Source organism: Chiloscyllium punctatum, chromosome 45 (assembly GCF_047496795.1).
Source record: "Chiloscyllium punctatum isolate Juve2018m chromosome 45, sChiPun1.3, whole genome shotgun sequence".
Lineage (NCBI taxonomy): Eukaryota > Metazoa > Chordata > Chondrichthyes > Orectolobiformes > Hemiscylliidae > Chiloscyllium > Chiloscyllium punctatum.
The window spans coordinates 47,177,409-47,465,766 of NC_092783.1; the positions used below are offsets into that span (position 1 = coordinate 47,177,409).

General features: G+C 40.1%; 3 protein-coding genes, 1 long non-coding RNA gene and 1 other non-coding gene across 7 annotated transcripts in view; 3 read left to right on the plus strand and 2 right to left on the minus strand.

Annotated features, from left to right (window-relative positions):
- Positions 1-40,145: 40,145 nt before the first annotated feature.
- rassf5 (Ras association domain family member 5) lies at positions 40,146-165,989 on the minus strand. Of its 3 annotated transcripts, XM_072563677.1 has the most exons (6): positions 165,403-165,989; positions 138,683-138,804; positions 62,202-62,315; positions 57,233-57,530; positions 51,133-51,248; positions 40,146-45,356 (listed from the first exon to the last, which is right to left on the minus strand). In XM_072563677.1, the coding sequence occupies exons 1-6, from the start codon at positions 165,908-165,910 to the stop codon at positions 45,207-45,209; spliced, it is 1,308 nt and encodes a 435-aa protein (XP_072419778.1). In that variant the 5' UTR covers positions 165,911-165,989; the 3' UTR covers positions 40,146-45,206. The 3 variants fall into 3 exon arrangements, with proteins under 3 accessions (XP_072419778.1, XP_072419780.1, XP_072419779.1); XM_072563679.1 differs by lacking the exons at positions 138,683-138,804; positions 165,403-165,989 and adding an exon at positions 115,164-115,304; XM_072563678.1 differs by lacking the exons at positions 138,683-138,804; positions 165,403-165,989 and adding an exon at positions 114,784-115,304.
- A 49,942-nt stretch (positions 165,990-215,931) lies between these two features.
- LOC140467366 (uncharacterized) lies at positions 215,932-222,673 on the minus strand. The gene is made up of 2 exons (XR_011955431.1): positions 218,379-222,673; positions 215,932-216,332 (listed from the first exon to the last, which is right to left on the minus strand). It is a non-coding gene; the product is annotated as an uncharacterized lncRNA (long non-coding RNA).
- A 554-nt stretch (positions 222,674-223,227) lies between these two features.
- On the plus strand, positions 223,228-245,125 carry psma5 (proteasome 20S subunit alpha 5). The gene is made up of 9 exons (XM_072563680.1): positions 223,228-223,430; positions 223,641-223,707; positions 227,171-227,297; positions 233,676-233,743; positions 234,863-234,970; positions 236,711-236,769; positions 240,270-240,372; positions 241,436-241,522; positions 244,799-245,125. Exons 1-9 carry the CDS (start codon positions 223,402-223,404, stop codon positions 244,880-244,882), a joined length of 732 nt encoding a protein of 243 aa, XP_072419781.1. The 5' UTR covers positions 223,228-223,401; the 3' UTR covers positions 244,883-245,125.
- An 18,664-nt stretch (positions 245,126-263,789) lies between these two features.
- LOC140467529 (U6 spliceosomal RNA) lies at positions 263,790-263,892 on the plus strand. Its single transcript, XR_011955491.1, has one exon. It is a non-coding gene; the product is annotated as a U6 spliceosomal RNA (small nuclear RNA).
- Positions 263,893-271,086: 7,194 nt separating this feature from the next.
- Positions 271,087-288,358, plus strand: part of sort1a (sortilin 1a) — a 77,647-nt gene continuing 60,375 nt past the window's right edge. Inside the window, exons 1-2 of the mRNA XM_072563681.1 lie at positions 271,087-271,443; positions 282,898-282,957. Coding sequence (XP_072419782.1) covers positions 271,225-271,443; positions 282,898-282,957 — 279 coding nt within the window. The 5' untranslated portion in view covers positions 271,087-271,224. The remainder of the gene's footprint in view (positions 271,444-282,897; positions 282,958-288,358) is intronic.

Here is a 288,358-nt window from a genome sequence, read left to right on the forward strand (position 1 = left end):
TCCATCCCTGAGCCACATTTCAGTAATTGCTATGATATCCCAATCCCATGTTCCTAACCATGTCCTGAGTTCATCTGCCTTCCCTGTTAGGCCCTTGCTTTGAAATAAATACAATTTAATTTATCAGTCCTATCTTGTTCACTGCTTTGTCCCTGCCTGTCCTGACTGTTTGACTTGCTTCATTTCTCAACTGTACCAGTCTCAGATTGATCTCTTTCCTCACTATCTCCCTGGATCCCACCCACCCCCACCTTACTAGTTTAAATCCTCCCGATCAGCTCTAGCAAATTTCCCTGCCAGTATATTAGTCCCCTCCCAATTTAGGTGCAATCTGCTCTTCTTGTACAGGTCACTTCTACTCCAGACAAGATTCCAATCATCCAAAAATGTGAGTCCTTCTCCCCTGCACCAGCTCCTCAGCCATGCATTCACCCGCTCTATCCTCCTATTCCTATCCTCACTGGCTCACAGCACTGGGAGTAATCCAGATATTACTACTCTCGAGGACCTCCTTTTTAAATTCCTGCCTAACTCTCTATAATCTGCCTTTGGAATCTCAACCTTTTCCCTTCCTATGTCATTGGTTCTAATGTGTACAATGACCTCCTTCTGGGCCCTCTCTCCCTTGGGAACATTCTGCACCCTCTCTGAGACATCCTTGATCCTGGCACCAGGGAAGCAACACACCATTTTTCAATGCTGGCGACAGAAACTTCTCTCTGTGCCTCGGACTAGAGAGTCTCCTAACACAATTGAACTCTCGGAACCCCTCATACCCCTCATTGCATTAGAGCTAATCTTGATACCAGAAACTTGGTTGTTCGTGCTACATTGCCCTATGAATCCATCACCCCCTACATTTTCCAAAACACCATACTTGTTTGAAATGGGGATAGTCATAGAAGACCTGCCTACCTCTCCTACCTTACCTGGAGTTAACCCATCTATCTGTCTCTATCTGTGACTTTTCTCCCTTCCTATAACTGCATTCTTTCACACCCCCTTGCTTTTGTAGATTTGTCATTGCCTCTCTCTATCACTCCAACCAATCCATTTGATCTGATAGGATTCTCAACCAATGGCAATTATTGCAGATATAATCCTCAGTAACCTGTAAACTTCCCTAAACTCCCACATCTGACAAGAAGAACATATCACTCTACTAAGGGCCATTTTTGCTTCTTCCAAGCTGCAGACCTAGAAAATATCACTGTCTTATTTCTCTACAAAACACTGCTCCAGGCTAATTTAACACTTACAGCTTATATATTTAAGTTCAATCAAGAGACATATTTCAATAAATCATGTAATCAAGAAAGAACCCACTCTGTTCACTACTGTAGATTTACAGCAATGTGATACTTAAAACTATGCGCTTATCTGTTTCTGCACTGTGACCTTTCCCAAACAGGTTCCTCCAAGATGAGTTGTGAATTTCACTGTTTATTAATTTTCCTAGACGCACACCCAAGTCCAGTGATACATGAATTCAAACAGCAAAGGCAGTAACTCTGCAGGTTCACTGATGTGTCAGTTAGCAGTGCAGGTTTTTTTTCTCTCTCTGTCCTGCACGGACCTGACCATGTGCTGACTTTGTCTGTCCTCTCCCTTTTAAAAGTGGTGTTGTTTTGACTATTTTTTTTCTCTCCAGTGTTCCAAAACAATGCAACAGCATACAAGACAGTAATTGCTGCTCCTGGAATTCAAGGAAATCACCTCCAACACCTAAAATACCTTAGAAAAAGCACAGCCTGTTACAGCCAGAAGTGCCTGTCCAAATATCTTTTATATGTTGTAATTTTACCCACCTCTGTCACTTCCTCTGGCAATTCATTCCATGTATGCTGTGTGTGGAAATTGCTGTTCAGGTCTATTTTAAATGTTTTCCCTCTCACCTAGTTTTGGACTCCTCTACTCTGGGGAAAAAGACCGTATCTTAGATATCTTATCTATGTCCTTCATAATTTTATAAACCTCTATAACGTCACCACTCAACCTCCTACACTCACGGGAAAAAGTCCCAACCTATCCAGCCTGTCCTTATAACTCAAACCTTCCAGTCTCAGTAACTTGCTTGTAAAATTTGTTTGCATCCTTTCCAGTTTAATAGCATCCTTTCTATAGCAGGGCAATCAGAATTGTACACAGTACTCCAAATGTGGTCTTAGCGATATTTTGTACAGCTGTAACATGATGTCCCACCTCCTGTATCAGTACTTTGATTGATGATGGCTGGAGAACCAAAACGCCTTTTTAAACACCCTGTTTACCCGTGGTTTTTTCATGTGCCTGTGATATTTCTCCAGGACTACACAATCGTGTCCTGCTAATTGATCTTCAATTCATGGAGACTCCTGACCCATCTGGAGACTTGGCAAGTCCCAGTCCACAATCTCGCAATTCAACCACGAGATGTGGAATTTCCTTTCTCCACTAGAGGGTGCAAACTGCACATTCAGCAACTGAACAGAGCTGGAATATCCTATTATTGGAGACATTGGTCCAAACAAATGCAGTAAAAGGCTGAGATTAATCATAAGCAGCCTTTGATTCAGGGCATTTGGTTAGTAAATTGATTTTGGTAGGAGAAAGTGAGGACTGCAGATGCTGGAGGTCAGACCTTAAAAATGTGTTGCTGGAAAAGCGCAGCAGGTCAGACAGCATCAAAGGCTTATGCTCGAAACATCGATTCTCCTGTTCCTTTGATGCTGCCTGACCTGCTGCGTTTTTCCAGCAACACATTTTTAAGCAAATTCATTTTGGTTACATGCATTCATTCCATTCCCTCTAACCTATTTCCTAATGTGACAGTGTGTTGACTGTTCAGCAAAACACTAAATAAAACTTTAAAGCTGGAAAGAAACTGTTGGATTATTTGTTATTTATTGATGGTTTTGTCTTTACTCAGTAACTGCAGTGAGATAACTTTTACACAAGCCACTTTTCAGACGCATGTTTTTCGTGACTTAAACAAACAGCAAAATGTGGGCTCCAAAGAAATTTACATTCTTCCTACACAAGCTAGAGAAGTGGTTGGGTATATAGGATATGAGGAGGTGACCAGAAAGGTAGAATAGCTATCTCTCATTAATGAATTATCATTGACAAAGGTATAATTAACTAATTCATCTCCAGTCTGTTAAGTTGCAGAACCTATTCATACCCTGTATCTCCATACCGTGGGGCATGGAGGACTCTGACATGGAGAGCCATGGAATGATTGACATAAAACTTTTACACAGGAACCTTACATCAATACCTCAGAATTATTGCTGCTCTGAGATAATAAAAAACTGCATGGGATGTATAAGGACTGAGACTTTGTTCTCCAAGTCTTACATTCCCAATTAATTACAATTGCACATAAAAGAATGTTGTTGAATATTAACAATTTGAGCTGACAGGAAATCAAGGGACAGGAAGTCCCTTGCCCTTATTTCTTGCAGCCTATAAGATCATTCAATTTTATTTGTGAATTGTGACCCACAACTGTCAATTTTAAGGTGACCACTTCTGCTTCAGAGAGATGACGATGTTCAATCTGCAACAGCCAATTATGTTGTCAAGGTTTCTTGTGGCCAGGAACTGTAGATATTTTCTAATCAAACTGTCTAGAGATGCTAAGACGCATCTCTGGTGAAGGTGGGACTTGAACCCCAGGAAATGTATCCTGCGCGGTTGGATGCATTTCACATGCACAATTCTGTGTTGACACATGACCTCAACTTGTACCGGGGAAATCTCTAATGAATGCAGTTGTCCCTTGAAAGACCTCACGCCACTCACAGGTAGAGCCTGTCAGGAAAAGAAACACTCACTGCGAACTCTGGTGTGGTCACAGCCATTTCCAACTGGTCTGCGTATTCACAGCCTGCGTAAGTACAGAAGTGAACACAGTTTGCATTTGGCACAGAGGGGACCATCCAAACCTCCATGTGCCCTTCTTCCTGACACCTCCCTGGCCTGTCGATCGGTGCTGAGCCTCCACAGGATCCCACACATCACATGGACGTATGTCTTCAGTCCTCAGCAACACCCACTAAGAACCAGCCCCACAATTTAGTGATGTCCACCATCGTGCTTCAATGCCCCCCCAGAGTGGCGCTGGAAAGGCACAGCAGGTCCGGCAACATCCAAGGAGTAGGAAAATTGACATTTCGGGCAAAAGCCCTTCATCAGGACAGGAGGCCTCTGATTTCCAGCATCGCAGTCCTCACTTTTGCCAGAGCGATGGTGACCATCGATGACACTCGCACCCACTGTATGTCATGTCCTCCAATACATCCGTTTCCCCTACTTTGACACTGTGTTTCTCCGTGTCACTATTATTACCCTCTACATGCCAGCATACTGCCTCCACACCCCAAAATTAACTTGTCCCACTTCTTTACCCACCGATACCACCCTCACTCCTTGACCTTCATTGAGCTGACCTCCCCCAGGACTGATCGCTGCCCACTTCGCTGACCAAATTCAACTGACAGACAGCTCAGGCCGATCTGTGACCGCACCCTATTGCTGTGTGTGCAGCCCTTAGACTGACAATGAACCTCCAGACTGTTTACACTGGACCCCAAACTGTAGTGACATGCACTTCCCAACCATAAACACACTAAGATGGTAACTGAGCCCCTTCACAAAGGTCAGAATATGCCCCTGACTTTGTGCATTGAGACGCCTTGACTGACAGAGTCCCCCTGGACCTGACAGAGGACTATTCTCCTTTGATGCTGGGGTATGGTTTTTCACTTGAAGCACATCCAGTGTGTTTTCCTGCTGGCATTGCTGCAGGTGTGAGATTGATATAGCTTAATATGTCCTGTAGAGCAGCATGTCCACCCATGGACTGATCACTGCTGACAACCATAACAAGCTGCCTGGCTTTGTGTCTGCACTAAAAGGCAAGGCAACACAAAAGTACTTTACAATCTGGCTGAGGGGGCAAAGTACAAAAAGGCAAGCCAGACAGAGTTTGAAATAAGCCTTCAGAGGTAGCATTCCATCACCAATCACCCTTTATTTACAAGTGCATAGCCTTTGACTAAAGCACTGATTTTCACACTGTCTCAGTCATTCAGAGACTCAATATCCCTGGTATTCATCCCTTTATGTCAACTGGCACTCCCTGAATGGACTAGGTTTGGGTGGCACAGTGGCTGAGTGGTTAGCACTGCTGCCTCACAGTGCCAGGGACCCAGGTTCGACCCAGCCTCAGGCGACTATCTGTATGGAGTTTGAACATTCTCTCTATGTCAGTGTTGGTTTCCTCTGGGTGCTCCGGTTTTCTCTCACAGTCCAAAGATCCTCCCTATCGGAAAGGTATTGTGAAACTTGAAAGAATTCAGAAAAGATTTACAAGGATTGTGTCAGGTTTGGAGGATTTGAACTATAGTGAGAGGCTGAACAGGCTGGGGCTGTTTTCCCTGGAGTGTCGGAGGCTGAGAGGTGACCTTAAAGAGGTTTACAAAATTATGAGGGGCATAGATAGGATAAATAGGCAAAGTCTTTTCCCTGGGGTCAGGGATTCCAGAATTAGAGGGAATAGGTTTAGGGTGAGAGGGGAAAGATATAAAAGAGACCTAAGGGGCAACATTTTCACACTGAGGGTGGCACTTGTATGGAATGAGCTGCCAGAGGAAGTGGAGGAGGTTGGTACAATTGCAACATTTAAGAGGCATTTGGATGGGTATATGAATAGGAAGGGTTTGGAGGGATATGGGCTGGATGCTGGCAGGTGAGACTAGATTGGGTTGGAATATCTGGTTGGCATGAACGGGTTGGACCAAAGGGTCTGTTTCCATGCTGTACATCTCTATGACTATGTGCAGATTAGGTGAATTGGCCAGAGTAAATTGTGTTTCGTGTCCAGCAATGTATAGGATAGGTGCATTATTCAGGGGAAATGTAGAGAAATAGGGTAGGGAAATGGGTCTGGGTGGGATACTCTTTGGAGGGTCAGTGTGGGCCAAATGGCCTGTTTCCACACTGTAGGAATGCTACGATACTATGAAATGATTAACAGCTGAATCAGGGAACTCATAATATATGATAGACAGCTGGCTGACCCCGTTACAATCACTACAAAGTTGTCAGATACATCCAAGCGGGAGCAGGGCGTGTGAGATGCAGCCTGTTCAAATCCATGATCTGGGTGCCTGTCCCTGTGTACAACATGACCTGGCAGCAGTATTCCAATGAAAGATGCTTGTGCACTCCAAAATGCAGCATTACATTGCAGAACCACATTTTAAGTAGCTTATAGATGTACCATGAGGCTGTAGAGAAACAGGCATGTGTCTGATGCCAAGGTCTATGGACAGGGGGTGTGTGCAGTCACTGCCCATGTAGGGTGCCCTGCGATGTTGGTGACTAGTGTTCAAGATGGAGACCTAGAGGAGCAAGCAGTGAGCTGGAGTCACCAGGTTATGGCTCTGGCCTCGATGTTGGAACTATCCACCATCCAGTTTCTATCCAGTGAATGGAAGAATGAAAAACTCCATATTAATGAAACGAGATTGGGTAATAGGGAGATGTTAATGCATGCTAGTGCCTGCAAATAGGCTTCCACTGTTTACTACTGAGAATCCTATCCAATCATTCAATACTTGGTTGGAAAGCTTAAGAAGTTCCTCTGGTTAACTCATGGGATTTTCCCAACTTTCCCACCAATGCCCTGTACCTGGGAAGATCCTGCTCTAGGTACATCCCTAAATGATTAATACTTCATTTTTGAACACGAATATGCTAACTCTTGTCAAAAGTTCTGATATTTAGATGTATTCAGTTTGTACAATACACAGGCCTATAGTTACTGTACATAATACCAACATCTAAGTAGATTTAAATTAACTCTTCTGTAAATACTAAATGGCAAAAAATGTCACATAATGAATCCCTCTAGTATGTTGAATGAATGGGTACCTAATCAGGAAAACTGATACAGAATATAGACTGCAAATTGAAACCTAGGGCAAAATACCAGAACAAATGTTGAACAGCAATCATCTGCCTCAGATTTAATTTGACTATCCATCGAATAATTAAAAATTATAGAACATGCAATAGGAAGAAAATGGATAAAATGAGAATCAAGATCCCCTGTATGGTACAAAATTTTACAAATGAATTTCTGAGGTAGTGTCATTGGCAAGCAATACTTCACTGTCTTCTTTTGAAAACAGTCAATCAGCAATTTTAACTCACTGGAACAACTGCATAGAAAGTATTTACATGAGGGATGCCAGCTCATTAGAAATCTCACTGGTGCTGCTGCTCCTTTGATGTTAATTGAAGAATTCAGCACAGACTCTAATAAATCTAAAGCTGCAACATTTTTAGCTGACGTCTGAATATATGTTTGGATCAACATTTCTGTTGGTCTATAAATACAATTGCTGTAATTTGAGAGTTTATGCAAGACTTGTCAAAAAGAAGTTGTTCCTTTCTTTACCTAGAATTTATCACCACATACAACATAGGTAGGAGAAATACCAATCTATTATGCAGCAAGACCTATCACAACCTTAGTGAGTAGTGGCATGGCAGTTAATTGAATGTGGGCATATATATTTCAAGTTCTTATAAACTTAACACATTAAAGTATTTGCCTTTGATAATATAATTCTCAAAGATGTTTCCTGGTGGCCAGAAACAGAAAATGAAACATATTCATAATAACCATAACAACTCAAGTTCAGTTCTTAATTTTGTGTTGCATTCTCATGTCTCTAGTGCATCCATTCAAAGGATCTAAACTGCCATCAATACAGGTTAAACAGCAAAAGAGAGCATTTGTCGAGCTTTTTGGAGAAGTTGTTTTTTGCTTCTCTCTGCACAGTCAGCTCGAGTTGCAAAACCTTCTGAACTCAGATTAGTTGGCCATGCCCTTTTGAATTCTTAGAATTATTTTAGACAGTTCTGCAGAAGATGATTGTGTGCTTTTATAGCTCTGACATTAACAAAATATTTTTCAACATTTCTCAAGTTCAGTCCAGTCAGAACACACATACACATTTGTAAATTCGGAGCAGAAGGAGCCATTCAGCCCCTCGAGCCTGCTCCAACATTCAATAAGATCATGATTGATCTGACTGTGGCCTACTCCATATTCTTACCTGTCCCTCGTGATCCCTGTTTGTCAAGAACCTTTGACTTAGAAATGCTTCCTCAGAAAATAGAGAGGCAATGAATCCCCTGTGTGGTTGGAGCAGCCTTCTCGAATCAAGTTCAATTCAAATGCTAGTCAGGATCCAAAGATGGATAAGGATTTGTGCATTAAACAGGGTACAGCAGGAGTACTTCCAATAAGTGCCTACCAGCTCTTTTTCAATCATTGGCGACACCATTATTGCCGATCATTGACTCTGAGGACTATTGAGTCAACTATATTGCTGTGGGTCTGGAGTCATATGTAGACCAGACCAGATAAGGATGACAGATTTCCTTCTCTAAAGGGTATTAGTGAACTAGGTGGGGTTTCCCAACAACGGACAATGGTTACACAGACACCATCAGGCCACTCTTCTTCCCAGATTTTATTGAATTCAAATTACACCATTTACCAGAGTGGAATCAATTTCTTCAGAAAACGTTGGCACAGGGTTCTGGATTGCTAGACCAGAGACATTACCACTACACTACCATCTTGTAGGACATTGCTGTCACATGTGAGTATCTGTCAAACAAAACATTATATTGGACTGTATAATAGAGAAAAACAATGCTTGTAATCTTAAATTCTCAAGTTTGGTCAGTTGCTAGGAAGAGAAAATGCTTTTCAATGGAATTACTATTACATTAATCAAGATACATCACCTCCAAGTCAACTGGATGTTCAGACTGGGTAATTTACAAAGCCAAAAATAACAATATATTGTGCAGCAACGCAGTTATAGTATGACCTGTCAAGTAGATGACCAGATCCAGATAAAACACTATTATTGTATTGAAAACAAGACCCCATTTGGCGTTCTGTATAGCACAGTGACTTATTTCACAATGAGAGCTCGGTTGCAGAATTTGGGAGTTATGAAAGTTGTTTTTGAACACACTTCTGCTTTGCAGTCAACAACTATTCAATTTGAGGTTCCCACCCAGCTGAGCAGGAGCGGAGTATTAACAATCATAAAACCCAGCTTTGTTAAAATCTGGGTGTTGCTTACTCTAGGACTGTAGGCCTGTCAGAGATAAATATACCGCACATGAATGAAAACAATCTGAACTCCTCTTCATAATGATTTTCTAATTCAGCTTGTGGTTACTGATATCATTGATGAATAGCAACTCATTATTTCTGGAAATTAAAATTGCGAGTCTAATTATAATCTGCCCAATTTGGTTTTATACGTACATCTAAGGTTTGTAAATGATTTATTCTTCATCTTTATATAGAATAATGCTATTTACAAAGCAGCTGTATTTTATACAAACAGAAAGGAAAAATTGTCCCCCCTCCCTTAAACAGTGTGGGTAATTATGACAAAGTTGGAAAAAAAGGCAAAAATGGAAAAATCAGATTTTCGACGTTGAGCAAAAAACATTTCGATTTCCCCATCGACTTTAAACAGTGAGCTCAAAACCTCGTCAATGAATGGTCATTATCTTATTTGAATGCATTTGTATCTTATTAGTAGCTAAACTCACTTCATTTCTGTGCATTTTCCAATTCTCCTCTTGTTTCCCTGAGACACTAGTCAGCACCAATTCCCCACATGAACGTCAAAACGATAATCTGCAGCAGCAGTTCACTGCACAGTTCTCCAGGCTTTCAGACAACTTTGTCTTCACCACAATGTCCCCCAGATGCTCCACAGATTCTATCCTTTTCCACATTTGGTCCACACAACTGTGCATTGCCAAACCACCATCCCAATCATCTCGTCATGACTGCTTTTGAATAAGCTCATACATCAGTTCATCCATCGAGGACTTCACTATGGAGTTTAGGGAACTTAGAACTTGTATTGTTCTGCCTGGCCACTTTGTCGATGGGGTCATTCACGCCTGTCATATACTCACATCACATGCATCCTATGGCCCTTAGTTTATTTTCACTCACTCATTTATTAATGAGCTGAGAAGCAGATTGCGTGAGAAAAGTTGACAGAAGCCATACAGGATGACCAGCCATGAATTTCATTGGAACAACATTTTGCTGAAAACTGGAAAATGCAATTATGCTCTAATCTTTACAATGCTGTTATTAACACAGCACTGTTTGTAATATTTGCAAATAAGAACTATATTCCAGTTTTTAAACATACATATGTTGCTAGTTGGTTCTATATAAATGTCACTTGGTGAATTTTTGAAGTAACTTTAAAAATAATAAGACAAAAGTCCTGGAAGCTTGAGTCAAAAACAGAAAATGATATGAGTGCAATGCGACAGTCAGCAACCGTAAAGAGAACCTTTTGGAGAGTTGTAGCCGTGCAGTCACAGAGCCATGCAACATGGAAACAGACACTTTGTTCCAACGCATCCAAACTACTCTAGTCCCACCTGCCTGCATTGGCCCATATCTCTCCAAACCTTTCCTATTTGTGTACTTATCTAAGTGTCTTTGAAATGTTGTAACTGTACTTGCATCCACCACTTCCTAAGGCAGTTCGTTCCATACACGAACCACTCTGTGTAAAGACATTGCCCCTTATGTCCTTTTTAAAACTTTCTCCTTTCACACTAAAATATGTCCCCTAATTTTGAACTCCCCCATGCTGAGGAAAAGACTCTTGCTATCTATTCCCCTTGTGATTTTATAAACCTCTAGAAAGACGCCTGTCAACCTCCTATGCTCCAGTTAAAAAAAAGTCCCAGCCTATCCAGCCTTTCTTTATATATCAAACTCTCCAATCCCAGCAACATTCTGGTAAATCTACTCTGAACTCTCTCCAATTTAATAATATCCACCGCACAAAACACTCAGAAGAGGCCTTACAATGTCCTATACAGCCTCAATATCATGTCCCAACTCTGATATTCAAAGATCTGAGCAATGAAGGCAAGTATGCTAAATGTCTCATACTCACCCTGTCTACCTGTGATGCAAATTTCAAGGAATTGTATACCTGAACCCTTCAGCCCCTCTGATCTCCAACACATACCCAGGGCCATACCATTAATTATATAAGTCCTACCATTTTACCAAAATACAATACCTCACATTCATCCAAATTAAACTCCATCTGCCACTCCAAAGCCCATTGACACAATTGATCAAGATCTCTTTGTAATCTTAGATAACCTTCTCCATTGTTCACCATTTTAGCTGTCATCCACAAATTCACTAACCATGCCTCCTATATTCACATCTAAATAATTTATATAAATGATACACAAAAGTAGACCCAGTCCTGATTCCTGTTAGACACTGCCAGTCACAGGTCTCCAGTCCAAAAGACAACACTCCACCACCATCACTCTCTGTGTCTGCCATCAAACCAATTTTATATCTAATTCAAACCATTAACTTGTTCAATGAATTATTTTACTTAAAATAAAACGGAAATAATTAAAATCTTCTTTTCTCAGGATCCTCCAAAAGCAAACTAGTTTGCAGGAATATGTGGAAAAGTCAGGGTAATGGACCAGCTGAGTTGATCTGACAGAGACAATTATGAACAAGATCGGCTGAAAAGCCTCCTTCTGTGCTGTAACCATGCTACGAGCTGATAACCCACCTGAGCTGATCTTGTTTTCAGTTCCTTCTTCCCACATACTGCCTTCTTTACTTTCAAATCTGCCATCTTCGTCCTCATGTTTGTATTTGCTGCACGTCCAAACTACCATCTCTCTGAAAACCTCGCCCTAATTCCATGTCCCTCTTTCCTCTATCTCTGAGTTTGCATTTGTCCAAACAGTTTTCTTTCCCTGCCATGGTGCTGAAATAGCCTGTATTCAAGTCTCATACAAAACTTCTGTGACTGGGACCATGATAACCTATCCATCCTCATCCTTCCCAAAATTAATGTTGCTTTGCCATGTGCTGTCTTTCTCCATTGCCTCTTTTCTGATATCAAGTTGACTGAGATTCCATTCCTATCTATTCTGTGTTGCTAGAGAATCATCTGTGATGGCTTCTTTTTGATCTCAAACATGATTACCATCAGATAAAAGCAAAATGCTACATTCTGAAGTAGAGTTCTACTGGACTCAAATGTTAACTCTCTTTCTCCCTTCACAGGTGCTATGATGTGGAGGTGCCAGTGTTGGACTGAAATGGACGAAGTTAAAAATCACACAACCCCAGGTTATAACCCAACAGGTTTATTTGGATGCACAAGCTTTCAGAGCATTGCTCCTTCATCAGATAGCTAGTGGGGCCGGATCATAAGACTCAGATTTTATAGCACAAAATCATAGTGTCATGCAACTGATATAATGAACAAACCTAAATTGCTGTTCAGTCTTTCATCTTTTAGAATGCATTGCAGGTTTCAATTAATTAATACTTGGGTTCATGTCACACTACAGGTGACCCCACTACACTATACACTGTCACACACACACTCACACACAAGCTCACATACACACACGCCCTTATGTACTCACACACTCACGTTGACCCTCTTTCATACACACGCTGTCTCTCAGACACACACACATACACCCCACACACTCGTACCCACACATACCCATTCATAGGCTTATACTGCGTCATACTTCACACACACTCTACCAACCATGCACACACACACATATACACACACTCTATCTCTACCTCACATGCACGTACACACACATATAAGTCTATGGATGAATTTTCATATGCAGAATTGTATTTGCAGATATGTTCTGTTTTGCTCAAAAAGCACAATCTGTTGGCAGTCAATCCATGCGACATCTTTAAAATTCCTACGATGGAAATAGAACCAGTCTGACTCAAGATTGGAATACAGACAGACTGTAACCTCACACCTTTAATGCATTGTCTGAGCTGAGATGTCACCTTTTCTTATAAAACCTTAAGTTATCACAGTAATGTGACTTGAAAGAAGTTCTGGAGTTTACATATTAATGAATCTAAACTGCAACCCATTTAAAAGATGAAAGACAACAGCGATTTAGGTTTGTTCAATATGTTGTATCAGTTGCATGACACTATGATCTTTTTCTATAAATTCTGTGTCTTATGATCTTGCTCCACGAGTTACCTGATGAAGGAGCAGTGCTCTCAAAGCTAGTGCTTCCAAATAAACCTGTTGGACTATAACCTGGTATTGTGTGATTTTTAACTTTGTCACAGATGCTACCAGACCTGTTCAGTTTGTCTAGCACTTTCTCTTTTATTTCACTATTTTTGGAGTTGCTCAAATATCAATCCTTCATGCTCCTCTATTTCTCATCTATGTGGTGGTCATTCTTCATGCATACTCCCACCTTGATTTCAAGATGCCAGTGTTGGACTGGGGTGTACAAAATTAAAAATCACACAACACCAGGTTATAGTCTAACAGGTTTATTTGGAAGCACTAGCTTTTGGAGCGCTGCTCCTTCATCGGGTGATTGTGGAGAATAAGATTGTAAGACAGAATTTATAGCAAAAATTTACAGTGTGATGTAACTGAAATTATATATTGAAAAAGACCCAGATTGTTTGTTAAGTCTCTCATCTTTTAGAATGACCACGTTGGTTTCAGTTCTTTCACGTGTAAATCACAAAACCATTTTTAAAAGTTACATTCTCAAGTGCACCTTAACAATTGGTGTCATGTTGGCCCAGATAAGGTATTGAAGGTGTTAGCTCCCTGTGAGGCTGTCTGTGCCAGAATGGTCAGACTGATTCTAATCTAAAAAACAGATTTACAGAATCTTACATGGATTCAAGCAGTTTTTGAGCAAAGTACAATGTAATTCTGCAAGTATAAATTCACCCCACTGATGAAGCTAGTGCTTCCAAATAAACCTGTTGGACTATAACCTGGTGTTGTGTGATTTTTAACTTTGTACCTTGCTATCCCAATTCCCCCATTGCTTCTCCAACCTCTGATTCATTATACTACTTGTCCAAATGTTCACTGCTCGATGAACAGATATTGTTTCAAATTATAGACGAACCTCATTTAACCGGCATTCAATTATCTGAATATTGGATTATCCGGCAAGACCGCAAGGTCCCGATGCTTGGCTACACTATGTTATCTGGCATTGAATTATCCAGAATTCGATTAACCAAACTAAATACTCCCCACTCGTGTCCTTCAGATAATCGAGATTCCTCTGGGGAGTAATGAGGCATTATTCTTGGGACTCATTGTAAACTCTATTTCTGAGCCAGAAACTCTATCCCATCCAATGACAACCAATTGATGCCTGTTCACAATGTTGGTGTCCCATCTATTGCCAAGTTGATCTTTTGAATGCCTACTGGGTCTGTCATGGTGATGGCCAACTTCCGCCTCTATGACGTCCCCCAAATCCATCCCTGCGTCACCACATTTGCTGCAGAAATTCTCATCATTGTTTTTGTTACCTCTTGACTTGACTAGTACAACACATTCCTTGCATTTTTCACTCTATTAAATGTAACCATCCAAAAGTTTGCTGCTTGTGACCTAACTCATTGGGTCTGCTTCACCCAAAGCTCCTGTGCTTTGTGAACTATGTTGGCTCCTGATCTAGCAATGCATTGATTTTATCCTTAAGTACAAATTTCTAAATGTTTTTGCTGCTTCCTATCTCTGTGACCTCCTCCAGATCACCGACTTTGCAGGATTCAGTCTTCCTCCATTTCTGGCTTCTTGCATTTTCCTGATTTTCAGTGCTGCACAATTGATGGTTATATAATGATATCCAGTAGGTTTGATTGAGAAACAATTATAAACTAATTTGGTAAGGCACACATAGATTTTAAACACAATTCAAGATAAATATTTATGTAGGAGTGAACCATGAAAAATGTCATCGCAGGGAAATAAATGTTGAAAAGGAAATGGAAGAGACACATATTTGCTATTAATTAAATAACTTTAAATTAAATTAAATTAACTAATCAACACAAACAGCAAGAAGTATAATCAATAGATCAGTATGAAAACAGGCCCTTCGGCCCAACAACCGACCCTCCAAATAGTAACCCACCCAGACCCATTCCCCTACTCTATATTTATCCCTGACTAACACTATGGGCAATTTACCATGACCAATTCCCCTGAGCAGCACATCTTTGGATTGTGGGAGGAAACCAGAGTACCCAGAGGAAACCCATGCAAACACAGGGAGAATGTGCAAACTCCACACAGACAGTTGCCCGAGATAGGAATCAAACCCAGGTCCCTGGTGCTGTGAGGCAGCAGTGCTCATCACTGAGCCACCGTGCCAGCCCAATAGTCAATTAATAGAAAAGATGAGCTTAAAAATCTCATGGCAACATCTCACCTGGGTGTGAAGGTGAAATGTTAATTACAGGAGAAGTGATAGAAACATCCAGTTGATATGGATGACAAAGATCCTTATCAGATGAATACCATTAGAAACCACAATAAATCATGCTCATAAAGTTAGATAAATGAAACATCTTTATTGACAAATGGTACAATGAATTCTTTTAAAATTGAAAGAATAAGGCAGAGATGAAAGGAATAACCATATACAAAAATATAACATTTTCACTGGTAAACCTTTAATGAATAATTCTTTTAAGAATAAAAGGATAGTGAAGAGATGAAAGGAGTAAAGATTATCACAAATAAATTGACTAGATAAAAGCTCACAACTTAATCGATAGGAATGTTCATGGAATAATTAAGGAATAATTTAAAATGATGCAGCATCACATGAAAGTGGGAAAAAAATCAATACCAACACTTGCAAAGCAGAAGTAGTCTAAATAATGTAAAATACAATGCTTTCACTGAAATGTTGGACATGGTGCAGAGGTGTCAGTGTTGAATTGGGATGGACAAAGTCAGAAATCACATGACACCAGGTTATAGTCCAACAAGTTTATTTAAAATCACAAGCTTTCAGAGCATAGCCCTTCTCCTGATGAAGTGAAATTTTAGAAGTATTGGGGATTTTCATGTAATACTTCTCAAAACATATTTTCGGGCCGCCAGAAGATGATATCCTACTTATTCAGGCCTTTAAGGAAAAAACACTTCTTTAAGTTTTGATGGATACTCTATCTTAGGGAGTTGGTTTAGCTCAATTGGCTGGTTTGCAATGCAGAGCGATTATCGACGGCGTAAGTTCAATTACCTTTGCCAGCTGCGGTTACCATAAAGGATTCTCCTTCTTAACTCCTCAGCTGAGGTGTGGTGCCCCTCAGTTTAAACCACCACCATTCATCTCTCTCTAAAGACAGAGCAGCCCTTTGGTCTGGTGATTTTATCTTGGATTAATCTTAACACTTATAAAACTACATTAAAAAAAGTTCACATCGAAAATGATAGAAAATGCAATAGAATTCAATTTACTTCTGCATAACATGTTTCACTGTAAGGTATCTCTTGTAATATGCTTGAAATTTACAATATGCATTCCATGTCAGGCATATAGCCTGAGGGCAGAAGTTATTTTTAAGTTTACTTATTGAACTGAGTGCAAGAAAAGGAAACACCTTGTTTTAAGTCGGGTCCTAGGTAGTGTTTTAGAACAGAGAGACCTAGGGGTTCAGCTACATCATTCTTTGAAGTTTGTGTCACATGTAGACAGGATGGTTAAAGCGGCATTTAGCACTTGCCTTCATTGCTCAAACCTTTGAGTGTAGGAGTTGGGACTTTTATGTTGAGGTTGTACGGGACTTTGGTGAGGCTTCTTCTGGAGTACTGTGTCCAGTGCTGGTTGCCCTGGAGAGGGTCCAGAAAAAAATTATCAGCATGTTGTCAAGAATGGAGGGTTTGAGTTATAAGGAGAGGTTAGTTGGCTGGGACATTTTTCACTGGAGTGTTGGAGGTTGAGGGGCGACCTTACAAAGATTTATAAAATCATGAGAGGTGTAGATAAAATGAATGGCAGGTGTCTTTTACCTAGGGTGGATAATTTCAAGAATAGGTGCATATTTTTAAGGTGAGAGGAGGAACGTTTTAAAAAGACGTGAGGTTACGCAGAGTGGTTCGTGTGTGGAACGAACTTCCAGAGGGACTGATGAATGGGGGTATAGTTACAGTCTGTTCTGCTATAATGCATATTTCTTCAACGCAAATTGGCTTTGACACAATTGAAAATTTTAGGCTGTTATTTGTAGAATGCAAACTTTCCAAACTTATGATTTCGGCCCCATTAGTTTAAATGGTGCTGCTATTTTGCAATTTTCTGTGAACAGGAGATCACATGAGAACGGAACTATCATGTTATATCAGAACCAACTCTACAATGTTTAAAAGACATATTGGTAAGTACATGAATAACAAATGTTTGGAGGGATGTGGGCCAAGCACAGACAGGTGGAACTGATTTAGTTTGGGATTATGTTTGGCATGGACTGATTGGACTGAAGGGTTTGTTTCCGTGCTGTATGACTCTAATGTCTATAAGGTGTCAATTCATGAATAGTGAGTAAGATTTCTTGATGTACAGAGAATTAACACTTGAAATATCAGTATCAAGGGCTTATCAAGACATTCAAGCAGCATTGGCAAAGCTGCTATCCCAATGCAACTTCAATGCGATAAACTTTCAAGTTGCACACCAACTGGATGCCACTTCTGAGAGTCAGATAACCAGTAGGCTGGAAATTCTGTCTGCAGAATCATTTGAAGATTCTTGTATGAACTGAAACTGCTCAGGCATCTTTTATACTGACCCTGAAAGCCAAAAGGGAGACAAAATGAACTAAAATTCCTCGAGGCCTACATGGCCACCTAAATAGGGCAGATTGGGAATTTTAGCCAATAGATCGCCCAACCTCTACCTGTCCCAAATTCACAGGGTATTTGCATAAAGGATCAAGAGTCCTTATCATTGAAAGTAGCTCCCAGGTGTGCTTCATGAAAGAAATACAGCTAGTTCTTCTCTCACACAATGGTTGCACTCTTGTGCAACCCCACATTATAGAGAAATCACTCTCCAGAAACAGCGCTTAAAGTGTTTGTGATGAAATTGTGTTACAGCTCACACACGTTTTAAAAGTTTGTGCTTTAGAAACAGTGTCCCTAATTTGTCAACTACGTTACAGTGAATTTGTGTTAACAAAACGCACGGAATTGCAGAAAGACCTGTAAAATCTGTTGAATGGAAGAAACTGGCTTCCTGCACCCATTGTGTCTGTGTGATCTCCTGGCGATGAGTGTGACTGTGTGATCTCCTGGCGATGTGAGTGTGACTGTGTGATCTCCTGGCGGTGTGAGTGTGACTGTGTGATCTCCTGGTGATGTGAGTGTGACTGTGTGATCTCCTGGCGATGTGAGTGTGACTGTGTGATCTCCTGGCGGTGTGAGTGTGACTGTGTGATCTCCTGGCGATGTGAGTGTGACTGTGTGATCTCCTGGCGATGTGAGTGTGACTGTGTGATCTCCTGGCGGTGTGAGTGTGACTGTGTGATCTCCTGGCGATGTGAGTGTGCCTGTGTGATCTCCTGGCGGTGTGAGTGTGACTGTGTGATCTCCTGGTGATGTGAGTGTGACTGTGTGATCTCCTGGTGATGTGAGTGTGCCTGTGTGATCTCCTGGTGATGAGTGTGCCTGTGTGATCTCTTGGCGATGTGAGTGTGACTGTGTGATCTCCTGGCGATGTGAGTGTGACTGTGTGATCTCCTGGCGATGTGAGTGTGCCTGTGTGATCTCCTGGCGATGTGAGTGTGACTGTGTGATCTCCTGGTGATATGAGTGTGACTGTGTGATCTCCTGGCGATGTGAATGTGCCTGTGTGATCTCCTGGCGATGTGAATGTGCCTGTGTGATCTCCTGGCGATGTGAGTGTGACTGTGTGATCTCCTGGTGATATGAGTGTGCCTGTGTGATCTCTTGGCGATGTGAGTGTGACTGTGTGATCTCCTGGCGATGTGAATGTGCCTGTGTGATCTCCTGGCGATGTGAGTGTGACTGTGTGATCTCCTGGCGATGTGAGTGTGCCTGTGTGATCTCCTGGCGATGTGAGTGTGACTGTGTGATCTCCAGGTGATATGAGTGTGCCTGTGTGATCTCCTGGCGGTGTGAGTGTGACTGTGTGATCTCCTGGCGATGTGAGTGTGCCTGTGTGATCTCCTGGCGATGTGAGTGTGACTGTGTGATCTCCTGGCGATGTGAGTGTGACTGTGTGATCTCCTGGTGATATGAGTGTGCCTGTGTGATCTCTTGGCGATGTGAGTGTGACTGTGTGATCTCCTGGCGATGTGAATGTGCCTGTGTGATCTCCTGGCGATGTGAGTGTGACTGTGTGATCTCCTGGCAATGTGAATGTGCCTGTGTGATCTCCTGGCGATGTGAGTGTGCCTGTGTGATCTCCTGGCGATGTGAGTGTGCCTGTGTGATCTCCTGGCGATGTGAGTGTGCCTGTGTGATCTCCTGGTGATGTGAATGTGCCAGTGTGATCTCCTGGCGATGTGAATGTGCCTGTGTGATCTCCTGGCGATGTGAGTGTGACTGTGTGATCTCCTGGCGATGTGAGTGTGCCTGTGTGATCTCCTGGCGATGTGAGTGTGACTGTGTGATCTCCTGGTGATGTGAGTGTGCCTGTGTGATCTCCTGGCGGTGTGAGTGTGACTGTGTGATCTCCTGGCGATGTGAGTGTGACTGTGTGATCTCCTGGCGGTGTGAGTGTGACTGTGTGATCTCCTGGCGATGTGAGTGTGCCCGTGTGATCTCCTGGCGGTGTGAGTGTGACTGTGTGATCTCCTGGCGATGTGAGTGTGCCTGTGTGATCTCCTGGTGATGTGAGTGTGCCTGTGTGATCTCCTGGTGATGTGAGTGTGCCTGTGTGATCTCCTGGCGATGTGAGTGTGCCTGTGTGATCTCCTGGCGATGTGATTGTGACTGTGTGATCTCCTGGCGATGTGAGTGTGACTGTGTGATCTCCTGGCGGTGTGAGTGTGACTGTGTGATCTCCTGGCGATGTGAGTGCGCCTGTGTGATCTCCTGGTGATGTGAGTGTGCCTGTGTGATCTCCTGGCTATGTGAGTGTGACTGTGTGATCTCCTGGCGATGTGAGTGTGACTGTGTGATCTCCTGGCGATGTGAGTGTGCCTGTGTGATCTCCTGGCGATGTGAGTGTGCCTGTGTGATCTCCTGGCGGTGTGAGTGTGACTGTGTGATCTCCTGGCTATGTGAGTGTGCCTGTGTGATCTCTTGGCGATGTGAGTGTGACTGTGTGATCTCCTGGCGATGTGAATGTGCCTGTGTGATCTCCTGGCGATGTGAGTGTGACTGTGTGATCTCCTGGCGATGTGAGTGTGACTGTGTGATCTCCTGGCTATGTGAGTGTGCCTGTGTGATCTCTTGGCGATGTGAGTGTGACTGTGTGATCTCCTGGCGATGTGAGTGTGACTGTGTGATCTCCTGGCGATGTGAGTGTGCCTGTGTGATCTCTTGGCGATGTGAGTGTGACTGTGTGATCTCCTGGCGATGTGAGTGTGCCTGTGTGATCTCTTGGCGATGTGAGTGTGACTGTGTGATCTCCTGGTGATATGAGTGTGCCTGTGTGATCTCCTGGCGATGTGAGTGTGACTATGTGATCTCCTGGTGATATGAGTGTGCCTGTGTGATCTCTTGGCGATGTGAGTGTGCCTGTGTGATCTCCTGGCGATGTGAGTGTGACTGTGTGATCTCCTGGCGATGTGAGTGTGACTGTGTGATCTCCTGGCGATGTGAATGTGCCTGTGTGATCTCCTGGCGATGTGAGTGTGACTGTGTGATCTCCTGGCGATGTGAGTGTGACTGTGTGATCTCCTGGCGATGTGAGTGTGCCTGTGTGATCTCCTGGCGATGTGAGTGTGACTGTGTGATCTCCTGGTGATGTGAGTGTGCCTGTGTGATCTCTTGGCGGTGTGAGTGTGCCTGTGTGATCTCCTGGCGATGTGAGTGTGACTGTGTGATCTCCTGGTGATGTGAATGTGCCTGTGTGATCTCCTGGCGATGTGAGTGTGACTGTGTGATCTCCTGGCGATGTGAGTGTGACTGTGTGATCTCCTGGCGATGTGAGTGTGACTGTGTGATCTCCTGGCGGTGTGAGTGTGACTATGTGATCTACTGGCGATGTGAGTGTGCCTGTGTGATCTCCTGGCGATGTGAGTGTGACTGTGTGATCTCCTGGCGATGTGAGTGTGCCTGTGTGATTTCCTGGCGGTGTGAGTGTGACTGTGTGATCTCCTGGCGATGTGAGTGTGACTGTGTGATCTCCTGGCGGTATGAGTGTGACTGTGTGATCTCCTGGCGATGTGAGTGTGACTGTGTGATCTCCTGGCGATGTGAGTGTGCCTGTGTGATCTCCTGGCGATGTGAGTATGACTGTGTGATCTCCTGGCGGTGTGAGTGTGACTGTGTGATCTCCTGGCGATGTGAGTGTGCCTGTGTGATCTCCTGGCGATGTGAGTGTGACTGTGTGATCTCCTGGCGATGTGAGTGTGACTGTGTGATCTCCTGGCGATGAGTGTGACTGTGTGCCGACAGACTTCACAGCAGCAGACAAAGCAGCAGGGAGAGAGATCCTGGCAGATGACAATCTCTGGTCAGTCTCTCCTCCTCCTCCTCAGATGTCAACTCCTGGGAGGGAGGCTGGAGCAAAAAGCTGCTTCTGAATTTGTTATGATTGAACCAGACAATGGAGACCTAAAGGAATCTAATGTTGAGCTGCTCAGCCAGGTGCTGAGTAAACACTAGAACAACGTTGAGAGGCAAAATAGCCTATTTCTGTTCCTGTGTGGGATAAAAGGTTGATCTAAACCTTGAAATTTGCAGTTGGGCTCTTCACCATTCCATCTATCGACATTTAGGGAAGATTATTTTGGGAAATGTAGCATTCACATCTTTACTTGAGCTTTATTTTTCTACTTATGTTTTTTCCTTTGTTGGTTATTATAGAATCATTCAGTTCCGAAGGAAAAATAGTAAGCCTACTCTGGCTCGTTTCGAAAATATTTTCTCATCAACCTGTTCAGAGATGTCATGACACACATCTAGAGCAGGTAGGACTTGAACCCAGGTCTCTTGGCTCAGACATAAGGACACTAACACTGCATCACAAGTGCCTTCTTTATAAAAAAAAACAGCCTACTCAGAGGAGGTGGGACTCAAACCAAGATCTCCTGTTCGTGACAGTGCCAATGCACAACAATTGTCTGTCCTGGCCTGGCTTTTAGACAGTGTTACCAATTATCTATAAATGCAACATCAGAATGGCTTTGAATTCTATGTTCAGGTATTCATTTTGTAGACTATAGACATTGCTCACTTAAAGAAAGGCTGTTCATTCCATTATATCTTAGCTGGCTGTTCATTAGATTTGGGACTCACCCCTCTGCCTTGATCTCTCTCTTTAGCATTGTAACTTCCTCTTCTTCCAGTATTTAATTCATCATCATTAAATTGTTAAATTACCTCTGCTTGTACTACCGTAGTGCCAAAGCAATGCTCTGAAGAATTTGCTGAAAAATATATTTTAAAAAATGTTGACTTTTTTTTTAAAGAGCTGATTAACCAGCTAGGTATTCCCACACTTTGCTGCTTCAGATTTCCAATTTCTTTTCCTTATCCCTGTCAATTTTGTTCTAAACTTCCCTGCAAACATTGCCATCATATTTAATTGTATAGTAGAGAGACTGAGCCATTGATTTTGGTCATTGTTCAAAACTCCATTCCCTCCTTAGCAGCATTGAGTTTAAAGCAGATTGTTTGCAACCTCAGTATCACATTTGAACCTGTGAAGAACTTTCCATGAATTCTCATCTTTACTTTCAAATCCCTCCATGGCCTTTCCCTTCCCTATCTCTGAAACTACCTTCACAACCACAACCTTCCAAGACCTCTGCATTCCTCTTATAGTGAGCTCTTTAGCAGCCTGGTATTAACTGTATCATTGACAATCACGCTTTCCAATGCTTAGTCCTCAAGCATAGGAATTTCCTCTCCACACCTCTCTACCTTTTGAATTCACTTTCTATTCTATTTGTCAACCTCACTTTCTATTTTTAAGATGCTCCTCAATATGTACTTGATTGGCCAAGTTATTGGTCAGCTGATCTAATATCTCCTCATGTGAATCAAGTATCATATCTTGTTTTATAACGTTCCTGTGAAGTGCCTTGGGATGTGTTATGATGCTAAAAGGTGCTACATAGGTTTAATTGGAGGTTGTATAACTCATATCAAGCAGTACCAACATCTACACAGGATATTTTTCTATCTCTTTAACAATTTGCAGTTCAAAGTTGAAAAATTAGAACTCTGAACAAATATTTTAAAGCCAAGTTGGAAAAACACTGGAAAATCTCAGTAAGGCAGGTAGCATCTGTGGAGAGAAACCTGGTTAATATGTTGCGAAGTGGTTGTAGAGATAGGGTTTAATGAAGATGTAGATGAGCCTCTTAAGTAATTTGCGCTATTGCTGTGACCTCAGTCACCTTTTGTTAATTTTCTATGAAGATATTGGACCCAATGCCACTTGGAGTGTGCTGCTCTGTAGCTTGCCATCATTGAGTCTCAGAGTCATACAGCATGGAAACAGACCCTTCGGTCAAACCAGCCCATGCCGTACATAATCACAAACTAAACCAACTGCCTGCTCCTGGCCAAACCTTTCCTATTTGTGTACTTATCTATGTGCCTTTTAAATGTTGTGCATATTAGATAAAGTCTTACCAGGTTATAGGGCTGACCTCCTAGTAGAGAGAGAGAGAGAGAGAGAGAGAGATACCACACAAAACTGGTAATGGACTAACCTGAGGGTTACCATGCCTCCAAGGGGAGGGGTTGAGAAGGAGAGTCTTTCATAGTAGCCTCAGCCAGTTTGGGAATTGAACCCACCCTGCTAGTATCCCTTTGCATTGCAAACCAGTTAATTGAGATATCCCAAGTACGTAGCATTGCAAACCAGTTATCTGGGTATCCCATCTACAGTTTCAGTTAACAATAAAAATAAACTAGAGCTTCTAATGTAAAGGTCAATGTATACCTCAGCATTTTTCACTCATGAATTTTACAGCTTAGAAGTCCCAACATTAATATCAGAATTTTCAATAGCACATAAAGCTCTGCTACAGAATCATGACTATATACAATACCCAGTGACAACCAATTTGAAATCAAATCTGGGTTTTAACAGTGTTCAGTTCCAAGTAATGCTTTCTTGATGCACTTTTGATAGTTTAATATTTGAGCTGGAAAAATCATAACAATGTAAAGATAACATAAAATAAAATAGATAAAATCCCACATCCAGATTCAATCAGCTCTTGAGCTGGGGTATTGCTAGCTGTTAATGTTTACTTGTGCAACCCAAATACATGCATCAATGTCAGGATCTGTAAAATATGCAACTTAAGTACGATAATTAGAAGTGTACAATTTCTATATCTAAACTGATCAAGTATTAAGAGCTGCTTCATAGAAATCATCAGATGTACTTCGGCTGAAAAATATCAGAACAGTTTTGGCACACAAAATCATTTAAAAGAAATATGTGTTTTCTCTCAGAGTCAATGGAACTTTCCTATCTCACTGACAATTTTATAACAAAAACTGCAACCGTTTAATGAATTGCTTATAATGATTTTTCCTAACCATTGATGAATAAATGTGAGTCACATGTTTTCCTATATGGACAGATCACGTTTAATGGCTCTTCTGGAGCCTGCCAAACATCTCAAACTGGTTTGAACAGGTCTGCTCAGGGTAAACATTAATTTCCTGGGTTGGAGAGAAATAAAGAACTTAGAAAGTGGAATCCTTCAACAGAACAACCAACATTTGTTTTTTGTTTCAGCATTAACAACGGCTTCCATTGGTAAGACTCTCATAAGTTTCAGAAAGATTTGTTTGTATATCTATTTTTTGCCAATGAATTTTTTTTGTTGCACAATTCCTGGAAAAAGTCCACAGTGGAGTTTGTGGAATGAGTTGTTTTGAATGACATAAATCCAGAAAACCAATTGAATTTATCAAGAGTTGGTCTGATTTACATTTGAGACTGACTTTACATTTTAACCCAAGTAAATAATATGAAAATAATTCCATTCCTCAGAGGTATATTTTATATGAGGCTTTGTATTTCTTAAAATATGTTGAAAAACTCTGCCAGCAAGCCAAAGATAGAGGGTAGTGATACTTTGTTAAACTGAAGCCTTTTATCTTGAATCTTTTTTTCATCAGAATTGCCAGTTTTCATAACAGATTAGTTAGTGTCACTGTTTTGTAGAAGATAAGCAGCAGTAGATCAATACAAATGACCCAAAGACCAAATTCCAGCAATTTGTCATCAGGCAGTGGCAAAAGTATGAATGCATATTATTTATTAAGTAAAACTTGATTGATTGATTTAATTTGAATTTATGGTGTTATTTCTTTTTATATTTTAAAGTAGCACTCAACTATACCAACAGTAGCAGATTCATGTTTTACTCTTGTTGTGTAACTTGACCCCTCGTTTTTGGAAACATTTTTCCAAGTTTCAAAGCTTGTCTTACACATAGTCACTCGCTGCATGATGTTATATTCAGACATGCAACAATTGCTTTACAAACTTGGTATCTTGGATATATGTGTATATATGTTCATATTACTGTTGCACCATCTGAGGCTGTGCTTCCAGCTAGACAGGCCTTAAGTTATGGAATTTCTTCTCAAAACATCTCCCTATCTCTCTTTTCCTTTAATCATAAGACCATAAAACCATACGAAATAGAAGCAGGAGTAGGCTATTCAGACCCTTAAACTTGCTCTGCCATTTGACATGGTAGCTCAGTGGTTAGCACTGCTGCCTTCCAGCACCAGGGACCGGGGTTTGATTCCAGCCTCAGGGGACTGTCTGTGTGGAGTTTGCACATTCTCCCCATTTCTAAGTGGGTTTTTTGGGTGCTCTGGTTTCCTCCCACTGTCCAAAGATGCATGGGTTAGGTAGATTGGCCATGCTAAATTATCCATAGTGTCAAGGGAAGTATAGGTTATGTGGAATAGCCACAGGAAATACAAGGGGGGTTGGGGGGTTGCATGGGACTCGGTTGCTTGCTCCTTGGAGGGTCAGTGTAGACCCGATGGGCCAAATGGCCTGCTTCCACATTGTAGGGATTCTATAATTCAATAGGATCATGGTTGATCTGACATTCCTCATACAAACTTTCTTGCATTTTTCCCATAATCCTTGATTCCCTGACTGATCAGAGATTCTTAAAGGGACCACTGAAGGCCGTCATCAAAAAGTAGGCTTTAAAGTGTTGCTATGATAGTAGTAAACATGACCTATCAATATTCACCTTGCAACATTTGATTTTAATGCAGTTTTAATAGACCTTTCATAAATTACAAATGGTTTTAAAAGAGGTCAATATTGACCTAGATTGGCTGCTGCGGTCACCTGACTAGCCATGAAAATATCAGTAAACAAGTATCGACTTGAGCTGAAATAAGCATTGTTATAAAAATGTATTGAACCTGAGATCTGCATCTCCTGCTTGATACCCATCTTCCTGGCAGTTACACTGTGAGGTGAAAGGCTGTCTGTGGAATATTCAGCTTGGAAAGTCAAGGAGCAGACTCAGATAAACACAAATGAATCTGTATCAACAGTTGTTTCTGAATAGCAGAGAAAAGGAAAAACAGATTTGTAAGCAAGAACTGCAAGACGTTCTGTTTGCTTGTCTCTCTCTCTCTTTCTTGCACCCTCAAAAACCAGTGCCCAGGGAGAAAGCAACTTGGATGAAACTACAGTTGACTGAGAAACAAAGGGAATCTGCAACTTTGCCAGTCAACCAGGATAACAGCTGAACCATTTACTGGATTAGTGGTGCTGGAAGAGCACAGCAGTTCAGGCAGCATCCAACGAGCAGCGAAATCGACGTTTCGGGCAAAAGCCCTTCATCAGGAATAACCATTTAGACTCAGGTTTCATTCCTACAACTGAGGGGCTCTAAAACCTTTAAACCCTAACAGCCTGAACATTTCTGTTTGTAGAGAAATCCTCCTTTTCTTAAGCTTACTGCCTGTGTTGTGTATGTGTTGATTGTTGTGGTTTCCTATTTTTCTTGAGTTTAATAGATAATAAAACTCCGCTTTCTTTCCCTCAAGAAAGTCTTGGAATTGGCTCTCCTTCCTATCTGGTGTGGTTAACTGAATTTATTTGCTTGTTAAAAAAGAAGTAAACATGTTTCTTGTGATTGACCAAGGAGGAATTTCAAAGAAAGAGAAATGGATCACCTCTCCCCATTTGGTTGCGGAATATTCCAGGACTTTTCCATTCAGCTTCCCGTTCAAACCTTCTTGTCATTGCTCACCTCCTGCCATGATCCCTAATACCTGAAGGCTGCTGTTGGTGATGCAGTGGCACGAGGTTTAAGTCATCTTCACTGGTGAAGTGCCCAAGGTTCCTCAGGAAGTGTCTACTGCTTATTGGTCTGTCATAAAAGAAGCCCAGTGTCCCTAGGCACTTCACAGCCTCGAGGACTCAATGCTGGATTCCACAACTTCAGAGTCTGACCATATGACATCTGGTCTTCATTTTTCTTACATTGCTTCCCCACAAACCACCACACAGCTTATCTTGTTTACTTTGCTCTCAGTAGAATGGACCAATTCTCTCATATTTACACATTTATCTACGCATATTTTACATCCTTTTTTTCTCTTCCACCACCAACAATCCCTTCATTTTTGCACTGAATTGCTCCATCATCTGTTCACTTTGCCCCTCCTCCACCTCTGTCAAAAGAATATTTTTAAAAATTCTAACCTATTTCAGTTCTGATGAAGAGCTTGATTGAACTTGGAACATTAATTATTCTGTTTCTCTCTCTACAGATGCTGCCAGCCTTGATGAGCTTTTTTAGAACTTTCAGTGTTTGATTCAATCATTCACTCACTGAGGCAGTTACTAATGAGTGCTCTTTCCAATATGCTTGCAACATAACACATTAATCACAGTTGCCCTTATTAGTTTGAAAAAGATCCAGTAATTTCAGATAAACAAATGTGCCTTGAGTTCTGTTTCATTGTAAATTGCAAGAGAATGTGTACAAATCTGCCCAAAGTCTTGAAATAAAAATCAAATTGCCATTTTATGTTGAAATGCCCCACTGACATTCATTACACATCATTAAGTTCATGAATTTACAATTTGTATGCAAATGAATATCACTGCAGTGACTTGGGACTGAAGCCTGGCTAGCTCAGTTAATAGAGCATGTGACTAGTACTCATAGGGTCATGGGCTTGAGCCCCATGTTGGGCAATGCGTTCCATTTTAACTGAGCAACGTGGTGAGCACTGCTGCCTACCGTGCCAGGGACTTGGGTTCAAATCCAGCCTTGGGTGACCTGGTGGAATTGCCACGCTTTGGGGGGGGAGGCACAGTGGCTCAGTAGTTAGCACTGCTGCCTCACAGCACCAGGGTCCCAGGTTCGATTCCAGCCTTGGGGTGACTGTCAGTGTGGAGTTTGCACATTCTCCCTGTGTCTGCGTGGGTTTCCTCCAGGTGCTCCAGTTTCGTCCCACAGTCCAAAGATGTGCAAGTCAGGTGAATTGGCCATGCTAAATTGCCCATAGTGTTAGGTGCATTAGTCAGAGGGAGATGGGTCTGGGTGGGTTACTCTTCAGAGGGTTGGTGTGGATTGGTTGGGCCAAAGGGCCTGTTTCCACACTGTAGCGAATCTAATCTTAAAGACCTTGGTAATGATGTGATTTTTGGTCATGATATCAAGCTTGGAGGCAAAAAGGAATAGATAAGCTGTGGAATCTCAGCAGATAGTGAATTGTTCCTGAACATTTCTTGTAAATGTTAGATCCATCATGATGGTATTTTTAGAACTAGTCTTGCCAGTTACTCACCCGTTACTGTTGGAATGGATCACTTTCAGATCACTGAGATATGAAAATTAGACAGCTTCCTTTCAGAAAGCTGGAGTCAAGACATGACAATTGTGGCCTGCCTTATAGAGAAAAAAATAATTAACTTTAGACCCATGGGTTGGATGAATTAATTCACATAGCATCATTTGGAGTGGCAGTACACCATTGTACATGAATTCCACACGGGATAGACTTTGCCACAGGCTGCGTCCTGTGTAGCCCTTACTGACCATAGGGTCATGCAGTAAGGAAACAGGCCTCTTGTCCTAACTCATCCATGCTAACCAGTTTTCCCAAACTGAACCATTCCCATTTGTTTATATCACTCTAAACCTTTCCTATGCATGTACTTGTCCAAATGTCTTTTAAAAGTTGTAACTGCACCTATATCTATCACTTCCTCTGGCAGTTCATTCCATCTACACACCACCCTCTTTGTGAAGAAGTTGTCCCTCAGGTCCCTTTTAAGCAGTTTAATGACATACTCACTGGATATTTTAATGAACCTGATCATGACTGACAGGGTCATTGGGTTTCACATTTCATGAATCAATACTACTTGTATTTTTTGCATACCTTCCCTGAGTTTCATCGACTAATTTCTCAAGAACCAATATGATTCCCAAACACAGCTGGGTGACAATCTCTCCTTTTCAGATAGTTCTTTTCAATTTTTTTGTAGTTTACTTTTGGCTAAACCACCTCTTACATCACTCTTCTCCCCCCGCCCCCCCCCCCCCTTTATATCTCTTTTGGTCTCAAAAATGGTAGCAACTCAAAAGCCGAAGGAAATAAAGGTATCATACAAATATGGATGGGGTTAAATGGGACCTCACTACTTGAAGGTGATGGAGCAGGTAGGGCTGTGGGGGTAGATGAAGAAAATAACAAGGTGCATGTTAAGTTGGGAACAGAGATGGTCACAGGGTAAAAGACAAGGTGTTGAAGGAGCAATAGGGTATAGCATCTGAGGGCATAGTAGGTTACAGAAGGGGGTGATTATTGGCAGTGGCCACCATCTGGCCCCCACAGTTGAGGCCTACAAGACCATGATAGACATCAGGAAGGTGTAATCACATGCCTTGGGGGAAAGTTGGATGCAAAGTTCAATGTGGTGACTCACTAATGGAGGAGATAGGGTGAAGTGGGCTGTCATGGTGGTACAAGGTGAAAGGGGACATAGAGATTCTGGGTGGGGGTGTATCTGGTGAACTGGTATCCACCTAGAGCTGAGTTGCCTGGCATCCTTTGCTCTTATCTACATGTGAAATGCCAATGGAAAATGGCTAGGACAAGTCAGTGTCAATTTGATGTGTGAAAACAGGTTCCACATATGCTGGGTACGAGAACAGGGAAGCCTGCACTTGCAAACTGGAGCTGCATTTAATTTGCAATCATGTCAGTTTTTATTTGCAAAGTGTGCAGAGTGAATAGGCTTACAGTTCAAATATGGGCAAAAGTAATTTGCCATAAGCCATTGGTCCTTTGCAAATTGAACACTGGTATCTCAATGATACTAAAGTTAACAGTAGTGACTTAAAAAGAGGCCAGTGCTGGACACATGTGTAGCTTCCAGTGGTGCTGTGGGAGGCCGAGACCATCACTTCATCAGATGATGGAAGTTTAATGATGGTCTGTTCTGGATGCAATGATATGTATATATTTTTATGTATATATTTATTGAAAAAAAATTTTCACTCTTTTACAAAAGAACAAACCAAGAAAGTTATAAAAGTGCAAAAGTACAGAAAAGTAGAAATAATATACTATTATGTTATATTACAGTAACGTTGACAATAAACTGCCTGCTATTCTTCAAGATGCAGTCATCTCATATTTACATAACAACCCAAATTATTATAAACTCAAATTAAATAAAATAACATTAAATTAAATTACAATCCATGAAAATTAAATTACACTGTGTTGTGCTACTACATGACTTCACCTGCAGCATCTCCAACAAGGCTCCCATCTATAGGACAAACAGTTATTATACTCATATTTTCTAGGCCCCCACCCTGAGGTCCCCAGACCATCATATACGGCTGTTGTGGCTATTTAAAGGCCCTAATCAGTAATCCTTGTCTATGTAACTTAGAAAGGGCTGCCGTGGGCGGCACGGTGGCACAGTGGTTCAATTCCCGCCTCAGGCAACTCTGTGTGGAGTTTGCATGTTCTCCCCGTGTCTGCGTGGGTTTCCTCCGGGGGCTCCGGTTTCCTCCCACACTCCAAAGATGTGCAGGTCAGGTGAATTGGCCATGCTAAATTGCCCGTAGTGTTAGGTAAGGGGTAGATGTAGGGGTATGGGTGGGTTGCGCTTCGGCTTCCACACTGTGAAGTAATCTAATCTAATCTAATGTCATATAAAATTGCTTCATTCCATGGCATGACATACTTGTCAGGGATGTGCTCCATCACAAGTCTGTGCCACCCTGCAAGACCTGGAGGCTTTTCTGATATCCAATTTATTAGGGTGTTCTTCCTTGTACAGTGTGTAAGAATATTGAATAACCTCTTCCCATGCTCACCCAAAGTGGGCAAATTTGGTTGTCCCAAAAGGATGGACACCAGATCGCCCCCAACTTTCACTCCCAGAATCCTCTCCAACTCATTCACTATGGACCCCCAGTATCCGTGGATCTTGTAACAGGACCATAAGTGATGTATAAGGGTATCAATAATGTTTTTACATCTGGGATATTTCGGGGAAGATCCTTTCTTAAACTTTGCTAACCTCTCTGGCGCCATATGGGCCCTGTGTAGGAACTTCAATTGAATCGCTTGCGTCTTATTGCATACTGAAATTTTCTTTAATTTCCCCATGTATCCTCCCATGTTTCTGATGAGATTTCTTCCCCTAACTGTTGATTCCAAATCTCCATATCCCTCAAGACATTCCCTTTCAGCAGGTGATAAATGGTACTAACTGAGAGAGCACACCCAAGTTGGAGCACTCTTCGTTCTATATCCGGCTTGTAGAGCTGGGGCCAAGAGCGTGGCCTCCTTCTGTATGTAATCCATAACCTGGAAATATCAGAAAAGGTCCTTGTTAGGGATTCCGTATTTCTGACCTCATTGGCTGAAAGACATCAAGACCTCTCCCTCAAATAAATCTCACAGACAGGAAATTCATTTACCCTCCCATTTCTGATGCCGGAGTCCATTGACCCCAGTCTAAATCCTGGGGCTCCCACAAAATGGGGTGATCGGCAAGATCATAAGCAAATTGCCCTCACCCTGCCGCATTATCCACCATGCTTTTACCGCATTTTTGATAATTGGACTCTCACAGTGCTCAGCTACTGATCTCATCTTATCCATGAACAGTAAATTTATGAAGGGAACATCTTACCTGCGAGGCCTCTACATCAAGCCATATTGCCTTTGAGTCATTGTGCACCCATTTGCCTACATATGACAACAGGGTGCCCACTTGGTGTCTCTTCAGATCTGGGAGGTCCACCCCTGCCATATCCTGCTGAAGATGCAACTTGGTAAATTTAATTACGGGGCACCTATTGCACCAAATAAATGATCCAAGCCATCCCGCAAACCTCTGCAGCACCTGTTTGAGTAATGATAACGGGAACATCCTAATAGGATATAACAACCGAGGAAGCATTTTCATTTTAATCAAGGTTATACAGCTTAGCCATGATATGGGTAGTCCCTCCTATCACTGCAAGTCCTGCTTTATTCTCTCAAACTGTTGCACAAAGTTAGCTCCGTACAGTTGCCAGAAGTAAGGGGTAATAAAAATTCCCAGGTAGAGAAAACCTTTCTGTGACTATCTAAAAGGAAACTCCATTCCGTCCTCCAGCTTCGGTACTTCCACAAATCCCTCCGTAGGCATGAATTCCAATTTTGTGAAATTTAACCTCCATTCTGAATAACTTAATTTTTTTGTATTAGCTGGGGTATGGACTTTTCTGGGTTAGCCAAAAACAGAAGGACATCATCTGCAGAGAGAGTGATTTTGTGTTCCCCAACTCTCACCTTTGGTGCCATTATTTCAGGGTGCTTTTGGATAGCCTCTGCCAGTGGTTCAAGTACCAAGGTAAGCAGTACCGGTGACAGGGGACATCCCTGTCGGTTGCCCCTCTCCACATCAAAATTGCTCGATTTAACCCCATTTGTGATAACCGCTGCCTTGGAGCCTTTATATAACACTGCCACCCACCTGGCGAAGGCCCTTCCCAGACCAAAATGATCTAGAACAGCAGAGAGATATGACCATTCCACTTAATCAAAAGCCTTTTCTGCTTCCAGGGATAACACCAAACCCAGAATCATTCTCTGCTGACATATTTGCACTATATGCAACACCTGCCTGATATTATTGGAGTAGTTGTGGCCCTTGATAAAACCCATCTGGTCCTCTTTTATAATAATGGGCAGCACCTTCTCCAACCTCTGAGCCAAGACCTTTGATAGGATTTTAAAATCCACATTCAACAGCGATTTGGGTCTATATGATGCGCAATCCTTGGGGTCTTTCCCTTTCTTTAAAATAAAGGAGCTATTAGCCTCCTTAAGAGAGGGCGGAAGGCAGTCCTGGCTGTATGAATGACGATACATCTCCAGCAATGGTTCAGCTAACATGTGTATGAACTCCTTGTAAAATTCACTTAGGCAGCCGGTCCAGACGGGTTCCCAACTGCCTCTTGCACTTCCTGTACTGTCAGAGGTGCATTTAAAAGGGAGACATGATCTGCGTTTATACCGGGAGGCCCAAGTTTTCAAAAAAGGATTCCATTCGCACTTCTCCATCCCCACAGCCCTCCGACTGGTATAACTCTGCATAGAACTCCCGGAATCTGTTCATGAGTGACATTGCCAGTTCTCTCCTTAATAGACACAATGGACTGTGGAGCACTTTTCTTTCTAGCCAGGTAATCCAGGTATCTACCTGGATTATCCCCATATTCAAACAGCCTTAGCTTTGCAAAGGACACCCCTCTATTCGCCACTTGTTATGAGTGTTGTGTCCAGAGCAGCCTGGAGAGCCATGACCTGTTGTGATTTGACCATGGGTGGTCTGGTATAATATGCTGGTTCGGCTGCCTTCAGCCGGGCCTCAAGCATCCGCTGCTTCTCTCCTCTCTGTCTCCTTCTCATTGTCAAGCATGAAATAAGCATACCCCTTAAAAATGTTTTGGTGGTTTCCCAGAGCACTGATGGATTACTGGCCGCACCCCGATTCATGTCCCAAAAAACCCTAAACTCCTTTGTGATACACTGTATCAATTTGTCATCCTTCAACATAAACGGATCCATGCACCAGTGCCACGTGTCTATCACCTATCTTTGGTCTTAATATCTAAATATACTTCCACATGGTCTGAAATAGTTATGTTTCCAATCTGGCAGGCCAACACCAAGTCCAAACAAACAGACGGAACAAAGAACATATCAATTCTTATGTGGCACTTGTCCAGGTTGGAGTAAAAGGTTTACTCCAACCTGGACAAGTGCCACATTCAGGTGGAGGCACATTCACACATTCACTGGCCCCAGCTCCTCACACAAGTCCACTAACTGTCTAGACTGCCATGGTGTACCCAACAGCCCTCTTGGCATCCTGTCTACCCCAGGGTCCATGAGACAATTAAAGTCTCCTCCTATAATCGTACGGCGCATCCCAAGAGCCATTAGTTTAGAGACTGCATCAACTAAAGGTTGGAGAGGATGCGCCAGGGGACAGTCAATATTCAGGATGCCATACTCTTCTAAGTGTGTCAGTGCCTTGAGAATGATGAACCATCCATACTCATCCTTGCTTTGATCTGTCACCTGAAATGGGAAGTTCCTTCGTACCAGTATGGCCACTCCTTTGCTTTTGGAGTTAAATGTGGAAAAGAACACCCTATCATATCCCTCCTGCTGTAACTTCAGATGTTTCCCATCAGTCAAATGTGTCTCTTGCAACAGCGCAATGCTAACCCTTCCTTTCCTAAGATTTGAGAGCACCTTTTTACTTTTAATGGGGGAGTGGCACCCCTTTATATTGCAGGTGCACCACCTGAACAGATCATTAGCCATGATGATCACTGCAGCCCGCAGTCCTCCGATAGGAAGAAGCCCATTCAATGTGCAACGACTGAAGAAAAAAAACAAACTTTATTAAATCTAAGGACTATTCCTACAAGCTCTACCAAAACTACTAAAACTAAAAAACTAACCTCTACTTCTAACTTGAACAAATAAACACAAAAGTCACAAATCTCCAGAGATCTCCTCCCTTGCCCAAGAGGGCATTCACTCTCAACCTCAGAACCATCCTGGCACCTTCCTGTTAAGGCCGCGCCCCAAACCCAGGCAGTTGGGAAAAAAATATTATTTGCACTCCTACAAGTTAATAATGAATGCCCACCCCTCCCCATCCACATCTCAAGCCCACACATCTTTACATGAAAGGTGCAACCACCCCTCACCCAGCAAAACAAACAGTAGAATAACTAATAACCACCAAACAGATATAAAACATTCTGGAATTTACACCAAAGCAATACCAAGCCTATAAGGCCCGAGACCCCAAAAGGGAAAAGACCAAAGAGAAGGAAGATAAAAAAAATTATATTATGCCATTGCCTGCACGCATCCTTCCCTCCTTCCCCCTTGGCCAAATTTCAAAAATTCTTTGACCTTTCCGCCAAGTCGAAGTTGTAGAGAGGTCCCCCACGTAGCATTGCCAGGTACTTCAGAGAATATTGAATGGTTAAATCTCTTAATTTTTTCTTTATATCATCAACGGTTTTTCTTTTCTTAATTATGGCACCAGAAAAGTCATGAGAAAACATTATCTTCGAACCATTCTAAGCCAAAGCCTATGGATCTCCTCCCAGTCTTCTGGCTGTTTCTATTATTAATTGCTTTTCATTGTAATGCTGGAGTTGCACTAGAACTGGGCAGGGGCGCTGGGCGCATTCCACACTCACCCAGCCCAACTCAATCTCCAGCCCCAGCAACTCCGGAAGCCACCTCTCGAGAAAATCAGAGAGTTTTTCACCTTCTTCACACTCCAGTGAGACCAAGATCTGTAGATATTTTTCTCCGACCTCGATTTTTGAGGTCATCTATTTATTCCTGCAAGGCCAGAACCTTGCCTTCCAAGGATCAGACCCACCCCTGGGAGATCTCCATTGTGGCCTCTAAGGTTACGGTCCTCTGTTCCACCACTTCTACGCACTGATCCAAAGCCCAGGTCTCCTGCTCTTGCCTTGTTAGCATGGCAGTAATTGGTTCCAGCGCTCCCCTGATTTTTTAATGGAGTTTTGTGAACTCCGTGAGTAAATGCTGTTGCTCCACTGAACCTAAGGGTGCCACCACAGGAGTCGGGGGTAACGGCTGCAGTGTGCCCGACATAGTAGGGGAGTGCCTTGCCTGCTGTGCTCCCTTCCCTTGGATGTCTTCATTTCAGCTCCAGATCTGTTAAATCTTAATTTAAAAGGGCCCACTGAGTCAACACAACAGACTGTTCAGACTGCAGCCATCTTGAATCTCTCAATGATATTTTGATAGTTGATGTGGTCCTGGGTTGGAAAGGGGTTCATAGCACAGCAGACTCTCTCCTTTTGATGTTATGTGTTGGACATTTAGCAGCGATGGCACCTGTACCACTTGCCAAGGCTGAAGCTGAATGAATAATGGAGACACAGGTATCAGGATGCCACATGTCTCATTGTACCGAGATGTGTGTACCATCTCATCCACAGGATACATCATCACTTAACATTCTCAGAGCCTGTTTATCTCAATATAGTTCAATGATAGCAAGAGAGATATACCCAGTGGCTGGTGGAATGTTGGTCACTGTGGCTGCCTTGTTTAGAAGGCAAAGGTGGATGCAGAATGACCACGGTCCCAACAGCAAGCTGTCTCAAGGGCTGAGGAACAATCCATGGTCTTTCAGGATGCATCAGGGCTACAGTAGAACCAGAAGTTTTGACCTGACTCAATTTCCTGTGGATGAATAAAGCACAATGTTCATATGTCTCAGGACACCATAATGGAACTGTGTCAATTGCTGGAATGTGACCTAATGGTTGGGGGAGTGAGAGGCCATCTATTTCCAGGTGCTGTTAAGGTGACATCCGCATTGAATTCAGGGGAGCAATAGGTGACCTGTATGGGTCTCTCAATCATGCAGTCACAAATGCATCAGGACAGTGACCGATGCCATCTGTATGAAATCACACAGTTTGTGTTGTTTCCTTATGATAAGTTTAGTACTGCAGACTGGATGTAGAATTTGGCAATATAGTTGGCATCTCACAGGTGCTGGGTGCCTTGGTCTGCACTCATGTAGCATTGAGAGGATGGTATCGTAATGCTGCAGAACTCATCAACAGCAGGGTGTTCCATTCAGATTATGTTCAGGTAATCTGTGATCTGCTACCCACTGGCACAATGATTCATGAAACTATTGACCAATTCCCTGACCATTGTGGAATACACATATAACGATTCACTTGCTTTGGTCATTGCTGTGTTGGAGCAGATGATTGGGCTGAAGACGTTGTTTCATTATTTGGACTGGTTGTATAGACCAGACAGAATGCGCCGCATCATTTTAGCCTGCTGTTCTCTGCACAATTAAGAGCAGGCAACAAGGCAATATGATTGATGCAGGAGGAGCTGACAGAATGAGAACTGAGAACTATCTTCAGAAGAAGAGGAGAAATTTCACTTGTGCAAAACAGAGCTCAGCTATATTGGATGCTACAAACCAGACAGGACATGCTTCACACTCAGTTCCAGTTGAGTGTAGTAGGAAATCATGGAAGTTAAGGTAGTTGTTAATTATGCTAGCATTTGGTTATTGATATGGGAGTGAACAGCAGGCTTTATTGATTTCACTGTGTTCATTTTGCTGACAGTCAATAAAATCCCATCTTTGGAATTGTCCAATTGACTATGATATTCACCTAATTGACAATGCCCAGATGAGACCTGCATCTTGTCAATGGGGGATAGTAGTGGTGACTTTAACAGGGTATTTAAATGGGATGTACCTAAGGATAATTAAACAGTGACTAGAGAAAGTCAATGAGGTTGTATGTGCAAGCGTGTGTCAGGCTGTGTGTAGCAGTGTAGCTTTGTTGCTGCTGTTCAATTATGCTTACGGTGAAGGACAACACATGATTATCAACACTTGTTCAGATGGACAATGCATTTTAAAGATACCCATGTGCCAGGAATGCCACCTTTTTGGTACATATCTGGTGATTGTCAACTTTTCCAGCAATGACAAGTGGTAGAATGAGGCTTGAATCAGGTGAGATGGGCGGGATTAGTAATCTCTGAGGCAGATTTTGTAAATTGCAGTGAGATCGTACAAGGATTTATGGAAACCCTCCATGAATCTCAACAAAACTGACACCCAAAAATAAATACGATTCAGCCCAATCTTCCTTGAATGTGGGGAATGTAGGTGGCTCTTTCTCAGCTATGGGGCTGATGGTACCAGATTGCTGCTACAAATTGAAATTGATTTCTCTGCTTTTTTGTGCAGAAGTCAATTTGTCTTCCACGACACCTACACTGGCACCTTCCCCAAATATCTCACTAATTTGAAGGACACTTACATAATCAGGACCTGTCCTTTTCCAATTTTATCCCCATATTGTGAGATGCTTTCATGGACACTTCACCTTACTAAAGTGATCATCCTTGGTGAGCACCACAGAGAATAAGTGAATATAGGCTAGTTGGTCATGGATGGTTGGTTCCAATCTCTGTCCATACCTTAACATCTACAGTGTTCACTTTCCACTTATGCAATCAGAGAAAATAACTTGGATTTTCTTTTGCACTTCTAGCCCAAAGTTCGTGTGGCATAACAATTCTCTCCTATGAGCCTTACCTTAAACTGGGATCCTATCTCAGAATTAGGTTGAGGGGAAAGATTTAAAAGAGAAAGATTTAAAAGGGACCTGAGAGGCAACTTTTTCACGTAGAGAGTAGTGCATATATGGAATGAACTGCCAAAGAAAGTGGTAGATGGAGGTATAGTTGCAACATTTAAAAGACATTTTAAAAAGTACATGGATAGGAAAGATTTAGAAGGATATGGGCATAACACAGGCAAATGGGACTAGTTTAGTTTGGGAACCCGGTAAGTGTGGACCAGTTGGAATGAAGAGTCTATTTCAGTGCTGTAATGACTCTATGACACTAACTGAGCACATTCTTACAAAGGAAAACATTTGCTGAATCTACTGTGTTACAATAAAAAAAATTGTCAGCAATAATTGATAGTTATAAAGGATATTTTGTTCAAAATATTTTTTCTTCAGATTTATTGAAAGAAAGAAAGAAAGAAATCAAGATACAGTAGTTGTAAAACTTTCTAGTCTTCACATCTGTCAAATATATTTTGTAATGAAAATATGGTTGATTCCATCCTCAACTATTAGCAGCTTGCTAATAGTGATATTTCTATGTGAACAGAAACAGCATTCTCTATATAGTGTAGCATTTTATTGATCATTGCTATTTGAATATTTACATTGCAATTTACATTGTTTCCTATGGTGGTTTATTATATTCTCAAAGCAGTGTTCCTGACTGGTCAATGTGAAAGTAAATCAAGAGCCTTCAGCTCCTTCATATAAGTCAAATAATTTACTTCAGTTCTGTCTTAAGTTACTACATTGTATTGTTGGGCGTTTATCACACCAGGGTCACGTACTTGGTTGTGAAGATTTTGTTTCGTGTAGAAAGGATAATGACCTTTTTGGTTTAGGTAATAGCTCATGGTAGCAAAATCATAGTCTGTGCTATATATTATATATACACACACACACACACACACACACACACACACATACACACTAACAAATAAAATGACACAAATAGTGATCACAGGCATCAAATTGACAAATTGTCACTCTTTCACAGTTTTTCAGGGGTAAATTTTCAGCAACTTGGACAAAGGATTCATTCTTACTTGACTGGCATTCTGTGAACTTAGAATCTGGCCCAAACTTCTTGAAACAACACTTTTGAGATACTTAATTGCCAACAAAATGTTTTTCAAAACAAATCCTATCCAATATCGTCAGACAGATTAAAACATCTGATTTTGTCAGAATGTAGAACATTCAATAGATAGGTTTTGTGTTAAAAAACAAATTAAATGTTAATTTGTATCATCTGACATTTTAAATGACACAGAACTAAATTATACAACAAATTGAAAAAGAGAAGACATGATTCTTAATTTAAAATGTTTAATCAGAATGTTACAGTATTTGTTGCAAAACGCTTTCAGAAAGTTCCCTTGAAATCTGGAATTTAGATCAAGACCCCAGTAATAATGCACCTGGAATTTAAAAATAATGGATGCCAATTTTTCTCTGCAATAAAAGTTCAGAATAAAACTTTGTTTATAATATGCAATTTCTACTAATTAATTGATCTTAAAGTAGAGAATATCAGGCAGATACTCTTATGTTCATTGTTAAACCAGATTTTTTATCACCAATCATTCATATGACATAGATGTAATATCCTGCAGCATTGTACAATAAAATATTTGTTCTGTTTTGGAAGGTAACTTTATCAAACTAAATAAATTAAAAAGCATAATATAACATCTGTATTTTCTTTACCTCTAAGGGTAATGGTTTGTTGCTGTAATTTTTTAATAAAAAAGACAATTGAGAAACTGCACATGTGGAACTGTCAAAAAAAGCAGATACTGCCTGCAGTTAACTAGAATGCTTTGTTGAATATTGAACTTCACTGATCTCCTTCTGGAGGTTCAACTGCAAAAGTATTCCAATAACTTAATTACTTTTCGCCAAAGGAGATTTGTCCTTTTCAAGAGAATGCAGGTAATGACTCAGCATGTATATTGTTGTCCATTAATAACCATTTTGTAATATCTAATTATACCTTGAACATTGTCTTTTGAATCAAAAATTGGAATTTATATACACTTTGAAATATCCTGAGGACATAAAAAGTGCTTTACACTTCAAAAATAATAAATTGGTTATAATAACTACTGTTTTGTAGGTATTTCTGATTACTATTGGTGCACAGCAAGATACACATACAGGCATAAGTTACATGTTCAGTTTATCTATTTTGGTGATGTTAGTTGGGGATAAACATTGGTCAGCATTGTTGGAGAACTTACTGCTCATCTTCAACAGTACCTTGGGATCTGCTGTGCGCATCATATAGCCCAATTATTTTTGAATGTTAGTTAATCTGTTTACTGGCCTACACACACAATCCTCTTAATATTTCCATATTAAAAGAAATCTATCTTTAACCTACTGGGTTCAGATGTAAAGAGGTCACTTAGAATGTTTGATCATTCTGGATGATATGGCATTTACAAATGGCTCAGCTAAATATTATTAAAAAATTGGTAGAGGAGCAAATTTATTTGAAACAAAAAAATCAGTGGGGAAAGAAGTTAAACTAAAAACTGCATTGTTGAAAAAACTATGAAGGAAGAGGTTGCAGAATTAGTGAGCTCACCAAAAAGATTTGTGAGTGGTTTTAAAAAGAACATTTTGGTGCACAATAATTAAAAAAAAATTCAACAGATACTAGATGAATCTAGTTTCATTCATACATAGCTTCTCAGACCAATATGGGACTTGAGTAAAAACCGTTGGGAAGAAAATTTTTATTATGGTCAGAGTACCAATCTTTTCCCAACTGAAATCAAATGTGGAAATCCTTTAGAAATTGCAAACTTACTCAAATTTCTAACACAAGTTAATGTATTTCCAAATGCATGAGAGATGAGTAACAGCTTCAGGAACAGCATTGTCTAAATGCTGCATTCTAAAGTACTAATAGTTCCATTTTTTCTTGCAAAACTGAAACATTAGGAAGAAAGAAAACAAAATTTTGCAAGACATTTTTTGCTAAATTTGCTTACCTAACTAATTCAGTTTGGCTTCAGGAAAAGGTGTGTTTCAGTGCAATGATTTGAATTCAGCAGTTGTCTTCTATTCATGGTATTATATCGGTCCTTTACTGTACACTGTGTCAAAGTAATCTGAACAATTACTTTTTGCTCTGTGAAATGCATATTTGGGGGATGAATGTTTTGGACAGCAGTGGAAATTGGATGATAGCACACAAGCAGCTCATTTTACACTCCATCAACTTCCCATCAATTATAATAAAATAATCATACTGAATGTGAAATGGACTACTATTTCCTGTTTTGCACTGTCACCCAAGCTGAATTTCATCCTAGAAAGCACAAGTGTAAAATGAAGTGCCACAATGCATAGCAGTGAAATAACAATACAATTTGGTATGAATATTTTAGCAAATTCAGATATCATGTGAGGAAAGTAATACCTTAAACCATTTGGGAATGATGAAATTTAGTAAAAAGCACCCAAGTGAAAAGCTGAAAAACTATCAGTTTTTATTCTGTTGCCCTGGATCCTGAATGAAATGTATGTGAGGTACGAAGGAACATGCTTATTGTCTAACGTTGTCAATGAATTCTGAATCAATTTATCCAATTTTTATAATAGAGCATTATCAAACTCATTAAAAATTCTTAAAGATAATGTGTTTATTCCCATGGTGTTACCTCACAAAGTAATCTTCTATTATAAACACCTGCCTTTTTTATATCCCCACTAGGGTCTCGGCTTTTAGCTGCCTAGGTCCTATGTGCAGGAAACTGACTTCCTAAAATCTCCTCTTTCTCATCCTTAAAAATCAAGTTTTGCACTGCTGTCTCAGTGCCAGGGACCGAGATTTGATCTCAACCTTGGGCAACTGTTTGGAGTTTGCACATTCCCCTTTGTGTCTGTGTGCATTGCCTCCAGGTGCTCTGGGTTCCTCCCACAGTCCAAAATGTGCAGGTTAAGTGGATTTGCCATGCTAAGTTGGCCCGTAGTGTCCAGAAATGTGCAGAATAGATGGATTAGCCATGGTAAATGCGGGGTTACAAGGATAGCATTTTTTGGGGGGGTGGGTGGTAGTTGAGTTCTTTGGAGAGTTGAATGGGCTGAACAACCTCTTTCTGTAGGGTTTCTATGATAAACACCTGCCCAATTTTTCCTTTCTGGCTCAAATTCCATTTTGCCTTAAACTGCTGATACATTAAGTGCAGTACTTTGTACCAAAATCCACAAAATAGAATTAAATTCCACTTTGCCTCCAAAAGTGCCTCAGTACATTTAACCTTAACATCATTTGCTTCTATTGTGTGATTTTGCATTTTCTATGTTGGTTATCCTTTTGGCCTCTGGGACAGCTTTCAGAAATAGTATCATACCCACTAGCAAATGCCCAAACTCACTTCACCCAAAATCTGTGAAGATAGAAGAATTCCAGTAAGAGTGTGGATTGAATTAAATTATAGCTCTAAAACAGTTAATATGATAAGCAGGATCTTGGAGGCACTGTGGGTCCTGTCTGCCAGCCAAATGCCAGCAGCCCTACTGATCAGCAGTGTGCCAGATTTCCTGTACCACATCTACCTGAAGCCAGGGATCATTGAGGTATCCCAGGCTAAAGTTGAAAGGTGCTGTAAGAGGTTGACTGTTGCAGGACTTCCATTTTCCAGATCTTTGAATAAGGGGTTCCCACTGGGATCCCACAGAGATTTCCTTGCCATGCTCCCTTCATGGCAAGCATTCTACCCACTCCTAGGTGTACACAGGATGGCTCCCTTAATTAACTATTAATTGCTGACTTAAGGCTCTCAATTGATAGCACAGTCAGAAGGCCATCTAACCACCACTTTTCCATTTCATTAAATCAATCCACCATCAAATCTGCCACGAGGGAAAAGTACAAGGGACTGTCCTCACTGTGCTCACTCATTCCATTATCTAGAACTTAATCTCCATATAATTTTGAAATTAAAATTAACTTCAAGAGATAGTATAGAAATGACAGTAAAGGAAGCAGAAAAGCTACTGCTCCAAGAATAAACGATACAAGCCAATTGCCAGTCAAATAGAAACAGCAAAATTAACAGGACAAAATATTGGATTTATTCAAAAACGATTTTATGGAAGCTTTGAAAATCTCACCTTTAAAGACCTGCATTACTGTTTTCAGGGACAGGGTGTACAGAGGTCAGCAGAAGTGCAGACTGCGGCTCTTGGTGGTTCTCACATTCTTGACAGTGAATCACTCAGACTTGGAGGAGTTTTGAATAATGAAACTCTCCCTATCATGAGAGATCATAAGAAAGCCTCATAGTGTTAACCGTTGTGCACAAAGGATGTCAAAAGGCCTGCCTACAACTGAGTTAATACCAGCAATAGTGGGATGATCGTTCAGTTGTCTCTAATTGCCTACATAAGGCTCTCAATTTTCAGCAGGACAGGAAGTCTGACCATAAGCCTTCCTGTCCCTGGACTTGTGGTGGAATTGGAAAGGCAGCAGAGTTCAGATAGAGCACCACTGTACCTGTTTGAATGCCTATTGTGCCTCTAAACCATAAAATCTCTCTGTTGTGGACATTTAGGATTTCACCATTGATACCAAATAATAGAAACTTTCTCTAAATGCTCTTTTAAAAAGAGATTTCACATAGGTGCTTCATTATTAAATATCATCATTCAAGGTAATTATGTTTCATATAGCTCTCTTTAAAAGCATTCAATTAAGAAAGCTGCATATGTTCTGAGACAACTTCAATTACGTAATGGCATTCTATGCAATTCCACTCAGCTCCCCAAACATGCAACAGTTAGGTATTTTTTTAAAAAAAGGAAAACATTTTAAAGATTTTTGTCTTACATGCAAAAAGCAGCTTGCTGCTTTTAATAGACACTTCTCCTCAAGTCCCAACCAATGATTTGGTGCATTGCAGAATAACCAGAACAACCCCTTGAACACTGAATACCTTCTGCAGCTTCCAAACTGCAGGCCCACGTCTGTCATACTTATATTTTATGTAAATTTGCTATGTTGAATACTTATAAGCAAATAAACAAAGAACCTATTTAGGATTTTAATTCACAGTACTCTTCAAATAGACTTTTAAAAGTTTGTCTAGAAATGCTGTATTTATAGTTCCTTCAGTACTCAAAGGGTTACAATAGGAAACTCATGAAAAGCAGCTGTTTTTAGTCAATCCAGAGTGGGACATAGATACAGTAATGTTTCTCAACCTTGGCACCAACTCTGCACTTTTACAGTTTTAAAAGCAACATTTGTTGTTGCTTTATTGTTGCACTTGTCCCTTGAGATAATCCTGCTCACATGTCCTGAGCAATATTTAAAGGATAGTCTTATGCTTCTGTTTTTGGCTTTTTTGCAATCCAGTTATCCAGGTTTCCCAACCGTCTTCAAAGTCTGCTCCAGCTTTTGTCGAAATGTGGTGTATTTCTGCTGGACCTGTTGGATCCGTTCCTTTTCTTCTTTCTCTAGTATCATGAGGAAATTTTGCAACTCCGGCACAGTAAATGCATCCCACTGTAGGAATGAAAAAATATCCAAGGAAGTTAGTATATTATTCTAAAATATTAGCTTAAATATGAAGTACAAATAAAGCTGTTGTGAACAGGCAAGATGGGCTGAATCAGTTCTTCTCTTCAACCCTCTGGTTGAAATTCTGCTTAGACAAGGCTATATATCTCTCTGATTAAAATGTAGTCAACTAAGGATTACTGTGATGTGGAGGTGCCGGTGTTGGACTGGGCTGGACAAAGTTAAAAATCACACAACACCAGGTTATAGTCCAACAGGTTTCTTTGGAAGTACTAGCTTTCAAAGTGCTGCTCCTTCATCAGCTACCAGATGAAGGAGCAGCACTCCGAAAGCTAGTACTTCCAAATAAACCTGCTGGTCTATAACTTGGTGTAGTATGATTTTTAACAATGATTACTGTGCCAGCCAAAGTTTTTGAGTGTCTTGAAAACATAGTTTATTATTTGCTAACCCAGTTTCTGGCTCCTTTTTAAAACCTTCCAGACTATGAAGGCATTGTGGCTCGATGGTTAGCACTGCTGCCTCATAGTGCCAGGGACCTGAGTTTGATTCCAGCCTTGGGTGACTGTCTGTGTGGAGTTTGCACATTCTCCCAGTGTCTGTATGGGTTTCCTCCCACAATACAAAGTTCTGCAAGTTAGGTGAATTGGCTAAGCTAACTTTCCTGTAATGTTCAGGGCTAGGTGCATTAGTCAGGGGTAAATGTAGAGTAGAGTAATGGGGAAAGGGTCTGGGTGGGTTACTATTCAGAGGGTTGGTGTGGACTTGTTGTGTCAAAGGGCCTGCTTCCATACTGTAGGGATTGTAGGAAAGCCTCAGTCCTTTCCAGTCTAGAAAAGAGAATTCAAAAATATCAATAGTTCATATTTAGTATATTGTTTTATTTATATCATCATGACAACACTTTACAGCCATTAGCGATCATTTCAATTTGAACAACAGTGTAAAGAGGTAATACTGAATTGGTAACTCAAAGACCCCACCAAATTTCCTGCCATTGGCATCAGTGCAAAGGAAAATGTGGCATTTTGTTTAATGATTGATTAATTTGATGCTCATTACTTTCATACTGACTATTTACACCAATGGCCAAAGTTAAAATGACATCCATTGTCTGATATTGCAATGTATTAGCAGGAATCCATTCCTATGCAGGTGTTGATGGAAGTGCAATAGTGATCATCATCCCAAACAGCTAAATAGACTTTCTTAAAGAAAAGGGAATTGTCTCCAAATGTTTCTTCCTTTATCTAATGCAGGAGCTAATTCCTCATTGGATATAGTTACCAAGGTACTACTATCCTACTGTTCGATTCTCTTCTGCAATTCCTACATGTGAGTTTAGACAGTCAGTGCCAAGAAGCCAGAACAATTATATTCAATCCCATTCCCACTAAGGAGTTCAAATTCCTGTTTCACATTTTTAGCGTAATAGTTAATGCATCTGTCAACTTCCTAGATGATTAACTTTAACTAATTAAAAATGTGACAGTGAAGAATATCATTTATATAGCACATCATTTTTACAACACAGTCTAAATTTAATTTTTTGCCAATAATACACAAAGCAAAACTTTGCCTGCTATTGGAAAAACACATCAACTGCTGACATTTTTAGGCCTTTTCAAAGTCTTCCAACTTGCTATTTAGAGATGCAGCTGCAATCAAGTGTCAAATATGTAATATTCAGAAGTACAGGTGCTGAATGGTGGTCAGTGGTTAGCATTGGTGCCTCATAGCACCTGGGACTGGAGTTCGATTCCAGCTTTGGGTGACTGTATGGTGGAATTTGCACATTCTCCCATTGCTAAATGGATTTCTTCTGGGTGTTCTAGTTTCCTCCTACAGTCCAATGATGTGCAGGTTAGGTGGATTGGCCCTGCTAAATTGCTCCGTAGTGTACAGGCTATGTGAGTTGGTCATGGTAAATGCAGGGTTATGGGGATGGGGTTGGGGGGGGGGGGGGGGTGTCTTGGTGGAATGCTCTTTGGAGGGCAGGTGCAGGCTTGATGGGCCAAATGGCCTATTTCTGCACTGGAGGGATTCTGTGATTTTATTCAGCATTGTTGAAAGAAAGTACACTTTGTCAAAACTTTTTGTCTTGCACTTATCAGGCCGACTTGCAAGAAATACTATGTAAAGGGAAAACAACATTCACAGGTATAATGCATGAGGAGAGAGTGCTGACTTAATCCCAGAATTGTTAGGGTGCAGAAACAGGTATGTGGCCCATCTTGTCTCCAAATGATTACCATTCTCCTACCTTTTCCTTATAATCCAGAATACTACTTCTAATGAATTAATCAAATCACTTCCACTTAAATGCCTCAATTAAATCTGCATCCATCACATTTCCAGATCCCCAACGACTAACTGTGTTTTTCACATCATATTTATTTCTTTTGCAAATTGTCTCATGTCTATGCATCTAATTCACTGCCCTTTTGTGGAAGGGCATAATTTCTCCATGAAATGCAGAAGGGATAATAATCGTGACAGTGAGCAACTCAACGTACAAGTATGAGACATGGCTAATGTGGGAGTCATCACTATTCCTTTAACAAGATGAGACAGTGTATCATCGGTGGCTGGCATGACCAAGCTATTGGGCAGAAGGATTCAGGGGGCAACAGTAAGAGACAAAAGACGAAAGAGGCGAGTAAGAAAGTGTGGAAACTCAAAAATTATGGGATTGACAAGGATTGCAAGAATGAAAATAGGGTGGAGGTGTCCCTAGATTACCAGACTAACTTATTCTGCAAATTGTGATCCATATTGCCTTCCATCTTCATCTGAATTGTAAATATGTAATGGCAATGGATAAACAGCTGCCATTGTGCCCAGAGTGGGTGGCGTAAGTGTTTTTTTTCTGTCTGAGCACATGGTCTCCACTTGTCAGAAATGAGAAACCCTTCGAGTGGCACTAATCAGACACTTACACAGTACAGGTTAAAGATATCTATAATCATAGAATGCTGCATGTGAAATGCATGCAGTGACCAACAATGTGGAATATAGCTCCTAGCTACTAATGATCCTGACAGCAGATCACAGATTGATCAGTCATTTGTGTGAAGCAGATTTGATCATAGGCAACCTTAAAAGTGGTCTCCGCAATCTTCATTTGCATATAGATTCATAGATCTCAAGGGCATGGAATTGATTTTCTCTCACATTGAACTGTAAGTAGTCACCAATGTGCCCTTACATGCAATGCTGCTTTTTATGGATGATCTATGATATGGGGTCCAAGATATCAATGATCATTCGGCCCATGAGCTCCTACTTATATTTGCACAATATGATTTGTGCTGTATTCATCAGAATATGGCCCCGATGTCAAAATTCCATGCAGAAGTATTCCATGCTCTCCATGATAGAGTACTCCATGCCTTCACCATACAGAGGAATATGCTAAATCATCATATGATACAAATGCTGATTACTTACATTATCAATGACCCATTTCATTCAACATTTACCGCTCAGGTTCATTGGTAACATGACAAAGGAAAGCAATCACAGCAGGTTTTACTCTCACTGCTGTTTTGGTGCAAAGGCACAGAGACATTTAGGAGGAACAGATGCACTAGCAAGCCCAGGACCAGCAGCAGCCTCCAGCAGCTGCAGAAAGCCTTCACATGAAGTTACAGTTTAAATACGTGCAGGAGATTCAGAGTCTGTTATCCCCAAAGCCAATTCCTCCAGATGGGTGAGAAACAGTGATACTGCAGACTGAGGATTATCTAGCCACAGAATTATGCCAACTTAGAATCATGGAATCCCTACAGTGTGGAAGGCGGCCGTTCGGCCCATCGAGGCCACACTGAGTCTCTGAAGACCCACTCCTATCCTATCCCATCCCTGTAACCCTGCATTTCCTAAGGCTAATTCACCTAATCTACATATCCCAGGACACTATGCACAATTTAGCATGGCCAATTCACCTAACTCCTTCCTAGGTTGGACTTTGGAAGGAAACCGGAGCACCTGGAGGAAACCCACGCAGACACAGGGGACCGTGCAAATTCCATGCAGACAGTCACCAAAGGGTGGAATCGAACTCAGATCCTTGGCACTGAGGCGGCAGTGTTAACCGCTGAATCACTATGCTTGTCCCTTCTGGAATTCCTGGAACAGGATCTATGATCTGAAGGTGTGGGGGTCACATTTGTCAAGGTTGAGTGCAAAATGAAAAACTTCAATAAAAAAGTGTGATTTGTCAGCAGTCCTCAAATGTCAAATAATTAAGAACTTACTTGTCCAGAAAGCTATACATTTCTGATCACATAATTCATCACAGAATGTGGAATAATTTTCCAATAAAGAACTGTGTCTTGAAAAAAAATCATGATTTGGAGATGCCGGTGTTGGACTGGGGTGTACAAAGTTAAAAATCGCACAACACCAGGTTATAGTCCAACAGGTTTAATTGGAAGCACACTAGCTTTCGGAGCGACACTCCTTCATCAGGTGATAGTCTGATGATCACCTGATGAAGGAGTGTTGCTCCGAAAGCTAGTGTGCTTCCAATTAAACCTGTTGGACTATAACCTGATGTTGTGTGATTTTTAACCTAGAAAAAAATCAGATTTCAAATTGGAAGTTTTTGACAGGGTAGGTGTGCAGAAGATGTTGCCATTGGTGGAGCAGTTCAGAACTAAGTAATATATGGCTAACAAATCCACTAAGGAACTCTTTACATAGCCAATATGATTGTGGAAATGATCTCATTGGAAGATATAATTTCTTTTTATAGGGTAAATTGGAAAATATGCTGTTCTCTTTCAATTTAAGTTCTGAGCATTGTAAGGGAAGACTGATGAATGGGATCATGAGATACTTGGCACAAACCCTAAACTGCTGAAACTCCAAAAGAAGTTTGACTATCAGTAAGTGTCATGTCAAGGACAAAAGAGGTGACAAAATCCAGTAAGCCAGAATGAAGAAATAGATTTATATGATAATCTGGTCAAGGAAAGAGGAGATCAGGAAAATAAAGTGGAAATAGCTAATTAAATATACAGCAGTTGGTCAAGTGAACTTTTTGTAACTATAAAATTAACTGCTCAGACATGCATTGATATAACCCGTATGATCATTTGTGACAATAAAACCTGAAATTCTCATGTCAAGTAAAGATCACTCAGTTGAGCAAGATATCTGACTTTGGATGTAGGTTTGCTTGCTGAGCTTGAAGGTTCATTTCCAGATATCTTGTCACCCAAAACGGTAACATCTTCAGTGGGCCTCAGGCTGAAAATTCCTGCTTTCTATTTATATGTTTGGGTTTCTTTGGGTTGGTGACGTCATTTCCTGTGGTGATGTTATTTCCTCTGGTGAAGTCACTTCCTGTTCCTTTTCTCAGGGGGTGGTAGATGGGGTCTAACTTGATGTGTCTAACTCGATCTGGCTTTCAAGATGATTTTAGTACATGGCAAGCCCTCACCCTTACCACACCAAGCAGTTGTTGGTAAGTGGTCATGTAGTTCTTTCCAGGTGAATTCAACCCTCATTCAACTGTAACTTCCAACAATTATAGCTTGCTAGCATAATCTTACACAGGACAATCTTATGTATTCAAATTTCTTGCTTGCAATGCTGTCATTTGCAATGGCAATCAAATTAATTACCTCACGGTAATACAGAAGTTTAAAATAACATGCAAGAATGAACGCTTCTGTGGTGCTTAAATAAGAAACTACAACACAACCAGTTCTTTTATTTATTTCTGTAATCTTATTAACTTTGAAAACCGTACCTCAACTTCCCCAGTTTCATTCTCCTTCAATGCAAAACTTGAGGTATTTGTGTCCGGTCCGGCCAAAAGACGGATTAAAAGAGGATGCTCATTTTCTTTAAGTTTCTGCAGGTGCACTAACAAAGGAAATTTAAAAAAAGTGGGTGTAATGATTATAATTATTAAGTTCTCTGTGTTACACCTAAATAATAGTTGTGAAGATCAACATAATTACAAACCCTTGTGCTTTCTGCTGTTTATATCTGATTCTTAGACTGTGATACAAAGAAACAGGATCTAGAGATTCTCTTTTGGGTGCTATTAGGAAATAATGCCCAAAATATACTGGTTGGGATAACTACGGTTTACATTTCTCATAAAAGTAATTTGCATAATCACAAATTCTTCAATAAACTACTGTAACTGAATGAAGCTATTGTTATCTTCTTTTCCAATTAAATTGTAATTCTTGATATACTTGGTGATAATTTGATGCACTTTTATTAATAGATCTGAAAATAAGGATATGTAATGAGGATGAATAGGCCTCCGTCCATGAGTAAAAGTAACATAATATATTTGTAAGAAATAGTTACGTGGGGGTAGGGGGGCAGAATTTGGCTCATGCAGCCTGCTCCATTATTCATTAAAACTGTTGAGTTCTTCATGCTATTTTCCTGCCTGCCTCCCACAACTTACAACTTCCCTGTCAAACAACAATCAGCCCACCTCAGCCTTGAAACCTCCATTGTCGTCAGTAGAAGAAAATTCCAAAGACTGACAACTTGAGAACAAATTCCACCTCATCTTCCTTAAATGGGAGATCTCTTATTAGCCCCTAAATTTTCCCATCAGAGGAAATATCCTCTCAGTACTTGCCCTGTCCAGCTCCCTCTGAATCTTCCAGGTTTCAATTAGATCAACTCTTAATCTTCTCAACTCATTCAGGATAGGCCCAACAGGCTTAACCTTTCACCATAAGACAAACCGTTTATCCTAAGCATCAGACTAGTCAACCTTCTCTGAATTTTCCTGCCAGTATACTGTAAGCTACTGCAGGTATATTTCTCCTAAAGTAAGATCAAAATTGTGCAGCAAAGTGCCCTATACAGCTACAACATGATCTTCTTACTTTTGTAATTGATTCCCTTGCAATAAAGGCCAATATTTAATTTTCTTCTTAGTTACTTTTGCTGTATCTGCATGCTAACAATATGAATTAAACCAGATTTAAAATAACTCAAAATAATGTAAAACTACTACACTGAAGCATTTAACAGATTGTCAGATTTCTACTGACTTCTGAGTTAGTCGTGAGAGTAGAAGCAGTTGAATTAAATTTCTAATATTTTTAAAACAAAAATATCACAACAAAGACACAATTTGAGGGACAATACCAAATCAGTACAATTTAGAAACGAAAACAGAAATTGTTCGAAAAGCTCAGCAGGTTTGGCAGCACAATTGGAGAGAAGTCAGAGTTAACATTTTGGGTCCAGTGACCCAATTTTGAATTGAGGTGAAGGCATCAACTTTTGCTTCATCGCTAATTTGTATACTGAATTCAGTCAGATATTTAGCTCACTCATTAGAAAGAAGGCTGAAGTGGAGACCATCCTTGACATGGAAGGTCACTCCAAGATTTTGAGCGACATAGATCAGGTCAAGGGTACACACATACTCACTGACTCTTGCCATTAACTGACCAATTCATTTGTCACAGTTCTTGTCTAGTTACTGGTGACTGTGCTGCACTGCTGCCTAGTTCATAACAGGAATGTGCCACTAGTCTTGTGCAAATTTAACACCATTAATATGCTCATTGTGAAGGGTTACAAGAACTTCCTTTTTCTTTCTGTCCTGCTATCCCAGAGTGCTTGTTGCAGAGAGTGAAACGCTGGGAATTGAAGTGAGTGTGGGAGTTTAAGGAAGTGGGGGAGGGATGTATTGCAGAGTCTTGTTTCCCTTAATGTGCAGGAGGCGGTGTTAGACTGGGTTGGACAAAATTAAGAATCATACAACACCAGGTTATAGTCCAACAGGTTTATTTGGAAGCACGAGCTTTCGGAGCGCTGCTCCTTCATCAGATGGTTGTGGAGTCTTTCTAAAAGATGAAAAACTTAACAATCCAGGTTTGTTCAATATATCACTGTATGGCACTGTAATCTTTCGCTATAAATACTGTATCGTATGATCTTATATTCTACAACCAACTGATGAAGGAGCAGTGCTCCGAAAGCTAATGCTTCCAAATAAACCTGTTGGACTATAACCCGGTGTCGTGTGATTTTTATTTCCCCTTACTACTTCCACAGGTCCAGTGGGGGCAGGAGTAGACCAGACAGAACACTTCAGAAAGTATGTGGGAGCAATAGGAGCAGCTTTTATTTTATTCATCTGTGGGACTTGGGCATCACTTGCTGGTCAGCATTGATAACCCATCCCTATTTGCCCTGAGAAGGTGGTGGGGCGCTGCAGTCCACTTGCTGTGGGTTGACCCACAATGCCAATTGGGAGGGAATTCCAGGATTTTGACCCAATGACAGACGAAACAGCAGTAAATTTTCAAGTCAGAGTGATAAGTGCCTTGGAGGGGAACGTGCAGGTGGTGCTGTTCCCAAGTACCTGCTGCCCTTGTCCTTCTCGATGGAAATGGTTGTGAGTTTGGAAGGTGATGTCTAAGGATCTTTGGTAAATTTCTGCAGTGCACCTTGTAGATAGCACGCACTGTTGCTACAGAGTGCTGGTGGTGGAGGGATTGAACGTTTGTAGATGTGGAGCCAATCATGCGGGTTGCTTTGTCCTGAATGGTGTCACAATTCTTGAGTGTTGGAGCTGCACCCATTCAGGCGGTGAAGTATTCCATCACACTCCCGACTTGTGCCTTGTAGATGGTGGATAGACTTTGGGGTGTCAGTAGGTGAGTTACTCACCACAGTAAACCTAGTCTTTGTCGTGGTCTTGTAACCACTGTGTTTATGTGATGAGTCCAGTTGAGTTTCTGGTCAATGGCAACCCCAAGGATGTTGACAGTGGGGGATTCAATGATGGTAATATCTTGAATATCAACAGGCAATAATTTGAGTGTCTCTTATTGGTGATGGTCATTGTCTGGCATTTGTGTGGCACGACTGCTACTTGCCACTTGCCCGGTCCAAGCCTCGATGTTGTCCATATCTTGTTGCTTTTGAGCACGGACTGCATTAGTATCTGAGTAGTTGTGAATGGTGCTGAACACTGTACAATCATCGACGAACATCACCACATCTGACCTTATGACAAAGGGAAGGTCATTGATGAAGCAGCTGAAGATTGCTGGGCTTAGGACACTGCATTGAGGGACTGAGATGCCCTGGAACTGAGATGACTGATCCTCCACAATCACAACCATCTTCCTTTGTCCCAGGTATGATTCTAACCAGTGTTTGCCCCATGATACCCACTGATTCTAGTTTTGCTAGGCCTCCTTGACACCATACGCAGTCAAACATGGTCTTGACATCAAGGGCTGTCACTCTCACCTCACGTCTGGAATTCAGCTCTATTGTCCATATTTGAATCAAGGCTGTAATGAGGTCAGGAGCTGAGTGACCCTGGTGAATCCCAAATTGGGCATCACTGAGAAAGTTGCTGCTGAGCAGGTGCTGCTTGATAGCACTGTGGTGACCCCTTCCATCACTTTACTGATGATGGCGAGTACACTGATTGGCCAGGTTGGATTTATCCTGCTTTGTGTGTACAGGACATACCTGGGCAATTTTCCCCATTGTCAGGTAGATGTCAGTAATGTAACTTAATTGGAAGAGCTTGGCTAGGGAAGCAGCAAGTTCTGGAGCATACGTCTTCAGTACTATAGCCGGAATGTTATCAGGATCCATTTCGTTTGCAGTATTCCAGTGCTTTCAGCCGTTTCTTGGAGTAAATCAAATTGGCTGGAGACTGGTATCTGTGATGTTGGGGACTACTGGAGGAGCCTGAGATGGATCAATTGTATCCCAGGACATTGAGAGAAGCTAGGAAGAAATTGTGGGGCTCCTTGCAGATATATTTGTATAATTGACAGCCAAAGATGAGATGCTGGAAGACGGGAGGGTGACTAATGTTGTATCATCATTTAGGAAAGCTTGCAAGGGAAAGCCAGAGAACTCCAAACTAGTGAACCTACATGAGTGTTGGGTAAGTTGCTGGAGGGGATTCTGAGATTTAAGATCCACATGCATTTAGGAAAGGGCTGGTTAGAGATAGTTAGCATGGCTTTGCGCTTGGGAAATAGTGTCTCACAAATTTGATTTAGTTTTACGGAGAGGTGCCAAGATGATAGATGAGGGTAGTGCAGTAGATATTGTCTACATGGACAAAAACAGAAATTGATGGAAAAACTCAGCAGGTCTGGCACCATTTGAAGAAAGATCGCTGGACCCAAAATGTTAACTCTGATTTCTCTCCACTGATGTTGCCAAACCTGCTGGGTTTTTCCAGCATTTTCTGTTTTTGCTTCTGATTTCCAGCATCTGTAGTTATTTTGTTTTTTAAAATTGTCTTCCCTGGACTTTAACAAAGCATTCAAGAAAGTTCCTCATCGTAGATTGGTTAGTAAGGTTAGATCACATGGGATCCACGAACAGCTAGCGAATTGGATTCAAAATTGGCTTGTCTGTAAGAGATAGATGGTGTTGGTAGAGGGTTGTTGTTCAGACTGGAGGCTTATGCCCAGAGGTGTGCCACAAGGATTGGAGACAGGTCCACTGTTGGTCATCATTTATATAAACAATTTGGATGTGAGTATAGGAGGCATGGTTAGTAAATTTGTTTATGTCCTCAAAATTGCCATAGAGTGGACAGTGAAGAAGGTTGTCTAAGGGTACAATGGGATCTTGATCAACTGGTCCAGTAGGCCTAGAAATGGCAGATTGAATTTAATTCAGATAAATGTGAAGTATTGCATTTTGTTAAGACAAACCAGGATAGGAGTTACTCAGTTACTGGTAGGACTCTGGGAGTGCTGTCAAAGAGAGAGAGACCTAGAGGTGCAGGTACATAGTTCATTAAAAGAGGTGTCATAGATAGAGAGGGTGGTGAAAGAAGGTGTTTGGCATGCTTGCATTCATCAGTCACAGCAATGAGTACAGGAGTTGGGATGTCATGTGACAAGCTGTACATGATATTAGTGAGGCTACATTTGGAGTACTGTGTACAATTCTAGTTGCCCTGCTTTAGGAAGGATGGTTTTAAAATGAAAAAGGTGCAAAAACAATTTAAAAGAATGTTACTGAAATTGGAAAGTTGAGTTACAAGGAGAGGCTGGAACCTTTTTCCCCTGAGACTGAATGGAGACTTTATAGAGATTTATAAAATCATGTGGGACATAGATAACGTGAATAGCCAAGGACTCTTACCCAGGGTAGGGGAGTCCAAAACTAGTTTAAGATGACAGTGGATGGATTTAAAAGGGAACTGAGGGGCATCTTTTTCCAAACAGAGGATGGTGTGTATATGGAACAAGCTGCCAAAAACAAGGGGTAGAGCGGGTACAATTACAACAGTTAAAAGACATTTGGACAGGTATATGGATAGGAAAGGTTTACAGTGATGTGGAGCAATTGTAGGCAAATGAGACTTGTTCAGTTTAGGAAACCTGGTTGCCATGGACAAGTTGAGCCAAAGGGTCTGTGTCTGTGCTGTATATTTCTATGACTCTTCTCAAACATCACATATTTTAAGAAAAACAATTAGATTAGATTACTTACTTACAGTGTGGAAACAGGCTCTTCGGCCCAACAAGTCCACACCGACCCGCTGAAGCGCAACCCACCCAGACCCATTCCCCTACATTTATCCCTTCACCTAACACTACAGGCAGTTTAGCATGGCCAATTATTGGAGACTAGTTTTAAATCTCTCGTTAAAAGTTATTTTATTCTGAGAGTAACAGGTATGAAAATGGGTATAAAGGCAAGCCACTAGTTACTTTTATGGTAGTTATGGTCTGTATTTCTTGGTATTAAGCAACTGCCCTTATTGGTTAAGTTGACAAACTGAACTATATCCTTCCTTCCACCTACTGAACTACTTAAAATATGCAAAATCAGTCAAGAAAATATATCAGAAATGTATACATTACCATCACTGTCTTTTTTGGTCTGGTAGAAGAGAGCAAATTTTTGAGGATTATCAATCACCATGAACTTTTTTAGCAGGCTTGTGATCACTTCATTAACAGTGGTTACACTACTGATGTGAAGCTGTTTGATTGCATCCAGTGGCAGGTAAAATGATGTTCGTTTATTGGTGATTTCTGCTGGATTTACTTCTTTCAACACATCGTAGATCGACTGTGGTCTGATGCCTGCTGGGACAGTGACAGGCCGGTGTAGCTTGAGATGAACTTTGATGAAACCAGTGTATGTGCCATCCTGATTCTGAAAAATAGCATTAATGGTGAGAATTGAAAATGAAATGCTCATAACCAAAGCTACATGCACCTTCAGATAGCGTGAAGTAAATGTTAACAGACTCTCAGATCTTACGATGTGTGTGTAAATCAACAGAAGGTTCATTTATCGTTGATTTTGTTTAGCCCATCATGCAATACACCATGAAGAAGATTTCCTAGAAATAGTATTTAGGGAAACAATCAAAAATCCTACTCCTACTCCAAGAAGGTTGAACAGGTCAGAATGAAAGGCTTGTTAGGTGGGGTTTTAAAGATCTGTAGACTTGTAGAACAACCATTGACTGAGGTGAATAAGCTATTCCACAATCTTCACATCCTCAGAAAGAACATCTGAACAGTGGGGAATAAAACTGGATTTCAACATTGTTAGGATGCAGGGTGGCAGTGCCCTGGATGGACAGATGGTGCCAATTTGGATGTCAAGGACACTGAGTATGGACATCAAGGACAATAATATTAAAAAATAACAAGACATCTGGTTACACAGATGTTAATAAATAACATGCTCCTACTGGCATCATGATTACAACCAGTTGCCAAGATTCTACCGACTCAATGCCAGCAATTAAATAGCTTGGATACAATCTCATTATTTTTAGATTTTGTAGGAATGCTAATCAAATGTTAATATTAAATAACATGGTCTTATTTACAGCTAAATTGGTAGATCTTTTTTCATGCACAAAGTTTGTTCAACCGGAAATTATATTAAGATTAAATTAATTAGAAATTTTGCAGCTTGATCTATAAAATGAATATAAATTTGTGTTGCTGTAGCAACTGACAAATACTGCAATAAAGTTATGCAAGCACATCAATGACTATAACATCTATAAAGATGAACATTCACTGTTTCAGCTGCTACTGGGTCCTGAAAATACATAAATACATATTTCAAAATGGCAATATTAACTGGAATTACCTACTTTGAAATTACCTATATCCTATATTTAACAAGTTTTGAAATCTAACACTTATTTTCAATGGTTAATCTCAGTACACTAATTTCCCTGGATTTCTGCCAACAGAGCCAAACTCCGGGATAAATGAGCAAAATTTAGAAGCTCATAAACAAAGCAATAATACATTTTTCAGCAAGAAACCTCACTGGCAACATTCCAAACTTGCTAGGCTTGTGATCATGGAAGATTTTAATATTCCAAATTAAATGTTAAAAACTACCTAGATCATGAGAAGTGTGACATTTCTAAACTTCAAATACTACAGGCAGTAACAAAAGCCAATTTAAAATCACAGAACTTAAAAGCACTGTGCAATTCTTTTGGGTTATATGTATTCAGCTCTTTCCTAATTGTGAAGTGAGTTTAAATTATAATTCAGCTTTGTGTAGTGCAGCATGAACTGGAGAATTATTAAACAAATAAATAACACAATGACTGAAAAAAATAAAAGATGTACACTTAGAAAATTTCCCAAGATGAAAGTGCCCTTTCAGTCAGCCTTCATAAGTTGTGCCATAAGTTATAAGTTCTTGCAACTTATTTTGGTGTGTTTATCTCAGTTAAACAGCAACACACAATGGGAGCAGTTCAAAGGTTTTCTCTGTGAGTGATCAGCATAATCATGCAGAATGAATACAAAGTAGAAATGAACTACAGCATAGCATGTCAGAAGACAATAGTTCACCACACAGTGATCTAATGAATGGTGTGCTACTTGGATCAATACTTTGGCTTTCACATTTTACATAAAATACTGGGATGAGGGGATGGAGGGATCAAAGTATAATTGTTAAATTTGCAGATAATGCAAAAATAGGTAGGAAGCCAAAATGTGAAAAGGATAAGGAGATCACGAATTAGTTAAGTGTGTAGGCAAATGACTGGCATCTGAATTTGATGTGGAAAAATGTAAAGTTGTCCATTTTGGCAGGACAAACAAAAAAGGATACTATTTAAATGGTGAAAGATTGTAGGTCTCCTGATGCAGAGTAATCTGGTTGCCCAAGTATATGAACTGCAAATGATAAGCTTGCAGTTACAGCATGGAATTAGAAAAGAGAGTTATAATTTGAAGTGACAGACATTGAACACAAAAAGAAGGAAGTTATGCTTCAGCTATAGAGTCATAGAGATGTACAGCACAGAAACAGACTCTTTGGTCCAACTCGTCCATGCCAACCAGATATCCCAACTCAATCTAGTCCCACCTGCCAGCACCCGGCCCATATCCCTCCAAACCCTTCCTATTCATATAGCCATCCAGATGCCTTTTAAATGTTGCAATTGTACTAGCCTCTACAACTTCCTCTAGCAGTTCGTTCTGTAAGTTTGCAGATGACACCAAAAGTGGAGCTGTTGTGGACAGTGAAAAAGGTTACTTCAGAGTACAACGGGATCTCATCAGCTGAGCCAATGGGCTGAGAAGTGGTAGATGGAGTTTGATTTAGATAAAATGTGAGGTGCTGCATTTTGGAAAAGCAGATCAGAGCAGGACTTATACACTTAATGGTAAGGTCCTGGGGAGTGTTGCTGAACAGAGACCTTGGAGTGCAAGTTTGTATTCCTTGAAAGTGGAGTTGATAGGATATTGAAGAAGGCGTTTGATATAATTTCCTTTATTGGTCAGAACATGGAGTACAGGAGTTAGGAGGTCATATTGTGGCTGTACAGGACATTGGTTAGGCCACTTTTGGAATATTTCATGCAATTCTTATCTCCTTCCTATTGGAAGGATGTTGTGAAACTTGAAATTGTTCAGAAAAAATTCACAAGGATGTTGCAAGGGTTAGAGAATTAGAGCTATAGGGAGAGGCTGAATAGGCTGGGGCTGTTACCCTGGAGCATCAGAGACTGAGGGGTGACCTTATAGAGGTTTATAAAATCATGAGGGGCATGGAGAAGATAAATAGATGAGGTGTTTTCACTGGGTTAGGGGAGTCCAGTCCTATGTAGTGTTTTGTACAGTCCTTACATGGGATTTTGTACACTACATTGGTTTTGCTCATGCTGGGTATCGGGTCCTTCGTTCTGGTGAGTTGCTGTTGGTTTGTGTGCTGTTATGAGTCCTAGTGGTCGCAGTAATCTGGCTGGCAGTTCAGAAATGCTCTTGATGTATGGTAGTGTGGCTAGTCCTTTGGGTTGTGGCATGTCCTCGTCCCGTTGTCTTTCCCTTAGGCATCTGTTGATGAAATTGCGGGGGTATCCGTTTTTGGCGAATACATTGTATAGGTGTTCTTCTTCCTCTTTTTGCAGTTCTGGTGTACTGCAGTGTGTTGTGGCCCTTTTGAACAGTGTCTTGATGCAACTTCTTTTGTTACATCAAGACACTATATTCAAAAGAGCCACAACACACAGCAGTACACCAGAACTGCAAAAAGAGGAAGAACACCTCTACAATGTATTCGCCAAAAACGGATACCCCCGCAATTTCATCAACAGATGCCTAAGGGAAAGACAACGGAACGAGGACATGCCACAACCCAAAGGACTAGCCACACTACCATACATCAAGAGCATTTCCGAACTGACAGCCAGACTACTGCGACCTCTAGCACTCAACAGCACACAAACCAACAGACACTCTCAGACAACAACTCACTAGAACGAAGGACCCAATACCCAGCATGAGCAAAACCAATGTAGTGTACAAAATCCCATGCAAGGACTGTACAAAACACTACATAGGACAAACAGGAAGACAGCTAACGATTCGCATCCATGAACACCAACTAGCCACGAAACGAGACGACCAGCTATCCTTAGTAGCCACACACACAGATGACAAGCAACATGAATTCGACTGGGACAACACGACTATTATAGGACAAGCCAAACAGAGAACAGCCAGGGAATTCCTAGAGGCATGGCACTCATCCACAGATTCAATCAATAAGCACATCGATCTGGACCCAATATACCGACCACTGCAACTGACAGCTGGAACTGACAACCAGAAGCAGCAGATTCAAACCACTACAAATGCCGGAGGAAAGATCACAGATGCGCTTCACAGGAGGATCCCAAGCACTAAGGATGTCGCCTAGACAGGGGACGAAACGTCTGAAATACAAATTCCCAGCTCGGCGAACAGAACCACAACAATGAGCACCCAAGCTACAAATCTTCTCACAAATTTAAATGGGACCTGAGGGGCAACATTTTCACGCAAAGGGTGGTGCATGAGCTGCTAGAGGAAGTGGTGGAGGCTGGTAAAATTACAACATTTGAAAGGTATCCAGATGGGTATATGAATAGGAAGTGTTCAGAGGAATATGGGCCAAGTGCTGGCAAATTGGACTAGATTAGGTTAGGATATCTGGGTGGCATGGACGAGTTGGACCCAAGGGTCTGTTTCCATGCTGTACATCACTATAACTCTATGACTCTGTGATAGGGTAGTTTAAATGTTCATTTGAAGTTAAAGTAAGTTATAGGTTGCTATTTTTCTCTTGCTGTCAGTGCAGGATTACTTCTATCACTTGCAGCACTCCTTCAGCTGAAGCTAGGGTAGCCGCAAGGAAAGCAACTGAATTAGAAATTCAATTTTGCTTCAAATCTGGATTTTCATAGGAAATTTATTAATAAATGTGGTATTGAAAAATACTATAAAAAAAGAATCATTTATTGCAATTTCTATTACATTTCATTTTAAAACTGATAAATTGGACACTTACCAAACGCATTCCCAAGCAGCTTTTAGCTTTTCCATTGTATTCTTCAATTTTTTGTTTAATCTCCTTTGCTGAGAGAACTTTGGGTTTTTCTTCTTCTTCTTTCGTTGCCACATTCTAAAATAGCAAGCAAACAATAATTAGAAAATAAGTTCAGATGTTTCAGTAATCAGGATATATGCAACAATCTTAAATCGAAAAGGAATATTTTGGAAAATACAAAGTGATGAAGCAAAATTTACAAAACTTATGCTTACACCAACACATGTTTACACCAACATCAAGACTGTTGGCATTATCCATAAAGTTGACATTTCCTGGAGCCAAAGATGTCATATATTGCCAAATGATAGTTTTAAAAAGTTACAATTCCTTCCACAAAGCTACGGTAGTTTTGTCAATCTAGATAGACATTTGAAGTAACAAAAAACTGGCCAATAAAGTGAATATACTCCAATTTATCCTGCTTTGAAGCACAGTCACAATTTTAGGAACAACATAATCTATTTAAGAGTAGAACTCATTAACAATAACTTCAGCAAAAGGAAAAAGCAAGAATTGCATATGCTATTCCGATTCCACCTTCAAATAAGATTTTTTACAAACATAGTTACACTTTTTGGTTGCAGCCACAAGTAGTTTCTTTAAGAACTGTCAGTTAGGCTTCTTGTGGACCTAGTGAGGCGGAATGCGGTCAGGCTGGCACTAGAGTTTTGGGCAGCCAAATTTTGGTATGGGGTCTGAAAATAGGCATTTGACCCACACCTTAGATATGCAAGGACCTATTGATACTTTAAGTACCTGCTCCAAACATATAAAATTGGACCTAATAAGCACACTTAATAGTGGAACAAATACTTGAACAGTTTGGGTACTTGCCATCTGACAAATAAATTAGAATGCTTTGTGTTAATTTTTTTGAAACTGAAGTTGATGCATCACATATTTACTTGAGTATATAATGACAACAGTTATGATTCAATATTTTCAACATTGGTTTTCAGAATAGTGCATAAAATTTGGAATTGACTCATTTATGGATGTAGGTTTGCTCACTGAGTGGGAAGGTTCGTTTTCAGATGTTTTGTCACCATACTAGGTAATATCATCAGTGAGCATCCGGGTGAAGCATTGGTGGCATGACCCACTTTTTATTTATGTGTTTAGGTTTCCTTGGGTTGGTGACATCATTTCCGGTGATGTCATTTCCTGCTCATTTTCTCAGTGGGTGTTAAATGGGATCCAAGTCAATATGTTTGATGATAGAAGCATGGCATTCCAACTGAAATACTATGAATTCTCGTGCCTGTCTCTGTTTGGCTTGTCCTAGGATGGATGTGTTGTCCCAGTCAAAGTGGTGTCCTTCCTCATCTGTGTGCAAGGATACTAGAGAGAGTGGGTTATGTCTTTTTGTGGCTAGTTGACGTTCATGTATCCTGGTGGCTAATTTTAGGCCTGTTTGTCCAATGTAGTGTTTGTTACAGTTCTTGCAAGGTATTTTGTAAACAACATTAGCTTTGCTTGTTGTCTGCATGGGGTCTTTCAAGTTCATTAGCTGCTGTTTTAGTGTGTTGGTGGGTTTGTGGGCTACCATGATGCCAAGAGGTCTGAGCCACAAAAAGACATGCCCTACACTCACTAGTATCCTTACAAGATGAGGAAGGACACCACTTAGACTGGGACAAAAAAAAATCCATCCTCGGACAAGCCAAACAGAGACATGCATGAGAATTCCTAGAAGCATGGCATTCCAACCGGAACGCTATCAACAAACACATTGGTTTGGATCCCATTTACCACCCCTGAGAAAAAGAACAGGACATGACATCACCACCAGAAATGATGTCACCACAGGAAATGACATCATTGACCCAAGGAAACCTAAACACATAAATAGAAAGCGGGCCAAGCCACCAGTGCTTCAACCGGAGGCTCACGGATGATGTTATCTAGTATGGTGACGAAACGTTTGAAAATGAACCTTACAGCTCAGCAAGCAAACCTACATCCAGAACATCAACCTGAGCTACAAATCTTCTCAAAACTCACTGACTTGTTTATATATTACAACTGTTGGTGTTATTGAGTAAGGAAAATTCACATAATCCTTTTCTGTTGAAAGATGAGCAGGATAGTTTAGGAGGAATTGTTTTGATTGTCACCTGAAGTTTTACTTCCAAAGTATATAATTCCAAAATATTAATCATAAAGTTTTAGTTAAATTTCATTCAGCAATAATTAGTAAAAATATAAAACAACTATGCCCCTCTCAGCAAATTGCTGGAAAAACTCAGCAGGTCTGGCAGAATTTGTGAAGAGAAATCAGAGTTAACGTTTCGAGTCCAGTGACCCTTCCTCAGTTCTGCTCCCTTTTAAATTCTTACTTATATGATTCTGACATCATTATTCATATTTCAGATTTTGATCCTATTACTCTACATTATCCTGCACAGTTGAACTAATCCATCACAGGTAAAACATTGAACCTTGAAGTTTCTGGTTATTATATCTTAGCTATATGCTTACTCCATTAACTGAGCTTAACTAATTTTATCTCTGGTGATTATAATAGAGCACTTGCCAATCTTCAGAGCTTTGGATGAATGCTCTCCAGATATTGCTTTCACACATTATTGAAATGACATACCTAAGAGAATTGTTTTCATCAATAATGCAAGATTTCAAGATTAAGTAATTACACACTGAATCAATCTCCCAGTTATACTGAGGGAATCCTCGTTAGATTGATAATTAAACTAATCCAGGTTGGATTCATCCATCTTGCTGCTCAAACGAATACAGTATAGTAAGTGGCTCTGCATTTTCTGCCTTTCAATACATAATTACAGAAGATAATACCTTTGTATAATTGTAATGTAACTATTTTGCACCAAAAAATTACTTTAAAAATATTGCTGACACAATCTGGATTTTTTAGTGCTGGTAAATTTGTACAGACACAGGGAGATCCAAAATTTTCTTATTCTATTCTGTCAATAGACAAAAGGCCCATTTAAAATATTGAAACATAGGAGTCCCAGTTCAATCATTTTAATTTATACTGCACTTGAATTATTTATTCCAGAAAGAGGGATAAATCTCTAAAAATACACATACAGCCGTAAGTGTTCTGAAAAGTGTGTCATGGACTAACATAATGGGAAAATGCTAAAATATTTCTCTTTCCACTCCTTTAGTGAAAACATTCACCAGTTTAAAATCTTAAAGTATTCAAATACACTGATCTGAAGCTTCTACTTTAAGTAAACCTGTTGGGGTTTTTTTGTGAAAAGACAATCTAATCAAAAATTGCACTCAAGTTTTGCTACTGTTAATTTCCTTGCAGCAGTTCCAATGTGCGTTGTTAAATTGAGATATTTCCTGTCATAAACACAGTTGAGATCAAAAGTGAGATTAGTGTTAGTCACAGACTGATAACTAGTAAACATCACCTTCCATTGATCTGCTCTGTCTGACCATCACTGTATTTAATAATCTTAAAATGCCTCATTGAAGTTTTAGGTGCGATACTTAATTATACAGACAAGAGAGTCTCCAATTCAGACTCTTTTGCAGTAATTTAGCCAGGGCAACGATGGTGCTATTATTCCCTGTGCCCCTCCTGTAAAAAGACAAAAAGAAAATTCCACTTTACTTCCTATCCAGTGGCGACATATCTCTATAGATGTCCAGTTAGAAGAGGACATAGATTTTGAGGCTCTGTGGTCAAATAGTACTCTGGCACTCACTAGTTAAACTTAGTTGTGAAGAATAACCATGCAGACATCGTGAAAGGCCAAGATACTTGATAACCCATGGAACCAACAGACGAGATAGGGAAAAAATAATCTGAGGCTCAATGAATAATAGTAAACAAATGATTTTGCAAACAGACTTATCTTGTATCTTGAATTTGAAGCAGCAAATAATAAATTCATTGAATACCTATTTTTAACTTAAGATCTCAAGTGGTATTGCTTAGCAAGACTCACAAAAATGGTTTCTGATTAACAATGTTTTTGGACAAGAAACCTTACAAATATGTTAATAGCCAATGTAGTAAGGGCATTAATCAGTGAAGACCTTTAACCAAGTGAAATATTAACCTGACGAACTGCACAATTTCCCTTTGATTTCCCTTCGTCCCAAGTTTTTAAGAAAGGAGACAAATTATAAGTCTACTCAAACTCAAGCTTCATTGCCCTCACATCAGTTTTTGGTTCTAATTAATGGGAAATAAAGCAGCATTTACTAGTCAGAATTAGATCTTGGATTATTTTTCATCTTTTTATTTAAAATTCTTAATCTAACAATTTACATACCTCATTCCTAAATTTGTGACTGTAATAAACAAAGAAAGGCACATTAGCTACTTTTGATATTCTTGTTTAGAGCAATAACAGTTTCTTTATTGAGTTCTGATGAAGCATTTTACTCAAACTTTTAAATTACCCTTTTAATTTCAGATGCTGGACATAAACAACAAAGGGAAACTGGTAAATAATTATGCTAAATGTATTTACTTAAAATTAATTACAAAAAAATTGGAAGGCCTGCAAAACCTGCTGAATTCTGCATCCAATTGTCTGATAATCAAGTAAAGTTGTGTGTTGAGACTGCCAACATATTAAGATTACTCAATCATAAAATGTTGTTTGGTTGAGTGGACACTCAGTTGCTCCCTAATTTAATTAAACCCACATTTGAGTTAGCACAGTTGAATTAAACAGATAGAGGAAACGTCTCCAATCTTTTGCACATTTCTGAATAGTTTCCTACATGGTTTAGTTTATTACTTCAAACATTTTAAAATGTGAACATATAAGTTCTTCTATTTAAGAATGTCGAAAAATGTTGTGCAAGACGTTGTGGTTCTTAGATTCAAAAGCAAGCCTCCTTCCTCTTCTGTATCCTCAACTCTTAATCTATACAGAATAACTCAGTTGGTTGACTCGAATGAGGTTATATATCAAAGCATTTCTCAGGCGTTTTTATCCTCTAGTCTGCTGACTGTGCAATAAAGGACAGCTGCACGTGGATAATGCGAGGATTTATTTTGATCGACATTAGACTTTAGTGCCACAGACCATATAAAGTAGGTTTCTGACATCAATTCTTTCTCAGAATTCCAATTTGTGCAGTCATGACTTGAAAACAGAAATAAACATTTGAAAGATGGAACTTAATTATAACCAAAAAAAGCACTAAGTTGTTTCTTGCTTATGTTTACTGACAGCACTGTAGAAATATTTCTTTTATCTAACTAGACTACAGAACTAAAATAACACTTCTTTAAAGAATATAATGAGAGGAAGATCTACTTAATTACTTTGCACCACCAATGTAAAATGGCCTACTTGAAGGTACAGTTTAGCATAAAACAAAATATACATTTTTTTCAAAACATTGTAATAAATTGTAATCCTTTTCTTATTTTGTAAGTGAGAAACAGGATTCTGAAGAATACTTAATTCAAACAATTAAAGCTGATATAATTTACAAATTATTTAATTGACTCACAGCTAAACTGTTCTATTTAAAGAGAGTACAGAACAGTTCCACTACAAAATTATCAAAAATCTGCTTGATAACGGAAAGAAAAACATTCTTATGTCACTAGTACATAGAATTTGTCGTTGTTTGCTACTTGTACAATATTACAATGATCAGTAGCCCAAGTCAGAACAGTAAGTAATTTATGCCAGTTACAGTTGTAGACATTATGACACTCTGTAGTTTTTGGGCTCAAACTTCATACATCTGCTCATCTAAACTGATGCTGGCAGGTAGAGTGCCACATAATCTCTTGGGCCTCATCTACCAAGTACTCTGCGTGTACAAAAGCAGGAAACTCAGAACTGCAATATAATTATAATAGATTAAGATACACTCACTCAGAATTCAGTGGGTGAATTGTGCATAGGAAAACATGCAAGGGAAATTGGAAGCAAGTGGAAAAACTGCCATAAATCTTTCTTGTCCATCTTTCTGCCACAAGTTATTGCTTATCCTGATTATATGCTGAGTTACAATGAAGCTAATGTTATTTCTTACTAATATGTATTTTGGGACATTAGGATTCAGTTATTAACACTGCAGAACTTTAGATAAGGTTTAGACTATTAATTAAAAAAGGACCAAGCACATTTTCACATATATCTTACAAAATTACTAGAAATAGACCATAATGGGATATATAGGAAGTAGAATGTTAGTGCTTATGTGGGCTGGTACAATCAATGCATGTCATCTGTTTATCAGCACTGGAGGAAATGCAGATCACTAACTAGCAAGTTACTCACAACATGTTACAAAATGGGGCATGGAAAGCAAATTTTAATAGTAGAGGTATTTTATACTTTTATATGCATTCGTTACAAAACAACCAGAACTAGAGGGCATAGGTTTAGAGTGAGAAGGAAAAAAATTAAAAGGGACCGAAGGGGGTAACTTTTTCAAACAGAGGGTGTATGGAATGAGCTGCCAGAGGAAGTGGTGGAGGCTGGCACAATTACAACATTTAAAAGGCATCTGGATGGGTATATGAATAGGAAGGGTTTAGAAGTACATGGCCCAAGTGCTGGCAAATGGGTTAGGATAGGGATGACCTTTATTTGGAGGTTCATAAAATCATGAGGAGCATGGATAGGATAAGTAGACAAAGTCTGTTCCCTAGGGTGGGGGAGTCCAGAACTAGAGGGCATAGGTTTAGGGAGAGAGGGGAAAGATATTAAAGATACCTAAGGGGCAACTTTTTCACGCAGATACATGTTATAAAATGAGCTGCCAGAGGAATTGGTGGAGGCTAGTACGATTGGAACATTTAAAAGGCATCTGGATGGGTATATGAATAGGAAGGGTTTGGAGGGATATGGGACTAGATTGGGTTGGAATATCTAGTCAGCATGGACAAGTTGGGCCGAAGGGTCTGTTTCCATGCTGTACATCTCTATGACTCCACGTATTTTAAGTGAAACTGAACAACTGTCTAGTATGTGACCCTGCTAACCACAATTTCTTTTTCAGAACTCCATTTAAAGTCTTTATGCTTTAAGAACAATTGTTTCAGTTGAGATAGACTGAAGACAATGCACTGACTGTGCCACAACATGTTCACAATCATCCACCCCAGCTGGCATACTGTAATATAAAATATCCTTCATATGTAATTTTTGCTGGATGTAAGGTATTACCTGGACACAAACGTAAAAAACTTGGGTAGAAAAGATTTTAAATAATTCAATGCAGACTCAACTTTTATTTGTGGTCTTTTACTAATGGGCAGCACAGTGGCTCAGTGGTTAGCACTGCTGCCTCACAGCATCAGGGATCTAGGTTCGCTTCCAGCCTTGGCTGACTGTCTGTGTGGGTTTCCTCCAGGTGCTCTGGTTTCCTCTCACAATCTAAAGATGTAGTATAGGTGGATTAGCCATGGTAAAATGTGGGGTTATGGGGATAAGGTGGGAGTCCGAGTCTGGATGGGGTGCTCTTCAAAGAGTCTATGTGGACTCAAGGGGCTGAATGGGCTCTTTCCACACTGTAGGGACTCTATGATTAATGGTGTCTCGCACTTCCTATCCAACATTCTTCTATGCAGAGATAACATGTATTTTTATACCACCTTCAAAATAGTAAAAAGAGAGTCATAAGGTATGTCAAAGGAGTACAGCAAACTTTGTTTTAACCTACACCTTATCAAACAGTACTCTTGATAAACCAGAAAAATGATATAGCTCAAATATTGTGATCTACTGCAATGTCAAAGTATTTATGCTGTAAAGAAAGTATAACAGTGATGTGTATACCCCTTGCATTACACTTCCACTACTTACTGTGTGAGTTTACATTGATTTTAGGCAGCGTATTGATGTTGCACAGATATTTTGAGGGATGTTGATGTTTCGAAGCTTCGCTTGGTCAGGGTTTACTGCAGTTACGCGTACCTCTTGATTATCTGGAATACTTGACCAACCAGAACACTCCTGGTCCCATTGGTGTTGGTTAAATGAGTTTTGCTGTACAGATCGTTCTGCTATAATGTGCGTTTCATTAACGCAAATTCGCTGTAAAGTAATTGATAAACTGGGGACAGTATTTCTAAAGTGCAAACTTTTAAAATGTGTATTGCTTATAACACGATTACATCAGCAACACTTTAAGTGCCTCTTCTAGAGTGCGATTTTTCTATAATGCAGGTTGCACAAGACCACAAGTCATTGCGTTATAGAAGAACTATTTGTACTATGAAACAAAATTTGGCACCAAGCTATAGACCATATTTGGGCAGGTGTCCAAAAGCTTGGTTGAAAAGGTAGGTTGTTACGAGTGTCTTGAAGGATGAGTAGCAGTAGACTGGAAGATATGTTTATGGAGAGAATTACAACGTTTATGACCACAATCGCCAAAGGTTATTTGTCCTATGTTTAAATGAAGGAAATTAGGAATATGTAGAGGCATAAAAGAGATCTCGGAAGCGTTCTAGAACCATCTTTTATTTAATTTATTGTCACATTATTACACCTATTTGATTCATTGTTTTGGCTTTTCATCTCTCTCTTCTCTGCAATTGTTTAAACATTGCATCTCTAAATATTTGCAGTTCTGATGACAGGTTATTAATCTAAAATGTCAACTCTGCTTCTCTGTTCGCAAATGCTGCTTAATCTGCTGAGCATTTCCATCACTTGCTCCTTTTATTTCAGATTTCCAGTATCCATGGATGTTTACTTTCATGACCTTGAGAGTTGTAAGATTTGACAAGATTAAAAACAGATGAGGCCATTGAGAGAATCTGAAACAAGGATGGGAATTTCAAAATTTGAGATATTGCTTAACTAGGACCTAACATAGGTTGGTGAACAATAATTGATGAATTAGGAAACAGTGGCAGAGTTTTGGATCAGCTGAGATTTATGGATACAGCAAGGATCAAGGCAAGTCAAGAGAGCCTTGGAATAGTTGAATCTAAAAAGTGTAAAACAGACACACAGCTGAATCTTACCAGAATGCCTCATTAATTAAGTACCATGCCCTTTGGTGTCCAGCTCACCTAAAACTAGCCCGACTCTTCCACTCTCTGTAGGTGGAAGTTCTCACACTGGCAGGAGGTCCCAGGATTCCTAGCATCATATTTAAAAGGCTGTTGTGCATCTGCTCAAGTGCTGGAAGTCTGAAGTTATCTACACAATCTCTGATATTTATCCCAGACATGACAGATAGCGGAAAATTAGCACCCCACTTTACAATTAGGGAGATGGGGATCCTGGTGGATTGGGTGGGGCAGAGGAGAACAGTCCTCTTTCCCCAATACTGGCAGAAGAGACTACAACACCAGAGCCTGTCAGCCTTCACTGAATTTGCCAACTGCATCAGTATAGTCTCAACCAACTAGAGGAACACCTAGGAATACTGCAAGAATGTCAATGACCTTGCCCACTCTGTCAGTATAAATGCCACCATCTTCCACTCACTACATATCCACCTCCCATCAAGGATCATAATTTACCACTCTCACTGTCACATGCAAAACCTTTTTACTTGTTGTCATCGATTCAATCACCTCCAGAGTACTAACCATGCATGGCCTTGATGCTTCCTATTCATTCAGGAACCCTTATAACATACGCAGTATACATTCCATCAGAAAACAACTAGAAAAACTCTTTGATTAAGAGGAATGAGAACAGAAAAGCTTTTGGCAATTTTGAGATGCAATATAATATGTATCACTGTGGCTGCAAGAATAGAAAAGCAGATTATTATTTAAGTGAAGGGAGACTTCATGTGTCAAAAAGGGAGTTCCGACTATATCTGCACATCAACCATGAAAAGCATGCAGATACAATCAGGAATTAGGATACAAATGGAATGTTAACCTTTATTGCAAGGTGGATGGCGTAAAAAAGAAGGGAAGACTTTGCTACAAAATGAACAGAGTGTTGCTGAGACCTCACCTGAAGTATTGTGTATATCTTTGGCTTCCTTACGTAAAGAAGGATATACTTATATTGGTAGTTCAGAGAAACTGCCCTCAGCTAATTCCAAGGATGAAAATGTGAGGAAAGGTTGAGCCATTTGATCCTATACTGTTTGGAATTTTAGAAGAAAAAGGCAATCTTATCAAAATTAACACAATATCAGCAGACTTGACAGGATAGGTGCTGGCAAAACGTTTCTCACATGGGAATCTAGAACTAGGGGGCATCATTTTAAAATGAAGGTCTCCAATTTAAGATGGAGATAAGGAGAAATTCTCTCTTAGAGGGTTGTTAATGTGTTGAATTCTCAGAGTCATGGAGGCACACAGCACGGAAACAGACCCCTCAGCCAATCTGTCCATGCCAACAAGGTTTCCAAAACGGAATTAGTCCCCTTTGCTTGCATGTGGCCCATATGCCTCCAAATCTTTCCTATCCATATACCTGTCCAAGTCCCTTAATCGTTCCAATTGTGCTCACCTTTACCACTTCATCTGGTAGCTCGCTCCATACATGTACCATTCTCTGAAAAAAACGTCCCTCCGGTCTCTTAAATCCGTCCCCTCTCATCTTACACTTATGCTCTCTAATTTTAGACTTCCCTACCCTGGGAAAAAAGATCTTGGCCTTATCGGAGCCACTCACATTTTATAAACTTCTTTAACAGACAGCAAAGGAGGCTTGGGTTATTTGACATATTTACAGTTTAGTTAGACAGATCTCTGATCTACCAGACATAGAGGGTTATGGGGGCTGAGAGGAGATTGGGGTGAAAATCCAAAGCACATCAACCATGAATAGTGGAACAGGTTCCATGGACTAATTGACCTGCGCCTATACAGAACATTAGAACACAGAACATAGAACATTACAGCGCAGTACAGGCCCTTCGGCCCTCGATGTTGCGCTGACCTGTCATACCAATCTGAAGCCCATCTAACCTATACTATTCCATGTACGTCCATATGCTTGTCCAATGACGACTTAAATGTACTTAAAGTTGGCGAATCTACTACTCTTGCAGGCAAAGCATTCCATACCCTTACTACTCTGAGTAAAGAAACTACCTCTGACATCTGTCCTATATCTATCACCCCCTCAATTTAAAGCTATGCCCCCTCGTGCTCGCTGTCACCATACTTGGAAAAAGGTTCTCCCTGTCCACCCCAACTAACCCTCTGATTATATGTCTCTATTAAGTCACCTCTCAACCTTCTTCTCTCTAACGAAAACAGCCTCAAGTCCCTCAATCTTTCCTCGTAAGACCTTCCCTCCATACCAGGCAACATCCTAGTAAATGTCCTCTGCACCCTTTCCAAAGCTTCCACATCCTTCTTATAATGCGGTGACCAGAACTGTAGATAATACTCCAAGTGCAGCCGCACCAGGGTTTTGTATAGCTGTAGCATAACCTCATGGTTCCAGAACTCGATCCCTCTATTAATAAAAGCTAAAATACTGCATGCCTTCTTAACAATCCTGTCAACCTGGGTGGTAACTTTCAAGGATCTGTGTACCTGGACACTGAGATCTCTCTGCTCATCTACACTACCAAGAATCTTACCATTAGCCAAGTACTTTGCATTCCGGTTACTCCGAGCAAAGTGAATCACTTCACACTTGTCCACATTAAACTCCATTTGCCACTTCTCAGCCCAGCTTTGCAGCTTATCTATATCTCTCTGTAACCTACAACATCCTTCGTCACTATCCACAACTCCACCAACCTTAGTGTCATCTGCAAATTTACTAACCCACCCTTCTATGCCCTCATCCAGGTCGTTTATAAAAATGACGAACAGCAGTGGACCCAACACCGACCCTTGCGGTACACCACTGGTAACTGGACTCCAGGATGAACATTTCCCATCAACCACCACCCTCTGTCTTCTTTCAGTAAGCAAATTACTGTTCCAAACTGCTATATCTCCCACAATCCCATTCGTCTGCATTTTGTACAATAGCCTACTGTGGGGAACCTTATCGAACGCCTTGCTGGAATCCATATACACCACATCAACTGGTTTACTCTCATCTACCTCTTTGGTCACCTTCTGAAAGAACTCAATAAGGTTTGTGAGGCACAACCTACCCATCACAAAACCATGCTGACTATCCCTAATCAAATTATTCTTTTCTAGATGCTTATAAATCCTATCTCTTATAACCTTTTCCAACACTTTACCAACAACTGAAGTAAGGCCCACTGGTCTATAATTACCAGGATTGTCTCTACTCCCCTTCTTGAACAGGGGAACCACATTTACTATCCTCCAGTCTTCCGGCAGTATTCCTGTAGACAATGACAATTTAAAGATCAATGCCAAAGGCTTGGCAATCTCCTCCCTGGCTTCCCAGAGTATCCTAGGATAAATCCCATCCAGCCCAGGGGACTTATTTTCAAAGTCTGCAGGATTTCTAATACCTCTTCCTTGTGAACCTCAATCACACCGAGTCTAGTAGCCTGTATCTCAGTAATCTCCTCGACAACATTGTCGTTTTCTAATACTGTTCCTATTTCTGTTATTTAAACTGTCTCCTGGCAATGTTTTATGCCCAGGTGCATTTGGTTGAAATCCATCATCAGCTTTGCAATGCATTCATGGACCAGGCAGCATCCAAAGTGGTCTGGAAATATGATCAGAGTGTGGAAAGACAAGATAGCAACCTCCTCACAAGTAATCCACGTTAACGTCTGGCTGAAATCCAGCTGCACCATTAATATTTCTCTAATGAAAGCCAGTACCATATTTAATATTTATATATGCATTTATATATGACAAAATCACTATATTAAAATGTACATGAGAAAGTCTGCTGAAAATTCATTGACCAAAAATGTTCACTTTGTTTCTGTCTTCATACTGAGACACTGTCTCACCTCCAATGTATTTCTTCCATTTTCTATTTTTCATCTCAGATTTCCAGCATTTCCAGTACTGGAAAAGCTTCATAGTTGGTCAGCAGAAGCATCTATTAGAAATCTTACCGCTAACATAATTACCATGGTATAATATTTATTTAAAAGTTAGAAGCTAATTTTATTTAACCCATTCTGTCAGTTGCTTTTAATCACAAAAAACTCATCTTCTGCCATGGAAGATCTGAGTAAAAATATAATTTTCCATATGTTTTCCATATACTAAAGACTTATTCAAATTCTAAGTGCCTCCATTCATTCGCTGACGCTGCAATCCAAATAAAATCTCAGCCTCCGGAGTGTTGCTATGAGTCTATTTTTGGAACAATCAGTGCCAGTCTTGTTTCAATTTGTTTTCTTTTGCTTTGTCTAAATACCCTATAGTCTAGTAGAAGAAAAGTAATAAAAGCATTCAGAGGAAAGTTACACCTGACAGGATTTAATCTCGTGAGCCAAATATGAGGAAATGCAATTTAAATTAATTGCATGATTCAACAGTCCAACTTTTCATCATTTTCTCCTTTTAGCTTCCCAAATCAAGTATTACCTCTGGTAATGAGCATTGTTCATTCATTTTAGACTGTATTTGGCAATGTTTTCATTTACACTAGAACAAGTTACTGGATTTGATGCTGGGTTCAATCTACGATTAGCTGTAATTGAATTACAAGGGGAATTTAACATATGTGCAGAATGTCCATGAGGCTGAATTGGACGGGGCTTTTTTTTAGAGCAAGGAGGCTGAAGTGGTGACCTTACAGAGATTTACAAAATCATGACAGGCAGAGATAGAGTGAATAGCCAACATCTTTTTCCCAGGCTAGGGGAGTCCCAAACAAAGAGGGCATAGATTTAAGGTGAGGGAAAAGATTTAAAAAAGGACCTGTAGGATAACTTTTTCATGCAGAAGGTGGTGTATGTATGGAATGAGCTGCTAGAGGAAATGGTGGAAATTGGTACAATTATAACATTTAAAAGGGATCTGATGGGTATATAAATAAGAGTTTAGAGGGATATGGGTCAAATGCTGGCAAATGGGACTAGGTTGGATTGGGATGTATAGTTGGCACGCACAAGTTAGACCAGTACACTTACAACAGTAAATGCTCCATTCCTTTCACTGAATGGTTTGAAATATGGCCTTGTACGCAAAGAACTACATTTTAAAGTAGTTTCCTGATGATCCTGGCAGTTTAGATGACACTTAGCTTTAAGAATGAGAAATTAGTAAATTTCTCAATATCACAATAGTACAATTTCAGTAACACAGTTCTTCCTGTGTTGTATGACAATACAATTATTGACTGCCATGGACAATACTCATACAACAAGAGCTCATGATCTCACAATAAATACTAACCAGTCCTAAACAAAGTTATGTGCATCAAGTCATGTACATAAAGTAGGAGAGCTTAGATGTGCTATAAGATCATAGCTGGCTGAATTATGTTAACTTCTTATATTGTTCGGAAAATAGAGAACTAGTTAGCCAATACATGCATTGGCCCAACACACTAATTTTTTAAAAAGAGTTTTTTGATTAAATGTTCCACAGTACTAGCCAAATATACTTGTGTAGAAATATTTAAACAACAAAATCTACCAAGGTTTCCTTACAATTTCAACCCATTCAATGTTCATGTGCCAATATTAAATTCGTAAAATATAAATAGATGTTAAGCCACAAATTATCCAAAGTACAGGATGATATCTACCACAACATTAACACTGAAACAAATACTGCTTTATAAGCTTAATATTGGTACAAGACCGAAATAAAATACTCACTAAGTCGGCCCATATGAGTCGAGGGAACATTTGAGACTAGTTACATCCTCAAAAAAAACTAAACTTTGTCTAATATGATTTCCTTTCCATAAAACCATATTGACTCATTTTCATCACACTATGATTTTCTGTGTGTTTTTAAGATTTGAGATTCCAACTTCTCCCTTTTCTTGAACAGCAGTTTATGTACCTATTTTCTAAGAACATTTAAAATAGAAAAATAACTTTCAAATGTTGAGTGAATTGAGCCAACATGCTGTATATTGACCAAGTAGCTCTCAAATTCCTATGCTGTCAAATAAATGTTTTTTTCTATTATGATTGTTTTTCCAATATAATTCAATTTGGAAAGACTTTGACATATTTCTGGACGTCTGGAAGGGCATTTTTTCGTCTTTGAATAGGAAATTCTGTAAGCTTTTTCCAGACATGGTCCCAAGAGACATTGAGATAGTAACAATACATTTTGCAGTTCAAATCCCTTTGGCATGCCATTGGCAGGTTACAATTACTAAAGGCATGTAAATACAGCAGCTCACAAACTCTGGAAAAATGCAATAACATGAAGGCAAATGCTGACAAGGGGTTTGCAGGCCTAAGGGGTTTGGGAAGACTTTGTTGGGAAAGGTACCAGGAGCTGAGGCGGTGCACATTCTTGTGCAGCTCAGGTAAAGTTTTCCTGCTCAAGTAAAATAATTTTAAACTTCTACAGCTGTAGCAAGGAGAAAACTGGTGCTAATTTATTGTGTTCTGAAAGGTGCTCAGTTTGTTAAAGGTCTTAGGTATGCATTTTAAATAAAGGACACCATCAGAAACAAACAGATGACCAGCAGGGTGGTTGAATGGAGTTGGAAATTGGTAGCAATTTGCTGAAATGCTTTTCCAAATGTGATTGTCCTCATTTCAGCCTGTATGTTCAATCTACTTTTGCTTCTGTAGGTTTATATTTGGAAAAAGGGATCTTTTAAATTAACAATTAACTGGCTGAAATTCTAGACCATTAAACTGAGAAAAAAATGCAACACAATCAACAATCATCATGGAAGTGCTGCAAGCCAAAATCTGTGAAATATTTATACTTCTTTTGGTTAGCACATTCTGGTGACTTCTTGTTTTCAACAAGTATTACATGAATCTTTATTTGAATGTTACTCATTTTTCCTGAAATGTTGCACACATATTTTTACACCATTTCCGGCTTAAAATCCAAATGATCCCACTTGATGCATACTACATGTCTTTTGTAGTCTTGTAGCTTAGTTCTGCTGTCGGTTAACTCATATGATTTAATGTCCACATACCTATTCAGTGCCACTATGACATTCATTGGCTGCATATCTGTTGGAGGAAGGGAATGTGGAATGCAGGAACTGGAAGATTAAAACCCATGCATAAAAATACTGCAAATCCAGTCGCTGATATTTAGTTCCACTTCTCACAATGTCCTCAGTTACAGACTTACACAGTCTTTTTTTTTACCCAGATATGGATACAAGAGCTAAGTGGCAGAGAGATACTCTTGACACCATGGCAGCATTTGACTGCACAGGAATTGGGATGTCATGATGCAGCTGTTTGGGACACTGGTGAGGCCACTTTTGGAATACTGCATTCAGTTCTGGTCACCCTGCTATAGGAAAGATGTTGTTAAACTTGAAAAGGGTTCAGAAAAGATTCACAAGGATGTTGCCAGGTTTGGAGGGTTTGACCTCCATGATCAGCCATGGATGATCATATTGAATGGTGGTGCAGGCTTGAAGGGCAGAATGGCCTACTCCTGCACCTATTGTCTCTTGTCTATTGTCTATTGACCTATAGGGAGAGGCTGAATAGGGCTGGGGCTATTTTCCATGGAGCATCGGAAGCTAAGGGATGAACTTAGAGGTTTATAAAGTCATGAGGGGCATGGATAAGGTGAATAGCCAAAGTTTTTCTTCCCAGGGTAGACGAGTCTAAAACTAGAGGACATAGGGATCTAAGGGGCATTGTTTTCATGTAAAGAGTGTTGTGGGTATGGAATGAGCTGCCAGACAAAGTGGAGGCTTGTACAATTACAACATTTAAAAGGCACCTGGATGGGTACATCAATAGGAAGTGTTTAGAGGGATATAGGCCAAATGCTGACAAATGGGACTAGATTAATTTAGGATATCTGGTCAGCTTGGATGAGTTCAGTTGATGGGTCTGTTTCCATGCTGTACAACCCTATGACTATGACGGAATACATCATTTCATCTAGCAAAGCAGAAGCTGGTAATGAAGGGGAAGGGAGTGGGAGTGTTGTCAAAATGAAATCTCTCCAATAGCTTCAGGCATGCATAACGCAGCTGCAACCATATTTGTTTGTAAGAGATCAATGATTATAGCCACAAGAAATCAAGGTATTCTTAGACCAACCTTTATCTGCTGCTTCATTTTTTTATCCATTTTAAAAACACAGAGATGGTGCTTCCTGGACATTCTGCGGCATCCAGCTTAGTTTGCAACTCCTCAGATATGAAGCAGACATTGCCAGCCCAAATAAATGTATAAATCAGACAAACAAATGACATGTAACACCCAAAATACACAAGTGCCCAGACACTAAGAAAGCCTGCTGTCCGCCCTTGTCTTTCCACATAGATGTTCGTGGATTACCAACGACCAAAGATTGAATTGGACTAGCCATATCAACGTCATGCAGACAAAATCAAGCCATTAACAGGTTATTTTGAATAATTTACCATGAGATCTCCCTCAAAGCCTCAGCAGCATTGACAAAACTCTAGTCAGAAGTGTGATGGAATATTATTGCACTCAAGATGCTCAGCATCATCTTTATCAGAAGAGTGACTGTGGTTATTCTCAGAACAATCAGGGAAGTGAAAGATTTCACATTGTACTTGTTGCTTTCTAAAACTCTATCATTCAATTGGTCCCTAAATTATTCAGTATTTTGTGCATTCCTTATTGAGGAAGCTTATTATTCATATTGATCAAATGTATAGCCAATTTTGTGGGAACCACAAACATATTTATGGCTTAATGGTGATTGCAGATCTGTTCTGCTTGTTTTATTGAGTTGCAGCTATTATTCTGAGGCATTTATCCTTCAATCACCATCATAAGCAGACAATCTATTATCACAATGCTATTTATAGCAACTGGCTGTTTTCAAATTGGTTGCTACATTAACCTCTATAATGAGGACTACTTTAGAAATAATTCACTTGTTCAAATGAAAGATGAAGTACAGTTTCAAGTACAATTTTTAGTGACGTGGTATTACTGGTCAGATCTAGTGTTAGATAATGTGAGCAGCATTTTCATATTTGCCTTTGCTCTCTAATGAATAGGAAGGTTCACACAAACCATGTAAGAGCCTCAATATCTTTGGCTGAGTTTCACTTGTAAACGCCTCACACCTTACTTTAGTGGAGTTCGAAGAGTTTGAATTACTGAGCTAAGACAGATGTTAACTATCCGAAGACAGACTTTCAATCAGCTGTTGAGAGGCTTAACAATAGAAGCAAGGAGTCCAACATCATAGTGACCACATGCTTAAAAGTCAAACTGCTATGGGTAGAACTGTTGCCTGCATTCTGTTTTAGACTAGTATAACTACCATTCACAATATAAGGAAAGTGGGTGGAAATGGTTTTCCCCATTGAAAACTTTACACTAATTCAATTTAAATGGAAAATCATGCAGTGAAGCTGGGTTTTTATCCATTAATTCATTTTCTGTTTGCAATATATAGTTGCACAAGTAAAGTCAAAATCCCTTGTTCATCATGTTGCGATGATGAGATAGCATTGTGACAACTGATAAAATGTTCCATTCTTCCTCGCAAGTGAGGAAACGGTTGTCTCTCTAAAAAGAAAGATGCCAAACGGAGGTCATTTGTATCAAACTCAAACTCAAAGACCAGGACAATCATTAATGATCTGTTTAGAAATTTGCTGGTAAAATTTGGAAACACTATTTGATGGAGCAAAAAATATTTTTACACATTTGTATGTTTTGAAAATAGACTTTTAAAAATAATAAATATACAACCATGATGTTTAAACAAGTGCTTTATTAAAAAAAACTACCAGTTTAGCATACCTACTTAATCTATATAGCAAGTAACCACAGAGAAACCCACCCCCACAGGTGACATTATAGATGCTTACTAAACAATGAAATTAAAATGAAAGGAAAAGTTCTAATTTTAACCTCAAAAAAATTCTCAAGTATGTGCATAATTCCTTTGGAATAATGCCTTTGGAATAATTCAAAATCACCAGAGACCATTCAAAATTGTGGCTGGTGACACAAGACATCACAAAAAGTTGGGTACTTTTGAACTACTCATTACAAATCAGAATTCAGAAGAGTAAAAGATTAATTGTGTCTCAGTGATTTGGTAATATCGAACTTGAGGTTTGCTGGAAAATAAGACACACTTTGTCCAAGCTTTTGTCTTGCATTCATCAAGACTCTTTGCAAGAATAATTCAAGGGGAAAGCCAGAATTTATCTCTCATGAGAGAAGAGTGCTGATGTGTCGACAGTGTGATTCTGGTAGGAGATGTTACCATGGAAAATGCACCCATTAATGCTGAATGACTTCAATTGCTAGGAATTGTTTAAATTTTAAACAAGGCAGGTTGACTCTGATTGATCAGGGCATTATCCGAAGAAATGAACCATCAAATGCTGTCATTAATTTTGTTGTGTGTCTCACTGAAGTGCTTAAAATGTTGGAGCTACCATATCAATCATATCATCTTATATTGGAGTAAATTATTGGTGTGATGCGGAAAAAATATACTGGTGGCCATGACACCGGGTCATGCCAGCTAGACCTGAGGTTGCAACCCAAGTTGGAGCAGTCTTAACTGTCTGGAAGAATGCCAAAAAGACACAAACGATACATTGCCCAGGGGTGGATTAATCAAAATGGAAGTCAGAGGTCATCAGAGCAAATCTCCTTCTCTTCCACCATGCTAACAACATTCCCCCCACAATGTTTTGTTTTTAGAGTCTACTGAACTTGATTGCAGTTGAGAGGGGCAGGGGTTCTAGGTGTCCTTGTACTTGAATTGCAAAAGGCTAATATGCAGTAGAACAAGTAATTCATAAAGTTAATACAATGTTATCATTTATCCTGAGAAGAAATGAATGCAAAGGTAGGGATATGCTTCAGTTAGAGGGCATAGATAGGATTGCATCTGGCATGCTGTGCACACTGGTCACCTAAAAGGTTGTAACTAAATTGCAGGCAGTTCAAACAAGGTTTACCAAACTAATACCTGGAATTGGCAGGTTGTCTTAGAAGGAAAGATTGTAAAGACGAGGCTTGTATCTGCTGGAGTTTAGTAAGAGGCAAGTGGAATAAGAGACAACACTATTGAAACATATGAAATCCTGAAGGGTCTTGACAGGGTAGATGTGAAGAGGATGCTTTCTCTGGCAAGAGAATCTAAAGCTCAGGGGGACTGTTAGAAATCAGGAGCCTGACCATTATGGAACATGGCAAAGTCATTCAGGGGTTGGGTGTGCGGTTCACACATTACAAAAGTGCACAGATCAAGTTTTCCTGAGCCAAGACATAATGCCAAGAATAGAAGTGAATGAAAAAATATCCAGAGCCTGCCAACAGCATTATCTTTTCAAACCCCATATGGAGATGGAGACATTAAAAGAAAGAATTCAAACAACAAAGCACATAAGCTTATCTTAGATCACTGTACAGATAATAGCAATGTTTCAGCATTGCAAAAATCAAATAGGACAGAGAGGAAAAGGACTTGCCACCTTGTGGTCTGTACTTTTGATCTTTGAAATTTTTGATTATCCTGTATACATTAATTTCTACCCTTATATGTGTTAAACCAACTGTCTTTTGTCTTAAATCATGATTGAACATGAGTGTAGATTTGGGAATTTTGATCAGATATAGTTTAAGTTGTTTTGGCTATGTTCGCCTAGCTGGGAAGTTGGTTTGCAGACATTTTGTCCCCTTTCTAGGTGATATCTTCAGTGCTTTGGAGCCTCCTGTGAAGTGCTGCTGTAGTGTGTCTTCTGGAATTTATTTGGTTTTGTCCCTGCTGCTTCCAGTTGCTCATTGTAGTGGTCAGTGTATTGGGTCTAGGTCTGTGTTTACTGATGGAGTCTGTGAATGAGTGCCATGTTTCTAGAAGTTCTCTGGCTGTCCTCTGTTTGGCTTGCTCTATTATTGATGTGGTGTGCCAGTTGAATTTGTGGTCCTGGTCATCTGTGTGTAAAGCTACTACAGACAGTTGATTGTGGTGTTTAGTGGCTACTTGATGTTCATGGTTGCTAGTTGTCTGCCTGTTTGTCCTATATAGTGTTTTGTGCAGTCCTTGTATGGAATCTTGTACACTGCGTTGTGTCCTGCACTTAACAGAAGGCTCCACAGCACTGAGGATGTCACCTAGAAAGGGGACAAAACTTCTGCAAACCAACTTCCCAGCTCGGCAAACATACCCACAACAACTGCTACCGGCACGCAAGCTACAAATCTTTACACAAACCTTGAAATAATAGTTTAACTTGTATAAAGTAGAAATCCTTTTTTTAAAACTGTTCTTGTTAAAGTCAAGTGGGTAACAATAAATAGAATGATTTATTTCTACTGAAGACAACCTGGTGTTATTCATGAAGGCAAAAAGATCAAGTGTAGGATGTTCTAGAGTCTATTGCTGCCCTGATGTTCAAAAGAATAAATAGTTTTCATCTTGAATGCAACAAGAGGGGTCAGAACAGAAGCCAGTTCTTAGCAAGTTACCCTCCAACTCAGCATGTTCTTACCAGATTACAAAACAAAAACATTCTTCAAGCTGGCTATTATTCAAAAACAGTCCTAGCAGGAGTCAATAGCAATATTAGTAGTTCACCAATCGTGAGAGTTCCAGAAGGCCTTTTCTTAAAAAAAAAACTGTTTGCAAAGAACTTTTAATGATTACTTTTAAAGAAACCACTCCAGGTTTTTTTGACAGAACTTGGTATAAACCAATTTTCCACAATCTTCCAAAATGTACATCCTCCAAGCAATTTGAATATAAAACATTTACGTAACAATACTTTAATTATTTTTGAGGCTTGTGCATCAGTGTATGAATATCAAATCAAATATCAGTCTACAGATTACTATATTGCAACATTGCTTGGCTGTATTTTTAGCAGTTACTCATCAGTTTAGAAGTTGGCAGCTACTCACCAAAAATTATGAAACCTTAACATATACCGTAAATTTCAAACACTCCCTTTATTAGATCATTAGCCATTATGTTCCATATGCAATATTGAAGTTTTCCACTTTAAATACTTAGACAAATGCTGCCTATACTACCAGCTGTTACTAAAAAGTCAAAAAAAAACACTGAATCAACAACACAGCAGCACTTATTTAAACACTTGTGGTAAATTATTGCTTGAAATCTAGCCTACATGTGACTGTAGAACCACAGTGATGTGGTTGACTCTCTCAACTGCCCTCTGGGCAATTAGGGATGGGAATAAATGCTGGCCTAACCAGTGATGCCCACATACTGTGAATGAATAAAAACAAAAAAGTGTTAATTAATTATTATTGAATGCACACTAGCCCTACTATTAGATAGGAAGATTCACAATAGATGTCACACATAGAAATAGGATCCTACACCACCATTTTATAATCAAAGATTTAACTTTAGGGCAAAAAGACTTGAATCATGAATTTTCACTCGAACAGGGAACAGAGTCAGCAAGGTTACTAAGTCCTGGTAAACACTGAGCACTTCTAACTGTCTGATCTCATTTCACCTCCAAACTGAACTTAGCAGCAGCTACTTGTTCACTGGTGGAATTCTAGGCAATTGGAGGCTGCTGCTGGAGATCTGAGGGAATAGTAATTGCAGGTCAGAAGAGTGGAGTCCAGAGGAGACTGTGGAGTCCATAGGCCCTGTGATCGAGGAACTGGAAGAAGCTTGATGCAGGAAAAGCCCAAAAGTTTCCTTGGTGAGCTTGAAGGAATACTTATGTGCGAAAAGCATAAAAAGAAAACCTCCAGCAAGTCCTGAATTTCTTTGAACTCTTGCTCTTCTTTGGTGCTTTCAGTAATGTGGTCAACTTCTGTGACTGGAGATAAAAACCCAGGAGAATTCACCCTGTATCACAACTTCTACATCTTAAAATGGCTTTGGTCTGCATATGATAATCATATTTTCTGAACACAAACTTACGCAGTAAAAATGGAAGGAGGCCAGGAGCATTTTGTCAACCAGCAGCAAGCGCATGACCACCACATAATTTTCCAGTCCATTATCACCCAGTGTATAGGTTAAAATTAGACCTCCCATTTCATGTTGCAATTTAATCTCAAGAATCTACTGGCAACTGTGTTACTTAAGTTACCTTCCTTGGGTAACATCCTCAGAGTTCCTCAGCTGTAGTCTTCACAATATGCAACATTCTGCATTTCTTTCATAATCAGATATTGACATTTATGATTGAGCATCAGGGAAGGTAATGCCAGTGGTAATGTCTCTGGACTAGTAATCTAGAACACTAGACTCAAACATTTTAGGTAAAAACAATGACTGCAGATGCTGAAAATCAAATACTGGATTAGTGGTGCTGGAAGAGCACAGCAGTTCAGGCAGCATCCAACGAGCAGCGAAATCAACGTTTCGGGCAAAAGCCCTTCATCAGGAATAAAGCGATTTTAGGGCCATGGGTTCAAAGCCCACCATGACATCTGGTGAAATAGGAATTCAACAAAACTCTGTGCCTAATAGCAGCGACATAACCATTCTCATTTGTCATAAAAACCCATCTGGCTCACTAAAACCCTTTCAGAAAGTAAATCTGCCATCCTCAGTAGGGCTCATAACATATGCAGAAAGAAAAACATTGTTTAACACTGCCAATCTGGTGACCCTTCTTAAATTAACTCAGTTTTCTTACTACAGATGCTGCCAGAACTGCTGAGTTTCTGTAGTATTTTCTGCTTTTGTTTCATTCTTTAATCTTCTTTCCATCCTGGTCTAGGCCCATGGGTGACTCCAGACCCATGGCAATGTGATTGCTTCTTAACTGCCCCCTGAACTCAGTTCCAGGGCAAAAAGGAATGGTCAATAAATGCTGGCCTAGCTACCTAACACCACATCACAAAAATGAATAATAGAATCATGAAATGTCACTAGATATTTCTAAGAATATTCAAAATTTGGGGGATGAAGCTTGACTTGGATAATAGCAAAAAGCAAGTGTTGACAACAGAAAAGAAAATCATGTGAAAAATAGGAATGGGAGAGCTTATTACCTATTTTCTGCTCCTATGCCAAGGTGACTATCACAACGTAGTTTCCAAAAGGCTTCCAGAACTTGCTAAATAAACATTAAAGACAAAACCACATAGTAGTTGAGCCTAACTAGGTATTTTTGTTTCATAGACATATTTTCTTAAAGATAACAATATCTGTTGTCATTGTGGGTCTGTTCGCCTAGCTGGGAAGTTGGTTTGCAGATGTTTTGTCCCCTTTCTAGGTAACACCTTCAGTGCCTTGGAGCCTCTTGTCAAGTCCTGCTGTACCGGTCTCTTCTGGAATTTATTTGGTTCCATTCCTGCTGTTTCTGGTTGCTGGTTCCGGTTGTTCATTGTGGTGGCCAGTCTATTGGGTCCAGGTCTATGTATTTGTTGATACACAGTCTGTGGATGAGTGCCATGTTTCTAGAAATTCTCTGGCTGTCCTCGGTTTAGCTTGTCCTATGATCGTTGTGTTGTCCTAATCAAATTTGTGGTCCTCGTCATTTGTGTGTATGGCTAGTAGGGACGGCTGGTTGTGGCGTTTAGTGGCTAGTTAGTGTTCGTGGATGCGGATTGCTAGTTATCTGCCTGTTTGTCCTATATATAGTTTTTCATGTAGTCTTTGCATGGAATGTTGTAAACTACATTATTCTTGCTATAACCAGAAAAATGCAGCAACCACCTGAACACCGACAAGAGAAGTTGCAATAGCACCCTGTTTAAAAGGGCTACAACACTGCAGCACTCCCGATCCACAAAGAGAAGAACACCTCTACAGAGCCTTCACAAAAACAACTTCACCTGCAGATGCCTAGCAGACAAACAATGCAACCAGGACATGCCACGACCCAACACATTAGTCATGTTACCTTACATAAAAAAAGGTCTCGGAGCCAGATTTCTCTAACAACTTGGATTCGTGACAGCCCATAAACTGACAGCCACGCTCAGACAACAACTCATCGGAACATAAGACCTATACTCATCATGTGCAAGACGAACATTATTTACAAGATTCCATGCAAAGACTGCATGAAACACTATATAGGACAAACAGGCGGACAACTAGCAATCCGCAACTAGGAACACCAACTAGCCACTGAACACCATGGCCAGCTGTCTCTAGTAGCCATATACACGGATGACAAGGACCACAAACTCGATGGGATAACACAACGATCATAGGACAAGCTAAACAGAGGACAGCCAGAGAATTTCTAGAAGCATGGCACTCATCCACAGACTCCATCAACATACACATTGACCTGGATCCAATATACTGGCTATTATAACAAATAACCGGAACCAGCAACCAGAAGCAGCAGGAACGGAACCAAATAAATTCCAGAAGAGACAGTACAACAGCGCTTCACAGGAGGGTCCAAAGCACTGAAATGCCATCTAGACAGAGTATGAACCATCTGCAAGTGTACCCACACTATGGTAACTGACACCTGAGCTACAAATCTTTACGCTAACCTTGAATAACAGTATCTGATTCTTCAGAGTAGGCTTATCAGTCTCAGGTTTGCAAGTCACTAGTGAACGCAACTTCCCAATTTTTCCACCTTGTAAAGTCTGTTGTAACATTTGTCACTATAATTGAAGCGTAGGACTTGCTAAGGTAACCTGCTCGCATGCTTCTGTTAAGGCTACTGTAAAACCAGTTTGCAGGGGTATGAACTTTTCTTTCAGGCCTCCCTGCCAACCTTTTCTGCTATTTATATCAGAGAGAACCAGTAAATCATGAGTGAACCCAGGCAAATATCTACATTCTGTTGCAGTCCACTATAGAACACACATATTACAGTGCGAACTCCATTTTTACCTTAATGACTTAATCCCATATCTTTAATGGTAAATGCACTTCCTTTAGTTCAATTACTGTATATTGAATTATTTAGGGTTCACGTGAACCTTTATGTTGCCAAATATAATATAATTCCAAAATATCATTGTTATGGGACTGTAAAAATGCACATAAATGAGATCTTAAAGAACACAATTTTTGAAACTTAAAATATTTACTGTAACAAAGTACAGTATATACTGAAATATTATTTATTAAAATCTAATATTCTTTATTCCAGCTTCTGTCATAAATATTGTATGTTAATATGCACATAGATTTAGTTTTATTCATTAGACACGTACCTTTTTTCTTCATTACTGGAACTACATTTAAAATATTCACAGTTGTGGATCAGGTATTAAATAATTTCACTCTTTGCTAAAGCACAAATTTTAAAAATATGGTTCTGTCAATTATGCATCAAATAAGACTGCATGGCTATGGTGCTAAAATGTGGCAGATCTGGAATTTGGAAAATGTGCAGTAGTCATCACTGGCAACAGTTGTTCATCAGATCAAATAACATGCTTCACATCTTGTGCTGCTAATCTGAACAAAAAGAGCGTGGGAAATTGTATTTCACATGGGTTCTTTAATCCTCTCTGTCATTTGTTATACTAATCATATCAAATAAAACCAATTTTGGAAAACTTTTATTTCCCAGATTAACTTGTTTTAAAAAAAGTTATCTTATCTTGGTGTGAAGCAAATAGGAATATGAGTTCCTCACAGGAACTTCAGTAGCCTTAATTCTTAATGTTGAAGCCAACCTGATTTTGGTACCTCTCCTTAAAAAAATCTCAGCTCCTGCTACCACCCTCAGGGCAGGAAATTTTTCTCTGTCATACAATTGATATCAGCAGCCTGTGTTATTATGGCATAGATTCAAGACTATTCAGGCCTGTACACATGTCCCAGTATAAAAAGGTACCTGCCTCACCTTTGATCATTCTCTGTCTCACTGATTCAGTGCATATTCTGTTATTTACGCAATTCACAGTAACATCAAAAAGCACAGAACTCAGACGGTAAGAAAATCTATGATTTTGTAGCTGTATAAATAGTTAGGGTTGTTAACAAATTTAAAGGCTTGTATCTCAACGAGAACCTGAAATTTTGTGGTAATATATAATTGGAGCTAACTTTAAATAAAAACTACAAAACACATCATAGTGGCAGTAAGTATGCACTAAAAGGCATTTTGATGGCCAGTCAGTCAATAGTAGTAGTACATGGACACTAATGGCTGAAAATATGATAGCAACTTGGCAGTTGCGAAAGTGTTTTTCCTAATGGCCACCAATCAATCTGTCTATGTCTTACATGTAGCTAAATACTACGATCAAACCTAAAGACTACAAACTTGCACTGAAGAACTGTGAATACTCTGTCTCACACACTTTCAAAAAAAAGTGTCCCAGGATAGTTCAGGTTTAAAAACAGCTATTAAAGAAAAAAGGTGCTGAAAGGACAGCTCCAATTTAAGAAAGCAATCCCAGAACAAAAGTTCAGGAAACAAACAGGAAAATAAATGATTTCTTTGTTAAACAGGCCTTATCATGTCTAAACGTCAGTTGATTGTGCCATCTTCTTTTCCCAAAATGACTGGTTAAGAAAGCACATGTGACATCGTAAGTTTTGTTTTGGTGTGAACACACCTACAGGCTCCGGCTTGCATCTCTTCTTCAACTTAATGCTCTAATAGCAGAGGAGAGAAGCCAAAGAAAAAACTGAGAAAGCACTATGCTGGAATAGAGACTTCTACTTGCAATTTTTAAAGAGGATAAAGCTAAGCAAAAGAAAGATGGAAAGCAAATATGAATTGAATTGAATGGAAATTATTGTCACATGTACTGAGGCACAGTGAAAAGTTTTGTCTTGCGTGCTATACAGGCAGATCACGGAGTTAAGTAGCACAGATGAGTAAATAATAGGTAAACAGTGGCAAAAACAAAAACACAGGTCCAAGCGAATGTTAAGGTTTTGTGAGTCCATTCAATATTCTAACAACATTAGGAGAGAAACTGTTGTGAAACTGGCTGGTCTGTGTGTGTTCAGGCTTCTGTACCTTCTCCCCAGTGGTAGAGGTTGTAGAAAAACATTACCAGGTGAAATGGATCTTTAAGCATGTTGTCGGCCTTTCCTTGACAGCGGGCCTGGTAGATGGATTCTGTAGATGGGAGGTTGGCCTTTGTGATTGTCAGGGCCGCGTTCACCACTCTCTGTAACCGTCTCCGATCTTGAATGGTACAGCTGCCATACCACATAGTGATACATCCAGACAGAATACTCTCGATGGCGCACCTATATAAGTTGATTTGGGTATTCGCCATCGTGCCAAATTTCCTCAGCTGCCTGAGGAAGAAGAGAGACGTTGTTGGGCCTTTGTAACCAGTGCATCCACATGAAGAGTCCAAGAAAGCTTGTTGTCGATGACCACTCCCAGGAGCTTGACACTCTCCACTCATTCCACTTCTGTGCTGTTAATGTGTAGGGGGCATGAGTAACATCCCACCGAAAGTCAATAATGAGTTCCTTGGTCTTGCTGGCATTGAGAGCGAGGTTGTTCTCAGTGCACCATTTTCCAGGTCTTCCACCTCCCGTCTGTAGTCTATTTCGTCTCCATTTGAGATTCAACCGACTATGGTGGTGTCATCAGTGAACTTGTAAATGGCATTCGTCTGGTATGTGGCGATGCAGTCATGGGTATACAGTGAGTACAGTAGGGGGCTGAGTACGCACCCCTGAGGAGCTCAAGTGCTGTCTGTTAGTGACGATGAAACATTGTCCCCAATCTTCACTGATTGTGCCTATGGATCAGGAAACTGAGGATCCAGTTGCAGAGAGTGGGGCTTAATCTGAGATCACTAAGTTTAGTAATCAGTCTTGAGGGGATAATAGTTTTAAAGGCTGAAATGTCATCAATGAGTAGGATTCTTACGTAGCTGTTCTTGGTGTCAAGATGGTTTAGGGAGTAGCGAAGGGGAAGTGATATGGCATTTGATGTGGATCTGTTGGTCTGATAGGCAAATTGGAGTGGGTCAAGAGTAGTGGGGAGGCTGGGGTTGATTAATGCCACGACCAGCCTTTCAAAGCACTTCATGACTACCAAAGTTAGGGCCACTGTGTGGTAGTCATTGAGACATGCTACATGAGCCTTCTTAGGCACAGGGATGATGTTGGCCCTCTTGAAATAAGCAGGGACAGTGGCCTGCTGCAGGGAGAGGTTGAAGATGTCAGAGAAGATCTCTGCCAGTTGATCTGCGTGTGTTCTGAGTGCATGGCCCAGCAATCCACTGACTTTCTGTTAGGGCTTCAATCAATTGAATCAATTTTTACTTTATGGATTGGCAGATAACTGACAAAGGTTTATAGACAGTCAAGACTTTTCTCACTTTGGACACTGAACGTTTAAGAATAATATCCTACTTCTTTAGGATGATGATTACTGCAAGATCCTGACACAAGTTTTTGAATTTTAAACAATCAACTTACATTTTGAGTCAGTCAATTTCAGGATGTTCTTAGGCAGATATCAATACAAAAGGAGGAATATAATTTCACCAAAGCCAACTTAGCTGAGAGTCAGTGCCTCTAGACCCAGCAAATGCTTCAGAAAAGTACTTCTGGACAAACAAAGAATAAACCACAGATGCTTAATTAGAAGAAGAACACAAGTGGGAAGTAGTTGTAAAGGACCAGTAATATCTGTAAGTGCTTCACACTGGGAAAAACTAACACAGCCATCAATACATTCAGTAAGGGATGTTGCCTGTCTCACACAACAAGACAGTGTCCAATATTTTGTGACACACAAGCTCTGTCCCACAAGTTGCCATTGAGTTAAAATGTGCAGCAGGCTCAATTGTCCCAGGGAAACTCAAACTGCAACATAATGCTCACAGCAGTGAAGAGCTAACCAAGGAATAACACTAATGCAAATTCCAAAGTTCATTCATGGCATGCGAGCAAGTCAGTAATGGACAAGTAATGATACAGCAATAATAGTTTGCAGACCCCAGTCAGACATTACACACAATTAATGTGAAACACAGCAAAGATATGGTTGGAAAAGCTAATGTCTTTATATCCATTTAAGTGATATAGCCCAATCTTAAATTTCAATACAGCTCTGGCCACTTGGAAACGTTTTACATCACTGACACAGAGGGTCCACCATACCCAGCCAGTACTCAGGGATCTACACATCCTTATTGTCCACAAGGTAACAAAACCAGTCAGTTTCAACACTAAAGATCCCAGACAGCAGAGAGGCTAACCAGGACTTCATTAATCTTTACCTAGACAGGTTTGATGTAATTGGCAACCTAAAAGGCAGTGTCGTACTACATCTGAAAGACAATGCCCAACCCAATATCAACCCTCCATGTAAGCGTTGCATTCATAAACAACACACATTCTAACTTGAATTAGAGTTGATGTACAAAATAAAACAAATCTAGAAAGCTGTGCATCAGTGATTAGTGCAGCTCTATTACATGTATTTTGAAGAAACATGGCACTATATGTTTATTTTTTAAAACATGTGGTCGTTATTAGTTAGGCCAGCATTTATTGCCCATTCCTAACTGCCCAGAGGGACACATGAAGGGCAAATTAAATAAAGACAGATTTCCTTCCCTAATGGTTTGTGGTTGATATGGATAATTAATGCTTGCTGAATAGGTCTGTATAAAACTGTTAATCCAGAAATTGGTACAAGAGTTTCCTCATCAATGTTGGAGTAGTTAGAACAAGCCATCATAAGGACCTTAGAAGTAAAAGCATTGGCTGGTCATTCTGCAGTGGTCATGTTCCTAGCCCTTTCGATAATACATCTACTTCCACTGTGGCAAGTTTGGAGGGATCAGAACATTCAAGAATTTGGGTGGCATGGTGGTTAACACTGCTACCTGCTACCTCACAGCATCAGGAATGTGCATTAACCATGGTAAATACAGGATTACGTGGCAAGGGTGAGGAGCCAGGATGGGATGCTCTTCAGAGGGTTGGTGAATGCTTGATGGGTCAAATAGCCTCTCACTGCACTGTATGGATTTTAAGTGTCCACTTGCTGGAAGATAGAACATTTTTGAGACACTGAAGAATATGCTGATGATCTTTCTGCCATATATGTTTTTTTTTGCAGAGAGGATATTGAAGAGGAGAGAGACCTTGGCTACAAAATTTGGAACTTGTGGGGACAAAACCTTTTTCTTTTAAAAAAAAGAGCTAAGGATGGAGTCTTTTAGGGATATGGCAAGATTTATGGTGAAATCAGACAAGGCAGCCAATTCCTTTATTTTTCAAAAATGTATCTACTTTAGTTTTAAAAGTGATTATTGAAGTAGTGTCAACTACTTCCCTGGGCAAGGAATTCCATAGATTAACCACCCTCTGGGTGAAGATGTTCCTTCTCAGTTCTGTTCTAAACCTGCTTCCTCTAATGTTGAGGCCATGCGCTTTTGTCCTTGTCTCACCCACCAGTGGAAACATCCTATCTCTATTTTAAATCGATTCCCTTCATGATTTTATATGTTTCTATAAGATCCCCCTCATTCTTCCCAATTCCAATGAACACAATCCCAATATACCCAGCCTCTCCTCGTGAACCAACCCCCTTAACCCTGGATTAAAGCTTGTTAAATGCCTTATTAACATCACAGCTCACCTTATTAATATTCATCTTCTCACTTTACGAAACAAAGAAACAAACAACCAATCTAGTCATTAAGAAATTTTAACAAGGAAATCAAAGCCAGTACCCGGTGACTTCAGCGCACTGATTGTTCCAAAGGACCTTTATGTTAGGAACAGACATCTCAGAAACCTCTCCATTTGCACATCTGAGAGGTGTTGACCTTCACGAATTCTCTTTACAGATCCCGTATCCACTTACCGAACATAATTAACTCCTTATTATTCCAGTAAAATTAGTTTAACAACTTTTAAAATCAGAAATGGCTATAGCTGTGCTGAGAAGAATTTAAACCTAGGTCGTATGTAACTGGGGAGTTTGAAAAGAGGGGAGATCATCTAATTGTAGCAACATAATAAGGAAGGTTGGAAAGTCCCATCTACCGAAGCAAAATAGGAGGAAACTGTAAGCAAGATATTTAACTCACTGAATGCTCATTTATTTGCAGAGTTAGAATTGGCTGTAGTATGTCTGTGAACCGCATGAGTGGAAGGCGGGGTAAAGTGGCCATGGAAACAATTTTTGGAGAAGTGATAATCTGGTTAGTCTTTTGAAAAGCCATAGGTCATGTGTTATTCTTTTTTGTCCTGCTGTAAAACTTTGTCAAACCTTTTTGTCTTGAACACATGGGCATTTCATTACATACTGCATAAACTCATGAAAGATCCAAAGATGGTAATTCTTGGTCCTGAAATGCGCCCAGTCTACCTCCAATTATTCCCAATTATAACAGCAAGGTCTCTCAAAAGTTTGAGCAACTAGCTGTTTAGTGCTGGTACTATGCCGTGGCAACATGATTGGTGCTTGACACTCAGTGTTGCCATTAAGTCAAAAAGCTGTTCTGCCTATCACAAATGAGTATTCTGTTTTATGAATTTCAGTGATATACCAATGGCAGGGATATACCAAACAATTTACCAACCTTTGAGAAGTATCAAATAGCATATTTCTTTGGCTGTTCACAACAAACAAGGTACTGATTGCACCCACCAGCCCGCATTTGTGAAGCTTGCAAAGGTGTTCAACATTACATGTGATTCAAACACTTGAACAACATTTGCTAGACAATCCTGAGTATGTGAATAATTACATCGACAAGTTAGGATTGCTAGTCAGGCTTGCAGTGTGGTGCGTGGAAGTGACATACTATATATCAGTACACAGGGCCCTGTTCTTTGCATCAGTAAAATGTACATGTACTGCACTGCTTAAACTCAACAAAACAGATGACAGTCATTCATTGGTTAATTTTGCAATACTACTTCCAGACCAGAAAAAACACAGAACCGAGACATTCTCTTGCACTTTTCACAGGAGCTGCCTGACATGCCAAAGTTTCTGGTACTTTGTGCCTTCAATTTCATATTTCTAGGATTCACTGAAATTTATTTTTGCACAAATCACTTGAACATACATATGAGGTGTCATAATTGGCACAGCTATGGACCAAAGTGTGGTAGGCAAGCTTAGGCATGAAAGCTCTTCCCAGCTGGGATAGATCTGGGCCAAAGTGCTTTCGTTTGTCGCATGAAAAATTTCTTTGTTTATGTTTCACACATTTGGGTGGTGTAAATTTGCTATTAAAACATTCTAACAGCTTAATTGGTATTATGAGGTTAATAAAGGTAAACTGCAACAATAAAACATAGTTGGGATGTTCAAGTTCAGAAGTTTAAAAGCTCAGGCAGAAACATGAACTACAAAACAGAAAAGAGGCAAAAGAAAACCTGCAAAGCAATATATTTGTCGAAACAAAGCTCCATTTTTGAAGAAAATACTGCTAGTCTCATTTATTTTTGTGCTCCTAGAAATACTCCCAAGTCAGATATGATGTTCAACATAATTCTTTGCTTCCCCAGTTTTGCACTCTTCTACAAACTACATTTGTGCGCTTTTTAAATGATACCACTATTTTAATGTCCAGTCCTGGATAGCTTTGTGCAGCAATCATCCTAGTTAGAACTTTATTAGCACTTAGTACATGTACAATGTAGTGAGATTTCCTTCAACCTCAATCTTAACTGCAAGTTAACTGAAAGCTCTAAGCCACTTTGGGCACATTAGGCAGCAATTAGTGACCATAAGCACCAGACATCTGTATTTTGTCATTGTCTTACAGCACACATTTAATATGAATACAGTTTAATCTTGTGGTCTAACAATGTTGTACAATTTGTACTACTAACAAATGAGAAACCTTTAATTATCCCAAGCCACTGAAACATATATGTAAACGCACATTTCAATTTGTTACATTTTTCAGTCTGACGTATAAAAGGTTAGCATAAATCATTCAGTCTAAATTATCTGTTCAGATGCAAAAGTCAATTTCTTGTGGCTGAATCTCTCAGAAAACGGAAATGTGTGGTGTTCTTCCTCTTTCCATTCTTTTGAAACATTAAAAATAACAAAAATAAAATGTTTGTTTTATAATTTCAGGTGTTTTAAATGTTGATTTCAAGATATAAAGTCAGAAACAATTGTCAAGATTGGAAATAAAGCACAACAACAGCTTTTAACATCATAAAAATAGCTTTCAAAAGCTGTACACCTGAAGGCTGACAACCATTTTGTTACAGAATTACAGAATTGATGGGATTGTTGCCAAACAAGGAACCTTGGGATACAGATGCATAGTTCCTTGAAAGTGGAGTCGCAGGTAGACAGGGTGGTAAAGAAGGCACTTGGCATTCTGGCTTCACTGGTCAGAACATGGAGTACAGGAGTTGGGATGTCATGTTGCGGCTGTACAGAAAATTGGTGAGGCCACTTTTGGAATATTGTGTACAATTCTGATTTGTTGTTCTATCGGAAAGGTATTAAATTTGAGAGGGTGCAGAAAAGATTTACAAGGATGGTGGCGAAACCAGAGGATTTGTGTTATAGGGAAAGGCTGAACAGACTGACTCTTTTCTCCAGAGCATCTGAGGCTGAGGGATAACTTTAAGGGTTTACAAAATCGTGAGGGGCACAGATAGGTTGAGTAGCCAAAGTCTTTTTCCTAGGGTGGGAGAGTCCAAATCTAGAGGGCATAGGTTTAAGGTGAGAGGTGAAAGATTTAAAAGGGACCTCAGAGGCAATGTTTTCACGCAGAGGTGAATGTATGGAGTGAACTGCCTAAGGAAGTGGAGAAGGCTGGTACAATTACAACATTTAAAAGGCACCTGGATGGGTATATGAAACAGAAGGGTTTGGAAGGATATGGGCCAAATTCTGGCAAACGGTACGAGGGCTGAAAAATGTGACGCTGAAAAGCGCATCAGGTCAGGCAGTACGAAGGAGCAGGAGAGTCGATGTTTCAGGCATAAGCAATGACATTCCTGATGAAGGGCTTGTGCCCAAAACATCGATCCTCTTGCTGGAAAAGCACAGCAAGACAGACAGCATCAGAAGAGCAGAAAAGGATGCCATTCCTGAAGGGCTTATGCCTGAAATGTTGACTCTCCTGCTCCTCATACTGCCTGACTTGCTGTACTTTTCCAGCACCACAATTTTTGACTAACTGTCCAGCATCTGCTGAGAATCCTCACTTTCTCCCAAATGGGACTAGGTCGGACTGGGATGCGTGGTTGGCACAGGTGCGATGGACTGAAGGAGAACATTGGATTAAATCTGTAAATATTCTAAATCATAAGAGCTGAATAGTTAAGCAGCTATTCTGTATCTTGGAGATATATGAAATAAAATGCTGCAGATGCTGGAAATCTGAAATAAATCAGAAAAAGGCAATGAGAATAGTCAGGTGCTGCTAAATTCAAATTCAAATTTAAAATCACACAACACAACACCAGATTATAGTCCAACAGATTTTATTTGGAAGTTCAAGCTTTCAAAGCGCTGCTCCTTCGTCAGGTAGCTAGTGGGGCAGGATCATAGGACATAGAATTTATAGTAAAAAGATCAAAGTGTCATACAACTGATGTGATGTATTGAACAAACCTAGATTGCTGTTAATTCTTTAATCATTTAGAATGGGGTTGCAGGTTTTGATTAATTAATATGTAAAACACTGAGTATAACCTGGTGTTATGTAATTTTTAACTTTCTCCACCCCAGTCCAACACTGGCATCTCCACTTCACAAATTCAAATCCATCGGGTAGAAGATAGATCTGTATCCTTTCTAAATAATTTCAACTCATTCAGATTGGAACTCTTATTCCAGACAGTATTGAGCAAGTTCACCCATCATACAGAACTTATTTCACATATATTATCTTAAATTTAAAATTCTTACATTGATGCTTAAATTCCTCAATGACCTAGTCTCTTGCTATCTCTTTCTTCTGCATAGTGCCTATAGTTATTTTTTGACACTAGAAAAAAATACTATGAATACTTGGTCGATGAATCCATTAAATCCAAGTAACAAATACATGAACAAAAATACATTTTAATATCTTATCATAACAATTTCAATATGGCTTCAAAGATACAAACTCTATTGTGCTGTGTGAAGGTCCGTAACAAGTGGCATGTTGTCAAAGCAAATAAGTTAAACTTTCAAGAATAAAGTATTTTATTCATGATAATCAATTTAGCATATACTGTTAACAGCTGTGGAATTGGTGAATAAAACTCACCAATTTACTACATAGATCAAACAACATAATGCAATATTATTAGTACCTGACAAAGTTTATGTTGTGTGCCTTATTCTAATCCTGTCTCACTGAAGTTCAAAAGAAATAGTAGTAAACTTGACATTGCATTATGTTCCATGAGGTGTTTAGCCCAAGCAGACTTTTTTTGGAGTTTAATAGAGACACAGCTCTAAAGTTATACTGCAGCTTTTACAAAGATGCAAAGTTGATGACATAATCATATTAGAACAATCACTTTTGCAGCTACAGTTGGATCAAGCCACACAAGTTGGATCATTAATAGACTATGTTCTTGAATACAGGACTATGGGGAACCAAAGGAGTGGGATTAATTGGGTACCTCTTTCAAAGCAGCAGCACAAGTTCAACAAAGTATATTCCCCCCCCCTTCAGTGCTGTAAAATTCTAATATCTGCAATAACATACCTCAAAACGTCACAGGAACAGTTTAGAAAGAGGAAGTCAAATTAGCAAAGATGTTCTGTGCAAGTGCTAGCTGTACTCATTTCAGTCATTTCCTATTCACTATGAGTTGACGAAATGAAAAGGAGGAATCTACTCAATTTTACAGAAATACTTTGAAAATAAAACTGTTCTTCCTTCATTGTAATCAATAACTTTCTTCTCCAAAATAGTTTGAAAGATTAGAAGAACAGACAAATAACTCATTTTCTAAACTGAATCACTATATAGTACTCCTGTTGATGCAAGAACTAAATTTGGCATTTTATTATTTTTGGAAACTGTACAGCTGTTTAGGGCAGCCAGCAACTGTTCTCCAAGTTTACAAATTCTAACGTTCCAGAAAACAGCTCTCCCATGCTCAGTCTTTGAAACCTCGTTGAAATTGTGAAAACACTTTTCAATACTTCTAAAAGAAGCTTGGTGTGTATTCAGAGTTCAGAACATGAAGGATTGATCTAATTTGAAGGGTTTAAAAGCAATGATTGAACTCAAACTAGATGCAAAACAAGCCATTTCCTATTGTGGAAACTCCAGAGCAAAGAGAAGCAATCTTAAATTTAGAGCAAGGTTCTTCATCTTAAAAAAAAGTGCTGAGAATATGAAACTTGTTACCATAAAGAATGGGTGAAGTGAATAGCATAGATGTATTAGATGTAAGGGAAACCAGGCACATTTTTGAAGAACAAAGAAAGAAAGAGATAGTTCCCAGATTTAGATGAGAAAAAAAAAAGAGGAGAAACTCGGAAGCAGCTCAAAAAGAAACAATGGATTGATTGGGCTGAAAGGATACATGGCATAGAAATCAGCCAAAGTAAATTAATGCAAATTTTGTGGCATGTTACAAAAAAATACTGAATTGACAAAGTGGAAGAAAACACTGCAACCTGAGATAAAGTGACTCCATATACAGTGTCACCTTGTATAACTAATGTCATAACTAATTTTCTGATTGTTCTCAATCAAACCCACTCTACAATTACCAACAAGCCAAACTATCAACTCTGGTTCAAAGAAGAGGGAAGAAGGGCATGCCAGGAGCATAAAAATAAAGTACCAACCCGGTGAAGCTAGAAAACAAGACTTTTTGGGTGTCAAAAAGCATAAGCAACAACTGATAGCCAAAGCCAAGTGATTCTACAAATGATGAATCAGCTCTAAGCTCTTCAGTCCTGCCACATGTAGTTGTGAATTGTGATGGGTAATTAAAACAATTCACTGGAGGAGGAGGAGGAGGAGGATCTGCAAATATTAATGACGGGGGAACCCAATTGTGCAAAAGACAAAATTGAAGCGTTTGAATCCATCTTCAGCCAGAAATGCCATGCAGAAGATCCAGCTTGGCCACATTCAGAATTCCACACTATCACAGATGTCAATCTTCCGCCATTCAAATCACTTGAAGTAACATCAAGGAACAGCTGAAGGCTTTAGATAATGCAAGGTTATGGGTCCTGACAATATTCTGCCCATAGTACCAAAAATTTGTGTTCCAAAACTTGCTGTGTCCCTAGACAAGCTGTTCAAGTATGGCTACAATGGTATGTACCAGGTAAAGTGGAAAATTGCTCATATATGTTCTGGACATAAAAAGCAGCACGAATGCATCTTCCAAACCCACTACCATTACCATCTAGAAGGAAAAGGAAACCACATACATGGGAACGCAGTCACCTAAATGAGCTCCTCCAAGTCACTCAACATTTTAACTTGGAACTAGATTATCACTCAGTCAAAATCCTGCAACTCCCTCTTTCAAGCACTGTGGGTGATTTAAGCAGGCAGCTGACCAACTCCTTTTCAAGGGTAATCCGAGCTGTGTAGTAACCACTGGCCAATGAAAGCAACAGTTTCCAAATGAATAAAACAAAATATACCACTTTATGCTGTACAAATTAATAGCAAATATAGGACAGAAGGTTTTGCTGCAAGCCATCAAGAATGTGTGAATAAACTTAGCTACGAGAGCTTTTTTAAGTCATATTTTCTCAAAAGCAAATAGAAATGGGCAGCATTTTCTTTTTAAATTCTAAACCTATTATAAATAAAATAGATAACTGGTCACATTAATAACTGGATAAAGCATTTAAATTAATGATATTGTGACCAGTGGGATAAGAGTGGCATACAATCTATTCTCAGTCATTAAAATTATTGACCAAGACTTCAAAATGTTTTACCCCAAAAAGTGTCCCCTCAAGAGGGGAATGTCAAATACATTAACAAGCCATTTTTCAATTACTTGCAACAATCATTGTATGACGTTTCTCAGGGAAACAATGCCAGATTCAGTTGCAAGCTGTGGATCCCCATCCACTAGAAACTAGTTCTGTAGTTCTGAAACAATACTAACTCATTCCAAACAGGATCCCAACAGTGAACAGAAGACATTTTCATCTTATTTGAACTCAGTTTCTAGAAGTAAAAGGTTATTATCTAATCTATTGTACAGAAATGTGGATATAAGAGTGACATTTCCGCCTCTGGGCAATCTAGAACAAGAGGTCATGCCTTTAAAGTAATGGGTAGCAGTTTTCAAACAGAGATGAAAAGAATTATGTCTCTCAAGAGTCAGGAATCTGTGGAATTCACTACCCCAGAGTGGAGTTGGTGCCAGGACATTCAATAAATTTATGAAGGAGATAGGGTGTTTTTTAGGGGTGAGTTGAAGAGTTATTGAGAGTAACCAGAAAATGGAGTTGAGGCTGAAATTAGATCAACCATGAATGACAGAGCAGGCTCGAGGGGCTGATTGCCTACTCCTATTCTTAGTTTTATGTTGTTAAGTCTTCAATTAAATCACCATAAAATTGGAATACCTTGTCTACAACAACATTGTTTGGGCATAGGCCAATCTGCAGTTAAACAAGTGAAGAAGCATCGTTCCACATCAGTTAAATTTTTGTTTACCTTGCTTCCTAATGATTAAGTATAATCTCAGAGCACAACAGATGAAGATTGATAATTTAAAATATATGTTGAACGTTGACTGAAATCTGGTAATATGCTGATTGCAATAGGCAGCAAAATGAAAACTGTTGAAAGCTTGAAATGCAAGCTTCAATGGTGGCTCCCCAGACCCCAAAATTTAAACAAATTGGCTGGGTATCAGTTTGTACACTCTCCAGTATCATCCTGTATAAATTTCAGACTGTATGGCATTTTGTCTAAAAAGAATTTAAAAGAAAGCAATGTAAGCTACATTTGAAATAGGGACAACCGCAAACAGTCTGGGGACTCACAGTAAGTCAGGCAGACAGTTGCACAGAGATTAGTCAGGGGTCTAGTACATCAGTTGGGGCTATCATTCCAAGTTGGGAGTTGGGGAATTCACTCTCTGAAGGTCAAGGTGGGTTATCAGTTGGGAAGATATGGCAAGATTGGAAAAAACTTAGTGTCTCAACATCAAAGAAAATAAATTCAGATTGAAGAAAAGTTTGAATAATCAGATAAGAATCTTGACACTTGCTCCTCCTGGCCTCCATTTTGATCAGTCTCCAACCCCTTAGAGAATGCTTGCTAGGCAGCGATGATCTGCACCATCCACGTACAGAGGTTGGAACTGGCAAAGCAACAATCTCACACAGTGATGACACATTTTTAACTCAGAATATAGGAGAAAGTGAGGATTACAGATGCTGGAGATCAAAGTCAAAAAGTGTGGTACTGAAAAAGCACAGCAGATTAGGCAGCATCCGAGGAACAAGAGAGTTGACATTTCAGGCATAAGGAATGAGCGCTTCATCACTTCCTGATGAAGGGCTTGTGCTCGAAACATCGATTCTTCTCGGATGCTGCCTGACCTGCTGTAGCGCCACACTTTTTGACTCACTTAGAATATAGTTAGTTAATCACAAGAATTCTGCACTATGGAGCACACTGACACCTTTTATTGTAATGCTGCTGATAGGCTGCTTAGGATGCAGGGACAGGTACCCACTGTGTGCAGCAGAGCAGAATGCATGCTGGGGCTTTTCACTTGCTTTCTTAGTACTTACTCATTCGGTGCCTACTGGGATGCGCACAGCATTTCTGTCTGGTAGTTTTGCATTTTTCTACCTCATGCTGAACTGAAAGGCTCACAGCACATCTGCCTTGCCTTTTAGCACAGACACAAAGCCAGACAGCTCGTCACCACTGTCAGCAGTGATCAGTCAAGAGAGGGTGGATATGTTGCTGCAGCACTGTCCCACATACAATAAACTCCAGCAACCTTTCACAGCTGTTTGTGCTGCAGCAAAATGGCCATGTCTCAAAGTCTAAGAATGTGTAGTCCTTGGTTAAAACAAGGAGAACTGTCATCAGCCAAGAGATATCAAAACAGTAAGTCAAGGGTAACATCCAGTCTCAATCCAGGGGCTTTGATACAGACAGTCAGTCATTGGGGTGATTGTAATCTGGGTCAGGGGTTTCATATCGTGTCCAGAGAGTGTGCTGCATGAGTCTTTCAGTCCAGCGCCAACAGTCTGGGGACTCTCAGTAAGATAGGCAGACAGTACCACAAATTAGTCAGGGGCCTGGTAACTCAGTTGGGGCTATCATTCCAAGTTGGGAATTGGGGAATTCACTCTCTGAAGGTCAAGGAGGTTATTAGGGGCCACCACTGTGAAAAGGAGGTTTGGGAAGTAAATGGTGGGGTTTGAAGACATTATGCTGAAATGCAGAAGGGCCAGTGATTGTGATGGGGAACATTGTCAATGAGCCATCACCCACCTTTTGGGAATCAGTCACAACCACCCTGCTTCAATAGGACATAGTGCATAAAGATGGTAGCATGGCTATATGACAAATCCAGAGCTCAGGGCGTAATGTTAGGAGATGAAGACTTAAATGGAACAGTTGAGTGGAAATATGTGGAAGTTCAGTACTGATGATGTGCAAGGAAGAAGGAAACATGAAAGTTTGGAATGTCCTCTGGGATTACTAAACTGAGCTTGTGACATACGGTAAGGAGTGACTTGTGTACATTTCATTCTTATCTGAAATCGCAAATATACAATGGAAATGGAAAAAGACTGCTACCATTCCAGGAGTGGGTGGTGCAAGTGCTTTTTTCTGTCAGCACAGAGGCTCCCTTGTGAGCGATGCGAGGCTCTTCAAAAGCGCTCTTGCATTTATCAGTCACTTCCACAGTATAGGTTCAAACGTCCTTGATCACAGAGTCAGAAATCACACAACACCGGGTAATAGTCCAACAGGTTTATTTGAAAACGCAGGCTTTTGGAGCCTCCACTCCTTCCTCAGGCAGCTAGGGAGAGAGATTACATCAGGCTCAGAATTTATAAGTAAAAGATCAAAGGGTCATACAACTTATGCAAATGCACTGAACAAACCTAGATGGCTATTTAGTCTTTAATCAGTTAGAATGGAAGTACAGGTTTTGATTGATTAATACGTAAATCCCAAAATTTCTTTCAAGTCACTGCCCCAAGATAACTTCAGGTTTTTATTAGAATAAAGGCTATCTCAGGTCAGGCAATGGACTTTAGGTGTGGGCTTGAAAGAAATTCTGGGATTTAAGTATTAATCAGTCAAAATATGCACCTCCAATCTAACTGATTAAAGACTTAACAACCATGTAGAATTGTTCAATACATTTCCATAAGTTGTATGATCCTTTGATCTTTTATGGATAAAGTCTGTGTCCGATGTATCCTCTCTCACTAGCTGCCTTAGGAAGGAGCGAGAGCTCCAAAAGCTTAGATTTTCAAGTAAACCTGCTGGACTATAACTTGGTGTTGTGTGATTTTTGACTTTGTCAACCCCAGTCCAACACCAGCTTCTCCACATCTTGATCAGAGTCATACATGTGAACTGTGTACTATGATCAACTACGTGGGATACAAATCCTGGTCACAAGCAATCTTGACCATGTCACTAATCAAAACAGATTGATTTGTCATCTCTGTGAAACAGAAGTAATCACCTAAGAAGTGTCACTTTGTGGGTCACAATTCACAGTATCATTAGTTGCATAACTGCATGGAGCAAATCTTTTCTCACCTTGAACTGCAAATATTCAGTAACATACTGTTCTGTGCAATACTGCCTTTTTTGGATCATGTGGGTATGTGATGGGTGGCAAGGTTTCATCTATTCTACTATACTGTATGGGTGCAGCATGTGTACATGTGTTGTATACATCAGAATCAGGCCCACTATGTCAGAAGTGACAGAGTCATGGAGATGTATAGCAAGGAAACAGACCCTTCAGTTGAACTTGTTCATGCTGACCAGATTCCTAAATAAATTTAGTCCCATTTGGCAGCATTTAGTTCATATCCTTTGAAACCCTTCCTATTCATATACCCATCCAAATGCCTTTTAAATGTTGTAAAGTGGCAGCTCATTCCATACACACACTGCCTTCTGCACGAGAAAGTTGCCTTGGGTCACTTTTAAATCTTTCCCCTCACATTTTAAATCTCTGCGCTCCAGTTTTGGACTCCCCCACACCAGGGAAAAGAACTTATCTATTTACCCTCATGATTTTATAAACCTCTATAAGCTTTAGAGAAATCAGCCCCAGCCTATACCGCTTCTCCCTCCAACCCTGGCAACATCCATGTAAATCTTTTCTGAACCCTTTCAAGTTTCACAACATCCTTCTTATAGCAGGGAGACCAGAATTGCATGCAGTATTTCAAAAGTGGCCTCACCAATATCCTGTACAGGCATTCCATTGCACTCCTTCTGGAGGTCCTCCATGTCCCACTGCCTTGAGGATTGTAAGCGGAGAGTTGTGTATGAAATGAATGCTAATGCCTCAATTATGGGGGACCTGTTCGGTTTACAATATTGTCCACAGTTTCATTGGAACCTTGACCAAATCACCTCCAAGGCACTTACTATCCTGGCTTAGAAATATATCACTGTGGCTGGGTCAAAGGCCTGGCATTCCTTCCTTCATAGTATTGTGGGTCAACCTACAGAACATGGACTGCAGTGGTTCAGGAAAGCAGCTCACCAACACCTTCTCAAGGGCAATAAATGTTGCCATAACCGGCGACACCCATGTCAATGGATTCAGCTATAGCAGGGATTCTTGTCACCATGGCTGTTGCACAATAAAGATGCAGAAAAATTGAATGGGAGCAAATATGTCAGCAAGCCCAGGACCAGCAGCAACTTCCAGTGGCTGCCCAAACAACCTCCACCTGAAATTTCTACATCTAAAGGCACTCTCTAGGAGGAGGAAGCCCAGAGTCCATTGTTCTCTATACCATTTTCTCAGCATGGGAAAGGTGCAATGCTGCCACAGACTGAGGATGTCCCAGGACATCACCACAAAACTATGTTACTGGCTGAAGCAGGAGCTGTGCCTTAAGGGGTAGGTGGTCATCCTATCCCTGTGGCTGTCAAAGGGACAGATGGCTAATTTTTAGAACAACAATACTTCCAAGGATGTACTGGGGACCTGATTGGGATCTCTCAATCCTCAATAATAGCAAGGTTGTTACAGATAGTTTGCGCTCCGTCACACCATTTCATCTCATTTCCTAGTGACAAGGTCAGTGCTCCATCCTGAGGAGTGGGTTTTGCCACCTTTAGTGCAGGGCATTTTAAACTGTACACACTTCATGTTGAGTGCATCAAATCATAATTTGGCTGAATTAATCAGCAGAAAAAGATTTCCATTCCATGAATGTACATCTCATCTTTGATGTGGTACCACATGTTAGAAGTCTGCACCTGGTATGTCTGTATTCTTGAGAGCTCTTCCTGCTTCAATTCAAGGAAAGGATGCCTTTCAAGGAAGGTTATTGGGACACCAGAGCTATCCGCTACAACACTGGCTGAAGACACCATCATGCACACCCAAGACTGAGGCCAAGCGTAAATATAATGCAGGAAAAGAACAGCAGGTCAGGCAGCATCCGAGGAGCAGGAAAATCAATTACAGCACTACTCTAATCTTGACTCTAATTTCCAGCATCTGCAGTACCCACTTCCGCCTAAATATAATGCAACCCAATTCCCCACCTGGGCTATGACAATAGGCCTCCTGCAGATGAGGTTCTGATGCTTGGATTGGCCTGTGAAACCATGCAGATGGTCCTGGCAGAGTGTGTCACATAATCCTAGCACAAATGAATTGGGCAAAAAGGCAATGCAATAGGTGCTGAAAGGCTATCATCTAGAAACAAAGAGGACATGGATAGAAGAAATATCATCTTCAGCATTGCAGAGCAGCACAACAAGGCAAGACAGGGTTTAATTGATAACAGTTTTGAACAGATGTGAACTAGGTGCAGTGATCATTCATTCACTGCTAACCTGAGGTTCCTTGAAAGGCAAACAGCCCCCGTTTGTTCCCAGAAGCAAATACAGCATTTTTGTTTGTTTTTCACCTTATTCAATGAAAGTTCATGTTTTCAACATACAAAGTTCCACATCAATAACTACAAGATGCTTTGCTAAGATGGGTAATACAGAGTGCTACAGCAGGGGTTCTCATCACCATAGTTGCTACACAACAAAGGCGCAGAAAAATTGAGGGGGAGCAAACATGTCAGCAAGCCCAGCATGGCTAAGGACAAGAAGTCTGTGTAGTTTGATTCTTGCAATTGCAGTTACTATGACAATCAGACTGTAATTGATGTAACGTAGCAATACATCTACAAATGAGCTTCTATCTTTTTGCAAGGTTTGTGAAGGTTTGTAGCTCAGGTGGAGGTTTAGGGTGTAGGTTTGCTCGCTGAGCTGTAGGTTTGATATCCAGACGTTTCATTACCTGGCTAGGTAACATCAGTGGCGACCTGCAAGTGAAGCGAAGCTGTTGTCTCCTACTTTCTATTTATATGTAACATATCAATAGAAAGCAGGAGACAACAGCTTCGCTTCACTTGGAGGTCGCCACTGATGATGTTACCTAGCCAGGTAATGAAACGTCTGGATATCAAACCTACAGCTCTGCAAGCAAACCTACACCTTAGAGCTTCTATCTTGAAAGAAGAGTCACCCGTGCCACCCAAGCACCCTTAAAAGCTTTCCTTTACTGTTTTCATACAACTATATGAAGAGCTATTTGTGGTTTCAGCAAATGACTGGGTGAACAGCTGGACTTTAAGTGTGCACCTGTAGCCAAATTCCAGGATGGTCCCAGCAGTGGAGAATACTTCCGCTGCTGGTGATCCCATGATAGTGCCAGCACAGTGCCATGGAGGAATGATGCATACATGATAAGGTCAGCAGTAGAGAATTGAGACAGTTAGCTACTTATAGTTCACAGGGAGAAATAATCCATGTAATTTCCCAAAATTGACAATGCCAATTTTTGGCAAAATTCAGCCAATGATTCCAACTTTTTTTGTCATCATCATAATTGCTTTAAGTACAGTTAAGCTAATTAGAAATGAAGAATTTCTTTTGCCGATTAAGACGATACTCAACCTGTTAATTGTTATATTCTATTAAAATAGTGACAGAAAGGCAAAGAAATTTATATATAAGAAGGGGACAATAACTGCAAAGTTAGGAGACTGGACAAGATTGATTATCTCAAAACAGTTTATGTCAAACAGCTAAAAGATACTGCTTGAAATAATCCAACTTCCGGTCGTACTCAACTGAACATTGTGGTAGAATTGTTGTTTCAGTAACTGTTATATGAACTTCAGTCACTGAAATAGTTGCTGTGGTACCATACATCAACTAGCACCAGTATATCATTGAAATAATCTGAAAACCCAAGAATAATACAACCACAAAATATTGTATTAAATATTGTTGCACCACCATGAAGTACGTGTTTTATAGCTCATTCGAAACTTATGTGCAGTCCACCACATGAACTAACGAATGCAGGAAAATAACTGCCATTCCAGATCATGAAGATGAAACTATTTTGTATTCTATTAAAAATGAACTGATTTACTTTAGGAGATCAAGTGGCAGTGTTTCTTTTGATTTTACATTTGCAGGTTTGGCATGTTTGTCTTGGCATTATTCACTACATTTCCTAAAAAAATGAATGTGAAACTTGCGATTGAGATATTTATTTTGGTTATATTAAACAATAATCACAATCCCTGAATGATATGTAGCAACATCATGAAGGACAATGAAATCAGTTTATTCCATATTAATTTTCTATAATCTGACTGTTTACAGTATTTCACAAATTCAAAAGATTACTGCTCACCCAATGGCACTCTGTTTTATAAATGAAACAGATGAAATTAAATCTATCATAAAGCCATGAAGTAATCTGTGCATATTAAATTATTCCTGACTACTGCATGCAAACCTGAACTATTACTTCAGTGATTGAAGAACAGCTTTATTATAGATGAATATAACTTTTATGAACAAAAGGTATTAATCAATATTCTACCCTCATTGACTTCTTGAAGGCATATTAATAAGCCTACATGAAATTTTCAGCATACATTTTTCAAAATATTAATTTTGTTTGAACTACAATAATTTAAAAAAATCATGGATTCTCACTTTGAACTTGCATTCTTTTTGCAGATTATGGATATTTTATGCTGTGTAAAGAGAATTCCACAAGCAATAAAAATGTTAATTAGCCTTGCTAATGCTTCTGTCACTAAATGAATCCTTGTAATATGACCTTTATGGCTGCCTTTCATTTTGCATTCAAACAGATAAGAGTAACATTTTCTAACATTCAAAGAGTATTTGCAATTTCGAAATGAAATGGTGCTCTAACAACAGAATATTATGGCACTCTTGAAGAATATGCACTGAGATGCAAAAGCCTCCCTGCACTAAATTACCCAAGTTATAATACTCATATCAATTGTTAAATCAGGTATTTTAAACTCACTTATGATTAGTAAAAGATGATTGAAGCAGTATTTGCAGATAAAATAATTACAGAAAGACGTACCTTCTATATCATTGGTCTATTGTGCATGCTTTATACCAACTTATTTATTTTAAATCAGTTTCATTCTACTTTGGCTGCTGTAAAAGATACAGCCACACATGTGTGGATGCAAGGCCAACTCAATGTTCAAAATTTCTGTTTAAAGAGGAAACCTTCAAGCAAAGATAAATTCATTTTGCATACAGATGATGCATAATATAGAGAGGAGGGCATGGTCTGATAGCTTTCAAGCAGGAGCAGTCAGAGTCAACAAAAAAACCTCACCACCGATATAGGAGGATGGATGCCTACATTGTTGAAACTGATACGATTGAAACAAAAAATGCAATTTTCTCATTGCTTGACTTGTAAAAATGACCTGCCGCAGTCACCTCAGAGCGTAAACCTGGAAACACAGCTTCCAAAATACTTTATGAAACAAAACTGCTGGCATAAGTGTGTGTACGATTTCACTTGATTAAGAAACCTTTGATTAGTAATGATTACAGAATAAGCTCTGGTGATGGGCACAAAAATAATTTCTACATCTGATTTAAGCATTGCTCTGATAATTTAATGGCTGTTTTTGACGAGACAAAATGACAGGATGTTGTGACAGGCATCTTCCAATGAACAATGATAAAAATGGATATCACAAATTGAAAGTTCACTTTATATTCAGAGAACTGGCCAAAGTATTATCTGAATCAGTTGAAAGTTAAAAAGCAGAATGAATAGCATGCAAAAATCTAATGCTGAAGAAATACTAAATGTTCATGCCCACACAACTTTTAAAATATAAATGAAAAAGATTTCTCAGTCCAGTAAACCTATTCCTTGTCTTGCGATCCCAAACAAAACTAGCAAATTATGCTCTCAGTTATAAGAATATTGGGCAAACTGGATTAATGTTATAATCTAGTTTGAGAGTTGCAATCTTTTAAATATAATGATTGAGGTGTAACCTTATGGAGGTTTATAAGATCAGGAGAAACATGGATAGGGTGAATAGCAAGCATCTTTTCCCAAGGGTCGAGGAGTTCAAAACTAGGGGTGTATTTTTGAGGTGAAAGGAAAAAGATTTAAAAAAGGACCTAACAGGCAACCTTTTTACACAGACAGTATGTGGAATGAACTGCCAGAGAAAAGTGGCAAATGCAGATACAGTTGCAACATTTAAAAGACATTTGGATAAGTTCATGAATTGGAGGGATATGGGTCAAATGTAGGCAAGTAGGACTAGTTTAGTTGGGAACATGGTTGGCATGAACTGGTTGGACCAAAGAGTCTGTTTCCATGCTGAATGACTCTAATGTGTGGAAGAATCAAGCACAAAAGCCTTGACTGACGTAAAAAGGTTGAGTATCACGGGTACTAACACTCTGGTGCCTGACTCTATATGCGTCAGTACTAAAATTTTAAACTGTTCATGTGTAAATAAAGAGTGACCGGTGACTGGCTACTGGCCTCTACAGAGTTATTTCAAAGGAGTGAAGGTTCATAGCTCCTTGAAAGTGGAGTCGCAGTTAGATAGGATAGTGAAGGCGGCGTTTGGTATGCTTGCCTTTATTAGTCAGAGTATAGAGTACATGTTGCGGCTGGACAGGACATTGTTGGAGTATATCGCGTGCAATTCTGGTCTCTTCCTATTGGAAAAGGTGCTGTGAAACTTGAAAGCGTTCAGAAAATATTTACAAGGATGTTGCCAGGGTTGGAGGATTTGAGCTATCTGGAGAGGTTGAATAGGCTAGGACTGTTTTCCTTGGAGCATCGGTGGCTTTGGGGTGACTTTATAGAGGTTTATAAAATCATGACAGACATGGATAGGATAAATAGACAAAGTTTTTTTCCTGGGGTGGGGGAGTCCAGAACGAGGGGGCACAGGTTTAGGGTGAGAGAGGAAAGACATAAAAGAGACCTAAGGGGCAATCTTTTCACACAAAGGGTGTTAAGTGTATGGAATGACCTGCCAGAGGAAGTGTTGGAGGCTAGTATAATTGCAACATTTAACAGGCATCTGGATGGGTATATGAATAGGTAGGGTTTGGAGGGATATGGACCAGATGCTGGTAGGTGGGACTAGATTGGATTAGGATAGAGCGAAGAGTCTATTTCCGTGCTATATGTCTCTATGACTCGAAGTGGTTTCCAATTCATCATTTGGAAAAAGATTAATCTTAGACAGCCCTCAAAGCTTCTCACTTGGACTGCTTCAATGATTGCTCATGGCTTTGTAGTTCAATCTTTCAAAAGAGAAGTTCCCCAGGACTCCAAGAGTGCTCCCAAAGCACCTAACTAATGGCACAGTTTTAAACTTTTATCTAAAAGCTTATTTCACTGCAGCTAAATTTCTCCAGGTTACAATCTTTTCCAATAACAATAAGCAAATAATGCTCATGGACTTCCTTAGACTCCCTGAGCTGCAAAAAACCATCAATGGCTCCCAGAGCTTCTATGCATCCCTAACCTTTTGCCATGGAAGACAATCAATATTCCTTGGGACTTCTATGCACTATTTGGAAATTTCTAACAAAAAAACCTGTGCTGCCTGAAACCTTTTATTTGCTTCAGCACTCTCTCAACTTCAAGCTGCGATACATTCCTCTCCCAGGAAACACAGCTAAACCGAAACCAGAGAATCTTAAGCTCCACCCATCTTCAAGATAACTAGCCTATTAGATGCTACTCTTAACCTGGTCCTTAGGATTTGTTGAATACTTTAAGTTAGCTTTAACTGCCTCTGGACTGTCATTACTGTGATCTTTTCAGACATAATGCTTATAGATGAGTAATGCCTTCTTTCTTAAAAACATCCTACCTTTCTAACTGTTAACCTATTGCAGTCATGCTCCTTTAAGAGGTTAAGTGTAATAGGTTTCAAGATGCATCAATTGCATTGTTCCTATTTTCTACAGTTAATTCTTAAATCCTCAAACTAAAAATAATGCATAATGACACATGAACCATGAATTAGATTTCTGCAACATTTGCACAGATAATAGATATATACCTTGGGGTTTCCATGAATTCAATCTATTTGAAAATTAATTCACATTATGAAGGTTTCTCTGGTAGGCCGGCGTTTATTGCCCACTCCTAATTGCCCAGAGGATTTGGAGTCACATGTCATCCTGACTGGATCAGGATGGCAAATTTCCTTCCCTACAGGACATTAGTCAATAGGGCTATGGAAAGCACAAAAGATTCACTGACTACAAAGGACAACTTTATGACTTCAGCATGAGTAGGTGACCAATACTTAAATGTTCATTTAAAAAGGAGACTACAGAACTTTGAATAATGTAATAATGCTTCAACCTTACTTTTTAATGATTATCAGTTTGGATTCTAGTTGGTAATCTCACCACTGAAGCACGAAAGGATATGAGCTATTTATGTCTGACGATGTAGGAGTTGAAATGTCATATAGAGCATTTTAAAAAGTCTCAAATGTTCCATTCTTAGTTTGACTTTTCAGCATCATTCACATGTTAACCTTCTACGTTGAATATTCACACTAATAGCCAGTTTCAAATAAAGCTCTTTGACATGATATAAAGCACATTAGAAATGCAGCCCCAAGATTATTGCTGGGAAGGAAACATAGAAAAGCAAAGCAAAAGAAAGGTCATATTTTTCAAATGGGAAAAATTATATCATCCATATTGCAAGTGTTTATCTAGATGCTCACATTAGTATCTGTTTTTGTACAAAATCAGAGTTTACAAAAAATAGGACACAAGAGATTGCAAGCCGTAATCTGCTGTTCATCTTGACACTATTACTCAGTAGATCTCTAGTTAAAGTAGTAGTGGAATCATTATTACTTTTACAAACACTTTAGGTTGAAGATATTCAACACATTTACTTTGCTCGAGAAAGAACCATGGAAAATTAAACCAGTCTCAATACAGTTGTAGGTAATTTTCCTGTGTTTAACATCATCCAGTGGTTTTTTTTTAAAAAAAAACTTTAAGGCGCCTTCATCAATAGTTTAGTGAAGCTAATAAACTGCACTTAATTTCAAGAATTCTACATTTCTTTTCCAGAAAAATGGCAACATTAGATTTGATGGTGGATATTGAACATTTTTACAATCAAATATGCAAAGAGTGGCCTGTTAAAAGGCTGAAGTATTTATCCAAAAAACAATATGAAGTTTATTATGCTAGTATGAGCAGTATTGAATGCAATCAGTATTTGAAATCAAATTGCTAAATCTTTAAAAAGTTTCTTAAAGTTTTAATTAATCTCCAAATATGTTTTCAAACAAAAAAAATCAAACATGGCTCAGTGACCACAATCTCGCCTCAAAGTAAGAATATTCCACTCAAGAGACTCAAGCAAAGAAGTATAGGCTGATACTCTAGTGCAGCAAGAAGCCATATTGCACTATCAGAGACGGTAGTCTTCAAATACAGCAGAGACCCAATCTGCTGTTCCAGGAGGACAAAGAAAATTCGATTTTGAAGAATGGGGGAATCTTGCAGAGTCCTGGCCAATATATTTACTACTTAAATCATGCAAAAATAGAATTAGTTGGTCATTATTACATTTCTTGGATCTTGTACTGTTTAAAATTAGCTGCTGCATTTCCTACTCGACAATATTCTCTACATTTCAAAAACTACACCTTAAATTACAGACTTAAAGTGAATTTGGGACACCTGTAGATCACGAACGCCACTACCAAACAAGGTTTTTCTTAATTTTTAATCGATAATTTGAAAAGCAAATTATTTCTTAGTATATTCATTTGCTCACATCTTGCTTCAGGTTTATTAAAAATTGAATTGTACCTGCTGCCCAGTGTTATGATAAAAATACTTCAAATGATTTGAAAGCATATGTGGAATAAATTCTTATAAGCAGACTGATTGCCGACTGGATGCAACAGCATCAATCTGAATTCCAAAAATCTGCAATTTTCACCATCCAATTTTGTAAAATGTTGATTAAAGCAGAACAATTTCTGATCCAGGTGAAGTTAGTTACTGTCAAACAGTTGTGGTTGCTAGCTTTCTTTCAACATTAGTAACAATTTTGTGTATTATATAATTAAATTGGTTGCTATAACTGCAAAAATCTTTTGAGGCAAAGGATGGAATTCTTACCAACTTCAAAGTCAATACAGCATTTAATTTCATTGTATATTAAAAATGTTACCTTTTCTAAATGCTTGTTCTGAGGTTTCCTAAAGAATGAAGTCTTAGCGGTAAAGAAATAGTCTAAATCTTCATCTAGGCTGCAATATCCACTGCTCATACTGGTATTCCACGTCACCCAATGACTTAATTTGGTGTTCAAAAATCATTAGAATATCCTGGAGGACTTAGTGTGCTATTTAACAGATCCGACAGCTTTAAACACAGGACCACTGTACTGCGATTTCCCAATGCAGACAGGAGTTGCCTTGCGTGAGGCAGGAAAAGGGCATCATACACCACACATGCAAGAGTCTTCGCTATTCCTGGATCAGCTGCAGCTGTTTGCTTTTACTTCAGTTGTTGTTAATGTTTAACAACGTAATCCTCTATGCACTTTACCTCTTCGCTTCTGTCACCAAATTTCTTATTTACACATGGGCTGTGTATCTATCTTCCACTGCCATATAGAAAGTCACTGCTGGCAGCCGGTTTAACATGGTGTAGTTGACAGTCTAGCTCTGGAGCTGTTGGCTGCTGTGCTGCACACCATCTGTGGCTAATCAGCTATCTGCATGCATACACAAGCTGAGTGAGGTCAGCTCCTTCCTGCCTTCTACTTCTATGTGTTTCAACAAAGCAAAGCCACTTCCTCCTGCAAGATTTTAAATACAAAATTCAAATATACGTGTTGATTTATTACAGCCATTTTAAGTATTATGAAATTCTCAAGAAAATGCAAATGGTATTGTATTTGTCAGCAGCCATCACCTTTTTAATGGCTAAACATTTAAATACTCAGTTTTAATTCTATTCCACATTATAACAATCAATAATTTATTTCATTATTTCAATTCAATGTATATTTTTAATTCCTAGTACACTTAAATACCCAAATCCATTGTGTCCCATCATTTTACACATAATGTAATTGATTTTTCATTGCAGAATGTGAATACAAGCTTGTAACCCTTTTAACAGGTTTGGTTAATAGGATTAAAAGTCTTGCAAAATCTCCACACATGACACAATGTATGTTGCATCACTGACAGGAACACTGGATGTTTTAAGTTAATAAAAGTACACTGCATCTTTACAATGTAAATACAATCTGCATTTAACTGAGTAGCATTCAAAATGTAATAAAACGATACCACAAAATTTTTCTTTTTCCAAAATTCCTTAATGTAGTAGCCTTTTCAGAATATTTCCTTTGTATCTCCCAATGTAAAGTTCAACCAAAGCAATCAAAATGAAAAACTGTCAAAAGAAGGTACTTTCGGGGTAACTGAAAATGATTTTGTCAGCAAATCCTGTTATAGTTATTCCCTCTGAAATACCTGAAGTACTCAAACTGAGAATGAATTCAATCATCAAAGTTAAAATCTAGATTAGTCTTGAGCTGAGCAGGTTGGGGATGCTGCATCACCTATTCGTGTTCTTAAGTTACATTCTTAACTTTTAGGGTCATAGCTCCATTAAATTCCATTTTAGCAATTGCTTTTTAATACATTTTTTTTAAGCTGAACCAGAACAAATACAATGAAATTTATAGGGCATCTTTCATGTTGTCAGGAATTGCCAAGCACTTTACATCTAATTAAATACATTTGAAGAGCAGTCACTTTTGTCCTGGCCTTAGTTTCTCTGAGGGATAAGTGTTCATCAGGAGACCACAGAACTCCTTATTTCACCGGTCAACTTAGATAATCATCTCACCCTCAAGGATGCAGCAATTCCTCAATACTGCACTGAAATATCAGCAGAGATATGACCAAATCTCTTTTGTTTAAATGACCAAATCTTTAGTCCCTGACATGAACCCATAGCATCTTCCTTCGAAATCAAAGTCAAGTGTGACACGGAGCCAAAGGCTAGCAGTACATAATCAGCGATCTGAATATTATATTAATCTTTGGCTCAAGGAGTTCAGATCTCACATCCGAACTATCATAACCATTTTTGAATCAGAGTTCGTATGGAGTTATCTGCCAGATGCTATAATTAGGCTGAAACTTTTGGGCAATGGAGAGGGAAGTGACCTCTGCTGGCAGGACACTTGTGGATTTTAGTTTATGATAGAGAATGCAGTTTGGTTGCTATGAATTTATGGATGATTACATAACATATATCGAGTGTTATTTAAGTAAGTGATCAAAAGGAACCCAACACCTATAATACTGTAATATTAATGTCTTGAAAAGCAGAGAGTTGGAAATGAAAGTTGGAAACAAAAGAGAGTTGGGGAAAAAAATGAAAACAACTTGGAAGCTATAGATCAATATTTGTAGGTGTGTTAGGGAGATGCGCTTTTGGTATTAATGGTTGGGGAGGGGACTTAAATACAATAATAGCATTTCCAAAACAATGTGAAACGAAATTTTGAGTTTTTTTGAAATCTTCAATATCCCAAGGCAATTCAATATACCAATGGTAAGATAGCACCACTCTGATTTCATAAATGATTCAGTATGATGTATGACTAACCTGTAAGATATTTATGGGCAGCTTGCTTCAGGAGTTCGACCAAGGTTGCAATATAATAAAAAGTTTCTATAGACTGGGATTAATCGATTAATTTAATTAATTAAAAATACACTGGGTGCAGTTAAAAACAGTTCTCAGAGCTGAAACTTTGGTTTGCAAAAATTGGACTTATGGCCTCTGATAGAACAATAGCTGCTGTTGAGCTCTAGCCAAGGCTAGCAGTTGAGAGGTCCCTGTAAAGTTCGTAATTTCTTTTACCAGAGGGCCTGGGCAAATTGCTTAATCTTATAATTCTGTCCTAAAAAAGGACCAACAGGAAGTTAGGTGCTTTTCACCTAAAAACCTTTTGATTAAAACAGTTCTTCCCTGCTCTAACAACAATCTCCAATTCCACTCCAGCCCAGGGTCTTAGCAACATTCTAACCCCAAAATGGAAAAGCACTGGTTTAGGTTTAAAAGTTCCAATTATTTGATTAGAAACATTCACAAATTAGGTGCCAACTTAGTGGAACCAGTTGGACTGCAGCAAAGCAAAAACTGATCTGGGACAAGGATGGATGAAGTCTTCATTCTCCACAGGTGCTGAATACTAAGTTTCCTTGTGTCTTTTGTTATACTGTATCTTGAGGAATTGATTGCATAATTTCTTATTAGCTTAACAAAACATATTGTCTTTTCACTGGTACATCAATGCAGTTTTGTGTTTCATCGTAAATTAAATAATTAGAATGTATTGTCAAATAGTTACAAAGTAAATTATTCAGGCTGAACAACTTGCTGTTTTCTCTGCACTGTTGTACCACGGATCCAAATATTCCAGGCAAACATTATTTGAAAGCAATCAAAAAAAAACTGATTAACTTGAGAACTGATAAAACCAACATATTCCCTGCTCATTCTAAATTGAGACAATTGCATCTATAGGAATTTTAATCAACTGAAAAGCTACACTAAATATCACTTAAATCAATGGTATAAATATGTGGTTGCAACGGATTTAATTAATAAGCACAGTAACTATGATTAACCAAACTCTCATTTCTGCTGGGGAGAGACTGTGAAAGTCCTTATTCCAACTTAAATCCCAAAAGAACAGGAAAAAAAAAAGACTGCAGAAATTTTGAAGCATTGAATGTATGCTTTGAATCCCAAGTGAACAAACTTGTGAATGGTATTTGTTCAATATTAAAGCTCAGGTGAGTCCATTGGTATGAACATGACTGTATTAACATAGCTCAAGAATCCTGTGAATTTGCCCAATAAACAGTTGAACCTAAAAACAGCAGAACCATTACAACACGACTGCTAAGAGAAGAGAATCTGACTCTCCAGGCAGTTATAAGCATGTGTAGAAGTTCTGAGCTTCAGTACATCAGCTATGGCACATACAATGGAGAACAGACAAGTTTAAGTCTTTTCATAATGGGGAGAAGCAGTCCAGTCCTATCAATTATTTTGATATGCAGCTCAGTACTGTCCACGATGTTGAAAAACAACTTAGACATCAAATTCAATAATTTGAAGAAACACAAGTATTCATAGAAGAGCCAGCCGCAAGATCAAGGCTGAAGGACAAGTTATAAATATTTCACGGATAATTATGTAAGATGCAGAAATCATGTTAACCATTGGGAAAATTTTAACTGCAAGAAACTAAATCATTTTCAGTGCAAGTGACTAGTTAGAATGAAGATTAAAAATGCCTATAAAACTAAAGAGACAATTGCCACAGAAATGTCAGATGATGCTGCTGACAAATCAAAAGAAAAGAATGGACCTGAAAGATGCTAAAAATTCAGAAAATTCAATTTACACCTTAGATTTAAAATTGCCAACTTACTCCAAGAGAAAGTTGTATCTACTCTGAAGTAGACAGCAGAACGAGTGCAAACAAAAATGTAGTGCTAGATAGACACTGGTGCTTCCTACAACATTATCAGCTTTGTGACATTCCAAAAATAAAACTCTTGAAGGTGAAGTTCAGGCTCTGTAGAATGATGTGCACCCAAAGAGGACAAATTAAATCAGACAACCCAGTACCAATGCTAGCATGAATATATCTTCAATTCCAGATATAAAACATGAGGCTAAATGAGAAAAACAAGGTGAAAGCTCAGAATGCACATCATTCCAATCAGAACCTGTTAGAGGAAAGGTCAACAACCCAAATATGTGCCATGCATGCAGAGACTAACAAAACAAAAAGAGGGACTATCTATCTAGAATAACAAACAGTTCTGCTAATGTACAAGAACAATAATGTACAAGGCTGGTAGGTTAGACAACTCAGTTAAAAATTCAAGTTTCTTTATTATGAAAAAGGGGACTAAAATTCTATCATGTACAAATGACCTTCTTGGCTTGGTGCATCATGTAACCTCTACCATAAGACATAATGTACTCATCCTACTCATATTTTACAAGATATGTTAATGAATTGGTTGACAGAAATGAACGTACAATTGCCAAGTTCACAGATGACAAACAAACAAATGGTGGGAAGGCATGTAGTGAGGAAAGTAGAGTCTACAGAAGGATATAGACAGGTTAGGTGAGGGGACAAAAACTTAACAGATGGAAGTAATTCAAAGAGGGTCCACTCATTTGATTCTGGATATGGAGAGATTTTCTTATGAGGAGAGATTGAATAGATTGGGTGAGTGCTCATTGGAGTTTAGAAGAATAAGAAGAGACTTTCTTGAAATGTACAAGATTCTTAGGGGGCTTGACAGGGTTTGTGTGTAAAGGTTACTTCTTGTGGGACAGTCTACAAACTGATAGCATAATCGCAGAGTAAGGGATCAAAATTTTGAAACAAAGAGGAGGAAAAATTGTTTCCTTCGTGCATAGTAAATCTATTAAGTTCTTTATCGCAGAAGGCTGCCAAGGCTGGGTTGTTGAGTATATGCAAAGCTGAGGTAGGCAGATTCTTAATAAACAATTGAACCAAAGCTTACGTGGATAAAATAGGAAAGCAATTTTGGGCATTCAGATCAGCTATGATCTCAATGAATGGCAGAGCAGACTCAATGGGCCAAATCGTCTACTTCTGCTCGACAGTCTCGTGGTCTTACCTGAATTAAAATCAAAATATTAAAACATTGTTTCTGAAAGATAAACACTTTACACCTTTACAATAATTAGGGACCTATAATTAGTCACACGAACAATAGAACTTCTCAATGGCTCAAACTTCTCAATTGAACAGTTGATCCATTCATACCAAAAAATTCCAAAAGGTAATCTTCATCTATCATTCAGTTGTCATCATTATTAATGCTATTTCACTTCACAGAATCTCCAATCTACAGCAAAGGGCTTGCTGGAGAGTGCAAGCAATTGTGCAAGGACATTCACCACCAGGTGGAGAGAGTGAGGGATTGCCAGCTGGAACAGGTGAACAGACCATCTCTGGAAAAGAGGGTGTCTTTTGGGGAAACAAGGCTGATGGGGTGAAGGAGCAGACAGAAAAACAGAATCTTTAGGCCAGTGTAAACCAGATGGCTCAATTCCACATAAATACTTTGTTTAACCTTAATTTCCCTTTATGATTGTAGTAAGATGATGCCAGAGGAATAAAGAGTTCCTGCCTCATGATCTTCAGACTGTGTGGACAAACCTCAAGTTACATTTCATTAGTGAGAAAGCAATAAGAATTAGCCAGTAATTTTCACTGTTATTTGCCATTCAGCTTTTTGTGCTGAAAATATGTAATTAAACGATGAGTCACAATAGTATCAGGTTCATGCTATCACCTAGCCTTATAAAGACACCATTAAAAGACACAAAATGGTTAATTGTTACTTAGGAAAATTTCTAAAGGCCCTTTGGCAAGTATGGAACCAAGTAAACTGCTTCAGGATAGGGATAAGCAGTTGGTTTATCTAAAAGTAATTATTATAAGAATAACAGAATATTGCAACATTATAAACCTCCACTTATATAAAATATACTGGTGCTCAATGCGTTTTGCATAAGTAATACAAAAGGCTGAATTTTGGCTTTGATGATTGGCAAACGAACATAGCCAATTATTGGACTGGAACTTGCCCATAGACTTCGAAGCATTTTTCCACTGATCTTTCTGCATATAGAGCCAAGATGACATGGGGCCCTCTGCCTGGGATCCAGGACCTGTGTGAACAGGGCAAGTGACTGTTTAACCAAATTGAAGACTTGTTAATGAGTCTCAACAGGGGATTGACAACTAGAATATTTAACTCAATGTTAAATCAGGTACTGGATGCAAAATAAAAAGAGGAAGAATGATGAAAATAAAGAGAAACAAAGTTTAAAAAAAGCCTAATTATTTTTTTCAAAACTGTTTAACTAAAATCTGAAAGAATGAACTTCTCACGTCACTGTAAAAATCAATTTTCTGTGCCAGTACAGTTGTTTAACAAAAACTATCTTGGTTGCAAGGATGTTGCTCTAAATAACTTCAACATACACAAAAAAAATAATGCAAGAAGAACAATTTTTCTAAAGTTTCTGCTGCTATATCTGAATTGTTTGGTTATATTGACAGAAAATGTTGGAGGAACTCAGCAAGTCTGAAAGTATCTGTGTAGTGAAACAGTTAACGTTTTGAGTCTGACGTGACTCTTCTTCAGTGAAGACAAAACAAACTCTGGTTCTCCCTCCACAGATGCTATCAGATCTGTTGAGCTTCTCCAGCATTCTATCATTTTATTACAGATTTCTAGCATCGAGTATTTTGCTTTTATGTAGGCATGTTGACTGCAGAACTCCTGCCCTAATTAGTACAGTGAATCCCAAAATGAAATTATTCCAGACATATTAACGTGTATTTTAATCTGCATAAATTAATTGCAGTGTTAGATACTGGAGCTTGGACTTATTTCCTCATTTTTCCCTTTTCCTTCTTCCCCTCTCCTGAAGATTCCACATTCATGTTGTGATCACTTCTTCAGTACTTCGTCATATACACAAGCATCATCTGCATACTGACAGTCATTGGGGTGACTTTGGTTTTGGTTTGAAGGTGGCAGAGGTTGAATAATTTCCTACAGGCTCTGTAAGTTAGCTCCACTCAGACATTTATATCCAGTGGAGATGCAAACTGATCTGCAAGGATTTTAAATAAAACTAAATCGCTGCATTTTTGCTGAAATTCTCTCATATTTAATAAGCAGGATTCTCCCCTCCCTAGGAAGTGGCAGAAAGGACAAATAATGAGATGTATTTGCACCCGGGTTAAGCACGCTTTTCCCACCACCTCAATAATCAAGTTCTGTATGGAAGGGTCCATGTGTAGGCAATCTTTATGCCCTGTGCCATTTAAAGATCTCTGGGGGAGATTCGGAACATGGATTAGGGAGAAAAACTTTTGACCTCCCTCACTCTCACTGTTGCCACCCTCCCCTACAAATTGCAAATCTTGCCCTGAACAGTCATTCTCACCAGTCACTGTCTTTGTGGCAACATAGTGTAGGACTCCATCAACTCTCTCCAGCTCCCAATGGCTGCCCAATTGGCCAGCAGCTTCAGACATGGTGGACCTCTCTTGCACAGTACTGGATAGAACGAGAAGCTCACCAGTCAGTTCATCAGTGTCCGCTGGCTTGTTCTAGTGGGCTTTCGGTAGGAGAGGGGAATTACTCACTGTTAAAAGACCCCACCTCCATCCAGAATGAAAAGAATTTAACCAAGGCCTATATCTCTGTTGATATGATAGGGAGCTTATTGCTTAGCTTATCAATATCTGTATTCATGGAGGTCACATATGTTTAAGACAGTCAAAACAATGGCTTCAAAAATGAAAGGGAAAAGAAAGGCAGTGCTTATGGCACAAGATCATTCATGCTTACTGGTAATTAATGTTTGGATTGTGAGCCTGAATTGAAGTTAATCTGCTGCATCACATTAACTATCATTAACTTAATGCTGGGCTTCCATCAGCACAATACATTAAACATCTCTAGCTAATCTTTCATGGTGCTGTTCATAGTCTGGAATCTGAATGTTTCATCAAAGTGTTAATTGATGGTTTATGGCAACAAAAATCTGCCTATAATCCAAGCTAAAATTTCAATAGATCAAGGAAATGAATTGAATTATGAAACAGTTGTTCCATTCTTGAACAAAATATAACATAAAATATAATATTCAAATGCTACACATTATTTTCCTTATAAATTCTCAAAAATGACTATGCAGAACATGAACTTTGAGAAAAAAAGAATTTGCAGTTTCTTTCTATACTTCTGTCCTTCACTATCTCCACTTCAAGGCATATTTTCACATCAACGATACTTTTGTAGAGACAGCCCAGAGTTTGAAATATCCAATTTAAAATGTGTCTCAACATTAAAATTGTTTTACTTGTATGTGAATGAAAACAAGGGACTAACAAAACTGGGACATTCCCCCCCCCACTATCACAACATACTTTCCGTTAAAGGCCTCTGCCCACTTCCTGTTGTAGAATGTGTTGAAAGTTTAGTTCAGCCACATTTGAACATCAATTTACAACATTTCAAAGTAACAATTACTGTTGCCTTTTTATTGGGAGAAAAGCAGATTTATAGTTATTTTAAAAATGAATGAAAGTTATTTTAAAAAAATAGGATGGAATAATAAGAACCTAAGTTCTCACCAAAAAAAAACGATGAGGGGGGGGGATCCAACTTTAGCACAATGAGCCACAGTTAACTGTAACTCAAATTTATGCAATTTGTTCTATTGTGCAAAATACACAGTTTGTTAAGCTTAGCGTTTTATAAATATTTTGTAATTTTCTCATGTAGTGGTCAAGAGGAATACATGCAGAGTCAAGAGTGTGGTGCTGGAAAAGCACAGCTGGTCATGCAGCATCCAAGGAGCAGGAGAATTGACGTTTCCAGCATAAGCTCTTCATCAGGAATGAGGCTTGTGGGCCAGGAGGCTGAGAGATAACTGTGAGTGGGGTGGGCTGGGGGTAAGGTAACGGAGAATGCGATAGATAGATGAAGGCGATAGGTTGGAGATGAGGATGGAGCAGATAGGTGGGAAGGAAGATAGACAGGTAGGACAGGTCAAGATGGCGGTGCCAAGTTGGAAGGTTGGATCTGGGGTAAGGTGGGGGAAGGGGAAATGAGGAAACTGATTAAATCCACATTGATCCGACATGGTTGGAGAGTCCCAAGGTGGAAGATGAGGCGCTCGTCCTCCAGGTGTCAGATGGTAAGGGCTTGGTGATGGAGAAGGCCCAGGGGTGGCATGTCCTTGGGGTGTGGGAGGGTGTGTTAAAGTGTCTGGTCGCGAGGCAGTGGGGTTGTTTCGTGTGTGACCCCGAGATGTTCTCTGAAGCATTTGCAAGTAGGTGTCCTGCCTCCCCATTATATGGAGGAGACCATATTGGGAGCAACAGATACAGCAAATGATGTGTGTGGAATTGCAGGTAAATCTCTGACGGATGTGGAAGGCTCCTTTGGGGCCGTGGATAGAGGTAAGGGGGGGAGGGGGGGTGTGGTGGCAAGGGAAGGTGTCAGGAAGGGAGGATGGGTTGGTGGAGAGCGTGAACCTGACAAGTCAGTCATTGAGGGAATGGTCTTTACAGAACGTGGATCGGGGTGGGGAGGAAAATACATCTCTGGTGGTGGGGTCTGTATGTAGGAGGCAGAAATGATAGAGAATGATGCAATATATCTGGAGGTTGATGGGGTAGAAGGTGAGGACCAGGGGTTTCTGTCCTTGTTGCGGTTGGGAGTGAAATTCAAGGGCAGAGGTGCGGGAAGTGGATGAGATGTGCAGGAGGGCATCACCAACCACATGGGGAGGGGAAATTGCTGTCTTTGAAGAAGGAGGCCATCTGGTATTTTCTGTAGTGGAAATGGTCCTTCTGGGAGCAGATGCGGTGGAATTTGGAATAAGGGATAGCGTTTTACAGGAAGCAGGGTGGGAATCGGTGGGTTTGTAGTAGATGTCCATATTGAGTCAGTGACTGTTAATGGAGATGGAGAGGTTCAGGAAGGGGAGGGAGGTATCAGAGATTAGCTAGGTGAACTTAAGATTGGGGTGGAACGTGTCAGTGAAGTTGATGAACTGTTCAACCTCCTCGTGGGAGGTGGCGCCAATACAGTCATCAATGTAGCAGAGGAAAAGGTGGGGAATGGTGCCGGTTTAGCTGCAGAAGATGATCTATTCCACGTATCTGATGAAGAGACAGGCATAGCTGGGGTCCATGGCTCCCCTTTTGGTCTGGAGGAAGTGGGAGGATTCAAAGGAGAAACTATTGAGGGTGAAGACCAGTTCAGCCAAATGAATGAGTGTGTCAGTAGAAGGGTACTGATGGGGACACCAGCTGGGATAGGACAGTGGCATGGTATGGGGAGATGAGTTTAGTGGGGCAGGAGCAGGCCGAGATGATAGGTCAAGCAGGAGAAATACATGCAGACATGCCATTGAGATCTAGCATAAACATTTTATTTATTTAATCATTTGTTTCATGTGATGTGGACATAGTTGGCTGGGTCAATGTTTAATGGCCAAGTGGTAGTTTTTAACCATGTATTGCAGTCCTTGTCCTTCAAAATGGAAGTGGAAGTGGGTTTGGAAGGTGTTGTCTAAGGGGAACTTCTGCACTGCATTTTGTAGATGGTACACACAATGGCTACCGAGAGTCAGTGGTGAAGGGAGTGGATGTGGTATCAATCACGTGGCTGCCTTGTCCTGGATGGTGTCAAGCTTCTTGAGTGTTGTCAGAGCTGCACTCAGGCAAGTGGGGAGTATTCTTGCAGATGGTGGACAGGTTTTCAGAGTCAGGAGGTAAATTACTCATTGCAGAATTCCAAGCATCTGACCTGCTCTTGTAGTTATTATATTGATATGGTTAGCCCAGTCCAATTTCTGGTCGATGATAATTCCCAATACATTTATAGCAGGGGACTTCCTAAGGGGAGGTAATGGCCTTGTGGAATTATTGATAAACTACAAATCCAGAGACCCAGGTAATGCTCTGGGTCCCTGGTTTTAAATTCTGCCATGGCACATGGTCGAATTCAAATTCAATTAAAAAACTGGAAATAAGGGTTTAAATGATGACCATGAAATTGTTGACAAAATGTTTCGGTTCACTAATGTCCTATACAGGAAGGAAACTGCCATCCTTGCCCGGTCTGGCATGTGATGAAGCACCTGAACTTGGTTAGGCCTAGGTCACTATCCTGAGGAAAACATGCAGCGATATCATGGAACTGAGGTGACTGACCTATAACAAACACAACCATCTTACTTTGTGCTTAAGTATGATTCCAACCAGTGGAGAGCTTTCCACATTGATTCTCATTTTGCTAGGGTTCTTTGACGCCACACTTGGTTAAATGCAGCTTTGATATCAAGGACAGCCACTTTCACTTCATCTCTAGAATTCAGTTCTTTTGTTCACGTTTGAACTCATGCTGCAATGGTGGTCGGGAGCCGTGTATCCTCAACAGAACTGAAACCAAGCATCAGTGAGCAAGCTTTTACTAAGCAAGTGCTGCTGGATAGCACTATTGAGGACACCTTCCATCCTTTTATTGATGAATGTCGACAGATGGGGCAGTAATTGGCTGGGATGGATTTTCCCTGTTTTCTACGTGCAGAATAACACCTATCATAATTTTCTACACATTCAGATAAATGCCAATGTTGTAGCTGTACTGGAACAACTTGACTAGGGACAGGCAACTTCTAGAACACATCTTCAGGACTATTTTTGTAAATGTTATCAAAGTCCATAGCCTTTGCAGTATCCAATGCCTCTAAACATTTGTTGAGATCAGGTGAAGTAAATTGAACTGTCTGAAGACTGGTACTGGAGATGCTGGGGACCTTTGGATGAGGCGAAGATGGATTATCAATTCACAATCTCTGGCTGGAGATGTTTGCAATGCTGTGTGATGCATGCCATCCTATACTCTTCATTGAAACAGGGTTGATCCACTGGCTTGAAGGTAAATGGTAGAGTGCAGATTAAGCTGGGCCATGAGGTTGCAGATTATGTTAGATTACAACTCCGTTGCTGATGGCCCACAGCATCTCACATGCCCAATCCTCAGCTGCTAGATCTGTTTAATGACTATCCCATTAGCTCAACAGTAAAGCTATGCAACATGACAGACAGGAGTTTTCTGTTCGCAGGACTGTTAGTTAGCTAGCAGGACATTTCCTTGCCTACATTCAACTTGATGCCATGGACACTTCATTGCATTCAGGGTCAATGTTGAGAATTCCTATGACAATCCCCTATCACTGTGAACCACTGTGCCACCACCTCTGCTGGATCAGTCCTGCTGGTGATCCAGAACATGCCCAGCAATGGTGATAAGTGTTGTCTAAAATACTGTGGGAGGTAGAATTCTGAGAGTAAAGCTAGGTCAGCCTGTGGCTTGACTTGTCTGTAAGTAGGCTTTCTCAATGTTGGCATTAGCTCCCAATAAGTGAGAAGGTGAACTTTGTAGGGTCGACATGATTGTGCTTGCCATTGTCATTTCTTGTGTGTCTTGTTTGATGCTAGATGATCCATCCAATTTTAGTCCTTTTTTGAGACTTTCTAGCTATTGAGACAATGAAGTGGCTTGCTAGGATCACTTCTGGGAGCAGAAAAAGGATCAACCACATTTCTGTGGCTTTAGAGTCATTTGTTTAGACCAGATAAAGAGGGCAGTTCTTATTGTTCCTTCCCTAAATGAACATTAATGAACAAGATGGGATTTCAAGGCACTTAACAATGGTATCATAGGTATCACTAGAATTTTAATTCTAGATTTTCTTTATTGAATTTAAATCCCACTAGCAGTCGGGTAGAATTAAAACTGTGGTGTCCAGAATACTACTGGATTTCTGGGTTATGAACCCAGCAACAATACCACTAGACCTTCTCTTAAGGGTCATTTGCAATATAACTGGCCACTTTAACTGCACGTGTTGCAGATAGTAGTCCAAACAAGAGCCTTGATTTATTTAATATTTGAAGGGCATCTACCCGCATGATCTGCTTCATTTCACTTAAAACGTTTCAGAGGTAATTAAACCATTAGATATGCATAACCATATAAAATTAAATGTTTATTGGAATGCATTTCTCCCGTAATGTACAGCATGCACACTTGCCCAATTTCTACCTCTGGCTAAACTATGCTATTGCAATTGTTCAAGCTTATGCAGGCCATCAAATGAGATTACTTTCAATATACAATATTTTTGGATGTCAGTTCAAAGAATGTCCAAACATTTTTTGGAGTGTATTTGTATTTGTAAGGTGTATTTGTCAATACCAAATGTTTACTTAGAATAACATTTGCTTGATTTCCAGTCCTGCTGTATGGGATGAGTTGTCAGAGGAAGTGGTGGAGGTTGGTACAATTACAACATTGAAAAGGCATCTGGATGGGTATATGAATAGGAAGAGTTTAGAGGGATATGGGCCAAGTGCTGGCAAGTGGGATTAGGTTAATTTAGGATAAATGATCGGCATGGGCAAGTTGGACCAAAGGGTTTGTTTCCATGTTGTACATCCCTATGACGCTATGTGCATTTTTAAAAACAAAAAGGTTTATAGTTACATAGTACCTTTCACAAATGATGGACACTTCAAAGTGCATTACAACAAATAAAGTATTTTTGAAATGTAATCTTTGTTGAAACATAGAAAACGCAGCAACCTGTGCTGTTTGTGAGAGTTTGCCGTGCATTGTGAGAACCAATAGAGCACTATGTTTTTGATATTGATGGGAGAGATAAATATTGGCCAGAATAACTCACTTCCTCTTCTTTCTTGCAGTGTCATACAATCTTTCACATCTACCATATACATTGCAATCTTTTGAACTGTTGTATCACTAAACTTTTTTCTCATTTCAGCATCCCTGGTCTCCTCCCTATCACAGACCTTCTCCTTCGTTCTTCCTGCCTACTCCACTTAAAACCTCTTACTCTTCTATTTCTCTTCAGTTCTGATAAACAATCCTGGACTTGAAACACAAACCTCTTGTTTCTCTCCACACACAGTATGAGCCAGAGTTTTCCAGCATCTGTATATTATAAACGCAAAATCAAAAGTGAGGTTAGTCCAAGGGTTACAGGCTTTTAATTGCAAGTGAATGCTCTGACTATTATAAGTAGTTTACATAAGGGCGGGATTTTTGTGGTGAATGATTAAATTTAGGCAAACCCTGAACAAAGTAAATGGTCCTAAATATCTCTGGGTGCCCTCTCAGCTCTGTGCTTTCCTCAGGTTTACCCAAGTCATATTTGGAATGGTTCCCTCTGTCCTTGCTGTATGTGCATTCAACTTGATGCAACAAGATTGAACAAACTTCCTTGTTGAAGGCACTTAAGTGGGCTATACTCCAGAGAACTGTCAGAAACATCCAGGCACTAAAAACCTTATTTGAATAGTTTGTATTGGATAATGATTTGATGTAGTGATAGCTTAGATTGCATCTTTTGTCAAGAAACTAAAGTTACATAAAGGCATCATAATTCATATTCAATTTTTAGCCTTTGTCCCCAACAGCCATGCCATAACTTCAAAGTAATTTTCTGGCTGTAAAGCACTTTTATACATCTAGGGCAGCATTGTATCTCAGTGGTTAGCACGGAGGCCTTACAGCACCAGGGACCTGGGTTCCATCCTCAGGCCACTGTCTGTGTGGAGTTTGCACACTCTCCCTGTTTCCATGTGGGTTTTCTCTGGGTGCTCCAGATTCCTCTCAGTCCAAAGATGTGCAGGTTAGTGGAATTGCTTATGCTGATTTGTCCATAGTGACCAGGGATGTGCAGTGTAGGTGAACTTGCCATGGGGAAATGCAGGGTAACAGGAATGGGGTGGTTCTGGGTGTGATGCTGTTTGAGGTGTTGGTGTGGACTCAACGGGCTAAATGGCCTGTTTCCACACTGTAGGGATTCTATGATTTGGTCATCATGAAACAGTCAAATACAGAAGAGGTAATATTGCAAAACAAAATAGTTATGCCAGCTATTAGTACTGCACTCAGAACTATACAACATCATGGCTGTGACAAGCCCAAAAGGATCCTTCCACATCCGACATAAAATTTACCTGTATCTCCAATGTTATTGACTGTATCTGTTTCACTTGATGCGGTCTCGTCTACAACGGGGAGACAGGACGCCTACTTGCAGATTGTTTCAGAGAACATCTCTGGGACACCCACATCAACCAGCCCTGTGGCTGAACACTTCAACTCCCCCTCCCACTCCACCAAGGACATTTAGGTCCTGGGCCTCCTCCATCGCCAAACCCTTACCACCTGGCACCTGATGAAGAATGCCTCATATTCCGCATTAGGACCCTGCAACCACACAGGACCAATGTGGATTTCACCAGTTTCCTCATTTTCCCTCCCCCCACACTATCCCAGTCCCAAGCTTCCAACCCCTGACCTATCCATCACCTTTCCCATCATTCCATTCCACCCTCCTGACCTATAACCTTCCCCTTCACTTCCATCTACCTATCGCATTCTCAGCTACCTCCCCCCAACCCCACCACCCTCCCATTTATCTCTCAGCCTCCCCAGCCCAGAAGCCTCATTCCTGATTAAGGGCTTATGTCCGAAACATTGATTCGCATGCTCCTCAGATGCTACCTGACCTGCTGTGCTTTTCCAGCACCACATTCTCGACTGTGATCACTGATCAGCAAATTAAGTGGTAACCCTTCCTGTTGAAGTGTGTTCTTGACTGACAGATTGCATGGCATTGGGACACTTCTGAAATCTGCATTTAATAGAAGCAAAACATTGTATTCTGTAGGTCTGGCAGCATCTACAACTGCAGTTTGTAAAGTCGGATACTGCAGCAAAGTCCACAGCAATATTATACCTAATAAGTGACTCCGTGGAAGACAAGTATGAGTAAGTCCTCTTGCAGGCAGCCCTTCCATGTGGCCAGTTGCCCTTATACAGCTGCCCACCTTGGTGCTGTGGCTTCAGTTAATCTTCCTCTTTTCATCCAAAATGAATTAAAGAACCAAGATGATATTCAGATATTTTTGTTGAAGGTGTAGAAGAACAACAAAAACTTCCAAAGTAAAATCTTCTGTGGAAATGTAAACAGATACCAATGATTGGAGCATTTCCAAGAGCATGCCCTTCAAACATCACTTCTGACTTAAAACGGAAACCCATCCAAATATTACTGAATGGGGTTTAGTTGGAATTAAAATGGATTTAGGATCCGCATGTTATTATCGTATAGAACAGTTCCACCTAAATGCATTACCAACCTCTTTGCTTCAGACATCAACCTTGGTTGCTAATGAAAATTTAGAGAAAATATGGCAGGTAGGCAGCAAATGTAAAGAAGGAATTTTAGCTTAAAATGCACTTTTTGCTGGGCATGAGTTAAAATCATTCCACTTATGCAATTATATTCACAACAAGTGCAAACTCTCTTGCATCCTTCCAGCATTACATAAAGGTCATGTAAAATTCAACACTGGATTTAATAGATCACCAGTTGTAAAACATTAATCAATCCATACAAATAACCCCATATGCAAACAAGTAATGAAATACTTTTAAGCCTTGAAGCATGATTGGCTTTGTTCCTTTACATAGGCTTCTCCAGAAGAAATGTAGACCCGTAAATAAAATCTGGTATATTTACAGTCAGCCTAGTCTTGGTAAATAACTTAAGTAATTGAGCCACAGCTAGAATTCTAATTCCACTTATAGATTTTAGGTTGTTGCAACCACTTTTGGTTTTCAGGAGTCATATAGACTTGAAACGTTAATTCCATTTCATCCTCCAAAGATACTGTCAGACCTATTGAGTTTCTCCAGCATGCGTTGTTTTTACTTATTTCAGAAGTACAGTATCTACAATATTTTACTTTAGGAATTAAAGCAACTTCAGCAAGATGGCAAAAGAAAACTTGTCATTAACTTCATGGGTTCATTAATTAAAACAAGATGTGAGGATCTCCTACAGTCCCTTTTCTTCTCCCTGGAAACATACACCCAGATCGGAGGTGGAATAGCAACAAATATATTGGCATCACAAACAATGATTCTATGTCAAATAAAAATCTTACTGGTGCTAATACAAAAATTAAACTGAACAGAGTGCACCTAATTATTCTTCTTCAAAACATCTATGCATAAGTTTACAAAAGAAACTCCATGAACCACAATGCAGGTGACTAAGAGGTTCGATGTTGCCCAGTAAACCAAAAGTTAAAAAATAAACTAACTGAGTGGAAGATTTTGAAAAGAGCTGCTGACATTGAACCGAAGGGAAGCAAATGCAATAAAAAAAACAATCTTTGATTGAAAGAGCAGCAAGCAGCTTAATGTCAACCATTTAACTTGGGACTTAGTCATTTTCTCTCACCAGTTCTGCTTTACAGAAAAAGTATGACTTGATTTATTGGATCTCTTTTGGTACTTTTGGAATGGCCATTTCTATAAATCAATCATTTAAATTATCAATTTATTGTTGGCAATTCCCTCAACCCCATCCCCAATTAGGTCTCTGTCCTAGCAAACCTCATTTTTCTGAAATATGACATCCCATATCCAGAGCAAAATAGCAACACCCAATCCTACCTTTCACCCACACCCACCTTTCCCTGAGTGAGACAAAAATTTAAATGTGGCCCCTCACGGGAAAAAAAATGAGCAGCTCTGTTGTAAAGCAATCCACCTGACTTTTATTCATTTAGATTTATGCATAATTTCTGATATCATAATAGTTATCAATATGCCAAATGCAACTATTTAACAAAGTGAGATGTTCTCTTTTTGGAATCATGGGGATGGTATTGCTTTTTATTTTGTTTGTTCTTAGGATGTGGACGACACTGACAAAAGCATGATTTGGAGATGGCAGTGTTGAACTCGGGTGTACAAAGTTAAAAATCGCACAACACCAGGTTATAGTCCAACAGGTTTAATTGGAAGCACACTAGCTTTCAGAGCATTGCTCCTTCATCAGGTTCAAAGTTTGAGAGGAGAATCGAATCCTTCCACCATGTGTCAGATACAGACCACCAGTCAACAACCCACAAGCCAGGGACACAGCCAGACAGAACGGATTCAGGATGATCCGGGCAATGATTACAGACGCTCACAACACAGACTTCACAAATACAGACAAGAAATTGCGTGCCAAAAATCGTTAATTTCAAAAACCACCAACCAGAAATGGACCCAGACCATAGAACAGGCCCACACACCGCAAAAAAACAGCACTAAAAAAACGGCCAAACTAACACACAACAGAGAGGACACCACAACACACACCTGGGTTAGAAACCCCTCCCACAGACAGCTCACAGACATGGAAAGAACTATACTGGCTAAGGGACTCAACTACAACCACAGGGACGCCAAGACAGCAGACTTCCTAGCAGCACTAGAATGCACACTCAGGAACAATGGACCAACAGAAGAGACACAACAAACAGTGAGACAAAGTATCGTACCTCTGATAACAAGGAAAAGACAAACACATAACCTCAACACCAAGGAGAGGGAAGCACTAAAATCACTAAGAAACGATAAGAACATAATCATACTACCAGCAGACAAAGGCAGAATGACGGTCATCCTGGACAAAGCAGACAACATCCAAAAAGCACAACTACTTGCAGAAACCAACACCTACCAAAAGAGGGAGTTTGACCCCACCCCATAGCTCACCAATAGGATAAATAATACACTGAGGAACCTACACAAAAATAGACAGATAACCAGGTTTGACCTACAAAGAATGAAACCTGAAAGCAACAACACCACCAGATTCTATGGACTACATAAAGTGCACAAACCAGACATCCCACTCAGACCCATTGTATCACTACCAGGGACACCATCACACAAACTGGCTAAAGAACTACAGCAGAAACTGAAACACCCGATCAGCGGATCCAGACATTCTATACAATCAACACAGGAATTCTTGGACATCAGAAATATACACATAGACAAGGAAGAAACCATGGTCTCATTCGATGTAACGGCACTGTTCACCTCTATCGACAAAACCCTAGCCAGAGAAACAACAGCCAACCTGCTGGACATACAGAACAGACTCTGGATTAGTGGTGCTGGAAGAGCACAGTAGTTCAGGCAGCATCCAAGTAGCTTCGAAATCAACGTTTTGAGCAAAAGCCCTTCATCAGGAATAAAGGCAGTGAGCCTGAAGCGTGGAGAGATAAGCGAGAGGAGGGTGGGGGTGGGGAGAGAGTAGCATAGAGTACAATGGGTGAGTGGGGGAGGGGATGAAGGTGATAGGTCAAGGAGGAGAGGGTGGAGTGGATAGGTGGAAAAGAAGATAGGCAGGTAGGACAAGTCCGGGCAAGTCAAGGTGACAGTTACTGAGCTGGAAGTTTAGAACTAGGGTGTGGTGGGGGAAGGGGAAATGAGGAAGCTGTTGAAGTCCACATTGATGCCCTGGGGTTGAAGTGTTCCGAGGCGGAAGATGAGGCGTTCTTCCTCCAGGCATCTGGTGGTGAGGGAGCGGCGGTGAAGGAGGCCCAGGACCTCCATGTCCTCGGCAGAGTGGGAGGGGGAGTTGAAATGTTGGGCCACGGGGCGGTTTGGTTGATTGGTGCGGGTGTCCCAGAGATGTTCCCTAAAGCGCTCTGCTAGGAGGTGCCCAGTCTCCCCAATGTAGAGGAGACCGCATCGGGAGCAACGGATACAATAAATGATATTAGTGGATGTGCAAGTAAAACATTGATGGATGTGGAAGGCTCCTTGAGGGCCTTGGATAGAGGTGAGGGAGGAGGTGTGGGCGCAGGTTTTACAGTTCCTGCGGTGGCAGGGGAAAGTGCCAGGATTGGAGGGTGGGTTGTTTGGGGGCGTGGACCTGACCAGGTAGTCACGGAGGGAATGGTCTTTGTGGAAGGCGGAAAAGGGGTGGGGAGGGAAATATATCCCTGGTAGTGGTGTCTGTTTGGAGGTGGCAGAAATGTCGATGGATGATTTGGTTTATGCGAAGGTTTGTAGGGTGGAAGGTGAGCACCAGGGGCATTCTGTCCTTGTTACGGTTGGGGGGGTGGGGTCTGAGGGCGGAGGTGCGGGATTTGGACGAGATGCGTTGGAGGGCATCTTTAACCACGTGGGAAGCGAATTTGCGCACAACAGGACATTGAACCTAACAACAAAGACGGCATACTCAAACTACTGGACCTGTGCCTCACAACAAACTTCACATTCAACAACCAAATATATGAACAAATCAACTGCACACCCATGGGCTCACCAATCTCTGGACTCATAGCAGAAGCGGTAATGCAGAGATTAGAACAGTCTTACCGCAAATTCAACCCAAACTCTGGGTCAGATATGTGGATGGCACCTTTGTAATCATTAAAAACACAAAGAGAGAACACACACCAGATCATCAACGCCACACTCTCAGGAATCCGATTCACTAGAGAGGAAGAAAAGGACAACCAACTCCCATTGCTAGCCGTGATGGTACAGAGAATACCTAACGGAGAATTCACCACAAAGGTATACAGGAAAGCCACACACACAGACTAAATCCTAAACTACAAAAGCAACCACCCCAACACACAAAAGTAGTTGCATCAAGACAGTATTCAAAAAAGGGTCACAACACACTGCAGTACACCAGAACTGCAAAAAGAGGAAGAAGAACACCTATACAAAATATTTGCCAAAAATGGATACCCCCGCAATTTCATCAACAGATGCCTAAGGGAAAGACAACAGAATGAGGACATGCCGCAACCTAAAGGACTAGCCACACTACCATACATCAAGAGCATTTCTGAACTGACAGCCAGATTACTACGACCACTAGGACTCATAACAGCACACACACAAACAGCTACTCCTCAGACAACAACTCACCAGAACGAAGGACCCGATACCCAGTATGAACAAAACCAATGTAGTGTACAAAATCCCATGCAAGGACTGCACAAAACACTACATAGGACAAACAGGAAGACAGCTAACGATCCGCATCCATGAATACCAACTAGCCACAAAACGACACGACCAGCTATCCTTAGTAGCCACACATGCAGATGACAAGCAACATGAGTTCGACTGGGACAACACTACTATTATAGGACAAGCCAAATAGAGAATAGCCAGGGAATTCCTAGAGGCATGGCACTCATCCACAGATTCAATCAATAAGCACATCAACCTGGACCCAATATACCAACCACTGCAGCGGACAGCTGGAACTGACAACCGGAAGCGGCAGATTCAAACCACTACAAATGCAAGAGGAAAGATCACAGAAGCGCTTCACAGGAGGGTCCCAAGCACTGAGGATGTCACCTAGACAGGGGACGAAACGTCTGCAACATAAATTCCCAGCTTGGCGAAGAGGACCACAACATCCTTCATCAGGTGATAGTACATGACCTAATATTATTCATGCCTTTGTATATGACCAAAATCCATATAACCAAGAGTATGACTGGTTGGCTTACCTTTCCTTATAGACAAATGAACTAGTGAATTTTTGGAACAATCAGGTAACTTTTCTGGTGCCTACAAATTAATACATGCATTTCACTTAATTTCATAATTCTCAATAGGACTGTCACAGTTCCAGATATGAATACTGGAGTACTCTGCCAGGTTGCCAAGCTCATGCTTCTTGGGCACTAATTCCAGGCACGTCTTCAGAAATATTCACTTTTTCTTCGTATTAAGTACAGTGTAATGTGTTTCCTTAATTAAGGCAGCAAGATTGCTCTTCTAAAATCTGAGAAAGGTTTCAATGTTCATCTTGTGGGATGGTGTTCAAATAACAACCGGAATTGGTGAGGGGTGAAAATAGCCTCTTTTATTCAGCAATCACAGCACAAGTTCAACGCAGCAATAGAATCCTGAAATACAGTTCTTGCAAGAGCGCCTTTATACACAGTTCTTACATATATTAAAATTCCATAACTATCGTGTTAACATTCTTTTATGTATAGTACACAAAGGTTTGAAGGGCTTCTGTCCTGGGCGACAGGAAAATGAGTTAAATGCTGGCTGCTACTTCTGATGGGATTAAGAGTGTTTGTCTGAACTGCTTGCATAATTAAGAGGTGTTAATCTTTTCAGTTAGTAAATGTTAGTAAAAAAAAGTTAGTAAAAAGGCCTACATGCTCGAAATACGTTAAACATTGTACCTATACTTAATAAAAGAATAAAGAATATTAAACTGATTTTTGCAGCTGGGTTGAGAGATTTGTTTACTATTTGCCAGTGAGTTTCATTCATTCATTCCCGCAATTTCATGGAAGCACTGTTTTGTCAGTTAGTTTCTTAAAGGGATAATGGCCCAGTTAAAAGGTATTTAACAGGTACGTACTAATTGAGGAATCTATTCAGGTTCAGGAGATGGTTGGTAAGGGCTAATTAATATAATGGTGCTGGAAGAGCACAGCAGTTCAGGCAGCATCCAAGGAGCAGGGAAATCGACGTTTTAGACAAAAGCCCTTCATCAGGAATGGGGGTTTTGCCCAAAACGTCGATTTCCCTGCTCCTTGGATGCTGCCTGAGCTGCTGTGCTCTTCCAGCACCACTAATCCAGAATCTGGTTTCTAGCATCTGCAGTCATAATAAATGTTTTGTGGAGACGATGGCAGGGATGGTATTGTTCTGTACACTGCACTTACTCAAGGGTAAACACTGCTTGTAGCAAAGGCTGATAAGGTGTGAAAATGCAATGGGTTAGAAAAGGGTTGTTTTAAGTTTGGTCTATTTTATGATAGGAGAAAGTGAGGACTGCAGATGCTGGAGATCAGAGCTGAAAATGTGTTGCTGGAAAAATGCAGGTCAGGCAGCATCCAAGGAGCAGGAGAATCAACGTTTTGGGCATGAGCCCTTCTTCAGGATTCCTGAAGGACTCATGCCCGAAACATCGATTCTCCTGCTCCTTGAATGCTGCCTGACCTGCTGAGTTTTTCCAGCAACACATTTTCAGCTCTATTTTATGATAGTAAAGTATAGTATGGAACCATGGGTTTATGAATGAATGAACAAAACTGTTATAGTAAGTAACGGGTTAGTAAAGGGTTATGAATGAATGAACAGGAACCTGGTATTAATGAATATAGGTGAGCTGGTGAGTGAGTTAATAACGATAACCAGTAACACAATATCTCAATCTCTATGAAAGCTATTTTGTTAAATAAGTTGTAGGATGTGGATGAAGTGCCATGCAAACACAGGTAAGTAATTCACATTAAGAGGTAAAAAAAGGGGTAGTGTTCTGCAAAAAAAAGTTCATCACTGCAGAAGTGGTCCCTTATAATGTAAAGTTATGCAATGAAAGTTTTAAAAAGTCAGCTAACTGTTGACATTTTCAAAGTTTCTCATCAGTAAGTTTCTTGACTGGAAATACTTGACGACAATGCACAACAGAAATGCAAAGTAATTGTTATTGTTATTCATAAAAACTACTGTGAAAATTAGAACATTAAAAATTAATACCTCACTTTCAGACTGGACCATTATGTTTGCAGGGCTGATTTTCTCTGCTGAAAGCTGTTTCCCTTGCTGGCAGTCAAGTTTAATGAAGCTCCTACACTCTTGATGAACGGTGTAATTGCAATCTGTGCAGGCAAGATAAAATAACAATCAAAATTCAATGGAATTCTGCTTCACAAAATGAAGGTTTTGCATATAGTTAAGTCCACAGCAAGAGATACCACAAATTGAGTGAATAAAAGCATACTTGTCAATAGGTAAAGAACATAGGAATTGCTAAGCAAAAGGATCACAGGGCAAATAGCCTTCACTGGGCAACACGTTGTCACACATTGTAATGGGATAACTTAAGTTTGCTGGGCCAATCAAATGGATGCAGTTTTGAATATTCTAAATCAAGATATCAAATTTTCTATTTTTGGGTAAATCTTACAGACTAAAAGGCACAATTTTATACGAGTCACTCTCTGCATAGAACCACAATTAGCATGGAGACTTCAGAATTTTGGTGTCCGACTTCATCAATAAATCAATTGGAGAAATAAACTAAAGAATGAAAAAAATGTTAAGTGGCATGCAAGTAAGAGTAATTCCTATGCAATTCTGTATTCAGTAATTGAAGGGTTGACTTTGAAATGACTAAATAGAGCAGGATATATGTTTGAAGTTAAGGTTACACAAGAATTCAGGAGTATATGACCATTTGGTCACTTGAGACTGTTCTTCCATTCATGATAATGGCTGATCCGATTGTGAGGTCAGTTCTAGTTTCCTGCCTACCTTCCATAAATCTAGATTCCTTTGACCCATTTAAAAAAAACCTAACTCCACCTTGAATACCTATATTGGACCAGCTTCTAGTGCTCTGTAACAAAAAGCAAGCTTGAAAATAAATTCTCATCTCAATCTCAGGTAGGATTTTGAACTAATTTTTTTTAGAAACTGTATTCCCAACGAGATCAAGACTTCTCCAAAAGAAAATATTCCTTCAAGACCTATATTGACTATCCCCTCAGGATGTTTGCATTTCAATAAGATTACCTCATTCTTTTGAACGCCACTCAGCATAGGATTGAAATGCTCATTCTTTCCTTGTAAATAGCCCTTCATTCCATGAGTCATTCAAATGAACCTTACCTGAACTTCTCAAATGTACTATATCCGAAGAAACTGAAAACTGTGCCCAACACTAAATTCAACCCAAGGCACTGTACAACAGTTGCAGGATATGCTCACTTTTATACTTTGTTTACCCTTGCACTAAATGACAATGTTCCATCCACCTTCATTAAATGACTTGCCTGCAGTCTAACCTCTTGCAACTCATGTATCCAAACACTGATCCCTGTACCATGGAATTCTGCAGTCTCTCTTCATTCAATCAAATGTTTTTCTATTCTTTCTGCCAAACTGGACAGGCTCACGTATTCCCCACATTATATTCCTTCTGCCAAATTTCTGCCCATTCACTTAACCTATCCAAATCCTTTTGTAGACTGAATGGTTTGGGCTAAAGAAAAATGTATTTTCCTCTTAAAAAAGAACTGGAGAGCTTTATTATTATCTGACAAACTGTACCTCAGCAAGGAATCAATGCCTTTGGAAATAAAGTGGAGGAGCCAGTTTGGACTGGGGTGGACAAAGTTTAAAAACACAACACCAGGTTATAGTCTAATAGGTTTATTTGAAAGCACTAGCTTTTGGAGAGCTGTTCCTACATCAGGTAGCTAAGGAGCAGGACCATAAGGCACAGATTTACAGCAAAAGGTTACAGTGTCATGCAACTGAAATGATGTATTGAACAAACCTAGAATGCCATTTGTTCAGTACATCATTTCAGTTGCATGACATTTTAATCTTTTGCTATAAATTCTGTGTCTATGATCCTGCTCCACAGCTGCCTGATGAAGGAACAGTGCTCTGAAAACTCGTGCTTCCAAATAAACCTGTTGGACTATAACCCGGTGATGGGTGATTTTTAACTTTGGAAATATAGGGCAGTGTGAGAGGTAAATAAGACATGAATAATTGCGAGAATAAAAGAATAATCATTTTGCATTTTCCCCCCCCATCTTGTCATTTTTCTCTTTCTCCAGTCACATCAAAAATTTGATGCAGTTGGATAAAAGTTGTGTTCCTCAAACAAAAAAGTGAAAGTCCAGGCAGTAGACCGTCGACTATGTTTTTCTATGGTCAGTCCACTAGAGGGTGCAGCTGAATGGCTAAAATATGGCAGAAGAAATAATTCCTTTAAATGCAATTTTTGCTGCTCTGCTCAGATAAGGAACAAAAGCAGACCAGCTCCTTGCATAGGAAGGTCAACAAAAGTGGAATTGGAATTCAATTCCTAGCTGAGAGTTGAGCACATTAATATTCACATTTGTAATGCAGGGCAACACAAGCCTGTTAACATTCTCTTCCAGCACCACTAATCCAGAATATGAATAGGGCAGTCTGCAACCATTATGCTAACAGGTTAAAGAATTTGATGTGGGATGTTTTAATTTGATCTATATCAAATAAATCATTCTGTGCAGCATGTTCGGAAGTTGTTTACATGTTATGGGGCAACATGAAGTCTATCTGCAAAAGTTACGTATGCAAACAGATTAGAACAAAAAAAAAATCACCATTCTCCACCAGATTTTGAAAAGTCACTGATTTATTTAGTGCTCCATTCCTTCCACTGCAGCTAAGAGTTCCCTAAATTTCATTATCATCTACACATTCAAATACAAAGCCGGAGGAACTCTTTTCGCTGAAGTCCATACCACAGCAGCTTGAGGGAAAGTAATTAGTTGAACATCTAGCAACAAAATCTTCCTTAAAGCTCTAATTTTTAAAAACTTTTTTTAAAAAACCAACAACTCTCAGGTTCTCATGAAATGTCAAACAACTTACAGTTAAATCCTTTCAATGTCAGCAGTATTATGTAGGTGCACAAGTTTTATAACATTGAAAAATAATAAAAAGTATTCAACAGCAGTTTCCAGTTTTATTATAAAAACAGCCAACAATCTGATTCCAATGATGACAATTTCAGAAAGAGCTCCATGAGACAAGAATTGCTACTTACTAACTGTTACTCCCATTAAATTTTAATTTTTCCATGTTTTTTGGTCTCCTGCTAAACATCACCAATGCTGCCAGAACCACATAACTTTTGATACAAAAAAAGTAATTGCCTGGATCCTCACATAGGGCTTTAAGTGAACAATTTGAGATGGGGAAGGGTTGGACTAGTGGTGTGAAAGTGAAACTTCATTCTGGAAATGTTCCCATCTCCTTTGTGTCTGGATTCCTGTTGATAAGGGCTCCTTTTTCTCAGAAATTTGAAATGTAGAACACTTCAAAAGGAAGATAGCCAATTCTGTCAGATGAGAAGCCAAACAATCTCAAGCTCAACTGAAGCAGCTGCTACAGTACTTCAGCATGGAGATTGAATTTTTTATCCCCCAGGAGTTGAAACAAGTCAGGCAAATTTGAGCCTTCAGCTTTAATATTGCCACATCTTCACCCAGTTCAAAAATTAGCACCTTTATTATTCAAATATTTTAGTTAAACAAGATAACTGGTCAGAATATAAAGTCAATTCAAAACAACTATAAAAGATTAATGTGGTGTCAGTTGAGCAATATTGCCAAGTTATCAAAACCAGACACAACAAATAGCATTCTCTTAGTTTCATGAAAAAAGTGTTTTGCTCCCCAGATGAAGAAGAATTAAGGTTCTTTTTGTGTGATGTCACATGATCCTTGGGGTTACCCTTAGTTAAATTTAACTGTGGTGTAGAACAGAATTTCACAAACCACCTCTGGTTTTGTCAGGACTTTTTAAAAAATTTTCTTGAGAAGTTATATTAGACTCAAAATATTGACTCTCTCTCTATAGAGATTGCCAGTTTCTCCAGTACTTTGCATTTATTTCAGATTTCTAGCATCTACCATTTTTTGTTTCTATTTTACTCCCTTATGTTCTCCTTTGCTTCAAGGAGAATAAAATCAGTTACCTCCCACTCAGCTCCCATGTATGGTTAAGCGGAACTGGGAAGGGAAAGTCCAGTATAAGGTTTTTAAATTGAGAAATAGGAATGGTTGTGAATTCCTGTTTCTGAACCAAAGTGGCTCATTGTTTTATCACTCCAAACAGAAATCTTAATGTGTCATCAGTTCTTTGATAGGACAAAATTTCCCAGCTTTAACCTCTTTAATCTAGGAGGCATAAAAATAAACTCTTTCTTGAGCCCATTGATACAAAAACTGAGATCGTATCCAGTCAAGCATACTGAAGAATAAATGATTTGCAGGGATCCTGGAAGTGCCCTGAAGGTGAAGAAATTTTTGCTCAACTTCACCAGAAGGGAAAGTAAGTTGAAACTGATTGAAAACTAGAACTCCATCTAATTGGCGTGTGCAGGAAACAGCCAGAAAATTCAAGCAGAAACAATTTAATATCTAATTCTGTTATGACTGTGATTCATTAGGAACAGTTAACCTGTGAACTAGGGTTTGACTGGCTGAAATTGCAGGAGACCTGTCAACCTTGATTATCAATTAATTTTGCCAGAATAGGATGTTTGACAGGCTATGGCACTTCTCGCACCAGGGTGTAATCAGCAACATCGAAATATGATTTAACATGAAAATTGATGACCGATTAAATAAAATGTAAAGGGTGCATGAAATTTAAAAACAGTTTCTACTACGAATAAACAGCTACAGAAAAAAATTAGGTCAACCACACTGAGCTACACAGAGAATATCATTTCAGAATGGGAAAAAGAACAAAACAATGCATCTAAGACGACCAATACAACACCAAGTTAGAGACCTCAATTTAGCTGGTGTCCCAACTATACCAATATAGGTAGTTACTTTATCAGACCTAATTTCCGTTCTCTTGAGCAGTAATAATTTCAGAGATGCTGACTGACGTGTATTACTGTTTAGTGAAAAAATACCAAGCTTTGTTGCACAAGAATTTTTTTAAATCAAACCCAGTGAATTCCAACTGACTATGGCAGATGTTTGGATTTGTCCCCAGTGAAATCGGAGTGCACCTTCAACATTCTTGCAACATAAAAAAGGGAATGACTGGAGGAACTAAATACTAAAACAGGGTTCATGATGTATTGGTTAAAACCAATCTATATATGGTGTCCATTTAACATTACTTACATTAATTCTTTTTGACAAATAAAAGGTTTTGTTTCAAACATGAACTCTTGTCACACTGTTCTGCCAGTAAATGCCAAGTGTTTGGATTTTTTCTTCAAACGTTAAAAAGGTCCCTAACGGTCATAACATCAGTGCTTTAACAAGGTGTTCATAGGAGGCTGCTAGGTAAGAACCCATAGTGAGTGATATATGCAAGATACTGGCATAAATAGGGGACTGGCTGACTGGCAAAAGGCAATGATTGGAGAGAGGGGTCTTTTTGTTGGCATCTGGTGATTAGTGGAGTAGGGGTGTTGGGACCACAACTATTCACATTCCTGTATACATTAATGATCTGGACAAAGGAACTGAGGGCACTGTTGCTAAGTTTGCAGATGACACCAAAATAGGTGGAGGGACAGGTGGTGTAGAGGAAACAGAGGCTGCAGAAGGACTTGGGCAGGCTAGGAGAGTGGGATAAGAAGTGGCAGATAGAATATAAAATGTTGGAAAGTGTGAGGTTATGTACTTTGGTAGGAAGAATAAAGGCATAGACTATTTTCTAAACAGGCAATGGCTTTGAAATTCTGAACTGCAAAGGCTCTTGAGAATCCTAGGTCAGGATTCTCTTAAAGTTAGCATGCAGGTTAAGTTGGTAATTAGGAAGGCAAATGGAATGTTAGCATTCATTTCAAGCAAGCTAAAATACAAGAGCAGGGATGTACTGCTGAGGCTGTATAAGGTTTTGGTCAGGCCACATTTCAAATATTGTGAGCAGTTTGGGCCCCATGTCTATGCAAGAATGTGCTGGCATTGTGTGGTTCAAATGAGATTTACAAGGAAGATCCCAGGGCTGTAAAGCTTGTCATATGAGAAGAGGTTGAGAACTCTGGATCTGTACTCAATGGAATTTAAGGAGGAAACGGAGGTCAAGTTATTGAGTGTAATTAAGACAGAGATAATAGGTTACGACACGGGGTAAACCCTTCTGCTAAATGAATCAAACATACAGAAAAGCTCACCTTGCCTCGTAATCTGTTAAAGTATGAGTAACAGAGAACTACTCATTCCACTAAAGAAAAAAATAGCGATTTTATTCTTTAACTCCAAAAGAGAACATTAAACAACTATCTACAAATGTAAGCCTCCTTTGTCTAAAGAATTTATCTACCTCCCACTCTAACAATATAGATAATAGGTTCTTGATTGGTAAGGGGATCAAAGGTTACAGGGAGAAGGCAAGAGAATGGGATTGAGAAACATATCAGCCATGATTGAATGGTAGAGCAGATTCGATGGGTCGAATGGCCTAATTCTGTTTTTATACCATAAGGTGCGATGCATAGTGTGCAGCCAATTCAGAGATGGCAACAAGATCAGCCGCTTTCCCTTAGAAAGAGTCAGGCATGAAGAAATTTAAAGCCACGATGATTTTGACAGCTACTGGCAAGGCACAGCAAGCAGTGCCACAAGTTGAGGTCTTTTGCCATGTGGGGAAAAAAAAATCTGTGTGGCCAGCTGCCCAGAGTCACAGTCTCTTGTAGCACTGGTTCTCCCAATTGAATTGGAGGCTCAGTTTTTGGCACAGAACATCCTGAGGGTGCAGTCTCTGTTGCCCACCTGACATTTCTTCTCCTCTCACCAAGGGTCTGCATTTCCTGATCAGGATGTTTCTGACTACAACCACTAGTCTCAAACGTAAGTGTCATACTCTCATTGCTAGCTCCTGCCCTACTTGTGCTCAGGTTGTCTCAATTGTTTACTGAAGCCTAGTTCATTCCTCATTACCAACCCTTCTCCCTTCCACCACTACTGTGATGCTAGGAGGGTAACAAACTACTACATAGTCCAACATTTAGTGACCATTCTACCCACAATCTACAGTGCCCTGACACACACTTAGCAGATTGACTACTTTGGGGATGTAGGAACGATTACCACATGTCTTACAACCATATTAGATGTATGGTGGCATGTTCATAAGCTTGGTGTGGCACCTGATGGCATGCAGTTTCTCATGGCTAGGTAATTAAGAGTATATTTTTAAAAAATAATTATAACAGCATGGGGTAAAATCTCATCCCTGCCTTATTTTAATGAGCAATGTACAATGAGGATGGAAAGAAAATAAAATTATGTGCAATCTTTGAAGGATTTAAATTTGTTTAAAATGGAAAGAGGAGGTTTTTAAAATGTAATAACGTTTCCAAAAATCTTGCTTAACCACTTCCAATTTGATTATAATTTGTAACACTTTCAACATTCACAATTAATCCTGGTCAGTAGACACTTCATGTGATAATGGACTGGATCTTGTTGGACCGAGGCATCTGACAATGTTAGGCTTTTTCCCTGGAGCCTTAAGCTCAAACTGGTTTACTTAAAGGCATTTGAAACTTCAATCAGAAGCACTCTATCCTTTAACAAATTATATTTGGAGATGGAGGGCTAGTTAGAGTCAAATAGGGTACGGAGGAAAAAAAAAATTGTGAAAGACACACTGGATAGAAAGGAACAGAAAAATTCAGAATGCAAAATAATAATTTAACATTAAAATTGCCAATAATTGTGCACTAAAAGGAAACAATTTAAACTGTTCAGGGTTGATTGTATTGTATTACGATATTTTTAAAACATACTTACTCTCCAGTTCTAGCCTTGACTCGTTAATGTGCAAAAATCAGTTCTTAATAAGAACAAATAGAAAAAGGTGGACTGTTGTTTGTGCAAACAAATAGACAGTGGAGTTTTGTACATCAACCAGTACATTCGGGAGATTCCAACTTAGTGTAACTCTTGAATTTTCTGGCTAATTTGTGCATCAATAATAGCACACATTATTTTTCCAGCAAAATCCAGCTTAATATTATTACCAAGTGTCAATGTTATCACACTTCGTGATGCATATTCCCAACACCACACCCAGACTGCAGGTGATGTCATTTAGATACAGTAGCCATGGGAAACAGACCAATGTTACAAACTTTGAATATCTGCCCAAAACAGGATGATGGGCCCTCAAGTAAAGTAGCACATCAAATAAAATGTTTCTTTTTTCACACAATATTTGGAATTTGTCGCTACGAAACCACTATTTTTACTCAGCTCAAATTTATAAGGAAAGAGCAAGTTTCTGCTTTATGCTGCTTTATTTAAGTTGAACTCAGAAGTTGTAACACTAGTTTTGATTCAAGCCAAACTTTTACTTGAAGTGAGTTTTCTTGCCTAATTAGCCTACTGTACAAAAGCTCAAAAAGACATTGCTTCCTTTATACATAACTTCCAAACTGTTTCATTCGAAACAAGCACAAACTCAAAAGTATGCCATCCTCCAAATTCTTCCTACTTTTGACAAAACAGTGCTTAAGTCAAGACTCCTCTACAATGAGTCTATACAGTGTATTCAAAAAGAACAGATATCCAATGAACACAGTCCGCAGATTTCTCAGCAACAAACCCAAGCAAGCAGACAAAACGCATCCAGAAACCCTAGCCACTCTCCCCTACATCAAATTCGGAAATGAGTGCCAGCCTACTCAGACCTCTTGGCATCATGATAGCCCACAAACCCACCAGCACACTAAAACAGCAGCTAATGAACTTGAAAGACCCTATACAGACAACAAGCAAAACTAATGTTATTTACAAAATACCATGCAAGAACTGTAACAAACACTATATTGAACAAACAGGCAGAAAACTCACTACCAGGATACATGAACAACCAGCCACAAAAATGACATAACCCTCTCTCACTAGTATCCTTACATACAGGTAAGGAAGGACACCACTTTGACTGGGACAACACATCCATCCTAGGACAAGCCAAACAGAGACATGCACGAGAATTCCTAGAAGCATGGCATTCCAACCGGAAATCTATCAACAAACGGATTGACTTGTACCCGATTTACCACCCTGAGAAAAAGAACAGGAAATGACATCAACCCAAAGAAACCCAAACATATAAATAAGAAAGCAGGAATCATCAGCAGTGCTTTATCCGGAGATCACTGAAGATGTTACCTTGTATGGCGATGAAACGTCTGAAAAGAACCTGTCAGCTCAGCGAGCAAACCTATATCCAGAACCTCAAAACTCGCTAACTCATCTACAGCATCCAAGCAGAGGAGCTTAGAACAGCACTGGAGAGGATTTGGAGATCTATTTATACGTGTAAAAAAGACTTAAGTTAGTACTGCACTTTTTATGTTCACACCTCAAAAGCTCTTCATAGCCAATGAGGTACTTAGACATCACTGTTGTCTTGTAGGAAATGTGGCATCCAATTTGCACACAGTGAGCTCACAAAAAAAAACAATTTAATAATGACTACTATATAGATCTGTTTTAATGCTTTGGTGAGGGATAAGTATTAGTGTGGAAAAGAGTAATAATTTCTTCATTGTTCTTTAAAAAGTGCCAACTGGATCTTTTATGCCAACCTGAGGGGACAGATGGGACCTTGGTTTAATGTCTTATACAAATAAATGCACCTGACACAGCAGCACTGCCTCAATATTCCACTGGAGTGTCAGCCTTGATTCTGTATTTAAGTCCTGGAGTGTTGCTTGAACCCTTGTGACTCAGATGAGTGGTTGCAACTGAACTATAGCTGACACAAAAATGAGGAGGTAAAGGAATTGGAAAAATAGTGTTACCCTCAAAATGATATTGTTCTGTATGGTAAAATTCTGACTACAGTATTGCATATTTTTCAGAATTTTGACCCATCCGCTACAACTGACTGGTTTTGCTTTTGAAGTATCCTGTATATTTAGCCACTTGTATACATACGTGTAATAGAAGCAGTTGGCAATTCAATGGATACAGAAGTGAAGCAAACAAGAATCCATGTCAGAAACAGCTAACTAGGGAGATAGTGTACATAATTGTATTAATGGAAAAGCCTAGCCAAAAAGTAACTATATCAGCAATAATTTGGGTTTTTAGTGAAATTCCTAATGACTGAAAAATTCCAATAGCTATTTCTTGGCTTCCTTGTGTCAGAAAAAACCCAAAATGAGGTTTACCTCTATAACGTTCAGTCCTCTAAACTGAAAACGCTATGTAAATTCCATTTTAATTTATGTTTTCTTTTATAAATCACTACCCTTCTCTTAAGACAACTTTCCCTGCCCAAATGTGACATTAAGTCAAAAACATCAATCCAGTGGCATAATCTTGTAAAATATCCCTCTTCCAGAATAAACATTAAATATCAAATGGCAAGTCTCTTGTTCTCAATGATTGGAAGCAGTACCTTAAAGTCAGCCGTGGAAATGTTAAGCTTGATTTACAACTGCAATATTAAAAGCTAGCAATAAAACAGGTAATCAATAATCCAGCACTTCTGCTCAAAATTGATGACCCCTAAAATTGTAAAAAGTTGAATGCAGTTATATTTTCTGTTCATGTACACAAATAAATGGTAATGTACATAGGATAGGAACAGGTGTAGTGCATATAGACACTTCAGTATGTTCTGCCATTCAATGAGCTCATGGACGATCTGTGGCCTAACTCCAAATGACTGCCTTTCTCCCATGTCACATAATAACTGCAGAATCTAAAATCTATCAATCTCAATTTTAAATTTACTCTGATCTAGCATCTACTGCCATTTTCAGAATAGTGTCTTTCCAGAGTCTATCATCTAGAAATATTTCCAAGTTCAATCCTAAAAGAACTAGCTCAGCTAATCCATCTACTCCTAGATTCCATCTGCATTGGAAATAGTTTCTTCCCATACACCCTTTTTGTTCCAATTATTATCTTAAACTTGAACTAAGTTGTCCCTAACCTAAATTAGAGGTAACACACCATAGCTTGTTTAATCTCTCCTCATAATGAAACCCTTGGAACCCATACATATATCTATTTTAATCTGGAAAAATATCCCTCAAAACATGAGTAGAAGCAAAAATAGGTGCTTAGCCAACACAAATATATTAGAAGCCCCAACTGTAAGTAGCTTTTAAACAAGGCTTTAAGGAGGAAAATGGTGTGGCAATTTAATTTATTGGCGGTCTCTCACTGAAGATAGCATGAAGAGAGGACCAGAGTCAGAGAAATGGGGACTTCAAGGATCAGGGGTTTTATTGCTGGACAAGATTCCAGAAATAGGAACATCAAGACGACAGAAGGATGCTGCAAAAAGGAATGGGAGTTTAATATGAGACGTAAGGACTAGATGCCAATATAGGTCAGTTAAGATAGGAGTGATGGTTAAGTAAAATTGACCAGAGTTTTATATAGGGTAAAATGTCGATTGGAACAGGAGACTAGTAAAACATTGAAATAACTGAAGATGGCATACACAGTTGAAGTTTTCAGTAGCCAAAGACAAATCTTATGAATGAGGAGGAAGATGGAGTTAGTGGCAAAGATATAAGACAGAAGGATTTTCCTGGGCCCTGGAAAAATCAGCTGTGTAAATATGGTAAAAACAGGAAAATGAGATTCAAGAAAAAAGTTGAATTTGCAAATAAAGGTTTGACAGATAGACAGGAATCTTTCTAGAGAAATATAGAGAGAAGGGGCTATTTTGCATGCTTTTTAAAAAAAATAATTCTTGATGTGGATTTCACTGGACCAGCATTTATTGACCATCCCTAGTTGCTTAAGAAAGCAGTGGGTGAGCTACCTTCTCAAAATGCTGTAGTTTATTTGCTGTAGGTCAATCTTTTACATTATGAAGGGAGTTCCAGGATTTTTTATCCAGTAACACTGAAAGAACGGTAGCATATTTAAAAGTCAGGATAGTGTACAGTTTGGAGGACTTACAGGTTGTGGTGTTCTCATGGATCTGCTGTCCTTATCCTTCAAGGTGGTAGGGGTTTTGGAAGGTGCTTCTTAAAGAGCCTTCGCAAATTTCTGGAGTGGATCTTTTAGCTGGTACACACTACTTACTGCTACTGAGCATTGGTGATGGAGGAACTGAATGTTTGTGGACGTGATGTTAGTCAAGCAGTCTTTGTCCTCAACAGTGTTGAGTATCTTGTGTTGGATGTTGTCTGACCTACTGTGCTTTTCCAGTAGCACATGTTTTGACTCTGACTCCAGCATCTGCAGTCCTCACATTCACTTGTATCTTGTAGTGGACAGGCTCTGGGGAATCAGGTGGAGTGTTACTTGCTGCAAGGTTCCTAGCCTTTGACCAGCTTTTGTAGCACAATATTTATATGGCTAAGTCAAGTTCAGTTTCTGATCTATGGAAACTCTCAGGATGTTGATACTCAGGGATTCAGTCATGGCAATATCACTGAATGTTAAGCACCCAATGCCCTCTTAAATGCCTCAAAATGAACCTGCCTCCACCACGATCTAAGCAGTGCACACTAGATCTAAACTGCACACTGTAAAAAGGTTCTTCTTCCATCAGATTTGTTACTTTTGCAAGTCACTCCAAAACAGTGCCCTCTTATTCTTGATCTTTCTAAGAGCAGGAACAATTTCTCCCGATCCACTTTACGTGGATCACCTAGGATTTTGAAAACATCTCAGGTCTCCTCTTAATCTACTTCATTCCAAGGAGAGCAGTCCCAACCTTCAACTTATCCTCATTAGCCTAAAGCTTTTCATTCCTGCAAGCATTTTGTAAATCTCTTCTGTACTTTCTCCAATGCAATCGCATCCTTCCTATAGTGTGGCACTCAGAACTGTATACGTTACTCGAGTTGAGGTAGTTCAGCGCAACCTCGGAGCACTTATACTCTATGCCTGTGTATTAATAAAGTTCAGGAGTTTGTAGATATTTTTAATGAACCTGGTCAGAAATGTTTTAACACACCTCTGGAGCAGATGGGTCTTGAACACTACCAGTTCACCACAAGACACTCCCAGGATATTTTATGCTTTATGACCCACCTGAAACTAATCAAGCTTGAACAAAACAGAATAGATCTGAAATGGGACCAATGCCATTGTACATTGTGTACAATTCAAAAAAGCTTCATATGCCTGCTTTCAATCTAGTATCTGTGTCAAAGATATAGTAAGCCAACAGTTATGTGATCTGTACACTCATACAGTCTGCATATTAAGTGTTTCAGTGTTCCTAACAACTTTCAAAATATGATTATTCATTTCTCCTGGCAGTCAGCACAACCTTTGTTTCCATTATTTTAACTTTTTGTCAAATGTCATCCAAATGAGAGACATTTTAACCATTTTTTCCAAAGGTGGTCATGGAGAATGGAGGAGGGGCTCACTCATTTTGCCAGTAAAACAAATTATAAACCATTAATGCCTGAATTAGATCTTTATTTCAGTTTGACTGAACCTGGCTGAATAAAGGCAAGTGAGGTTTTAAAATCTTCTGTCTAGAATGTGATAATAAAGTTAAATACACGTAAGAGTATAAAAAAGTTCCATGAGTTAAAATTAATTCTAACTCTACTGAATGACAGCAAGAGTAATGAAATACAAACCTGGAGGTTAGTCAATCTCTCTCACCAACATCTTTCCTGCCTCCCCAGGAATGCATTATGTATCTAAATGATTATTAATTGCATTTCATCTTTAAATACTCTATTCAAAGCTATTTTTGGAAGAGATGCAAATCCAACAGGAATTTGCAGGAAACTGTAAATTGTATTAACATTTAATGTCAAATAATGTGCCAGCAATTGTGAAACCTCTTGGATTTTGTGTGATTTATTTAGTTATTACATTTTATTGTGATCTTTATTTAACAACAGTTAGGGCAAAACATACACTTCAATATTTAAGCGTCAGTTCTCATCTATTGCATTCCTCCTTAATAAGTGTCCTTGAGATATATTTACGGACAATTTGCTGCATACCACATGGGCTACAGTTCCATTTACAATGCTTCATTGACTCCATTAAAAGCCTAAGTCCCCTGCAGAGATAAATCTAGAGAAAGCAGTTGCACAGAATTCTAGTTGGCATCTTCATTTATAGCATTTGCCAGTGACTATTGCAAATTTCAGTAGCTCAGCAACTTATTCCTACTGAAGGTCAAGAAGCTTTCATTAAACTTAGGCTAAACAAATGTGATGGAGTATAATGGGTATTCTTTAACAGGTAAAATAATAGGCACACATGGTTTCGTCCTTTGAAGCACCATGCTTCAGGTATCAACATGTATTAGCCTGGATTTTGATGTGCTGATGATAGAGAAGCCATCACTGTTCACCATCATTGTACTGTTATACAAGCTGGTAACCTCATGCGTACTTTGATGCTAAATTTCCAAAGCTAAGGTGCACTATTCTGTTAGCCTGGAGTCCTATCTCTAACTCACCAAGAGCAACAGGGATGCAATAATACTGGTGAGAATTTAGGCTGATTGCCCACAAATAAAATTTTCTGGTCATAATATTTTAGAGTTTGTGAATAATTTAGAAATCTGGACCAATGAAGATCAGTATTTGAATGCATTTCAACTCTCAAATTAGTTGTTTAGGAGATTTCGATTACAATTAATGTAATTAATACAATTAATGTTGCTTAAAAAGGTTTAACCCTTACATTTGAAGAATTAACTCTAGAATTAAAACAAATCTCTGAAGTTAGAATAGGTATAGTTCAGAGATATATGTGATCAAAACAGTGCAATTAGCAATACTGGCCTTTAAAAAATAAGAAATGTAATTCGCAAAAAAAAACTTCCTTCAAAAAAATTAGTCAGTTATTTACTTTCTTTATGCAAAGATAAGATTGCATAACAGGATTTCCCACCGTCAGATATGCAATGTGGCTTTAATTTTTCCAAAGGGATCCTAAATTGGGAAACAGCAAAAATATCTGCAGCTTCTTTTAACAATTTTACAAATCTCTTCTCTTAGTAGTAATTCTTGCTGATAGGAACCAGCAATCTAATAAGAAAAATTGAAAAAGGCTTCCAGGAATTAACACCATAGTGTGGTATGCAGTGTTTACCACCAATAGTTATATGCCACTTTATCATACCAACTCTCAAATTAAGTGAACTTCACTCAAAGAATGTTGTACTCACTTAGAGGTTCTCTATTTCCTGTGTATGGTTGTTGTAGGGGCTAGGGAGTTAGGGCAGAGGTGCTATATGCCAGAGTCTGATAAAAATTGGTATATGTCACATGCATGAGATCAACTTTTAAAGACAATAGCATGCTGAACAATAAGATAATTTTATTTCTTGCATCAAATACAGTTATCAAATGATTCAGGCAGCTCAATGTTGGTTTAGCAAGGGTTAGTATTAATTGTATGATCATCATATTTCCAACTGTCAGTTTAAAGCTAGCCTGAAAATGATTTGGAACTGAAAACTGCAATCTCAACTGCAGTGAAAATAATGCTGAAGACAAATATTTACAGGCAATACTACCATTATTACTGATAACCAAGAAAGCATTTTAACCAACTATTTCTAAAGCTGCAAAGCATTAAAAAGATAGACAAGCAACAAGTAGATGTCTTCCTTATCTTATGACCATTACATTTATCTGTATTCCACAAAGTAAAAACAGAAAATGTTGTAAATATTCATCAGGTCTGGAAACCTGAATGGAGAAAGAAAGAGTTAACATTTCAGGTCAAGGATCTTTCTTTAGAACTATCTTTCTGTAGTTCAGAGGGAAAGTGCTTGTTGTACAAAGTCAACTTGGTTTCTCACCACAGATGCTGTCGTATCTGCTGAGCATGTCCAGTATTTTGTATCTTTTTAAGATATAGTTAGTTCACTCTAATATGTGTAACAATAGGTAGTTCTAAGTTATAATAGTCTCAAACACTTAGATCGAGGAAATATTTTTTAGCCTTCACATGTTAATTAGAAACAAACAAAATTGGGGCAGGTGTAGGCCATTTAGGCCTTTGAGCCTAATCTGCAATTCAATATAATCATAGCTGATCATCCAATTCTACCCTGTTGTCACTTTCTCCCAATACCTTTTATTCCTTTTAGCCTCAACTGATTTTAGTGGCAAAGACTTCCACAGATTCACCACACTCTGCTAAAGAAATTTCTCTTCAAAGAATCAGAGCACAGAAGAGGCTCTTCAGCCCATTGAGTCAGCACCATCAAAAATATACTACTGCCTACAGTAGTCCCAAGTCCCCACATCAGGTCTATAGGCTTCAATATTCTGATAATTTAAGTACTCATAAGTACTTTTTAAAAAGATTGAGGGGTTTCAACCTCAACAACCCTCTCAGGCAGTGCATTCCAGACCACTACCACTTTCTGGATGAAACTGATTTTCCTCAAATCCCCTTAAACTCTTGCCTTTCACTTTAAAATTATGCCTCCTTATTGACTGTTTAACTAAGGGGATCAGTTGCTTTTTATTCATCTGTCCATTCCCCTCAATCTTATACACTTCTGTCAGGTTCCCCTTCAACCTTTTCTGCTTCATAAAAAAATACAACAGGACTTATCCAGCTTCTCTTCATAGCTGAAATGCTTCATCCCAGTTAACATCCTGATGAATCTCCTTTGCAACCCTTCCAGTGCAATCCTTCAGATAGTGTGATGACCAAAACTGAACACAGTACTCCAGCTGTGACCTGATCAAAGTTCTGTTCAGCCCCAACATCTCATCCCTGCTTTCATAATCTATACCATAAATCATAAAGGCAACATCCCAAAGTCTTCATCTACCCTACCAACCTGTCCACAGATCCTGAAGGTAAAAGGACAAGATCATCCCAGTCCTAAATGGCCATCCTGTATCATTAGACTATGACCCTTGGTTCTGACTCCCTGATCATTGGGAATATCCTTCCTGCATTTATGTTGTATTGTCCTGTTAAAATGTTATAGCTTTCTATGAGACAATGCCTCCCCACTGCCTCACTCTTCTAAACTCCAGTGAAGATAATCCTAATTGATTCAGCCTCTCTTCATACAATCAGTCTTGCCATGCCAGGAATCAGTCTGGTAAACCTTTGTAGCACTCCCTACATCAACAGGGGATCCTTGCTCAGATAAGGAGGCCAAAACTGCACACAACATTCCAGATGTGCTCTCAGCAAGGCTCTGTACAATTACAACAAGACAGCTTTCCTCCTGTATTTGAATCCTCTTGCTTTGAAGGTTAACATACCACTTGCCAACATTGCCTGCTGCACCTAAATGCTTACTTTCAGCAACTGATGTATGAGGGCCCCCACATCTTGATACTCCTTCCCCTTTCTCCAATTATTGCCATTCAGATAATAGTCCTGTTTTTCTTAAATGGTTAATTCTACATTTTTCCACATTATACTTTTTCTTCCATGAATTTGCTCACACACAAGTTGTTCAAATCCACTGAGGCATCTTTGCATCCTCCTTTCTGTTTACCCTCCCATCCAGTTTAATGTTGTCTGCAAACTTGGAATATTGCAATCTTACCTCTTTCCCCAACACGGAAAAGTTTGTAGTGGATGCCCAGGCCCCCCATTTCGGTGCAAATAAGTAGATTAGTCCAGTCAGAAAACAAAAAGAATCAAAGACCTTCCAAATTTCATGGATGAAAGGGTCAGTAGGTGTTGCTACGTAACAACGCAATCCATGTCGAAGGTGAACATGGAGAATCCCATAGGTATAAAAATTCCATCATTACTATTAAATAAAATTAGTGAAGTAAAACCGCTTAGAAAACAGCTTCTCACTACTTACTGATAAGCAATTAAGCCCTGCTTCTCCTCTTTTTACAAATTCACCTAAAATGAACAGGCATTAGATTGCTTTTCGCAAATTAATTCTAAATGAAACACCATTCAGTCTCAAGCTGTGACCTCTGGTTCCACCATTCAAGTTAAGATGATCTTGTCATGATCGGAATGATCTAAACCTTTGAATGTCCAAAAAAAAAATAGAAAGCAAACCGTCCTTTCCGTGAAAAGCCTGCCCATTTACATAACTGCTTCTCATACTACAATCCCAAGAATCATTCAAATGTTCTGTTTTCATTTCAATTTTTGTACTAGTTTCCCTATGTCACACTTTCTAGTCACAGGACACCCACCACCATTTCTCCTCTCCTGACAGGTGACTGAGGCTTGAGACACTCTGCCATGCTCACTTTTCTAAATGCCACTTTATTCATAGAATGCCACTCTATTTTTCCTTCGATAGCATCTTCCTGCTTTTGTTCCTCTTGCTTCCCCTGACACTTCTGGAAAAAAAAGTGATTTTGATGATTTTCTTACCACAAAGGATCAACTTATAGTTTCTTAAATAATTCACAGAACCCATTACTCTATATTTGTGTAAGTGGCTCTAGCTCAGTGCCTACTCTTACAATGCTGTCACTCCATTTATCTAATACTAATAAAAGTTGCACTGCAAAACCATGTTACTAAACTGGATTTGACATACTAATGGGATATTTTAAAAAACTAAATTTTAAACATTAGATCCACAACATTGGGGGTGATATCATGGTGTAATGCATTCAAACATCAAAATATGTTGTGTTTTTCTGCTGGGCTCATGGACACGATGCTTTGGAGGGCTTTTGGTCCTAGATTAAATGTTCAAGTCAGATCCACAAAATTTACAATTTGTTTATTCCAATATTGCTGAAAAATAATACAAGATACAAAATTAAAAATTATGTAATCAGGTTAGTCAGACAAATGAGACATGTTTGGCAGTAAAAGAACATGATATCCGTGTAGAGAAAATCAGAGTTAACATTTCAGGCCACTCGACCGGAAACATTCATGGATTTCTCTCCACAGGTGCTGCCAACCTGCTAAGGACTTTGAGCAATTTCTGTTTTTGTCTCGGATTTACAGCATCCACAGTTCTTTTAGTTGTGACTTTAATATGGTGCCTGAGAGCAATTTTAATATTTGTCTATATTGGTGAATGTTACAAGAATCAAAGCATGCAAGTATTGAATCTGGAACAATACTGAAGATAAAATTAATTATGAAATTACTGAAGGATTTTAGAAATCTAAAACGAGGGTTTGAATAATATAGTGTAATATATTTGAACAAACTTGCAAATAAATGCATTGAGTTCTCAACTTCAAAAATATGAAAGTTGGAAAACATTCTTGGAGGCCAATGTTATTTTTACTTTGGCAATTGTCAATGGCAAGAATTGAATACATCAGGATACCTGACCTCTCCCAGTAGACCAACACTTTCTCAAAATTTCAATGGAGAATTAGTTTGGCTCTTGCTACTGTGATTTATCTCCATACAATGATTGGGTGTGAATTGCTGCGCAAACATACAAAGGAATAATTTGTGGGTGCAGTGTTCTCACTTTTTTAAATAGTCAGTTTTATTTCAAAGCAATTATAACTGAGATAAATAAGAATATTTGTGCCATTGTGGGTGAAACATTAAATTCCAACATTGTAATTCTAGTTGCCTTCCAAAGCATTTTCCAAATACTTTTTCTAGCATTTCCATTCATTTCCTTTGCACTCCAATCAGCAAGTTTCAGCTTTTGTTTAAATGCAGTGCTTTCACGACTAACTTTAGAATCAATTTCCTCTACTAAATATAAATGGTTATTCCTGATTTGATATATCTGCCCCATCTCATGCTTCAAGTCATTCACTTTAATCCAATTTGATTTTCCAAAAGCTGCTGTGTCAAACTTCTTAACTGTTAAATATTTCGAGGGCAGCACCTGTTTAGGCAGTGCATAGAAACTCTCCTTCAGCATCACAGACACCATAAAATTTGATATATCATTTTTGAATGTTTTGCTGAGTGTATCTAATGTTTAGAAAGTATGATAACAATGCCAAACTCTCATTGAAGCCTTGGACAATCACCACCATCACAATCCAGGTGACCAGCTTTATTTCAGGAATACAAGCTTGTACAATGAAGAAATCATAAACAAAAAAACTACAATAAATATAGTAGTCAGAAAAACATTACCCCCTTAACAGAGCATAAATGTTAATCTGTCAACTGGTTCTGATGCAGATAATCTGTAGCATTTGCAAGTTGCATTGAAAATGGTCTATCCTCAACTTCCAAACCAATCACAGCACTTTGTCCATGTTTCTAGAACTTAATCTTTTGTCCCCTGTTTTAGTCTTCCATGAGCCAGAATTATTACCAGTACAAAAAATAACTTTGTTCGTTTATTTGGGGTTTGTTTTCCTCAACATTACAAAACAAAAACAAATCACTAAAAGTTAATGTCACACCTAACTAACTTCTTTTTCAATACTCAAATAACACCTCCTTAAATGCTCTTTCTGATCAGACTTCACTTATTGAACGAGATCAATCAGAGAGGTCATCTGTCCAAACTACCACTATAATGTAATCCTAGTCAAGAAATGCCATTGCTAAATAGTCCGAGTGGTCAAAGAGCTTGACTATCGTTCCGAGATTATAATTGTGTCAAACTTTGCAATATGTCCTTTAGAGTTATACAGTTATACTGAATTTCATAATGTATAAGCAAGTCAAACTGGTTGATCACATACATCTAAGTAGAAAGAAGAATGATGTGAAGGTGCTAGTGTTGAATTGGGGTGGACAAGGTCAGAAGAAACAACAACAGGTTTGGTCCAATGGATTTATTTGAAATCACAAACTCCAAAAGCTTATGATTTCAAATAAACGTGTTGGATTATAACCTGGTATCATGCAACTTCTGACCTTATAAAGAAGTAGTGATTATGGCAGTAGGAAGTGAAAAATGACAGTACATTCTTTGTGCTACATTGATGAATAAGTGGCTATAGTTTTCAAAAAGCAAATTTAATCTGTTCCAGTTCAGTCATTTTCAGTTGCCATATTTTGAAAATGGATCTAAAAAAGGAAAACCAAAATTTACTTCAATGTGTAGAAACAATTAAATTGATTACATGTAACATTTAAGAAAACCATCTTCATTCTATGGACTTTAAATCTGTCCTTTGTCAAATTTCAACTATATTTGTTGAGTGGAATAACCAAATTTATGATTTTTTCTTGGTTAATGAACTGTAAGAGTTCAGGAAATAGCATCCCACCACCATATATCTATTCATTTTAAAGAGGAAAGCTGCAAGCATTTAACTTTTATTACAACAGTTCCCAAGGCAAAACGAAGGTCAAACAGAAGAATGTGGACAGATGATGTCCTTCCAATTGAATATTTAAAAGTCAGCCTGCTATATGCCCTATGAAAATTAAACTTTTCTCCTCCCCCCGCAACAAGTCACTTTTCAATCAGCATATTTTGTGCATGGAAACGGAAATATGTAATAACCTTGCCAAATTTCACATCATCTCATAGGACAGTTCAATTCTTATACCAGATGTAAAGGACTCGGAAACTCTACAAATCATATTTGTCGAAAAGAGGCTCTTCTTATAGTGCTCAAAATCTGATGTCGTATATCTTTAAGCAGATTCTTAAAGCATTTCCCTTTATTCAATTTTCTTTTAAATCTTTGCAACTAGTTGTTGAAACACCAACATTACACAGCTACCAAAATATCTGAACTTCCTAAATAAATATGTTAAACATTCAATTGAAGAAAGCTAAATCACCAGTTACATTTACTTTGATAGTGAGCATCTGGTCATTCACCTCTTTTAAACAAAGAACAAAAATGTATTGAGCTCAGTTATATTCATTTTTTTTAAACTATCTGCATTATTTCATTGGTGGGGACTCCATGAACACAGCTCTTGCACCAGGCTAGATCATTCTCACCACTGAATGCTATCACGTTATTGGGTGGAATCTTCCCAACAACTGAACAATATGGGCAAAAATATCAGACAAGAAAAACATTGGTGAAAAATCAAAGTTTTAACAGAGAGACAATAAATGTGTGAGTGAGTGCAAGAAGCCTATTTACAGGCATTAGCATCTCATTCTTACCTAATCTCGACTCATTTATATACAGTTTGTTATTTACCCAGGCAGTGGATAGAAACTAGATGGTAAAACCATCGATGGTCCCTTGCAGACAAGTATGACTTTTGCCACTTTGATGGTGAATATGTAGGTGGTTGTACAGACCGATGCAGCTACCACAGACTCGGTTACACTTGGGGCAGGTGATGGCCATAGGAAAGGGTGAGTTGCATATTGGTTGGGCAGCACACTCCCTTTGCTGTTTTCACCTGGCTTCCATTTTTTTCCTAATGGCAAGTCTCAAGCTGCTCGACGCCTTCCCAGATGCTCCTCCTCTTCTTTGAATAGTCTTAGGCCTGCAATTCCCAGGTGTCTGTGGAAATTCCCAATATGACAGTCTGAACAGTAGCTCCGGTTTGCTGTTGTTACTCTGTGCATCCATCTTGCGCAGCATTCCCCAACATCAAGGTAATTTCCATTGGCAACTACCTGCATTCTTTGTCACATGCTTTACCACATTATCATGGCACATTTCAGGGCCACACAAAACACGGTTCAGCACTTCAATACTGCATGCTTGAAATTCACCCACTGCTTTCATTGTAATGTGACTGCTAGGTCACATTGTGTGCAGAGACAGGCACCCATCAGAGCAGAGTGCATCTCAGAGCTCTTCGCACTCACTCTTTTTGCACTTACTTTGAAGCTCACAGCATCCTTGCCTTACTTTGCCTTTTGTACATCATTGCCTTATTCAGGAATTACTATTGTCCCTTGCCTTTTAATACAGAAAAGGCAAGGCAGCCTGAGAGTGGATGTATAGCTGTAATGCACATTGCTAAGTCAACATCACACCAACAGAATATGCCAGCAGCTTATGGAGCAAACTGCTTGAGCCACAATCAAACGGCAATGTGTCAAAGTCGCAGGACAGCAGTCCTCAATTAAGCCAAGGGAGACAGCCTTCAGTCAGAAGGCTCCACTGGAATCAAAGCCATTATCCAATCTCAGAATAGGGGTTCGAGCATGGTCAACCTGCTACTTGAGTATTCAGAGTCAGGAGTTCAATTTAATTACAGGATGGGAGTGGACCAAGGTCAGTCCTGCAGATTCAATGAAACCAGTCAGGGAGAGCCACAGATAGATCAGTTATCAGTCAGGACTGTAATTCTGAAGGGTTGGTGAGGGGAGTGGGCCACATTCAATCCTGTTGACCGACAGTCAAGGCAAGGTACTGAATCACCACAATAGGAATGCGTGTGTGTGGCAGGTGATCTTAGAAGAGTCACACATGGGCTAAAATGCATATAAAGACAATCAAAGGCTTCATAGATCATACTATGATGCAAAGCTCATTCCTTTTCCCTTCAACTTCAAGTATTCACCATCAGGCTCTTCTAGGCTGCTGCCTTTACTTTTGGTGTTGAGAATGGCAGTGGTCAGTAATCCTGCTGCACTTAACCTCAATGTATTTGTGCAGCATTACTTGTGCTGCAATCATAGAAGAAAGGCCTACTATGTCGAAATTTCCACATTCACAGTGATTCCATGAGCTGCATTGTCATGAGCCTACATATCCCACTGCACTGAGATGCAAATGCTGACTGTGCAAATTACGAAGGACCAGTTCGGTTTCTGATGTTCCCCAGAGTCATACAGATGTACAGCATGGAAAAAGAATTTGGTCCAACTCGTCCATGCCGACCAGATATCCCAACCAAACTAGTCCCACCTGCCAGCACCCAACCCATATCCCTCTAAATCCTTCCTGTTCATACATCCATTAAATGTTGCAATTGTACTAGCCTCTACCACTTCCTCTGGCAGCCCATTCCACACACGCACCATCCTCTGCATGAAAAGGTGGCCCCTTAAGTCTCTTTTATATCTTTTCCCTCTCACCCTAAACCTATGCCCTCGAGTTCTGGACTCCAACATCCCAGGGAAAAAGACCTTGTCTATTTACCCTGTCCATGCCCCTTATGATTTTATAAACCTCTATAAGGTCATCCCTCAGCCTCCACGCTCCAGGGAAAACAGCCCTCACCTATTCAACATCTCCCTAAAGCTCAAATCCTCCAACCCTGGCAACATTCTTGTAAATCTTTTCTGAACCCTTTCAAGTTTCACAACATCCTTCCAATAGGAAGGAGACCAGAATTGCACATAGAATTCCAAACATGGCCTAACCTGTGTCCTGTACAGCCGCAACATGACCTCCCAACTCCTGCACTCAATACTTTGACCAATAAAGGAAATCAAACCAAACTGCCTTTTTCATTATCCTATCTACCTGTAACTCCACTTTCAAAGAGCTATGAATCTGCACTCCAAGGTCTCTTTGTTCAGCTACACTCCCTAGGACCTTACCAATAAGTGTATAAGTCCTGTTAAGGTTTGCTTTCCCAAAATGCAACAACTCATGTTTATCTAAAGTAAACTCCATCTGCCACTCTTCAGCCCACTGGCCCATCTGATCAAGATCCTGTTATAATCAGGATCTTCACTGTCCAATTTTGATGTCATCTGCAAACTTACTATCTAGACCTCTTATGCTCACATCCAAATCATTTATATAAATGACAAAAAGTAGTGTATCCAGCACCAATCCTTGTGGCACTCCACTGGTTACAGGCCTCCAGTCTGAAAAACAACCCTCCACCACCACCCTGTCTTCTACCTTTGAGCCAATTCTGTAGACGTAGTCCAATGACACTCATCACCCATGGTGCAGAGAAACAAGGAGAAATAAACATATTAGCAAGACCCAGAACCAGCAGCAACTTTTGGAAGATACCAAATAGTCTCCATATTAAAAAAGGGTTGCAGTAGAAAGTCCAGTCAGGAGGCAGAGAAGGTATCAGACATGCAAAGTCTATTATTCTCAATGCTATTTCCTTCTCATGAACAAGGTGAATTGATGTCACAGATTAAGATGTCCCAGAACATTACAGAATTGTGCCACCTATTTGAGTGGGATTTTTGAACTGAAGGGATGGGTAGCCATCTTATTCCAGCATGCATTAAGGTTGAAGCTGTGCTAAATCTTTACATAACTGGTTGTTTCCAAGAATCTGCTAGGGAGCTGTGTGGGATCTCTATTCCAAATTCTCTGGAATTTTCAAAATAAATGATTAAATCTGAAAATCAATTTGGATTTTTTTTAGTAAGTGACTTGTTTTAGAATTTCTCCTTTTGTCTGGTTTTGCATCTTTTAATCAATGAGTGATAGGAGTTTACTTTACTGCCTACTTGCGAATAACCAGATGAGCCACTTAGACTTTTAGACCCATTCTAAAAATATCACTCAGAATCCCAAACTTACCTGAAGTCGGTCTGCAAACCTGACTATTGCCATTTATTACCATACTTTATTAATTATTTTCTAGAGATTGATATTCTAAGTAGGTGAATTCTTTAATATGAAACTAGTCTTCTTAGTTGTTATCTTGTTTCTCAGGATTAAATTGGACAGTAATTAATGGTATTAAAATGGGTCGAAATCAATCAAGTTTAAATGGAACAGAACTTGTTGTGAAATGAGTCATATGTCATTGCATGTACTGCTGCATTCAGAAACACTTAATACATTATCCATAAACAACAAATAACACTTCTGAAAACAGAAATGCTCACTGTTTTGAACATACTATAAAGTTGTTCTGGCCATACAGACCGATCTATAGACCAAAAACAGTGTTGCCATGTTTCCCTGACTTATGTAATCAACAAGACAAAATTTCTACAGTTAGAGTGAGAAATTTGTCCTTTAGCCAACAAACAAAAAAAAAGTCAATTAGCATGAAGGAAATCCAGTAGTATTTTACCACACTAAATTCTTTTGATTAAACTATTGTTTCTTAACTTTCAAACGCCCTCTGCATTTCCTATGGTCAATTGGTGAGACAGATAAACACTCATTGGATTTCACATGGACAGGAGAGTTCAGAAGCTTGCTCCACACAGCAGGCTAGTCATCAAGATCTGTGACTACCCCCTTAGCAATACAACAACGAATGGAAAATGTTCACAATAATTTGTAATGGTAAATGTCAACAGAAGTGCACAACCAAAACATGTAACAATAGTAATATTTCTGGACATGAAGCAGAACACTCCAAGGCTTTCCAAAGTGGAGGTCGGAATCCCAAGTGGGGTTGCAAGTTCAGAGGCAGCTCTTCTCCCCTCCCCTCCCACTCTGGCAGTTTTCCTGCCTTTCCTCCCTTGATGTCATACATCTTTCCAAATCCAACCTGCACTCATGGGGTCACCGTGGGAAGAAGCTGACCATAACCTGTTTGGAACTCAAAGTCCACTGAAAACCCATACTATTGTGCTTGTGACGGGACTGGGTTTCCACACTGTTTGATTTACCTTTTTCGAAATCAGATGTGTGCTCTGAGTTGAACAAAGAGCTCGCAAGTGTATTGTTACGACGGGCATATTTCACTAAAACACACAGTTTCCCCCCACCACCCTCCAGATTTCTACGTGATACGGTGGGTCGAAGCAGAAGAGGGGTTTCTGCATTGGTGACTTGTGATGAAGAAAATGAAATCAAAATCGGGGTAACTCAGATGACAGAAACCAGCAAATAGTTTCACACCCAAACAAGCAGCGGCGTGGGAACGGTGTCAGCATGTTTACGGTTGGATTTCATTGATCCACAATAACAAACCCAAAAACCCTCACCTGTCAGAGTAGTTAGTGAAGTCTACGTTTAGCAAAAATGCAATGTCGATTTTAGTCCAATCGATATATTAGCCGTGGAATTACAATTGCAAGGAACTCACTTTTACACCTGGCAGCTTCATTGCACAAGGGGATCTGCTGGCCACAATAATCGCACCAAGTGTACACGGAACATCGAACGAAGCAATGCCCCTCTCCCTTCTCCTCCGGGACTCTGGGATCCTCCGTCTGGTGAAAGATGGTCCGGACATCTCGGGGTCGATGGGCTCCCTGCTTCACCCTGACCCGGCGGCCCTGCGCCATCCCTCCTCCTCCTCCTCCTCCTCCCGCTCCTGCACCACCGCCAGCTCCTCCACCTGCTTTGGCCATCTTGACCAGACCGGGACTAGCCGAGTGCGCCGGCATCTCACTGCAGTTGCCCCCGAGCAGGACGCAGCGCAGGATGAGCTCCCCGGACCGCATGTCACCGGACAGACGTCTCGGTAGCCCCGGCCTCTGGCGGCGGGGGGTTAAATCCTCCGGCTGCGGCTGGGCGAAGGAATACTCGGCGAAGCGCGCGCTGCCCAGCGGCGGTGCTGCCGCCGACTGCGCGGCTGACGCTATGGGCATGATGATAACGAACCGGCGCAGACAAACGCTCTCGCGCAGGGCTCCTGGGGATGACAGTTGGAGGCGTTCAGCGCGAGCCGCCACCTTTTAAAGAGCCGCGCGTGCTTTCCCCCCCACAACCCTCCCATGAGCCCCGCCTCCTCGCCACTCCGCAGTGGACAAGCCGCGGCTTCAACGAGGAAGCTTGCTCCATTCAGGCAGAGCACGTCGTCACCCGGGCTTTTGTTCGGAAACCCCGCCGCTTCCACCCACCTTGCCTGAAAGGACGGTGATTTTTTTTTCCCCCTCTTTGTTGTAATTGTACTAACTCCAGAATTCCGGGAAATCTGCCTGTCAACCCTGACTCAGAATCACACAACTGTCATGTTGCGGATGGAGGCTAGTTGGGTCCATTGGCTGGAAGACCATAAGGTGTAGATACAGAAGGAGGCCTTTCAGCCCACCTCTCTGCTCTGCCATTCATGAGATCATAACTGATCTAATAACCCTCAACTCCACTTTCCTGCCCCTTCCCCACAACCCTTTTATTCTCTTACTGATTAGAAATCTGTCCATTCTCAGCCTTCAATATACTTAATGAGGTGAAAATATGTTGCTGGAAAAGCGCAGCAGGTCAGGCAGCATCCAAGGAGCAGGAGAATTGATGTTTCAGGCATAAGCCCTTCTTCAGGAATGAGGAAAGTGTGTCCCGCAGGCTAAGATAAAAGGGAGGGGGGAGGGACTTGGGGAAGGGGTGTTGGAAATGGATAGGTGGAAGGAGGTTAAGGTGAGGGTGATAGGCCAAAGTGGGGGTGGGGGTGGAGAGGTCAGGAAGAAGATTGCAGGTTAGGAAGGCGGTGCTGAGTTTGAGGGTTGGGACTGAGACAAGGTGGGGGGAGGGGAAATGAGGAAACTGGAGAAATCTGAGTTCATCCCTTGTGGTTGGAGGGTTCCTAGGCGGAAGATGAGGTGCTCTTCCTCCAACCGTCATGTGGCTATGGTTTGGCGATGGAGGAGTCCAAGGACCTGCATGTCCTTGGTGGAGTGGGAGGGGGAGTTGAAGTGTTGAGCCACGGGGTGGTTGGGTTAGTTGGTCTGGGTGTCCCAGAGGTGTTCTCTGAAACGTTCCGCAAGTAGGTGGCCTGTCTCCCCAATATATAGGAGGCCACATCAGGTGCAGCGGATGCAGTAACTGATGTGTGTGGAGGTGCAGGTGAATTTGTGGCAGATATGGAAGGATCCCTTGGGGCCTTGGAGTGGGGAGGTGTGGGCGCAAGTTTTACATTTCTTGTGGTTGCAGGGGAAGGTGCCAGGAGTGGAGGTTGGGTTGGTGGAGGGTGTGGACCTGACGAGGGAGTCACGGAGGGAGTGGTCTTTACGAAACGCTGATAGGGAAGGGGAGGGAAATATATCCCTGGTGGTGGGGTCCGTTTGGAGTGGCAGAAATGACGACGGATGATACGATGTATATGGAGGTTGGTGGGGTGGTAGGTGAGGACCAGTGGGGCTCTGTCCTGGTGGCGATTGGAGGGGCGGGGCTCAAGGGCGGAGGAGCGGGAAGTGGAGGAGATGTGCTGGAGAGCATTGATGATCACGTCTGGGGGGAAATTGCAGTCTTTGAAGAAGGAGGCCATCTGGGTTGTACTGGCTATCAGGAATAACACCGTTTCTGTCGTCGCCACAGCCACTTCCGCCCCCTGGGTTGCTGTCGCCGCAGCCACTTCCGCCCCCAGTGACATCACTAACCTGCACAACGACCACGGTGCATGCATCTCCGCTCCCACGCCGATCTCTGTCACCTCACCTAGCCCCGCCCCCACGCCGATCTCCGTCACCATGCCTAAACCCGCCCCCACGCCGATCTCCGTCCCCGCCCCAATTCCCGCCCCCACTCCCAGGTCCAGCCCCACACCAGGTCCTAGCTCCCAGCCCTGCCGAGTTTTCACCATCCCCCCAGAACTACGCCTCTCTGAGGATGAAAGATCAGTCCTCAGCAGAGGCCTAACCTTCATTCCCCTACAGTCTCGGATTAACGAGTTCAACACGCGGTGAGACATCGAACAATTCTTCAGCTGCCTTCGCCTCCGCGCCTACTTCTTCAACCAGGATTCTCGCCCACTCTCTGACGACCCCTTCTCCCGCTTCCAACACACCCCATCCACCTGGACACCCCGTGCTGGCCTCTTACCTGCCTTCAATCTCCTCATAGCCAACTGCCGCCGCGGCATTAACCGCCTCAACCTCTCCACCCCTCTCACCCACTCCAACCTCTCACCCTCGGAACGTGCAGCCCTCCATTCCCTCCATTCCAATCCCAACCTCACTATCAAACCAGCAGACAAGGGAGGCACGGTAGTAGTTTGGCGCACCAACCTTTACACCGCTGAGGCTAAATGCCAGCTCGCAGACACCTCAGCCTACTGCCCCCTTGACCATGACCCCACCTCCCACCACCAAACCATCATCTCCCAGACCATCCATAACCTCATAACCTCAGAGGATCTCCCATCCACCGCCTCCAACCTCATAGTCCCACAACCCCGCACCGCCCGTTTCTACCTCCTGCCCAAAATCCACAAAACTGACTGCCCTGGCCGGCCCATTGTCTCAGCCTGCTCCTGCCCCACTGAACTCATCTCTGCATACGTCGATGCGGTCCTGTCCCCCTTAGTCCCAGAACTCCCCACCTACGTTCGGGACACCACCCACGCCCTCCACCTCCTCCATGATTTTCGCTTCCCCGGTCCCCAACGCCTTATCTTCACCATGGTCATCCAGTCCCTGTACACCTCCATCCCCCATCACGAAGGACTCAAAGCCCTCCGCTTTTTCCTTTCCCGCCGTACCAACCAGTACCCTTCCACTGACACCCTCCTTCGACTGACTGAACTGGTCCTCACCCTGAACAACTTCTCTTTCCAATCCTCCCACTTCCTCCAAACCAAAGGAGTATCCATGGGCACCTGCATGGGCCCCAGCTATGCCTGCCTCTTCGTAGGATATGTGAAACAATCCATCTTCCGCAGCTACACTGGTACCACCCCCCATCTTTTCCTCCACTACATCGATGACTGTATCGGCGCTGCCTTGTGCTCCCACGAGGAGGTTGAACAGTTCATCCACTTTACCAACACCTTCCACCCCAACCTCAAATTTACCTGGTCCATCTCAGACTCCTCCCTCCCCTTCCTAGACCTCTCCCTTTCTATCTCGGGCGACTAAATCAACATGGACATTTACTATAAACCGACCGACTCCCACAGCTACCTAGACTACACCTCCTTCCACCCTGCCCCCTGTAAAAACGCAATCCCATACTCCCAATTCCTTCGTCTCCGCCGCATCTGCTCCCAGGAGGACCAGTTCCAATTCCGTACAACCCAGATGGCCTTCTTCTTCAAAGACTGCAATTTCCCCCCAGACGTGATCGCCGGTGCTTTCCACCGCATCTCCTCCACTTCCCGTTCCTCCGCCCTTGAGCCCCGCCCCTCTAATCGCCACCAGGACAGAACCCCACCAACCTCCATATACATCATATCATCCGTGGTCATTTCCGCCACCTCCAAACGGACCCCACCACCAGGGATATATTTCCCTCCCCTCCCCTATCAGCATTCCATAAAGACCACTCCCTCCATGACTCCCTCGTCAGGTCCACCCCCCCCCACCAACCCAACCTCCACTCCCCGCACCTTCCCCTGCAACCGCAAGAAATGCAAAACTTGCACCCACACCTCCCCCCCTTACTTCCTTCCAAGGCCCCAAGGGATCCTTCCATATCCGCCACAAATTCACCTGCACCTCCAACACATCATTTACTGCATCTGCTGCACCCGATGTGGCCTCCTCTATATTGGGGAGACAGGCCACTTACTTGTGGAACGTTTCAGAGAACACCTCTGGGACACCTGAACCAACCAACCCAACCACCCCGTGGCTCAACACTTCAACTCCCCCTCCCACTCCACCAAGGACATGCAGGTCCTTGGACTCCTCCATCACCAGACCATAGCAACACGACGGCTGGAGGAAGAGCACCTCATCTTCCGCCTAAGAACTCTCCAACCGCAAGGGATAAACTCAGATTTCTCCAGTTTCCTCATTTCCCCTCCCCCCACCTTGTCTCAGTCCCAACCCTCAAACTCAGCACCACCTTCCTAACCTGCAATCTTCTTCCTGACCTCTCCGCCCCCACCCCCACTCTGGCCTATCACCCTTACCTTAACCTCCTTCCACCTATCGCATTTCCAACATCCCTTCCCCAAGTCCCTCCTCCCTACCTTTTATCTTAGCCTGCTGGGCACACTTTCCTCATTCCTGAAGAAGGGCTCATGCCTGAAACATCGATTCTCCTGCTCCTTAGATGCTGCCTGACCTGCTGCGCTTTTCCAGCAACACATTTTCAGCAATATACTTCATGACCCAACCTCAATAAGCCTTCTTTGGAAAAGAGCTCACAGATTCACTACTCTTGGAGACAACGTTTCTCATCTGTCTTAGATGGACCAGGTTCTGAGATTATGCCTGTTCCTAAACTCTCTTAGAAGGAGAAACAATGTTTCTGTGTATGCCCTGTCAGGTCTGCTAAAAACCTTATGTTTTTCAATAGGTCGCCTCTCATTCTCCACACGTCAATGAGTATAGGCTCACCCTAAAACTACTGGTCAAATACGCAACAAGACTGAGCCCCATTCTCTGCCCCACCATCCTGCCTTTTCTCTTAACTTCTCTTATATGCCAAATACTAAAAAAAAAGCAAGATTCAGTTGGGAGAGCACACTGGTTTCAGGAGGTCAAGTTTCACTGAAGGACTTGAGCACTCTCTTAGAAGTGCTGAGGAGTGCCGCATTGTCTTTTGGATGTGACATTGAGCCTCATATGGCCCCTTAGATGGACATCAAAGATCCCATGATATTATTTTGAAGAACAGTATAGTTATCCCTCAATAACCTGGCCAATATTTATCACTCTATGTCATAGCAATAGATTATTTAGCTGTTATCACATTGCTGTTTATGGCTGCAATGTTTTCTACAATACAACAATTAACAATGCTTTAAAAGGACTTCATTACCTGTAAAGTGCTTTAAGATATCCGACGGATGATCATGAAAAACACTGTATAAAAGAATGTCTTTCTATCTGGTGTGGTGTTTCACTTCTCTCTAGTTTCCTACTTTAAAACTTAATGAACTGAGTGAGGTTTATTTGTAGACACTAGAAGCTATTTGGTATTATTTGCTTCAAAATTTCCTCCTTTTTTCACCATTTCATTTCCACTCCTTTTTTTCTTCTTTCTGCCATTAACAATCTAATCTATTGTGCTGATTTTACAACGTGTTGTGCCACAAAATAGCCAGACATAGCTGTGTTTGCAATTACACACATTTTAGAACTGAAAATGCTGCAGTGGTGAATTTCATAGCATGGAACATTATTAAATGGACTTCCATCCTCACAATTACCATTTCAATATTTTGTACCTCACATTTCAAGAACATTGATTTGATGAGGGTGCCATATGTCAATGTCGTTTCTAAACATCATCTCCTTAATGAAAGAAAAGAATGGAGGAATATTCATTGAGAAGATGAGAAGCAAATTATGCGAATTAAGAGTCAAACAAAATATAGAGATAGAAAGAAGAATAAGAAGAGTGAAAGGTAGCAGATTTAGAAAGATTCCAATGAAAAACATTGAGAGAAAATTAGGAGAATTTGTCCTTGATTATTTAATTGAGTGATAGAGGCTAGTACAATTGCAACACGTAAAACACGATGGGTATAAGAATAGGAAGGGTTTGGAGGGAGATGGGCTGGGTGCTGACAGGTGGGACTAGATTGGGTTGGGATATCTGGCCGGCATGGATGGGTTGGACCGAAGGGTCTGTTTCCATGCTCTACATCTCTATGACTGTATGACTCTATAAGTGGAAGTGTGTTACAAATGTTAACATCCTTGTTCAAAAAAGGGGAGAAAGGTAAATCACAGGGGCAATTACTAATCAGTCATTTTAATGTCAGCGGTGGGGAAGTTTTTAGAATCAATAATCCAAGAGAAAATCATATCCACTTGGACAAACATGGATGAATAAAGGAGAGATGGCAGGATTTGTTAATGGCAAAATATGTTCGATGAACTAGCTTATATTTTTTGATGAGGAAACAATGTGTAAATGAAAGCTGTGGAGTTGTTTTTGAATATATGAATTTTCAAAAGTTGCTTGAAGGAGTAGCACATGAAAGGCTTCTTAGCAAAATCGAGGCCTATGGGATATCATGGCAGTAAAAGTATGAATGACAGGCTTTTCTGACTGATGAAGGTACAAAGTGAAAGTCTGAAGGCTTGGTACTGGAACAACTACACTTTTTGATTCATATTAATTTATGGGAATTCTGAGCATAGGTTTGCAATTTATGGATGACATAGATTTTGCAAATATAGACGATATTAATACACACAAGAGGTCACAGAGTCATAGAGATGTACAGCACGGAAACAGACCCTTCAGTCCAACTTGTCCATGCCGACCAGATATCCCAACCCAATCTAGTCCCACCCGCCAGCACCCAGCCCATATCCTTCAAACCCTTCCTATTCATATACCCATCCAGATGCCTTTTAAATGTTGCAATTGTACCAGCCTCCACCACTTCCTCTGGCAGCCCATTCCACACATGCACCACCCTCTGTGTGAAAAGGTTGCCCCTTAGCCCTCTTTTATATCTTTCTCCTCTTACCCTAAACCTATGCCCTCTAATTCTGGACTCTAACACCCAGGGAAAAGACCTTGTCTATTTACCTTATCCATGCCCCTCATGATTTTATAAACCTCTATAAGGTCACCCCTCAGCCACCAATTCTCCAGGGAAAACAGTCCTTGCCTATTCAACCCCTCCCTCTAGCTCAAATCCGCCAACCCTGGCAACATCCTTGTAAATCTTTTCTGAACCCTTTCAAGTTTCACAACATCCTTCCAATAGGAATGAGATCAGAATTGCATGCAATATGCCAAACCAATATCCTGTACAGCCGCAACATCACCTCCCAACTCCTGTACTCAATACTCTGACTAATAAAGGAAAGCATACCAAATGTCTTCTTCACTATCCTATCTCCCTGCGACTCCACTTTCAAGGAGCCATGAACCAAGGTCTTTTTGTTCAGCAAACTCCCTAGGACCTTACCATTGAGTGTATAAGTGCTGCGATGATTTGCTTTCCCAAAATGCAGCACCTCACATTTATCTAAATTAAACTCCATCTGCCACTCCTCAGCCCATTGGCCCATCTGATCAAGATCCCATTGTAATCTGAGGTAACCTTCTTCGCTGTCCACTGCACTTCCAATTTTGGTGTCATCTGCAAATGTACCAACTGTACCTCTTATGCTCACATCCAAATAATTTATATAAATAACAAAAGGTAGTGGACCTAGCACCAATCCTTGTGGCACTCCACTGGTCACAGGCCTCCAGTCTGAAAAACAACCCTCTACCACCACCCTCTGTCTTCTACCTTTGAGCCAGTTCTGTATCCAAATGGCCAGTTCTCCCTGTATTCCATGAGATCAAATCTCCCCTGGAGAACCTTGTCGAATGCCTTACTGAGGTTCAAATAGATCACGTCTACTGCTCTGCCTTCATCAATCCACTTTGTTACTTCTCTAAAGAATTCAATCAAGTTTGTGAGACATGACTTCCCACGCACAAAGCCATTTGACTATCCCTAATCAGTCATTGCCTTTCCAAATACATGTACGTCCTGTCCCTCAGGATTCCCTCCAACAACCTGCCCACCACCAACGTCAGGCTCGCCAGTCTATAGTCCCCTAGCTTGTCTTTACCACTTTTCTTAAATAGTGGTACCATGTTAGCCAACCTCCAGTCTTCCAGCACCTCACCTGTGACTGTCGATGATACAAATATCTCAGCAAGAGATCCAGCAAACTTCCTTAGCTTCCCACAGAGTTCTAGAGTACACCTGATCAGGTTCTGTGGATTTATCCACTTTTATGTGTTTCAAGACATTCAGCACTTCCTCCTCTGAAATATGGACATTTTTCAAGATGTCACCATCTTTTCCCTACATTCCATATCTTCCATGTCCTTTTCCTCAGTAAACACTGATGCAAAATACTTGTTTAGTATCCCCTTGATCCTTGATAGACTGGTAGAAAGCTAAATTACACGGCAAATGAAACTTAATGCAAATGAGAGACAATGCATTTTGGTAAGAAAAATGACAATTATAATTCATGTTAAATGCTAAAATATAAGACGGAGTGCAAGAAGAGTCCTGTGAGTGTTACTGCATAAATCATTAAAGGTGACAATATAGATGAACAAAGCAGTTCTTTAAGCTTAAGGGATCTGTGCTTTATAAATAGAGGTATAGGTCCCAACTTTGCCCCCACATCATAAGTACAGAGCTAGGAGAAATCCTGGCTCTGTGAACGTGCTCTTTTAAAATGGTGACCCACACTTCCAGTTTTTGGTCTGGGAGAAAGCCAGGGAATGGCCTGGATTCAGAGTCAGCAACTCAGGACATTGCTCTAGCCCTCACCCCTTCCACTTCCCTCACTCCACCTCACCAACACACTCTTGTGCCTGACCCATGCCTCTTGACATCCCCTACCCATCTACAATGGTTCCTTGTACCTTCCATGCCATGCTATGTTGCTCCACCATCATTGTTCCTAACACCCTGTATGCTAGCCTATACCCCTCTACCCATCCCCAGTGGACTCTCATACAACTTATGGCAGTTTAGCACCTGCTTCCAACCATCATCCTTTTCCCCCTTTAGCTACCATATCAACTGATTGAGTATCCATAACTATCAGTACACACAGAAGAAAAGAAAGTCCCACTACTTGAAGTTTTGTTTGCTAATTATAGTCTATTTAGAAAAGCACTTTAACTCATAAAAATACATTTTGATAGGTCTCGTCAGCTCGTGACAGGTGATCACTTCTTTGCTTTTGACAATTGAATAGTTGTACACACTTAGAACATAAAACATAGAACAATAGAGCGCCCTTCGGCCATCAATGTAGTGCCAACCTGTGAACTATTCTCAGCTCGTCCCCCTACACTGTCCCATCATCATCCATGTGCTTATCCAAGGATTGTTTAAATCTCTGTAATGTGACTGAGTTAACTACATTGGCAGGTAGGGCATTCCACGCCCTTTCCACTCTGTGACTAAAGAATCTGCCTCTGACATCTATCTTAAATCTATCACCCCTCAATTTGTAGTTACGCCCCCTCATATAAGCTTTCATCATCATCCTAGGAAAATGACTTTCACTGTCTACCCGATCTAATCCTCTGATCATCTTGTACGTCTCTATCAAATCCCCTCTTAGCTTTCTTCTTTCCGGACCCAAATCTCTCAGCCGTTCCTCATAAGACCTTCCCTCCAGACCAGGCAAAATCCTGTTAAATCTCCTCTGCACCTTTCCCAATGCTTCCACATCCTTTCTGAAATATGACGACCAGAACTGTACACAATAATCCAAGTACGGCCGCAGTGGCATTTTGTAAAGTTGCAGCATGATATTGCGGCTCGGAAACTCAATCTCTCTACTAACACACTGTATCCCTTCTTAACAGCAGTATTAACCTGGGTGGCAACTTTCTGGGATCTATGTATATGGATTCCAATATCCTTCTGCACATCCACAATACTAAGAATCTTTTCATTGACCCAGTACTCTGCCTTCCTGTTATTCTTCCCAAAGTGCATCACTTCACATTTAGCTGCATTGGACTCCATTTGCCACCTCTCAGCCCAATTCTGCAGTTTATCCAAGTCCCGCTGCAAACTGTAACATTCTTCCAAACTGTCCACTACTACACCAACTTTAGTGTCATCTGCAAATTTACTAATCCATCCACCTATGCCTGCGTCTAAGTCATTTATTAAAAATGACAAACAGCACTGGTCCCAAAACAGATCCTTGTGGCACACCACTAGTAACTGCCTCCAGGCTGAATATTTTCCATCAATCACCACTCACTGCCTTCTTTCAGAAAGCCAATTTCTAATCCAAACTGCTAAATCATCCTCAATCCATTGCCTCTGCATTTTCTCCAACAGCCTACCATGTGGAAACTTATCAAAGGCTTTACTGGAGTCCATGTATACCACGTCAACTGCCCTACCCTCATCTACATGCTTGGTCACCTTCTCAAAAAACTTAATGAGGTTTGTGAGACACACTCTGCCCTTGACGAAACCATGTTGACTATTTGAAATCAAATTGTTGCTTGCTAGACATTTCTTGACAACCTTGACAGGTCAACTTCTTGACAGAACTTGCTAGGTTGTACTTCTTGACAGGTCTTGACAATTCTAAAGGGTTTTTTTACATCTTTTGTACATCATCTTCTTCAAACTTAATAACCTGTGGAGGCAGTTGATTATAAAAATTAACAGCTACCTCCATAAAGCAGGTGTGTAAACTACAAATAGTCCTCAAACCCATCCCTGCAAAAATGGGAGATGATGGGTTTAGGGGTGGGACTCAGGACTGTTGAAATTTTCTGCCATTTTCACCAGGGCCAAGAGCTTTTCCAGCATGGTAAAAACTCTAGCCGAGGAAGTACAATGTACAGAAAGCTATACTGCATATGTATAAAACACTAGTTTGTCCCCAGATGGAATGTTGTGACCAATTCTGGAAGAAGAAAGCTTTGGATAAAATACAGAAGAAATTTATAAGAATAGCTCAACAGATGAGAATTACATTTCATAGATGGAGCAGAGAAGTGAGGCTGTTTGCTTCAGGATAGAAGGTTCAGAGGAAATTTGTATTAAATACGTAACTTCATAAAGGGATTAAATCAAATAAATAAACAAAATCATTTTACAACAGATGAAGTGTTGAAAACCAGAGGCCATACAGATTTAAAGTAATTGGTAAAGGAACTGGAGATAACGTGAGGCAAAACATGCCATGAGTAATGTACCACCAGGTAGGGTAGTGAATATACATTTATTAGTGACCTTCAAACAGCAATTGTGTATATACCTGAAGGAATATCAGCAAAATAGTAGAGTGATAAAACTAACAAGGTTATTCTGATAGGGACACAAATGGCAGTGGTTATATTGTCTCTTATTCGTGATGGTCATCACCTGGCATTTGTGTGGCACAAATGTTATTTGACACTTGTAAGCCCAGCCTGGATATTGTGCAGATCTTGTTGCATTTGGACATGGATCACTCCAAGTATTTCCAAAACAATTGAAACTAGGTCCTCTATGAAATATTAAACGTAGAAGCATCTTTGTAGCACTATATATGTGTGTGTTAATTTGAATGTATGATGATGTTGTTAAGTTTACATATTTATGGCAGTTAACATTGCCATTATAAGCAAGATTCCAAAGAAAATGTGTAACATAGAAATTAAACATTTTCCACAGGAAGGAAGGAAAAATTATTTGTTCATTTTTGCCTCATCTCCTCAGATGTAATTTCATCAAGGTTTTATAGAGTCATAGACTGAAGAGTGCAGTGCTGGAAAAGCACAGCTACTCAGGCAGCATCTGAGGAGCAGGAGAATCGACATTTCGGGCAAAAGCTCTTCATCAGGAATGCCCGAAACGTCAATTCTCCTGTTCCTCGGATGCTGCCTGACCAACTGTGCTTTTCCAGCACCACACTCTTCAACTCTGATCTCTAGCATCTGCAGTCCTCCCTTTCTCCTCATAGAGTCAGAGAAACAGACCCTTCGGTCCAACATGTCCCTGCTGACCAGATATCCGAAATAAATCTAGTCCTGTTTGCCAGCATTTGACCGACAGGTTTAGACAGTACATTTGGATCGGCTCAGGCTTGGAGGGCCAAAGGGCCTATCCCTGGGCTGTAAATTTTCTTTGTTCTTTGTTCTCAATTTAGACTAGGTTAGATTCCCTACAGTATGGAAACAGGCCCTTCAGCCCAACAAGTCCACACCGACCCTCCGAAGAGTAACCCACCAAGTCCCATTTCCCTCTGACTAATGCACCTAACACAATGGGCAATTTAGCGTGGCCAATTCACCTGACCTGCACATCTTTGGACTGTGGGAGGAAACCAGAGCACCCAGAGGAAACCCACGCAGACACAGGGAGAATGTGCAAACTCCACACAGACAGTCACCCAAGGCTGGAATTGAACCTAGGACCCTGGTGCTATGAGGCAGCAGTGCTAACCAGTGAGCCACCGTGCCACCCCATTTATGCTCATCAGGCCCCACAAATAAATGAAGGACCGAATAATCTATTTTTAGTGGTTTTGGTCCAGAAGGAACTATGGATATAATTTAATGTTTTCAACAGGATAATGTTATATGAACAGGTTGCTTAGGTGAAGTTTGTCTTCCTTTCAAAATTGAAGGTTAGGATGTGACCGAACTGAGGACATAACCTTAAAATTGCCAAGTATTTCAAACTATTGATAAGGACAGAATTAGGTCATTAGGTTTAGCAGATCCATTTCTTAGAGCTACGCAATCAGGAATTTTTATCAGGAAATAATTTTTCAAACAAAAATTTGAGATTTCCCTTTTGAATATACTGTATATACTAGGACAATTGCAAATTTTAAAACTGATAGACTTTTGATAGATTGATAGACTTTTGTTTGATAAGAGTATTAAAGTTTATGTAACCAAGGCATGAAGACAGAGTTAAGATCCAGATATTGAATGATGCAATAAGGTGAAGAGACTGAATGGTCTTGTTCTATGAAGAAGTTCCGATGTTTCTTCCTATTAGAAAGTACCCTGTCAATCTGACTCGTGGAACCTATACATGAATTTCCCTGTTGGCTATTAAGGCTTATGATAGAACTACAAAATGCTGATGTGAGTACCTTATTTAATTTTTGTTGAAATAATTTTAATGTTTTTTTATTGAAGTTCAGAATACTATAAAATACAACAGTAATTTTTGATATGTCTGCTGAGTTTTATTTGCTGAAGCACACTCGAAATAACAAATACTGTTCCTTTAACAAAATGGTGACTATTACTGTACATTTAATCAACACTTGAAACAGATTTATGACAAGTTGTGTTTATATACAGCCACATCAGAGTAAAATATCACAAACATTTCATGGACATAGGCTTGCTTTCATCAGTTGAAAACTATTTTTGCCTAATTCACTGATACTTAAAGGGCTATTCGGAACAGAAACCTTTTCATTTATTTGTTTCTAACTTACAGTTAAATAACATAAATTGTGTTAAAATCTGGAGTGTGAGACTTGTGCATGATTCATTCTGGCACAAATACAGAATGTCATCATTGGAAAATTCCACAATTTGAGACTTTCAGTAATGAGCCACATACCCAAGCCACATAGCCACTTGCACAGAAAAATATGGAATCTAATTAAAAGAGGCAAACTGTATTTCTCACATGGGCTACGCTGGGTTGCCAATATATTTTAAGATAAATTTTTGGTCATGGCATTAATCAACTTCAGCCTCCCCATTACTCTTGACCCACTCCAATTTGCCTATCAGACCAACAGATCCACGTCAGAAGCCATATAGCTTGCCCTACTCCTCCCGAGAACATCTTGACACCAAGTACAGCTACGTAAAAATCTGATTCATTGACTACAGTTCAGCCTTCAACACTAATACCCCCTTGAGACTGATTACTAAACTTAGTGATCTTGGACTAAGTCCCACTCTCTGCAACTGGATCCTCAGTTTCCTGACCCACAGGCCACAATCAGTGAAGATTGGGGACAATATTTCATCCTCACTAACACTCAACACTGAAGCCTCCCAGGGGTGTGTACTCAGCCCCCCTACTGTACTCACTGTGTACTCATGACTGCATCGTCAAATACCAGACTAATGCCATTTACAGGTTCATACTCATAGTCAGTCGAATCTCAGATGGCGATGAAACAGACTACAGAGGGGAAGTGGAAGACCTGCAAAAATTGTGCACTGAGAACAACCTAGCTCTCAATGCCGGCAAAACCAAGGTACTCATTATTGACTTTCGACGGGATCTTGCTCATGCCCCCCTACACATTAACAGATGTGTAACGAGTGGAGAATGTCAAGCTCCTGGGAGTGGTCATCCACAACAAGCTTTCTTAGACTCTTCATGTGGACCCACTGGTTACAAAGGCCCAACAGTGTCTCTCCTTCCTCAGACAGCTGAGGAAATTTTGATTGATGGTTGAATACCCTTTCCAACTTTTATAGGTACGCCATCGAGAGCATTCTGTCTGGATGTATCACTACCTGGTATGACAACTGTATCATTCGAGATTGGAGACAGTTACAAACAGTGGTGAACTCTGCCCAGACAATCACAAAGACCATCCTCCCATCTATAGAATCCATCTACCAGGCCCGCTGTCAAGGAAAGGCCGCCAGCATTCTCAAAGATCCATCCCATCCTGGCAATGTTTTTCCACAACCTCTACTATCGGGGAGAAGATACAGAAACTTGAACACACGCACCAGCCAGTTTCGCAACAGTTTCTACTCTACTGTTGTTAGAACACTGAGTGGACTCACAAACTCTTAACATTCGCTTGTACCTGTGTTTTTGTTTTTGCCGTTGTTTACCTATTATTTACTTATCTATGCTACTTAACTCTGTGATCTGCCTGTATTGCTTGCAACACAAAACCTTTCACTGTGCCTCAGTACACATGACAATAGATTCAATTCAATTCAGTTCCCCTTTCCTTATCGCTTTGTCCTTCTGTCTCAATTAGATTTTTATTCATAAGAAGTATATTAACTTCAGGTATTTCCTACCAATGTGTACTATCTCACAAAAACTTGTCAATTCCCCATCCAGCTTGCAAGTTTATTAATATCTGCCTCCATTTTGTCAGAGTCTTCCCCTATATTAACTGCAATCCTAATATGACATTATACTCAAATTTCAAAATTTTATTTTTAATTTCCAAATCCAAATTGTTTATGAAAATTGTAAACAATATTATAAATGGCCTCAATCAGTCCGGAACACCACATCTTAACATTTTCCAGTTGGAGTAGAAAGGATAGTAGCAACATGGATACAAAATTAGCAGAGGGATAGGAAGCTTGGAGGAATGTTTGGTAATTTGGCATTTGTGGGCTGCAAGGATGTCTGTAATGGAGTTCCTCAGGGGTCAATTTTGGGACCCTTGCATTTCCTTATCTATGCAGATCATTTACATCATGGTATTCAAAGTTTTCAGACAACACAAAACCTGGCAGAGTTGTAAATTGTGAGGAGGACAGTGTGGAATTTCAAAAGGTTATTGACATATCAGTGGAATGAGCAGATAGGTGGCATGATAAAGTTCAAAATGGACAAATGTGAGGTGAGGACAGAGAGAGAGAGAGCTGTGAACAAAACATTCAGTATTCTAGGCTTCATAAATGGGGCACACAGAGTACAAGAGCAGAGATGTTATGATGAATTTATATAGGATGCTGGTTATGCCTCAGCTGGAGTATTTTGTACAGTTCTGGGTGCCACTCTACAGGAAAGATGTAAATGCATTTGAGAGAGTGCAGAGGAAGCTTGCAAGAATGATTCCTGGGATGACATATTTCAGTAATGAGGAAATATTGGAGAAGTCAAGATGATTTTCCTTGGAGATGGTAAGATTAAAGTGAGATTTAAAGAAGGTTTCAAAATCATGTTGGGTCTGGACAGAGGAGATAGGGAAAAGTTATATGGATCTAGAAGCAGAAGGCACAGTTCTAAAGTGTTTTGCAAAATAAGCAAATATGAGTGGAGAGAAAGCTTTTTTACACAAATTATTAGGGCATGAATGCACTTCCTAGAAGTGTGGTGGAGGAATGTCCAATTGAGACATTCAAAAAGGCAATGGATGATTATTTAAATAATCAAAGTTTAGGGATATGGGGAAAAAGCAAGAGATTGGCATGAAGTTAAACTCAGAGAGCCAATACAAACAGTAAGGGCCAAATGGCCTCTTTTTGCACCATGATAATTCTGTGGAATAACTACCTTTAACACCTACTTTTTATTTTCCATATGTAGCCAGCTTGTCATCCATTCTGCTACATCTCCCATGAGTCTAAATATTCTAACCTTAATTATGAATAAAGGTTTTTTGAAATCCAAATATCTGGCATCTACCCTATTACATTTATCTACATTTTCTAGCAGTTCTTCAAAAATTTTACTCGGTTAATCAAGTGTAGCCTTCTCATTTGGAATCGATGCAGACTACTTCATACGATATTTTTAATTTTTAGGTATTTCTCTCATACAATTTTGAGCATGGAGACCACTAATTTTCCTGCCACTGTGAAGCTAATTGGCCCTAAATTCTGGGTTTCCACTTCATCTTTGCATGGCTCATATTGGTGTCATATTTAAAAATCTTTTCTTTTGCTTTTAGTGCTGAAGAGAAGAGAATGTAGTCAGAAACAGGAGAATTTATAATGGGGAATAAAGAAATGGCTAACAAATTAAATTCATTCTTCACTTCTGTCTTCACAAAGGAGGACTTGAATAATGTCCTAGAAATGATGGGAAACACAGGGTTTAGTGAGAGGGAGGAACTGAAGCAAATCTGCATTAGAAGAGAAATTATCTTGGAGAAGTTGAGGGATTGAAGATGATTAAATCCCCTGGGCCTGATAATCTATATCCTAGAATATTTAAGGAAGTGTCCCTCAAAATAGTGGATTCATTGAATCTTCCAAGATTCTCTACACTCCGGAACAGTTCCTATAGATTGGAACTATAGATACATTTAAAAGGCATCTGGAAAAGTATATGAATAAGAAGGGTTTCGAGGGATACGGGCCAAGTGCTGATAAATGGGACTAGATTATTTAGGATATCTGGTCAGCATGGACAAGTTGGACTGAAGGTTCTGTTTCCATGCTATACATCTCGATGACTCTATAACACCTTGATGAAACTACATCTGAGGAGTTGAGGCAAGAATGACCAAATAATTCTTCCTTACTTCATGTGGAAAATGTTTAATTTCTATTTCACATCTTTTCTTGGGAGCCCTTCTTCACAAAATGTGCCAGCAGGCTGCTCATAATGGCAACGTTAACTGACATAAATATGAAAACATTATAGAACATAGAACAATACAGCACAGAACAGGCCCTTCGGCCCACGATGTTGTGCCGAACTTCTAACCTAGATTAAGCACCCATCCATGTACCTATCCAAATGCCGCTTAAAGGTCGCCAATGATTCTGACTCTACCACTCCCACGGGCAGTGCATTCCATGCCCCCACCACTCTCTGGGTAAAGAACCCACCCCTGACATCTCCCCTATACCTTCCACCCTTCACCTTAAATTTATGTCCCCTTGTAACACTCTGTTGTACCCGGGGGAAAAGTTTCTGACTGTCTACTCTATCTATTCCTCTGATCATCTTATAAACCTCTATCAAGTCACCCCTCATCCTTCGCCGTTCCAACGAGAAAAGGCTGAGAACTCTCAACCTATCCTCGTACGACCTACTCTCCATTCCAGGCAACATCCTGGTAAATCTTCTCTGCACCCTCTCCAAAGCTTCCACATCTTTCCTAAAGTGAGGCGACCAGAACTACACACAGTACTCCAAATGTGGCCTAACCAAAGTCCTGTACAGCTGCAACATCACTTCACGACTCTTGAATTCAATCCCTCTGCTAATGAACGATAATACTCCATAGGCCTTCTTACAAACTCTATCCACCTGAGTGGCAACCTTCAAAGATCTATGTACGTAGACCCCAAGATCCCTCTGTTCCTCCACCTGACCAAGAACCCTACCATTAACCCTGTATTCCGCATTCTTATTTGTTCTTCCAAAATGGACAACCTCACACTTGGCAGGGTTGAACTCCATCTGCCACTCCTCAGCCCAGCTCTGCATCATATCTAAGTCCCTCTGCAGCCGACAACAGCCCTCCTCACTATCCACAACTCCACCTATCTTTGTATCATCTGCGAATTTACTGACCCACCCTTCGACTCCCTCATCTAAGTCATTAATAAAAATTACAAACAGCAGAGGACCCAGAACTGATCCCTGCGGAACTCCACTTGTAACTGGACTCCATGCTGAATATTTACCATCTACCACCACTCTCTGACTTCGACCGGTTAGCCAGTTTTCTATCCAATTGGCCAAATTTCCCTCTATCCCATGCCTCCTGACTTTCCGCATAAGCCTACCATGAGGAACCTTATCAAATGCCTTACTAAAATCCATGTACACTACATCCACTGCTCTACCCTCATCCACATGCTTGGTCACCTCCTCGAAGAATTCAATAAGACTTGTAAGGCAAGACCTACCCTTCACAAATCCGTGCTGGCTGTCCCTAATCAAGCAGTGTCTTTCCAGATACTCGTAAATCCTATCCCTCAGTACCCTTTCCATTACTTTGCCTACCACAGAAGTAAGACTAACTGGCCTGTAATTCCCGGGGTTATCCCTATTCCCTTTTTTGAACAGGGGCACAACATTCGCTACTCTCCAGTCCCCTGGTACCACCCCCGTTGCCAGTGAAGACGAGAAGATCATTGCCAACGGTACTGCAATTTCCTCTCTTGCTTCCCACATAATCCTAGGATATATCCCGTCAGGCCCGGGGGATTTGTCTATCCTCAAGTTGTTCAAAATGTCCAACACATCTTCCTTCCTAACAGGTATCTCTTCTAGCTTATCAGTCCGTTTCACACTCTCCTCTTCAACAATACGGTCCCTCTCGTTCGTAAATACTGAAGAGAAGTACTTGTTCAAGACCTCTCCTATCTCTTCCGACTCAATACACAGTCTCCCACCACTGTCCTTGATCGGACCTACCCTCGTTCTCGTCATTCTCAGGTTTCTCACATACGCATAGAATCCCTTGGGGTTATCCTTGATCCTATCCGCCAAGGATTTTTCATGCCCTCTCTTAGCTCTCCTAATCCCTTTCTTCAGGTCCCTTCTGGCTATCCTGTATCCCTCCACTGCTCTTTCTGAACCCTGTTTCCTCAACCTTATGTAAGCCTCCTTCTTCCTCTTTACTAGACATTCAACCTCCCTCGTCAACCAAGGCTCCCTCACACGACCATTTCTTTCCTGCCTGATCGGTACATACATATCAAGGACACGTCGTATCTGCTCCTTGAAAAAGTTCCACATTTCCACCACATCCTTCCCTGACACCCTATGCTCCCAACGTATGCTCCTCAAATCCTGTCGTACAGCATCGTAATTTCCCTTCCCCCAATTGTAAAAACTTCCTTGTTGTGCGCACCTATCTCTCTCCATAACCAAGGTGAAAGTCACAGAATTGTGGTCACCATCACCAAAATGTTCACCCACTAACAAGCCCACCACTTGTCCCGGTTCATTACTGAGTACCAAATCCAATATGGCCTCCCCTCTGGTTGGACAATCTACATACTGCGTTAGAAAAGCTTCCTGGACACACTGCACAAACACTGCCCCATCCAATCTACTTGATCTAAAGAACTTCCAATCAATATTTGGGAAGTTGAAGTCGCCCATGACTACGACCCTGTGGCTTCTGCACCTTTCCAAAATCTGTTTCCCAATCTGTTTCTCCACATCTCTGCTGCTATTGGGGGGCCTATAATAAACACCCAACAAGGTGACTGCACCTTTCCTATTTCTGACTTCAGCCCATACTACCTCCAGAGGCAGATCCCCCTCAAACTTCCTTTCTGCAGCCGTTATACCAATTCTAATTAGCAATGCCACCCCCCCCTCCTTTTTTACCACCCTCCCTAATCTTACTGAAACATCTGTAACCAGGAACCTCCAACAGCCATTCCTGTCCCTCATCTATCCATGTTTCCGTGATGGCCACAACATCGTAGTCCCAGGTACCGATCCACGCCTTAAGTTCACCCACCTTATTTCTGATACTCCTTGCATTGAAGTATACGCACTTGAGCCCATCTCTGTGTCCGCAAGTAGTCCCTGTCAGTGCTACCTTCTCCACAGCCTCCCTACAGTCTTGGACATCCTGACACACAGCTAGCTTACTTGCTGGACTACAAGTCCGGATCCCATCCCCCTGCCAAATTAGTTTAAACCCCCCTGAAGAGTGCTAGCAAACCTACCCCCCAGGATATTGGTGCCCTTCTGGTTCAGGTGCAACCCGTCCTGTTTATACAGGTCCCACCTTCCCCAGAATGCAGTCCAATTGTCCAAATATCTGAAGCCCTCCCTCTTACACCATCCTTGCAGCCACGTGTTCAACTGCACTCTCTCCCTATTCTTTGCCTCTCTGTCACGTGGCACCGGCAACAACCCAGAGATGACGACTCTGTCTGTCCTAGCTTTTAGCTTCCAGCCTAACTCCTTGAGCTCTTGAATGACCTCCCCACCCCTCTTCCTACCTATGTCGTTGGTGCCAATGTGTACCACGACTTCTGGCTGCACACCCTCCCCCTTAAGGATTCTGAAGACACGGTCCGAGATGTCTCGCACCCGGGAGGCAACAAACCATCCGAGAGTCTCGCCCATGTCCACAGAACCGCCTGTCCGTCCCTCTAACTAGAGAGTCCCCTATAACTAGCGCTCTCCTCTTCTCCCCCTTTCCCTTCTGAATCTCAGAGCCACAGACCCCTTCACTGCAGCTTACACCTGCAAGGCTGTCCCCCCCAACAGTTTCCAAAGCTGTATACTTATTTTTTAGGGGAACGACCACAGGGGAACCCTGCACTGCCTGCTTCTTCCCCTTCCCACCTCTAACTGTTACCCAGCTACCTCTGTTCTCCGGCGTAACTATGTCCCTGTAGCTTCTATCGATCACCCTCTCAGCCTCTCGAATAATCCTCAGCTCATCCAGCTCCAGTTCCAGTTCCCTAACTCGTTCGCTGAGGATCAGGATCTGACTGCATTTCCTGCACACGAAGTCGGCAGGAGTATCGGTGGTCACCCCTACCTCAAACATCCTGCAGGAGGAACATTCCACCGCCTGCGCTGCCATGACTGTACACTGTCTCCAAAAACAAGAACACTGAGTCAATAACCTGTGGACTTTAAAGTTAGGTTAGAGGAGGAGGGTGGGAGGGAGGCCCTACGAAAGTAGGACCTGGGGTCTAGAACACACCCACTCAAATACTAATCACTTGCCTTCCCGCCCAGCTATGCGCTCCAACCTCACTTCCGCTGCCCGCTACAGGTAAGTAATTTTGAAACAAACTGTCTTACCTTAGCTGTAGTCTCCCGGGTTCATTTTTCCTCGGCCGCTGCTCCCACTCAAATATTATACGTTATTATACGTTAAATTAGCTCACATGTATATAGTACTACAAAGTTGCTTCAATATTTAATATTACATACAGGACCTCAGAGATTGATTATCACTAGAAATCTGGTCTTGGGATATGAACCAAATGCTGACAAAAGGGTCGAGATTAATTTAAAATATCTGGTTGGCATGGATGAGTTGGACCAAAGAGTCAGTTTCCATATTGTACATCTCTATCATTCTATGACTGAGATGAGGATACACGTCTTCATCCAGAGAGTGGTGAACCTGTGAAATCCATTACTACAGAAAGTAGTTGAGACCAAAACCTTGTTTTCAAGAAAGAGGTAGATGTAGCTCTTGTGGCGAAATGGATTAAGGGCTATGGGGGGGAGGGCAGGACTAAGGTATTGAATTCAATGATCAACCACAATCAGAATGAATGACGGAGCAGGTTCAAGGTGTTGAATGATCTACTCCCGCTCATATCTTCTATCTATGATTATTTCAATGCCTGTAGTAATATGGAAAGCCTTTCATTAGAATATATGTATTATAGTGCTCGCATAGTTCAAATAGACAATAGTCAATAGGTGCAGGAGTAGGCCATTCTGCCCTTCAAGCCTGCACCACCATTCAATATGATCATGGCTGATCATCCTTAAGTTCGTTTGATCTTTAATAATACTTATAGTTTCATGAGATATTATTTTTAAGTTGCATCAAATTAAATAAAACATAAAATATTGTACCAGTCATCCTTAAGACTCCAAGATATAGAATTCCTAATACTTGTGCAGCAGAATTGGTGAATAGAGTTGCAGTATCATTTTTCAATGTCAGTTTTCACTGTTAGATAGGGGAACCCACAAGCAGTTTTAAGAAAAGAATGGTGAAGAATTTTTGAATCATTGCAGAAATGGTTCAAGTCATGTTATTTATTAGTATTGCCATACATCAAACATTTCTTTGTTCACTTAGAATAGATAATTGTATCAATATTTACAGGAAAAGCATGCATTTTGTTTTTACAATCAAATGTATTGCCATAAAAATATATTAAAAATGACTTTGAAACATTTTACTACATGTCACTTTGAGACATTAAAAACAGGTAGTGCATTTCACAAAATGTTTATGGTCCTGAGTGAAGCTCATTATAAATTAAGGCTACAGACAATTCATTCTATAAGTTAGATCTTTAAAGGAGGAAGGGAGCTTTGATAGATTTGTCATGTAGAAATAAACCTCCAACTGTCATACTTGTGCCTACACTGTTTAATGTTTAGATCATTCATACTTAAATATTTAATTTAAATGTTTTTAGCAAATATCAAAATCTGCTATTTCACTTAACACCAAACAGTAAAACATTTTTGTCTCTCAAATGTTTATAGTAGAAGTGGCTTGTATTGAAATTCTGCAGATTCTCGAATCCCTATTGTTCTCAATTTAAGCCTGCTTTCTCTTATGATTGATGTGCAGCACGTAGAGGGGATAAATATATTCTTCAAAGACAATCTTTGCATAACTAAGAGAAGGCAGTGCCTTATCTGACAGAACACATCTGCTTGCATCCTTCTCAAATCTAGGTAAGAGCATCAATCAATTCTGTCACATATTTTGAAACTTGCAGAATTTCCATTATTATTTTTGCTGGTTAATTTCAAATCGTTACTTGCAGTGCAATATAAGGTTTACAAACAATACAAGTTAATTTTTAAGTGAATATTTTAACAGACATAGCTGGCTGGGCATTTTCCTTATTGTTGAACATCCTCTTTACAATTTGAGTTCTTCCTGAACAATACAAAATATTACTGCAGATATTAAAATAATATAGGATTCAGAGAGGTAATTTAAACATCAAGAACAACATGAATATCTTTGACAAGATGTTGCTGAAGAGAGCTCCTAACAGTTTTTTGGATTGCTGTTAACTGAAACCAAGCTCTCACTAAAAGTATGGTGTTGGACTTTGTTCAATTACATTTATCTTTAAGTTTGTAACATTTGCATCAAAATTACATATCAACATATCATCTTGGTTTTATTTGATGGACCAATATCCATGTATTAAGTTAGGCAGTAAAAGATTGTCAGACATTTACAATCTATAGTTTGGCACTGACATCAGTTTCTACTTTCCTCTACTGGACCCTTTCCTTGGCCAGAAACCAGCTCTCAATGATGAAGAATCCAGATCTTGATATTTTCTAATCATACTATTCAAAGATGTTACAAAACATCTCACGAGCATGGAGGACTTGGAACTCTTTTCAATTTCTGTATTCATTGTGAATCTGTCTTGTTTAATTTGTGGGCCTTCATAGCAACATAAAATTAGGGAAGCAAACTCAACAGTTCTTTTGCCAAATTTATCTCTTTAGAGACAAGAGTCAATAAAAGTAAGCAATAGAATATAAAAAGTATAAATTAACACACAGATATAAGGTGTTGCTGGCTATAAAATCAAGACATGTTAAGTGTTATGTGTAAATGCTACTTTCAAGACAAATAAAAATTAACAAGTGTGAGTAACACCTGCAATATCTGAATTGATACTCTAACTAATTATAATTTACAACTTCTAGAGAGTTTATGGATGCCACATATTTTTATTTCTTCAAATCATAATCAACTTATATAGATTTCACATCATCAATGTTTTCATAGTCACATCTGTAAAAATTTGTATATTCAGTTTAAAAGCAGCATTGAATTCGCAATTTAACATTAACCATACTCTTACTTAAATGCTGTATAAATAACGTGCCCTCCAATTTAACCTCAGGATTTAATCATTGACCTGGATAAATAATTAAATGTTCCCATATCCCAATTCTTACAAATCTCACGTTTGTTCTACCTGACATTTTTTCGTAATTTGTACTTTCTTTATAATTTTCTTTTCATTATTTTTTAGATTGTTTCACCATATTTTCTTTCCTGATACTTTTTTTTTGTTTCCTGGTTGCATACTTGCAATGTAGCTGGCGGTCTGAGTACTATTTTTGCTTCTTTGGAGCAGTCATTCTGCATTGTACTGTATACAGTTGTGGTAAGTCAGCAGTCCATTAGCTTCTTCAACTATCTGAGTAAGACACATAATTTGTTAATTTTATTATAAAAATGAACTATGACAATGTTCCAATCACACAAGTTAAATATAGATTGAGTATGTTTTCATTTCTCTAATAACAAAATAACACAGGAGTCTGACCACAATGAAATTGATGCGCTTGTGTTTTGTAATTTAAACAATTTTAGGAACACAGCAGTTACAAGTGCTACTATCAATATTTGTGGCGGAGAAAGTGAGGACTGCAGATGTTGGAGATCAGAGTCGAGAGTGTGGTGCTGGAAAAGCACAGCAGGCAGGTAGCATCCGAGGAGCAGTAGAATCAACGTTTCGGGCATAAGCCCTTCACACATAGATGAAGGGCTTATGCCGCAATCAATATTTTTGTACAGGCAGTTTATTTTCATAAGCTATCAAATGCAATGTGCCAGTTTTAATTAGGGTTGCAATTTCACATCCATTGGCTGATATTGTTTCTGCTCTTCTAACATGCAAAAAACTTGGAATACATAGAAATTCTGCAATTATAATTATAGAGTCATAGAGATATACAGCATGGAAACAGACCCTTCGGTCCAATCTGTCCATGCTGACCAGATATCCCAACCAAATCTAGTCCCACCTGTCAGCACCTGGCCCATATCCCTCCAAACCCTTCCTATTCATATACACATCCAAATGCCTCTTAACTGTTGCAGTTGTACCAGCCTCCACCACTTCCTCTGGCAACTGATTCCATACTCGTACCACCCTCTCTGTGAAAACGTTGTCCCTTAGGTTTCTTTTATATCTTTCCCCTCCAACCCTAAACCTATGCCCTCTGGTTCTGGATTCCCTGACCCCAGAGAAAAGACTTTGTTTATTTACCCTATTCATGCCCTTCATAATTTTGTAAACCTCTATAAGGTCACCCCTCAGCCTCCGACGCTCCAGAGAAAACAGCCCCAGCCTGTTCAGCCTCTCCATAAGCTCAAATCCTCCAACCCTGACAACACCCTTGTAAATCTTTTCTGAACCCTTTCAAGTTTCACAACATCTTTCCAATAGGAAGGAGACCAGAATTGCACACAATATTCCAACGTGGCCTAACCAACATCCTGTACAGGCACAACATGATCTCCCATTTTTAACTTCCAAGCAAAAATAGTTGACAACTTTTAGCAATTAACTCATCATTAAGAGTGTATTTATACCTGTAATTATTAGACTTAAATTTCTTGCTAGGATAGAACTTACATATTCCTATAGAAGACTTTCCTCATGCACTCATTAGGACACATGCAAGGAAGGAACCTTTTGAAGTTTGGTGGTGTTCCATCTGATCTGATGAGTTCAAGATGAAAAGCTTTAGCAATGTTGTGTCTTTTCAGCAATTCTTACTTTATGTGATCAGTGTACTGGACAATTCATGTACAAATGCAACATCCTCATGAGGCTTCTTGAAGAGCAACGCAAATCAACCAAACACTTGTGGCAATTTGCAATTCATGGGATCTCCTGCTTTCTACAACTTTAATAACAATATGCATCATTCAGACCTCTCTATTTTCAGTAAAATGTGGTAATGTGTTTCTACTAGTAGAGCAAGAAAAGTAATACACAAAAATATAAATATTTCCAAATTCACACTTTTATTGAGAGTGTTACTTCAATTGATCATACTTCATAAAAATCACCCCACTGATTACTAGCTCCCCATATTTGTACAATCAATTCTGACCCAATTAACTCTTAATTAATATATCCATTATCTGTTCCTTCTTCCACTCGGTCTCAGGCATTCCTTCAGACCTTATAAGATGGTAACAGTAGTCAGCTGCTTTCCTGAACCACCACAGTACACATGGTGTGGGTACACCTACAATGATGTTAGTGATGGAAGTCCAGGATTTTAACCCAGCAACAGTGAAGGAAATATTAGAATGCTATGTGGCTTGGAAGGGAACTTGGAAGTGGTGGTGTTCCTATGTATCTGCTGCCCTTGTCTTTCTTGCTGGCAGAAATTGCTGATGTGGAGGATGTTGTTTAAGGAGTCTTGGTGAATTTACATGCATTTATAAATCATACACACTATGATGCTACTATGTTTGAGTATTGGAATGAGAGAATGGTGGACATGTTAGATATTATACTTATCAAGTAGTCTGCTTTGTCCTCAATGATATTGCGCTTCCTGAATGTTGTTCGAGCTACAGTCATGCAGGCAAGTGGAGAACATTCTATCACACTCAGGACTTGTGCCTTGTGGATGGTGAATGGATTGTGGGGAGCCAGGAGGTGAATTACTCTTTGCAGCGTTCCCAGCCACTGACCTGCTCTTGTAGCCACAGTATTTTTATAGCCAGTCAGTTTAGTGTCTGGTAATGATGATCTTATAAATGCTGATAATGACAGAATTCAATGACAGTAATGCCATTGTCATTCAAGAGCAATTGTCAGATTCTTTCTTGTTAGAGAGAGTCATTGTTTGGCACTGTATGGCATGAATATTACTTGCCACTTGTCAGCCTTAGCCTGAATATTGTCCAAGTCTTGCTGCATTTGGACATGGACAGCTTCTGTATCTGAGGAGTCAGAAATAGTGCAAAGAACATTGCGCAAAGATCAGCAAACATCCCCACTTCTGACCTTATGATGGAGAAAAGGTGCTTGAAGCACCTGAACATGGGGTTAGGACCGTGCCCAGAAGATGTCCTGTGGCGGAGGTGATAACATCTAATAACCACAACTATCTTCTTTTGTATGACTGCAATCATACAATGATTTCCATTGACTCTAGTTTTCTGAGGGGTCATCAATGTCACACCTGGTCAAATGTGGCCTTGATATCAAGGGAAATCATTCTTACCTCATATTTGGAACTCAGCAGTTTTGTCCATGTTTGGGCGAAAGCTGTAATGTGATCACAACCTCAGGAGTCAGTTTTCTGGAACCCAAATTGAGCAGTATAAGAATTATAATTATCCCACATCAGATCACTTTAGGTTCTGAATGTGTCTGAATTTGTATGAGGTATAATGTGCTTTAGGCAGATCATATCTGTATAAAGTTGTGTTCTTTTGGGTAGGGATTCGAACAAGTATTTAGATAGAAAACCAGGAAATTGAATACTTCAAACAAGTCAGATTTGCATGGTCATCCTGCTGATAGTGCTTCCTGATGTTTTTACAAGAATGAAGAAAGCCTATATACATCAAAAAGCATGTTCCTTGAACCCGGTTCAATGAAGAATTCTGGAGGGTATGCCAGCAGCAATGCCAGGCTTACTGTAAAATGAGGTATTAACCTGGTAAAGCTACAAAACAGCACTATTTGCATGCCAAATAGCATGAACAAAGCTCAGTGATTCCACATTCCTGATGAAGGGCTTGTGCCTGAAACATCAATTCTCCTGCTCCTCGGATGCTGCCTGACCTGCTGTGCCTTTCCAGCACCCTTCTCTCTACTCTGATCTCCAGCACCTGCAGTCCTCACTTTCTACTCAGTGATCTCACAGCAAAGGGATCAGATCTAGGCTCTGCAGTCTGCCGTATTATCAATGGCAGTAGCCAATTATCAACTCTGTGGAACAGAAGGCTCTAGAGATACCTAATTCTCAATGATAAAAGAGCCTAACACATCGGTTCAAAAGGCCCAAGAACTCACAACAATCCCCAGCCAAAAGTGCCGAGCAAATGATCCATCTCAGCCTCCTCCAGTGGTACCCAGCATTACAAATGCTAACCTTCATCCAATGCAAGTCACTCAAGAAGATATTAGGCATTGGACACAGCAAAAGCTTTGGGCATTGACAACATTCAGACAATTGTGTTCCAGAATTTTCTGCACCCTTAGCCAAGCTGTTCCAGTACAGCCTCATCACTACCTGACAATGAGGAAAATTGCCTGGTTTGTCCTGTACACAAAAAAGCAGGAGATGGCCAGTTACCGCCCATCAATCTCCTCTCAATCATCAGTAAAGTGATGGAAGGTGTCATCAACAGTGCTATTAAGCAGCACCTGCTCAGCAATAACCTGCTCAGTGATGTCCAGTTTGGGTTCCATTGGGGCCACTCAATTCCTGACCTCATTGCAGTCTTGGTTCAAACATGGACAAAAGAACTGAATTCAGGTGAAGTGAGAGCAACAGTCCTTGTCATCAGGGCCACATTTAAATGGATGTGGCATCAAGGAAACCTAGCAAAACTGGAGTCAATGGGAATCAGGAGAAAACTCTTCACTGGCTAGAGTCACACCTGGTTGTGGTTTTTAGAGGTCAGTCATCTTAGTGCCTCAGGGTAGGAGTTCCTCAGGGTAGTGTCCTGGGAGTAACCACCTTCACTGCTTCATCAATAACCTTCCCTCCATCATAAGGTCAGAGTGAGGATGTTTGCTGATGACTGTATAATGTTCAGTGACATTCTCAACTCCTGAAACATTCCATGTCCAAATGCAGCAAGACCTGGATAATATTCAGCATTGGATTGAAAGGTTGAAAGTAATATTCACACCACACAAATGTCAGGCAATGATAATCTTCAACAAAAAGGCAGTCGACCCACTGTTGCTTCAAATGCAATGGTATTAATATCTTGCACTGTCCTGGGTGTTACCACTGACCAGAAACTGAACTGGACTAGCCATGTAGATACAGTGCCTACAAAAACAGGTAAGAGGCTATAAAAACTGCAACTCAGCTCCAGATTCCCCAAAGCCTGTCCACCATCTATAAGACACAAGTCAGAAATGTGATAGAATCCTCCTCACTTGCTTGAATGAGTGCAACTCTAGCAACACTCAAGAAGCTTTACACTATGCAAGACAAAGCAGCCTGCTTGATTGACACCACATCCACTGCAGAGAAAGTGAGGACTGCAGATGCTGGAGATCAGAGCGGAAAATGTGTTGCTGGAAAAGTGCAGCAGGTCAGGCAGCATCCAAGGAGCAGGAGAATCGACGTTTCGGGCATGAGCCCTTCTTCAGGAATGAGGAAAGTGTGCTTAGCCTGCTTGGCACACTTTCCTCATTCCTGAAGAAGGGCTCATGCCAAAAACATCGATTCTCCTGCTCCTTGGATGCTGCCTGACCTGCTGCGCTTTTCCAGCAACACATTTTCACCACATCCACTGCCTCTACCACTGAGGGTTAATAGCAACACTGTGTACCATATATAAGGTGCACTGTCGAAATTCACCAAAGCTCCTCAGCTAGCACTTCCTAAACATCTGATCCCTTCCAGCTAGAAGAGCAAGGACAACAGTTACATGGGAGCATAACCACCTGCAAGTTCACCTCCAAGTCACTCACAATCTAAACTTGGAAATCTTTCACAATTCCTTCAGTGTTGCTGGGTCAAAGCCATGGAACTCCCTCCATACCAACGTAGTTGGTCTATCTACAGCACATGGTCTGCAGTGGTACAAGAAGGTAGCTCATCACACATTGTCGAGATGTGCAGTAAATGCTGGCTTAGCTAGTGATGCCCACATCACTTAAGTGAATAAACTTTCTTTTATAAAAATACAATCCTCTCCAATGAATAATTTTGCAACTATAGCAGTACACTGATTGAAAATTATTATATGTATAGACCAGAAATAAATGGTTACCAAATTAATAACAGTTTTGGGCATATGAAGGTTTGTTCACAATTTAGTGTTCAAATTTAAAATAGTTCAGCTCACAGAAAAATCCAGCTCTTTGTAGCATTGATTTAAGTCACATCAGAGAACGTTTATAATGTATCTTTAAGTAGTCCAGCAATCGGTATTTGCCGCAATATTTTCCACATAGATATCACCAATCCTGTCTTTCTGTGATGATGATCAGAATGCAAATAACTAGAGACAGATTTGTTTATCAAAGCACAGTTATTCTACATGCCTTTTCTTTGATCTATTTTGGCTTTCAAGATTCATATGCATACATTAATGTATGGTGCCATCAGTTCCTGCTGTCTGGAATAGGATAGACAGACTATTTATAAGCATATTTGAACAAAAATGAAATGCAGAACAAGAGGAGTTTATGTTAAATTCACTTATACACTTAAGTGCAGACAGTACCATGAGACATCATACCACGTGAATGTTTAAGACTGTAATTTCAACCCTTTACTTCACTATGTGTTGATCTGTTCATTTTAAAAAATACCAATTTATTTTTAATTACAAGATATATACCTTTTGCTTGCCAGCTCATCATAATCAATCCCCTTGCCTTTTTTTGAAATAGTGCCCCAGGATATTTAACATCCACCTGAGAACACCTTATTGAAAAGATAGTACCAGGAACAGTGTAGCACACCCTCAGCACCTGACTGAACTGTGTTACAATCATAGTGAAAATGTACTACCAATACTCAAATTTCATCACTTGATTTTAAAACTTGAAACTTTCAAGAACTAAACTCAGCTTTAAAGAAGGACAAATGCTGATCTAAAATTGCTGTAGTGATAACCTGACAGGTTGAGCAAGACTCTTGAGACCATCTGTCAACAAGGAATCAGTCTGATCAAAAATTCACATTGTTATAAAAATGTACTGAAATTTAAATCTGTATATTCACATTGAGTTGCACATTGAGATCAAAGGTTGTCTACAGGGTATTCAGCTTGGAGAAACAATGAACAGATTCAGGAATATACCAATGGACCTTTATCAACAGCTGTTTCTGAGTAGCAGGGCAAAGACAAGAAAAAATAGATTTGTGAAGAAGGACTGGAAGACCATCTCTTGGCAAATCTCTCTCTCTCTCTCAACTTCAAACTCATTGATGAATAGCAACTTGGAACACCAAGCATGATTCATTAAGAACTCCTGGACATCTGCAACTTCACCATGTCTAAGGAAACAAGAAAGCAGCCAAACAGGTGGACTCAAACAGGTTACCAAAAAAGGTAACTCTTGCAACTCAAAAAAAAACAGTGAATTGTAACAGTTTTTCACTTTCTATCTGTACCAAACACTTCCCCTTTCTTAATAAGGTCATTACCTGTGTTTTTTGAGTGTGTTTGTTGTCACGCTTTATTATTTCTTCAGGTAATAAACCTCCACTCTCTTTCACTCAAGAAAACCTTGTAGTTGGCTATCATTCATTTTTGATTCAGCTAACTAAGTTTAATTAAAAGTGTGACAATCATGTCCTAAAGAAATATTTGTTGCAACTGACCGAGAGGGGATGTCAATGACATTTCCCCACTTGGTCGTAACAACTGTCAGTCCAAATTTTGTAAGGTAAAAACAATGACTGCAGATGCTGGAAACCAGATTCTGGATTAGTGGTGCTGGAAGAGCACAGCAGTTCAGGCAGCATCCAAGTAGCTTCGAAATCGACATTTTGGGCAAAAGCCCTTCATCAGGAATAAAGGCAGTGAGCCTGAAATATGGAGAGATAAGCTAGAGGAGGGTGGGGGTGGGGAGAAAGTAGCATAGAGTACAATGGGTGAGTGGGGGAGGGGATGAAGGTGATAGGTCAAGGAGGAGAGGGTGGAGTGGATAGGTGGAAAAGGAGATAGGCAGGTAGGACAAGTCCGGACAAGTCATGGGGACAGTTACTGAGCTGGAAGTTTAGAACTAGGGTGAGGTGGGGGAAGGGGAAATGGGGAAACTGTTGAAGTCCACATTGATGCCCTGGGGTTGAAGTGCTCCAAGGCGGAAGATGAGGCGTTCTTCCTCCAGGCGTCTGGTAGTGAGGGAGCGGCGGTGAAGGAGGCCCAGGACCTCCATGTCCTCGGCAGAGTGGGAGGGGGAGTTGAAATGTTGGGCCATGGGGCAGTGTGGTTGATTGGTGCGGGTGTCCCGGAGATGTTCCCTAAAGCGCTCTGCTAGGAGGCGCCCAGTCTCCCCAATGTAGAGGAGACCGCATTGGGAGCAACGGATACAATAAATGATATTAGTGGATGTGCAAGTAAAACTTTGATGGATGTGGAAGGCTCCTTTAGGGCCTTGGATAGAGGTGAGGGAGGAGGTGTGGGCACAGGTTTTACAGTTCCCGCGGTGGCAGGGGAAAGTGCCAGGTTTGGAGGGTGGGTTGTTTGGGGGCGTGGACCTGACCAGGTAGTCGCGGAGGGAACAGTCTTTGTGGAAGGCGGAAAGGGGTGGGGAGGGAAATATATCCCTGGGAGTGGGGTCTGTTTGGAGGTGGCGGAAATGTCGGTGGATGATTTGGTTTATGTGAAGGTTAGTAGGGTGGAAGGTGAGCACCAGGGGCGTTCTATCCTTGTTACGGTTGGAGGGGTGGGGTCTGAGGACGGAGGTGCGGGATGTAGACGAGATGCGTTGGAGGGCATCTTTAACCACGTGGGAAGGGAAATTGTGGTCTCTAAAGAAGGAGGCCATCTGGTGTGTTCTGTGGTGGAACTGGTCCTCCTGGGAGCAGATCCGGCGGAGGCGGAGGATTTGGGAATACGGGATGGCATTTTTGCAAGAGATAGGGTGGGAAGAGGTGTAATCCAGGTAGCTGTGGGAATCGGTGGGTTTGTAAAAAATGTCAGTGTCAAGTCGGTCGTCATTAATGGAGATGGAGAGGTCCAGGAAGGGGAAGGAGGTGTCAGAGATGGTCCAGGTAAGTTTAAGGTCAGGGTGGAATATGTTGGTGAAGTTGATGAATTGTTCAACCTCCTCGCGGGAGCACGAGGAGGCGCCAATGCAGTCATCAATGTAGCGGAGGAAGAGGTGGGGAGTGGTGCCGATGTAATTACGGAAGATCAACTGCTCTACGTAGCCAACAAAGAGACAGGCATAGCTGGGGCCCATACGTGTGCCCATGGCTACCCCTTTGGTCTGGAGGAAGTGGGAGGATTCAAAGGAGAAATTGTTAAGGGTGAGGACCAGTTCGGCCAAACGAATGAGTGTGTCGGTGGAAGGGTACTGTTGGGGAAGTCTGGAGAGGAAAAAACGGAGGGCTTGGAGGCCCTGGTCATGGCGGATGGAGGTGTAGAGGGATTGGATATACATGGTGAAGATGAGGTGTAGGGGGCCAGGGAAACGGAAGTCTTGGAGGAGGTGGAGGGCGTGGGTGGTGTCTCAAACGTATGTGGGGAGTTCCTGGACTGGGGGGATAGGACAGTGTCGAGGTAGGTAGAGATGAGTTCAGTGGGGCAGGAGCATGCTGAGACAATGGGTCGGCCAGGGTGGTCAGGCTTGTGGATCTTGGGAAGGAGGTAGAACTGGGCAATGCGGGGTTCCCGGACTATGAGGTTGGAAGCTGTGGGTGGGAGATCTCCTGAGGTGATGAGGTTCTGTAAGGTGTGGGAGAGGATGGTTTGGTGATGGGGGTGGGGTTCTACATGGTCTGGGAGATGATGGTTTGGTGATGGGGGGTGGGTACAGAACTCTTGAGAGTGGGACTTGAATCCATTACCTTTTGATGTGAAGAAAGGCGTGCAGCTGACATCATACTTTGATACATTTCACATCCCATATCCTTTCCAGAAACAGCAATGGCATATAGTGAGACAATAGATCAAATTCCGACACATATCTCTCTCTACAACTGACCAGAGTTATTGAATAGAGTCAGTTTAATTTGAATAATATCCAGCAGGAGTCGCTGGATAGTGACTGAATTTTATTTCCCTCTCTGTCATGAGTATTATAGTACTGCATTGCTACAACAGCTGAAATCAATGAACTAACCATTAGTAAACGGAATTCACTACCACATAATACCCAGAGTGGATGCTGGGACTTTGAACAAATTTAAGGAGGAGATAGACAGATCTTTAATTAGTAATGAGTTGAAGGATTATACAGATAGGAAAGTGGAGTTGAGGCTGATGTGAGTTCAGCCACAGTCATATTAAAGGACAAATCAGGCTTGAGGAGCTGAATTACACACTCCTACTCTTAGTTCTTATGCTCTTAAAACTTGGGCGCTGATCTATTTGTTTGTTGAAACTATTTTAATCAATAAGACCAACATCTGTTTGCCTGTTCCCTGTGATTATATTCAGCAAATCTGTAGCTTTATTTATATAAGCATATAGACATATGATATAGGAGCAGAAATAGAAAATTTGACCCCTTGAGTTTTGTCCATGTAATAGGACATGGCTGATCTGTTGGTGCATCAAATTCCATATTCCCATCTACTCCTGCCTAATAAGAATCTATAAAGCTCTGTCTTAAGATTATTCAGTGATCCTGCCTCCACTGCATTCTGAGGCAGAGCTCAAGTGTTACGCAAACCTCTGAACTCTCCTCATCTTGAAAGACTATTCCTGATTTTAAAACAATACCCCCTAGTTCTAGACTTCCCCACAAGAGAAAACATCCTTTCCACGTCCACATTGTCAAGACATTGCCAGGATCTTGTATGCTTCAATTAAGTCTCCCCCAACTTCTCTAAACTCCAGCAGAATCAAGTCCACCTGTCCAAACTATTCTCATAGGATAACCCATATATTCCAAGTATCAACAGTGAACCTTTTCTGAACTGTTTCCAACGCATTCACAACGTCCGTAAAAAAGGAGATCAAAACTGCTCACAATATTTGAGATGCAATCTCACCGATGCCCAATACAACCAAAGCAAAACACCCTTACTTTTACCATAGAATCCCTACTGTGGAATCAGCCATTCAGCCCATTGTGTCCACACTGACCTCCTGAGAGTACCCCACTCAGATGAACCCCTCTACCCTACACCTGTAACCCTAAAGTTCCCATGGCTAATCTACCTAGCCTGTACATCTCTGGACATTATAAGCAATTTAGTATTGCCAATTCACCTAACTTGCACATCTTTGGACTGTGGGAGGAAGCAGGAGCACCCAGAGGAAACCTGCATAGACACAGAGAAAATGTGCAAACTCCACACAGACAGTGAAGGCAAGAATCAAAACCAGATGCCTGACACTAACCACCATGCCACCCTTATGTTTTAGAGTCATCGAGATGTACAGCACAGAAACAGACCTATTGGTCCAATTTATCCATGCTGACCAGATATCCTAAATTAATCTAATCCCATTTGCCAGCACTTAGACTATATCCCTCTAAACCCTTCCTATTCATGTACCCATCCAGATACCTTTTAAATGTTGTGACTGTGCCAGCTTCCACCACTTCCTCTGGCAGCTCATTCCATTCATGCACCACCCTCAGCATGAAAAGGTTGCCCCTTTGGACCCTATTAAATCTTTTCCCTCTCACCTTAAACCTATTCCCTTGAGTTTTGGACTCTCCCATCCTGGGGAAAAGACCTTGACTATTTACCCTATCCATGCCCCTCATGATTTTATAAACCCCCATAAGGCCACCCCTCAGCCTCCAACGCTCCAGGGAAAATAGCCCCAGCATATTCAGCCTATCCCTATAGCTCAAGCCCTCCAATCCTGGCAATGTTCTTGCAAATCTTTTCTGAACCCTTTCAAGTTTAACAACATCCTTCTCTTAGCGGAGAGACCTGGACTGAATGAATTATTCCACAAGTGGCCTAACCAGTGTCCTGAACAGCCACAACATGACCTCCCAAGTCATGCACTCAGTACACTGACCAATAAAGACAAGCATACCAAATGCCTTCTTCATTATCCTATCTACTTGCAACTCCACTTTCAAGGAACTATGAACCTGCACTCTGAGGTCTCTCTGTTCAGCACCACTCCCCAGAACCTTACCATTAAGTGTATAAGTCCTATCCTGATTTGCCTTTCCAAAAAGAAGCAGCTCACATTTATCTAAATTAAACTTTATCTGCCACTCCTCAGCTGTCTTTTTTATTCAATTATTTTGTATTTTATGTTCAGTTCATCTCGTAATAAAGCATAGTATCCCAATAGCATTCTTGATTATGTGCTATACTTGCACATAAATATTTTATGACACATGCGTCAGATCACTTTAATGTGATCTGCACTTGGAATCTTTAGTTGTACTCCATTTAAATAACACTCTGCATTTTTATTCTTCCTGCCAAAGTGAGCAACATCACATTTTTTCCATGGTAAATTCTATTATTTTATTCATACTCTGGTGGCAATCTTTCAAACAGCAATATAGTTGCGTCAATGAGTGTGTGCCAGGACACAGATAAATATAATCTCCGAGGATCTAAATGATAACAATACAAACATTCTTACCCAAGATGCCAACGAAAGGTGTGTCAATGATTGGGCTCAAGCCCTCATTATTTCTTTTATAATTTCCAAGCAATGTTTGCACAAGATTTTCCCAAAAATAAAAATTGTAGTCTGCAATATATAAATCATTGATTTGTTACAGATGGATTTACTGCAAAGATTCAAGAACCTAAGTGCTCGTGATTGCCAAAGTATCTGCAGCAGGATAAGTGCAGAATGCCATTCCAAGCACAACCCAGTACGTGGAATAAGGATATTTGTTTCACTCATTGAAGGATGTATGACTGATAATCCAAAGAATTCCTTTTGTTTTACAAAATTGTGCTGGACAGAGAAGCAAATATGTCAATTCCTAGAATAGCAACTTGACACGAAGCAAGCATTTTGAATTCAATGTATTCACCTGATAACTATTCAGTAGGAAGTATTATTTTCAATTGGTTCTGCCAATGAATTATTACTTACATATTGAAATCCACTGCTAGGAAAGAGAAAGTGTTTTTACAGATGCAAAGGTTTAACAAAGTTTTCCACCTGAATTATAGAATCAAGGAAAAAATAGAAAACAGAGACATAAAAATCGCCTGAACTTGCTAATATGCTGGATCAGAAACTGATTTAGTTTTAAGTTGGTGGAAAATCCCTAAGATGTTTGTATCTAACCTCTCTTTCCTCCTATGATGTGCTGCTTAAGATCCATCTCTGATCAAGTGTTTGATTACCTGCCTGACCGTCTCCCTTGGTTCCATTTAATTTTGTTTGCTCAGATTATGTTCCAGTGAAGCAGGAGATATTTGTTCAGGAGGATAGCAAGAGGACAGAAAAATGTAGAGAGGACTTTGCATTCCTGTTCCCCACTGGTAATCTATAAGAATCAAGCTTCAACATTATGATTCTCAGTTTCCTGCTGAAATACATTTTTGGCTGTATTATTGCTGGAATTTTGTATAGGGTTGGTTAGCTGGTTTAGAAGGTTTCCAAAACAACAGGTTCAATGCCCACACTGGTGCAAATCATCATGAAGCTCAGCTTCCTCAACCTGGCTCCTCACCTGTGGTGGCTTTCAGGTTATACTTATCGACAGTTATATCTAGGGAGCAGCCTAGGGTCTTTTGGTGACTCTGGTAGTGTTCACTTCAATGGCACTTCTATACAAATAAATAGCAGCAGCAAAGCTCATTGACCTACCTTATACATCCAGCAGAACATCCAACTATCTCCTACAACTTTACAGGAATCCATTTCATGTGCAAACATTTTTAAGTCAAACATCCCACCATTAAACTGTCATAATTTGTTTCATAGAACATAGAACAATAGAACATAGAACAATACAGCACAGAACAGGCCCTCGGCCCACGATGTTGTGCCGAACTTCTATCCTAGATTAAGCACCCATCCATGTACCTATCCAAATGCCGCTTAAAGGTCGTCAATGATTCTGACTCTACCATTCCCACGGCCAGCGCATTCCATGCCCCCACCACTCTCTGGGTAAAGAACCCACCCCTGATATCTCCCCTATACCTTCCACCCTTCACCTTAAATTTATGTCCCCTTGTAACACTCTGTTGTACCCGGGGGAAAAGTCTCTGACTGTCTACTCTATATTCCTCTGATCATCTTATAAACCTCGATCAAGTCACCCCTCATCCTTTGCCGTTCCAACGAGAAAAGGCCGAGAACTCTCAACCTATCCTCGTACGACCTATTCTCCATTCCAGGCAACATCCTGGTAAATCTTCTCTGCACCCTCTCCAAAGCTTCCACATCTTTCCTAAAGTGAGGCGACCAGAACTGCACACAGTACTCCAAATGTGGCCTAACCAAAGTCCTGTACAGCTGCAACATCACTTCACGACTCTTGAATTCAATCCCTCTGCTAATGAATGATAATACACCATAGGCCTTTTTACAAACTCTATCCACCTGAGTGGCAACTTTCAAAGATCTATGTATGTAGACCCCAAGATCCCTCTGTTCCTTCACCTGACTAAGAACCCTACCATTAACCCTGTATTCCGCATTCTTATTTGCTCTTCCAAAATGGACAACCTCACACTTGGCAGGGTTGAACTCCATCTGCCACTCCTCAGCCCAGCTCTGCATCATATCTAAGTCCCTTTGCAAACAACAAATGCCCTCCTCACTGTCCACAACTCCACCTATCTTCGTATCATCTGCGAATTTACTGACCCACCCTTCGACTCCCTCATCCAAGTCATTAATAAAAATTACAAACAGCAGAGGACCCAGAACTGATCCCTGCGGAACTCCACTTGTAACTGGGCTCCAGGCTGAATATTACCATCTACCACCACTCTCTGACTTCGACCAGTTAGCCAGTTTTCTATCCAATTGGCCAAATTTCCCTCTATCCCATGCCTCCTGACTTTCCGCATAAGCCTACCATGGGGAACCGTATCAAATGCCTTACTTTTAAAATCCATGTACACTACATCCACTGCTCTACCCTCATCCACATGCTTAGTCACGTCCTCGAAGAATTCAATAAGACTTGTAAGGCAAGACCTACCCTTCACAAATCCGTGCTGGCTGTCCCTAATCAAGCAGTGTCTTTCCAGATACTCATAAATCCTATCCCTCAGTACCCTTTCCATTACTTTGTCTACCACAGAAGTAAGACTAACTGGCCTGTAATTCCCGGGGTTATCCCTGTTCCCTTTTTTGAACAGGGGCACAACATTCGCTACTTTCCAGTCCCCTGGTACCACCCCCGTTGACAGTGAAGACGAGAAAATCATTGCCAACGGTACTGCAATTTCCTCTGTTGCTTCCCACATAATCCTAGGATATATCCCGTCAGGCCCGGGGGACTTGTCTATCCTCAAGTTGTTCAAAATGTCCACCACATCTTCCTTCCTAACAAGTATCTCTTCTAGCTTACCAGTCCATTTCACACTCTCCTCTTCAACAATACGGTCCCTCTCGTTCGTAAATACTGAAGAGAAGTACTTGTTCAAGACCTCTCCTATCTCTTCCGACTCAATACACAATCTCCCACTACTGTCCTTGATCAGATCTACCCTCGTTCTCGTCATTCTCAGGTTTCTCACATACGCATAAAATGCCTTGGGGTTATCCTTGATCCTATCCGCCAAGGATTTTTCATGCCCTCTCTTAGCTCTCCTAATCCCTTTCTTCAGGTCCCTTCTGGCTATCCTGTATCCCTCCACTGCTCTGTTTGAACCCTGTTTCCTCAAACTTATGTAAGCCTCCTTCTTCCTCTTTACTAGACATTCAACCTCCCTCGTCAACCAAGGTGCCCTCACACGACCATTTCTTTCCTGCCTAATAGGTACATACATATCAAGGACATGTCGTATCTGCTCCTTGAAAAAGTTCCACATTTCCACCACATCCTTCCCTGACAGCCTATGCTCCCAACGTATGCTCCTCAAATTCTGTCTTACACCATTGTAATTTCCCTTCCCCCAATTGTAAAATCTACCTTGTTGTGCGCACCTATCTCTCTCCATAACCAAGGTGAAAGTCACAGAATTGTGGTCACCATCACCAAAATGTTCACCCACTAACAAGCCCATCACTTGTCCCGGCTCATTACCGAGCACCAAATCCAATATGGCCTCCCCTCTGGTTGGACAATCTACATACTGAGTTAGAAAAGCTTCCTGGACACACTGCACAAACACCGCCCCATCCAATCTACTTGATCTAAAGAGCTTCCAATCAATATTTGGGAAGTTGAAGTCGCCCATGACTACGACCCTGTGGCTTCTGCACCTATCCAAAATCTGTTTCCCAATCTGTTTCTCCACATCTCTGCTGCTATTGGGGGGCCTATAGTAAACACCTAACAAGGTGACTGCACCTTTCCTATTTCTGACTTCAGCCCATACTACCTCCAGAGGCAGACCCCCCTCAAACTTCCTTTCTGCAGCCGTTATACCATTTCTAATTAGCAATGCCACCCCCCCTCCTTTTTTACTGCCGTCCCTTATCTTACTGAAACATCTGTAACCAGGAACCTCCAACAGCCATTCCTGTCCCTCATCTATCCACGTTTCCGTGATGGCCACAACATCGTAGTTTCCATTCCCATTTTTCTTGTTTTCACAGTTCACCATGAAGAAATGGATTGGCATTACTGTCGTGTTTAATACTTTTCAGGCCTCTATAAGGTCCACCCTCAGACCTTTACAGTAGATTTCATACGTTGGCCAGCTGACTGGCAAAGAAAACTGGCTGTCTGCATGATCCTGAAGTTGGGATGTGGAAGGGGAATCAAGCCAGTTTTGAAGGTGGAGCCTCATGAACCAGTCATTGGCTTGACTTGCAGAAAGATCCGTGAAGATATAGCCCAGAGCACCAGCACACCAAATTATTCTTAAAGATCCACAGGTATTCTTCAACCTGGCCTTTCCTGGCCTCATCTGTCATCCATAGGACAAGCCAATTAAAAGTGTTGTGGTAGATTGAGTATGCCATTAGACCCAATGGCATTGATAAATGAAACTCCATCTCACTCGCACTGGAGCTTCTGCCACACAGCGATGACCCTGGGAAAAGTGGCAACAGTGCATGAACAGTGCAGTAAATCCAGTAGCTTTGGTTCATCTCTGTTACTTCATTGTTTGTATCAAAGAAAGGAATATGCAATGAATGAAAGTTAAATAGTTACTTTAATGGGCAAGTGATCTGTAACACTGGACCATGCTTTCTAGCATAATGTCAGGAAAAGATTTTTTATAGAAAGGATAACAGAAATCGAAAGCTTGTTCTATTAAAATGCTATTGAAATGAAGATTAATTGAAATTTTCAAAACTGAACTGAAACTTGTTGAACAAGAGTACAATGATTATGAAACCAAGGTAGCAGATGGAGTTAAGATAAAGGCCGGCTATTATCTAATTGAATGGCAGAATAGGTTTGAGGGGTTGCATGGTCTATTCCTGTCCTACAATGAATGAGGGTCTTTTTAGGAAACGATGGGAGAGAATTGTTTTTACCAGTCTTAGAATTTAAAAAGTCCTGGAATTTATGTTAGAATGCTGTTCTTTTCAGGGTCCGATGTAGGCAAGATAGGTAGCTAACATCTGCAAAATAATCACTGTGATAGAGTGAATTTTTTAGTTACTGATTAGGTGGGGAAAATCTCCACCTTGTGCATAATCTTTCTTTTAATGGTATCAGTAAAACCTGGCTTGTAACACAGAGCTAACAAAAATTCCTGGATAATAACGTAACATTTACATTATGTATTGTGTGAAATTGTTCCATCAAATTGGCAGATGATAGATAGATGGCTTCTTTGCTTAACATAAGTTAACAAATTGCAAATATTGTAGGGAAAATTCAGCTGTTTGAGTACTCATAACAAAAGCAGAAAAATGTTTGTCAATGTTGCAATCAGATGTAATGTCCTCGTTATGTTCACCATGTTGTTAAGGCACAATGACTCCAGGAAATCTTCGTTTAGTTTGGAATACACTCCCAATATCATCAATCATTTGGAAGCTAGGGTAAAGCAGGCTTTCTTGTGGGGCCTACTGCTCAATTGTATGACCAGTCAGAAGATTTTCCTTTGTTTTGGCACCCACCTAGCTGCACTAAGAGTGCACTTCTAAAGTAGCAATGTCTGGAAATTGCACATTTTTCATTTATAAAATAGATTTTCAGCTGCTGCTGAGATGGATTCAGCAGAGTTTGCTGATTTGTGTGAGGATTCACAACATTGGGATTGTGCCAAAGTATGCAAAAGCTGGAATGATCAAAAATATTTGCATAGAAGCGAATGTTTCCAACATGAATGGTGAATGAGACATAAGTAATCTTTAGCAGTGACAATGCTATCTGTGAGAAATATTGGTGAAAAGCTAGACTCATGTGGAATAAATCATGGGAAGATGGTAAGTGAAAGGGGATTCTCAGTGCTCCTGTTAAAATTTATTTAGAGCACAGTTTGCATTGTGTTCTGGCAAGGCTAAAATAAAACAGTGTAAAACAATTAAATACTATTGGGAATGCGTTAAAAAAAGTGTTGGATCCAGAAATTTATTCATCATGTGTAAAAGTGTTGAAGGATAGACACTAAACATATCAAGGGCAAATAGGTCCACTCTAACCAGGTTGAAGACTGATTTTGTTGAAACTTGGGTAAAGAGACTGAAATCCATTGAACAGTAACAGGCCATTTGGTCTAATAAGCAAGGCTCAGCATTTATTTCCCAATTAATGCTGAATTAATTTATGTTGTGGAGGTGTTGGACTAGGGTGGACAAGGTCACAAGTCACATGAGACCAGGTTATAGTCCAACAGGTTTATTTGAAATCACAAGCTTTCAGAGCGCTGCTCCCTCAGAAAGCTTGTGATTTCAAATAATCCTGTTGGACTATAACCAGGTCTCATGTGAGATCTGAATTAATTTATCATGAAATCATAGAGCATAGGAACATACCCTTTGGTCCTATCAGTCTAGGCCGACCATTTTCCAAATTAAACTAGTTCCTCCTGCCTCCACTGGGCACATATCCCTTCAAACCTTTCTAATTTATGAACTTATCTAAATGTATTTTAAACTTTGTAACCGTACCTGCATGCACCACTTTCTCTGGCAGTTCATTCCATTCAATCCATTCTCCGTACAAAAACAGTGTCCCTAATGTATTTTTAAATCTTTCTCTTCTCACCTTAAAAATATGCCCTCCTGTTTTGAATTTCCCTAGTTTTGAAAAGACCCTAGTCATTATCTGATTTCCTTCATGCTTCAAACTGTTTTCCTTCATCCACCTTCCAATCAGCCTTGAAAGCTGGAATATTTTCTGTGTTAACCACGAACTGTGAAAATGAATTTCACAGCTTTGCAACTCTGTAAAAGTTTCTAGTTCCTTATACTTGTTGTTAAGCTTGGAAAATTCCAGATGCAGTACTAAAAGGTCAAAAACAAGCAAGTAGTTTCATGTCCATATAGATAGCAGTTAGGGGTTTCCCGCGTACACTTAACAGAACTAACCCACTAAATGAGGAAATGACTCTTTGAAACTTTTGAGAAATATATTGCCACATACAGAAGCAGTACGTTGCACCACATGGTGGCAACAAAGGGAATTACAGTTCTAAAATAAAAGTTTGCCAAGTTCTGCAATAAGGTGAAAACAATCCAAATAAAACAGGAAAACAAAAGCTGGCCATATGTATACAAAAAAAAACACAAGCAATGCAAAATAGGTTGGCAGGTTTTTTCAACAGTGGGAAGAAAAGGCAACAACTTTCTATGTGGAAACTGGAAGCAGTCTCCTGCTTCTTCAAACCTTGCACAGAAGATTTTTTTCATTCAATTTGCCAGAAGGGTCTCTTCATCTTTCCCACAAGATGCAGACCTGCTTTATTCAACCTGGCAATAAGTGTCTGCCGTTTCCCTTCTGGTCCAAGTCAAAACACTATCAGCATTCACTCAACTGATATGTGGGATAGACCGTTTCTCTCAGGAGGAAATGTTGGACAGACTGAAACTAAATCTGTTGGCGTTTTGAAGAATGAGGAATCCCTATCTCTGGGCCAGACAGCCTGAGTTCAAGTATCACTCAATCTGGAGATATTTTATAAGATATCTGGACAAATTGATTACAAAGTATTTGTAAGATCCTGAGAGAACTTGACAGGGTGAGTGCTGAAAGGATGATTCCTCTTTTGTTTCCCAACTCTTTAACCTTGTATACTCTTGCACGTCATGGGTTCATCTAAATACTTTTTAAATGTTGAATATACGTATTGACATCAGGGGAGCCCAGTTAATGAGTTAGTTGTTGGCGAGTCATTGCTTGAGTCTGGCAGGTACTGACTCTTCTTCCAGAAGCAGGAGCAGGGATCAGGAATGTGAGAAATCAGTAAGTTCATTCAAAAGGCCTGCCTGTTCCTTTCTGGTCAGTCAGAGATGTAACATATCTGTGAGATTTTATCTGCATTTGATTCTTGCAGAACTTTTCCAGATTAGTCACTTTCTTTGGTATACCACTGAAAAAGGAATCACTTCCATATATTTATAAGGTTTAAAAAGAAACAAAAAGTAAATTATCGAGCTTGTGATTACTTGGAATGTCACATTATTGGTGAATATAGAAACAGGATGATAATGTAGTGACTGGAGAAGTGGTGCAGGAGAAAGATTTTCACGATAATGGAGCATAGTTCTGGGAGAACAAGTTCCTGTAGCAGTTGGATGGGTTAAAGGAGCCTTCCACATCCATCAAAGTTTTACTTGCACATCCACTAATATCATTTATTGTATCCATTGCTCCCGATACAGTCTCCTCTACATTGGGGAGACTGGGCGCCTCCTGGCAGAGCGCTTTAGGGAACATCTCCGGGACACCCGCACCAATCAACCACACCGCCCCGTGGCCCAACATTTCAACTCCCCCTCCCACTCTGCCGAGGACATGGAGGTCCTGGGCCTCCTTCACCACCGCTCCCTCACCACCAGACGCCTGGAGGAAGAACGCCTCATCTTCCGCCTCGGAACACTTCAACCCCAGGGCATCAATGTGGACTTCAACAGTTTCCTCATTTCCCCTTCCTCCACCTCACCCTAGTTCTAAACTTCCAGCTCAGCACTGTCCCCATGACTTGTCCTACCTGCCTATCTCCTTTTCCACCTATCCATTCCACCCTCTCCTCCCTGACCTATCACCTTCATCCCCCCCCCCCACTCACCCATTGTACTCTATGCTACTTTCTCCCCACCCCCCCCCCCCCCACCCTCCTCTAGCTTATCTCTCCACACTTCAGGCTCACTGCCTTTATTCCTGATGAAGGGCTTTTGCCCGAAACGTCGATTTCGAAGCTCCTTGGATGCTGCCTGAACTGCTGTGCTCTTCCAGCACCACTAATCCAGAATCTGGTTTCCAGCATCTGCAGTCATTGTTTTTATCCTTGCACTAAGGCTGGATCGAAGTTCTCAGTGACATGACAAATCATTAGTGTTTGAAGGGTCTTGGCAGGGGAAACAGACCAAAAACAGCAGAATGATGGAGTAAGATCAGAGGACATGCATGGAATAAGTTCTCCTGATTAATGTGTAGTCAGGAATACTAAAAAAAAAGAGAGGTGTGGCAGTATTAGTCAAAGTTTATGCTTAAATTCTACAGTTCTAGAATTTAACCTATTTGGCTTGAGTTGAAAAACAGCTTTCCCATTATTGGGAATTTGTTTTAGAAAAGCTTTGGTGTAAAGAATAAATAAATTTGTCAGCAAATTTCAAAAGGATGTAATATTATAACATTTTAATGACCTTAGAATTATATATAATACCATATATAAATGTAGCAAAACGGTGCAGAAGGAGAGTAATTTCTGATATGTGGAGTGTAGAAAATTTATTGCTGTAGGAAATCATTGAGCTACCAGTGATCACAACAAAGTTCAGTTTCAAGTCATTATGCAAATCAGACAATCTCAAAGGTAAAAACTGGCAAAGTGCTAATTCTAATGATATAAGAGGGGACTTTACATAAACAGGTTGGAAGAGGCAGTTTAGACGGTAATCAGAAATGGAGCAATGGAGAGTATTCAGGGAAGAGACTGTTCAGATGGAAACTAGGCATTCTTTTGTTAAGGGAAAAGGTTGTGCATCCAAGATTAATGTATCATGGATCAATAAATAATTAAAAGATGAAATAAGCCAGAAAAGATTGGATGTCAGGAACACAATTCAGTTAATAATCAGGAAGATTATGGAAAGTCCAGTACTTTGTTAGCATGGAAAGCAAAGACAGGCTACAAGAAAAGATTAGCAGCCAAATTTAAAATGAGCCTGTTTTATAAACACGTTGTGACATGAAATTTGGACATGCAGATGGCCAAAGATCTTTGAGCAGGGATTGTTAATTCTACTTGCATCAGATCATTACAAGGATGGAAGAAGATTAAGGTTAAACAAGGAAGACAGTATTTACATGGAATTAAACCTATGAATTGCATATGGTTGAAGAAATCCTTTGTCCATCTGATCCTTTTACCCATCAGGCCTCCTTATCCCAAAGACATTTTTTCTTCAAGGCAGGGTCTTGTGTTTTGTAGCCTCCTTCACCATCACCACCTGCAATGGAGGTTTTGGCACAGCTGCTCCAGTTGCTCTGCTTGCAATCCTCCCTATCACCATCAGCTGCTGGAGGTTCTGTTACACACTCCTCTGCTTGAGACTGGCCATCTCAGCAATGCAGATTGCACACAGCTAAGCAGTTGCATGATAATTGTGCCATGTGAAAGTTTGAGTTCAAGTAGTGTCAGCATTCGCTTCCTACAGCATCAATCTGGACAAATGGAAAGAGTTTTTCGGTGGTATCTGGCACTTTCTAGAAAGACATTCTCAGTCACTTATCTATCCTGGTACCTTCCAAGGGACCTAGGCTCAATAGCACTTTGGGGTCTAAGTCTGTCAGGTTTTCAGGGATTTTATAATTGGTGGTACTTATTGCTTCAGTTTCCAGCTCCCAGCTGGTCATCCCTGAACTGCTTTCCATCGGATGCATCTTCTGGATTCATAACACAGATATCACTCCAGGACTCAACTCCATATGAACCATCAAGCACTGATGCATTAGGTTCTGTAGCTGAATGTTACATTTAGTTTTGCTAAGTAGTCATTTGGAAGGACTCTTGCCACAGAAAGTCACCCTCTGCCACTCTCAAACCAGTGGAAGCTATTGGAAAAGAATACATCAAGGAGGAACCTTCAGCTCAGCAAGAATCAACAGATCTTGTGAACAAAGGTTATGAAACTGTTTTCCCAGTTTTACCTCTACCTGTGTGTTTTTTCTTCACTATTTCATGGAATCATAGAATCCTGACAGTACAGAAGCATTCAGCCCATCCAGTCCACATCGACCCTCCAGAGGGCATCCACCCAAACCCACTCCCCTACCCTATCCCTGTAACCTTGCTTGTCCCATGGCTAATCTACATAGCCTGCATATCCCTGGACAATATGGGCAATTTAGCATGGCCAATCCACTAACCTGCATATCTTTGGACTGTTTATGTTGGTTTGTGCATGTAAGGGTGAGATTTATGAGGTTTAGCATTTTAACTTGGTAGAGTTTACTTAACTTGGTCATGTTGTTTACCTGTAGCTAGAATCTAACGATCTGTAAAAAAAAAAGCAGTTGCCTGTTAAGAACAGAAACCTTGTCCATGCTTTCTATTAGTAGGGGTCTAAACATCAGGTAACTTGGGGATTTTGCATGTTTCTTGTAAAATATTAAATGTTGAGATGAATCCAGGAATGGCAGGACCTGATTTCCAGTGCGTTACCCCAGCGAGTCATGACAAGATGTACCAGAGAATCTTCAGTAATAGCTAATGGAGCTCCTCTCACCTTTCTCTGCAAGTCCCTTGTTGAAGGGTGAATAAAACACCTTCAGAGAGATTGCAAGGATGAGCTCTCAACAAGTGAATGAAAGAATGAACATCAGTGTTGATGTCATCATCAAAGCATTGAAAGGATCTGAAAGAAAACAATTAATATGAATCTTTTGTCTAATGACATAAGTAGGGACTGGTAATGAAGGTCACTAAAAGCTTTAACCATCACATGCATAAAGATAACAGGGACACTACAGAGCCCAAAGGCATTCATAAAACAGCCTGTTGCCTGTGCAGAATGCCATCTTTTCAATGCCTTGCTCAGTGATGAGTAACTGGTGGGCAAAATCAAAACTGCAGAAATTCTTTCCACCTTTCAGAACTTGTAATGCTTTCTCAATCCCAGGTAGATGATCAGCATCCTTATGAGGCCTAATATCGAGTGCTCAGTTACTGTCCAGTTTTCCATCTTTCTTCCTCATGTGAACAAGGGGGGAAGTGTACAGATGACACCTCACTTCATAGACTTCTACAGTCCCTGACTTTGTCCCAGTGTGGAGTGGAATCTGATATTTTGCTGACATTATCTGCAGTCTGATGCAGTAGTGATTCTTTCTTTATTGGATGGTCAGCTTTAGTCACAAATGTCGGCAGTGTTTGGCTCCTGAGTGCAGGGCTTGGCTGCTCATTACTCATGCAGGTTCTACCATATCCACATGGTTTCATTGTTTTCTTTCCATCTTGGTTACCTTTTTTGTTTTGGTTGCCCTGATGACTTCCTGGGGGAGATTGGGGCCATGTGTATCTCCATCTCAGATGGTGATGTCAGAGGACAAGCTATGAGCCGTAAATTAACTCGGAGCCAGGACCCTGTCAGTTAATGCCCTGCATTGGAAGAGGCATGGGACCCATGTGGCATGATCAGGTCCGGCTCGGAGGTGGTGGCAACAGTAAAACAGCACATTACCAAAGCCAAGGGGCAATACCGGACAGCAGTAACTGGAGGAGCAGAAACACGGAAGTCTCTTGAAGCTGTTTCAGTTTTAGTAATATCAATTTAATATTCATTTATTCAATATTTTCCTATTTATACAACTTATGCAGTTATTTAATTTGTAATCCAAGATGGCGCCAGAATGTGGCAATATTATACACTTTTCAATGTAGCTAGTTACAAATGGCAATATATTAAATAAATCTAAATCTAAATTCTGTGGCTTACCAAGTCAAAAATTAAAATTAATTGATCCCAGGAGAAATATATCCTATTAAAGAGCAAGAAAGAACTAGCTAGCAATGCCATACCATGTGTAGAGTCATAGAGATGTACAGCATGGAAACAGTCCCTTCGGTCCAACCCATCCATGCCAACCAGATATTCCAACCCAATCTAGTCCCACCTGTCAGCACCCAGTCCATATCCCTCCAAACCCTTCCTATTCATATACCCATCCAAATGCCTTTTAAATGTTGCAATTGTACCAGCCTCCACCACTTCCTCTGGCAGCTCATTCCATACACGTACCACCTTTTTTGTGAAAAAAGTTGCCTCTCAGGTCTCTCTTATATCTTTCCCGTCTCACCCTAAACCTACACCCTCTAGTTCTGGACTCCCTGACCCCAGGCAAAAGACTTTGTCTATTTACCCTATCTATGCCCCTCATAATTTTGTAAACCTCTATAAGGTCACCCCTCAGCGTCCAACGCTGCAGGGAAAACAGCCCCAGCTTGTTCAGTCTCTACCTATAGCTCAAATCCTTCAACCCTGGCAACATCCTTGTAAATCTTTTCTGAACCTTTTCAAGTTTCACAACATGGGAGAAATAAGGTCAAATTGAAACAAAATATTACACTTAGTATTGAAACAACAAAACAGAACAGTAGAAAATTGAATATGAAAAGGTTAGGGAAAAATTCAAAAAGACAATTAAGAAGGCAAAGAAACCAAAATTAATTTACCTAATAATATAAAATGAAATGGGAAAACATTCCACAGAGATGTAAATAACAAATGAAAAATAACAATAAAGAGAGAACCACTAAGGGATATACAAATAAATGTTCAGATAACATCAACAAAGTAGCAGAAATATTCAGTTTGCCATAGGCATTTAACATGGTGGACATGACATTGTTAAAGAAAAAATAAAATATAAGCATTTACCATAGAAAGCAGAGAGATAATTGATAAAACAATCAACTTAACAGGAATGAACTACTGGTCTGGAAGCAATGCATTCATATATATTTTGAAAGACATTTGAGAAGAGGAAGCAGAGACACCATTACATGGAAATTTTTAAAAAGCTCACCGGAAAAAGTAGAATAGTCTTTTATTGTCACGTGTACACCATTGTCAGTGCACACTGAAAAGCTTTTACAATGTCTGCCTTCTTATGGTGACATCTTTGGTACAAGTACCTAGGTACAATTCTTGGATACAGCAGAGGAATAAAAGTAATTGCACTACTTACAGAGTTGAAAAATAAATTTAAAACACGACATCATTAAAGGGTTGACATCACATTAAGGTAGAAAATTTTGAATGGATATTACAGTGTTGCAGTTCAGTGCAGGGCCTATGCGTGTGGTCTGACTGTCCGCACTAGACTCCAGTCCAACAGCCGTCCTCGCTCGACTCCAAACCCCAGATTGCTCCATACCAACACCCAGCTGCTCCAAGGCAAGTGCCAGGTCTGCCTCCCCCACGCCGGTTTCTGCCCGGGACAGAGATAATTCTTATGAACTTTAGATCTCGATAGTTAAATATTAGAGGTTGGAACGATGTACATAAAAATGTTCACACGCAAAGATGTACAAAAAAATATCTAGGAACTGAAAATGCTGTTAAAATTAATCAGCACAGATTCCAAAAGGATAGTTATGACTGATCAAACTTATTGAATTCTTTGAAGAAATAATGGCAAGAGTAGGCAAAAGTAATTAATGCAATTGATATATTTGGATTTTCAAAAGGCCTTTGAAAGGTGCCATCTATAGATTTGTGACTAAAGTTAGGAGGATGCCAAGTTGGCTCCAAAACAGAAAACACAGAATTGTGGTTAAATTTCATTACTCAAACATCAAATAGAGGCAAGTGGTGTTCCATAAGGATCAATGCTGGAATCACTGTTGTTCATCTCTTAAGTAAATAAGACTTATGGAAGTACAGTTTCTAAATATGCAGATATCAAATTAGGGACACTAGGTAATGCAGAGAAGGACAGCAACACATTACAGAATGACACTTAACTATATTGTAGTTCATTTGTCAATTAGCCTCTATCCTACAAGTTTAATCATGTGTGGAAGGTCAAATACTCCTTGAAAAATAAATGTCTAAATGGAGTAGAGATTCAGAGAGATCCTGATTACACAAATCACTAACATAGTGACTTAGGTTAACAAGACCAAATAAATGCAATTAAGGAGTTTATTTTCCAAGGGATGAGATTTGAACGCAGTTATATGATGCTAAACTTGTATAAATCTTTAGATAGGGTACTTTGAACTGATCCGGTCTCCAAAGGAGGCTCTGGGAAAGTTGCAAAAAAAATTTACTAGAATGATACTGTACTAAGAAGTTACACTGTCATAACTGCTTGTGTTTCTGATTTACAGCATCCACAGTTCTTTTGGTTTTTGTTCTATCTGAGATTGGAGGAGAGCCTTGTGTCTCTCTAATTCCATTACTCAACTGTTTACAACATATACTTAAATATTTTACCCATAAACTATATAATTGGTCATATTGGTAATCTATATTACAGTCGGAAAAAAAACTATCAAACAGGTTTCTTTAACAAATTACAAACTTATTGACTTATAATAATAATGTTTTCAACCCAAGGTTCAGACCTAACTAACAAAATTTGCAATATGAAATTATGTTTCCCTTCCAAATAACCCCTAATACATACATGTGTGCAGACAAGTCTAAAACAAAATTAAGAAAATTCTCTGCTGATGTTATTTTTTTGAGGGACAGATTTTTGGCCAAAATAGTTGTTTATTCTTTGAGAATAAAAGGATAAGATAAAAAATGTTCCAGATTGGTTTCAGTTTGGCATTTTTATATGTGTGGACATATCACTAGGCACAGATTGATCTCACTAGACACATGCAGTTTTCAGATTTAATTTATTCAGGATATCAAGAGGAAATTCATCTGGACGATATCCAGGCATAGGCTGACAAGTGACAAGTAACATTCATGGCATAGAAATGCCAAGCAATGACATCAGCAATAAGAGAGAATCTAACCACCAACCTTGACATTTAATGGTGTTACCATCAATGAATCCCCCACTATCAACATTCTTGGGGTTAATGTTGACTAGACACTCAACTGGACTCGCCACATAAACACTGTGCTATAGGAGTAGGTCAGATGCGGGGAATATTGTGGCGAGTAACTCACCTCCTGACTCACCAAAGCTGGTCCATCATCTACCATTCACAAGTCAGGAATACAATGGACTATTACTCAGTTGCCTGGAGGTTGCAGCTCCAAAAAACATTCAAGGAGCTTGACACCATCCAGGACAAAGCAGCCCACTTGAATGGCACCATATCCACAAATATCCACTCCCTCCCCGACTGATGCTCAGTAGCAGCAGTATATAATATCTACAAGATGCACTGCAGAAATTCACCAAGACCTTTAGGCAGTATCTTCTAAACCCACAACCACTTCCATCTGGAAGGACAAAAGCAACAGTTACATAGGATCACCACTCCAAGTTCCCCTCCAAGCCACTCACCATACTAAATAACGCCATTCCTTCGCCGTCACCGGGTCAAAATCCTGGAATTCCCTCCCTAATGGCACTGAGGATCAATCCACAGCACGTTAACTGCAGCATTCAAGGCAGCAGCTCATCATCACCTTCTCAATGGCAACTAGGGATTGGCAATAAATGCTGGCCTGCCAGTGACACCCATGACCCAATACTGAACTCGAACAAAAGGTTTCTAGAAACCATTCAGGAGAATAGTTGTTTCATCTTTTTAACTCTCACACAAGTTTCTCCAGCATTTCTCAGGTAGCAAAGGTTGAACTGGCTACACCTCAGCTGTGCTCCAAAACAATATTGAACATTCTGCAAGCCTGACAACTGTACACTCAGATCTGTGTTTTTAATCTTAAAACACATAAAGGTAGTGAAATCCGCAGGGCCTAATCAGGTGTACCCTAGGGAAGTGATTGCTGGGCCCCTTGCTGAGATATTTGTATCATCAACAGCCACAGGTGAAGTGTTGGAAGACTGGAGGTTGGCTAACGTGGTGCCATTATTTAGAAAAGGTGCTAAGGAAAAGCCAGGCACTATAGACTGGTGAGCCTTATGTCAATAGTGGGCAAGTTGATGGAAGGGATCCTGAGGGGCAGTATTTACATGCATTTGGAAAGGCAAGGACCAATTAGAGCTTTGTGCATAGGAAATTGAGTTTTTTGAAGACGTTTGATGAAGGCAGAGCAGTGGACATGATCTATATGGACTTCAGAAAGGCACTCGTTAAGGTTCTGCATGGTAGACTGGTTCACAAGTTTACATCGCATGGAATACAGGGAGAGCTAGCCAATTGAATACAGAACTGGCTTGAAGTTGGAAGACAGAGGGTGGTGATTGGGGGTTGCTTTTCAGATTGGAGGCCTGTGACCAGCGGTGTGCCACAAGAAGCAGTGCGGGGTCCACTGTTTTTGGTAATTTTTATGATGATTTGGGTGTGAACATAGAAGGTATGGTTAGAAAGTTTGCAAATGACTCCAAAATTGGTGGTGTAGTAGACAGCAAAGAAGGTTACCTCAGAGTACAAGACCTTGATCAGATGGGTAGGTGGGCTGAGGATTGGCAAATGGAGTTTAATTTAGATAAGCGTGAGGTGCTGCTTTTTGGAAAGTCAGGTGAGGACTTATTCACTTAATGGTAAGGTCCTGTTGCTGAACAGGAGACCTTGGAGTGCAGGTTCATAAATCCTTGAAAATAGAGTTGTAGGTAGACATGATAGTGAAGAAGGCGTTAGGTATGCCTGCTTTTATTGGTCGGTGCATTGAGGATAGGAGTGGGGAATACTGCACTTTTGGAATACTGCATGCAATTCTGGTCTCCCTGCTAAAGGAAGAATGTTGTGAAACTTGAAAGTTTCAGAAAAGATTTACAAAGATGTTGCCAGGATTGGAGGGTTTGCGCCTTAGGGAGAGGTGAATAGGCTGGGGCTATTTTCCCTAAAGTGTCGGAAACTGAGGGGTGACCTTATAGAAGTTTATAAAATCATGAGGGGCATAGATAGGGTGAAACCCAAGGTTGTTTCTCCGGGGTAGCAGAGTCCAAAATTAGAAGGCATAGGTTTAAGGTGAGAGGGAAATATTTAAAAGGGCCTTAAGGGGCCACTTTTTCACACAGAGGGTATTGAGTGTATGGAATGAGCTAGCTGCGGAATTGGTTGAAGCTGGTACAACTCATCCATGCTGACCAGATATCCCAACCCAGTCTAGTCCCACCTGCCAGCACCCGGCCCATATCCCTCCAAACCCTTCCTATTCATATACTCATCCAAATGCCTCTTAAATGTTGCAATTGTACCAGCCTCCACCACTTCCTCTGGCAGCTCATTCCATACACGTACCACCCTCTGCGTGAAAACGTTGCCCCATAGGTCTCTTTTATAGCTTTTCCCTCTCACCTAAACCTATGCCCTCTAGTTCTGGACTCCCCCACCCCAGGTAAAAGACTTTGCCTATTTACCCTATCCATGCCCCTCATAATTTTGTAAACCTCTACAAGGTCACCCCTCAGCCTCTGACACTCCAGGAAAAACAGCCCTAGCCTGTTTAGCTCCTCCCTATAGCTCAAATCCGCCAACCCTGGCAACATCCTTGTAAATCTTTTCTGAACCCTTTCAAGTTTCACAACATCTTTCCGATAGGAAGGAGACCAGAATTGCACGCAATATTCCAACAGTGGTCTAACCAATGTCCTGTAAGCTGCAACATGACCTCCCAACTCCTGTACTCAATACTCTGACCAATAAAGGAAAGCATACCAAACACCTTCTTCACTATCTTATCTACCTGTGACTCCACTTTCAAGGAGCTTTGAACCTGTACTTCACAGTCTCTTTGTTCAGCAACACTCCCTAGAACCTTACCATTAAGTGTATAAGTCCTGCTAAGATTTGCTTTCCCAAAATGCAGCACCTCGCATTTATCTGAATTAAACTCCATCTGCCACTTCTCAGCCCATTGGTCCATCTGGTCAAGATCCTGTTGTAATCTGAGGTAACCCACTTTGCTGTCCACTACACCTCCAGTTTTGGTGTCATTTGGATGGGTATATGAATAGGAAGGGTTTAAAGGGATATGGACCCAATGCTGGCAAATGCGATTAGATTAATTCAGGGTATCTGGTCAGCATGGACAAGTTGAACTGAAGGTTCAAAGTTGATCAAAGTTTCAATGAGTAAATATTTTGGGAATAGTGACCATAATTCCATAAGGTTTCAAATACATCTGGATAAGAACAAGAATGGACCTCAGATGAAGGTGTTACAAGTGGGGGAAGGACAACTATAGTCAAATTGGGCAAGATTTGGGGAATGTGGATTGGGAGCAGCTATTTGAGATCAATCCACATCTGACATATAGGAGTCTTTGAAGAACCAGTTGATGAAAGTGCAGAACAGGCATATTCATGTGAAAATGAAGGACAGGAATGGCAGGATGACTAGGTAAATTATCAGCTTAGTCAAAATGGAAGAAGGAAAGGTCTAAGCAACTAAAAACAGGGTAGGATGCTCTTTGGAGAGTCAGTGTGGACTCGATGGGCCGAACTGCCTGCTTCTACACTGTACGGACTCTATATATACAAACAAAATAAAAAGATTTCATATTTGCGCAAGCATAGTTTACTAATCCGAATAAGTTATACTGGATGTTGTGGTTCTGTTCGCCGAGCTGGGAATTTGTGTTGCAGACATTTCGTCCCCTGTCTAGGTGACATCCTCAGTGCTTGGGAGCCTCCTGTGAAGCGCTTCTGTGATGTTTCCTCTAGCATTTATAGTGATTTGTGTCTGCTGCTTCCGGTTGTCAGTTCCAGCTGTCCGCTGCAGTGGCCGGTATATTGGGTCCAGGTCGATGTGCTTATGAATTGAATCTGTGGATGAGTGCCATGCCTCTAGGAATTCCCTGGGTGTTCTCTGTTTGGCTTGTCCTATAATAGTAGTGTTGTCCCAAACTTTGAAGTCATACTGGACTTGAAACATTTACTCCAGTTAAAGTTTGTGCAGTTTCTCCAGCATTTTCTGTTTTTATACACTTTCAGTATAATTGAGTGGATGCGGCAGCAGTTTCCTAATAGATTGTACTGTAGAAGTGTGCATCAAATGTTCAGTATTGGTAACTAATATTAGAAACCCTCAACCAGCGCTTGCAGAGCATTGGGTTCTGTCCTTTCCTCTGAACCAGGAGGCCTAGGTTCAAGTCCTGACGGCTCCAGGGGTGTGTCATAGCAGTGTCTGAACAGGTTGATTGGATAACAAAACAAAGATCTGCAAGATGCTGCAAATTCGAAACATCAAAGAAACTCAAATTGCTCTAGAAACTCAGCCAATCTGACATTACATTTGGAAAGAAAGCAGAGTTAAAGTTTCGGCGGCTCCAGTGACCCTTCATCAGAACTGTTAGTACAGTAATTAGGAAAAGGTTAAGACACTGCAGACGTTGAAAAGCCTCACCATGTGCACTCTGAGCACTGGCTGTGGGTGCAGGAGGAGGGGAATGACTAACACAGGCGGAACTAAAATCTCCAGCTCCTCTTCTCCCCCGGAGGCCAAACAGCGACGCTCCCCGCCATCTTCTCACACCAACACTTTTCCTTTTTTATTTTTGTTTTTAAAAATGATTATCACCGTCCTTTTCGTTTTGAAAGGATGCTATGTTGAAGTCGGAATCTTCCCCCACCGTTTCCACATAAAAATCTCGAGAGACAACTGACAGGGGAAATGGCCAATGGAAACCCCGAAGAGTTAGCGGACCCGAACAATAGCCAATCGGAATCTCGGAGAAATAACTCACCGTGACAGCTGCCATTGGGAAGGCACAAAAGATAACAGACAGGGGTGGCAACCAATGGGAAGGCCTAAGAGATAACGGACAGTGACCGCGACCAATAGTAATGAGAAAAGATAACGGACAGGGATAATAAGCAATGGGAAGGACTAACAGGTAACCGACAAGGACAACAGCCAATGGGAAGGCCTAAAGCTAACGGACAAGGACAGTGACCAATAGGAATGTCAATAAGATGATATACTGGCAAAACAACCAAAAGAATGCCAAGGTGATAATGGACAGGGAGATTGATCAATAGAAAGGCCATAAAGGTAATGGCAGGAGCAGTGACCAATGGGAGGCCAGGAATGAAAACGGACTGAGAGTCAGCCAATGGACAAGCCCGAGGGGTAGTAGTCACGGATAACAGCCAATGGAAAGGCTCGAAACATAACGAACGAGCGGTCAGGGAGGCAAACTGACGGGAATATTATCCAATCCAAAGTGGAATAGTAGTGCAACGTCACCGGCCCGGAAGGTAGCCAATAGGAGCTGGGGTTGGTCAGCGCATGTCCGATAGGGCTGTAGTCGCTCGTTCGCCGCCTTTGACTGAATTAAAGTCAAGTCACAGAAGTCCCGGGGAAGCTTTGATTTGTTTTATTTTAGTCTCTATTTTAAATTAGTTTTTTTTTCCTAATCTCGCTGTTCCTGGATCTAAAACAAAAGTTTCGCCAAAAATGTTTATAATTAGATCTGAGTACGACAGGTTCGTGCAGCTCTTGTGCTTCTGCTTTGTCATTTTAAAGCAAGGCCTCTCTGCTGTTTCCAAATTGGTTTTAATACTGAGTTTTACTGAAATAACTTCACGAAGAATCACTCTGTGTTCTTTTTAATTTTACTTTTAGAGTAAATCATGGATAATAAATATATTTTAAAAGATTTTGTATTCGATGATCCGTTTTGGTTTCACTTTCAGAGGCGTGAATACATTCTCACCAGAAGGCCGGTTATTCCAGGTCGAATATGCCATAGAAGCTATTAAGGTACTTTAATAAAGTGTTAACTGTAACGCAGCCTTATATTGAAAGGGTGAGATAGTTAAAATTATATTTTTAATAGGGAATGGAGGCGTGACCTTATAGAGGTTTATAAAATCATGAGGGACATGGATAGGGTAAAAAGGCTAGATCTTTTCTCTGACTTGGGGGAGTCCAGAACTAGAGGCTGTAGGTTTAGGGTGAGAGGGGAAAAATTTAAAAGGCACTTAAAGAGCAACTTTTTCATGCAAAAGGTGCTGCTTGTACGGAATGTGTGGTCAAAGGAAGTGGTGGAGGCTGGTACAATTACAACATTTAAAAGGCATCTGTATAGCTACATGAATAGGCAGGGTTTAGAGAGAGATGAGCCAAGTGCTGGCAAATGAGATTAGATCAATTTAGGATATCTGGTCAGCATGGACGAGTTAGATTGAAGGGTGTTTCAATGCTGTACACCTCTATGACTCTGTAATAGAGAGGGAGGATGGTTGACGTGAAGGGAGATTTAGACATCCAAAGATAAATGTGCATCCATGTACTACAGACAAGCTGGATGTGACAAGAAGGGATAGGGAGTTTTAAAGTGGTCTTACATTGGAGACTAAAAAATCATGCAGGGAATACTAATAAAAATGGTTATCTGTGACATCAAAATGGTCCCAATGCATGTGCAGCTTGTGACAGTAGCTGAAGCACCAGCGCCACTGCTTGTCTCACTGCCACCTGTGGTCTCGGCTCTCTCTAGTTGCTGTGCTGCACAATGAGAGGCCTTTCCCAGGGCTTGGGCTACTGCATCTGTTTTCCCCTCATATACTTACCCCACCTGAAGTCAGAGAAGCAATGAGCCACCTCCTGTTGCATGAGGCATCCTCTATTGAAAACCTGCTATTTGTGCCACCTAGAAATGACATTTCTGATATTTACGGCCTAATTTAAAAAGAAACAAAGTCACTTTATCTGAATGTATCTGAAATATTATACATGAACTAGAGGTACAAGAAGAGATCTCTGCCTTTTATAGAGATATGGTTACAAGTTAACCAACATTGTACTCTGAAATGGTTATTTCCCAATGGTTTGAAAGATAGGCAGATATAAAAGTAGGCATGACAGATCTGACGGAGTCAAGATAATTTTTTATTAATGTTCAGAAAGTAAAACAATGAATGGTGATTAAGAATGACACGAGTCAGAAAATGTTGCTAGGGCTACTTTTATTGGCTTCCCTATCACTAGTTCAACAGCTGGACAGAGCATTAAACAAAAATTATTAGCGCTTGTAACAAAGGCAGTGTAATAGTAGTAAGAGACTTGAATTTGCAAATAGACTAGATCAATCAAGTTGGTAAAGTGGCCTGAAAGAGTGTAAAATGTTTTTATGACCATTTCCTGGAACAATGTGTTTGTGGAATCAACAAAATGAAATGACTTTGGAGGTACTATTGTGCAGTTAGGCAGGCTTAATTAGTGATGCCATCAAAATATAGAAAATTGGAGCAGGTTAAGCACATTTAAACTCTGCTATTCAATATGATTGCGACTGATCCATAGTAAATATATACTGTGGAACAGTGATCATAATACAACGAATTCTACATTAAGTTTGAAATTTTTTTTAGATTACTTACAGTGTGGAAAACTTTCATTTGCAAATGAGAGTCTGAAAGTTGAAACTAGTTACATGGGTATGAGATTGTCTGAGATTGATTGGATAAACAGATTAAAAGGTTTTGCAGTAAAAATAAACTGAAAATATTTTTTTAAAACCATTCAATTGTTTGATAACAGAATATGTTCTATTGAAAAAACAAAAAAAATCCATGGAGAGACACATCTTTGGCTTAATAAGAAGGTTAAATAGTGTACTAGAGTAAAAGAATGGGCTCATAACATTGTAAAGAATTGTAATACAATCTGGCAAACATAACCTGGAAGATAAATTTGCAGAATGTCTTTATCAGCGTTTTTAGATTTAATAAAGCAACCTAGTGCCACTACAAAGTTGATTAGAATATAAAAGGACACTAGCATAGAATATGAAAACCAAGTGCATTCTTGCAAAAGTGTAAGAAGGAAGAGAGTAACTTAAGTAAATAGTCCCATTCCCCGCAACTTCTTTGACCAGGCTTTGAGTTATCCCTCCTATGGCCTCTTTTTGTTTAGTTTAAACTTATCTGAAAATTCCCTTTGGTAATGTCCGTGCCGACCAGGTATCCTGAATCAATCTAGTCCCATTTGCCAGCTTTTGGCCCATATCCCTCTAAACTCTTCCTATTCATATACCTATCCAGACGCCTTTTAAATGTTGTAATTGTATCAGCCTCCACCACTTCCTCTCGCAGCTCATTCCATACACACACCACCCTTTGTGTGATAAAGTTGCCCCTTAGATGTCTTTTAAATCTTTTCACCTCTCACCCTGAACCTATGCCCTCTAGTTTTTGACTTCCCCATCCCAGGGTAAAGACCTTGTCTAAACACCCTAAATGTGCCTTCTCATGCCGTTATAAACCTCTATAAGGTCACCCTTCAGCCTCCGATGCTTCAGGGAAAAAAGCCCCAGCCTATACAACTTCTCCCTATGGCTCAAACTCTCCAACCCTGACAACATCCTTGTAAATCTTTTCTGAACCCTTTCAAGTTGTACAACATGTTTCCAATAGAAGGGAGACCAGCATTGAATGCAGTATTCCAAAAGTGGCCTAAACAATATCCTGTACAGCAACAACATAACCTCCCAATTCCTATACTTAATGCATTAATTAATAAAAGCAAGCATACCAAATGCCTTTTTCACTATCCTGCCAATCTGCAACTCTACTTTCAGAAACTATGAACCTGCACTCCATGGTCTCTTTGTTCAGCAACACTCCCTATGACTTTACCATGCAGCACCTCAGATTTATCTAAATTAAAACTCCATCTGCCACTCAAGCCATTGGCCAATATGATCAAGGTCCTGTTCTTCTCCGAGGTAACCTTAGCTATCCGCTACACCTCTAATTTTGGTGTCAACTGTGCTGTCAACATAGATCTCCTTGCCAACGTGGAACTGAAGTTCTGTGCTGTTGGGTGCCACCACAAGCTTGCTCATTCTTCAGATGAGTATTCTAATTGAATGGTGAAACAGGCTAGCTAGGTGTTCAGATATTAAAGGATCGGTGGATGGACTGGAGGATGGAAATGTCAGAGCAGGAAATTTGAAGTATCAACAGAAAAGGTTGCAAAAACAGCATATTCATCAGTATCCAAAATTTTGTGTCTCTGAGTAGGCACTTTACATCAAAAGTATTCTGTAAATGAGCTTGAAACCAAACCAACTTTTTTGGACAACCCAGTATAGTTGGGGATTTGAGCATTTTCTGTTCTAGTTAAGAAATCGAATTATTTTTTAGTTTGTTTTCTGCATTTTTTTAATGTTAGTTAGTAAGTAGTCAAAATTTAACTAATGTTATTTTCCTTTCTGTAGTTGGGCTCCACAGCAATTGGAATCCAGACATCTGAGGGTGTTGTTCTTGCAGTTGAGAAGAGAATCACTTCACCTCTGATGGAACCCAGCAGCATTGAGAAAATTGTTGAAATTGATGCACACATAGGTTAGTACGTTTGATTATTGAACCTTTTATTCTGAAATTTTGAATAATGAGTGTAATAGTAACTTTGATTCCATTTGTTCAGGAACCTTTGTTGTTTTTCAGCTGTTGAGTGGCTTTTTCAACCTCTCTGCAGTTTGAAGGTGCGCTGAGTTGATGGTGGACGGTGTGTTGCAGGATAATGTTGAGAGTGCTTGCGTTGAAAGCTGTATCTTGGTTATGGAGATCCTCAAAAGAGTTTCTCCAGTAGGTGTTGACTATCTCTCAGTCTTTGAACGATTCACCATTTTCTGGCTCTCAGTTTGGTTGGTGCTTGGGTACTTTGTAGATGGTTTTGGAACCGAAGAAGCCATGCACGTTATGATGAGTCTGCTCACTCTTTCCACTCACCATTTATTCACTCATGACGTAAACCCATGACCACATCACCTTTGTCTGGAAGGAAGAGACTGCTGGGTGGTGCCGTTGTTGTAACCATCTTCAAGAAAGGGTACAGGTCTAACCGTGAAAATTAGAGGGATTTCCCTACTGTCTGCTATGGAGAGATAATTGAGAATCCTCCTGAACCACTGCCTCCAACTGGCTGAAGAGCTCCACCCAAGGCAAGAGGCACAATAGACATGATTTTCAGGATGTGACAAATTTAGAAAAAGTACAGGGAACAGCACTAATCTCTGTACATGGTCACCTTTGACCTCATAAAGACCTTAGACTCTTAAGTCCCAAGGGATTGTGGAATTTTGGCTGCCCGCAGAAATTCACCACCATTCTCGATTTGGAGGTGCTGTTATTGGACTGGAGTGTACAAAGTTAAAAATCGCACAACACCAGGTTATAGTCCAACAGGTTTATTTGGAAGGATTAGCTTTCAGAGCACTGCTCCTTCATCAGGTGGTAGTGCCATCATTCTCCCCTTGCTTCATAATGACATGATCCTCTCCAAAGAATGGGTCCACCACAGACTCAATATCAATAAAACCCAGGACTGTGTCATCACACCAACATTCTTCTCCATTTTCCTCACCACAACACTCCACCCCATCTCCACGAAACATTGGAGTGGAGCTAACCTGCAGGATGAGCAGGCAACAGTTCACCTTTCACCTTCAGGTCAGAGCCAAGACCATTCCAAATTCTGTCATCGAGGTGCATTACGCCAATAAGGCCTGTGTGCATGCACACTTGGAGGCTGCATTCACTGAGGTGTATGAGAAAACAGGTCTTCGTATAAACACTTGAGAAGCAAATGTTCTCATCAGCTATTGTTGCAACACAACACTGCCGCTGCCCAGCAAAATCGACAGTTAGTCACCTGGGCAATGAGAATCATTTCCTTGGGAGCCTCTTCTCCGTGCAAGCAGGCATTGATGAAATCTGCCATTGACTACAATGCGTCAGTGTAGTGTCCTGATGCCTGAGGAACAGTGTGTTTAAAGACCTGAGACCTCCAGCCCAACATCAAGCTAGTAGTCTACAGAGCAGCCATGGTCTCCACTCTCCTTTATGCATCAGAAGCATGGACCATTTACAGCAGATACCTCAAGTCCCCAGAGAGTTATCACTTGCACTGCCTTCACAAAATTCTACCTATCTGCTAGCAGGGTAGGCATGTAAACATGAGCATCATCTTACAACCAGTGTCCACAGTACTGAGATATTGGACTCTCAATCAGCTATAATTGGTTGGAAATGTTGTCTGCATGTCTGAGACAGGACTCCCTAAACAAGTGCTCATCTGAGTTTCACAATAGTAAATGATTAAGAAGAGGGTAGAGGAAACCATACAAGGGCACTGTGAAAGCCTCCCTAAACAAATGCAACATCACCATAACACATTGGAATCGCACGCTGTAGAATGCACGAAATTGGGAAGATTATTCTGTTATAAAGGTGTAGAAGTGTGCTATACCTTTTTGAGAGTTAAAAGCTACCAGAACTACCTGACAGCACCAAGTGTTCTGAACAAGAGACAATATAACCCCATGTCATAACAGTTTAGGGGTGTGTACTTGTTTAGACAGATTTGAATAGATTTTGGGTACGAAAAGTCCCAGCAGATTTAAATACTTGCAGGTTAGTGTTCTAGACCTTTAAGTACCGTAGGTGAGGCAATTCGTTTACTTTGGGTGATTTGTGGTTGATTAAATTAAAAGTGAGAGAAATGGTTCCTAAAGTTGCTAGAGACCTTCTGGGATTTGAAGATGATTCTCAAATTTGCCAAGAAAATTTAGAAGGAAAGAAAAAGGCCATACGTTTAGAATTAGCAAAGAAATTAGATTTGAGTTTAACTGAGGACAGAAGTAAAGCTGAAATTGTAAGGGGTTTACTCAAATACTTCAGTGTGTCAGAGCAACAGACAAGTGCAATAGAGGTAGAAAAACGTAAATTACAATCGAGGAAAATGGAGTTAGAAGATAAACTGAGAGAGAGAGAGATGATTCTTAGCTGAGCAAAGAGAGAGAGGAAATAGAAAGAGACAGAAAGTTCTTAGCTGAGCAAGAAGAGAGAGAATTTGAACTTGAGAAGTTGTGACATAGTCAGCAAAGCCAAGTTAACAGGATGGAGATTAAAAGAGAACGTAGTGATACACACTAATATGTTAAAACTTTGCCACGTTTTGATGAGAAAAATGTTGAACCTTTCTTTATTGCACTTTGAAAGGTTGGCTAGGCAGATGGAGTGGTTCGAGGATTTATAGGTAATGCTAGTTCAGACGAAACTGTTAGGCAGAGCGAGTGAGGTATTTGCCACGCTGTCAGATGAGGAGTCAAGAGATTATGAAGAGGTTAAACAAGCCATTTTAAATGGTTATGAACTGGTACCAGAAGCATATAGACAATGGTTCAGAAACTCAAAGAAGGAACCATGTCAGGCTTACGGTGAGTTTGAAAGAATTAAACATAGTCATTTTGATCGATGGATGCGTGCTTTAAAAATAGATTAGACCTTTGAGGCTCTGCGAGAGATTATTCTGCTGGAGGAGTTTAAAAACTCACTTCCAGAGATGGTAAGAGTTCACGTGGAGGAACAGAAATTTCAGGAAGTGAGAAGGGCAGCAGAATTAGCAGGTGAATACATGTTGGTGCATGAGACAAGCTTCCGGCCAGAGTTGTGTCCTGTGAGGGATAGAAGTTGGGAGAAGGGGAGATCCTACGCTACGAAACCAAGAGTAGAGAGCACTGGTAAGAATTTACCACAGGTTAAAAAAGAACTCCAAAAAGGAGAAAGGCCTTAAGTGTTTCCACTGTGGTAAAGTGGGACACGTAAAGTCACAGTGCTGGTCGTTAAAGAAAGACACTGTGGGAAAAGATGTCATAAAAGAAGCTAAACCAGTGGCATTAATGAAGGTAGTAAAGGAGAGCCCAAGAAGAACTGAGGAGCTGCAGGAGAGTGCACAGCCTAGGCAGGGACTGGATATGGAGTTAGTACCTGATCTCCACAAAGAATTTGGCTGTGTGGGTAAAGTTTACTCAGAAAGAACAGGGGAAGAAGGATAAGAAGTTATAATTTTGAGAGCTACAGGATTACGCAGGTTATAATTGATTGTGTAGGTCCCCTCCTGAGAATTAAAAGTGGGAACCAGTACTTGTTAGCCACAATGGATGTGTCTACCAGATTTCTGGAGGCAATTCCGTTAGAGTATCAAGGCAAAAAAGGTTGGAGAGGAGTTAGTAGCTTTCTTCACATGGTATGGGCTACCCAGAGAGATTCAATCGGACCAAGAATCAAATGTTAACGGGGTTATGGATAGCTTAGGTACATAGCACCTTAAGTCCAGTGCGTATCAGCCTGAATCCCAGGGAGCTTTAGAAAGGTGGCATCAGACATTGAAGACCGTGTTGAGAGCATACTGTCAGCATTACCGGAATGATAAAGGTAAAGGTATCCCATTCGCATTGTTTGCCATTAGAGATGCCCCAAATGAATCTACTCAGTTAACTCCCTTCGAGTTAATATTCGGGCATGAAGTGAGAGGCCCTTTGAAATTAAAGAAAAATTGACAGGACCAAAGTCTGAGATCTCATACTTAGATTATGTATTGGAGGTGACGGTCAGATTAAATTGAGTAGGTGAGTTAGCTAAACAGGACTTAAAGAGGGCACAGTATAGAATGAAGCAGGTGGCAGATAAAAGTTCTGAGACTTGGACGCTTTCCTGAGGGAATGATGTGTTAGTACTGTTACCAGTGATAGGAGATCCCTTCAAAGCCAGGTTTAGTGGTCCCTATCAAATTGAGAAAAAGTTAAGTCAGGTGAATTATTTAGTAAAGATACCAGATAGGGGAAAAAGGGTATTGGGTATGTCATGTGAAGATGTTGAAACCATATTACACTCCAGAGAAAGAATTGGAGAAACAGGTGTTAGTTATTGCCCTGCAGAGTGAGGATCAAATCCAGATGATGTGGATTTTGATGTGCCTCAAAATAGATTAAAAAATGAAGAAGTCTTTGAGGAGTGGGATAAGTTAGCAAGCTATCTGTCTCAGGAGCATGGAACACAGTTGAAAGATTTGTTACTGCAGTATAAGGACATATGTAAGAATCAGATAGGGAGAACTAATGCTATTGTACATGAAGTAGATGTAGGGAGTACTGCTCCGATAAAACAGCGCCCCTATCGGCTTAATCCTTTCAAAGCTGGACAGGTCCAGATGGAGGTGGAGGCCATGCTCGACGAGGACATCAAACCAAACCAGAGTGAGTGGAGTTCACCGATCATCTTAGTTCCCAAAACGGACACAACTGAACGATTCTGCATGGATTATTGGAAGGTCTATGTCATTACAAAATCGGACTTTTATTCAATTCCTAATTTGGAGGACTGTATTGTGAAAGTTGAACAAGCCAGTTACATCGTCAAGTTGTACTTAATACATGATTACTGGCAGGTACCTTTATCAGAGACAGCAAAAGAAATTTCTGCATTTGTAACCCCAAATGGGCTATATCAATTTAAAGTGATGCCCTTTGGAATGAAGGACACACCCGCCACGTTCCAAAGACTTATGAACAGAGTTGTGGCTGGGAAAACAAACTATGCAGTCTATTTGGACGATGTAGTGATCTTTAGTAAGTCTTGGAAAAATCACAAGGTACAGTTGGCAGAGCTCTTTGAACGACTTATGAGAAGCAAAACTAGGGATAAACTTAAATAAAATGGAATTCGCGAAAGCAGAGCTGACGTTCTTGGGACACATCGGTCATGGCAGGTTGACCCCATGGAACACAAAGACGTAAGTCATTGAGGAATGTCTATGACCAACCTCAAAGAAAGAGGTGCTTCGATTCTTAGGACTCGGATTCTTCACAAACCTTGCATTCTCTTGGAAGTTTGTTCCAAACTTCAGCAGTCTTGTGGCACTGTTCATCAATTTGCTGAAGAAGAACACAAAGTTTCAGTGGACAGAACAATGCTAGGAGGCATTCGACCATTTGAAATCGATATTAACCACCAAACCAGATTTAGCTACACCACCTTTTCAAAATCTTCTAAAGTCACCATCGATGCTAGTGACATAGGAGTTGGAGCTGTACTCCTACAGGTAGATGAGGATGGGATTGAACTGCCAGTTGGGTACTTTTCAAAGAAGATTAACATCCCCCAGAGGAAATACTCCACAATCAAAAAAGAACTATTGAGTTTGGTACTGGCCTTACAACATTTTAATATGTATGTCACGAACAATGTGTCTGATCTGGTTGTGTATACAGATCACAATCTGTTATGTTCTTAGAACCCTTTAAAGACAAGAATATGAGATTATTTTGTTGGAGTCTTCTGTTACAGACTTTTAATTTAAAAATTGTACACTACTTTGCATGTTGATAACTGGAATGCATCAGCAATACAATAAAAGGAGGGTTTGGATGGAGTTTTAAAGCCAAAAATTATTGAGGCTTGATATACCCTATTAGAAATAGTTTTGGAAGTAGAGTTATTTTCAAATAATTGTTTTTAAAATAGTGAAATATTTGAAAAAAGAGATAGGTAGTGGGACTAAATAGATCGATTGCAAAAGTATCAAATCCGTTTGATAAATGCATAGAATAAAATTATAATGCAAGGAAGGAAAACTTAATCCTTGTAAAGACAGAGTATTTTGGTTTGGAGAAAATAAGATCAGATATGTATGGTATACAAAGCACCTCTTAAGACACCCACTTTTTGTGATATTTAAAAATTCTATTTTGTACTGTATCATGTTAAAATGCGCAAAGTGTTTGAATTGTACTTTTCAGTGTGTATTGATAAATTAAGAATACCATGTTAAATGTAGAAATATTTTTAAAATGTATCTTCCCACTGAATTCAAATTTCAAATTCCATTCAGTATAGCTTTTTGGAGTGTATTATCTTACTTGTTAATTATTTTGTTGTTAGGTTGTGCAATGAGTGGATTAATAGCTGATGCCAAAACCTTGATTGACAAAGCAAGAGTTGAAACGCAGGTAATATTAGAATTCATGTAATTACATTGCCATGAAGTCTATCCTATATTTAAATGTTAAGTGACTTTGTAATATGAGTACGATGTTTTATGTTAATAAAAGTGGAAGATAGAGGTCTGTGTCATGAGGGACAGAATTAATGTTGATAATCTTTTGTCATAACTGAGGATGGTTAATATTGTTTCTGACATAATTATCAGAAATGTGTTTAACTTGGTAAGCATTTATTGCAAAATCAATTTACATACACCTGCGAAGTGTTCATTTATCAAAGGTCTTTGGTAGCTATTTAGAATGTTATGACTATAACAAGATAGCTTAAACAAATAAATTGCCAGTAGTCGAGAGGAAGTCTTAGAAAAACTAACATTCCAGCATATAAGCTTTGATGTTTAAATTGCTTTCTATTGCAGTTCACTTTGAGCAAGCTTCAGCTAGAATGCATTACATCATAAATAAATAAATGCATGCGTACATAGGTGCAACATGTAGTCGCACTGGATTGCCAGTATGATCCTGTGATAGCCCAAAAGAGGAATTTGTTTAACAAAAACCTACCGTACTTATTTATCCATTATATTGTCTTGTTGATTGAAGCCAGTGTTTTGAATATATTCATGTACAGCGAGTTCTGAGAAGATTTGTAGCTTAGGTTCTGGTTGCAAGCAAACCTCCATATTCATGTACATTCTACAATCTATTTTATTTTGAAGTCTTTTCTGAAAAAAAATGTTTTAGTATTCCCTTAAAGGTTAAAATGTCCTTGTGTACTCAGTAATGTCCTATCTATGGTGAATTCGCTTACTAACACACATCGTGATTTTATTTATTAACGCAAGATTTGGCGTATACCTTTTCAACCAATGTGGATCTCATTGTCACTTATCTATGGTTTAAAGAAGGAAAAGAAAAATCTTCCTACAGTAAAAGTGCACACTGCGTATCTGTCACTTTGTGTGGATGTTCAGTCTGCAGTATTCAATGTTTGTGAAAATGACCAATAGTAAAATGTTCCGAGGCATCCCCCAGGAATGTTGTATTTCACTGACAATCTCTATGTGTATGAGAATGACATTACTCTGAAATTATTTGACTAAAATTATAATACTTTTTCTTCAGAATCATTGGTTTACCTATAATGAAAATATGACAGTGGAGAGTGTGACGCAGGCAGTCTCTAACCTGGCCTTGCAGTTTGGTGAAGAAGATGCAGATCCTGGTGCAATGGTAAAATCTCATTAAATAAACAAGTATATGGCCTGCAATGTGCCTTTGAGGGGATGGTTAAACTGCAGTTGCTGGCCTTGCAGTTCGGTACTGTATAAAACTGACATCAAGCTGCAGTATTTACAAATGAAAGCTAAATGTGAAGGTCAAATTAGTGCCAATATTGTTTTTAAGTCATTTTATCAAATCAACAGGTCTTGACCATCAATCTGAACGTAAACTTAGTAATTGAAATAAAACCACTTTTAAGATACAGTTGCTACTTTTAAAGATATCTTCACAATTTTGCTTCTTGCAAGCAATCTTTCTCATCTCTGTCTTCCTCTCTCTCTCTCTCTGTCCCCTCTTCCACCCCCATCCTCCCACCCTCAATTCCATTATGACAAAATACAGTGCTTGACTTGTGTTTCTGTCACTGAGTTGGAAGTGCAAATACTGTAATTTGTATAAGATCATACCATCCAGTTATATCAATCACAGTTGGAAATCCTATTACTGACCCTGATTGGATTAAAAATTTCCCACTTCACTTTAGATATCTTTTGCACTGGGGGTTTCTAGTTAGGAATTTTATGAACCTTCCCAGGAATTCCCAAATCCAGTAGGAAAGATAATCTTAGTAGAAATCACGCTGCCTTTATTCTGTGATTTTATTTTAAATGCCTAGCAGCACAACTGGCCTCTTTGACAGTTTCTGTGAAAGGGTTGAAATGCATGGTTAGTGTGGGATGGTAGTGCGCTAGATAGATAGGATGCTAGTTAAGTTACTGATTGGCAGGGTAGTTGGTGGGGATAGGTGTGGAGGTAGTGTCTGTTATTGTGGGTCTGTGATGCATTGGGAGTACAATATTTAATAATTTTTTTTCTCTCTCGAACCGATTAAGCTTCGTGAGCCCTTCAAATTCTCCAACTTTAATGGACTATTTTAAAGGACTCTAGAAATGAGGAAATTTCCCAGGCAGTTCCCATGAAACTGTCAAGGATTCCATATTGTCCAGAAGTGCAATTTCAGTCTACATTGCTCAGGCAATTTCTTGGTCATTTAAATATCTGGGCCCATCTAAAATCCAGCCAGACCAAGCCTCAGAAAAAAATATTTGTATGAGTGTGATACAGTGCTCTCAGGAGGTGTTTGTCAATGTCCCTCACACCTTCATCTTTAACCAAGGCCATGTGAGCCAGAAGGTTCATTAGCTGGCCAATGACTCGAGGTGGCTCATGAAGCCTTCCACAGCCTGGCCACTGAAGGTGATGTAAAGGAAGCTCCATCCTGGTGAACTCTCCATACTGAGCAGTCTCTGAAGGTCAGCATCCACAGTGCAGATAGCCATTAGCCAACTGACATGTTGAGTTTACCCAGCAGGGAAATGTTTGCATCATCCTTTCCCCGCAGACTGATTATCACTGGAAATCTGGTCTTGGCATATGGGCCAAATGCTGACAAAGGGGACTAGATTAATTTAGGATATCTAAACAGTATGGACGAGTTGTACCAAAGGACTTGTTTCTGTACTGTACATCTCTGTGACTCCATTTCATGGAGGACAAAAATGCCTTGCCTGCTTTGCCCCAATTTTTTTTTGTTTGATTGCTAAAAAAACCTCAGTTTAGCTGTTATGTCACTCATTTATCTTTGTTTCTTGGATAGAGGAAGGTAGACCGTTTCTCAATATACCATTTGGTGTTTATGTACTTAGAAGGAAAGCATGTTTAAACTTTATTTATTTAAAAAATTTTCAGAGCCGACCATTTGGTGTTGCATTACTGTTTGGAGGAATTGATGAAAAAGGACCACAGATGTGAGTATAATTTTAGTCAGAATTATTACAACAAAAGACGGCCATTTAGTCTGTCATACCTGCACTGGCTCTTCAAATGAGCATTGTAATCTGATGCCAATCTTTTTTCAAGTGTATGTTATATGGTAATTCATTTGGGTACTTTAACAATGTCAAAGCGTACCATTTTAAGCATGTATCATATGGTTGATTACCTAGATTGCCTATGTTTTACACTGTCCATGTTTTGTAACTGCTGAGCTTTTCATTGCAGTAATTGATTATCTGCAACGGAGAGATCAGGTTATAGCTTAACATATACAAAACGATGAAGTAATCGTATCCAATACTGGGTTCAAATCAAATGGAGGACTCCTAAAATTCAAGAAACACTTCTGTTTCACAAGTCTTACAAGAATCCTCTGCCATCATAACATTTTCACAATGGGGGTATGTCACACACGTTATATCCTTAAACTGAAAACACAGCTTTTATATTAGGATTTTATAAAGGACATGCTCTTAGTTTCATTGCATAATTTTATAATAGTATATTTTTATTTGTATTTGTAAGCAAAAATTCAGATTAGTGCCTTCAAACTGGTTAATAGCATAACTTTGAAAATGGAGCTGTAGAAATGATAGGTTATTTGGCCTTGTTCAATTTAAATCCATGTACTCCACCTTAATGATTTATTTTTTGCAACACCATGGGATTATATAAAATTACAGCTGTGGCTGTAATTCTACTGAAACCATTGCAGAAGTAAACCTGATTCGAGCTTGTACAATATTGTCAGAGCAAGGCAGCTACCTTTAAATTTAAGCTGGAAGACTGTGTTTTGTGACACTGAGCACATTGTGCATGTTTGAAAATTCAGAGCTAAAATTGAATTAACTTTGCACTTCTAACTATTCTACTGTGTATTGACTACTAGCTTCTATAAAGTTAGGTGATGAAACTCAAATTACCTTTTCGAAGCATCAGAAATGAATGCTGAATTTGGCCTTTCAGAAGTTGTGATTTAATTGCCATATACTTTGCAGTTTACATGTTTTGTTGACAGTGTGAAAGTGAAATTCTTTAGTCCCAGAACTGGTTTCTGATTTGACTCCAGGTCAGCTTTGACATCTGGTTGGTGATGGCATTTTACAGAGTTTGTACTTGACGTACATGGAGTTTAAATAAATTGTGTCAAATCAATTTTAAAATGTTAGATTACACTTATGCTATTTAACATTGATTTGAGAAAGTTTTATATAGGTTAAAAGCCTGAGAAATGTTAGCAGCTGAAAGCAAAGCTTTACACAATGGCAAATGTGCATTTGGGGATATAACAAAAGGTTTGGATGATCGTGGAGTGCAGCCCACATAAAGAATTTTCACATCTGTACTTCATGACTTGAAACAGCTATAAGTCTAAACAGGGTTTGGGACATTGGAATTGATCGAGTGCATAATGGATTCAAATTGATTATTATGTGATGGTCTGAAAGTTCATGTGATTAAGCACGTGTAATTTACATACATATCATATTTGTAACCAAAAAGGCTGGTCATCGCTACATTTCAATGAACAACATGAGAGTTTGAGCAATAATAATAGTCTCTACTTGCAAGTTATAGAGCCTTAAGCACAGATTTGCTACAGTTTTGCTTGTACTGAAGTAATCTTTTAATTATAACTGGATTTTTAAAATTATTTATATATCTTGACTGAGACTTGTACTGTGCTTTGTGTCTTTAACACTATCTGCACAAATACAATTTCTTTTTTGAATATTGCTTTCAGAGCATAGTAATGTAAGGTATGGTGTTAGTTAGGTTGTGTCAGGGTAGTAAAGGACATGGGGAAAACGTAACAAAAATGTCAGCAAGGTCAGGAAGTTGCAGGAGCGCCAAGGCAAATGTGGAGTCATTTTCATTCCTTTGAAATTTTTAGTGTTGGAGTTATTTTAAAATGATTATTCGTTTTATCGTCAGTGTCTAGCCTTTTTCTCCTTTAATTTTGTTATTCCCTCTCTTTGCTTTGCTGATTACATATAATTTTATTGCTCTAAATCTAATTTATAGTTCTTGATTTAAATTCTGCAGGCTTGATAAGGATTAAATAAAATGTTTGGAGAAATGTACTGTTGCTAGCCCTGTTCATGCGCACCTGTAGAGGGCAGGATGCCTATGAGCACCAAGTTACTGGCAATCTCAAACTTTCTCTGGGTAGTGGCATGTGCTACTCTTTTGCTGATGGTCAAATAATCTGGGTCAGAACAGTTTGATATTTGGAAGAAAGAAACAGGAATGTGAAGACAGGGTTAATGAAAAGACACTGAAGATTGTGGATAACTCTTGAGATGTAGGAATTCCAATACAATTGAAGATAGATTAATTTTTTTATCAAGTATAATGGGCTTTGGCGTTTCCTAAATATAGCCAAAGAATATAAATTTCAAGCAGTATAGTTGCCAAAGAAAATGTTTTTTTTTGTAGTTGCAGTACTGTGTAGCTTTGGAAACCAAGTGCAGTAAAATCACAGAATGAGGGAGAACTTAATCAGTGCCATTGGAGTGGTGAAGAAGATAGTCTCGAATCCCCTCTAATGGGGAAAGCTGTGATTAGACATTGTCAACTATATTCCTCATCAAATGTGAGAAAATGAATTAATCAAAGTTTTCTTCCATGGTCTTCCTGAAATGCTTTGCAATGTGGAATTATCAAGGCATTTAAGACAAAATTGGCTGAATATCTGAACAAATACAATGCAGAGAGGCAAATGAAGGAGACTGTGTGACTAATTTTGATACAGTCACAATGGGTAAAATAGGCTCTATATTGTAAACTTTGAATTTTAATTTCAAACTTGTGACAAATGTTTTTTGTGTTTGTATGAATTAAGTATTTGGTTTGATGGTATAAGTTTTGTTGGAGAATGGTTTTTTGACTGTCATTTAGCGCTATGGTATCCTGGAAAAAAGATTTAAAATAGAAAGTACAGCAAGTAATGGTGGATCAGTTATGTTAGATGTAACACCAGGAGTATTAATTGCTGCAAGACTGTCTATACATAGCTACAGCTGAACTCATTATTGCAATTTCAATGCAAAGGTTAATTTTCTTATACTTTTAAGCAATGTTTGAGCAGGAGCAGTAGTAGCTTTTGGTGGTTATATGTAGAATTCCAAAATTGCCTTTTTATACAGCGGCTAATCCCGTGTCACAAAGCCAATCCCTTGCTACAACAGTTGTTAACAGTGGATGCTATATTCAAGTAAAATGTACTTAACATACGTTATAAGGAAGCATCTTTAGTTGAATTATTGTTTGACTTGGCCTGGAGCTTGAGATTTTTGCAATTAAGCAGTCAAATGGCATAGCTTCATCCAGAGCTGGTGAACTTTATTCTATTGTCCAAGATTGGCTGTGGAATTCTACCCTATAATGTGCCGATAAAATGTGCGAATTATTTCACTGCTAAATGTTTATATCATTGTAATTATTAGCCCAATTATAATTTCATGTGCAGGTATCACATGGATCCATCTGGCACCTTTGTACAGTGTGATGCAAGAGCGATCGGCTCTGCTTCGGAGGGTGCCCAGAGCTCCCTACAGGAGGTTTATCGTAAGGTACAGGAACTAGTACGCATAGGATGATGTTATGCAATCAGCAATTAAATCCACTTAGTATAGTGACTGAAAATATTTTACTTATTGTGACACCACTAAGACTAATGGATAAACTGGGGAGTACAGGTATAGTGTTTTGCATTCAGCAATTAAGCCAGCAGTGCCTGAAAACTAGACTTATTTTTATATAATGTACCATGCATAATTTTTATTTACTCTTGTCAAGAGTAAAATGCTTTTCCAGCTTGTTCAGCCAGCTGTTGTGTTGGCATTGTGTGAGAGTCTTTTCCCATGCTTCATGGTAACTCTGAGGCACATCTTGCTGATCTTGAACCATTCAACCCAAAACAAGGCAAGATCCAAAATCCATGAAATCAGCCTTAATGTTGCCAGTTTTGAAACACTGGATCTGTATAGTGATATGAAATAAACAGTGCCACTAAGCAGTCATTTGGGAAATATTTGTTTCCATTGATTGCAGTCTTGAGAAACCATTGGAAGTTTATATTTTGTTAATATTTAAATCAGTAGAAATATTTATTGATTGACTCATTAATCTTGGAGAAATTTTAATATGTTGGCTTGGATTTAAGACCACAAGATGTAGGCCAATTAGCCCATCAAATCTGCTTTTCCATTCATTGAGATTATAGTTGATTCTCAACTCCATTTTTTCCTGCTTTATCTCCATAACCTTTGAATCGCTTGCTCATTAAAAGTATATCTATCTCAGTACAAATGCAACCTACTCAGCCATAAGTCTGGCTATTATTTGGATGATGCATTCAGCATGATAGTTGCCCTTGAAATCTGTTGAATTTGAACAATCCTATAGAATGTGAGTATAAAGAGTAGGTTTTTGCTATCCAAACATTTGGTACTACCTTGCTACTTTGAACACACTGGAATATAGTATGTGCATTGCTTTGAACATTAGTATTTTTGGCCTTGACCTCTTAGGGTGTCATGTCATTATGACGAAGGGTTTTGCTGTGTAGGTTCATCGTGTAACCGCAGAATGGCGCCTTTAGTGGTACATTTAATGAATGTTTTTAATTCCTAGTCAATGACATTAGAAGAAGCAAAGAATGCAGCACTCACTATCCTCAAACAAGTAATGGAAGAAAAACTGAATGCTACTAATATTGAGGTATGCAGATTTTGCCAGTGGTAACACCACGAGTCAGCCAGTTTACCAGACCTGTCTGTTTTGCTTGATAATTTTACTTTTTTTTTCTGAAAGTTGGCAAGTCTTAGCATAATTATTAATCTATTCAGAAAATTGTAATGTGTAGAATTAACTCTAGTGCTATGTGACCATTCTGTGAATCTGAATTTATTTCTTTGCTCGTCCCTCTTTTACCCTGATCAAAAGTACAAATCTGAATGCAGTCTGTGTGACTAGAATTAATTTCCCCACTGAAAGGAAATGTCTAGCTATCCCTCTTGCTGTATCTCTTCCATTTTACCCTGCAGTCCCATCACATCACTCCCCAACCTTGCCTGTTGGGTCTGTTTTGGGTAAAATCTAAACACAGCAAGTTATAGCCAGAGACTCATATGGCACAAAAGAAGTCCTTTAGTCCATCTCATTTGCCCCATCCTAGCAACACAAGTCCCACTTTCCAACACTTATCCCATAGCCTTGAATGTTATAGTATTTCAAGTGTTTATCCACATACATTTTAAAGGCTGTAAGGCTTTCTGCCCCTCATTATTGATCCTTCAACAATTGATCATCTTTCATACTAATAATCAACTAGCCAATCTTTGTGTTATCCCCAAACTTGCATGTCTGCCCTCCCACAGTTCTCATTGATATAATTTCTATATGTCACAAATAATGAGGAACCCAGCACAGATCCTTCTGGTACTGGACATTTGCCTCCAATCATGCAAACAGCCTTCTACCACCAAGGCAAATTCTGTATCCACCTTACCAAGTTACCTTGGATTCCATGTGTTTTTACCATTCTTGTCAGTCTCCCGTGAGAAATCTTGTCTAAAGGCTTTTCTGGAATCTATACAAAATACATCTACTGCACTGCTCTCATCTACACACCTGATCGCCACGTCAAAATTTAATCAAATTTCACTAAATTTACAATTTAGGATTTTCTAATTCCCATTCTTTGTCCTCCTATTTGCTTTAAGTTTACCAACCTCCAAAATTTCTATACAGGAAGTCCCTGGGTTATGAACGAGTTCCATTTTTAATTCTGTTCGTAAGTTGAATTTGTATGTAAATCAGAACAGTTACGTACGGTTCACATCTAGTGTCAATTAGTCAAATGTTTGTCTTAGAATATAGGATATATTTTACTTAAAATATCTTAAATACAATAATAATAAATGTAACGACAGTACAGTATTTATAATTGAGAGAATAGTCTATCCGTTCATTAGTATGAACCATTGTATGTAACTTGATTTTTTTTTTAAATCGACTTTATGGAGGTTGGTTCCTAAGTACAGGCGTTCGTAACCCGGGGAAAGCCTGTACTCTACTAGGGCCTGAATTGTTTTGCTCCCTTTGCAGCTGCTAAAAGCTTTTCTTTTCCTCCTTGTCCTGAATATTTCCAGACATGCATGGTTCTCTGAGCTTGTTGCTCCTACATTTTATTCCAAAGGGAACACATTGGGTGTGTACGCTCCCAATTTCCTTTTTGAATGCCCCTATTGCTCTGTAGATTCTCTGACAAATAGCTTTGGCCACATTCCACCTCACTTTAATATATTCTATTTCCATGGATGTAGGTTTGCGCTCTGAGTTGGAAGGTTCATTTCCAGATGTTTCGTCACCCTACTAGGTAACATGTTAGCGAGCAAACCTACATCCAGAACCTCAACCTGAGCTACAAATCTTCTCAAAATTCGCTATTTTACTTCCATCCCCTCAAGTATCGAAAACCTTTTTTTTGCAGGCCATCTTCTTCCTTCTCCATAACAAACTTAAATCATAATGTGTTGTGGTCGCTATCTCTAAATTATTACGACAGTGCCACCTCAAACATTTGTCTGGCTTAGTTCATTGGAACTAGGTCCAGCAGTGCTTTGTCCCCTTTTAAGATCAGATTAGATTCACTACAGTGTGGAACAGGCCCTTTGGCCCAACAAGTCCACACCAACCCATTCCCCTATATTCACCCCTGACTAATGCACCTAACACTACGGGCAATTTAGCATGGCCAATTCACCTGACCTGCACATCTTTGGACTGTGGGAGGAAACCGGAGCACCCGGAGGAAACCCACGCAAACACGGGGACAATGTGCAAACTCCACACAGGCAGTTGCCCGACGCGGAAATTGAACCCAGGTCCCTTGTGCTGTGAGGCAGCAGTGCTGACCACTGAGCCACCATGCCGCCCTTGTCAGACTTTCTATGTGTGGACATAAAAAGCTCTCCTGAATCCATTTCAAGAAATCCAAATTCAACCCTTTATGTTATGACTATCCTAATTAATGTTGGCAAAGTTGAAATCCCTTAATATGGTAATATTAATAATAATAATTATTGTTGTCATTCACAGTGAATTGTCTCCATCTGAGTTATCTGACATTCCTCCAACCAGTATCCAATGCAAAACAAAACAGGAATATCCTGTTTGGGTGTAAACAAGTCTCACTTATGGCAAAATTGGCTTTAATTTGCATCATTACACTGGACTGGGAAGCAGAAGAGAGACAACCCAGTCTCTAGCCCCTGTTTTTATTTTTAATTCATTCACAGGATATAGACATCTTTGGCTATGTCAGCATTTATTGCCCAAAGCAATTATTTAAAGGTCATTGGTGACCCAGATTGGTTTCTAATGATGACTGCCATTGTGGCATTAAAACTCCTCTCCCCTTTATGTTAGCCCAGAGTTCTGCATTTGTCAACTGGTGACATCACCATCATACCGACACCTCCCCTGGCCACTCTTAAGGAGTTTTTGATTGGTGTTATTGGGTGAGTTTCATACCCATGATGACACATTTGCACGTGCCAAAGTCTCGAGTGGTTTGTTTGCACTTTTTAAGTGTAAAGTGTGAGGTTGGTCTATTTGGGCAAGGGACCAGAGGGCTGCCAGTTTCCAAGAGCCAATAACTCATTTGGTGTGAGTTCTAATAGGATATGAAATATAAGAGAACCAGACAACTGGAGCAACAAATATTTTCTCAAAGAGCCAGACATTGCATCTCAGTGGGGAAGAGGATGAGACTTCATGCAGTGGAAATGCAAAAAGAAATCAAATTGCAAATGTTCTCTGATAATGAAGTTAGAAAATGGTGCAGGCTGGAATTGTATTTTTTGTAGGCTTTCCAGTAACAGGCTTCGCCACAAAAACTGCATGAATAGTAACCCCAGTTCATTTTTAGTACTTTCGTAGTTGCAGTCACTATAGTTTGCTGATGTGTAGTAACTGCTAATTATTTTCTAGCTTGCAACAATGGAACCTTCAAAAGTATTTCATATGTACACAAAGGAAGAGCTGGAAGAAGAAATAAAGAAACTGCAAACCTGAGTATTGGCACAACCACTGCTTCCTTGAGTGTGAATTGGAACACAGTCAGTTATGTGCTCTGTTGGGAGATTTAGTTCATGGAATAAAACTTACTTTGTTGGACAGCAATATCAATGTTCTTTTTGTTAATGTTCTACAAATTACAGTCTTTTATCTCAAGGATATGAAAAGATCACTGTACATAGTGCATTGAAAATGTATTGTTATGAAACAAATGAGGCTAAATAAATATTTCTTACTGAAGATGTGTTGTTCAAATCTTTGTTCACCTTTACATAGGAGTACTCAAGGTTGAAACAAACATAAAGAAATGGTTTATAATTCACTTTAGCCTGTGTTTCATTTTGAGCCTTCACAATTACAGATCCTAGTGCTGTTTGCTATAAATTGGAAAGAGTTCAGTGCCTAAATAAAATTCTAACAATATAAATTTTTTAAAACCTCAATCTTTTTAGGACTAACATTTTCATGTGCCTATTTTTATTTCAACTGAATGAATATTGATTTGTAAGGTGAATTAGCTTGCACACAATTAATCAAGGATGTATCAACAAGGCTGAGGTCAATCAGCTTGACACAATAGGCATTGAACCCTTTTAGCCTGGCCAATTGCTCAATTTTAAATTAGTTGGTTTCTTCACATATTATACCAATGGTTTTTTTTAATAACAAGTAGACAGCTCCAATTTCATACAGTCAGTAACCAAACTTCTATTTTACAGTACTGATTCAGAACATTTGTTGACAGAGGTATGACTGAAAAAAGTCACATTTGAAGCAAAATGAATTTAAGAATAGCATTGAACACTGCCAGCTGTTTGGAAGAGACTTTTTTAAAAAAAAATTCAGACCTGTCTTAATTGATCATGCTGCTAATTTCCATTGAAAATATATGTCAGGCGTTTCATTTTAGGAACATGCTTCCATTGCTCAATATCTTGCATAATTACATTAGTAATCTGAGGTGCTGTTTTTAAACTGTGCCTTTTGTGTTTTATTTTGTAGAACTAAGTCTTTTTAGATAATTTTTATCAATCTGCTGAGGTGTGTTATGCTTCTGGAGGAACTTGAACTTGGGCCTTCACAAGAGCCCTAGCTATGCTGTTCTTTAATCTTTCAGTAGGCAGTCTGAAATGCTTCAGAGAGTTGAGACCTTGGTAATGTTGAAACTGCTGTATTTTAAAATGAGAATGTGAACTTGCAAAGTGGCAGTTACATGTAGCTGAATTTATGGTTAGCTCTTTACTCGCTTTGCCTGTACAGGCAGTGAAAAGTGACATTTTCTCTTGTCAGAAATTTCCCTGTAGGTCTCTGACTTAAACTTTTTGATCTTTTTCCTCACAATTATATTTTCATCTGACCCCTTACGTTGATATTACACAGAATTATCCCCAAAACATTTTTTTGTGACATTTGAGAGGATTTAATTGTTGAATTCCCCAGTAAAACAAACTTCAGTGCATGAAGGTCTAATTAAAATCTTGACCCCATTCTTCCCCAGAGACTGCAGCTGTTTAACATTTTACCATTTCTTTAAACCTGCAAGTTACTACTTCAAACAAATACAAAACAAATCATTCATAAATAATTTATTTGAGTGAAAAAGTATGCAAAAACATGACAATGACCCTCTGTACAACTTTCTTTATTGTTCAGTATTACCACATTGAAGCTTAGTTGCTTATGGCATGAAATTATGTATTCATTATCTGATTATTACAGAGAAGTAGTTAGTATCTAATGCAATATGGTATAGGGTGATTCTTTCTATAATGGAGCATTCTTTCAATGATTTGCCAAAATTGTTCATTATTGCATTCAGGCTTGATTGAAACCCAAAGAAAATTCAATGTAATCACACTGATGGGATTAAATATTCCTGGTCCAAATTAAGAATTTCAACTTGTGGGGTAATCAAATTTTGCAATTTATTTCATTGTAGAAAATTACATGCCAAGCATCTGAATGTATTTGAGAAGTAAAAATGAGCTGACAACAATCAATGCTGGGTGATAAATTTGAGGTGCTCATTTAATTCATTAATGGGTTGTCGGAGTCTCTGGACCAGCATTTATTATCCATCCCAATTTGCCCTTAAATGTGGTGCTGAGCTGCCGTTTTGAACTGCTGCAATCCATTTGGTGTAGGAAGACCCACGATGCCATTAGGGAGAGAATACCTGGATTTTGACCTACAGACATTGAAGGAATGGCTATATATTTTGAAGTCATTATTGGGTATCCTGCAGGTTATGGTGTTTCTGCTTATCTATGTCCATGCCCTTCTCGATAGTATAAGTTTGGAAAATGCTGCCTAATGAGTCTTGATGAATTGCTGCACTGTATCTTGCAGATGGTGCATAGTTGCTACTGAGCACAGGTTATGGATGGAGTCAATGTTGTGAATGCGGTGGCAGTCAAGCATGTTGCTTTGTCTTGGATGGCATTCAACTCCTTAACTGTTATTGGAGTTGTACTCATCCAGTCAAGAGAGGAGTATTCCATTACTCTTCTGACTCGATGGTGGACAGACTTTGGGGAGTTAGAAGGTGAGTTCACCTGTTGTAAGATTTCTAGCCTCTGAAGTGTTCTTGTAGCCACATATGGCTAGTCCAATTCAGTTTCTGGTCAACAATAAGCCTCAGGATGTGGACAGCAGGGGATTCAGAGATGGTAATACTATTGAATGTCAAGAGGCAATGGTTAGATTTTCCTGTTGTACACAGTTATTATCTGCCACTTTAGTTGTGTAAATGTTATTTGGCACTTGTCAGCCCAAGCCTGGATTTTGTCCAGTTCTTGCTCCATTTGGAATGGACTGCTTCAGTATCTGAGGAGTTACAAATGATGCTGAACATTCTGCAATCAACGGCAATATCTCCACTTCTAACCTTATGATGAAGGGTCATCACAGCTGATGAAGATAGTTGGGCATTGAATAACACTCTAAGGAACATCTGCAGAGATGACTTGAAGCTGAGATGATTGTCCTCCAACAACCATAAAATCAATCTTTGCAGTATGTATGATTCAAACCATAGTTTTCTGTTTGATTCCCATTGACTCAAATTTTGCTGAGTCTCATTGATGTCACTCTTGGTAAAAAGTGGCAAGATGTCAAAGGCAGTCACTCACCTCTAGAATTTAGCGCTTTTATGTTCATGCTTGAACCAAGACTTGTAATGATATTAGGAGCTGACTGGCCCTGGCTCCAAACTCTACCTCTGAACAGGCTATTGCTAGGCAAGCATTGCTGATTACCCCTTCCACTACATTAGTGATAGTAATTAGGTTGGAGTTGTCCTGCATTTTTCTGTGCACCGAATAGATAGTTCTGTGAAGCTAGTTCACCACGTTGTCACTTTTTTTTAGCATGTTTGGAATTTCCTCCTACATTCTACATTGAACCAAAGTTGATCCTCTGCATTAATTGTAATGATAGAGTTGGGCATATGGCGAGTCCTGAGATTGAGATCATATTGGAATACAATTCTGGTGTTCTGCACTGCCTCATGGATGCTAAGTATTGAGTTGCTATGGTAATATGGTAATAATACTACCTAGAGACACTGAGGACTGCAGATGCTCGAAATCAGAGTCGAAAAGTGTGGAAAAGCACAGCAGGTGAGGCAGAGCAGGAGAGTCAAAGTTTCAGGTATAAGCCTTTCACCAGAAGTTCCTAACCTGCTGTGCTTTTCTGGCGCCACACTTTTTGATGATAATACCATTTAACAACACAATGTGGGGTATTCTTAATAAGGCAGCCGTGCTGCCTCACACTGCCAGGAACCTGGGTTCGATTCCAGCCTAGGTGACTCTGTGTGGAGTTTGCACACTCTCCCTGTGTCTATGTGGGTTTCCTCCGGGTGCTACGGTTTCCTCCCACAATCCAAAGATGTGCAGGTTAGGTGAATTGACCATGCTAAGTTGCCCATAGTGTAGGTTATTAGTTAGGGGTAAATATAGAGTATGGGAATGGGTCTGGGGGGATTACTCTTTGGAGGGTTAGTTTGGACTTTTTGGGCTGAAGGGCCTGTTTCCATACTGTAAGGATTCTAATTCTAAGGGGCAGTACAGTGGCTCAGTGGTTAGCACCACTGTCTCACAGCGCCATGGACCCAGGTTCAATTCCAGCCTCTGGCAACTGTCTGTGTGGAGTTTGCACATTCTCCCCATGTCTGTGTGGGTTTCTTCCAGGTTCTCTGGTTTCGTCCCACAGTCCAAAGATGTTCGGGTTAGGTGAATTGGCCATGCTAAATTGCCCATAGTGTTAAGGGATGTGGAGGTAAAGTGCATTAGTCAAGGGAAACGTAGGGTAATGGGTCTGGTTGGGATACTCTTCGAAGGGTTAGTGTGGACTTGTTGGGTCAAAGGCCTGTTTCCACACTGTAGGGTTTCTAATTATAATTCTATGAAGGCAGGACTGTGTGGTGGTCACTATTCACAATGCTATCGTGGACAGATGTATGTATTGTGGAACATTGGTGAGTATAAGGTCAAGCATTTTTTTTTCACTCTTCTTGGTTCCCTCATCACTTGTCACAGACCCAGTCGAGTAGCTACGTACTCTAAGACTCAACCAACTGGCTTGTCTGATGCATCAGCAGAAAGCTGCAGAAAGCAAATCAGATTTCCTTGCCCAAATTTGGCCTTATGGAATCTGCAGTCAATGTTGAAGGCTCCCAGCCCAATTCCCTCCTAATTGTAGGAGCAGGACATACTCAGGGATGGTGATTGTATAATGTATGAATCTAGGAGTATGACTGTCAGGCAGTTGCTTAGATAATGTGAGAGCTCTCTCAACTTTGACATTATCCGCAGATTTTAGAATGGAGGACTACAAAGGAGCTTTGCAGGGTTTACTGAAGGAATAGTCAAAAATACACCTTTGGCAGGTGGTGTTTAGGGAGAGTATTCTTGATTGTCAGCTGAGATGGAATGATTTAAAGGCATTCCTTTGAAAAAAAGTCCAGGTAAGTTGGCCTGGGAGGCAAGAGTTTTAGATGATCGATAGGTTGCAAAAAGCAGAGTTGAACATTAACTTTTAATGTAACAAAGTGTGCCAATATGTTTCACATGATTGTTTTTAATGCTGAGTTAAATTCTGAACAAGAAAAAGGGGAACTAGAGCAAATAGTCAATAAGGCAGGTGGCTAAAAAGGTCAGTTTTAAGAAAAGTCTAAAAGTAAATTTGAATAGTAATTAAGACGGATTGAAGTGTTCTTCAACTAGGTGTCAGTACAGATCACCAGATGGCCTCCTTCTTTAGAGACCGCAATTTCCCTTCCCACGTGGTTAAAGATGCATCTCGTCCACATCCCGCACCTCCGCCCTCAGACCCCACCCCTCCAACCGTAACAAGGACAGAACGCCCCTGGTACTCACCTTCCACCCTACAAACCTTCGCATCAACCAAATCATCCGCCGACATTTCCGCCACGTCCAAAAAGACCCCACAACCAGGGATATATTTCCCTCCCCACCCCTTTCCACCTTCTGCAAAGACCCTCCATGACTACCTGGTCAGGTCCCCCCTACGACCCACCTTCCCATTCTGGCACTTTCCCCTGCCACCGCAGGAACTGTAAAACCTGTGCCCACACCTCCTCTCTCACCTCTATCCAAGGCCCTAAAGGAGCCTTCCACATCCATCAAAGTTTCACCTGCACATCCACTAATATCATTTATTATATCCGTTGCTCCCGATGACTCCTCTACATTGGGGAGACTGGGCGCCTCCTAGCAGAGCGCTTTAAGGAACATCTCCGAGACACCCGCACCAATCAACCAAACCGCCCCGTGGCCCAACATTTCAACTCCCCCTCCCACTCTGCCGAGGACATGGAGGTCCTGGGCCTCCTTCACCGCCGCTGCCTCACCACCAGACGCCTGGAGGAAGAACGCCTCATCTTCCACCTCGGAACACTTCAACCCCAGGGCATCAGTGTGGACTTCAACAGCTTCCTCATTTCCCCTTCCCCCACCTCATCCTAGTTTCAAACTTCCAGCTCAGCACTGTCTCCTTGACTTGTCTGGATTTGTCCGACCTGCCTATCTCCTTTTCCACCTATCCGCTCCACCCTCTCCTCCTTGACCTATCACCTTCATCCCCTCCCCCACTCACCCATTGTACTCTATGCTACTCTCTCCCCACCCCCACCCTCCTCTAGTTTATCTCTCCATGCTTCAGGCTCACTGCCTTTATTCCTGATGAAGGGCTTTTGCCCGAAACATAGATTTCGCTGCCCGTTGGATGCTGCCTGAACTGCTGTGCTCTTCCAGCATCACTAAGTCAGTACAGATCAGCAAATGTCTGACTTGGTTCTGGTAAGGACAGGGGCAGGTAGAGTTCTGGATGACTTCAAGTTTGTGGATTGTAGTTTGTGGAAGGGCAGGCTGGAGTGTGCTAGGTAATCAAATGTAAAGGTAACTAAGGCATGAATAAGGATTTCAACAGTGGTGGTAGAGATCACACTTGAGGTAGGGGTGATGTTAGGCAATGTTTGAAGTGGAAAGACGGTATTGGCGATGGTGGGGGTACCCCAGAGAAATTTGTTTCAGTGTCAAATTTGTTACCAAGGTTGTGAACAATCTGGTTTAGTTTTCAGACAGTCACCAGGGTGATGGAGTAAGGAGCTAGGGAAGCAAAAAGAATAGCAACAATCTTCTGAATAATTAATTAGAGGAAATACTTGTTCGTCCTGCATCCAGTGCTGGATGTCGGATAAGCAGTTTGATAGTTTAGTAGCAGTGATGGAGTTGTGAGATGGTGGATGAAGTAGAGCTTGCATGTGAAAGCTAACACTTTTCAGCTGATTTCACTGAGGGGAGCATGTGGGTGGGAAATAGGAAGGGACGCTGCTCGTTGGATGCTGCCTGAACTGCTGTGCTCTTCCAGCACCACTAATCCAGTATTTGATTTTCAGCATCTGCAGTCATTGTTTTTACCACAAGAGAGATCCACCAGGAGAATGAGAAAATGAATTATTGCAAGTAATAGTCCAGCTATGTTTAATTAAATAATGATGTGCCAGCAGCTGAGTGTAATCCCATTCAGCTTGGTGAGGTGAGAGGCACTGGAGGAGAATGGTATGGTCAACTGTGTCAAAAGCTGCAGATGGGTCGAGAAAGATGAGGGAGGGTAGTTTACCCTTGTCATACAGTGTCATTTGTGGTTATATTATGAGGCTTTTCAGTATGTGGCAAGGGTTGTAAACCTGTTTGGAAGGCTGGGAACATGGAGCTCTGGGAAAGATAGGTACAGATTTGTGAGATGACAACACATTCTCTCTCCCTGCGGATGGGATAATAAGTTTGCAAGGATGAATAGCTGAAAAGTTACTTTTTGAGGAAAGTGTGAATCAGGGAAGATTTAAAGGAGAAAGGGACAACTTCTTGAGAGAACCATTAAATATCAATAAGATGGTCAGCTAGGGTTGATGGTGCAGCATGTGGATCTTAGGAACAAGATGAACCTGGACAGGACATAAAGGAAGATTGGAAAGGAACTACAGAATGATGCAAGTTCAGGTCTAGGCAAAAGGTGAGCTTTAAGGGAAGTGATGTGTTCAGCTAATGGAAGGGAGGGATAGGGCAGAAGTACCTGGTCAGATGTTCTTAATATTAATGACATTTTCTTTTAATATAATTATAAACTTGATTGAGTTTTTTGAAGAAGTAACAAAGAGGATTGATGAGGGCAGAGTGGTAGATGTGATCTATATGGACTTCAGTAAGGCATTCGACAAGGTTCCCCATGGGAGACTGATTAGCAAGGTTAGATCTCATGGAATACAGGGAGAACTAGCTATTTGGATACAGAACTGGCTCAAAAGTAGAAATCGGTGGTGGTGAAGAGTTGTTTTTCAGACTGGAGGCCTGTGACCAGTGGAGTGCCACAAGGATCGGTGCTGGGTCCACTACCTTTTGCCATTTACGTTAATGATTTGGATGCGGACATAAGAGGTACAGTTGGTAAATTTGCAAGTGACACCAAAATTGGAGGTGTAGTGGACAGTGAAGAGGGTTACCTCAGTTTACAACAGGATCTTGACCAGATGGGCCAATTGGCTAAGAAGTGGCAGATGGAGTTTAATTCAGATAAATGTGAGGTGCTGCATTTTGGGAAAGCAAATCTTAGCAGGACTTATACACTTAATGGTAATGTTCTAGGGAGTGTTGCTGAACAAAGAGACCGTGAAGTACAGGTTCAAAGCTCCTTGAAAGTGGAGTCGCAGGTAGATAGGATAGTGAAGAAGGCATTTGGTATGCTTTTATTGGTCAGAGTATTGAGTACAGGAGTTGGGAGGTCATGTTGTAGCTGTACAGGACATTGGTTAGGCCACTGTTGGAATATTGCGTGCTATTCTGGTCTCTTTCCTACTGGAAAGATGTTGTGAAATTTGAAAGGGTTCAGAAAAGATTTACAAGAATGTTGTCAGGGTTGGAGGATTTGAGCTATAGGGAGGGGCTGAACAGGTTGGGGCTGTTTCCCCTGGAGCATCGGAGGCTGAGGGGTGACCTTATAGAGGTTTACAAAATTATGAGGGGCATGGATAGGGTAAATAGACAAAGTCCTTTCCCTGGGGTCGGGGAGTCCAGAACGAGAGGGCATAGGTTTAGGGTGAGAGGGGAAAGATTTAAAAGAGACCTACAGGGCAACTTTTTCATACAGAGGGTGGTACGTGTATGGAATGAGCTGCTAGAGGAAGTGGTGGAGGCTGGTACAATTGTAACATTTAAGAGGCATTTGGATAGGTATATGTATAGGAAGGGTTTGGAGGGATATGGGCCTGGTGGTGGCAGGTGGGACCAGATTGAGTTGGGATATCTGGTTGGCATGGACGGGTTGGACCGAAGGGTCTGTTTCCGTGCTGTATATCTCTATGACTCTATATGTCTTATAATTGATATTGCAGTCTGTCAATAAATCAACTGTGAAAGTAGTTATATCTTAAAGTTAAAAGCAGCGTGGGTGAGGTATGGGTACTGGTGGTAAGAAAAATGTTATGTGAATTTTATCTAGGATGTTGAGCTTGTGAACCATCAGCCATATCCTGAATGACCTTCCAGTGATGAGGTTAAGGTTTAGCATGCAAGCAACAAACAAAACTACTTCTGTTTTTCCAGTGTCAATTTGAGGAAAATTCTATCTCATCCATGATAGGACTGCATTGTACACAGAATATATTCATTTTGTGTTCATTTAATTAAGGTATGCGCTTAAATGGAGTCAACTGTAATCCTGTGCTTAAAAGTTATGTTTAGTATGTCTCATTTTGCTCTAAGCTGAGAGTAGACTGCGGAGGAAAACTGATAGGAGGGGTCATAATTAAACATAATTTTCAGTAAATACAGTATTCTAACAGTACCTGCAGTTACATGTGTAAAACATACAGTTTGGAGTGTGTGATTTTACTGGATGAGATTTGGCAATGCCAGAAAATGCATTGAAGCCAATTGCTGCTTTATTAAGGGGAAAATAATCAGCCAAAAATGAGATTCACAGTGTCACTTAAATTTCTCATTACAATTTTGCATGGAGACTAAAACCTTGTGTGTGCATACACTTCCTAGGAACATAATTTGAATAATACTTATATGGTAATATTTAATCTTTGTTCCTTTTATTTACTGTTTCTCTGTAGGGTATGGTATGATCAGTTCCAAATCTACTATCATCTAGATCCCTTTTCACTTAATGGAATGAAAAAAAACTAATGATTATGTGTTATTTTGAACTTGTCTGTATTACTTTAACGGTCTGCACAACATACCTATCAATTTTATCTGGGTGGTAGCATATTCACCTCTGAAGCAGAGGGTTGAAAGTTGAAGCTCCACTCTAAAAACTAAAATGCAGTACAATGAACTTGACATAGAACTTGACACCAAGGTACCCCTGCTTACCCAGGTGGTGTAAAAAATCCTACTCTCCCAGTATCTTAGTCAAAGTTTGTCCTTCAGTGCATATCATGACAAAAGGCATTTGCCTTTCAGTTTGTGACATTTTGCTGTGTATAAATTAGCATCTTTGCCTATTTTTAAAAAAACACTAACTAGATCTCTGGGCAATTTTAATGGCTTTAAAAACTTTGGAATATCTTGAAGATGCAATAGGTACAATATAAATGCATTTTTAAAAACTCCTGTTTACTTCCCAGAGCTCAAATTCGTCTGTGAATTTCATAGAATCCCTTACATGCAGATACCGGCCCTTCGGCCCAACAAATTCACACCGACCCTCCAAAGAGTAACCCACCCAGACCATTCCCCTACCCTATTACTCTACATTTACTCCTGACTAATGCACCTAATCTACACATCCCTGAATACTACGGACAATTTAGCATGGCCAATTCATCTAACCTGAACATCTTTGGACCGTAGGAGGAAACCAGAGTACCTGGAGGAAACCCATACAGACATGGGAAGAATGCGCAAGTCCACACAGACAGTTGCCTGAGGCTGAAATCAAATCCGGGTCCCTGGCACTGTGAGGCAGCAGTGCTAACCACTGAGCCACCGTGCCACCCGTTTGACCAATTTGAATTGTGTTTTCTAAACCATTTGGTTAATATGAATACACGAACCAAGCTCTATAGAAAAAATATTTTAAACAGCATGGTCAATAAGGGGAGTAGCATATGTGAGGCAGACTGCACTGATTGAGACAGCAGCTGAGTGAGTTAACTGGAAATTTGGTTCCATGTGGGAATTCAGTCGAGTGGAACAGAGGATCTTTAAATAAGGTTTTCTGCAAGCAGTAAATGATTTAGATGTGGGCATCGGAGGTATAGTTAGTAAGTTTGCAGATGACACCAAAATTGGAGGTGTAGTGGACAGCGAAGAAGGTTACCTCAGATTACAACGGGATCTTGATCAGATGGGCCAATGGGCTGAGAAGTGGCAGGTAGAGTTTAATTCAGATAAATGCGAGGTGTTGCATTTTGGGAAAGCAAATCTTAGCAGAACTCATACACTTAATGGTGAGGTCCTATGGAATATTGCTGAACAAAGAGACCTTGGAGTGCAGTTTCATAGCTCCTTGAAAGTGAAGTCGCAGGTAGATAGGATAGTGAAGAAAGCGTTTGGTATGCATTCCTTTATTGGTCAGGGTATTAAGTACAGGAGTTGGGAGGTCATGTTGCGGCTGTACAGGATATTGGTTAGGCCACTGTTGGAATATTGCATGCTAGTCTGGTCTCTTTCCTATGAGAAAGGTGTTGCGAAACTTGAAAGGGTTCAGAAAAGATTTACAAGGATGTTGCCATGGTTGGCGGATTTGAGCTATAGGGAGGGGCTAAACAGGCTGGGGCTGTTTTTCCCTGGAGTGTCAGAGGCTGAGGGGTGACCTTATAGAGGTTTACAAAATTATGTGAGGCATGGATAGGATAAATTGACAAAGTCCTTTCCCTGGGTTGGGGGAGTCCAGAACTAGAGGGCATAGGTTTAGGGTGAGAGGGGAAAGATATAAAAGAGATCTAAGGGGCAACTTTTTCACGCAGAGGGTGGTACATGTATGGAAAGAACTGCCAGAGGAAGTGCTGGAGGCTGGTACAATTGCAACATTTCAGAGGCATTTGGATGGGTATATGAATAGGAAGGGTTTGGAGGGATATGGGCTGGGTGCTGGCAGGTGGGACTAGATTGGGTTGGGATATCTGGTCATCATGGACGAGTTGGACCAAAGGGTCTGTTTCCATGCTGTACATCTCTAGGACTCTATGACTCTAAGAAGCCTACCAGCAGCAAAACCATTAACAGTGATGTCACGAATTGTATTGTGCTGCAACTGCAAGAAAAGCAACAGATTGAGGAGTGTTTGTAGTCTTCAAAGTAAAATGAAGAAACATGGTAAATAGGAGCAGGAGCAGGCCAATTGGCCCATTCAGCCTCCTCTCCTATTCAAAATGATCATGGCTGATCATCTAACTCAGTCCCCTTTTCCTGCTTTCTCCCCCTACCTTTTGATCCCTTTAGTCTTAAGAACTATATTGAACTCTTTTGTGAAAACATTCAATGTGTTGGTCTCAAATGCTTTCTATGGCAGAGAACTCCACAGGCTCACCACTCTTCGGGTCAAAAGTTTCTCCTCATCTCAGTCCAAAATGGCCTGCCCCATATCTGTAGACTGTCATCTCTGGTTCTGGACTCCTCAGTCATCGGGAACGTCCTTCCTGTGTTCACTCTGTCTTGTCCGATCAGAATTTTATACGTCTCTGTGAGATTCTCATGCATTCTTCGTAATTCCAATGAATATAGTCCTCATCAATATAGTCTTATCAGTCCTACCATTCCTAGGAATCAGTCTGGCAAATCTTTGTACTTCCCTCATTGCCAGAGTATCCTTCTTCAGGTTGGGAGACTAGAACTCCTTACAAGACTCTAGGTGTGATCCTACAAAGGTTCTGTACCATTGCAACAAGACATCCATGCTCTTGCATTTAAAGTCACTTACCTTCTTCAAGGCTGCACCTGCAGGCTTACTTTCAACAACTGACATCCAAGGATACTCATGTCTCATTGCACCTCCCCTTGTAGCTTGTTGAATGTAAAGTCGATACTAACATAAAAATACATCAATGCGTAAAAAAGTGGGGTTATTAGAAGAATTAGTAAATAAAATAAATACAAGAGTGATGGCGGGATGGATGAAGAATTGCTGCTGCAACATGTGGGAGAAGCTGTCCACTAATGTGACCCAGAGCAAAAGCATTTGCAATACATGGCAGGGGTGTTATGATCAGCCACATGTTGAACTGCATTCACACATCAACCAACCCAAGTCAAAGCAGCAGGTTTCCTTGAGTTTTATGATAATATGACTGCTTTGGTAGTTACTTGGTAATTGGTAGTTTGATCCTAGCAGATATAAAATGTCTTCCAGTCAGTGATGCTAGAGTATAAAATAATATAACAAAAGAAAACTATCGTCATTAATTATATTTTTAATATTTGAGCTGAGTAGAATAAATCTTCAAACTGCCTCCTATGAAAACAATAGTAACTTTCATGAATGACGATTTTAGCTGAAAAATGTATCCCAAGATATCTCACGGAGGTACATATTATCCTAGAACTAAAACCTTGGAATCTTCTTTGCAAACATGTAAGCAAGCCAAAAAAAATGAAAGTACTGTAGATGCTGAAAATTTGAAGAAAAACAGAAATTGCAGGAAAGTCTCAACAGGTCTGGCAGCATCTGTGGTGAGAAATCAGAGTTAATGTTTTGGGTCCATTGACCTATCTTCAGTATTCATGATAGCCAGGAAAAGGATTTTTTTTATACAGGAGATGAGGTGGGGAGAGAGGGGAGAGTAAACTTTAGGTGGGGATAGAGCCCAACGAGAGATGTAAATAGTTGGACGACAAAGAACTGGTTGAAGGTTAGTCTGGGGAAATGAATAGCTGTTAATGGGGACTATTAATGACTGACAATAGTGCCAGCAGTCAGCCAAGGTAAATGTCGGGTTATGGGGATGGAGTGGGTCCAGGGTCAAATGCTCTTCGGAGGGTCAGTGCAGACTTGATGGGGCTGAATTGCCTCTTTCTGCACTGTAGGGATTCTGTTATTTTATGATATTTCTTGCTAAGTGTTCTGCAGTATTCCTTCTCATTTTGCAAGTTCTGTTGATTTGTGTAGGATTTATGTGGATTTTTCCTTACACACCAATCCTTCCTTTTAACAGTAGCAGATTGATTTAAACCCTCTAAAGAATTTTCTTTCCTATATATCAAAGATGAAAGCATATACTCAGCCAAGGTAGAAGACTGAATACATTTAGGGCTGTGAGCCGATTTTGGTTCTTAGCCGAAGCTAATCCTTGAACTTTATCCTGGGGCTTGGCAGCATTGTTGAATGCTCACAATTTAAATTCTGCCTTTAACTCACTTACAGGAAGCCACTTTCCTCAAATAAATGTCTTATGATTCAGTTGGTAACATCCTTGCTCTGTGTGAGGAGGTTTCGTGTTCAAGTCCCACTCCAGGACTTGAACCCAAAATCAAAGGTGTTAAAAGTACAGTACTGAGGGGATGCTGTATTCTCAGATGTTCAGTCCTTCAGATGAGATGTTAAACAGTGACCCTGTCTGTCCTCCCTGGTGGATGTAAAAGATCCAATTCTACTGTTTTGCAGAAAGAAGACAAATTATTTCTAATATCTCAGATAATATTTATCCTTCTTCAGTATTACAAATATAGCTTTTCCTAAAACAGCAAGTTCCAACACTTCAAAAGTACTTCTTTCTGTAAAGTTGCTTTGGTGGTCAGGAAAGGTGCTTGATAAATACAATGTTTTTATGTTGTGAGGTAATTTTAGAATACTGCATCATAATGATTTTGCAAAAATGGTAAAAATTGGATTTTTGTTTGAAGTGAAAGGATAGGTTTAGTATTATTGAAGTTTTTAGATTAATACACTTATAAACAATGTAAGAAATGTAATGAAATATAATAAAATATGACATGGTCTACATGAATATCTATTTCATATTCACTGCATGTTTCTGAACAATGCACTACATTCCAAGCTGCCAGGACACTAACAGTACTGCTAACCCTTTTTCCTGAAAGCACAAAAAAATGTAAATATACTTTGATTTACTCATTGATGAATATTTATTATATTAATAGAATACAAAGTAACTTTGAGATCCCACATAAATTACATCACTTTCAATGACTTACATAACTCACTGGCCACTGCCCAACTTGTGAGCTATGCTGAGGAGAAAGTGAGGACTGCAGATGCTGGAGATCAGAGCTGAAAATGTGTTGCTGGAAAAGCGCAGCAAGTCAGGCAGCATCCAAGGAACAGGAGAATCCACGTTTCGAAATGTCGATTCTCCAGTTCCTTGGATGCTGCCTGACCTGCTGCGCTTTTCCAGCAACACATTTTCAGCTCAGTTGTGAGCTATGCTACCAACTACATCAATACAACATAAAACATAGTTCACTTTTGACTGTTTTGTACTGTGACAGAATCAAATAATCATTTAAAAGCCATTGATTTTTTAAATAGTATGTGTAATTTCCATACAGCCAGCCCTGTGTGGGGCACACAGGCACACTTACTTCTGTTTAATTCCAATTTCTTTCCAGTTATAAATACTTGTCAGAAAATTCAATATCAAATGCAAAATGTGAATATTTATTCAATCTGTAATTTTGTTCCTTTGAGAATAATAATTTACTTATAGGTTACTTCCAAGTCATTGTAGAAATGTGTCACAAGTCAAGAACTCAGTATTTCAACTGCTGAAGATTAACACCCAAAGAAAAATTCACAACATAAAAGGCAGGTGGTGGGAAGAGGAAACCTGAGAAGTTCAGCAGATCGCCATGACATACAAAACTTTCTTGAAGCTACTAGGGCCTTTTATGGATAGAAGTCAAATAAACAAAAACACTTACATTCACAGGACCAGGCTTTTTTTCTTAAGAATGATAATGCCATCCATCAATTCTGAAAAGTAAATTTCAAACACCACTTCAACTGGGAATTCACTGTGGCAGCATATTTTCTCCCAATAGACTGCATCAAAGGCATGGAATAGCATCAATGGGTGATTGCTGCAACAAGCAATCAAATGGAAGAGAAACAACAAAACTTGTGGTCCCAATGGTATTCCAGATGAGGTCTTCAAAGCTAACAGACTTTTGCTCACATCAAGACTGCACATTTGTATCCTGTAGATTTGAGTCAGTCATACAGTGTGGAAACAAACTCTTCGGCCTCACTCATCCATGCTGACCAGGTTTCCTAAAATGAACTAGTCCCATTTGCCTGTGAGTTGTTCTCCAGAAATGAGATGTGCAAGAAATGTCATCACAGTTCTCAAATGCTGGCATGACTGCAATTGTCTGAAGTATAAGATATGAAGCGATGTCTTTAATGAAGGGCAAACACTCTTATATGTTGAGTGCTTCCTATTTTGGCAGCCAGTTTCTCAAAAGGCCACAATTTACATTGTTCCAAAAGCAGACCAACGTAGCCTTTACAAACCACAGGAGCAAGTGTTTGGCAACAAAGTCTTCCGAAAGTCACACCGCACTCCTGTGATCCAGATCTACACTATTTGTCAGCAAAAACAAAGTTTTGGGGAATTCCACAATACATCTACTAAATTCTCTGGATTCAATTACTTTGAAAAGAGTGAGCAGTCATAATAAAAAAAATGCTGTTAGCTCACTACATGGTCCTCTCTAACTGTCACGCTAACTGATGAAGGCGAGTGGTCCTTTGCAGAACTGGGAGATTGTGCCTGGAGGCTGGGGCTGAGACTGTAGCCATACATGCACTGATGCTGTTATCAGACAACTTGACAAATTGATAAGAGAACTCAGGAAATTACGTCAAATGATCATTCATTCCATGCTTACACCAGGAGAGCCAGTTTTACCATTGTGAAGTGTAAAACTAACTTTGCTGGGCTATTAGCAACCTCTATTTGTACAAAAATTTACAATTTACTCATTGCAATCCCCACATTTCTCTCTCCAGGTGTTTTACATCATCTGCAGTTGTCTGACAGTTTTCATGGGTAGTGTTTCACCCAAAGTGATCTGATAGAGCAGCTTCTGTACTTCTATCTTGCCTTGTGGTTTCCATTTTTTATAATAGGACTGAAAATTTATCTTTTAAAGGACAGAAACTGATTCATACCCTCAGGATAAACCTCAACCTGCTGCTCCCACCATAATTATGGACAAGGTATGGTCCACCTCTTCCTGCAGATGTCAAACTGCAGACAAAATAGATGCATGTGCACATGATGTTGTTTCCAAGATGTCACTCCATGTTTCTACACACGCATGCTCATTGTTCCACTTGCTGTTGCCATTCATAATAAACACAGCCATCAAACAAACAATGGCATGTATCGTGAACCATCTCTATATGCATTCTATAGAACATCCTGAAATATCAATTACAATGGATGCATGTCTGTGTGTGAATGGCTGAATGCAATCTCCCTTGACAGCTCCAGTTTTCTCAACTCTCAAGTAGCCCATATTCCGGGAAGGACAAAGAAAATATCTCAAAGACACCCTTTTGCTCTTTACAAAGTATGACAACATTGACATTAATGACATTAAGGAGCTTGCTATCAATTGTTCAAAATGGTGACAATTTGTCCATCAAACTTCAGCAGTTTTGAGTCAAACTGCCTTAATGATGAGATGCAGCAGCCACAGAGAATAAAAGGAAAGGAAGCAAATTGTGCATTCTGACTCCCACTACCTGTTAGGACAATCTGCCTCATATGCTCAAAACTTTGTAGCCCGTGCAGTCACATGAAGACCCATTGCAGAAACCCTCAATCCTGACTAGACATTATCCTTGAATTGAGGGACATCAATGACAATGACTTGGACTGCAGAATATAGACAGCTGACATCACTTGTTGGATCATTTGCAATCATCTTATTTATTAATTGTAATAACTGACCCTCTGAATGAATCATATACATAATTTAGACATTGCTATTTAGACATTGTTGGTTTTACGGATACTGACTGTAGCAGAATTTCCAAATGCAATAGGCTGGTAACAGTATATTGACATGACAGATTTAGTGTATACTAAAATAAAACAAAAAAACTGTGTATTCTGGAGGTCTGAAACAGACAAAAACAGAAATTGCTGGAGAAACTCTGAGATCTGGCAGCATGTGAGGAGAGAAATCAGAATTAATATTTTGAGTCCAGTGACTCTTGTTTTATACAAACTGCTGCTAACTTTCTGGAGTATAAATAGAATGTCAAAGCAATCACAAGACAAAACACAGTCCCAGGATTGGGCTCCTCTTTTTCTATGGTGATAAAGGAGTAAGGAAGAAAGAATTTTATTTATTAAATGATTTTTTTACAATCACTGCATTCTTAAACCATTTTACAAAGTCTTGCTATTGTCATGTAAGAAACACAACAATCAATTGCCTGATGGCAAACCTGAATGATTCCATTCATTCGGAGGGTCAGTTATTACAATTAATAAATGTGATATTGATCAGATAATTTGTTTTTTGTGTTATTGATTGAAGGATCATTTTGGGCAAGTCACAGTGGATAGCTCCCCTGCTCTTCTTTGAAACAGTGCACTGGGATATTTTACATATATCCAAACAGACAATGACACAATGGTTTAACATCTCATCTAAAAGACTGCACCACTGGCAGTGCATCACTCCCTCAGTACTGCATAAGAGTGCAGTCACTTGAGTGCTAACAGCAGTGGACATAATTGATGTCAGGACCTGTATTTGCATTTCTGCTTCAGAAACATTGTTAAGTGCTGTTTTGATGAAAAGCTGAATTATTTTCCACCAGCACTGCAATTGCAATTACTCCAGATTGAATTTTGGAGAAGAGTGACTAGACCTGTTTAGAGAAATGCAATTGTACTTAGGTGTTTTGGCAAGTTTGCTGTAGTCATCTGACTTTTACCTCTATGTAAGTGTCTGTGCTTGTGGCAGCCATCAAGCACACATTGCTTGAAATGTATGGACTTTCAGGGCTGTGAGAAAGCCAGCAACTGAAGGAAATAGCATGGAAGAAGTAAATTAAAATAGAAGTCTGCAACTTTGAATTATTGGGTAAGTCAAAATAGCTATGCATTTTCCACTTACTTCTGCTGTGGAAATGAAAGGAGGTATGAGACAGCATTGGAATTTTTTCCATGCTCAGTGGCAAAACTATGGAAATGCTGATTTCATCAAAGTTAGGAATGTCCTTGAGCAGACATCTGCTGAAAGCAAAGAATGTTACTCTCAAAAAAGATCTCGAAATGTGGAGACTTTCTGAGGTGGTAATCTTACAGCATATTATTGAGAAAACAGGAGAGGCTTTGCATTATGCCAAGAGACATTCCAAAAAACATATTTAAGAGTGGGAATGATATTTGCTTCAGCAGCACATGTACTAAAATTGGAACAAGAGAGTGAAGATTAGCATGGCTCATGCACGAGGATGATATGCAAACTTGTGAAACATTCCATATTTTTAGTGGGGCCCTCTTGTGATGAAGTGGTGCTGGAGTGCTAGGTTTAAGTCTCACTTGTTTCAGAGGTGTGTAATAACATCACTAAATATGTTGATTAGAAATCAGGTTAATTTTTTTTTTAAATTGCAGAAATGCCAGAAGAAAGATCAAGGCCAGAGGACAGGATCAAACCATTACGGAAGACTTGACTCAAAAGCAAGGAGAACATGTCTAGTATGGGCAAAGCAGTGCTGTGTGTGCCAGAGCTGAATCACATTGTACAACCCGCATTACTAGGTGGAAGCCAAATATATATATAAAGATGGCTAAAGTACTGGAGAAACTCTTCTTCTATAAAGATGGCTGTTGGAGATATAGCAGCTGATAATTCTGATGGACCATTGTACACCATATAAGAAGTTGGCATTGTTAAGTCTAAAGATGATAAACAGTTTGCAACTGTTAGAATGATGACTACAAAAGGAGTTCCTCAAGTGTCAGATAGACTTTGTGCAACATCATGACCATTGCAGATCTGTGTGTCCAGTCTGAAAGACAAGATAGAGGAGCTAGAAAAGAAGGGGGTAATGAAGTGTATTAGTAGATCTGTACAATTTAAAGACTATGTATGCATTGCATGTGCAAAGACTGACAAAGTAGAACTGACTAGCCGTTAACACAGTTCTATTAATACATGATCATTTTCTTTGTTATTCTGATTATTCTGATTACATGGGTAATTTACAAGTGCAAATGATATTGTACACTTTCTTTTATGAAAGCAAAATGTTTGAAGAAACATCATTATACTTAGCGTACTCAGTGACCTGCTGTAATCATATGACCTCTAGCTCTGCTGTAAATGATTTTATGTGCAGTTTGCAGCAGCTACTAAATGCTTACCACTTGAAAGAAAACTCACATGTCATGTAACTAAAAGTGTGACTGCAACATACTGATGACATACTGTAATATAGAAAATTGCACACAAACTGAACTAAATTCCTACCTGAAAATTCTTCTGGCTTTCCTAGGTATACCAACTGAGTGTTTTTACAATCTTGTTCTTGTTCTTCCCATCAAAGTATATTTGGTAAGGTCATGAAAGGCTAAATATCTCATTCTGCAGCAATCAACAGGGTGGGTGCAGGAAGAAAGTGGAGGATCAGGGGACACAGTTTCAGAACAAGGCTCAAGCTATTTACGACTGGAATAAGGAGAAATTCTTTCAATTAGAGGGTGGCAAACATTTGGACTTCTCTGCTCCAAATGGCTCTTTGAGCTCAGTCATTGAATATGTTCCATACCGAGAATGATAGATTTCTACATATTAAAACAATCAGGGGATACGGGTACAGTGCAGGATAATAGTTGTGAGGTAGGTCAACCGTGATCACATTGAATGGCAGAGTGAGCAAAGTGACTCACTGGTTTATTCCTTACTCCTATTTTTTATGTTATTCATTCTAAAATGTCTCTGAGCACAGGTAAATCTATGAAATATTTAATGCTAACATGCTAATCCATAAACTTTGATGACACACTTGTTTCAAGTTTATAATAGTTTTTCATTCATAATTGAGCATTTATTTACAGCTTCATAAAACAGTTTGCTCATGTAATTGTTTGCTTTAAAATGTCCAATGCACCTTCTCTGGTTTGCACACCATACTTTCTGACCTCCATGGATGGATTCCATCAGTTTCCTAATTTTAAATCTATGTCCTATCACATTATGAGCAAACTCTTCTTTGTCTGCTTCTTGATCCATTATAGATCCATTTAACAGATGGGATCCAATCCAATATTTTCTTAACAATACATTAATAATATCTCAAAGTATTTATTTTTTCTTACCTGATCACTAATCTCATCATTCTCTTTTTTAGAAAATAACTTCCAGTCATCTCCAAACAATTTCTGATTTCCCACTCTTTATTCATGTAATGTTTTATAGTTAAAGGTTCTCTTCTTGTGTCACCTCTCATCTAAAATGGCTTTGTACCTAATGAATTATTTTTAACTTAATTTCTCTCATCACATATTCCTCTCTCATGCATCTCAGAATTCCAACCTTCTGATATCTCCTTTCCTCAATTAACTACTTCTATTGCTTCAGTTTCAGTTCAGCTTCATTTACAGTTTCAATTACTTCACCTATATTTTCTGGCTAGATTTCCTGTCAACAGTCATATTTTGATTCAAAGATGTAAAAACCAAATTCCAGTTGAGTCCCAGTGCTCAATAGAAACATAGAGAGTAGGAGCTTAAAAATGTGTTGCTGGAAAAGCGCAGCAGGTCAGGCAGCATCAAAGGAACAGGAGAATTGACGTTTCGGGCATAAGCCCTTCTTCAGGAATGAAGGCTTATGCCCAAAACGTCGATTCTCCTGTTCCTTTGATGCTGCCTGACCTGCTGCGCTTTTCCAGCAACACATTTTTAAGCTCTGATCTCCAGAATCTGCAATCCTCACTTTCTCCATAGAGTGTAGGAGCATGAGTGAGACATTTGACCTTTGAACCTGTTCCACCATTCAATATGATCATGGCTGATTATCCAACCACATCCTTGTGCTTCCCAGGCCAATAAAAATGCTTTTTATCTTAGCCTGAGCCTTCCTTACATATAACTAACCTCCTACTGGTAATTAATGTGCTACCTGTAACATTTGCTGTCTATATGCTACTGGCAACACAATCTGTTGCACATCTGCCCATTTCTCCTCGGCACTAACTTGCCATGGTTTTCATTTTCGTCTTAGGGTTCGATTTTTCAGATAATAACCCTCAGGATTATTCTCTGACTCCTTTTCTGAGTATGCATCAACATATATATCTTTTATTATCTTGTCTTTCTGTTGTAAGTTCATTAGCTTTTCAGGACTAAACATTTCTGCCTGATCCTCTGCCTGTTCAGAGTTTTCCTGTACCATTATGTTAAACAGGGTTTCTGCTAACTGAACCTCAACTCCTTCATTTTTCTTTCGTTTTTGTTTTGTGCTGTGACTTATGATAACGGTATTTTGTTATTGCACAGTCGGGAAAAATTCAGGGTATTTTTCTTTTAACTCCTCAGTTCCCTGGTCTTCCTTTGGCTTCTCCACAACAAGGGACTCCAACCTGATCTTACATAGGGGAATGTTAAATTTCTGTTAAACATCTATACCACAAATTACCACTCTCTCGGGTAACAGGTCAGAAAGAGTGCAAATATGTTCATCCCTTCATCAGACACTAATTCCATACCCAGCCCCTGTCTAGGCTGTACACTGTCCTGCAGCTCCTTGACTTTTCTTGTTGTTTCCTTTACTACTTTCACTAATGCCACTGGCTTAGCCTCTTTTACCACATCTTTTCCCACAGTGCCTTTCTTTAACAGCCAGCACTGTGACTTTACATGTCCCGCTTTACCACTGTGGAAACACTGGAGGCTTTTCACCTCCTTTTCACCCTCTTGGCTTTCTTTTTAACCTGTGATAAGCAATTTTCAGTGTGCTGTTCTCTTTGTTTTGTAGTGTAGGATCTCCACTTCTCCCAATTTCTATCCCACACAGAATGAAATTCTTGCCAGAAGTTAAACTTTGCCTTATGCACCAATGTATATTCATCTGCCGTCTCTGCTGCTCTTCCACTTCTTGAACTTTCTGTTCATCTACATGAATTCTTATCATCTTGGGAAGCGAGATTTTAAACTCCTCCAGCAGAAAAATCTCTCTTGAAGACTCACAGTCTTTTCTATTTTTAAGGTTCGCATCCATCTATCAAAATGACTAAGTTCCCTCTCTCTTAAATGTACAATACACACCTTCAACTTCATAACATTAAGAAATTCTCCCTGTGTTTACCCCATCCAGTCCTGTTAGAATAGGTTCTTATGAGAACACCCACCTCCATTCCTCTAAACTTCAATGAATATCATCCTAACTGATACAGCAAGACTACTCTACTCCAATCCTCTTGCAATGAAGGTCAACATATCATTTACTTTCATCACCGTCTGCTCTAACTGCATGATTATGTTCAGTGATTGGTGTGTCAGGACAACCAGGTCTCTTTGCACCTACCCTTCTCTCAATCAATTGCCATTCAGATAATCTGACTTCCTGATTTTACTACCAAAGTTGACAACTTCACATTTATCTACTTTATACTTCATTTGCCATGCACTTGTCCACTCACTCAACTTGTCCAAATCCTATTGAAGCATCTCTGAATCCTCCTCCTTGTTCCTAAAAGTTAACCATTCAGTTTTGATTAAATTAGATTACTTACAGTGTAAAAACAGGCCCTTCGGCCCAACAAGCTGAGTTCATTCCTCAAACTCCCACAAGTATAGGTCCATTCCTCAAAAGAGCTATCAAACAAGAACTTGAAAACATAGTGATATTTGCAATGTTTGTCTGTTTGTGTGATTCAGCATAATTTAAAATAAGTTAAACTTAACAATCTATTGAAACTAACCATTAGGTTAGTGCACAGAAGCAAGATATTTTTTCTTTATTCTTTAAAGGAATCTGGGTATTCCTGGCAAAGACCAGAACTGGTTACCCATTCTTTATTGCTATTGAAATGCGTAGCTTGCATGGTCATTTCAGTAGGCAGTTACAAGTCAACCACATTACATGTAGACCAGACTGATGTCAGATTTCCTTCCCTAAATAATACTAGTGAACCAGATTGGCTTTTATAACAGTCAACAATGCTTTCATGAGATCTGCACTTTTAACATTCCAGATCTATTAACTGAATTCAAATTCAAGAATCTGCCATGGTGGGATATAAACTCGTATCTTCAGAGTATTAGTTTAGGTATCTAGATTACATGTCTGTTAGCAACAACGCTACAATACCACTTCTCTTGAGCGTATCAGTTCCACAAATCCGTACAATATTGCATTCTCACTGTTGTAAAGAAAGGGACAGATTACTGGTCTCCTCCATGATTTTATTTATGTACGACTTGCAGCTTCATTGTGGGAGCTTGGTGACTGCAAACGGGATTTTATTCCTTAAGGAAGGCTCCACATTTTATCTGGAATAAATACAACATTTTAGAATATAATTTTTGTACTTTCATATTACTGCAGTCAAACTGGGTAATTTAAACTCAAATGTATAGTTACCTGATACATGAGGAGTAGTGCAACAAACTTTCCATTGCCTCACCTGGTATTCAAACAGGTAACTTGTGTTGCATAACTATTTGCAACATTGTATTGCGTCAATCAATCTGGAATGAAGCTAAACTTGACACATAAAACCATTCACTGTATTACTATTGCTTTGTGTTAACCTTTGATCTTTTTTGTGGCTGCGTCTTAGATCCAAGTTGTTCAATGTGCGCCCTAATTGGGTTTCAGATGTCATGAATTGTTTTTATAAAATAGTAAACAAAACAAAGATTGGTCGACACTGTTGCTGTGCCTGTGATATCATAATCTCATTAAGCCAATCGTACTCTGCTGGCTCAGTTATGTTAATCAGATAGATGACATCCGTGGGGACAAACTGGGGAGCCTTGTTTGCAGTACACTGGTGCTTGGTCACGAACTTCTGGGTGTGTATACTTGGTCACAAAGCCACTTGGCAAGTGAGATATGAAAATGGTGAACTTGTGCAGTGATAACTGACAGGCAGTTTTTAATGACTGTAACCTTTTGAGGCTGATTGTCTCGAGGAGCATTGGAGGCATTCATAAACAAAAATCTCTTCTGACTGAGAACAGAACCCGAAGAAAACTGATGCTAACGTATCTGTCACTGTCTCAGCTCACGGTCTTCCAGTGCAGCAAACGCAGCACAGACTGCCATGTTAGATTTTGCCTTCTGACCCACACCAGTGATGCTTTACTAAGTGTTAATCATTACAATGCAAGTCACTGTCTTACAAGATGGAAGGCTGCCATCAAGTGGATAGCAATACTGTTTATATACAATACGTAAGGACATACTTTAATATTTTGTATATTTGTTCATGAATTGTGATGAAAACTAGCTATTCCAGTTACTTATTTGTGTTTTATTTCTTATTTTCTGAATGATGGTAGATGTTTGTCACTAATAAATAAGCGAAGGACATTTACCTGTGTGCATGAGTGCATTTTAAAATTTTCATCCTTGATTTTAACTCCTCAATGGTTTTAATCTTCCTTATTTTGTAATCTCCTGTAGCTCCAAATACTCAGAGATACTTACATTCCTCAAGTTTGGCACTCTTGAGGACACCAAATTTAATTTCTCTACTACTGGTAGTTGTGTCTTCTGCTGTCAAGACCCTAAACTCTAGACTTTGCTCCTTAATCTCCATTTCTGCTTCCTCCTTAATGACATTCCTTGAAATGTGTCAAATTGACCAAATATTTGGCTGCATCTTTTCTAATATTGCATTTATGTGAAATAAAAGCAGCAAATGCTGGAGATAATCAGCAGCTGTAGCGTTTCAGATCTCCAGCTTTCGCAGTATTTTGCTTTTGTTGTTTAAATGTGTCTTGGTTTCACATTTTTCTATATAATGTTCCTGAGAAGTGTCTATAACATCGTGCTTTGTTGAAGGCGCTATATACAGGAAAATTGTGAAATAAAGAGAACACATACGGCTAAAACAATATTTTCATAGTCTGTACAATGTTGCTTTCGTGATACCATAAGACATAGAATTGGAAGTAGGCCATTCAGCCCTTTGGATCTGCATCGTCATTCAATGAGATCATGGCTGATCCTCAACTTGAGTTTCCTGCCTTTTCCGTGTAACCCTCGATTCCCTTACTTATCAAACATGTATCTCGGCCTTGAATTTATATTTAACGATCCACCCTTGACAGCTCTGTGTGGTAAAGAATTGCACATATTCTCTTTGAGAGCAGAAATCGCTCCTAGTCTATGTTTTAAAAGTGTGAAGGTGTAGTGCTTTCCAAAATTTTGCCATGATAGCAAAAGTAAACCAGGGGAAAGATAAAAGAAAAGGAACGAGTGCATTTGATGAAACGGTACATATTGAATCTCTAACAATATATCCAAGCTGCTCTGTGGAAGAAGCAATTGTCCCCTGGACAAACATCAGCCTCAGCACCTGAAGGGAGCAGATGGATCAGATTGCCACTGGCCTGAGGTCGTGTGGGCTGATTGACAAGGAGGCGGACCGATAGGCAGCGCGAAGAGGCGGAGAAAGCCACTGATTGGGGGGAGGTGTTGCTAGGGGCGGGACGTCCGGTGGGGCGGGTGTCAGTTTGTTGTTGGTGTTTTTAAACCTGCGTGCTGACGCGATGGTGTTTTTGACATTTTATTCACATTTGTTTATTTATTAACCAACTTTAAATTTGAAGGTTGACCGGGTTAAAAAGGAGGAAGAGGTGAACGATGGGGGCAGTGGCTGGGTTGTTGTTGCTGCTGCTGCTCTCCGTGTTTGCGGTGTTTGATTTCCAGGGCAGGCTCGCGGCTGCTGCAGCTGCAGCGGCGGCGCTCGAGGAGCAGCTGCTCAGCAACAGCAACGGCCACGGGCTGCACGAGAGGAGCATCTCCACCAACTGCCAAGAGCGGCAGGGGTTCCAGAGGAATTTAACAGCCCACACCCACAAGGTGAGTGAGTCGCAGCATGTTCAGAAACCGAAAATGCTGCAAAAAAAAAACTCAGCAGGTCCATCGGCATCTTTGGGGAGAGAGAGAGAGAGAGAGGCAAAAGTGAGGACCGCAGATGCTGGAGATCAGAGTCTAGATTAAGAGTGTTGCAGGTCAGGCAGCGTCTGAGGGGTGCTTTTCCAGCACCACTCTAATCTGTGGAGAGAGAGCAGAGTTAATATTTCGGGTCCACTAACCCTTCTACCGCCTTCTCTTTTATATATAAAAAAAATTGCAATAATCCATGTATCTCAATCCGTTAAAGTTGCTCATCAGACAGCCTCCTTTCTTCCTCTTGCCTCAGCAGGTTGTGTCAGTGTTTTGTACTGTAACTGTATCAGAATATGCCCAAGACTCATTTTCCACCTTTTCTCCCCAAACACCAAAAGTGTGTTTTTTTTTAAATTTTTAATCATTACATGTGAGCCAGCATTGATTGTCCATCCCCGATTGCCTTTGAGAAGGAAGTGGTGAGCCACCTTCTTGCAAGTGCTTGCCTTAACTTGAGGCGCAGTGCTGCTTACAGGAAGGGGGAAACGTAAAGCGTGTCAGTGTAGTTTTAAAAATAGCGCTCCGTGCATCAGAATTTGTAAACATCTTCACTGCCATCTTTGCCCAAAGCAGGCCTTTTTTAAAAAAAAACCCGATGAATGTAATTTTCAAACGACAAGTCAAGATTTTAATTGGTATCCCCGAGCTTTCAAATCCAACCCTTTTTTGCTATGTTTTGATGAGGCGTTTTGGAATTTTCTCAAACCACTGTTATTGGGAACCTGCCGTCCAAGTTTGGGAGGGATGTTATTGGAGTTTTATTTTCATTTTAAAAATGATAATTAAACATCCACTCTCATGGCTGGTTTATGACTGAAAAATAAAACTATAATCACGAGAGCAGAAATTTAAGTGACTGATTAGACGGTTGAAACAGTGTGTTTGTGAAGCTTTAGGAATGTGCTGGTAAATTTAGATTGTGAATTAAAACTCTTAAATTTTCAGAATTAGTTAAGCTCTGTCAAGCAGTATTAAAAGTGTTACTTTTTTGTTTTGGATTTAATAGCTTGAAAAACATCACTTAAATGTTAGCTGCATTGATTAAAACTTTGAAGAAAGTGAAAATATAGGGGAAACTTATTGTCTGTGTTTGATAGCTTCCCTTCATGAATTATGCTGCAATTTTGATACATTCACAAAACAGTTTTAAATTTGTATGTAAGTAGGTGTATAACATTTCATGTCCTGTTTCTGGTTGGGTATCTCATCTCAAGTAGTAAAGTGCTAGAAAGTGGGATGAGTGCAGATTTAGAGTATTTTTGTTGGTGCAGGTTTGAAGAGTTGAAGGGCCTCATCTGTACTCTGAATCTACAGTGCACTGTGTTCATAATCCAGTTGCTGTTTATCTAATTTATGCAGCTGAACACATGTTCATCATCTTGAACTGCCTTCAATTCTTCCTTTTTGAAATTCTAAATATTTTTAGCTTGCCATTTCTGCTTGCTTCTACGAGAGATGCTGTCATAATTATTTGCACTTAGCTTTGTGTTACAAGTAGTAATTATGTTTGTTCTAATTTTAACAAACTATATGAATGCATTTCTGAAGTACTGTCAGTACCCACTTGTTAACCTGCTTCTAGTTGACGCTGGTGCTTTAATGTTGGCACTGACTGCATACAATAATCGAAAATATGTAGGAGGTGGAAGCTGTAATTGGAATAGTTTCAAAGCCCATGATATCAAATGTTTAGTCAGAACTAGCTTTAAATTTTGAGATCAACTTTTGTTTGAATAAGTGAGTTTGGCTATTCCTTAATTTCCCTTTCAAAGTGTAGGAAATATAAAATCATAAATTGGCAGATGATGATTCTTTAATGCTTAATGTGTAACTTAACTCATGCAGTTTAGCTCAATCTCTGAACAATTTCTCTTTTTTTTAATCAAATCATACTTACCTATTATTAATCTACCAATTCTGAACATCCCTGGATGCTATGGCCAATTCACCTAACCTGCACATCCTTTGGACCGTAGGAGGAGAGCAGACCACCTAGAGGAAATCCATGCACACACTGGGCAAATGTGCATGGACAGCCACCCAAAGCTGGAAATGAACCCAGGTCTCTGGTGCTGTGAGGCAGCACTGAGCCACCATGTTGCCCAATTTTATTAATTCACAGGATGTGGGCCAGTAACTACTGCTTAGTCTTTGTTGTTTTTGAGAATTTGGTGATGGGCTCCCTCCTTGTACATTTGCAGCACTTGGGATATAGTTACTTCCACAGTGCTATGAGAAAGGAAATTCCAGGATTTTGACTCAGTTGCAGTGAAAGAATGGTGATGATGGTGTTGTTCTCATGTTTTTGCTGTCATTTTCCTTGTAGATAGAAATCATGGATTTGGATGATGCCTTTTAAGGAAGCTTGGTAGTTTTGTTCAATGCTGCAGTGCTGCCTCAGTGGTGGAGGGAGTGAATATTGAAGGTGTTAGATGGGGTACCAGTCAGCTGCATGGTAATGAGCTGCTTGAATGTTGTGGAGTTGCACTTATCTGGGCAAGTGGAAGGTATTCCATTCCTGATGTAGAGCCTTTGCCTGAAACATTGATTTTCCTGCTCCTCTGATGCTGCCTGACTTGCTTTGCTTTTCCAGACACTCTCGACAATATTCAGTCACACACCTGACTTGTCTTATAAATGGTGAGCAGATTTTGAGGAGTCAGAGTGAGTTATTGCAGAATTTCTAGTCTCTGATCAGCTATTACATCCACAGTGTTAATTTGACTGGTCTAGTCAGTGTTTGATCAATGTAACCCCAAAGAGGTTTGTAGTCAAAGATTCAGTGAAAGTAATGCCGTTAACTGTCAAAAGATGATGTTTGGATCTTCTCATTGGAGATGTTTATTGCTGGTACTTGTGCGTTGCAAATGTTAGTTGCCAGTTGTTCAGCCCTTGCTGCTTTTGGACTTTGACTGCTTCAGTATCTGAGGAGTCATGAATGGGGCTGAAGGTTGTGCAGTCATTTTTATATTTGTTCATGGAATGTGGGTGTTGCTGGCTATGCCAGCATTTATTGCCCATTTGTAATTGCCCTGTAGAAGGTAGTGATGAGCTGCCTTCTTGAATCACTGCAGTCCTTCAATTTTTGGCAAACATCCCCACCTCTGACCTTATTGAGGGAAGGCCATTGATTAAGCAAATGAAGATGGTTGTACCTCGGATACTACTCTGAGGGACTCTTTGTCAGCTCTTGTGTTGCAGTGGCAGCTTCCCTACTTATGGAACAGGAGGCCTAGGAGTCCCAGCTGCTGCAGAGGGGTATAATAACAGGTTGATTTTGAAATATCCAGCCTAAGCAACTCCTGCAGTGATGTTCTGTGGCTAAGACAATTAACCTCCAACAATCACAACCACGGTCCTTTGTACTTGCTGTGACTGTAACCATTGGAAAGAGTTTTCCCCTTTCTCTTTTTCACTCCAGTTTTGATTTCAGTTTCAATCATTTCAGTTATACTCTTGCAAGTTATAAATTGGTATGTGGTGGTAAGCCATTGGAAATTTGTTTTCTGTAACGACAGTGTAAGCTATTCAAGGCTTTTAAAAATTAAATTCTTGATGTATCTGTGATTCTTGAACATAAATATTTATGCCTTTTAATTGAATTTGTTACTCTATTGGAATATTTGCTAAATTATAAGTTTATGATTTTCACTGCAAGGGAAATGGATCACAATTTAAGGTTGTGGTTCAGCTTTCTATTGTGATACTCAACCTATTACATTTAATGTTCTGGAGACCCAAATTTACATCCCACAATTGCAGATGGTGAAGTTTGAATATATTAAAAAAAATTCTAGAATTGAGAATCTGCTGATGACCACAAAACCATTGCTGGTTGTCAGCAAAACCCATGTGGTTCAATGATGTTCTTCAGGGAAGGAAATCTGCCATCTCTGCCTGGTCTGGCCTACATGTGAGTCCAGACTCTCAAATGTGGTTGATTCTCAACTACCCTCTGACAGGCAAACCACTTAGTTCAAGGGGAGCTAGGGGCGGGCAACAAATGCTGGCCAGCCAGCAATGTCCATGTCCAACAAGTGTCTGAACCTTTGATCACCATACGAATGAAAGGCAGCATTGATTGAATGTATTTGGCATGTTCATGAGAACAAGGAGCAGGAGTAGGCCATCTGGCTCTTTAAGCCTGCTCTGCTATTCAATAAGATCATGACTGATCATTTCATGGACTCAGCTCCACTTACCTGCTCTCTCACCGTATCACTTAATTCTTTGATTGTTCAAAAAAAAATCTGTCTTAGCTTTGAAAACACTTACTGAACTAGCATCATCAACCACTACACTGGGCAGGGAATTCCATAGAATTACAACTCCTGGGTGAAGAAGTTCCTTCTCCATTCTGTCCTAAATCTGCTCCCTGTAATCTTGAGGTTATGCCCTCTTGTCCTAGTTTCACCTGCCAGTGGAAACATCCTCTGACTTCCATCTTACATGTGAATTCCAGTGAATATAATCCCCATTTACTCAGTCTATCCTCTCAACTCCGGAATCAACCTAGTGAACCTCCTCTGCACCCCCTCCAGTGGCAGTTCATCCTTTCTCAAGTAAGGAGACCAAAACTGCATGCAGTACTCCAGGTGTGGCTTCACTAGCACCCTGTACAGCTGCAATGTAATCTCCCTGCTTTTAAACTCAATCTCTTTAGCAATGAAGGACGAAATTCCATTTGCCTTCCTAATTACTAGTACCTGCAGGCCAATCTTCCTTCTGTGATTCATGCACAAGGATCCTCTGGTCCCTTTGCAAAGCAGCATGCTGTAACATTTTATCATTCAAGTAAAAGTCATTTTTACTGTTACTCCTACCAAAATGGATGATGTTACACTTGTTACCATTGTCTTCCATCTGCCCAATTTATCTATAGTCCTCTGCAAAGTTTCACAGTCTTCTGCACACTTTGCTCTACTACCCATCTTAATGTCATCTGCAAACTTTGACATACTACACATGGTCCACAACTCTAAACCATCTATACACATTATGAATAATTGCAGTCCTAACACTGATCCCTGAAGCACGCCACTAGTCACTGATTGCCAACCGGATGACTTTTGAGGAATAGATAACAGAATTACTTGTACAGTTATTTTGGTATTGATAGTTACAGTAATATAGCTTGATATAGTGACTTAAGTCAGTAATGTATAAATCAATGTAAGCAGAATAAACATGGTTTTCAAAATTGTAACAGAATAATATTTGTTGGGTTCGGCTAAACAGTGCGATAAAATTCCTGTCACGTAGCTTTTAGCTGGGCTTGTTTTAAACTGAGTAACAAATGTGTACATTTTGATGCATCTCCTTAATACTTGAATGCAAGTAGTGGATTTACTGCTGCGTTGAAGCAGTTGGATCTTTCTGTGTACTACTTCAAAAAGTTGTCAGCTCACTATCTGACTCACTGGATGTCTTCTTTCACCTGTTTGATGTTTCTTCGTTTTTAGACCTAATGGTTTGTTTTCACTACTTTTTCTTATCACTTTTCTCTGTCAAATTCCTAAAACATCTTAAATTCATAGCTTTACCATCATATGAAGTTGATTTCAAACTTGTGAACTTTTCCCCACAGAGTTTATACTAAAATAGTAGCATTGCCTTCAGTAACAAATCTTGTGGGATTGAATTACCTGAGGCTGCAGCTTTTGTTGTGTAGTGAGCCTGGTGATCACAATGTCTCTTTGCTTTCTAAACTTTTGCACTATTGGATTTGAATTATGGAGAAGCTATTTGACCTTGAAGGTTATTCATTGCAGTTTGTATCAACACTGGAGGATATTCCACAGAAAGCTATTGAATCCACCCTATAAATGAAGTTGTCTGCAAAGGTTAAACAATTGAGTGCAGCGCTTTCATAAGTGAAGAAAGCATTTGCAATTATGCATTACCTTTTCATACCTGCAAGTATTCCCAAATGGCAATTAAGCAGTGGGATTTTGCTTTTGAAATTAGATCACTATACGTAAAGTGAATGAATGACTAGATAGACAGATCTTTTTCTCCATAGTGGCTGAAGGAATACTGTTGGTTAGGACACCAGGAAGACTGTTTGACTTTCTGAACTGCTAGAACAGATACATAACTTAGTATTTCATGTGAAAAGCATTCCTTCAAGCTACGTGCAAGTGCCTATCTAATTTACGTACTTAAGGCCCTCATGGAAATTCTGACTGAGGTACAGGAGTGGTATCAAGTGACCTAATCTGATACTTGTAAACATAGTTACTAAATTTGTGTGTAGTACTTTAGTTAAGCAATTCCACTTTGTCCCATTATTTCATTTGTGTGTTGAACTTACCTATTCAGCAGCAAAATTTTATAATGCATCAGTCTTATCTTCACATACCAGGCGACTATGAAATGATGCCAGTGTTTGTTTGTTTGATTGATTATTGACTTATTGCTGTGTCATTCATATTCTGATGTGCAAAGAATTCCGTAAAGAGAGCTTGATAGCTGCTAAGTGAGAATTCCAGTTGTGATAGCTGATTGTTCTTGTTCCTAGTACTAGGTCATAACTTTGTTTTCTTAGTTGTGATGGTTTGTATAATATACAGTAGTTCTGGTAGATTTGGATCAAACAGAAAATGCTGAAAATGTGGGTTATCCAGCATCTGTGGAGAGCACAGTTAATGTTTTATTTCCAGTTCCTACCATTTCCAGTATATTTTTTCTTGTTTTTTTTTGTTAATTATTCAATACACCTGCTAAACAGATTAAGCTCACTTCTCTGACAGTTGATCTCCATCTGTTTGTTTTTAATAACAAAATGTTGAAGTTGGTATATTTATATAAGACATTCTGAGCTAGGAGACCCAAGTTCAAGTCCCATCTGCTTAAGTGTGTAATTAAAATCTTTGAACAGTTGATTAAAAAATATCTGAGGAATTCTTTGACTCTAGCGGCACAAACATATTCAGAAGACTGTATGAACTAACCTGTTCATTTTATATGTCCATTTATATTTGGAATTGGTCACTGGTCAATTTAGAGAAGCACTGGTACTAAAGTGGTGAAATATTTTTGAATCTCTCAGGCCAAATAGCCTCTTTCCATGCTATCGAGGTGTGCTCTGGAATATCTGAATACTCTCACTCCTATGCACATAGTCCACATTCCAGCAAAATTTTTCCCTTCAAATAATGGGATTAGAAGAGTTATGTTGAGGACCCTCAAAAAAAGTGTAAAGTGTACCTGATGGAATGCTACTTTAACCTTTATTCAGGGTTAATATTAGTAGCTTCTTGAATAAAAGTGTAGCTTTCTGGTTTTTAGCTGGAATATAGAGGCAAAGGTTATGCTACAATTGCATATAGTTCTAGTTAGACCATGTAAAGTGTTGTAACCCTGGTAGAGACCAGCAACTATTTTTATTTGAAATCTGAAAACCTAATTACTTCTGGAAAGAATCAGACTGCAAGGTTGATTTGTTTAAAACCAAAAATAATTAATTGTGCGAGAGTCAATAAAGATGAACAATAATAATTGCAATAACTTAATCAGTTGGTAAAGGTATTAAATGTATAATTAGCATAGTAATACTTACTGTAAACAACTTAAGTGTCTTCCTACATTCATTTGATTTCAATCCCGAGCAATCACAGTGAGATCCTTCTGCTCCTTGCTAACAGCATTCTTGAACCCAATGGTTGCAACAGTTCAGTAAGGTGTCTCACTGTCACCTTCTCAAGGACAATAAATTGCTGGCCTGCTACGTGATTTCCGCATGCTGTGAAAAATAAGAACAAGCCCCTCCAATCTGCTAATACACTTTCTTTTTAAACTTCTTTGTTTCTTAAATGTTTCAGTTGTAATTAACTTTTTTAGTTATAAAAACTGAGATAATATTTCATGTCTGTGACCTTGCATCAACCCTGAAACATTATCTCTGTCTGTCTGTCTCTCTCTCTCTCTCTCTCTCTCTCTCTCTCTCTCTCTCTCTCTCTCTCCCCACCTCCAAAGGTCTTGCTAAGACTTCCGCGTATTACCAGCATTTTCTATTTGTGTTCACTTCTTCCTATTAGCCACAATCTTTACTGAAAACAGTGACAGTTGTCATTCCTCCAGTATGTTTTATTTTTAATAAATTAATTACACTTTTTACTCTAACTCAATTTAAGGTTATTGTTTGTAAATCTTTTCACATGACTTAGAGTTTTGTGAAGATAAATTTCATGACTGCAGGTCTAGATTTCATGGCGAGTGGCAGTGACAGCACTCCCTTCTAACCTCTAATAAGATTGCTACAAAGATGTACTTTGTGGAGTGGATTTTCCCTTTTCCTGGGTCAAAGTTGAGTGAGATCTCCAGGCATCCTGCTAAAGTGCTATCATTAATCAGAGTTTGCAACCAATTGCATTCATGTGATCTCATAGTCAAGAAACTAGGAAGTTAAACACGCAGTCTTTATTTTTTAATTACATTTTGAAGAGGAGAAATAAGACAAATGCATGTAGTAAAGGTAGAAGCTGTAATGCCAAGGTTTTCCAATTTCAAAAAGAGTGAAATTTTTGAACATAATTGAGAAATTTGTTGTTCCAAAAGTGTGAAATCAAGATTTCAGGGTTACTGAGGTTCATAAGTAATTATGAACTTGTGTTTTAAAGATTAGTTAATTGTAAGGACATCTGCAATAAGACTAACAGCATAAAGGAACTGTTTCTTGTCATTACATAATTTGTAATGACTGCTGACCAGAGTGGGGCCAGGGAATGCTTTTCAACAGTGCACTGTACAGAGAGGTGTACATTCACTGAGAGCAACATTTCAATTTCTGTAACGGAAATAAAAATTGCTGGAAAAACACACCAAATCTGGCTGTCTCTGTGTAGAGTGAGAGTCGATAAAGCGTTGTGCTGGAAAAAGCAGAGTAGGTCAGGCAGCATCCAAGAAGCAAGAGAATCTAGGTCTTTAGTTTTACTGAAGGGTCCTGCCTGAAACGTCAACTCTCCTGCTCCTCTTATGTTTTCTGACCTGCTGTGCTTTTTCCAGCATAATGCTTTTCGACTCTGGCTCTCCAGCATCTGCAGTCTTCACTATCTCCTCTCTGGAGAGAAGGCAGAGTTAACATTTTGGGTCCAGTGACCCTTCAGAACTGACTGTAGCTAGGAAAAAGTTGGTGTATAAACACTAAAGATTTGGGGAGGGGAGAGGGAAGAGGGAAGGAGTGAACGATATGTGGAGATGGAGCCCAGAGAGAATGAAACACTGGGCAGACAAAGGACAGCTTGGGAAAATTAATGGCTTCCAATGGGAATAATTAGTAGCTGACAGTCAGAGTCATAGAGCTGCACAGCATGGAAACAGACCCTTCAGTCCAAATCATCCATGCCGACCAGATATCCTAACTCAATCTAATCCCATTTGCCAGCACTTGGCCCATATCCCTTCCTCTTCATATACCCATCCAGATGCTTTTTAAATGCTGCAATTGTACTAGCCTCCACCTTTGCTGTGAGTCATGAACTATTTTCTTAAACATTTTTCATTGTTTCTCAACTATCTTTTCCACTAAAGTCCTTTTCCAATTCACAAGGACACTGGTCCCAGTACAGTCCAAGTGAACAGTGGTAGCAGCCCATGTGAGGACCAGCCCTAATATGTAGGGGTTGGGGTACAGACATGGGACAAGCTGCTCAGCCCCTAAAACTATTGAGCTCTGTATTGAGTTCAGAAATCTGTGGGTTCCCAAGTGGGAAGTGAGATGTGGTTCTTCCAGCTTGCACTGAGCTTCGCTGAAGAACTGCAGCAAGCCCAAGATACAGATGTTGGCTAGTAAACAGTGATATGTTGAGATGGCAAGCAATCAGATGCTTAGAGTCATTTTTGCAGATGTAAAGAAGATGGTCTGCAAAGTGGTTTTTACAACTTCCATGCACCACCTTCAGTTTCCATATTTAACTGTACACATGTGAAACCCAGAAATTATAGTCAGTTTCCTGAAAAGTAATGACTGAGAACGCATAACTGTTATGTCGTCATTACTCTGTCAAAATCTGAACCTTGGTGTTGGAGACTGTGGATGGGGAGGGAGGAGATTTAAAAAAAACTTATCATTTTCAACTCTTGTGTTTGCATTGGAAGAGGATAAGTTATTAAAAGTGATTCAGGACTGGTAATGAGTGATCGTCTTTTCAGAATGCTGAGAAAAGGAGAAGATGATGTTTTACATGCCATCAGGCTGAAGGTTGTGAAAATAACAGCGTGAGCTACTAAATCAGGAGGAAGACAAGCTGAGTACAAGAATAAGCTATTGTAGTTCTGGGAAGGGGATGTTTCTTTTTCCGTTACCTTGCAATGATCCAATAAATTTTATTCATTATGGAATATGCAAAAGATTTTGGGGGAAAAAAGTTTGGATGTACACTTCGGACAGAACTGTTTTGGAATCCTATTGGAACCTCAGTATGAATGATCACTTTTGAAATAAGTGGACTAAGCATGAAGTAGAACAAAATTATCAGAGGCTGCGTTCTGATCTCAGTCATGTTGATTCTAATGCCCTGCATCTCTTGGTGATGGGGGATTTATTTGTTCTTGTGATCTCCCACATGCTCTTCTCAATGTCAGTTGGACTATTGAGTACTGACATCTAATGAATGGAGAGGTGATGCTTCCTTGGTTAGCGGCTGTCTTATTATAGTCACCCGGAGCATTTGTTTGCCCCTTTGCCACCATTGGCAAGTCTTGATTCATTCTGTCCCGCTCAGGCAGGCCTTAGGCTGCAAGGAAAAAGCAAAAATTTGCATTTCTAGCCCTGCTGCTCCTGTACCCAATGGTTTGGACTTAATTTGTGGCTGGTTGAGAGTCCCCACAGCAGCTTATGGCATACACATTGTTGCAAAAATCCTTTGTTAGTGTCTTACATACATTGTACGCAATAACTAATTTTGTTGATTGAGTAAATTTGGCTGGATATTTGCTTGACTTCACAGTAGACTGAACACTAATTTAGTCCTGCTACATACCATAACTTTGCCAGAATTAGTCATAAGATGGGACCTAGCTATGCTGATAAACTGTAGCAAATTTTGGTTCATGAACTAAATTCGATGTATTATTTTGATATTAAAATAGTCATGGTGTGAGATATTGGTCGGTTATAACAAGATGACATTGGATTTGTGATTTTGAAAATGTGTCATTAGTGTAAAATCAAGTTGTGAAATATGGTGAATTAATGCACTACTTGATAGAAAAAATCTATTACTTAACAATTATTGCCTTAGTCAAGCCTACTACAGTGTATAATCAATTACTCTTGTGTTGTCATATTTGTAACTGAATGTGTCCTTTATAATAAGTGCTTAAATATGATTTCTGATTTCTTCCTCCCACCCCTCCTTCCAGTATGAGTTTTTGGATTTGAGTGGATCAGTCACGTTAGCATGGGTTGGAGATGGAACTGGTGTAAGTATGATGTGAATTTTTTTTTATTATTGCTGTTGAATTGATGAGTTTTTAAAATTTGTATGATTGCAAACCTTAAATCAACAAAGTTTAATATTGCATTAATTCTTCAAAATAAAATGTTGTTATGGACTAGACCAGACCACTCAAAACATTTTTAAGCAGGCAGCCCCAGACCATAACTTTGCAATTTGTTTCGATAAGTGTACGGTGAAAATTAACCAGAGTAAGCTGGCTAGGTTGACTACGCGATTTTAAAACAGACAAAAATTTATTTACAACGTTACACAATGAAACACAAAGAGCAGAACAAAGAACCCCTACAGAATTCAACCTATCCAACTAGACTTAAATATGCTGTTCTGAATATATACAACAGTCCCAATAAGCAAACTCCCTCTTAAAAAAACAGGCTAAATGGAACACATGCTTTCAGGTTGAAGTTGAGAGGCTGAAAAGAGAGAGACATTCCACATAGCTCCCTGTTGAACTTCCCAGTTCAAGACTGAACTAAAAACTGCTCCGCTCAGGTCAGCTGGAGAACTGACCGCTCCCCTCTCTTTATTCAGGCCACTTTTAAAGTATAACCATTTTGGCCTGAAGTCCCATCCTTTTACATATAAACAAAAGGCCTTTCAAATTCCTTTTCATCTCTGTACCAAACCAGATTGATCAGAGCCCAACCTGATATATTGCCCCTCTGATAAAAATCAAGGATAGAGTCTCCTTGAGCCAAGGAACAGCTTTTAGAAAAAAAGGTGACTAGCTCTGAGACAAAAGGAATAATTGCTGAAAGATGGAGCCAATTATATTGAAGAATATGAAGTATGTTTGATGTTAAACTGATTCTGTGTACTGTGCAAGTAGGTTTTCTGGCATGCAACTTAAATTTGGTGTAAAACTGAAGATTTTTAAAAAATACATATTGCATCAATAAATTGGTTAACACTGCCTTTCAGAATTCAGGCGAATTTTTATGTGTGTTAAAGTCTTTCTGTTCTCATTTAAATAGTATATTTTAACCAGATTTGTTTACTATTATTCTAAAAAGAAGCAAATTTTAAGCCAATCACAGTCAATCTTGATTAGGTCTCCCAAATTGCATGGAGTCTGCAGTCTAGTTTTTTACCATTATAATAAACTGGACTCGATTACTACCTTTATAAACAACAGAAATTTTGTCTCCTGAGAAAATATTGTGCCAGAATTAGTGTCAGTGCAGTTGGGTTCTATAATCATCAGTGCAGACATTTCTGGAAGCTGTGCCAATAATTAGCAGGTTTCATTTTTGGATTCTTTTAATTGCTACTGTCTGGTTATTGGAACTCCTTGATGATTTGCTTGATAAACTCATTCTATAGCTCAAATAAAAATGGTCAGAATTCTTTCTGCAGATTTTTAGTGCAACTGTCTTGCTGGTACTTGTGTCTGTGCACAAAAATAATTGAGGACAGGATCAGGCTTGTTCGCTTTCCACAAATAGACTGCAGACATTCATTGTGTAAGCTCTTGCATAATCGTGAGGTACTGAAAGTTAGCTTGTTTATAAGAATCTTTAGAAGAGGAGGCAGAAAAAGAAACATTATTCAAGTATAGTGATATGAGTTTAGTAAAGCCAATTTAATAAATGATGTTACTTTTTGTAAATAAGGTATTACTGACCAGGAGTACTGAGTCTTCAGATTTCCCAAAAATATTTACAGTAGATAGGCTAGACTTTCTTAGTTTAGTACTTGATGTGATCATTTTAAATATGATTTGGATCTCTGATACCCTTTTTAGAAGTCTCAAAAGCATCAAATTGCATTTTTTTAAGCTAACTTGCCAATGGAGCCATTTTCTTAAAACCTGGGTCTATTGAAAAAAGAAATTATTTTAACATATTCAAGTGGTAAAGAAGTGATGAGGCAAAATTTTGCTATGTAAAATCTATGCACCTTGCCCTCTTTGTTTTTTTTCCCCATGTGATCAGTGTCAGTAGCCCGAATAGCATTTATTGCCTTTCCCAAATTGCCCTTGAGGATATAGTGAGCTACCTTTATTGAGTCTTAGAGAAGTATAGCATGGAAATAGACCCTTTGGTCAAACCCATCCATGCCGATCAGATATCCCAACCCAATCTATTCCCACCTGCCAGCATCCGGCGCACATCCCTCCAAACCCTTCCTGTTGATGCAGGTTTTGGGGATTTAGGTGCATCCATAGTGCTGTCAGAAAGAAAGCTGTAGGGTTCTGAAGTGTGTCAGAGTCATAGAATCATAGAGATATGCAGGACTGAAACAGACTCTTCAGTCTGACTTGTCCATGCCAACTAGATATCCTAACCTAATCTAGTCCCATTTGCCAGCACTTGGCCCATATCCCTCTGTTCCTATTCGTGTTCCTATTCATGTTCCCATCCAGATGCATTTAAATGTTGCAATTGTATCAGCCTCCATCACTTCCTTTGGCAGCTCATTCCATACACCAACCCACCCTCTGTGTGGAAAAAGTTGCCCCTTAGGTCTCTTTTATATCTTTCCCCTCTCATCCTTAACCTATGCCCTCTAGTTCTGGACTCCCCCATCCAGGGAAAAGACCTTGTCTATTTAGCCTATCCATGCCCCTCATGACTTTATAAACCTCTAAGGTTACTCCTCAGCCTCCGACGCTCCAGGGAAAACAGCCCCAACCTATTCAGCCTCTCCCTATAGTTCAAATCCTCCAACCCTGGCAACATACTTGTAAATTTTTCTAAACCCTTCCAAGTTTCACAATATTCTTGTGATGGGAAGGAGACCAGAATTGCACGCAGTGTTCCAAAAGTGGTCTAACCAATATTTTAAGTCTGGGTGGTGTGTGGCTTGGAGGGGAACTTGCTGGTGATAGTGATTCCATTCAGTTTGTCCTTTTTGGTGGCAGATGTCGAGGGTTTGGAAGTTGCTGTTGAAGGAACCTGGGTGATTTATTGCAGTGCATCTTGTAGTCTAAGCACATTGCTGCAACTGACCATCAGTGTTGAAGGTTGTGAATGGGATTCCATCAAGTGGGCTGCTTTGTCTTTGATGGTGTTAAGCATGTGTTGTTAGAGCTGCACCCATCTGGGCAAGTGGAGAGTATTCCATCCCGTTCTTCTTGACTTGTGCATTGTAGATAGTGGCAAGTTATTTGGAGACTGAGGTGAGTTAGTCGCCAAATTTCTTTGCCTCTATCTCGTTTTAATAATTACTATATTTATGTGGTTACTCCAGTTCAGTTTCAGATCGATGATAACCCTAAGGTATGGTATGAGTTAAGAATAAATCAGGCTGTTGGGCCCACTTTACCTTTGAATAAAATCATAGTTGATTGGTTTGTTTTAAATTCCATATTCCCGCTTGTTTTAAGATCAGCTTTGATTCTGTCATCTAACAAAAATGTCTGCCTTAAAACTATTTAAATGATCCTGTCTGCTCCACCTTCTGAGGCATAAGTTCCAAAACTAGTCAACCCTCAGAAAAATATTCCCATCACTTCTTCTGACCTAAAAGGGAGATCTCAGATTTTTAACTAAAGCCCTCTAGTTCTGGACTTGCCCTCGAAAATATTTCCACACCCACCTTGTTAAGGTCTTTTGGGATGTTGGATATTTCAGTCGTCTCATCCCTTGATGTTTTCTCTTTTTTTTTTCTGCTGTGCAGACTTAAGAAGCTTCCAAAACTGAAAGTCAATGCTCAGAATAGCATGGCATGTCAGTCCTTACTCTTCTAAACTCCAGTGCAAGCAAGCCCAGCTTGTCCAACTTTTTCTCAAAAGATAACCCATTATTCCAGCTAAAACTAGTAAACTTTCTCTGAATGCGCTCTTTCCCCCCCCCCCAACACACTTACATCCTTACGTAAATAACAAAACCAAAACTCCGTATATTATATCTGTGATGTGAGTCTTGTTAATGTCCTGTATTACATCCTTTCTGTCTGCTCAGTTATCTCAAAGGATGGCATTTTATTGCTGTCTTTGTCACTTGCTGTAATTGCATAACTTTTTTTGACTTATGCACTGTAACACTTCACACCGTAGGGATTTGAAGAATCTATGAAAACAGGCATTTGGCCCCTCGAGTCTACACTGACCCTCAGGGCATCCCATTCCCTACCCTATGCCTGTAACCCTGCATTCCCCATGGCTAATCCACCTGGCCTGCACATCCCTGGGCACTTGGGTCCCTCTGCACCAGTAATTCTGCAGTTATGTTTTGATATTAATTCTGCTTTCCTATCCTTGCTGCAAAAATGAACAATTTCAGGTTTAGCAGATTCTTCATCTGCCAGAGTTTTGCCTTTTTCCTCCATACTCCATCTATCTATATAGCTGTGTAACCTCCATATGACACTTTCACAATCGTGTTTCCTTCATTTTTGTTTCCCTAATGCAGGGCCCTCCGAGGTCTAATGACTTCTGTATGTGGAAATCAATATATCAGCATGCTAGTTGACATGTACAGGACCTTCCAATGGCTGCATGGCTCAGAAGGAGCATTGCTTCACAGTATTCATTCTGACCTACCTTTGTGGCAACTAGACTTGCAGATGACATCTTCACTTCCCCCACCTAAATCATTTGATTTAAATTGTAAAAACGATAGGGAATTTAATAATGGAAATGCTATTTGAAGGTCAAGGGAAGATGGTTTGATACTTTCTTGTTTGACCTTATCATTGGCATTTTTGAAGCAGGAATACTATTTCCCACTTGACATTATCCAGGTTTGGCCTTATCCGGGCTTGATGTGAATGGACATTGGCTGCTTCAATCTCTGAGGAGTCAAATGGTGCTGAACATTGCACAATCATCTGCTAATATCCCCACTCTGACACTGATGAAGGAAGCTCTTTCGTGAAGTAACTGAAGCTGCTTGGGCTTGAGAACTCTTGAAGTGATGTTTTGGGACTGAAATGAATGGCTTTCAACAATGACACTCTTCTTCCTTTGTGCTAGGTATGACTCCAATCAGTGGAGAGTTTTCCCTCCATTGACTTCAGTTTCATTAATGTTGCTTGATGCTATACTTTCAAATACAGCCTTGATGTCAAAGGCAGTGACTATTGTTTCACTTCTAGAGTTGGGCATTTTTGCCCATGTTTAGACCAAGACTACAATGAGGTCAAGAGCTGAGTGACCCTGGTAGTCTCTAAACTGAGCATTATCAATCAGAATTTGCCTCTTAATTTAATGCTAACTTACTTGAAGAGTATTGATCTTTAAACTTACTCGCACTCATTAGACTTGAACATGAGGTAGTTTGTGCTAAGCTATTTTTTAGGTTTTCCAAAAACTCTAGTTGTAAATTAAACTGTAGATTCCCCTATTTCATGCACACAGGCTAGTGTAAGCTTGTAAGGAAAAGAATTTAGCGTTTGAAAAACTTCCCTTCATTGTTCCT

Coding starts and splice junctions, on each gene's coding strand:
- rassf5 (XM_072563677.1), bottom strand. CDS start 165,910: ATGCCCATAGCGTCAGCCGCGCAGTCGGCGGCAGCACCGCCGCTGGGC. Junction 138,805..165,402: donor TGAAGCTGCCAGGTGTAAAA/GTGAGTTCCTTG, acceptor TTGCCTGCACAG/ATTGCAATTACACCGTTCAT. Junction 62,316..138,682: donor TGGTCCAGTCTGAAAGTGAG/GTATTAATTTTT, acceptor TTGCTATTTTAG/AATGTGGCAACGAAAGAAGA.
- psma5 (XM_072563680.1), top strand. CDS start 223,402: ATGTTTATAATTAGATCTGAGTACGACAG. Junction 227,298..233,675: donor TGAAATTGATGCACACATAG/GTTAGTACGTTT, acceptor TTTTGTTGTTAG/GTTGTGCAATGAGTGGATTA. Junction 233,744..234,862: donor AAGCAAGAGTTGAAACGCAG/GTAATATTAGAA, acceptor CTTTTTCTTCAG/AATCATTGGTTTACCTATAA.